The 288358-nt window shown below is 43.0% G+C and overlaps 2 protein-coding genes and 1 long non-coding RNA gene across 16 annotated transcripts; all 3 read left to right on the top strand.

Moving 5' to 3' along the window:
• The first annotated feature begins 96921 nt into the window (after positions 1-96921).
• LOC125630924 (uncharacterized) lies at positions 96922-102125 on the top strand. The gene is made up of 3 exons (XR_007354824.2): positions 96922-97039; positions 98015-98183; positions 101760-102125. It is a non-coding gene; the product is annotated as an uncharacterized LOC125630924 (long non-coding RNA).
• A 48233-nt stretch (positions 102126-150358) lies between these two features.
• LRRC3B (leucine rich repeat containing 3B) lies at positions 150359-241487 on the top strand. 13 transcript variants are annotated; one of them, XM_048838610.2, is made up of 6 exons: positions 151612-152100; positions 210159-211776; positions 227162-227459; positions 233784-233852; positions 240039-240072; positions 240368-241487. In XM_048838610.2, the coding sequence occupies exon 2, from the start codon at positions 210322-210324 to the stop codon at positions 211099-211101; it is 780 nt and encodes a 259-aa protein (XP_048694567.1). In that variant the 5' UTR covers positions 151612-152100; positions 210159-210321; the 3' UTR covers positions 211102-211776; positions 227162-227459; positions 233784-233852; positions 240039-240072; positions 240368-241487. The 13 variants fall into 13 exon arrangements, with proteins under 13 accessions (XP_074981838.1, XP_048694555.1, XP_048694563.1 ...); XM_048838603.2 differs by adding exons at positions 198493-198540; positions 207131-207282 and having other exon boundaries at positions 233784-241487; XM_075125737.1 differs by lacking the exon at positions 151612-152100 and adding exons at positions 150359-150769; positions 198493-198540 and having other exon boundaries at positions 233784-241487.
• LOC125631630 (myb/SANT-like DNA-binding domain-containing protein 7) lies at positions 171441-287420 on the top strand. Of its 2 annotated transcripts, none has more exons than XM_075125736.1 (2): positions 171441-172430; positions 286968-287420. In XM_075125736.1, the coding sequence occupies exons 1-2, from the start codon at positions 171851-171853 to the stop codon at positions 287051-287053; spliced, it is 666 nt and encodes a 221-aa protein (XP_074981837.1). In that variant the 5' UTR covers positions 171441-171850; the 3' UTR covers positions 287054-287420. The 2 variants fall into 2 exon arrangements, with proteins under 2 accessions (XP_074981837.1, XP_048694569.2); XM_048838612.2 differs by lacking the exon at positions 286968-287420 and adding an exon at positions 172818-173376 and having other exon boundaries at positions 171450-172430.
• The last annotated feature ends 938 nt before the right edge of the window (positions 287421-288358 follow it).

Genomic DNA, 288358 nt, shown 5'->3' with positions numbered 1-288358 from the left:
TCAAAGAAAACCATATTTGCATGCTGTTGTATTATTCTGTTTCTGAAGCTCAGGGACACTAACTAAAGTGGTTTTAAATTCTAATGCATGTGCTGATCTGAAGTCTAAATTCCCCAGCTCCTCTTTTTAAAGTACATTGTGCAAACAGGTTAGTCACTGACTAGTTTGGATCCTAGGTAACTGTTTGAAGTGTGTGAACAAGATGTCCCCTGATGCCTACCTAGCTCTGTCCTACTTGCTTTAGGTATAGAGGTCTATTCTGACATCACATCCCTGAACAGAAAAATCAAACCATGTTTTTTTTTTTGTTTTTTTGTTTTTTGGTAGCTTCTTCCCTGATATAATTTACAGATAAAATATTCAAGTTTACATTCTCTTAAAAACTAAATTTAGACTCTGCTTGGGATCATCTTCTGCCTAAATATTTTGTGCAGATTGCAGAATACTGTAAGCAGCATATTCCAACTCTGTTAGCTCTACAGGCTGCCTTTGACATCATTGACCGTGAGGTGTTGTTATGTGCTGCCTAGCAGGAGCAGATGGAGACACTTTGGAGCAGCTCTGCTTCTTTAGATGCATCAGGACCCAGAGTGTCATTATGGGAAATTGTTCATCTGCACTGAAGGAACCTTGGAATTCCATTCTGTCTCTTCATCCTGTTCAGGTCAATATGTATGACAGGCCGCTATCAGAGTTGGTCAAACTTGGACTTTCCATTTCACTGGAAATTTTGACATTTTTTCAAAATTTGCTTTTTTCCAGTTCAGTACAAAATCAAATGCTTTTCAAATTTCCCACAAAAAGGAATTTCCAAAATGTCCGTTTTCCAAAACAAATTCTTTCAGATTTTGAATTTTTGTATTTTATTTTTAACATTATTTTATGACACATAATAGTGCATACTGTGTATAATAGTACTAACTGATGTCATAATATGACAATAGTTGAAATATTCCAATATTTGATATGATTTTTAAAATCATTAAGGGCAGCTGCTGGTTAGTAGTGATTGAAACATCTTTTCTAGATGTTTCTCCTGTTTGTGTTGCAATGAAACATTTTGACACTGACAGAAACAGGAAACTCTTTGATCTAGAAATGTCATGAAATATAGAAATGGAAAAAAATATAAAGTTTGAAACAAATTTGAAATTTTCTGAAATGAAAATTTTCTGAAACAGTTTTTTTTCATTTCAAATTTAATTTTCCAATAACAACTTTCATCAGAATTGACACATTTTTAAATGTTTTTGGATTTTGAGGAAACTGGCATTTTCATTTTTGACCAGCTGTGCTAGTAAGGAAACATGGGATGAAATCCTGGCCCCAGTGAAGTCAATGAGAGTTTTGCCACTGACTTCAGTGGGGCCAGCATTTCACCCATGATCTGCAGTTCGTCAGCACACTGATAGCATATACATCTATGCCTCCATTTCATCTGACTCTGCCAGTGCAGTGGAGCAAATGACCCAGTATCAGCAGGAGACTGTAGCATGGATTAATTTAACATAGCATGTTACAACTTAACAAGAAACAATACAAATTGGTGCATTTCAGATGTGGCAAACTTAATACTAATACTATACTACCCTGATTGCTGTATCAGTATTCAAGCCCACTGCTTTTAGTATAACTAAAATTAATGTTGTGTTGTGTTGTCATTGCCTCACTGCACCTTGCTACAATTATGCCTTTGACACTCAAGAGGTAGACCATTCTAATTGAGTATTATATTCAATTAAATCCTGAGACCATTCTGAAACTGAAGCTAGTACAGAATACAGTTGCCTGCTTATTAAGTGGAGGTTTACATTGAGCTACACTGGCTGCCTGTGAGTTCAAGATGTTGGTTTTAACATTTTAAAATCCTCAGTCATTTGTCACCTGATTGAATCATTCAGGGAGTGCAGGCACTGGCCACTTCCTGTTTCCCTCTGGGGGCAAAGCCATGGGTGCATCTTCCCATGCACTGGCCAGCAGAGCTAACTGAGTGTATGTAAAACTAAAGTGTACACCATAAAAGGATGCCTTAGAGGCATGACTTGAGTCCTGACTAGGAACTTCAGGATAAGTTCTGTAATGTATATAATTACTAAACAGACCTGGGAAATATCTCCAAAACAAGGATCAAAGCACCATCCCCAATTAATGTGACCGTGCACAGAATGTCTTGCACGGAAATTTGTTTGTTAAATCCCAGACTCTCTCTTCATTTTTTTTAGACCAGCATATTTTCATTCCTTAGTCCTGTCAGTTACCATCCAGTACATCTACAATGACGGATCCTTCAAGAGAACACTATTGATTGTCCTAAAGGACTTTTTAAGTGATCAATGAATATTTGAGGGATTCTTGACATACTGTGAAAACTGTTCTCTCAATCTCAAAAATGCCAACCGGGGAGGCCAGTGGGTGCTATGATAATCTATAGCATAGTACATTGCAGTTGTCAACTTCTCAGATGTTTTCTTTCTTATAAAACCTACTGTCAATGAATGGAAGTAGCCCTATAGAAACCAGCATTGATTGACTGCATGACAACTAGTATGCCTTTCCATGTTCATGATTATTTATTAATAAATTATAACATTTTAATAGTAAATTATCCCCTGGATGGCTAGAAGGTCAGTTTATTCTTTTATTACATCAGAAATATATAAATCAATCCTCAGCATTATATCATGTGTGTATTCACAAAGTTATACCTTTCCTTCTAATGTTTAAACAGAAGTTTTCATATCTGCATATTTATTCACTTGCATGTTTATTGTTATAATGCAAACCGTGCTGTAACTAAAAATGAAGAGTAAATTTAGAGTGGGTTTGATGTTTTTAGCTATTTGTCACAATTGGGAAGCTTTTTCAGAGACTGAAAATATACCAGGGAACCTTTCATAGTGTTCTTATTACCTATTCATGCCTCAAATAAAGGAGTTTTGCCATATTGTTATCTAGGATTTATGTGAACCGAGGTGACTTTAGTCTTTTATTAAACATTTGATCTTTTCATTTGGATGCCTCTGGTGAACTAACTCTTCTTAAGATTCACTCTGTAGGATCCCTTAGAAATAAAAAAATGTTACCCAGTAATGGATTCAAAATATACAAAAGCGAAAATAATGTGTATATGAGTACTCGCAACCATTTTAAAGGGCTCAGGAAATATGTGCTTTCTGATTTTTGGAGCCAGGAATAGGATCGTACAGTACAGGTTGAGTATGTGTAAATGGTTTTATGGTGCCTTGTAATTTAGGAATGTATTACAATTGCTCTCAGCAAACCAATTCAGAGCAAGTAAAAAATGTTGCTGAGACACTAATGGTTTAACAGGGCGGAGCTGTCTCATCTTACAGTAATGCCTTTTATTATTATGAGGATTCTATGCATCCTTATGTAGTGTTTGTCCCAGAGTATTAATATTAAGGACAATGATTATATGTTTACAATGAATATAGCTATTTTATAGTACAGTGGAGCCCAGTTAGAGTGCATGCAGATATGGTAAATGTCCTGAATGGTTTCAATACTCTGCAGTATGCAAAGTGCAATTTCATTTATAGTAACTCTCCACTAACAGGTGATATTTTCCCAGAGTAAACTCTACCATACCAACCTAAATCATGAGTATTCAAACTTCTTGTAGCTATAATACAGAGTGGTCAAAGAGATGAAATCCACGTCTGAAAGCAAGGTCACATTGCAGTGCTGCCTACCAACCCCCTTCTGAGTGGTATTCTACCCCATGGGGACACATTTTGGGAAAATATGCACTCATTTCTGCATCCAGATACAAACTTCTTGGTTTGAGCGCATCTCCATGGTGGCTGCATCTGGACAATAGATCCATTCTCTGAAAGACTCTGGGGAGGCTTGGATCCAAACTTCTTGTTTCAGGCTGCAGTGGCACCTGTATGTGCTCCCTAAATAAATCTATCTGTAGCCGATCAAAAGAAAGGCAGGCTGTCTTTAAAATAAAATCTGTCCAGATCTATAGGAACCAGAGGTTAAAGACCAGCTAAGAGAGGCCTTGTCTTCATTATATAGTTTTGTAATGTTAGAACACAACTGTGAAGAGTCAAGTTAGCTGATACAATATAGTTAGTATAGCACAAGAGAAAGTTGTATTAAGCACTGTCTGCTAAATTTTATAGAGAAAATGAGGCCTTAAATTGTTCATAGATTATAGGGCCAGAAGGGACCATTGTGATTATCTAGACTGACCTCCTGTGTAAAGCAGGCCGTCTATAAGACTTCCCTGAATTAATTCCTGTTTCAACTAAAGTATGTCTTTTAGAAAAACATCCAATCTTGATTTTAAAATGTACAGTGATGGAGAATCCACCGCAACCCTGGTCAAGTTGTTCCAATGGTTAAATAATCTCACTGTTCAAAATGTACGGCCTGTTTCTCTTCTGAATTTGCCTAGCTTCAACTTAAACCCACTGGATCTTGTTATACCTGGGCCATTTGGGGTCAGCACAGCACTCTGTTGTTCCTGGCTCATTAACCTGAATCATATCCATTGACCACTGCTCTTTTTTATAAAGGCTATTTTTGTAAACTATTTACCTACAGGATATCCTGTAGCAACCATTTCACTTGCTAACTCTGCATTTCATAAAGAAATACTTGTTTTTAATCCATTTTCTAAATTTGGAGTCATGATGGCATTGTGCTGTAGTAGCCATGGAAGGGACTTTGCAGTTCATGTGGCTGTTTGGAGCAGCGTTCACTTCTGATAGGCATCTATGGGATCTGCCAGGAATGACTGTTGATGCTGAACAATGGCCCCACATTTTGCAGAGTCCAGTTGCCATGGAGGAACTTCTTCAGGATTGGGGGAAGCGGGCCTTGTTTGATGATGTGGAGGTGTCATTCCTGTCTTCCTTACCTTTCACTCAGTTTTCATCCCCCACCCATGGAGTTAGTAAGGAAAATGTGCCCATAATTTCTGTGTCTTTATCTGTACAAGTTAACTGGACAGAAGAAACAGCTACAATATCAATTTATTCATGTCATATATGACGAATGACCTAAGAAGTTATAAATGATTCTGAAAAATCAAATATCACTTATACATATGTTAAAGCATTATTAAAATTCTCTTCTCCTGTACCCCTTTTTTAAAAGGAAAAGTGTTTAATTCTTTTCAGATGTAATAAAACAAAGACAAACAGAATAGCAATTGGAACATATGTTACAGAGCAGACCACACATGAAATGAATTCAACAAACAACTGTTGTGTCAAAGAAGAGAAGTTCAGATATGCACTATATGGTTGATACAGTCTGACTATTCCAGGAGAGTAATGAATAAAAATAAAGTTATTCTCCTAGCTATTTTTGCTTATCTTGTTCATTATGTAAAAATAAGAGCTAAACAGTGCAAAAATCACTGTCTTAGTTTCCATGAGCTTTTTCATGATTCATGTATTCCATGCCCTGCCAACCTGAATGATTTTATCTCCAGCTCATGAACTTTTCAGCTAGCTACACTTCTAGTGTTGTTTAATAGCTTTGTTATTCTGACTCTTCTTTCAAAGCAAGTAAGAAACTGGTCCTTAAGGTCTTTGCCAATTTTAAATAATCTAAACTAGACTGAACATATATATCCTTCAGAAGTTCCCTGCCCCATCCCCTGTTTGTTTCTTTGCGTCAGAAGTGATCTTACTCCATCTTATGGTCAATCAGCACTCTGTGGGAAATGGATCTGGTGTTCTCTGTCCAGTTAATGTCCACAAAGCAAAAAAAGTCGTCAATAAATCTGACATTAATTGTTGTACTGCTGTTGCCAGCCTCTTCAGAGCGACCAAGGATTGACTAGACATGAAAAATAAGCCACTCCTCCTTTGATAGTTGTCCTTCCAAGTCAAACTTAAGACACATTGGTAGAGCAGAAGCTGGCACCACTACTGCCCATACTGGACCCGATCTATGGAAAAATAAAGAATGTAGGTTTACAGCACTGTCAGCCTCTTATGAGCATTAGACATTCGTAAGCCCATATTATCTTTCAAAAGCACAAGCTCACACACACTTTTAAAGGAAAGAAGTCTTCTTGTTTGTTTCCCACCTCCCCATTTGTCCTGCACTGTGACTGCAAAGGCTAAATTTCAGGCAAGGGAGATTATTTAAATTGCAAAGCATCCATTGACTTCAGTGGATTCAGGATTTCACCTGTAGAAATAGACAGACACCCTCCTCCACCCCCAAGAGCTGGCAATCTTCATAGACAAGTTAGAAAAAGGGGAACCATAAATACAGTGAAGTCACTTTCCCAGGTTCACAAAGCAGTTCAATAGTAGAGCGGGGAATTGATCTCATGTCTCCTGGGCTAATGCCTTATCCCCTACTCCATACTGCCTCTCCAGACTATGGTAATAGACTCATTAGAAACACTTGCATTTCTATATTTTGCAGTTGTTTTCTGCACTAAATCCTTAATAATAAATATATTCTTAATTATCTGAACAATAATGCAGTATATAAGAATGTACTGTGTGTCCTACAGTGTCTTCTTACTGGAAAAGATACAATGATAATTCTTATGAATTATACTCATCTAAACTTTTTCTCTGTAACAATTTCATTATCTGGAAATGAGACGAAGAAAATGGTCCACATTCTGCTCCATTAAGATGGTGTAAATCAAGACTAATGCCATCAAAGTCAGGGTAGCTGTTTCACATTTACACCCATATAAAATGAGAGGAGAATGTGGCCCATGGTCTCTGTTTTGTATTGATATTCTAACCTGATAATATAAACTCCCTTTTTATGTATAGTAAGTAGGCATTTGCGTACAAAGAAGCCAGAGTGACTTGACTTTTCTGGATTGCAGGAATGAAGGCCTATTTATTCAGAATTGCCTTGCAGTAAATGGGGAAAGTTTTTACTGTTTGTATACAAGAGGTTATCTTTAGCGCAGTTAATTTGTGTTATATTAATATTTTGAATTGTTGTCCTCTAATTCATTTGGAAAATGCAGGTTCTCAGCTATTGTAATGATGGGGGCCGTATCAATACCTAGACAGAACGTTACCTCACTGCATTAGAAAAGTGGAAGTTCAGAGGAGGCTTAATTAATTCCTTGGAGGTGTTTCTAAGGAAATGGGTTCTTGTTCTTGTTCTGGGCTGACTGTGTTCCCTTCTCTCCCTCCAAATGCTAACAGATTGAGGGCAGGCTTTCACCCTGACAGCAATGAGAAGAGCAGCCTACCCAGGAACATATTGTAGTTGGAATCCCAAGAGAACAGCTTTCTGCAGCTCTTCCTCCCAGGCACCCACTAAGCATGGACCTTCCCTCATCATCCTCTTATTTGAGGTCCACCATCTTCTCTTTGGGATCTCGAATCCCCTCCCGTATGCTGTGCTAATCCTCAGGACATGAGGGCAAGCATGTAACCATAAGAAGCATGCCAATGCTTTTCCTTTAACAGGCCAACAGGAAGTACTGTAGTGTCTGTAATGGTCACTCTCCACCTCCTCTGTCTTGCTCAGACTAAGGGCTTATCTCTAATGAAGATGCTGCCACACGGATGCGAGGGCTTCTCCTGTTGGCATAGTTAATTCACCTCTGTGAGAGGCGGTAGCTATATCGATGGGAGACACTCTCCCATCATCATAGTGCTGTCTGCACTGGGGTTAAGTTGGTATAACTGTGTCACTTGGGTGCAGAATTTTCATACCCCTGAGCAATGTAGTTCTACCAATATAAGTTTGTAGTGTAGACCTGGCCTAAGGGGATGTCAGAGCCAAGTGAGGAGGTTAAGCTTTAACGTGACTAGTTTAGCCTGTGCTGAAGCATTCATGTGAGACTGTCAGAACATGTTAGCTAACACTTTCTAACTCCACACCTTAAAGCTTTGTCTAGACTAAACCCATGCGTATCTCCTCTGTGAGATTTCCAAGGGAGTGACTGGGCTGGTACAATTTCCAAACACACATCTTTGTTCTGCGCTATTATGCTGCCACGGGGCTGGCTGATTAGCCTACTTTCTGTACACCCCATTTTCTTTTCCTGTCCCTAGATTGCATGACACACAAAAAATCAAAATACATCTTGTACAATTTGAAAGGAATAATCATTCCCTTAGAATTGTCTATTTATGTTTGCCTTGATGTTTCCCTAAAGGGTAAAATAAAAAACAAAAGAATTCTTGTTCCACCATTAAATAAATGACATGGTGATCTTTTAAAAAGCTCTTCAAAAGCTCTCACTTAGATAGACTTTAATAATAAATTACAACCATTTACCCAAGTCTGAAGTGAGTTGTTCTCCCTCCATCCCCTGTGTTGGTTGCTACTGGTTATTTTAAATATGCCAGATCAGCAGATAGGTAAATGAAAGCTGGGCATCCCCAATCCATAGTCATTAGTACTGTTCTTGCTTTGGGTGGGTTGGCCTTCACTCCTAAAGAAACATCTTCTTATTCTACCAAGAAAAATGAATAAGAAAAGATTTGTTTTAGCAACATGACACCAGCTCCAGGGGGCAAATAGCCAAGCTCAGATGCATTTAGCAAAATAAATGTGGTTGTGCATTTCTATTCTTTGATGCCTTATCCATGCTCATGAGATAAAAGAAGTTTTCTACTGTGGGACAGCACTTGATGCTGCCTGGGATTGCTGTTCATTTGAAATCACTGCAATGTCCACATTCTGCAGCAGTCTTCATGGTGTCCATGAAAGCTCACAGGGTGTAATTGCTTTGATCAGATGTTAACTTTTGGTTTAAGAGGGAGGCTAAGTACTATGAGGATTTCCACAGCACATGCACTGACTTTAACAGCCTAGTAACATTTTACCTCAAGTTTTATGCAGTAAGAAGTATTAAAAAAAAAGGCATCTCCATCATGAATTGCAAAAGGTAATTGGAGTGAATAATGTACTGGTGATAGAATAGAAAAAAGCATCTGTCAAGGTTCCTCCCCCACTCTGAACTCTAGGGTACAGATGTGGGGACCTGCATGAAAAACCTCCTAAGCTTATCTTTACCAGCTTAGGTCAAAACTTCCCCAAGGTACAAAATATTCCACCCGTTGTCCTTGGACTGGCCGCTACCACCACCAAACTAATACTGGTTACTGGGGAAGAGCTGTTTGGACGCGTCCTTCCCCCCAAAATACTTCCCAAAACCTTGCACCCCACTTCCTGGACAAGGTTTGGTAAAAAGCCTCACCAATTTGCCTAGGTGACTACAGACCCAGACCCTTGGATCTTAAGAACAATGAACAATCCTCCCAACACTTGCACCCCCCCTTTCCTGGGAAATGTTGGATAAAAAGCCTCACCAATTTGCATAGGTGACCACAGACCCAAACCCTTGGATCTGAGAACAATGAAAAAGCATTCAGTTTTCTTACAAGAAGACTTTTAATAAAAATAGAAGTAAATAGAAATAAAGAAATCCCCCCTGTAAAATCAGGATGGTAGATATCTTACAGGGTAATTAGATTCAAAAACATAGAGAACCCCTCTAGGCAAAACCTTAAGTTACAAAAAAGATACACAGACAGAAATAGTTATTCTATTCAGCACAATTCTTTTCTCAGCCATTTAAAGAAATCATAATCTAACATGTACCTAGCTAGATTACTAGATTACATAATCTAACATGTACCTAGCTAGGTAAAAGTTCTAAGACTCCATTCCTGGTCTATCCCCGACAAAGACAGACTATAGACAGACACACAGATCCTTTGTTTCTCTCCCTCCTCCCAGCTTTTGAAAGTATCTTGTCTCCTCATTGGTCATTTTGGTCAGGTGCCAGCGAGGTTACCTTTAGCTTCTTAACCCTTTACAGGTGAGAGGAGCTTTCCCCTGGCCAGGAGGGATTTCAAAGGGGTTTACCCTTCCCTTTATATTTATGACAGCATGTGTTTATTGCTTGGAGGCAGTGTGGGCTAGTGGATAAGGTGCTGGTCTGGCAATCAGAAAGACTGTGTTCTATTTCCATTAACATCAATGGAAACTACTGGTATTGAGCACTTCTGAAAGGCAGGTGAGCAGTGTTTTACATTGGGCACTGAAAATTAGTGGATAGTTTCAAAAATTTTATCTTTGACTTTGAGTGTCAGTTGCCCATCTATAAAATACCAATAATTGAAGTTTCCCCCTTTGTAAAATGTGTGGAGGTCTATGGGTTAAAAGTCCTGTTTAAGTATGGTGGTAACTATTTTTTTAAATTTTGAGACAAATGAAAGAAATGGATATCTTGAGTCAATAGATATTGTGGAACTATCTCCTCTCATCTGACATGAAGCATTTTGGGGATTTGTGTGGGTATTATGGAGGAAGGGGACAGTTGGTGGTGGTGGCTTATTCAGAAGTCATAGTGGTTCACCAGGTCCTCCACTCCTCAGTGTGTTGGCAGACTATTCTTTCTCCAGTTTAGTGCTTGATTTTGACAATGCAGCCCAAAACAGCACCTATAATCTAGTGCTACTTCATCAGCTTGGAAGATAGACCTCAGGGCTTTGGCTGTCCCACTGATTAGCACAATCCAAGAAGTGTTTTTCCCTAATATGAGAAGTGGTCGACGCACGCTGATGGCTCATCCCTCTGATTTGTCTGAGTAATGCTGGCCTCACATTCACATCTGAGGATCGTCTCTCAAGAGCAAAATAGTCAACAGGCCAGCTGCCGCAATACAGCCCAATCTGCTGGCATTTAAGTCAGTGGGGTTTTGATGGGAACATACTTAACAAGAGACACAAGCTGTAATTTCTTTTCTTTTTTTGCTCTCGTGCAGTCCACGAGTTTACTGTGAATACGAGACAGCTTCTGTATTCTGTATTCCTATGGAACCCACAACAGAGCCCTACACAATATCGGGGTGTTTCTGAGGACATGATTACATACCTTTTTCATATCCAGTTTGGGAATCATCAGCAGAGAAATGACAAAACAGCTGTGTCCTGTGTAGAGTCATGGAGTTTAAGGACAAAAGGGACTAATATAGGAGCTCAGACAAGATGATCTATAATAGATCAGACTACAATTAAAAGGGTGTCCTGGGCTTATCCAGATCTGTGCTGTATTAGAAGTTCAAAACCTTAACTCCCTAATAAGAAGCCAAGATCTAGGCTCTATAATCTACTTCACCACTCACCCACCAGGCATCCTCTACTGTCTTCTCATACTCTCTCTCTTTCTCTCTTCACAATCTCCTTCTGCAGCTTTCCCCCCGCCGCCCCAACAGTTTATCAGCATTAACTTTAGCAATTAATCACATGCTATGTTAACATTGTTTCTCTGAAATCAGAAATAAATACCTTACTAGTTTTTGTAAATACACACTCAACCCTGCTGTGTAAATGTAGAGTGGATTCTAGCATTCAGTATTGTTAGCTTGATAGCGGAAGTATTTCACCAAAAAGGAAAAGGATGCTCCTATTTCTTTGAAAGGTGGCTTGGGGGAATCAACAATAAATATTGTAGTCTCTGTCTCGCCCCCCCCCCTTTTGTTTGTTCTAGGAAGTCCCTTTTGGAAAAGACCTGAACAACCTTTTTAGGCAGTGGCTACACTAGGAGCTCACGTGTACGTACTCGCACTTTCTTGGTAGCAGTGTAGCCGCAGTAGCACGGGTAGTGGCAATGGAGGCGCAGTGAGAGCTAGCTTGTGTGTGGGTAAGCAAGCAGGGCAAACATCCCAAGCTAGTAGCAGAGATGTAGCCTAAGCCTAGTTGAGTTTAATGAGAATGGCTCTGAAGGCCAAAGAGTTATCTCCATCCACCCTGTGTACAGTCCTCCTTACTCTGACTCCTGTGGACAGTATTCCCTCCGGAGCCCACCAGTGCCACAGAGAGTCCACTGATCAGGGCGATGAGTTATTTGTTCTCTATGCAGTCTGAGTACACCTCCTCTGCAGAACTCCCCACCTTTGTCAGCCTGCAGGGTAACAGCCTGAGTACCGGATGCTAACTGGGTATTTATATGCACAAATACCTGAAGCTTGTATGTGCGGTATTTGCCAATGCACATTAGGCATGTATGATTTTTGTTCACACATGCATGCTTCACTGTGCTGTAGAAACTGATTTTCTGAGGGATTTCACAGCTTTGTGTAGATTACTGAGCTGCAACATACAGGCTGGTGGTGACCTTTTTCTTTTCCTGCTTTTAACCTTAGTCTCTCAAAATATTTTTCAGCTACCGACTACCTGTGTAGGTTTGAATAACATGGGAACCTCTGATTCTGTGTGTGTGGGGAGGGGGCTAAGTGACAAGAACACCCCAGAAAAGTTTAGAGATCTACGGTTCAGATAAACTTTGAAACATTTTAGGGATTTAACACCCTGTGTGTCTGCCAAGATGGCAGACATCAAGTGGATGCCTACAGGAGGATGCTGACTCATTGTGGAAGGGACAGCTTAATAACTACACCCCAGATATAAGAGATGTGAGCGGCTCTCTGGGCAGAGGACCTGACTTTTAGGGCAGGGAGGTTGGTGCTGTGAACCTGTAGGAACAGCCAACCTTAGGTCTAAAGCTTAGGCTTCTTGCTGCTATTGCAGTTACCAAAATGGCAAAACACAGGAAACATTACGATTGGACACAGTGGACCAGAGTGTAATTTATACTAAGGCCCCTTTGCATGGTTCTGGCAGTGTAAAGTAGGTGTCAGAGTGTGTCTACACTGCAGAGATGTGATTTGCAGCTTGGGTAGGCATATCCACACTAGCTTTAATCTAGCTAGGACAACTAAATGTAAGAGTGAAGCCATAGTGGCATGGACCCTGGTGTGGGCTAGCAAATCGAGTACGTATGCAGGGTTCTGCGTGGGCTTGACAGTTCATGCCAAAGCCCTTGCTGTCATATCTTAACTGATGCTTTCAGCTGTGCTAGCTCGATTACATACCCTTAATATAATGTAAAGCTAGCTTACTCTGCTAGAGTAATGGAGTCTAAGGCCTGGGCTATACCTAAAACTTAGGTTGAAATAGCTACAATGTTCAGGGATGTGAAAAATGCACACCCCTGAGAGACATAGTAAGCCAACTTAGCTGCAGTGTAGACACTACTAGGTCAACGGAAGAATTATTTTGTTGACCTAACTACCGCCATTCAAGGGGATGGATTTATTACTGTAATAAGTGTCCACACTTTAGTGAGATTCTGCTGAGGCTAAGAGTAGGTTTTGTACTCTCCAAAAATGACTCTGGTTAGCTACTATACTCAGACTCGGCTGACCGTTGTTACCAGAGTTAGAGGTGCCCCAGACATTATTGTCCCATGTGGTGCCCCTGGGAAAGTCCCTGACTTTCAGAATGTGAAGACAACTCATGGATCAGCAGTGGCTGTTGTAGTTCGGGATGGATTTCAGCAAAGGTATAGAAAGGCATTTATCTAAATGTTTTCAAAGCTAAAAAGGCTTTGAGATTTTGGCCTGAGCTCAGAATCAATTCTCACTGATCCTGACCAAATTTGTCAGTTCCTATTTGTTTGCAGGGCCACGGGTTTTGTTTATAGGCAATTGGCCTGATCCTGCAAGGTGTCAAGGTCTTGCATGGCCACGTCTCCACTGATTTCATCTGGCAGGATTGGATCCTTTGCTTGTTGCCTCCATTTTTACTTGTCATTTGCCGATATAATACCTAAAAAATGGCTTTTTGTTACAATACAACAAGAGGGCCTGAAATGTATTTGAGGTGTGGGTGTTCTGGCATGCATATAGCTCTGCTTTTATTTTTGGGGTTACAAAAAGAATGGATGGGAGGCATGGATTTTTTTGGCAGGCTATTTATGATTTTCAACAATTTTTCCCCCCAGTGATTAATTCTACAATATTATTTATGAGAGGGTGAAGAAGCTAAACTATTACATAATGCATGGAAATGAAAAATAATTCCAAAATATCTGCTAGTGACATTTTAATCCTAATTAAAATTGAAGTTGGAAGGAGAGGGAATGAAATAGTTCTGACTTATTCTCCATCAAGCAAGATTTTGCATTCCAAAATGCCCCTACCTAATTTTGAACCCGCCTTTCAGGCTTCGCCTTGATTGACAGTGTGGGGAATAGAATGTCAGCCTGCTTCTTTGGAGAATTTATTTAAGGTGCTTCTGAGCTGTGAAAAGGATTTGTCATTGTCAGTCTCGGCAGCATGCTTCATCAGAGCCATGGTCAGTCTTGTCATCAAGAAGGAAATAGTGGGGCGGGGGGGAGGGTAGGAGTGGGTGTGGGAAGGAGAGAGAGACATCAGCTACACCACAAACTCATTTTATTCATCTTAGCTATTTACACATGTAGACATTCTAGCTGTCATTACACTAATTTCTTGGGAAATCAAATAAAGTAACCATTCGGTTTACTCTTTAATTTACTTATCAAAGCACTCAGAAGAGGAGGCTGTGTGGGACCACTGAGGCCTGAGGGAATAGAAAAGCAGAGCTCACTTACAAACTATCATGTTTTATATGTCATGGAGTTTTATTAGCCAATTTCAGGAGACCTAAAAAAAAACTAGTGATGAGTGAATGAGGTTTGGATCAGGAAAGCATCCAAAATTTCAGAGGCTTATCTGAAGCTTATCTGAAGCAGTTAAAACATTTTGGTCTGGAAATTGAGCTAGGAATCATTTGAAAACAGGTGTTCAAGTGAGATTTCCAGTGCTTTACGATTCTGGTCTTTCATTACTGTTGCTTCCAGTCCTGACAAAAGCCATGAGGTATACAGTCACTGGAGAAAGTATGACAATTGAAAAGGTAATTGAATGTTCTCCGTGCCCAAAATGCAGACCAGATCTGCTGAGGTATCTTCAAACAGTATCTAATTTGCACATCCCTGAAACAACCTTTTCCCTCTCTTTTCTATAGTCTGGGCATTTTGCTACTGGATAGTTTTAAAATGTTAAAATAACAATATAATTAACATACCAAGAAAGCATGTACACAGTCACCAGAAGACAAAACTAAAATACGTCTACAGCATATTTAATCAGAAAAAGTAATAATAGAAAGTATCTAGTTCTTTTTGGTACTTTTCATCAGTAGATCTCAAAGCACTTTACAAAGGAGAAGTTTTATAAATATGAATGCTCAACAAATACTGTCTCAAAGAGCCATGTGCAGCTGGGAAAGGCATCAGAGATGTAAAAAAAGTCACTTTCCCTTTAGCAAGGATATGTCTACAATATAAACACCAAGTCTATGGCACCATATGGCACCAAGTCTCAGAGCCCAGTCAAGCCAATTGACTTGGGCTTGCAGGCTGCAGGATATGGGGCTAAAAATATCAGTGCAGACGTTCGGGCTTGGCCTGGAGCTCAGGCTCCAAGTCCCTAGGTTCTAGCCCAAGCCCAAACCTCTACACTGATATTTTAGCCCTGTTGACCCAGGCTCTGAGACTCGGCACTGTGGGTTTCTCTTTGCAGTGCAGACATACCAAGGAAGAGGCAAGAGCTGCTGGTCTTTCTACCTGCGGGAACAATACCTGGTCTCTCCAGGCAAAGGGTCTGAGAGGGATTTTGGAAGAACATTGGGAAAGGTGAGGTGGGACAGCCAATGTGCTGGGTAAATACTCTGAGAGTGTGTCTACTCTTCAGTGTAAGCCCAGGGTTCTAACTCAGACTCATGCCTAACCCCCTTTCTGCCTACACAAAAATCACACTAACTCAGGGCTCAGACCCAGGGACTCAGAACCCCACATGGGTGGAGGATCTGAGCTTCACTCAACCTGGGCCCTATTGCTTTGGTTCAAGCCCTATTGCTTTGCAGTGTAGATACAGTCCCACTGGACTCATGCTCTGGAAGTCCACCAAGAGTATACAACAATCCAATAGGCTGACTTTCTTTGTCTTCTGGAAAGTCAAGTTTGGTGAACAGTCCAGTTTTCCCACACTGCGCCATGAACAAAGGGCTAGAGCAGCCACATTTTGGGAGGGTGCTAGAAAGACTGGGATATGGGTGGTTGGACTCAGGACTGTATAATGCAATGTAGACACTGTAACCTCAGTTTGGGACTCAGAGTTCAACGATTCCTAATCTGCGGCTACAAATGAGTATAGATGCTCAAACCTACGTTAACACACTTAGGGCCTGCTAACTCAAGTTTTACTAACCCTGAGCTTGCATTGCATTGTGGACATACCCTGGGGGGTGGCACTGGGAGCTAGAAACTGGTGTCCAGGAGACAGCAGAAGATGTTCATGGGTCTCCACCGAAAGGCTGTGTTAAAGGTCTGCTTTGAGGCTCCAGAGTTGGAGGGCTGAGGGGACAGAGTGGGCTGTACAATGTGGGGAGATGGTTTGTTTTTTTGTTTGGGTGAAGGATTTGTGAGCCCTTTGGCCAAGGTAGGTGAGGCCCTGCATTGAAGGGTAAGGGTTTTAGACTTTTGTTTCTCCCCTGCTCATATGACAAAGAGGTCTGGTTGGTTGCTTGGCTGACTGGAGGATTAAACTCCCCTATCAGAGAGAAGGAAACCAAGGCACAGAGAAAGGGAAACTGAGGCAGTGGCTGGATCCAAAGATGGAAAGGCAAGATTTCATTGTGAGATTTCTAGCTGTTGGAATGGTCCTTTGGATGCTGTTGAAGTTAAGTGCAAGTTAGAGCAGACCCTGGCTGGCCCCAGAATCAAGGATACATAAATTCCTCCTCCTCTGGTCCCATGAAGAACAGAGCTTGGCTATACCTGTTCTGCATGGGACTAGAGCCCATTGTTACAATTACTACATTACCATGATATTAAGAGCTTCCAGAAGCAGTATTAAATAACAATACATAATCAATAAAAGTCAGAACGTATCACCAGATCAAATAAACTCTTATTTCTTGTATCATTGGCAATTCCTCTAATAAATCAATTGTATTGTCTAACTTTAGTGCATCCAAGAATTTCCTAATGTAGTTGATTTTTGTAAAGAAAAATAGTAACAAAAGATGTTCTAATGTACTTAATTTTTATTTAGCACTGACAAAGACCATCACAAGAGGCTTTGTTAGAACTAAATTTGTGGACTAGAAACTGTCTGAGATCCAAAACTAAGTTTAGGAATAAATGGTCAATTTTCAACATGGCTAAACATTAACAGTAGATAATCAAAAGATCTGTAGTAGGGCCAGTGTTGTTTAACATAATTATTAGAGCCAGAAAAAAAATTCCAATACAATGTTTCATTAGTTGAAATCTAAAGGTTCTGTGGGTATAGTTTGATTTTGATGTAGTTCCAATGGAACCCAGGATGGGTTATTGGAAATCCGCCTACTTACATGCCAAAAGAAGGCTGCTGGGGAACCCAGGCTTCTAGGATCTGCGACTCTGGGGCAGGTCACTAGGCAGGCTATCCCAGAGCTGTGGCTTCTTTCCCTTGCATGGAAAATGTTGGTTTTCATTCTGAATCAGAAAAAAACTGAATTTTGAAATCCTGAAATCCTCTGTGAAATGGAAATTTCTCCAGCCAGTTCTAATAATTATTAATGACTTGGAAAAAGGGATCAAAAGTGAGGTGGCAAAACACAATTATTTGGATTCTGCAAAAGATTGTGAAGAACTCATAGGAACTTAACACAGCTATATAGAGATGGCCAACATTTTCTGAATTTTGAGTTTGGGACAAAAATATTCATCGATAAATCTGATTTTTTTTTTAACCAAAAACCTCCCAAAAGTTTGTTTTTCTATCAGCGGTATATGGGAATAGGTAAAATGATGGCAAATGAAATGCATTGTGACAAATTCATGGTAAAGCTCACTGCAAAGATTAATTGAAACTACTTATATGTATTGTTGAATTCTAAATTAGCAGTAACCATATAGGGAAAACACATACACAATAAAAAAGTGTCACTTCATTTGGTTCAAACGTAAAAAAAAAAAAAAAAAAAAGCCTGTGGGCTGAAACAAATTATGTGATGTTTCAGCCCCAAAGAATTTTATTTTTTCTGGTGAAAGTCAAAAGGTGTGAAAAATAAAGCCGAATGTAGCATCACTCCTGCAGCCTTAACTAAAGTAATGACGATGACCTGTATAGTCTTTCACTGTACATAAAGAAACCTACTGTATATACTTAGCAGTGGAAGAGGGTTTTTCCCTCCCCATTGAAGCACATGCGCCATTTGCCCTTACCCTCAGAGCCCCTGAAATCATTGCACTAAAGTGATATTTAAATGTGTTTTGATTGTCTGCCAGAAAGTCAGTGAGAAACTATTTTATTGAAAGGAAAATGAAAAACAACTGCAGCTCAGCCTTCAGACATCATCTACGGGCTTGCTGTGTTCTGGGATTTTGCTGTGTCAGCATTGTGTATGATCTTTCACATAAGCAGCTGGCTGGGTTTTTGTTAAAAAATGTTATCTTCTGATTCTGATATCCTCAATTATTTAGTTTGTTTGGGTTCACTTTAATTTTTGCCTTATTAATGATGTATTGGACATTACTAATCGTAGATGTTAATGACCTGCAAACTATAAATTGTTTTTAGGAGTTTGTAAGGGTAAGTACAGCAAATGGGAAAGAGGGATTTGCATAAGTGGAAGCTTCTAGACATTGGGAATTAAATGCAATACTGAATGGGGGAAAACGTTTTTTGTCTTCCTTTGTTTTTTAATTTAGAGTGTAGATTAAGAAATGCTTAGGGAAATATATATTTATTGCATTCTGTTTATCAAGCTGTGACAGGCTTTTAAGTCAAAGTGACTTCAGAAGGTGATAAATTGTCTTTTTCAGAAGATTCTCTCATATGCGTGTACCTTTGAATTAATTAAGGAGAGCAGCTCTTCATGCACCTCCCTTAGGAGCAACAGATCTCCCAGAAAAGTGAAAGGTCACCCTCTTCAAACTGGAAATGGCAATAACCAATGAGAAGGTTAGGAATTCATAGCAAAGTCAAGCCTGTTATTTGCCCCCACCATTTCCAATGAACGAGACAAAATCTACCAATCTCTTTTTTTTTTATTTAGGGCTATCAAGTGATTAAAAAAATTACTCACGATTAATAGCACGACTAAAAAAATCCATCGTTATTAGTCTGACAATTAATTGCATTGTTAAACAATAATAGAATACCATTTATTTAAATATATTTGGATGTTTTCAACATTTTCAAATATATTGATTTCAATTACAATACAGAATACAAAGTGTACAATACTTTATATTTATATTTGATTACAAGTATTTGCACTATAAAAAAACCCAAAAGAAATAGTATTTTTCAATTCACCTAGTACAAGTACTGTAGTGCAATCTCTTTGTTGTGAAAGTTGAACTTACATATGTAGAATTATGTAAAAAAATATTTTCAAATATAAAAAATGTAAAATTTAAGAGCCTGCAAGTCCACTCAGTCCTACTTCTTGTTTGGCCAATCACTCAGAGAAACAAGCTTGTTTACATTTGCAGGAGGTAATGCTGCCCACTTCTTTTTTTACAATGTCACCGGAAAGTGAGAACAGGTGTTCTCATGGCACTGTTCTGGCCAGTGTAACAAGATATTTACATGCCAGATGTGCTAAAGATTCCTATGTCCCTTCATGCTTCAAACACCATTCCAGGGGACATGCATCCATGCTGATGACGGGTTCTTCCTGATAACAATCCAAAGCAGTATGGACTGATGCATGTTCATTTTCAGATGCCACCAGCAGAAGGTTGATTTTCTTTTTTTGGTGCTTTAGGTTCTGTAGTTTCTGCATCAGAATGTTGCTCTTTTAACACTTCTGAAACCATGCTCCATACCTTGTCCCTCTCAGATTTTGGAAGGCACTTCAGATTCTTAAACCTTGGGTCGAGTGCTGTAGCTATCTTTAAAATTTTTACGTTGGTACCCTCTTTGCGTTTTGTGACATCTGCAGTGAAAGTGTTCTTAAAATGAACAACATGTGCTGGGTCATCATCAAGACTGCTATAACATGAAATATATGGCAGAATGCAGGTAAAACAGAGCAGGGAACATACAATTCTCCCCCAAGGAATTCAGTCACAAATTAACGTATTATTTTTTTTAACAAGCGTGATCAGCATGGAACCATGTCCTCTGGAATGGTGGCCAAAGCATGAAGGGGCATACGAATGCTTAGCATACCTGACACATAAATACCTTGCAATGCCAGCTACAAAAGTGACATGCAAATGCTTGTTCTCACTTTCTGGTGACATTGTAAATAAGAAGAGGGCAGCATTATCTCCTGTAAATGTAAACAAACTTGTTTGTCTTAGTGCCTGGCTGAACAAGAAGTAGGACTGAGTGGACTTGTAGGCTCTGAAGTTTTAAATTTTTTCTGAATCACCCCTTTCATCTTATAGCACAGGTTTCTTTTGAAACTTTCTGACACACCACTGTTGCTGCTGCAAATAGAAGCAATTACTGAGTACATCTGAGAGCTATCAAAAGAAACAATTCCCAGGCAATGTGCAAGGGTTGCATTTGGGTCCTTTATACTTTATTAAAGCCAATGGGAGAGCAGTATTTTTCAAAAGGTAGTTGAGCAACAGCGTGGCAAAAGGTTGTGGCCACTAGGCACTGTTTTTTTAAGTTGTGGGCTCAGGCTCTGCCTCTTTGTTTGCAGGTGCATTGGCACCCTCAAATATTCTGCCCATGTTTCGGCACCTGTAAAATAAAATCTGGTGGGGAGAGGTTACTCCAGTTGACACCATTATCTAAATTGCAGATGCAAATTTTGTGGGTGCACATTGCCCTCAAAAATGGAAGCATCTAATGTGGAGGATTTTTCAAGATAAGTAAAACATTGAAGCATAGAGTTCAGAAGGTCAAAAATGTTGACTCTCTACCATTTTTTAAAATATTACAAGTTTGAGGTTGTTCCCCTGGAGAAAATGTTACCCAGATACTTTAATACGAGATAACCTAACAGCTCCCTGAAAGCAAGGGCATGTGCATTTTGGCAAAAGGAAATTCACTTTTTTACCCAATAGATCACAGGAAAGTAGTGAACAACAATATATTTATTCCATTTATTTATGCAAGAAGCAGAAACTAGAAGTGACTGCAACTAAGTAATCTAGGTAACACCTTAATTTTAATCATGTTTATTATATACACAACACCAGAACATGCCAAATCCATGAAGAGAGAGTTTAGTAGAGGGTCCAGTTGATGTTTAACTGCCTCTGAAGGTAACCAGGGTGTCCAGATTTCCAGGTATTTATAGCTCTTGGGGCCCTATCTAAAACCCCACTGTTAAAAAATGATGCTTCCCAGGAGAGGGATAATCCCTCACATTTTGACCAGTTAATTATGATTCTAATTATGGAGGACATAGGACTCAATTAAGGTCAGGCGGTGAGGGAATAAAATATCCAACTGGGAAGTGAAATGAAGAGTATTGTCAGCATGTGATTGGCACAGTTTGAAAAATGGAGAGATAGCGAATTATTTTCCGACCCACCTCCTCACATTAGACTATGTTGTCTAATGGAAGCCACCAGGAAGTCCAATGCTCTATTAGACAGTAGCAAAAGCAAAGGACAACCCTGGTGAGTGTTCTAGCCAAGAGCAAAGGGGGTGGGAGAGAAGTGTGAAAGGGAAATTATGCCACTGGCACTGAAGAGAATTGACTTGACAAGGGAATCAGAGGCTTATTGTATCAGTGGACAGTATACTAGGGCAATAAAGCACATCTTCTTCCATTTTCATTGCTGTGACTTTTGTTGTCTGAGTTACATTTGCATAATTCACAGTAACTGAACATTTGTGGCATCATTAACAATATCACTGAGTTATCTTGAAATGGTCATTTTGTTCATCTTTTGTATTGTGCATGAGTGTAAGTGCACACCTTCCTGTAGGGCAGCGTCCTACTCCATCAAAGTGAATGGGAACATTTCCATTTACTTGAATGGGAGCAGGAGTAAGCCAATAGTGGATACAAATACATAGACTCATAGATTTCTAAGGCCAGAAAGGAATATTTCACAATAACGTTATATCATAGTGTAACACCACTACTCTGCTTTCCAAGGGTGCTTGGCCTGGAGACTTGTACCACCATCCCTGTGAATGGAGCTTAGATTGAATGATCTAACTGTCTCTGCTGATTCACCCACTTTGATCTCCTAGTTCATGCCTACCACACTACCTGTGTATTGAAGTAGGTACTGTACTTCTCCCAAGGAAATGATTGAAGGGTGGCAATTGAGTTTGACATTCAGAATATAAAAACATAGGCCATTATTTTAAACCTTCTGCATTTCTAGGAAAGACAAGTACATGTGGCAAATATAATATTGTTACTTATATTGCATTCTCAGTGCTGCTTTTTGGAGTGTCATAAACTTTGAGGCAGATGGATGTGGGGTTGTGTTCATTGGCATGAGAACACTGTGGCGGCCAGCAAAATATCATTTTGATGAATGAAACAGATTTCTGATTTTAGTATTACTGTCATCCACTGTCTGGCTGTCATCATCACTGCAGGATACCTGTGGCATTTGTGTATCTTGTTTTCTGTTGCTTCGTTTGGTGCTTCACACATACAGAAAATCACTTTTCTTTTCATTTCTAAGGAGCAGCAAAAGAGATAACATGGAGAGGGTTTTTATGTTTTGAATGTTAATAGACTCTTTTAGTGACAATAGGGCTAGATTCTCATAGCCTTACACTGAGTACCACCTTATTTCATAAATAGTGCTGTCTAAGTGAAATGGACTACTTGTAGACCAGTGGTCTCCAACCTTTTTACACACAAGATCACCTTTTGAATTTAAGTGCAACCCAGGATCTACCCTGCCCTTTCCCTGGGGCCCCGGCCCTGCTCACTCCACCCCCACCCATTGCTCACTCTCCCCCACCCTCACTCAGTCTCAGTGGGCTGAGGCAGGGGGTTGGAGTGCAGGAGGAGGTATGGGGTGTTGGCTCTGGGAGAATGCTTGTTTCCATGACTCTAGCCTGCATGCTAGAATAATGATTCCACTCTGAATGGCATCATGCTGCAGGGCTATAAAATTGCAGTGTACATGTTTGGGCTCAGGCTGGAGCCTGGGCTCTGAGACTCCATGAGAGTGGTGGGTTTCAGAGCCCAGGCTTCAGCGAAGCCTGAACATCCACCTTTCTATTTTTAGCCGTGGAGCCCAAGTCAGCTGACCTGGGCTCTGCAATGCTGTAACATGGTTTATTTATTTTTTATTGAAGTGTAGACGTATTAGACTCAAGTGCAGAGATCCTGGAGGTACTAAGCACAAACATTGTGAGGGAGGATGATTCTGATGCCCTGTGAGTAGTTGGGATTGTTCATGGAATACGTTACCACCCAAAGTATAGGTATGAGAATCTGACCCAAATTTAAGGCAAAGGTGGGGATTCTATACAACCCCTATTTTCAGTCATAATTGTCAGAAAATTATTTCTGCCTGGATGAAATTTTCTATCCCTGTTCTCAGTCTGAAAATTAATTTTCATTGTGACCACATTTGGTAAGGCTATTTTTGAATTAACAGAATACAAAATAAGGCCTCAATCCTGAATAAGCTTTGAAGGGACCTGCCCACATGGAGCTCATTGAAAGATCAGGGCCTAAAATGAACATTCGTGAATCGAAGATTTTTAGCACCAAGCTGACGGAAGCTGTTAGACCTGATCCTGCAAACCGTTCCATATGTGACTAATCCCTGCCCACATGCATATTCCCACTGAGTTCAGAACTACATGTGTGAGTGACTTAACAATGCTGCCATTAATAAGTTTTGCAGGGCTGGTCCCAAAAATCTCCAAATCTGAACCTGGGAACTTCCCTTGCCCTTCATGAGCACTCATTGGCACTTGACCTGTTTTCAGAACAATGTATTTGAAACTGGCTGATATCCATCATGAAAATTGATCCATTTTGCATGCACAGTTCATTATTTTTATTGGGCCAAATACTGAGACATGCTATTATCTGCAGCTCCCACTGAAGTTTTTAACATGTCAGACCTTACTTCTGGCTGTTGTGGAGTTAAAATCTCCAGCTTAGAGTTTCATGACAGTAGTTATTTGGTTGAATTTCCTTGGGTTTTAAGAGACAATTAGAAAAACAACAAAACAAACCAAAACTTCATAGTTGAAAGATCTGTGCTTGAGCCCATCATGCGGGCCCATGAATTGAGGGTAGTGTAGCTAAAGAGATGATAAGCTCATAGTCAAAGAATGCCACCTCCCACGTGGCTCTGCAACTTGAGAACATGGGCCCTGAGAGGGTTTTGGGTGGGCTTGTCTTCCTTGAAGAAATGACTTTTCATCTGTACAGTATGACTTGCTCCAGAGTAAACGTCTATGGTCTTCCGGCACTAGTACAGTTCAAAAGGTCATGTAGATGTTTTGCTGGACTCAGACCAGCACTGATCTCCAAAACCAAGCCTCTTTATAGTGCATCTTTTCTCCTGCCTATTTTGTATCAGAAATACCAACACTGAAAAAGACAATAAATAAGCAGTACATGGCAAGAATAAATTGGGGTGAGTATTAAAGAAAAAAACAACAAAAAACGGAGAGATGTTGCAGTTCAAAATGTAGAAAGGTTAACCAAGTAAAAGTCAAATGAAAGATTATCCTCAAGGGAATTTTTTTCATTTTTGCATTAAGAAGGAATCGTTCCCAGCTGATACTTGAATCTACAGCAGTTGTATCCCTAAGTCATAGCTCTGCTTACTGAGTTTATAGAGACTCTCTGTCAACCATCAGCAGTAGGAGAGTTGAACTCTTTCTCAGACTTGCATCCTGCCCTGATCCTGAGCTGCAGCATTCCCTGCTCTTGAAAATTATTGTGACTCCCATAATTTATTCATCATAGGATTTACATGCATCTACAATTTGTTTTTCTTAATGGTTAGATTTACAATTCTGTCAACAGCAGCACAGATAGAAAGATTAAAATTTAAGGGGGGAAGATTATTACTGCTGTTAGATGTCATATTTATTTATGGTTTTGATTTTATGAAAACACAGATGCTCATCCCAAGCTCGACATGTCCTGACACATTAATTTCACAAAATAACTATACACTAGACTGGGTGGTACCTAAGTGTATCACTGCCTTCTGTAGACCAGAATGTTAGGGGTAGGTGACCATATCATTTACTAGTCACTGACCTACACAGGATATATGCCCTAGTAATACAGCAGTTAAGTGAGATCTTTACTTTAGTTCAAGTGGCCAGGGCCTGTATTCATGGTGCCATGTTCTGAATGAGTGGAACAATTAGTGAGAGAAAGGCAGGCAGGCTGGGGGGTGTGTGTGTGTTTGTGTGGCAGGAGAGGAGGGGGGAATGTAAAAAAAATCAATCAGCTAATGATCATTATAGGAGGAATCCTTATTACAAATACATTGGAAGTAAGAGGAAGACCAAGGACAGAGTAGGTGTATTACTCAATGAGGGGAAGGGGAGAAGACAATAACAGAAAATGTGGAAATGGCGAAAGTGCAAAATGATTTTTTGTTGCAGTTTTCACCAAGAAGGTTAGTAGCGCTTGCATGTCTAACATAGTGAATGCCATTGAAAATGAGGTAGGATCTGAGGCTAAAACAGGGAAAGAACAAGTTAAAAATTACTTAGACAAGTTAGGTGTCTTCAAGTTGGCAGGGCCTTATGAAATACATCCTGGAATACTCAAGGAGCTGACCGAGGAGATATCTGAGCCATTAGTGATTATCTTCGAAAATTCATAACAGACATGAGAGATTCCAGAGGACTGGAAGAGGGTAAATTCAGTGCCAATCTATAAAAAGGGGCATAAGGACAACCCTGGGAATTACAGATCAGTCAGCTTAACTTCAGTGCCCAGAAAGATAATGGAGCAAATGATCAAGCAATCAATTCGCAAACACTTAGAAGATAATAAGGTGATAAACAACAATCAGCATGGATTGGATTTCTTAAGAGCAAATTATGTCAAACCAATCTAATAGCTTTCTTTGACAGGGTAAAAAGCCTTGTGGATGGGGGGAAGCGGTAGATGTGGTATATCTTGACTTTAGTTAGACTTTTTATACTGTCTTGCATGACCTTCTCATAAACAAACTAGGGAAATACAACTGTGACAGGGCAGAGTGGCCCCACACTGGTACCGCAGGGATTAACCCTTCCTTCCTGGCAGAGGAACCCCTGCCCTGGAAGCCCTGCTGGGGATGCTCCAACTGGAGACTAGGTATAAAAGCCTGCAAAGGTGCTCAGTCTGGGCTGACCACCGGAGGAGAAGGAGGCACACCGCCAGCTCCTGAGGAGGGACAGCCAACATTTCAGGATCCAGGGGCCAGCCAAGCTGGGACGCACCCAGCCTCCCAGACAGAGGCCTCGACAGGAGGGGACGGACCGGAGAGCCTCTGCTCCCCCTCCCCCGAGTGGAGAACACGATGTTCAGGGTAGTACGTGACCCAGGGGAACTTTAGAGACAAGCAGCATTAAAGCTGCACTGACACTTGGCGTGTTGCGGGCGGATCCCCACCGAGCTAAGCGCGAGGGGGAACCCTGCCAATAGGCGAGGCCTGGGTCAGGACCCAGTGGAGAGGGCGGGCCTGGGTTCCCCTACCACTCTGACCATTGGGATACGCTTCCCCGCCTGAGAGGGGGAAGGCTATGGACTCTGGCCATTGGGCCACACTGCCATGATACTCAGGGCAAGTTATATGGACTCTGGCCATTGGGCCACACTGCCCTGATACTCAGGGCAAGCTATATGGACTTTGGCTGTTGGGCCACGCTGCCCTGATACTTGGGGCGCGACACATGGACTCAGACCGATAGGTCCCACTACCCCAACTAAGGGGCGAGAATGGGGAAACCAGCAATTGGGCCACATTGGAATGCCCTTAAAGGGACGGGTTTGGGAACTTAAGAGTGGTGAGGCCCTGACACCCCATCCACCCCTGCCACAAAGGGGTGCTGCAGTGCCAGACCTGTCACAACAATCTAGATGGAGCTACTATAAGGTGGTTGCATAACTGGTTGCAAAACTATTCCAGAGAGTAGTTACTAGTGGTTCAGAGTCAAGGCTGGAAGGGCATATTGAGTGGGGTCCTGCAGAGATTAGTCCTGGGTCTGGCTCTGTTCAATATCTTCATCAATGATTGAGATAATGGCATGGAGAGTACACGCATAAGGTTTGCAGATGATACCAAGCTGGGAGTCCCTTCCAGTCCTACATGTTTGATTCAAATCAGGCTGAGAAGTGAGATACTAATACATAAATCTTTAAGAGATGCTTAAATGGTTTTGGGGAAACAGATGACTGCCAGAAAGACAGTTTCTACATTGGTGAGAAGAACTAAAAAGGGTTTAGCTATTCTTAGTGCCGGCAATTCACTAGTGGTGGTGGTGCTGCTGCTTCCCAGAGCTGGTATTGGAGAATATTCTCTGTATCAGAAAAGCTTTTCTAGCAGCAGAGCAGAGGCCATCAGAGAGTGGAAGCCTTGATAACCTGAGGAATAGTGAGATAGTCCCCATCCAAGGCACTGAGCCTCCAGCATGGCTTCTTGTACGAGTCTGTAGGGTAAATTTGGGACAAACTTAGAAAATATGGAACAGTCCTTAAGTATGGGTTTAACCCCTAACTTCTTTGGGACTCTACTGTATGAAATTGCAGTTAAGAGTTGGATCAGTCATCTGCCTCTGTGATATTTCATGTACTGTCAGCCAATAATGCTGTATTAAGTAATGGAGAATCATAGGAATGTTGGACTGGGAAGCCTCAATAAGTCATCTGGTCCAGTCCCCAGCACTCAAGGCAGGACTATCTAGTGGCTGGTACACATAAGTGATGCCAGCCTACTATTGTTTGGGGGGGAGGGATAGCTCAGTTGTTTGCGCATTGGCCTGCTAAACCCAGGTTTGTGAGTTCAATCCTTGAGGGGGCCATTTAGAGATCTGGGGCAAAAATTGGGGATTGGTCCTGCTTTGAGCAGGGGGTTGGACTAGATGACCTCCTGAGGTCCCTTCCAAACCTCATATTCTATGATATGTAATCACTAGACCATCTCTGACAGGTGTTGATTTAACCTGTTCTTAAAAACCTCCAGTGACAGAGATTCCACAGCCTCCCTAGGGAATTTGTTCCACTGCTTAACCACCCTGACAAGAAGTTTTTCCTAATGTTCAACCTAAACCTCCCTTGCTGCTATTTAAGCCCGTTGCTTCTTGTCCTATCTTCAGAGGTTAACAAGAACAATTTTTCATCTCTTCCTTGTAACAATATTTTATGTACTTGAAAATTGTTATCATGTCCCCTGCCTGTCTTCTCTTCCCCAGACTAAACAAACCCATTTTTTTCAGTGTTTCCTCATAGGTCATGTTTTCTAGACCCTTTATCATTTTTGTTCCTCTTCTCAGGACTTTTTCCAATTTGACCACATCTTTCCTGAAATGTGTGTCTCAGAACTGGACACAATACTTCACCTTATCAGTGTGGAGTAGAGTGGAAGAATTACTTTTCATGTCTTGCTTACAAAACTCCTGCTAATACATCCTAGAATGATGTTTGCATTTTTCCCAGCAGTGTTACACTACTGACTCATATTTAGCTTGTGATCCACCATAACCCCCAGTACTCCTTCCTAGGCAGTCATTCCCCATTTTGTATGTGTGCAACTGATTGTTTTTTTCCTAAGTGGAGTACTTTGAATTTGTTCTTTATTGAATTTCATCCTATTTACTTCAGACCATTTCTCCAGTTTGTCCAGATCATTCTGAATTTTAATCCTAACCTCCAAAGCACATGCAACCCCTTCCAGCTTGGTACTGTCTGCAAACTTTATATAAGTTCTCTCTATGCCATTATCTAACTTAGCAGTTCTCAACCTTCAGCCCAATTAGCACACAGCTGGGGTGCAGCTGTGTGCTTAAAAAGAATTCAAAATTTGCAGCACTGGTCTGGCAGGGGGCAGGGCTACCTGAGGGGGGGAGAGACTAAGGCAGCCCGCAGGAGTGCTCCTGCCAGCAGGGGGCTGGTGAGTGGGTCTGTGGGTAGGTTTATGGGGGGAGACTCTGGGCAGTGAGGGGGTGGCAGGTGCTAGGATCTAGAGTTCTGGCGAGGTGCTGCAGCACCCACAGATTTTAGGTGGGGTTCCGCTCCAGGGGTCATGTCCGGCTGCCCAGCCCCACACGAGGGTGTCCAGGTCCGGCCGTGGGCTGCCCAGCCCTTGTGGTGGGGTTCTGGGGTCTGGCTGCCCAGCCCCACACAGAGGGGTTCAGGTCCATCTGCTGGCTGGCTGGACGTGGTGCGGTCACAGGTTCCAGCTAGCTAGCCCTGTGCAGTGGGGTCTTGGAGTCCAGCTGTTGGGCGCCCAACCCTATGCGGTGGACTCCGGCTGCCTGGCACTCTCTCTCCCCCTCAGAACGATTCCTGTGGGACCGCACTTGATATGCACAGCTTGACTGTGAACCACCGATTACTCTCTGGGAACGGTTTTCCAACCAGTGATGCACCTACCTTATAATAGCTCCATCTAGGCTGTGCTTCCCTAGTTTGTTTGTTTGAGAAGGTCATGCGAGATAGTATCAAACGCTTTGCTAAAGCCAAGTTATTCTGCCTGTGTGAATCTTAATGACCGATAGCAAGTAATTGTAATATTATTTTACTTGTGCTTCTGTGTGTTATGTGTGTGATCTCTGTCTAGCTGTTAAGATACAATTACTTTCTACTCTGGGAAGTACAAGTATGATTTCAGTCTTAATGCATTAAAGTGCTGTCCTGCTTTGAAAACAGACTGAACCAGATACATCTACCTATGCCTACAGAAGTGATAACTGCACACCTCAGCAACCAAAGTTGCAGCTGTCATTCCCACATTTCCTAAGCAGTCTGCTCCCCAAGGTCAGCTGTAAAGTTTGCCTCAGGCTTCATAGAGCCCTGGTTTAACTCATGCAAAGGATGTGAGTACACAGTCCTACTGACTGCACTGGGAGTAGAGCTGGGTAGGAAAAGATTTTCCCATTCTGCAAGAGATTTTAAGAGTTCAAAATTTTTTCCCATTCAATCTCGAATTTGTAAAAAATTTCACATTGGGTCAATTGAAAGTTTGTTTAGGTTTTGACCTTTATACTTTTAAAAAACATTTTAATATATATTAACTAAAAATTTAAATGAAAATTCATTTTGAACCAGGAAAAGAAACTTTTTGTTTAAAAAATGTGGAAATGTCTTTTTTTTTTTTTTTGACAATTGTTTCAAATTGGGAGATTAGTCAAAAGCGACCCTTTCCTATGATCAGGTTTGGTTTGGACCCATCAGTATTTTCTCATGAGTTTTTTTTGTTGGAAAATATTCTAAATGGGACTAATTATATGCTTAAAATTCAGCATATGCTTAAGTATCTGGCTGAATTTGGGTCAGAGGCCCCACTCCAGTAGAAAATGACCAGGAGAAGTGCTGCATCAGTGCATCTTCAGGGTAGCTTAGCTCTGCATCCTCCTGGGTTGGCTCCATTACTTAGTTTGCAATCCTCTTCAGGCAGTCTTTCTGGGATGATTTGGAGGAAGCCTACTGTCTTTCACAATACTAAAAATCCAGTTCTGCAGCCTTTTCCATGCAAGCGGTCCTGCTGACTTCAGTGGAATTTCTTGCATGATTAAGTGCACCTTATCATGAGTAAACGTTGCAGAATTGGATCCCTACAAATGCCTTGTGTTTCTTCTCTCTCCCTTTCATAGAGCTGGCCAGCCTGTTCTCTAATGCCGTGATTTCTGTCCAGGACAAGCTGCTGTCAGGAGCAGTACTTAAGAACATCCAGGATTGAAACTCCTATTTATGGTGTTAATCAAAACCCTTCAGGATCCCAGTGGGCAAAATACCTAACCTACCAACCCTGCAGGCTTCTGAACAATTCTGTTTAGCCACAGCTAAACTCTCCAGGCTCTCTCTATTATAAACACTCTTTACTAAGTTATGTTTTCACTAAGTTTGTTTTGTTAGGCACACGGATGTCATCTTATCTCTAAAAATAAAAAGTTGTTCTAACTCACCGCTCTTTTAACCATACTGATTCCTTAGTTTCCACAGTATCATGCTACACTTTTAAATGTTCCATTATTTATTTACTACTGACTGGCTGATAGGTTTATTTTTTAATTAAACAATCTCTTCTTACTGGTTTCATTATGCCAATTTCCTTGTTGATGGTGACAGTACAAATGTATATGAGAGGGTGGAATAATAAGCCTGCTGAATACCAAAAAGCAATAAGGTCAAATTTCTCCTAAATCATAACATCATCACACAGATAATATATTTGACATTCTTCCTTGCTGCTTTTTAACATTAAAATATCCACCCACCTCTCCCCACAGACCAATATATTTCTTGAAAACACATGGATAACTTTCAATGATCATTTTAAAGGCACAATCCTAGTAACAGCAGCAAAAGCCATGTTGACATCAAAGCCATCTTGACTACAAAAATTTAAATTATTCAGGCTCTGCTGAAATTTTCAAAGTCCTACTGATTAGTGGGCTGTCTGCTTAACATGTGGTTGGCAAGCTACTTCCATTTTTCTTGACAGTCAAATGGTATAATCAGAACCTACATGACATGTTTGTCTTTCTTTAATGTTTTATCACATCTTTCATCTAGAAACTAGTACTTGTCCTGCTATGCAAATGTATCTACCTATTCATTAGTCTGTCAAAATGTCTATAAATATTGGATTTGTTTTGAGGAGAGAAGGCCTAATTTGTGAAATGAAAATATTTTTCTGCTGCTCCCTACTACATGAACTATGATAAATGCAACTGTGTTTCAAGATACATTAAAAGCAACCAGTTAAAGGTACTTATCTGGTTGGTGATTTTAAAAAGTGTAACACAAATTACCCACCTGGACAGAACTGAAGTCTCAGAGGAAATTCCTGTTATTATCTTCAAAAATGGCTGGACATAAAACCCATTTAAATGTACAAACCAGTTGAGGTCCATTTTCTTAATCAGTCATTTCAGTCTCCAGTGCACATCATCACAGACCAGGTATCAAAGTACTTCATGTAATTTCTTGACCCAGGAAGATCCATTTTCTCCTTCCCATCTGTCATCATTTCTCTCATCATCAGGGTGCAAAATCTCTCTAAACATCTCTGATAGCCAAACTAGAGGTAATAAAATGATTTTTGTTTCTGTTCTCTTTCTTTTTAAAGGGCAGCCACTTTAAAATCCATCAAGCTGTATGACAGCAAGAACATACCCTGAAAGTAGAAGAGGGGTAAGCTGATTTTGGCAACAGCATTTATTACTGAAGACGCTTGCTCTTTGAAAATGAAGGATAGCTTTGGAAGAGGCTAGAGGAATCACAAGGCATAATACTCTCACCCACAACCACATGGTTCATTTGTGTTCTCACACATACACTTTTCAAAATACTCTAGCATGTGCTGACAGCCTACAGAGAATCCTCATCAAAACTTTTCTGAGTCATTTCCTTGTGAGCCTGCAGTAGTGCATGGAAGAGGTGTATCTGATCATTTTGAAATTTAAAGCTCAAGTACAATAAACGATAGAAAGTTTTTCATGTGGGAAGTGGGGGATTATGCTCTCCAGTGCTACATTGAATTCTTCTGGCAGAGTATGCAGTCACTCATGGAACCATTATTGATATCTTTTTGGTGGTTTAAAAAAATGACAATGGCTTATTGTAATCTTTACTACCTCAGTGAAGTATTAGTGAAGCATTGGAAGACGGAAGGACACAGCTCATTTCATAGTACCCAATGCCACAGTTCCCCTGCAGAATAAGAGGCTGGTTCTTGCTGTGTTATAACAGTTTTATTCTGGTGAATCTCCACTGACTTCAGTGGGAATAGTGGCCTTGGGTAACAATGGGTGATGGGTTTTTTTCTTCTTCCAATGACTTCACTACACACTTCAGTAAGGAAATGCAGCTTACAAAGAGCTGCTGAACTTTTACAAACTTCAGTGGAGATACATCAGGCCAACTATGTTTGCAAAGAGGTATCGCTCTATGGGTGAAGCCACCATCTGCCAGGGATGTCAACATCTTGTTGCTGTTGTGTGTGACAAATATCTAAGCTTTGAGTAAGAACTGAGACTGCCAGCAAGGAATGGATAATGTGCTACATGTTATCATAATATGCCACCCTCTATCTGAGCCACATTCCCGATGAATCCTCCGTTTTTCCATGTAAGAGAACCCAATCTGCTCTGGTTGCACTGCCAAGACATAATAGCAGGGGTGATGATCCTAGAACAGCGGTTCTCAAACTGTGGGACCCCAAAGTGGGTTGTGACCCCATTTTAATGGGGTTGCCAGGGCCAGCATTTAGATTTGCTGGGACCCAGGATTGAAACTGAAGTCTAAGTTCCATCTCCACCGGGGCAGAGGGCCTCAGTCTGTGGCCCCCTCTCCCTCCCCTCCAACTGGAGTGGTGGGGCTCGGGCTCCGCTGCCCCTCCTGGGGTCTTGTAATGCATTTGTTGTCAGAAGGGGGTCATGGTGCAATGAAGTTTGAGAACCCCTGTCTGAGAATAACTTCCCAGTTCTTTATGTCTGTGGAAAGGTACACAAAGTATCAGAGGGCATTCTTTAGTTTTGAAATTTCATATAGAAGAGTTCCAAAGAAGTTAGTAAACAAGGCACTGCAGTAAATTGCTGGTTACTTCCTAAGCCTCTTGGATTGCCGCTGTCCCAAATTTAACCTGCAGTGTCACGCAACACACTAATCGCTATTCCTCTGATTTACTACGTTTCCAGGCTCTAATATCCTGAGGTCTTGGAAAAGGTCTTCTGGGCTTGATAATAGTCTCTAATTCTGCATCTGTGTTTTCCTGGTAACGTTACGTAGGGCTTGTCTACACTGCAGTCATGGGGTATGATGGCAGCTCATGGTGCAATACCTGAGCCAGCTTTAATGTAGTTGGCTTGGGTACTGGAGCTGGGAAGCTGCTGCAGTGCAGGCTTTAGTGTTGGCCTGCTGCCTGGGTAATTACCCAGGGTTCCAGGTGAACTTGTACATCCTGCATTGAAGCCCACACTGCTGCAGCTTCACTGCTCTGGTATCCAAGATAGTTAGATTAAAGCTTGTGTGAATCTGGCTACATGAGCTGCCGTCCCACCCCCTGATTGCATTATAGACCTTCCCCTGCCGATATTGGTGCTTTTTCAATTACAAATTCTATATTTATTTTTTACACTGTTTGTGTGCCTGGATTTCTTCTTTGGCTGTCGAGATTTCACATAATATCTGCCTTATTGCTTCAGGCTGCTTCTTGGGCATCCATCTCAGCAAAGGGGAATTGAGAGAGCTCTGAGGTGGACTGTGCTCTTGTTCTCCAAGGAAACTGCAGTGAATTGTGGTAAATTTTAATACAGAAAGTTAGGGTCTTAAAAGGCTACTATGAAATAGGGAGTCAACTCAGCTACTGTTGAATTATCAGGCTCTTCCACTGTGAAGACCATGCTAGTGAGGATGGTGATGTATGCTGTCCTCCCAACTGTCAGTTATTCTACATAAGAACAGCCATACTGGGTTAGCCCAATGGTCCATCTAGCCCAGTGACCTGTCTTCCAACAGTGGCCAATGCCAGGTGCTTCAGAGGGAATGAACAGAACAGGTAAGCATCATATGATCCATCCCCTGTTGCTCATTCCCAGCTTCTGGCAAACAGTGGCTAGGCACACTTCAGACCATGGTTTTGCATCCCTGTCCATCCTGGCTAATAGTCATTGATGAACCTATCCTCCATAAACTTATCTAGTTCTTTTCTGAACCCTGTTATAGTCATGGCCTTCACAACATCCTCTGGCAAAGAGTTCCACAGGTTGAATGTGCATTGTGTGAAGAAATACTTCCTTTTGTTTGTTTTAAACCTGCTGCCTATTAATTTCATTTGGTGACCCCTAGTTCTTGTTGTGATTTGCACTCCATATGATTTTATGAAAATATGCTTATGAGTGTGGATATAATGTAACTGGAATATGCTTCATGCAAAAGGTCTCTTGTAAGGTATCATTACAAGCTTATAATTTACTGAGTGTGCATCCTATTTGTATGAATGTATAATTCTTGTATCTGAAACTAGGAATATAAAATATAACTCTGAGATCCTATTGTAGTTATGCAAAGTGTGGGCCATTAATGGTGGTTTAGAATCTTGATGGCTCTCATTAACTAGGACAATTAACTGTAGATACCTCTGTTTACTTGCAAGCCTTCCTGTGAGTCAGGCCAGGAAGAATGAAGGTTGGGGTCTCATAGGACCTATGATCATGTCACCTGTTAGTGGAATCCATCTTAAACCTGGTGCTTTTCCATTTAGAAGGAGGGGTGGGGACCCAAAGAGACAAAAGATTCCTGCCTTGTGCCATAGTTATATAAGGGGGTGGAATAGAACAAAGGGGGCTGCAGTCATGAGAAATCCCCTAGCTACCACCTGAGCTGGAACAAGGATTGTACGGGGGAAAGGATTGGGCCCAGACTAGAAAGGAGTATAGTCTGTGAAAGAAGCTTATTGGAACATCTCTAAGGGTGAGATTTACCTGCATTTAGTTCCCTACTGTATTAGGCTTAGACTTGCATGTTTTGGTTTATTTTGCTTGGTAATTTACTTTGTTCTGTCTGTTATTACTTGGAACAACTTAAATCCTGCTTTTTATATTTAATAATCACTCTTTACTTAGTAATTAACCCAGAGCAAGTAATTAATATCTGGGGGAACAAACAGCTGTGCATATCTCTCTATCAGTGTTATAAAGGGTGGACAATTTATGAGTTTACCCTGTATAAGCTTTATACAGAGTAAAACAGATTTATTTGAGTTTTGGACCCCATTGGGAACTGGGTATCTGCATTCTAGAAACAGGAGCACTTTCTAAGCCATTTTCTGTTAAGTCTGCAGCTTTTGGGGGACATGCTTCAGACCTGGGTCTGTGCAGGCTAGCATGTCTGGCTCAGCAAGGCAGGGTACTGAAATCCCAAGCTGGCAGGGAAAATGGGCTCAGATGTAATCTCAGCGCCATCAGGTGACAGTCCCAAGGGGGTTTCTGTGACCCAACCCATCACACTTGTGTTATGAGAAGGAGTCTAGAACACTTCCTTATTTACTTTCTCCCCACCAGTCATCATTTTATAGACCTCTAGCATATCCCCTCTTAGTTGTCTCTTTTCCAAGCTGAAAAGTCCAAGTCTTATTAATCTCTCCTCATATAGAAGCTGTTCCATACCCCTAATCATATTAATTGTCCTTTTCTGAACCTTTTCCAATTCCAATATATCTTTTTTGAGATGGGGTATCCAAAGCTGCACACGGTATTCAAGATGTGGGTGTACCATGGATTTATATAGAGGCAATATGATATTTTATGTCTTATTATCTATCCCTTTCCTAATGACAGGTTTCAGAGGAACAGCCGTGTTAGTCTGTATTCGCAAAAAGAAAAGGAGTACTTGTGGCACCTTAGAGACTAACCAATTTATTTGAGCATGAGCTTTCGTGAGCTACAGCTCACTTCATCAGATGTTTACTGTGGAAACTGCTGCAGTTTCCACGGTAAACATCTGATGAAGTGAGCTGTAGCTCACGAAAGCTTATGCTCAAATAAATTGGTTAGTCTCTAAGGTGCCACGAGTACTCCTTTCCCTTTCCTAATGATTCACAACATTCTGTTAGCTTTTTTGACTGCCACTGTACATTGAGTGGAACAGACCACTTGAATTTATGGTGTCAATTTTTCAGAAGTGGTTTCTAATTTTGTACTTCCAAAATTGCACTTCCCCCATTTATATATGCCAGGCCAAATGTTGATGAGTAAATGGGACATATCCCTTGTCCCATATATACCCACTACATATCTGGTAATTCATATCTGACTACAAGATTTGTATTGCAAATTCCCTTTTACAGATTTAAATGTTATGTGCTAATATATTGCTAATATATTGCTAATAAAATGTTATATACTAATATTGAGTATGGCTGGACACTAGCTAAGTCTTCAGTCCATAGTAAAGCAGCTGGTGACAAGCTATTAATGAAGGAAAAGTGACAGATTGGATGTTGTTGGGACAGCAGGCTAAACAGTTTTATTGCTGCCATGTTTACCTTTGGAAGGAAAATGTCTAATATCAAATGATATCATGCCAAGAAAGTCGCAATATTAGTTTTGCCCACATCCATTTTCTCTTGAAAATAAGAGAGGGAGCAGCACTTCAGTAGCGACAACCACAAATTGAAAAGTACTGGTACCTTGTCTGAGGAATTTGGAAGGAGAAAAGGGGGAGCCAGTACTTTCACTAATTAGAAGTAGGAGTATAAAGTTCCAGAGAGAGATCAGCAAGGATGTGTAAACTAAAGCAGAAAACTATCTGGCAATTTTGTCCTCATTACTTGCATATATGTTGGGAAGGAAAACATAATATTGTTGTTATACTGAAACACTCTTGCTATCTGTACCAAAGATTAAATGTCTGAGATGAATGGAAGGATTCTTGGCTCTGAACCTTGCAGTCGTTTATGGGCCCATAGTGCCAGACTTTGAGGACTCTATGAATGATCTGTTTGTTCACTCTGGCTTTTTCTTCATTTGGGTCAGTGGTACAAATCTTGCTAAAGAGTGAGGCTGGTAGAGTCTGGGGTGGGTTTTATTTGTGCCAGTTATTGATAATTAAAAAAAAATCTGTGATTTGTGCTCAGATTAGATGTGTGTGAATAACTGCTTTTTCAGTTCATGGACTGTACCAAAAAAAATTGAAACATAATTTTAGTTTTGTGGGGGGGAATTTTAAAAAATTGTTGGTGAACCAAAAAGTAAAAAATTGTTTTGGGTCAAATGAAATGTTTTGTTCAACCTAAAACAAAATGTTTCCTTTGGTTTTTAAGCTTTTTAAAATGCTTTTGATTTTATTTTTTTAAATAAAGTTCAATTTCTAAACAAGTCATTTTGAATTTTAAAAAATCCAAACTTTTTTAGAAATAGTCAAAACCAAATGTTTCCATTTGTTCATAATTTTTAAGTTCCCCCCCCTCCCCAACCAACCAAACCAATTTGGTGAATTTGACATTAACCTGTAAAATGTTTCTGTTGGCATGAACCTGCATATTTTGTTGAAAAAACGTTATGACTGAAAAGTTTTTTGCAGATCTAGTTCAGATATCCTGGTGAGATTTACAAATAAATAAATCTGCCAAACTGTTAATTCCTGCAGTCTGAAGGAAAATCCACCCTCATTTTAAATTCATTTAACAAGATTGGTCAAAGCTGAAAATGAGAGTTCAGTCATCCAATAGAATAAGAGAATGGGAAGTCCATAACAGATGGGTGAAAGAGGAGGTAGGGGACTTTCAGTCCTCAATAGTAGCACATGGGCCATTTTAGTTTATCCCAAAACATAAAGAAAGATTAAAAGAGAAATGAAGATCTAAATAACCAACAGAGGTAGCAGAAATACCAAATTTAACAAAAGCAGCAAAGTAGGAATTAGATACATTTTAACAATCCAAATAAATAAAAGAATTTAAATGAAGAACATTACATGGAGAATGAAGAGAACAACAGTGAAATAGAACTGGAAAGTTAAATCAAAGGGAAAACTAGTTTGTAGAAAAGCAAACAAACATTTTTAAATAAAAGTAGACATTTGGCATGGGAAAGTTTCTATACATTTTAATAGAGACTGAAGCCTAAGACTCAGAGGAGAATCTCCCAAGGAAACAGCCTGAGTTAGCGCACACTAAATTTCCAACTGTCTGCTTTACTGAAGATAAGTACAATATATTTTTATTGGGGCTTTTCATTGTTATCCATTTGCTCATTTTTTGCCATCACATTGAGTTTTACTAAGATCTTCAGGAAGGGAAGACGGCTGGTGTACCAAAAGGAAGGGAAGAGAACTGGACAGTGGTAGAACAGAGAATGAGGGTGTTTGGAATGTGCAGTAGATGAAAAGGCATGACCACATCGTCTTGCAGAATTCTAACTTGGCATTATAAGTTTTCAGTTATGTAAACTGACATCAGTAGATTCCTGATTTACTGAATCCTTGTAGACCAGGGGTGGGCAAACTTTTTGGCCCAATGGTCACATTTGGGTGCGAAACTGTATGGGGGGCTGTGTAGGGAAGGCTGTGCCTCCCCAAACCACCTGGCCATCACCCCCTCCCACTTCCCGTCCCCTGACTTCCCCCTTCAGAAACCCCCACCCATCCAACCCCCCCTGCTCATTGTCCCATGACCACCCCCACCTAGGACCCCCAGCCCCTAACCGCCCCCTGGGACCCTACCCCCTCGCCAACCCCCCTGTTCCCCGTCCCCTAACCCCCGCGAACCTGTGCCCCATCCAACCGCCCCCTGCTCCCTGTCCCCTGACTGCCCCCCGGGACCTCCTGCCCCATATCCAACCCTCCGCCACCTTACCATGCCTCTCAGAGCAACATGTCTGGAGCTGCGCCACCTGGCCGGAGCCAGACGCGCAGCTCTGCATGAACGTGCAGCCCCACTGCCCAGAGCGCTGCCCATGCAGCGGCATGGCTGCGTAGAAGGGGGAACAACGGGGTAGGGGCCGGGGGCTAGCCTCCCTGGCAAGGAGCTCAGGGGCCGGGCAGGATGGTCCTGCAGGCTGGATGTGGCCCACGGGCTATGGTGTGCCTACCTCTGTTGTAGACTATCAGTACAAATAGTTGTAAGCGGTATACTGTGTAATTATAAGTAACTGAGCGGAGACTCGGGAAGTGTCATCCAGCCACAGTGAACCCAAACTCTCAAGCAGATAATCAAAACTGAAATTTACATAAATCCCCAAGGTTTGGCTCCACATGAAGTCTGTATGAGCTGAAATAAGGCATAAGTACATAAGAGTGTCCATACTGGGTCAGACCAAAGGTCTATCTAGCCCAGTATACTGTCTTCTGAGAGTGGCCAATGCCAGGTGCCACAAAGGGAATTAACGGAACAGGTACCATCAGGTGATCCATCCCCGGTCACCCATTCCCAGCTTCTGGCAAACAGAGGCTAGGGAACCATCCCTGCCCATCCTGGCTAATAGCATTGATGGACCTATCTTCCATGAATTTATCTAGCTCCTTTTTGAACCATATTATAGTCTTGGCCTTCACTACATCCTCTGGCAAAGACTTCCACAGGTTGACTGTGAATTGTGTGAAGAAATACTTCCTTTTGTTTGTTTTAAACCTGCTGCCTATTCATTTCATTTGGTGACCCCTAGATCTTATGTTATGACAAGGAGTAAATAACACTTCCTTATTTGCTTTCTCCACACCAGTCATGGTTTTATAGACCTGAATCATATCCTTCCTTATTTGTCCCTTTTCCAAGCTGAAAAGTCCCAGTCTTATTAACCTCTCCTGATATGGAAATTGTTCCATATCCCTAATAATTTTTGTTGCCTTTTTCTGTACATTTTCAGTACCACTATATATTTTTGAGATGGGGTTACCATATCTGCACACAGTGTTCAAGATGTGGCATACCATGGATTTATAGACAGGCAATATGATATTTTCTGTCTGATTTATTTATCCCTTTCTGAATGATTCCCAATATTCTGTTAGCTTTTTTGACTGCTGCTGCACATTGAGTGGATGTTTTCAGAGAACTACACACAATGACGCCAAGATCTCTCTCTTGAATGGTTACACCTAATTTAGACCCTATCATTTTATATGTATACTTGGGATTATGTTTTCCAATGTGCATTGCTCTGCATTTATTAAGATTGACTTTCATCTGCCATTTTGTTGCCCAGTCACCTAGTTTTGTGAGGTCCCTTAATTACTCCTTGCAGTCTACTTTGGACTTAACTATCTTGAGTAGTTTTTTATCGTATGTAAACTTTGCCACCTCACTGTTTACTCCTTTTTCCATATCATTTATGAATGTGTTGAACAGCACTGGTCCCAGTACAGATCCCTGAAGGACACCACTATTTACCTGTCTCCATTCTGAAAACTGACCATTTATTCCTACCCTTTCTTTCCTATCTTTTAACCAGTAAGTGATCCATGACAGCGCCTTCCCTTTTATTCCATGCCATCTTACTTTGCTTAAGAGCTTTTGGTGAGGGACCTTGTCAAAGGCTTTCCAAAAATCTAAGTACACTCTATCCACTGGATCTCCCTTGTCCACATACTTGTTGACCCCCCTCAAAGAATTCTAGTAGATTGGTGAGGCATGATTTCCCTTTACAAAAACCATGTTGACTCTTCCCCAAAAAATCATGTTAATCTATGTGTCTGATAATTCTCTTTCAACAAATTTCCCCAGAACTGAAATCAGGTTTACCAGCCTGTAATTGCCAGGAGTGCCTCTGCGGCCCTTTTTAAAAATTGGTGTCACGTTATCCCCAGTCATATGGTACTGATTTAAATGATATGTTACAAACCACAGTTAGTAGTTCTGCAATTTCACATTTGAGTTCCTTTAGAACTCTTGGGTGAACACCATCTGGTCCTGGTGACTTATTGCTGTTTAATTTATCAATTTGTTCCAAAACCTCCTCTAATGACACCTCAATCTGGGACAGTTCCTCAGATTTGTCACCTAAAAAGAATGGTTCAGGTGTGGGAATCTCCCTCACATCCTCAGCTGTGAAGACTGAAGCAAAGAATTCATTTAGTTTCTCTATAATGGCCTTATCGTACTTGAGTTCTCCTTTAGCATCTCGATCATCCAGTGGCCCACTGGTTGTTTAGGCTTGCTGCTTCTGATGTACTTAACAAAAATGTTGCTATTACTTTTTGAGTCTTTGACTAGCTGTTCTTCAAATTCTTTTTTGGCCTTGCTAATTATATTTTTACACTTCACTTGCCAGAGTTTATGCTCCTTTCTATTTTCCTCATTAGGATTTAACTTCCACTTTTTAAAGGCTGCCTTTTTGCCTTTTTGCTTCTCGCTGCTTCTTTTACTTTGTTGTTTAGCCACAGTGGCACTTTTTTAGTTCTCTTATGTTTTTTAATTTGGGGTATACATTGAAGTTGAGCCTCTATTATGGTGTCTTTAAAAAGTTTCCATGCAGTTCAATGGATCGGGGTTCAGTTGACAGTTCTGACACAGACTTCTTGTATGACCTCAGGAAAGTCCCTCAATCTCACTGTGCATTAGATCCCCCTCTGTAAAATGGGGCAACAGTATTTCCTTTCTCTGTCTTGTCTATTTGTATTCTTTGGGACAGGAACTCTCCCTTATCACATTTATATATAATACCTAGCACAGCAGAGCCCTGATCTTGGGTGGGAAGGAGGCACTATTATCTTGCATACAGTGAATGATAATAAAAACCTGTTCTGTGTGCTGGAAGACCTGCTGTGACACAGCATGTGGAAAGCTGTCTGGCTGGCTGTTTGTAATCTAGGGAGCTGGTTCAGCAGATTTCCTTACCCGGAGCACAGGCTAGAAAGTCTGCTCAGTTAGCTGCCTTGATTATCTCAATGCACCATTATCCAAAAATTTCTGGTGTCCCTCAAGACCTTTGGATTATTGGGTGTTTTACTGGATTTGTTCAGCATTGAACATTATGGACAATTAAGAGGAAAAACCTACTTTCTTTAATCCCCACCACCATCCTTCTCTGTTCACATTGCAATTTCTGCGGTAATGGAATCTCACAAATGTTCTACTTTTCTTTGTGCTCCTACATCTAAAGCTCCTACAGCAAGAGGCATCATCTCTTTAGGGCAAAAGATTTGCTTAGAATGTTGGTGGGTCCTCTAATCAAGAAGAGGACCCACCAACATTCTAAGCAAATCTTTTGCCCTAAAGAGATGATGCCTCTTGCTGTAGGAGCTTTAGGCTGTTGTTCTCTGAGGGATTTATAATAGAAGCAAGTTCCTTGTGAAGCTTTCCCTCCTTTCTAAATATTCTTTTTTAAATGTAATTGTCTGATACTTTGCCCTTTCCGTTCTAGTAAGTACTTGCTTGGGTGAACAGGTAGTTGGAATCTGCAATATAAATAGCCCATTTTACAATGTTGCCAGCTCTCATGATGTTATCTTGAGTCTTGTGATATTGAGATTTCAGATGAAGAGCGGGCATGTTTCTAACCTTCATGGTTTCAGAGGAAAGCTTAAAAACATGAAGTGAGCGTGCCCTAATGGCTCAGAAACTAAAAGGCAAAGAAAGAGAATGCATTTATTGTTTTAAAAAAATCATAAAGGCAAAGAAAGAGAATGCATTTATTGTTTTAAAAAAATCATTTGTGGGCAGTTTCATGATTTTTTAAAGTTTGGGGTTGACAATAAGAATAATACCTAATTCTTATACGGCACTTCTCATTGGTAGGTCTCCATGTGCTTTACAAAGGATATTGGGCTATATCGACCAGAGGGATGCTACTACAGTATATCACCTTTGAAGGCAGTTGGGCCAAATCCTCTGCAAGCTGAGGAAACTGCAGTGAGCAGGAGGCTCTGGAAGTCACTGGGAGTTGCTAGCTGGGCTCTCTTTTCTGTATTCCAGTTGCGTTCCATTACCAGCTACTCTTCACTCTTTTTTGACATTCTTTCTTAGTGTTCAGTTGCACAATATTGTGTGTTTTGTGGTAAAGGAAATGTTGTGCTTGCTTTTCAGAACTTCTTATCCCATGCTGCAACTGGTTTTCTGTAAAAAACTGTAAATAAAATACATAGAGATTTAGGATTTAACAGGAATAATTTGCTCAGTCTACCATCCCGCTACCAATGTGATATTATTGGGGAGCGAGTGTTCTTCTGGGGGGTGGGTGGGGTGGGGGGGAGCAGTGTGTGAAGACACTTGCCCTAACCCACTAACCCATTATGGTAAGCGGAGAGAAAAAGTTAAACACAATGCAGTGTTATAATTGTGTGTGTGTCCGCCCCATATCTGTTCAGATATCTTCTTTTTCTCTATATTGTTCCCCTCTTTCTTTCTTCCTGCAACTACTTTTTATCTCTTGTATCATCTTCTTTGTTCCTGTTTCCTCACCTTATTTCTACAGATGGGCCCAAACTAGGGGAAAATGCCAATGTATATCCAAATTCTACAGCTCAGGGCCATCTCTACTTTTATTATTACTGTAGTGCCTAAGATCCCCCCTCAAGAATCAGGGCCTCATTTTGTGAGGTGCTCTCCAGACAAGTCACAAGTATGACAGTCCCTGATCAAGACAGAATAATCTACATGTCAGAGAGGATGCAGCGGGTGGATAATACAGGGTGGTGGTAGTGTGGGAAGATGAAATAACAATAAAACAAGCTTTAGCAGGAAAGCTGAAGTCACAGCACTCCAGCTGCCTAACCAATGCAAGATAGGAGTAATTTGTAGACATTGATGCACAGGTCTCTGTTGAGGTGATTTGTTGGGGGTTTTTTTGGTCCTGACCCCAACCTTTTTTGGATTTATTTGCCCCTTTTTTCTTAGTTCCTTTAAGTTTTCACCAGGATCAGCAGCAGTAAACTTTACACAAGGAAAGGCTACTAAGTCTAGGACTGAATTCAGGCTTCAGGCACATCTCACACCTCTTCTGTGGCCCCACACCTTACCATGGCTCCCTCCATTGCAGCAGGTTTCAGAGTTATAATGATTGGGGCCATACATACCTTTTGGAGCTATTGTTTCAGGCTGTCTGCACACTCAGACAGGCATCCATCATGCTCAGGCAAGCTTTTCTTTGCATCCATTAGAGACTAGAAATATTTTGTAAATGGAAGCTAGGTTTCTGACTTCATCCTATGCCACTGGGAGCTGGGGCCCTAGGCATGGGCCTATAATGCCTATTCCTCAGTCTTCCCTGACAAAGGGCCAACGGAAATGGACTTGAATTGAGTTTCCCTACCTAGAAAGGTTTCTACCCTTTGTGCGGAAGGGAACAGATGCCTCAGTTTGATTCCAATCCTGACAGATGCAGAACACCCAGACATCCAATCAACTTCAGTAGGAATAACAGGTGTAGAGTTCTTCTCAGGCCTACCCCAGCTTTTTCCCCCCTTCTCTCCTCATCCAGTTATTTGTAAATTGCAGGATCCTCCAGCTCCGCTGCATATGTGAAACAGTGATACAGGAGGCAAATGGTTCTTCCTTTCCCTCTGCAGTCAGCTCAGTGTGCAGAAGTGTTCTGTGGAAACCTTATCTGTCCCAACTCATCTAGATCAGTGGTTCTCAACCTCAGGGTTTTGACCACGAGTGACAGGTTTGCGGGGGAGGGGGGGGTTGCAAGTGCAAGGCCTGCATTAGTGGGTGGCAAGCAGGGCAATTGCTCAGGGCCTCACAAAGCTAAGTTACATGCTTCAGCGCTGGGCAGTGGGTCTCAGGCTTCAGACCTGGCTCACAAGTGAAAAACAGGCTAAAGTGTCACACGGAAATGTAAGCACAATATTTATATTCCGATTGATTGATTTTATAATTATATGGTAAAAATGAGAAAGTTGGCAATTTTTCAGTAATAATGTGCACTGACACTTTTGTATTGTTATGTCTGATTTTGTAAGCAAGTTGTTTTTAAGTGAGGGTACCCCACTTGGGGTACGCAAGACAAATCACACTCCTGATACCGTAGTCTGGAAAGGTTGAGAACCACGGCTGTACATCATTTTTTCTTACAGTCTCAGAATCTTGTTGGAGGGTAGTACAAAAAAAATCCCACTGTGTTTGGATTTTTCTCTTTCCACTTTATTGAGGAAATTCGACTCTTTCTCACACACACAGGAAGTACAGAACTTGAAAGCTGTCATGACCTCTGACCCTTTAAATTATGTTCTCCCTATTTCCGTGAGGGCCATTGGGTTTATAACATCACCATCATGGGAGGTGGAAGAAGAGTGCCCTGATTATAATAGGAATATCTGCATCAGAATAGAATTACTGAGGGGAGGAGCAATAAACCATGTGTCTAATTTTTTGTGTGGACTAGCACTGACAAACACATTGTATGATAATGCCAATACATGTAATGGTGTTTCCAGTTGAGGCTGCAATATCAGTATTTACGATGGTGATGCCTCTGAGATAGTGAGCTTCTTTCGAGTGTCATTTTTTACCCTAATTCAGCAAAAGGAATGCTGATGGGCTAATATCACTCAGGTAAATTGGACTGTATTGCTTGGAGATAAGTGGCTAGTTACAGTATTGGTAATTGTGGAAGCATCAGTTTAGACACTGGTAGATGTAAACAGGTTCTGGATAGCAATGACTTTGAAGGAAAACTGACTTCAATGAATAGAAAGTTTCACACAAACAATAAAAAACAGAAGGGATAACTGAATGAAGTGAAAGAAGATGGAGGTGAAAACTGTGAATTTACAGAAAAAATTTTAGGTTCTCAGTTTATTGATTGAAAACCTGTAAAATTTCAATTTTTAAAACGAAAACAAGAAAAATTGTTTTTGCCAAAAAATTTATGGGAAAGGAGTGTGTGTGATTCATTCCCCAACCAGCTCTAATTATAGATCATGTAAAGCTTTGATATGCGTCATAGGGTCTCAACCCTGGCCACTCTGCCTGGCCCAACGATCCTCAAATAGATTGAGTGTTTGATGACGGTGATGATAGGGAATCAGGCCTGCTGTCTAGCACTTGGGATGAGTTGCCACATATAGTAGATTAAGAAATCACATACTTGTGAGTACAGATAATTTACAAAGGTATGAGGTGATGTATTTCGGAGGCCAGGAACGAGCAACAAAGGGATTTGGTTCAGTTTCTTCTGTGTGTTCTTGTACAGATTCATTTTTTAAATTTAAAATGTTGGCAGTGTTGTAGCAGCTGTGTGAATGTTTTGACTTGTGGCTTATGTTATGAAACCTATTGAAAAGCGTGAAACACAGTGGCTTGTCAACCATGCTGGAAGTGAATTAATTCTTTATAAGTGAAGAGTGATGACTAACTACTCTGTTATAAATTTGCTCAGATAAACCTCTACTCTTGAGTCTTGCACAGAGTATGAGAAATACTGCAGTTGTATCTGCATCCTTAGACCTTAGTTTTGTTGATTGCAGTGTTGTTTTAGCTGTGTTGATCCCAGGATAGTAGAGAGAGACAAGGTGGCTGAGGTCAGATCGAATGCACCCCTATATTCATACCCTGCACACTATTGTAGTAATCTTTGTACAAAATATGTTTTGAGATGGATCATTTGAAAACTAATAACTCACTGGTCAATATTGTGGTGACATGTATCTAGCAATGTAATATGTAAAGTTATAAACATATGCTGATATTAAGTCTGAAATATCTTTACCAGACTAGTCTGGGTAAACCAATTTCTCAAAGACAAAGAACAAGCAGATTCCTCTAGCCAGGTGTCATCAAAAACTGATGGCCGATCACCTGTCAAGTCGCCATTCTTTGCCAAGGAAGAGGGGTAAGGAACAAATTGATCTGCATTTTAACATGGAATCTTTTTCACCAGAAGACTCCTTGTCTCTGTCCTCGCAGTGGGAATTAACTTTATCTAGGGGTAACCCTCAGGAAAATGCATTTCAAAGGGGGACTGGACTATAAAAGTGAGGAGCAAAAACACCCCAACATCTCTCTCCCTATCCATCTCTCTCTTTCACCTATGAAGACAAAAAAGAAACAGCCTATTGACTTTGGGAGCAGCTCCTTGCCTGAGAATTTGGTTACTCAGAGTATGACATGCATGCTGTTTGTGAGGAGCCCAGGTTGGGAGCTACAACAGCAAAGCACTGTGAGGCACCTCAGGTTGTATATGAGTCGGGATTGCACACCAGAATGTCATATGAGGTAATATCTTAACTGGACCAACTTCTGTTGGTGAGAAAGACAAACTTTTGAGCTTACACAGAGCTCTTTCTCAGGTCTGGGAAATGGGCACTCTGGGCACGCTCCCCAGATCTGAAGAAGAGCTCTGTGTAAACATGAAAGCTTGTCTCTCAAGTTGGTCCAATAAAAGATATTACCTCACCCACCTCGTGTCTAGTTTGTTTTATGATTTAGAATTAAGTTAGTATAGCTTTCTTGAGATTCCCGTTTCACCACCTCAGATGCCTGTTTGTTTAATGAAAGTAATTAGAGCTGAATCCTGTTTCCTGCTCACAGCATAAGTAAACGGGCTCTGCACAGGCTAATTCCTCAGCGAATCCTCCCCTCAATCGACAGAACAGCACTCACTTCTGCAGGCAGCAGTAGCCTCTAGTCCCAGTGTGGTGACACAGGGTTCAGCTGCATTTGCATTACCGCTACCACCCTCCCAGTCTGCCCCACATACTGTGCACCACTGCGCACACACACACACCCATTTCTCCTCAGCTCTGAAATGGCTACAGTGCCCATAGAGCACAGCTGCAAAGTACATGGGGCAGGGGGGTGGGGTGGGGGTTCTCTGCATCCAGTCCCCCATCCCATGCAGTGGGACCACAGTGCTTCTGCTGCCTATTGGGCAGCATGCTGCCAAAGCAGGATTGGCATGGGAGGCATCTGTCCTTTAGGAATTAGCTTGAAAAGCATCCATTATATTATGAAGCTTATGCTTAGCAATCAATTCTAACGGTCTAATTGTTTTGTGTTGTCATAACTGATATTCAAATATACTGAAATAACAGGAAAGTGGCCGAGTTGTTTGCCTCCTGTGGAGGCAGGACTCTGGGGTTACATAGACCCATAGCCCCTCTACCCAGACCCCTTCGCAGAATTTCCTAAGGAGAGAGGGCATTTTAGGAAGCCCTCACATCCTCCAGGAAGGAGAAACTCCGCCGCAGCTGCCATCAATTCCTAAGCAGCTCCTTGAAAGCCTCAGGAGTTCTGGTGATGTTGCCAGTCCTGTACTCTGTATGCTGCTTTGTGGGATTGGGAGACTGACCTTCACAGCCCCAATCTAATGACACTGGTTGAGCTCCATAATTCACCTGACATCTGCAGAGATCCACCTGGGCAGGAGCAGAAAATGTGGGAGAAACCTCAGGCCCTCGTGCCTTCCCAGCTCCATGTGGGGTAGGCAGCCCAGGGCCAGGGACCTTTTTTAATTTTTTTTAAAGAACTAATAATGCTAGTTCGATGGGGAGGTTGGGGATGATCTGTATAGAAAGGAGAAAAACCACATACACTAAAGAAACCCAATTGCCAGAGAGCTCAGTCACCTGTCCCAGGGAGCAGAAGGGATTGTAGTATGAGAGGGGACTGTTCAAGTAATTTTAAAAAAAGTTTAAGGCCCAGATTCTGATAGCTGCTCAAAGTGAGTATCACCTTCACACCACGAACACAGACTCTCTGGATTGCAATGGGGCTGCTTGTGAAGGATGGTGCTAATCAGCGTGAGGACAAGGGTATCAGGATGTGGCCCTGAGTGAGTCAGAACCACCAAGTTGTACACATTGTATCGTCTCTGTAACGAGATGCTCTTATCACTCGTATCCTCATTCTCCCTCTCTTCCCTCATTGTTCATTAGACTCGCTCATTATGTCCTGACTTGCATAGATTGCTAGGTGCTGCCAGAGGCTATTCTTGATTTAGTCCTAAGTGGAGCACAGGATCTGGTCCAAGGGGTGAATACAGCTGAACCGCTTGGTAATAGTGACCATAACATAATGAAATTTAACATCCCCGTGGGGGTAAAAACACCACAGCAGCACACCTCCATAGCATTTAATTTCAGAAAGGGGAGCTACATAAAAATGAAGTTAGTTACAGAGAAATTAAATGGTACAGTGCCAAAAGTAAAATCCCTGCAAGCTGAATGGAAACTTTTAAAAACACCATAATAGAGTATACCCCAAATTAAAATGTATACCCCAAATTAAAAAACATAGTAAGAGAACCAAAAAAGTGCCACCATAGCTAAACAACAAAATAAAAGAAACAGAGGCACAAAGGCATCCTTAAAAAGTGGAAGTTAAATCCTAATGGGGAAAATAGACAGGAGCATAAACTCTGGCAAATGAAGTGTAAAAATGTAATTAGGAAGGCCAAAAAATAATTTGAAGAACAGCTAGCCACAGGCTCAAAAAGTAATAGCAAAATTTTTGTTAAGTACATCAGAAGCAGGAAGCCTGGTACACAACCCTTGGGGCTACTGGACAATCAGAATGCTAAAGGAGCACATTGTGGAGAAACTAAACGAATTCTTTGCATCAGTCTTCACAGCTGAGGATGTGAGGGAGATTCCTAAACCCGAGACATTCTTTTTAGGTGACAAACCTGAGGAACTGTCCCAGATTGAGGTGTCATTAGAGGAGGTTTTGGAACAAATTGATAAACTAAACAGTAATAAATCACCAGGACCTGATGGTATTCACCCCAGAGTTCTGAAGAAACTCAAATGTGAAATTTCAGAACTACTAACTAACTAGTCTGTAACCTGTCATTTAAATCAGCTTCTGTACCAAATGACTGGAGGATAGCTAATGTGACACCAATTTTTAAAAAAGGCTCCACAGGTCATCCCGGCAATTACAGGCTGGTAAGCCTAATTTCATACCGGGCAAACTGGTTGAAACTATAGTAAAGAACAGAATTATCAAACACATAGATGAACATGATTTGTTGGGGAAGAATCAACATGGTTTTTGTAAAGGGAAATCATGACTCACCAATCTACTAGAATTCTTTGAGAGGGTCAACAAGCATGTGGACAAGGGAGATCCAGTGGATAGAGTGTACTTAGATTTTTGGAAAGCCTTTGACAAGGTCTCTCACCAAAGGCTCTTAAGCATGGTAAGCTGTCATGGGATAAGAGGGAAGGTGCTCTCATGGATTGGTAACTGGTTAAAAGATAGGAAAGAAAGGGTAGGAATAAACTGTCAGTTTTCAGAATGGAGAGAGGTAAATAGTGGTGTCCTTCAGGGGTCTGTACTGGGACCAGTCCTATTCAACATATTCATAAATGATCTGGAAAAAGGGGTAAACAGTGAGGTGGCAAAATTTGCAGGTGATACAAAACTACTCAAGATAGTTAAGCCCCAGGCAGACTGCAAAGAGCTACAAAAGGATCTCTCAAAACTGGGTGACTGGGCAACAAAATAACAGATGAAATTCAATGTTGATAAGTGCAAAGTAATGCACATTGGAAAACAATCCCAACTACGCATATAAAATGATGGGGTCTAAATTAGCTGTTACCACTCAAGAAAGAGATCTTGGAGTCATTGTGTATAGTTCTCTGAAAACAAACACTCGATGTACAGCAGCAGTCAAAAAAGCGAACAGAATGTTGATAATCATTAGGAAAATGATAGATAATAAGACAGAAAATATCATATTACCTTATGGAAATCCATCTTGAATACTGTGTGCAGATATGGTTGCCCCATCTCAAAAAAGATCTATTGGTACAGAAAAAGGCAACAAAATGATTAGCTTCCATATGAGGAGAGAGTAATAAGACTTGGACTTTTTAGCATGGAAAAGAGATGACTAAGGGGCAATATGGTAGAGGTCTATAAAATCATATCTGGTGGGGAGAAAGTGAATAAGGAAGCGTTATTTACTTCTTCTCATAACACAAGAACTAGGAATCACCAAATGAAATGAATAGGCAGCAGCCTAAAGCAAACAAAAGGAATTATTTCTTCACACAATGCACAGTCAACCAGTGCAACTCTTTGCCAGAGGATGTTGTGAAGGTCAGGACTATAACAGGGTTCAAAAAAGAACTGGATAGGTTCTTGGAGGATAGGTCCATCAATGGCTATTAGCCAGGATGAGCAGGAATGGTGTTCATGGTCTCTGTTTTCCAGAAGCTGGGAATGGGAAACAGGGGATGGATCACTTGATGATTACCTGTTCTGTTTATTCCCTCTGAAGCACCTGGCATTGGCCATTGTCAGAAGACAGGATACTGGGCTAGATGGACCTTTGATCTGACTCAATATGGCCGTTCTTATGTTCCTATGTTCTAACATAACTAGAACCCCAGTCCTGAATGAAGGCCTCTAAAAGTGATGTAATACTTATTTACTCCCAGCTATGAATGTTTAATTTTTTGAGGGGTGACATCTGGATTTCCTCACGGGTGCTCAGTCACTCCTTATGTTGTCAAGTTGTGGTACAGGTATTGGAAGGGAGGACAGAGGCAAGGGACCATTTTGTGGAGTTAAGTATTCACCAGTGCAAATAAGGGTTACATAACTGGGACTTTATTCTGATTGTATTAATGATCTCATTGGAGACTGTGCATCATGTCAGAACTAAGGGTCACACTTACCAGGAGTCCATTTTTATATTCTTACTAATTTTAAAGGGCCCAGATTCTGCTTCTAGAAATGTGGGAGTCACCACGGGGTCCTGGGAGCTGCTCATTTGTATCCCAACTGCAAGATTACACTTTTTTAGGAAGTGGGCCGTATACTGTGTGGTGTGAACTAACAAACTAAACCCAGCCTGTCCAACCCCATCTGGTCAGGTTATTTGATGCATCCATTTAGTGACCCCTCAGCATTCTGTATGGCATGTACTATAACCCTTTGTAATTGTTCATGTTTAAAATGTGGATTCTCTGACTGGCTGTGAAAGGGATATTTTATTAGATGCTAAGAGCTATAGAGAAACCAGGTTTGCTCAAGGGGCGAAATATCAAAGGAAACCAACACAGAAATAAAAATGAAGTCTCAAAGGAAAACCTGGAGTAGTAGGAAGAAAGGAGAAAGGCAATAAAAAGAACACAAAAGAAAACCTGTCCCTTCCTTGCAAAACTCTTTAGTCATACTCTCACCACATAGTAACACATTGAAAAATCTCACTTCTAAACAGCTTAGAAGCAACACACAGTCAGTCTTGGATTAGCCTTTGTCAGAATAATGATCCATTTAAAAAAAAATCAGATTTTCACAGTAGCTGGTGATATAAAGTGCAGCCTTGAATCAGATTGCTTTTTTCCAGAGCACCCCTGCAGTGCTACATTAAAGTGGGGGAAAGGGTATTTCATCTGATTCCCCCCTGGCCCTCCTCTCCTTAGCTAATGGCAGTTGATAGGCAATGACATTGTTTGGTGCCTGGCTTTTTCAGTATCATCTTATTTTATTGAGAAATTCTGACTGTTACTGCATTTCTGCCCATAGGGGTAAAATGTCAAATTTGACCAAAGAGATGTCTCAGTGGGTGAAGAAGGTGAATCAATTCATGTATTGGTCACAGAGGATCAGTCTGTCAGCAACCCTTCATATTTTGGAAGGACAATATTCAAGTGTTAAGACAAAACAGAACAAGATCCAGCATCCACGTCACTATCGGGGTGGAAATTGGGATAAAAACATCACTTTTTAAACTATTGGTGTGCTACAAATAAAGAAGCTGCCAGGCTCCCACGATGCATATCGGATATTCTGGTCTACATTAGAAGTGCTACAGCAGCACAGCCGCACCGATGACGCTCTCCTGCTGACATAACACTGTCCACACCGGCACTTAGGTCAGTGTAACTTATGTTGCTCTGGGGGGAGCCTTGTGCACACCCCTGAGTGACATAAATTATATCGACATAACCTGTCACTGAAAACAAATGCAGATTATCTCCCTAGGGAACTAAGGGGAGAATTTGAGTTTTTAACCCCAAAAATTGGAAGGAAAGAGAGGGAGAAAACACAGCTGACTCCCTGTAATGTCCTGCATCTGAACTGAGGCAAAAAATGGCAGCTTTCCTCTGCATTCCAGAGCATTCTGATACTGCCCTTTGAAGGTTCAGTACATAGAAAACAAACCGACCCTCTCCTTTAACTTATGGTCCATACATGGCTACAGCCACCACACTTTTCTTTGAAGACTATCATGTTTCTTTTATCAAATGCATGCTGGCATTATGCATACACTGTATTATGCTGCTGTGCTCTTGAGTAAGTGCTTGGGGGAAGTCATAAGCCAAGAGAGCCTTGGTTATTTGCAAATACAGTTAATTAGAATAACATTTGCTTTAAATGCTTGGTAGTCTGTGCAGTTATTGGTTCTAAAGATTATGTTGTACTTACAAATAAGCTGGCCGCCCAAGATTTCTACAACCTTCTAAAATGGTAGTGGCCTATAAATAGGAATGAAAAGAAGATGGTGCTATTTGGTATACAATCCCCACACTGGGACCAGAAAGCCCCGTCCTGCTAAGCATACTCCAGCTGGAGGAGAAGGTTAAAAGGAGCTCAGAAGCCCAGGTGAGGGGTGGTGGCTGCAGGTGAGAAGAATCCTTCTCCAGGAAGCCAGTTAGAAGGTGGAGCCTGAAAGGGGACCACAGAGTGGGTAAAGCCCCCAGTAGCACCTTCTTTAACCATCACCTCTTTTGAGAGCTAGCAGGTGTTGCAGGGCTCTGCTACTTTGGACTTCATTTGTTAAACTATGGATTGTTTGGACTTTAGAGGCCATGCCCCAAATTGAAGGAGCACATAGGCTAGGAAAAGTCTAGGGTGGTAGACTTAGGGTATGTCTACATTGCACTTAGACACCTGCAGCTGGCCCATGCCAACTGCCTCAGGCTTGTGGGGCTTGGGCTGTGGGGCTGTTTAATTGTGGTGTAGATGTTCTGGCTCGGGCTGCAGCCTGAGCTCTGGGACCCTCACAGTGTCCTAGAGCCCAGACTCCAACCTGAGACCAAATGTCTACATTGCAATGAAACAGCCACTTAGCCTGAGCCTGAGTCAGCTGGCATTGGCCAGCAGTGGGTTTTTAATTGCTGTGTAGACATGTCTTTAGACTCTCCCTATTGGGAGGAACCTGAGAGTGTTACTTCCCACAGGGTTCTGGGCTGGGACCTGTTGGCTGGGGTCCCCCCCTACTTTGGTCCCCCTACCATGCCCCCTACCTTGGTCCCCCTACCATGCCCCATGTAAGGACAAAGGCCCAGACAATGCAAAGGGGACGCCCAAACACTCCCAGTCTGAGGTCAGTTACCAGGCATTGCTACTGTCTGCCCCTGCCCGGATACAGAGACAAGGGAGTGGAGGTCAGGTGTATTAACTAGTAGGCGACCTGGCCCTCTGAGCCCCCTATCACAGTTGGGGAGTAACAGTCAATCAAATATTCAACCCATTCATAATAATGATCAAGCACTTTGGGGCCTTTCATGGGATAATTTTGAGAATATTTCTTGGTCCCAAAAAGCAGAATCAATTCTTCAAAGACACATTGGAAGCTACGTAGAAACACTCCATCACCTTGAATACCTAATTAAAACCTTTTAGGTTATAAAATCATCTCTGGTTTGCTCTCTTTGCCACCTGGTTATTCAGAAACATTCACTGGCTGACGCATACCTCCTGTACGCTGAGATGTAGTTTCTCCTAAGTGGATCGCAAGTGAGTTTTGGAATAAAACAGAGCAGTCCTTTTTATTCTTTTAATAAAGAATGATACAGCAGCAAGGTTTCTAAAGTTGCATTAGCACTAAATATGTGGGGGGGATAAAAATTTTCTCTGCCTAGAGAAGCAGTTAGTTTTTGAATTGAAAGGGAATGTGGGCATGGTGGGAATTTCCTTTGATGAAGTTCATTGCCTTCTGTGACAACTGCTAAACCATCTCTGACAGGGATTATGTTTATCCTTGGTGAATAAAGATACCTCTGAAGAGTGCGCTTTCTTGGATCGGGGAGCTTTTGGAATGTACCATACTGAACTAAATAGCATTTCTAAACATGGTCCTGGGCGAGGATGCCTTTCCAGCAGAGATGGCCTCTACAGAGCATTTATTCCCTATACTTCAAACACCATTAAAAGTCATTCCCATGTATAGATGATATTTAAACAAATAAACCCCATAGTCACTGTATTGTAAGGCCCAGATTCACAAAGATACTTAGCTGCCTAAATACCTTTGTGAATCTAGGCTGTAGTGCAGGGGTGGGCAAACGACGGCGTGCCGGCCGGATCCAGCCCCTCAGGGCTTTGGATCAGGCCTGTGGGATTGCTCCCCGTGGTACCTGCCCTGACCCCGGTGCATGCTGCTGTCACCCCGGAGCCACTTTCTGTTAAGTGGTGCTGGGCCAGAGCCCGAACCCCTCCTGCACCCTGCCCCCCAACTCCCTGCCCTAAGCCCCCTGCCTGAACCTCACACCCCTCCTGCACCCCAACCCCCTGCCCTGAGCCCCTGCTGTACCCTGTACCCCAATGTACCCCAACCCCCTTCCCTGAGCCCCTTGCTGCACCCCACACCCCTCCTGCCCTGAGCCTCCTGTCGCACCCCGCACCCCTCCTGCACCCCAACCCCGTGCCCTGAGTTCCCTCTTGCAGTCCGCACCTCACCTGCACCCCTGCCCTGAGCCCCTCCTGCACACCGCACCCCCTCCCACACTCCAACCCTCTGCCCCTGCCCTGCATACAATTTCCCCACCCAGATGGGGCCCTCGGCCCAAAAAGTTTGCCCACCCCAGCTCTAGTGCATCAGTCTATAAAAAACATCTCTGCACTCCGTAACCATGGTGCACTCTGCACTTACTGTGTTCCATAACCATGTTTAGCAGCGCATTTAGAATAGCATGTGTGTCAAGTTCCAGACCACAGTCTGAATTTCAATACACACCAGATCTATGGTGTATGTAAAGTCTCTGACTTCATACTAAGGAGAAGATGGTAGATACAAGACATATTGTTATGCTGGAAGGTGTTAATGGCTGACCAGAGGCAACTCTTTGATCTATGGGCAATCACAGGCATCATTAAAGCTGGTGGGCATATCAGACACCCTTCATTCAGGCAAAATGGAAGAAGCAATTTAGCTTTCTTATGCAGTAAGGTAGCTGAAACAATAGAATTCACTGCCCAGGGTCCTGGGCTACAGGGGAAGGAACTAATATAGGGACAATGAGAGGGATTTCCCTGAAGGTTGATTGCAAACACAGGGGCTGGGACATGAATTGGTTGCCACTATGTTTGTCCTTGTGGGTGTCAGAAGCGAAAAATTAGAGAAGCAGTAGGGAGCATAGCCCTGAGAGGGAGCAGAGAAAGATTTAGCGCCTTTTTCTGTTTGCAATGTGTCTGTTTAAATGTTTTTGTATTAGTTGGTTATTTGAAATTAATGATGAATAGCTAATTCTCATATTCTGGGTCTATCTGCCTTTCATCTTTGACTTTATACGATGTTAAAAGTCATAAATAGAAAGCTCTAGTAAAAAGAGAACAATGATTCTACAGTACTATAACGCCCTTTCTTATTTCATTTTGCGCTTGCTGCTAGTACATTTTAGTCTGGATATGTGAATCGTTCCTTACAGCTTTCACCCAATAAATTCATTTCAGTGCATGCTGTGTGCCCCTTTACCTAGCTATACGTTCAATAAAACACACAGTTCAAATGCAGTGTGGTTAGAGGTCTTTCAGGAGTGTTCATTATTGACAATATTTTTCAGCTTTCTCACTTTGTACTGTAGCAGTAAACTCTCCCTTTGTGCATCCAACCTTTAAAATATTCATAAAATGTAATGAGTTTAAAGAGTTTTTAAAAATAAATCTTGCCAAGCCATATTCATTGGGACTTTTATTTAACAAAACCCGCTGCAATGAGAAGAAAGAATGGAGCCCCAGATATCAGTAGGGCACACAAAATTGCCTTGCACTGTTTCCAACAGCTACAATATTCTGCTCTTGCAATGTGTTCAATTTACTATACATGAGGGACAATAAGGGCAATGCATTGTATAAACTCTAACATAGCTGGTGTAAGAACTAGTAATTTCTTTGAATAACCTAACAGGCCACTATCTCCCCAGGCTTCAGAGCCTGAGCTCCAGCCTGAGCCGCACTTTCAAAGCACTGTTTAAACAGCTATTTATAGAGCACTAGCGTGAGCCCCACTAACCCAAGTTTGTTGACCCAGGCTGGGACACTCACTCCCGTGGACTCCAAAATGCCATGTAGACATGCCCTATATGTCTGCACTGGTGTCCTGTAGAGTTTCAGTACAAGAGCAAATGACAGCAGAAAAATTGTTGTCTCACAAAAAGAAAAGGAGTACTTGCGGCACCTTAGAGACTAACCAATTTATTTGAGCATGAGCTTTCGTGAGCTACAGCTCACTTCATCGGATGCATACTGTGGAAACTGCAGAAGACATTATATACACAGAGACCATGAAACAATACCTCCTCCCACCCCGCTCTCCTGCTGGTAATAGCTCATCCAAAGCGACCACTCTCCCTACAATGTGCATGATAATCAAGGTGGGCCATTTCCAGCACAAATACAGGTTTTCTCACCCCCCCCCACCCCCATACCCACACAAACTCACTCTCCTGTTGGTAATAGCTCATCCAAAGTGGTCACTTTGGATGAGCTATTACCAGCAGGAGAGTGAGTTTGTGTGGGTATGGGGGTGGGGGGGGGTGAGAAAACCTGTATTTGTGCTGGAAATGGCCCACCTTGATTATCATACACATTTTAAAGAGAGTGGTCACTTTGGATGGGCTATTACCAGCAGGAGAGTGAGTTTGTGTGTGGGGGGGGGGGGTGAGAAAACCTGGATTTGTGCTGGAAATGGCCCAACTTGATGATCACTTTAGATAAGCTATTACCAGCAGGAGAGCGGGGTGGGAGGAGGTATTGTTTCATGGTCTCTGTGTATATAATGTCTTCTGCAGTTTCCACAGTATGCATCTGATGAAGTGAGCTGTAGCTCACGAAAGCTCATGCTCAAATAAATTGGTTAGTCTCTAAGGTGCCACAAGTACTCCTTTTCTTTTTGCGAATACAGACTAACACGGCTGTTACTCTGAAATCTGTTGTCTCACGGGTAGCCATCCTGACTTTTTTTGAAGTTTACTAAATCTTGTGTCCTATTTCTCCTTGCAAACATCTCTCCAGAGGTATGCAGCGTTGTTGTAGCTATGTCAGTCCCAGGATATTAGAGACCAGGTGGGTGAGGTAATATCTGTTCACTTCTGTTGGTGAGAGAAAGGAGCTTTCAAGCTTACATGGAGCTCTTCTTCTGGACCTGGTCCCTACCAGCTCTATGTACTATTCTTCATAATGCCAAATCATAGCCTCTGTCATGTAGGTTTTAGAGACCGATCCGTAGAACCCCACCACTGCCCCCAGCACACATCCTCCTACAGAGTGTTGCCACCGTTTGTCTGCTTGTGTTCCGGGACTGCCATGCAGGAAGGAAGGTGAAGCCAACAAAACTGTCAGCAATGCACAACAATAAGAGCGGATGTGTCTAAGTTGGGCTGGGTCATGGTCAAGGTCCGAGCTAATGTGCACCGATTATAAAGGGAGCACAGGGATACGTCAGGCTGATGGGCATCCCAGTGCCTGCTAGAGAGTATGCTTCCCTGCAGTGCCCTTAAGGGCATTTTGTTCCTGGTTTATACGAATGCGAATGTCTCCAAAGGCCCCTGCTCAGGGGCTACCCCTTACCAACAAAAAGAAAAGGAGTACTTGTGGCACCTTAGAGACTAACCAATTTATTTGAGCATAAGCTTTCGTGAGCTACAGCTCAGTAATTCCCCACCTCTTGTAGGATCCTTAATTTGACCCTGGTTTTATTTAATGTGAATGTTCTCTATTTTGTAATGTACCCGTCTTGTATTAAGAATATCTTGTGGTAACATAATTATTTATCTTAGTTTTAAATCATTACAAATCTGAAAATACAAAACAAAATCATGTGCATTTTCAGTGGTGCTCCTTCCCCACTCTGTTCCCAACAATACTTACCTGTTCCACCCCCCCCCCCCTTTTGAATAGGTAATATTCTCAAATGCGGGCTTCATTGTGCTTGCTTCTGTTTTATCTTCTCCATACCTATAACATAATTTTTCTTTTTGTAATTTAGGGAACCAGATACAGGTGCAGCATTCCAATCTGATTTTAACTGCACAGTGCTGGAATAGTTTCCTTTCAGTTATATTTAATGGGTCAGATTCTGCTCACAGTTTACACAGGTGGAAAATCTGACTAGCCCATTGTCATTACTTCAGATTTACACAGGTGAAACTGTGAGAAGCACTTGCCTTAATGCCTCTGTTTAAGCATATCCTAGACCTCAGGTATTTTCTAATTTCATATTCTGTTCCTATTAATTATTTTTGCACTTTTAATTTGCCTGAACCACTTATCTACAATAACCATTCTATTAGTCTGACCAGAATTTTCTGAATTTTATTGCTCTCCTCATTATATTTATTGTTCCCTTCCTTTCAACTTTTATCACTCCCTTCCTTCCCTGCATTGTTTCATAATGTCATTAGTCTCTTTCATTTCCTTTGTTCACGTTAGTAAGAACTAGTGAGCAATACTAATCCTGCCATGCTCTAGTAGTCAACACAACCCTCCACTCCCACCCCGACCTCATTCTACTCACATTTATCCAGTCCATGAAATTTCTAAACCAGTTTTTGATCAGACAAGGATCATGTTGACTTGGGGCCGACCGATCTTGCTCCCGCTGAAGTCAATGACAAAGTTGCCATTGACGTCAAAGGAAGTGGGCTCTGGCCCTTACTGTTTTCATGGCAATTTGGTAGGAAATCCCACCCTCTTCAAATGACTAGAAATTCAAGTAGCTAATCTTTCTCTGTCTCTGAATATTGAATGTGAAGCTGCAAATTACATAGAATTGAGCTTTCCGTTAGTAGTTCCATTATTTCCAATACAGCGCATCTGGGCAGATGGCATTCATGCATACAGCCTTCATTAGAAGATTCTCAGTCACATCTGTCACTTGCCATTATGCCTGAGGAGCAGGCCTTTTCCATGACTTACTGTTACATATCAAGGAAACTACATCTATGATACAAGAAGTGGTTAGGAAATCCTTACTGTATTTGATTTATACAATACCCTGCCTGGCAGGTACTTGCATTCCATTTTTCTGTAAAGTAGCTAACTGATTAGAATGGCACACTTTCGTTTTTGTTTGATCCTTTCTATTATTTCTTTTAATAGAATGACATATGCTTCATATAAATAGTCTGAACAATGCCATATTATGTTCTTTCTAGCAGTGATAATTATTAGGGGCAGATTTGGAGATATAGATATAGCTGGTGTAAATTGCCACAACTGTGCTGAAGTCAATAGCAGAGATGACGCGTGGGGGCGGCATGCAGAGTCTTGAGTGTGCGTCCCCCATCCCCCCCGCAGATTTGCTGCTTGGCTTGGACTGAGTATACTCAGTAACACTGCTGAAGCCAGCTGCCTTCACTCTGCGTGTGCGCACACACACACACACACACACAATTGGCAGGCAGAGTGAGGGCAGTTTGCATCAGCTCTGGTCAGTGGAGCTATGCTGACTTGCATCATCTAAAGAGCTGACTCACAGTTTCATTCAGATAATGTGCAGGAGTAGAAATGTGTGATGTTCTGTCTACTAAGGGCCATATCCTATGAAGTGTTGTGCACCTGCAACTCCCTCTGAAGCCCAGGGGAGTTGCAGATACTCAGTACCTCTCATGGCTTGCTCTTGAGAGCTGATCTTCCAAGGATCTTCTGAATGTCACCGAGTGGCCTGAACTCTCATTGGGGTTAATCTATTTTTAGATTTTCTACAGAGCCCATTGCTGTACTAAGTGCTTCCAAGATTATTCAAATCTGCACAATGTGATTAGAATTCAAGTAGTTCTCTGTGCTTCTGCCTCCTCACATAAGTAGGCTTTGCTTTGGGAATAATGTTTTTAATTAATCACCACACGTGCTATGATGGAAATGCTTTGTCAAAGAGGAAGTACTTGTAGCTTACTCTGGAAGTGATCAGAATCTGGATTAGTTCGTTCTCCTCTGAAAGCTTGTTACACAGCCAAATCCCCTCAACCAAGAATACTTTGCTTCTGTCTGTCACCTGTTGCATCCAAGGCTCTGGAAATGCAGTGTCTCAGAGAAGTATAGCTATCTAGCAGCAAGTTGTGAATGGAGATGTGGTCAGTGGTGTAGTTGCCTCCTGACCCATTGATGCTTTTGACAAACAGGAACAAAGCTTTGATCAGGCAATGAAAGCAGAATGTAGCCAGTGGGAAGAGTTGAGTGTGCTTAGCACCTTCTGGGAGACAGTCATTACTTTGCTAAATTGAGTCAATAGTTTACTTGGATAAGTGCAAATCTCTTTTCACTTTCATTTTAAGTAGATTTATATCCTGGGAGCTTTGTTTCAGAAAAAACCCAAAATCTTAAAATGAAACTTGTACAAAACTAGTGTTTTGTATTGTTTTTAATTCCAAACCAGGCAAAAGCAGTATGTTTTGGGGGTTGAAACACTTAAAAAAAAAAAGTAGTTTTGCATAGTTTCCACATCAAACCAAATTCACCCAAAAGTTGACAAACTAGATTCAAGTTTCACATATGAAACAAACCCAGAGAGCAGGTAAATGTTTTCATTTATATTCAGAGATGTATGTTTTGGGTCTGCAATTCTTCATATAAGATCATTTTTATTTAAGACCCTGCAGTTCAGGTTTATCAAAGGCCAGAAATATTATGAGAACAGTGTTTCTCTTGGTATTTCTGTTCTTCTAGTCAAGACTGGAATCAAGAAATGTTCAGAACAACCATAGCAGCAAAAATGTGGTTTGATTGGTTCAGGTTGTATCTGAACAGATTGCCAAACCCTAATAATTGTGAATACAGAAACATATTACATGTAGCAAAGTTCCAGCAGTTTCCTAAATATTATTCAAGGATTATCTAGTTATTATGATGAGTTCAATGCTGACAAGGTATTCAGCACTGTACAAGACACAAAAATTAGGGGATCCCTGCACTGAAGAGTTTACAGTTTGATAGAGAAAAGTGAGGATCTACTGGAAAGAAGAGAGACAGCAGTAACTGGGAGGGTGTGTGTGTGGGCGCGCGCGTGCATTTGCAATGGACATCACTGGAGAAGTAAGACTTCAGGAGAGATTTGAAAATGGGGGAGGGTGATGGCTTTGCTAACCAGATGGGGAAAGCATTCTTTGCAGCAGGAAGGGTGGAGGAGGAATAGAGATGGGAGAGGGGAGAATGTGATGAGCAGGGTGTCAAAGCTGATTTGTTTTTTATTCTTCAGATAGTCTTATTTCTATGCTTTTCTTTAAAAAAAAAATACAAATAATCTGCTGTGAAACTTAAAATAAATGATCCCAGCCTAACAATGGCCTAAAGCTTTATACACATTGTCATTAAAATTGCATGAAGAATGCAAATCACTGAGCTCAAACTGTACAGGATCAGGAGCTGAGGTAACATAACAGATTTTTGTTAGACTAGCACTCTGCAGCATAAACCTTCAATTAATCCTCGAGTGCAACCCATGTTGATGTATTGCTTGGCATTATCAGATTCTGTTTAAGCAGGCACCATGTATACAGTATGTTAAAATAGTTTCAGGCAGTGGAAATGCCACCTTTGTATTTTTGCCTTGTGTTTTTTTCTTTCTGGTTCAATTATGCTAAAGAGAAAAAGAAGTTGGGGGTGGAGGGGAAAGAAGATCAGAGGAAACCCACACAAACTTTTAAAATAGATTCTGAAGGGTTGTTGTACTTTTCTTACAGTGGATTTTTCCCTCCACCATGTGCACAATGGATCTATGCAATTCTTGCCTGTCTGTGTAGGAGTGTACATAGAGCCTACCCTTAGGCAGGTGAAATGCTGGTCATTGTGAAATGGATGTAAATCACTGTGCTGTGGTCCTTGAGCTTTCTCCCCCACAAGATTAATAAAAACTACACACACAATTTTTGTAACTCTTTAAACCCTTGAAAATAAGTGTTTATATAGGAAATAATTCAGAACCATAACCTTATTAATCCTGTAGCATGGAACATGATCTCCAGATAAGATTAGGATTTTTTTTCCCCATTGTGTAATTTTGTAGTGTTGGGTAAGTGCCTTATGAGGCAGTTGGTGGTCAAAGGTGGTTTTGCTGACTTCCTCCAAAGAAAGGATTTTGAGACATTATCATAGTGTAGAACATCATTAACTCAGACAATGTCTCATGAGCCAATTCCTCTCCCATTTGTAATCACATGGACCACCTATCTCAGAACATCCCTGTGGTGATAACAGCAATTGCTTACACGGAAAAATAATATTAGGGAAGAATGAATTCTGATCTGGCATCTGGAAAAAAGAGGGGTTAGAACCACATAACCAATTAACTCTGGGGATCCAGGGACCTCAGCTTGCGAACCTCTATCCTAAATCTTTCAGGCACTTTCTGAAGCATTGTTTTGGTTTCAGTGGGGCAATTGCTATTAACCTTTCCACTGCTACTGCTACTAGATCCTCTTTTTCTCTCTTACTGCAAAAGGTGAAATCTTATGACTGGGGTAGTCTCCAGCTCTAAGACCAGGACAGGGGGCATGGAGCATCTCTGTTGCTGCTCTGCCTTGGGGCGGTGAGATGCAAAATCAAGGAGGCTCATGCCTTAGGCTTTGCCTACAGAAATAGAAACATGAACCTGTTTCCTTCTCAAAAATCTGTATTTGCCAGCAAGGAAAGGTGACTTTGTGCATAAAAACCTGCTTTGCACACAAATACCTATTTATGTGCACGTGTGAGTGTTTTGGCCTCTGAAAAAGCCAATTTTTAACAAAGAATCTTTTGTTCAAAAAGTTTCAACCAGCTCTTGTACTCTTGTGTCACGTGGGGAGAAGGAGATGGTCTACAACACAGGTCATACATGATTTGATCACCTTTGATTCTGCTTCCATTGATCCATATTGGTTCATCTGGACCTAGCTTTGTTTCAGATATCAAACAGGAAGTAAGTTGGGTTTTTCCCCCCCTGTTAATCTCATAAGCTCTCATCCTTTATTTCCTTCCTGCCAGTCCTTAACAACTTTTATCACTTGCTAGTTGTGACAGTTTGGGGGAATCTGTCTGTGTACTGTTCATGAACTCTGGTTGATATTGGGTACTTTCTGTGTCAGATGGCAAACTGAATTTTGAATGTGGAGCCTGTTTGCCTTTTCTGTTGCCTTTTGTCTCTATGTTGAGCTAAAATCCACATGAGGTCAAAGGAGAAATTCTTGTATCTGGAACAAGACTAACAGTACGTGGTCGTTAAATTCTGATGATCATCCATTCAAGTGGGGCACCCTTAAACAAAGAGATGGTAGCTGCTCAGGGCATAACAGTTTTTCAACCTGAACTCCAGTGGGGAGGTAACTAAGCAATGGGTCACCTGGTGAGAGGCTTTGATCTATGAGACTGATCAGGGCATCATCTGACAAAGGGGAGTGGATATTATAAAAGAGAGGGTCTCTCACTGGCTGTTTGGGAGCACGTGGAAGGGCACTGACTGCAGCTGGGTGAAGGGGCGTGGGTGTGAGAGAGTGTTTCCATGATCCAGAGGAGAAGCCATGAGCTGCAGGAGAGGGATCCAGGACACACCAGAGGATTCTGATCTAAGTCCAAAGACTGCTCTAGAGTGGAGAGGAAACTGAGGCAGAAAAATGCATATGGTGTTTGTATGACTTCTGTCAGGGTCTTGATATCTTCCATGCTATCTAAAGTAAAGAGTAATTGTATTTAGAAACCATTGCAAAGCCTGTGCGTGTGTTATGTGCCACATCTAACAGGTAACTGTAAACCCCACTAACTCTGATAAACTTTCCTACAGCTCGTGGGGCCATGGCTGTTCACAACCATATCCCTTCTTTCTCTGCACCACCTTTAAAGACAGAAACATCTCCATCACTTTGTTACTTTTCTTCCCAGCCCCTTGGCCTTCTGGCTGATGTCGGACTCCTTTAAACATAATTCTGGCCCCAATTCTACAAAGACTTATACATGTATGTAACTTTAGGTAACTTTATTCTCACCACAGGACCTTCCTCCTGATGTCTGGTAATGCTTGTACTTCTCAGTCTTTCAGTAGTACACCTTCTCACTCTCAGCTTCTTGCTCCCAGCTCCTCGCAAGCACACCGCAAACTGAAGTGAGCTCCTTTTTAAACCCAGGTGTCCTGATTAGCCTGCCTTAATTGATTCTGGCAGCTTCTTGATTGGCTGCAGGTGTTCTAATCAGCCTGTCTGCCTTAATTGTTTCCAGAAAGTTCCTGATTGTTCTGGAACCTTCCCTGTTATCTTACCCAAGGAAAAGGGACCTACTTAACCTGGGGCTAATATATCTGCCCTCTATCACTCTCCTGTAGCCATCTGACCCAACCCTGTCACATATCCCGCCCCCCCTCTGCTCAACACCATGGGGTTGGGCAACTTGGGACATCAGGCAGTGTACCCGTGACAAGCCATCTGCATTGCCATGGTGGCTTCCAGCCTGGTGTTGTATGGTGAATTGGAAAGGTTGTAGGGACAAGAACCATCTGGTCACCCTTGTGTTCTTCTCTTTATTTTGCTGCATCCACTGGAGGAGTGCATGGTCAGTCACAAGGGTAAACCATCATCCCAGAAGGTAATAACGTAATGTTTCCATGGCCCATTTCACAGCTAGGCACTCTCTTTCAATGACGGCATACTTCTGCTTTCTCGGAAGGAGTTTCCTGCTAAGGTAGAGGATTGGGTGTTCTTCATCTCAGACCATCTGCGATAGGACAGCTCCCAATCCTACTTCAGATGCATCTGTCTGTAAAATGAATTCTTTGTTGAAGTCTGGGGCTATAAGCACGGGGTTGCTGCAGAGGGCTGTCCGTACGTAGATCCATGAATGCTTTCTCTGCGGCACCTGTCCACTTCACCATGTCCAGGCCCCGGGCTTTTATCAGGTCTGTCAGGCGACTCACTCTGATAGCAAAATGGGGAATAAATCATCGGTAGTACCCCACCACACCCAGGAAAGCCCAGACTTGCTTTTTCCAATTTGGCCGGGGCCAGTTTTGGATAGCCTCTAGTTTGTTTAGTTGGGGCTTGACCATGCCCGTTCCTACAATGTAGCCAAGGTATTTAGCCTCGGCTAGCCCTATAGCACACTTGGCTGGGTTGGCTGTGAGGCCAGCCTGTCTTAGCATGTCCAAAACTGCTTCCACCTTTTCCAAGTGGGTTTCCCAGTCGGGGGTGTGAATAATCATATCATCCAGGTATGCTGCTGCATAACTAGTATGGGGCTGGAGGAGCTTGTCCATAAGATGCTGGAAGGTGGCAGGTGCCTCATGCAGTCCAAAGGGAAGAACAGTATATTGAAACAGACCCTCTGGGGTAGAGAATGCTGTCTTTTCTTTCGCATCTTTGGCAAGGGGAATCTGCCAGTATCCCTTTGTTAAATCAAAGGTGGTCAAAAATCGGGCATTGCCCAGGCAGTCAACTAACTCATCAATATGGGGTATGGGGTATGCATCGAATTTGGATATCTCCTTCAGCCGGCGAAAGTCATTACAAAACCTAGTGGTGCCATCGGGTTTGGGTACCAACACAGTCGGGCTTGACCACTGACTGTGGGACTCTTCGATGACTCCCAGCTCCAACATCCTTTTTACCTCTGCCTTGATCTCCTCCCTTTTTGCTGCTGGGACCCGATAGGGCCTTAAAGTTACCTTTGCCCCAGCGTCTGTGATAATGTGGTGATATGCTGTGGTGGTACGACCTGGTTTGGTTGAAAACACGTCCTGGTATTGGTTGATCATCTCAGTTACCTCCTTCTTCTGGTTTGGTGCCAGATCAGTGGATATCCTGCATGTTATTTCCCTGGATCGGGGTCTCTTGGGCCACTACACATGCCTCTCATTGGTGCCAAGGCTTTAAGAGGTTAATGTGATAAATTTGTTCTTGTTTCCGGCATCCTGGCTGCCACACCTTGTAGGTTACTTCCCCCATGGGTTCAACCACCTCATAGGGCCCCTGCCATTGGGCCAAAAGCTTGCTTTCTGCCGTGGGTACCAACACCATCATCCAATCCCCTGGTTGGAATTGTCGGACTTTTGCCTGGTGACTGTAATGGGTTTGCTGGGCCTCCTGCACCTTTTCCAAATGTTCCTGTAGAATAGAGGTGACCCGGGCTATCCGTTCTTGCATCTGCAACACATTGTCAATTATATCTCTCCCCTCATTGGGTTCCTCTTCCCAGATTTCTTTTGCGATATCTAGTATGCCACGGGGGTGGCATCCGTATAATAACTCAAAGGGGGAAAACCCAGTTGAGGCCTGAGGTACTTCCCAGATTGCGAACATAAGGTAGGGTAGTAGGGTGTCCCAATCCTTCCCGTCCCGATTTACCACTTTCCTTATCATTGCCTTGAGGGTTCAGTTAAACCTTTCTACGAGCCCATCAGTCTGGAGATGACAGACTGAAGTTCTCAGGGTATGGATATGGAGCAGTGTACAGAGGTCCTTCATTAGCTTTGACATAAATGGGGTACCTTGGTCTCTTAATATCTCCTTTGGTAGCCCCACTCGGGCAAAGATCCCCACCAACTCTTTAGCTATCGTTTTAGAGGCCGTGTTCCGCAGGGGGATGGCTTCTGGGTAGCGAGTAGCATAATCCAGAATGACAAGTATATATTGGCTGCCCCGGGCTGTCTTCTCCAGGGGTCCCACTAGGTCCACAGCTATTCGCTCGAAGGAGACCTCTATGATGGGAAGGGGTACTAAAGGTGCCCTCAAGTGGGGATGGGGACTGTGCAGCTGGCACTCCGGGCAGGACACACAGTACCTCCACATTTCTTCATGTACTCCGGGCCAGAAGAATCGTCGTAGGACCTGTGCCAGGGTCTTCTCTACCCCCAAATGCCCCCCAAAAAGATGACTATGGGCAAGACTTAATACAGCATTCTGGTGTTTCTGAGGTACTAGGATCTGCTCTACCTTCTGCCCCTGTACTGGTGCAATCCGGTATAAGAGATTCTTCTTTATTATGAAGTAGGGTCCTGGTCCTTGGGTTTCCCTTCCATGGGGACCCCATCTATTTCGGTCACCTCCTTCTTAATGTTGTTGTACCTTGGGTCTTCAGCCTGGTCCCGTCCAAAATTTCCTCTCCCAGGGCTAATCTGCCCGAGATCTAGGGGGCCAGTCTCTGTTGCCTCTACTGGTTCAGAGGTGTTAGGGTGTGGGTCAGTCTCGGGTGCTTCTCTCTCTGGCTGGCCTCCTTTTCAGCTGCTCGGGTCCGCCTACCTACCAGAGTGATCCTCTGGCATTGGATCAGTATTCGGGTTCCCAAGGTCTTAGCTGCCCTCTTTTCCCTTTTTGACTTTCTACCCTGTCTGGGAGTGGAGAACAAATCTGGGGATATTTCAGAGAAGATTGGGGGTTGACAGTCTACTGTGGATGCCTCATTGACTTCAGGGTTTCCCCTTTTCTCCAATTCCCCTACTGGGAGTAAGTCTCCAAACCCTGGGAAGTCCCTCCCTATGAGCACCGGGTATGGGAGTTTAGGGACAACACCTGCTGCTACCTCAGTAGTGTTTCCCTGAATCTCGATTTTTACTGGGATGGTGGGGTAGTAACCAACTGTCCCATGGATGCATATTTATTCCCGTACACTTAGCCCACAGCAGCTGACTACACTTCACGAGCTTCCCTGAGACAAGCGTGATAGCACTCCCCGAATCAACCAGTGCTGTGGTCTCTACCCCATTTAGCTTCACTGGTCTGGTGTACGTATGTGGGGTTAGTGAGACCCCCCACAAGGTGGATTAGGGAGCATGGGTCTGCCCAGTTCCCCAGGTTACATTGCATAGACTCCTCATCATTGGGACACTGTGCAGCTATGTGTCCCCACTCCCCGCAGGTGTAAAATCTGTATGGAGCCCTAGGCATTCCCCAGTCTCTTGGTTTGGGCAGTCTAACATCACGATCCTCTTCCCCCTCAGTGCTCCGACTCTTTGTGGCTACTGGTGGGCCTTCAGCCCTTCTCTTTTTCCACCTGGGTTCTCCTGGTGGCCCAGTCACCCGAGCTCTAGGGCTTGGTGCTGCTAGTTTAATCCAGGGTGCTTCTTCCTTAACTGGTCGGGTCAGCTCCCTAGCTGTCCTTCGCCTCTCTACCAGCGCGACAACCTCATCGTAGGTGGAGGGTTTGTTCTGGCTTAGCCAGGCGCAAAGGTCTGGCGGTAGCCCCCTCATGTATTGGTCGATGACCAGAACCTCTAGTATCTCCTCCAGACTCCGGGACTCAGTTTGCAATCACTTTCATGTGAGATGGATGAGGTCAAACAATTGGGACCACGGGGTTTTGTTTTCCTGGTACCTCCACTCGTGATACTGCTGGGCCCACACTGCGGTCGTTACCCCAGATGTGGCCAGGATCTCTGCTTTCAGCTGGGGGTGGTCTGCTGCAGCTTCTTCAGGCAGATCATAGCAGGCATTCTGGGCCTCCCCACACAGGAATGGGGCGAGGATGCCAGACCACTGATCTCGAAGCCAAGCCTCCCGTAGGGCTGTCCTCTCACAGCCCAGGAGATATGCCTCTATGTTATCCTCCCCTGTCATTTTCTGCAGGCAATTGCTGGGCCGTATGATCCACGTCCCATCATGACCGTGGTTCATCTCCGTAAGGGCCTTCACTTGATTTACCAGTTCCCGCAACGTAGCACACTCTTGAGCAGTCTGGTCCATCAGCAGGTGATTAGTCTCTTGCTGCAGCCACACTGCCTCCTGTTGGGCAGCTGCCTAGACACGAGTAGCCTCCTGCTGGGCAGCTGTGGCTTGTATCAGTGCCCGCACTACCTCCTCCATTGTGGTGAAAAAAAAATAAACCCGCTCCCCGTTTTTTTTTCCTTTTTCAAACACCCTCCTTCTTCCGTCGCGCTGTGCACACCAGATCCCACTCCTGACCCCAGTTGTGACAAAGTTCCTCCTCTGCCTTGGTGGATCCTGTGCTTATTGGCGGATTTGCTCGCCTCAGAGGTTCACGGCAGCCCTCAGTTTGGCCACTTTCGTGGCTCAAATCTGCTGTTCACTCAGTTAGCCTCATCACTAGCCAACATGGGGAAAGGAAGAAGAATAATCCCCGCAGTCTCTGCTGATCCACCTAGTAGATCGGGAATAGGCCAGAGACCTTCCCCTCTGGTGGAATCCACAGTCCAGTTCAACTCCTCCGGTATCAAGTAGGGAGTTGGGGGGAAAGGGGGGGAACCCGGGCCCACCCTCTACTCCGGGTTCCAGTCCAGGGCCCTGTGGAATGCAGCTGTCTACAGTGGCTCCTGTAACAGCTGTGTGACAGCTACAACTCCCTGGGCTACTTCCCCATGGCCTCCTCCCAACAGGTCTGGCGGTAGCCCCCTCATGTATTGGTCGATGACCAGAACCTCTAGTATCTCCTCCAGACTCCGGGACTCAGTTTGCAACCACTTTCATGTGAGATGGATGAGGTCAAACAATTCTTTATTCTCACCACAGGACCTTCCTCCTGATGTCTGGTAATGCTTGTACTTCTCAGTCTTCCAGTAGTACACCTTCTCACTCTCAGCTTCTTGTGCCTCTTGCTCCCAGCTCCTTGCACGCATGCCACAAACTGAAGTGAGCTCCTTTTTAAAACCCAGGTGCCCTGATTAGCCTGCCTTAATTGATTCTAGCAGCTTCTTGATTGGCTGCAGGTGTTCTAATCAGCCTGTCTTAATTGTCTCCAGAAGGTTCCTGATTGTTCTGGAACCTTCCCTGTTACCTTACCCAGGGAAAAGGGACCTACTTAGCCTGGGGCTAATATATCTGCCCTCTATCACTCTCCTGTAGCCATCTGGCCCGACCCTGTCACACTATATTTAGTAGTTTTCAGAAATACTTACAAACATGCATTTTTAAACTTCTTCAGCTTTTTCCCTTTTTTATTTTATCACAGACATGACAGACCATTTGCAAATGTTTGTGAATCACATGATATTTAAAAGCTTGTATGTGGAACATTAAAGTCACTGGAAAAATCAGTGCTCATGAACATTCTTTTTTCTTAATTAGAAAGGAATTGTGCTTGCAAATTGCTATATTCATATATTATGCAGTGGTATAAAAACATTAAAAGCCATTTAGGCAGAGGTAATTGCAGCAGTTGCTAATATGGTAGAACAGCCCTGTATTAGTGGCTTAGCTGTGCATTAACACTGACAAGTTAATATCTGCTGTCTCTCCCAGAGGTTCCCTGAATTCTCTGTCCAGACTCTGTTTTTTCAAATTATTCCACACTTTTATGCATAAACAATAACATGGCCTTTCCCAACCCCACATAATCAACTTGCTGAAGAAAGGTCCTAGCCTTTTGTTCACATTACTTGTGTTAGTGAGATGCATATCCAGGGAAGCCTGGCTTGTCTTGCACAGCCATAAAGGACTGAACAACTCTACAATTGAGCCCAACCCCAGGTCATAGTTCATATGAACGGTTCATCCAAATCCTCCTCTCTTACGCTGTATAGAATTCAGTAATCCAGAGATCCTCAAGCTGCTGGAGAGCCACCTTGTCCTCAGCTGCTGTTTATGATTTACTGTCAGTATGTTCAATGCTGTACTAAACAGAGTAAGTTATCGGACCTGAGTTTCATTTGTACTATGGCCACTTTTAGGGTTGCCAACTCTCTAATCACACAAAACTGAACACCCCTGTCCCACCCCTTCTCTGACGCCCCGCCCCCTGTTCACTCCATCCCCCCTCCCTCCGTCGCTCGGTCTTCCCCACCCTCACTCCCTCACTCATTTTCACCAGGCTGGGACAGGGGGTTGGGGTGCGGGAGTGGGCTCTGGCTGGGACCGTGGGGTTCGGCGTGTGAGGGGGTGTGGGCTCTGGCTGGGGGTGCAGGCTCTGGGGTGGAGCCGGGGATGAGGGGGTTTGAGGTGCAGAAGAAGGTTGGGGGTTAGGGTGTGGGGGGGTGAGGGTTCCAGCTGGGGTGTTGGCTCAGGGGTGGGGCCAGAAATGAGGGATTGGGGGGTGAGAGGGGACTCCAGGCTGGGGCAGGGGATTGGGGTGCGGGAGAGGGTGTAAGGTCTCACTGGTGCTTATCGCAGCTCCGAGGAGGCGGCCACCAGGTCCCTTCGGCCTCTAGGTGTATGGGCGGCCAGGTGGCTCTGCGCGGTGTGCGCTGCCTTCTCGCCCGCAGGTGCTGCCCTCCGCAGCTCCCATTGGTCATGGTTCCCAGCCAATGGGAGCTGTGGAGCCTGCAATCAAGGCGGGGGCCGCGTGCAGAACCTCCCAATTCCTGGGCGTCACAGTGCCTAGGGGCTGCAGGGACCTGGTGGCCGGTTCCGGGAGACATGTGGAGCTAGGGCAGGCAGGGAGCCTGCCTTAGCCCCAGGCCCTTGCTGCACCACTGCCCGACTTTTAATGGCTCGGTCAGCAGTGCCAACCAGAGCTGCCAGGGTCCCTTTTTGACCAGGCATTCCGGTCAAAAACCAGACTCCTGGCAACCCTAGCCCCTTTACACCACTCTGGATGTGTAAATGTAATTTGGTGTGCATAAGAATAGGTCCCATAGTTTATGAAGGCTCAAACCTTCAGGTTGCTGAGTACTGCTGAAAAATGCAGAGAGCCAAAGCACTCAAGCCCAGATCCTCAAAGATATTTAGGTGGCTAACCCCCACTAATTTCAATGGGCCTCAGTGTTTGCTCAGTACCCATGAAAAAGGCTTTAATGTAGTATGGGGAAATGTGCAGAGTATGCAAGAACGTGACCAAAGCTCAGCATTGAACTCAGCATTGGTGAACAGGGGAGTGGAGCATGGTCCTGCCCTAGACACGTAAGTGCAATCCAATGGATGCAGATGATGTGTTGCTTTTGAGATGTTTCCATTACTTTTAATGGAAGGAGAAGTGTCTACATGAGTGTGCTTAAGAGAGAAGAAATTAAAAACAGGGGCAACTGGGAGAGACAGCCATGATTAGAAATCAATATATTTGAAAATGTAGAAAAATATCCAAAAATATTTAATAAATTTCAATTGATATTCTATTTTTTAACAGTGCAATTAAAACTGTGATTAATCAGGATTAATTTTTAAAACCACGATTAATTTTTTTGAGTTAATTTGTTACACTAATAAAATAATACCAATAGGATCTTATAAGAGGGATAAGGCAAAATGCCATGTTTATTGTAAATACAACAGAAAATCAATAAACACAATTACTGTCAGTATTCACTCACATAAACATTTACGCAAACATTCACATGGGTTCTGCAAAAGTTGTTATAGTTACCAGCCTAAAGGTTGCTCGTGACAGAGTACTGGCCAGGTAGCCTATACACGAGAGTGGAGTCGAGTCTGTGTCAGATGCGCATCCCATGCTCCTGGAGGGTGGCCGCAGAACCAGACTCAAAGAACCCAGTCCCCTAGTTCTGTCTTTATAGGTCTTTGGCTAAATACAAGTCTATGCAGGTTGCTTCATCAAGCTGATGTTGCAAACGAGATGACCATTAATCAGTTCAATCAGCAGATGGCACATCCATGACAGCTCCATGATGGCTGGGTGTTATCTTCAGTTCTTCTGTCCTTCCTTGAGGCGCTTGGGTGGATTCTGGTTTGCCCATTGGCGGTCAACCGGTTATCTCCACTCTGCATTCTCTTCGGCCCATCAATACTGGAGTTGTAATTCTTAGGTTTAGGCTGGCACCATCCACTAACCAATCAATTACCTGTTCCAAACACTCCCTCCCATACGCTCATCATTCTTCCATTTCAAATGCAGTTTCATGACTTTCAGAGTATAGCAGATTTAACTCAATTCTCTCTCACTCTCTTGTTACACAAAAATCTACATAGGCCTGGTCTACACTAGGAGTTTAGGTAGTGTTTAGCTGCGTTATTTCAATTTAACCCTGCACAACGAAGCCCTTTCTTTCAACTTAAAGGGCTCTTAAAATCGATTTACTCCACCCCCGATGAGGGGATTAGTGCTGAAATCAGCCTTGCCAGGTTGAATTTGGGGTACTGTGGACACAATTTGACGGTATTGGCCTCTGGAAGCTATCCCAAAGTGCTCAGTTGTGACCGCTCTGGACAGCGCTCTCAACTCAGATGCACTGGCCAGGTATACAGGAAAAGGCCCGCGAACTTTTGAATCTCATTTCCTGTTTGGCCAGCTTGGCGAGCTCACCTGCACAGGTCACCATGCAGAGCTCATCATCACAGGAGACCATGTAGTCCCAGAATTGCCGAAGAACTCCAGCATGGACCGAACGGGAGGTAAGGGATCTGATCGCTGTATGGGGAGATGAATTTGTGCTGGCAGAACTCCGTTCAAAAAGACGAAATGCCAAAATATTTGAAAAAATCTCCAATGGCATAAAGGACAGAGACTATAACAGGGACCTGCAGCAGTGCCGCATGAAAATTAAGGAGCTCAGGCAAGCCTACCAAAAAACCAGAGAGGCAAATGGCCGCTCTGGTTCAGAGCCCCGGACATGCCGCTTCTATGATGAGCTGCATGCCATTCTAGGGAGTGCAGCCACCACTACCCCAACCCTGTTCTTTGACTCTGTCCCAGGAGTGGGAGGCAACATGGAAGCAGGTTTTGGGGGTGCAGAAGATTGCTGTGAGCTATCTACAACCTCCTCCTCATCATAGCAAAGAATCAGAGAAACTGGTTTCCCCAACAGCCAGGATCTGTTTATCACCCTGGACCTGGACCCAGTACCCCTCGAACCCACCCAAGGCGGTGTCCCAGACCTTGAAAGTGGAGAAGGGACCTCTGGTGAGTGTACCTTTGTAAATATTATACATGATTTAAAAGCAAGCGTGTTTAATGATTAATTTGCCCTGGTATTCGCAGCCAGTACAGCTATAGGAAAACTCTGTTAACATGTCTGGGGATGGAGCGGAAATCCTCCAGGGACATCTCCATAAAGCTCTCCTGGATGTACTCCCAAAGCCTTTGCAAAAGGTTTCTGGGGAGGGCAGCCTTATTCTGTCCTCCATGGTAGGACACTTTACCATGCCAGGCCAGTAGCACGTAGTTGGGAATCATTGCAGAACAAAGCATGGCAGCGTATGGTCCCGGCATTTGCTGGCATTCAAATTACAGAACAGCAAGCTCAATCCTCTGACATCCCCATGGAAGAACCCCCTCAGAGGAACTTCATAATGATTTCCATCCTTATATCCCTTCCTATGGGTTTCCATGCAGGCAGGGTTGGTTGCGCTCACAGCTTCTTATAAAAATCTGATCACACAAAGGACTGCTTTTTTACTTAATAGTAAGTGCTCATAGTCACAGTTAAAGACAACTTTATGATCTCTCAACTGCAAAGAATTATGGCAGAGGAGGAACTTTTATGAGACTCGTCTGACTGCAGAGAGTTACAAGAGCATAAAATCTCACAACATGCATACGATCAATCTGCATTAGCATTTTAATTGGGATTTTTGTTTTGCATTTGGTAAATACTGTACAGTGCCATTTCTAAAGTGCCTTGTCTCTCATTATTGATGTGCTAGACAGCTTTTTTTTTTAATGGCATGTTTTCAAAATAAATGACTCGCAGGTCCTAGGGAGGCTTATCTGCTGATGAATGTCTGGGCATATTTTAGAGATATTGTAGTGAACCTGCTGGCTTATTATTGGCCACTGTGTAATGCATTAAGAGAAGAGGGTTTTTTGTGTGGATGGGACTTGAGTTGGGGCAATATTCAACTTATAACTCAAATTAACTTTGCAGTGATGACAAACCCTGAGTTTCTGGCAGTTCAAGAGAAGGAATCCTCAATTATAGAATGTGGCTTAGGGACCCACCAAGGGCCAGAGCCTAAAAAGTCTAGTCTTTAGAGCCCCTACAGTACGTGTCTCTAAGCATGAGGTACATCTGGCATACAATCAAACATCTTGGGGTCTGGTGGACCACAACACTCACAGTAACTCCCTGCAGTGGGGTCAGTTACAAGGTACAGTAGATATGATGTCAACAAGGTTATTTCCTTTTTTAACTATTCAGTTTCAATGTTTTGCTTTAACAGTGGCAAAGTATTCAGTTTTAGTGTGGTGGAGTAAGGCATAAAAGAACCGCCAAAACTTTTGGGAGTTCTACAAACCCTCATGCTTCAAGGTGTAAACCGATTTCTCACTAATGGGGGCTTGGAAGAAACCTTCCTTGTGGACAGGTTATTCCACAACTGGCTTCTGCAGGGTTTCTTTCACTTTCCTCTGAAGCAGCTGTTATTAGTCACTGTTGGTGACAAGATACCGGGGAAGAGGGAGCACTGCCCTGACCCAGTGTGGGGATTCCCATGTTCCCAAATATAGAGACAGCAATATTGACTTTTCTTGTTGTGCGTGACTTGCAGTTGCTGGTATACATATAATCAGACTGGAATAAAGGAGTCATACACAATGAACTAAGAATTTAGTTAATATTTTTGTTCCATCTAATTAAAAGAACCATTTATATTTTTAAGAAGGAAATGTGTTGACCCTCCATAGGAGACATACCAACCCAAAACTCCCAGTAGGGGCTGATTGAACTTGGCATCAGAGGCCCGTGATTAAATAGTGTAACTATCTTCATAACCTTTGTCTGCTTTTGCATTTCAGATACATAATGATTCACAGCTTTTTACATAGTTGTATAAAATGAATGTTGTACTCTGGCAATGAATGTATCTGGTAATCTATTTCTCTGCTATGTTATTTCTTCTGTGAAAAATTACAATAAACTATTGGTATAAAAATACTTCCATGGCTCTTCCTGGCATTGTTTTGCATTCAATTTATTATAATATTTTCATGAGATCAACTTCTTAGGCCCTTACTAAGTCAAAACTCTCATTGATTTCAGCAAGAATGTTGCCTGAGTAAGGTCTGAATAACAATGAAGTAAAGATGCTGGGATTTTGCCCACACCAAGACTTAAGAAATCCTCCACATGTATATGATGACTCAGAATCATTAAAACTTTCGGATGGGATTTTCAGAAGCATTCAGCATTGGCCTAACTCAGCTCCAATTGAAGTTAACAGAAGTTTTTACCATTGACTGCAATGGGAACAGTCAGGCCAAAGCTAAGTGCTTATGAAAACCCTCCCCTGCATGTTTTTATGGTTTGTGTTTGACTAATTAGTCAGGGTTGGTTTGTCTTTTAAATAAAAATAGGTGCATTATAGGGGTTTAAAAATTACAAGACCAAAATAAATAATTGTTCTTCCTAACACACAACAGCCTCCCACAAACAATTGAAATCCTTGCTGACCTCTCTAATTCTTGTTTTCGTCATAACAGTTTCTTTCTAAACAGAAAAGTCTAGGCCAAGTGTGAGCAAGAAGGGCCATCAAGCAGCATGGGAAGGAGAGTGTGGGCTGGCATGTTTGGTCCATGGTCAGAGGATTTGGTAATTTGTGGGAAATAAACCATTTTAGCTTAATTTTTTTTGGCATGGATGCCATTTTGAGCCCATTAGGCAGGGAGGGGTGATAAAAACTGAGTAGACAGAGCTAAGTGCATATGTCAATCCTTTCACATAGTGATTTCCATCCAAAATGGGGCATTCAGGCAATACCCAGAACAAAGTTGTTAAAATCTCCCTATACAGTCAGTACCCAGACAGTTTATTTTAATACAGTAAATCACACATACTGCTGTTTGAAGTCTCCTCTGCAGCACTGTCAGACTGGTTCTTCATCTATGCCTTGGGGGCCAGCTCCAGTTCCTTCCCTGCCTGGGGCTGGGTGGGCTGAAGAGATGTTGGCTGTCTGGGGGAATCTCCTCCTCATTGGGATCTGTGGTCGGTTAGATGCTTTCCAGTGGTGTGGGCGAACTGTCCTGCATATACGGGAATTCTGTGATAGCTTCCCTGCCAAAATGTAGGCCATTGCCTCATAGTAAGTGTATGTGTTGGGAGCATTACCAGAAGTTCTGTTTTTTGTCTCGTGTTCTTGCAATTCTTCCAGAACTCCTTGTCTTTGGCAAGGCACTGGGCCATCTTCTGGGAGTACCCCTTCTCCCATGTTTGCTGTGCTAGCTCCTTGTAAATCTTCACATTTCAATGACGCCTGTTGAAATGGGACTGAACATGCTCTTCTCCCCAGAGAATAAGGAAGTCCAGGACCTCCTGATGGGACTTTGCGGAAGCCTGAGGCATTGCTGCTATAATGGACTTGGGATGCGAACTTGCCAGGACCTGGAATCCCAAAGGCGAACAGTTGGGTGTGTTGGGATTTAAACAGGGAGGAGACATCTGGTCAAGCAGCAGAGGGTGCAGAGGAACCAGATAGGCTCATCCAGAAGGGAAGCAATGCAGTGTGGGATATCAGTGGGAGGACTGCCTGCTAATTATAGTTACAGTAATTTGAAATAGGCTGGCATCCACACGAACCTTATAACTCTGTTCTGGAATGAATTATACTGGTATGTCGCTTCCAAAAGGGGTTAATTAAAGTGTGATAAAATGCCAGATTTAAAACAAAACAAAACCCACCACTTTTGTGTGTGGACATAAAGCATTTTATGCTGAAAAAACTAAAGTTATACTAAAAAGCTTTCTTGTGTAGACAAGACCTAAGGACATATATAATTAGAACCAGGTCCTACTACATGCAAAAATCCCATTAAAGTAAACAGGAGTTCTCTTTGGGCTTGGGGCTTTTTAAAAAAGGGTTTGTGCTGGTGGTGTATTGGGGATGTGTGCATATATAAAGTTTGTATTAATTGTAAATGTATCAGACAGGTAGTGGGATCATGAATGAAGCATGAGGGTAGGTTATGTATTAAATAGTACAATTTTAAAATAAAACTAAGAGCTTGCTCCCATTCCTTTAGAAGTCAGTGGCAAAATTCTCGTCAATTTTAATTGGAGCAAGATTGGATCTTAAGGAACAAGTGAAATTTTAAATATCTTCTCTCTCTCTCTCTCTCTCTCTCTCTCTCTCGCTCTTAACTTTCTCTGGGCTAAAATTTCCATGCTTGTTCTCAAAGGAGAATTTTATTTTGGAAAGTTTGAGTAAATTTGGTTCAGCCATTTTTAAGTTATGTGAGGGTGGAGAGAGAAACACGCTCCCCATATGTTCCAATATGCAAATTTGTACTTGTATAACTCAAAAATTGCTCAAGTGAGAAGTTTTAATTTTGGTTTGTTTGATGGTGTTCACTGAATCTGAAACAAGCCAAGTTTGAAGACAACTGGATCAATATTTTTAAAGGTATGAAACACTGAAGACACAACTTTTCTGCAGGCACAATAGTAGAACTCAAAAGGGGTTTGGAAGGTACGGAGGGTTGTTTTGGTGGTTTGGGGGGGTTTGGTTTTTTTTCAGTTTAAGGAAATATTATAGATAACTCTGTTAAGGAGGCCTCAATTTAGGAGCCTTGAATTAAAGACTGCTGAGTTAAGGCAGCCTTCATTAAGGACAACTAGTGCATCTATTGGCTCTAAAAGCTAATAGATCCATTTAGGTATTATGACAAAATGGGATTGTTTTTGAGGAATATTATAGGTAGAACTAATTACTTTAATGGGAGCTGCAGAGTTATAGGCACTTACTCAGGTGCTTAAAATATGAATTTAGGAGTTTAAAATTAACAGCCAGAATTTTAAAAAATGGATTCTAAAGTTAAACTATCCCAAAGGTGCATTTTCAATACCCGTTTGTGGCACTCCAACCACTTTTAACCCACTCTTTATTGTATTGCTATATATTAAAAGAAAAAACACCTACCTCATCTGGCAAAGCTCGGAGATGCTTGTAAACTCCAGATATCTTTCCTTTACTTTGAAATATTAAACAGTTCATTATTTTAATGTTATAATAAAAGTGGTTTAAAGTAGCTGAAGGTCTCCAAACTACTGTTGAAAGGGCAGCTTGGCACTGTGGGGGAGAGATGGTTTCAAATTAGGGGCCAAGATTAAAAAAAAAAGCTAAAGTAAGTTTCACAAATCCATATCTAGGTATCTAAATAAGTGGTGTGATTTTCCAAGTGCCAAGAATGCAGCAATTCCCAATGAAATTAATAACTTGAGCTACAGTGGTCCTCAAATATAATCCCATTCTGTTACAGTGGTCAAATTAATCAGTTTACCACATCTTTGCTGGTTCATTTTTTTGTCATTTGTATCCTTTTTCATGATGCCACCCAAGAAAACCAGAGCATTTAACAACTGTCCTCTGCATATGATGGGAATAGTGGGAAAACTCTCTACACTGTTTTATTCATTTCCTGGGCAGGAGTTGGGATTTAAAATACATCTAGTGGAGAGAATGTAGAATAAAGCTTCTCCAGATTCAAAACTACTGCACTTTCCCTGTGTACAGATTGCTTATCATACACTGTTGTGAAATGTACCTTCTTAGAAACATTTTAAATTGCAGTAAATTACGGGGCATACCTAGAAGCATGCAAGTGCTGAATGAATGCAATAATACTTTATCAACAACACAATTTTGAAACCATATAATATTTTATACCTATCTATTTATCATATTCTAAATTAACCATGTCACTGAAGATGAACGGTTAACATTACCTTGGAGCATTCTTCTGCCTACAAGACTTATGTAGATCCTACTGAAATATTGTTGGTACTGTCCTATGTTGTATGACATTTTCTTTCTATACACATAATGCCATCCTATTCACAAATGCGGTCTTGAATTTATCATGCAGGTTTGTACCAACATATTCTTTTTGGGTTGCACAAGTGACAATATGACTGAGGTTTCTCTGGAATGAGAATGTGGTGTCTTACACAGGCTAGTTTATTGTCTTATGCAGCTGATACTTTCTTTAAAAATACATTTTAAAGGACTGTCCAGATGTTAAAAAGAAAAAAGCAGGAGCATCTGCCTTTTGCTACCACATCTGTCATCACTCAGTCTTTGATGATTTATACTCAGCCCCTTGGCTCTGGACTAGCCCCTTAGTGAAAAATAGGCAACTAATGTTTGTTACATTAGGCTAAAAGTCATTGGTGAATTAAACTGAAAGCTGACCCATAGTGATGGCCAGACTAACTGCTGGTGGCTGTGATTTCCTTCCTATTGTCAAAACTTTCTTGTTAGGTTTCTTGCTCCTTTTAAAATAGGGTCTGAAAGGACAGTGCTGATTAGACACCGATGTCCCCATTTTAACTGGTCCTTTGTAACCAGCTCCCATGTTAGGTATGAGAATCTTATAGTTTTATGGTTCCAGATGCAAAATATCTACTTTGGTAATTTAATTACAAACTGTGCACAAGTGAATATGTTGTTTGATGTCCTGTTGCATTAAGCTTTCCATAAGCCTGGAAAATGGAAGTTCTTACGCTTTTTCCCTGCTGTTATGTCTTGCAGCCCTGTATTAAGCTGGCCCAGGTTCAAACTGCTGTTTATTAAATCATAACCACAATAATGATTCTCTTTAATAAGCGCAATGCAAATTAAAATAAGAATAGAGTTTCTTTGATGTAGCATTAAGCTGCAGCTATAGCAGGATTGATACAATACAATGAATAGCACAGCAGTAAATACTCCTCTGATGTTCAGCTGTCCAGATAGTCTGCATCTTGTATAAACAAAGCTGAAATAGAGCTTTAGTACTGTTAAAGTCCGTTGCTACAGAGTCCCCCCTAAACCAGAGCTCGCTCTGCTGGTCACTGTACAAACAGATAAGAGACAGTCCCTGCCTTGAAGCGCTTACAGTCTAATTAGGCAAGACAGAGAAAGGAAATACACTTATTCCCATTTTTGATGGGGAACTGAGGCACAGAGACACAGATGTGCACAAAGTCACACTGAATCTGTGGCAGAGCGAAGAATTGAAGTCAGATCTCCAAAATCCTAGCCCACTGTCTGATCCACAAGGCCATCCCCTATTTTAAAAGTAATTCTTCCGATCAGCAAACTATGCTATAACAACATTGGCCTGAGCACCAGCATGTTGGTAAGAGAATGTGTTTTAGAAAACTGTCTTATGAAAACCAGATGCACAAACAGAAGTTCCCAGTGAGCTGACCATGACGGGCAGAGTAACCAACTCTTCTTTTAATTACAATAAAATGTAATGGGCCCAATTCAGTGAGATTAATATAATAAAATACAATCCTCCCCTGCTAAATTGGACAATCTAGGATGTCACATTTGTCTGGGATAATACAGTGTCTGACCTAGTACAATAGGCCCTCAAATACTATTTTGTTTTCAACACAGGTTGTTTAGCACATTTCTCTGTTTCTTTTCATTCAAATTTTCATAAACAAAAATTATAGCAATGCAACTGTTGTTCTCCCTCGATTGCAATGCGGTTGTTTCCTTTGTCATAAAGGCAAAGCACCACGATGAAACATTTGCACGGCTATGCTGTTTGTCAGAAACATACAGCACAGGAAGTTTCAAATTTAACCCTTTAAAATGGTATAGTTTGTTTCATTCAGGATGAGGAAGTTAAAATTGACCATGTGAGGATTCCTTCCTTCCTCTTCTTTGCAGTTGTTTGGTGGGAGGTAGGGAGGGGGAAGAGGTGTCTGTAAGTGGATGGTCCCAGAAGACTGGCTGTTCTGATTTGGGGGAGTTGCTGTTCAGAATTTGGCTGCAGCTACTTGTGCTCTCCTCTTTGCAGGATGCTGATTCCCTCAGGGGAAAAGCATAGGGAACCTGCCCATTAGCAGTGTTGTCGTACAGCTGTAGAGCTGGATTAGATTACAGTGAAAACTAAATGGAGATAGCCGTAACTAACAAAATGGAGGATTGGCCCTTTTCCCTAGTTGTTTCCTTATGAGGATCAGCAAGGCTTGACATGGAAGAGAAGATTTGCAGGTCTTTGCCAGTTTGTCTGGGGTCCCTATTTTTTTGGTTAAACTAAACTTTGAGCTATTGGTGAGGCATAATATTAGCACGAATTAGTACTGGGAAGCAAAAAACCATGATGTCACTAGTAACATCTTATTAGGAAATTGAAGCTAATATTTGGATTCGTCAATGTAAAACATAACAGTGAATTTGTCACTTCCCTGGTTAGTATCCCTTACTTCCTCCTGGCCAGAGGTGGCTAAGAGAGAATACTGCATTTGGAGGTTTTTCTATATAAAAATAAAAAAGGGTAAACACTGGAAAAGCAGAGGCTGGACTGTTGAATCCCAACAGAGGAGGAGCCAGAGACCCATAAAACTAGTCTTCACCTTCAAGGTAAATGAGTTCAGTTTAGCACTTTGTTGGGATCGGCACAGCTACACATTATCTTAATTTAGTTAATGAGCAAAATTTTCAAAATGCCTAAATGATTTAGGAGCCCACACCCCCTTTTCAAAGTGACTTATGTCTCAGATTTAGTCTGCAATGGGTCAGATTTTTAAAGGCATTTAGGTGCCTAACGATGCAGATAGGCATCTGCAATGGGATTTTTACAAATGCTTAGGCACCTATGTGCTTTTGAAAATCCCAGGTAGGTTCCTATCTGCATCTTTAGGTACCTAAATACCTTTAAAAACCTAAGTGCCTAAATCACTTTTGAAAATGGAGTAGAACTGGGCAAAATTTTTCAGTTGAAACTTTTTTTGGCAAAAAAATGCAGATTTGCTGACATCCAATCATATCACAGATTCATATTGGTTTTTCCAAATTGTTCATTTAAAGGGGGAAAAAACACCCCAAATCTCCTCACCAAGTGCTATAGCATTTCACTGTAGACATTCACTACTCCAATGGGAAGGTCTGTCCCGTTGCTGTAGTTAACCCACCTCTTTGAGAGCTGGTAGCCAGGTCAGTTAAAATTCTTCCGTCAGCCTAGCACTGTCTAGGGGTAGGTCGGCATAGTTACGTCTTTCAGAGGTGTGGATTTTTCATACCCTGAGAAATGTAGCTATGCCAAGGTAAGTTTTCAGTGTAGACCAGTCCTTAGGCTTTGACATGGTCACCTCATAATAATGTGATTAATTAGACTAGATTACCTGGATAACGACTTGATTTGCATTTTGAGCTCATGCTTGGATATTTGGGATTTTTCTTCCTCTGGGTGGCAGCTGCAATGGGATGGCAGGTTTGAACTGCAAATCATAATTTTGTCACCAGAGATGGAACTTTAGCCTTGGAATTATTTTCTTTTTAGATATCTCCTCCTTGGAATTGTAGATTGCATATTGTGTTAACAAGGAGTTGAATCAGTTTACAGTATGCTCCACTCCTCACCCACATACATACACACACAAGCTGAGGACTGCAAAATACATTCCGTGTTTATATCAATGACTATAGAAAAATATGGAGTATTGTCTCCATTTTTATTCTATGCTTTTTATCAGTTAACTTTTTCACTATGGTAGCACCTATAGACCCCCACCCCCTGCAACCATGGACGCTTTTTTTTATTATTTTTGGTTAGTGAAAGCGGAGATTCTAGTGTAATCGTGGGATTCTAGAAGCTGGGACTTTATGACAAACACCAAATACTCACCAAATCATGAGAGCTGGCAACACTGCAACCCTGCTAGGGCCCCATTGTGCTAGACACTGTACAAAGATAGAGTAAGTGATAATCCTTGTCCCCAAAGCGTCTAGTCCAAAGCGTGCTTCTGTATCTGGTTAAGGTGGTTGATGTGTATACGTGTGCATGTGTGAGTATAAGAGTTTTGGACAAAGTTGGTACTCTGGTAGCATATAGCGCATCCCCTCTACTCTTTGAATACCCCACCAGAGTGGTGGGCACATTGAGTTGTTTGTTGTGTTGTTTTTTGCTAGTGTTTTTACATGAAGCATTATTAGAAAACATTACAAAACATGGACACGACCTACTTTCCATGTTTATATAGAGTGCAGTGAACTGCATATTGGGGCATGTGTGTGTGTGGTGGTGGGTTGGTAGTTTGGTGGTGGGGGGGTTAGAAAAAGCTCTGATATATCCCCCTCATAGATCAAGCTTTCGTGAAGCCTAGAAAGCTCACTGAGGTGTGGCAGGTAGTGCATATCATGCTAGCTGTATGATTCACGTTCCCCAAACCTGCAACTTGTTAAGTGTGCTGGAGTCTTGAGCCTAGCTGGTGTACCCAACATGAATTAATGTAATCTTAGTGAACCAGCCTTTGGTGTAATTAGATGCCATAGCTTGTATGAACCACTTCCATTGTACTTTCTATCTGTATAACCCAGTGCCTTCAAATTACATGGAGATTGTTTTATATAAATAAATAAATCTACAATAGGATGAAATATTTTTCATAACCACATATAAGCCTCCCAGTTCATTCAGTGGTTTTTTTTTATTAGAATGAACTACCTTTCAAAGGTGTTTGGGGGCCTTTTTGTAGCTAACTAATGTTAGTTTGTTTCCCTTCCATAAGATCTGTACATTGGCCCATATACCTTAATCTACAAATGTTAGATGACATTGAGATTTCTTCATGATTGCCATGGCAATCACTTTAAACTAAGTTTACTTGTTTAATTATTTTTGTATGCTGGCCAAGAAAGTACCTAAAGAAACATATGATGCATATACCAAGCCAACAGAAAAATCCTAGCACTAGAAGGCAGTGGTGCTGGAACAATTTTTATAGTGGGGGGTGCTGACGGTGGAAACCATGTATTTGGGTTGTTATTACTACTTCAAGCCAGGGGGTGCAGCAGCATTGCCAGCACCCCTAGTTTCAGCACCTATGCTAGAAGGTTATTTTATCTATCATTAAGTAAAAAAAAAAATCCAACTCCCCAAATAAAGTAAATCAAAGAAGTCAAGGTACCTGCTATTCTATCCCTCCAGCTTACCTTAAATTCATGATACTTTTTCTAGTATTTAACAATATCAGATGCACCCTTTTATTGAATGATCCTATTTTAAGATTATCATGATAATGAGCCTACATGAATCATTCGATTATTTCACTCCTTGTCATAATTGCATAGTTGTATGATTTCCTCAATGGAAGTAGGTTTTGTATAAAGTATTCAGGGCCAGATATAAATCATTAATATTTATTAATTATTTGTATTACTGCAGCACCTTAGAGCCCTGTTCATGACCTGAGCACTTCCTGTGTCCATATGTTTGGGTCTTCATTCTCTGATATGTCTGCATAATGTCAAAATGACAAGCCTTCTAAGGAGAGTTATTGTCTAATAAAAATATAGGGAAAACTATTATACTGGGCTAAACACCACATCAGTTCCACTGACATGCATTCCCTTTCCACCTCCTCAAGTGATTCCATGGCTCCAGACCATGGGTTCCTTCCAGCCGACCTCTGACAGTACTCAGCATTGGCTGAGCTAATGAACAGCCAATTTTTCATTGGGCAATGGCAGGAGGAAAGCAACCCCTGAAGCTGCCCATACATGTCACCTATGCCTAAAAGTAAAGCATATCAGCCTTCACTTTTGGAAAGATCGCCCCAACACATAGTGCTAAGTCTCTTGTCTCAGGGATCAGCAGATCCATTCTCAAAACCAGATCAGCCACACCAGGGCAATTTTCTCCCACATTGTATATTGTCATGGATTCCACTGATTCTACGGGTGGTGGTATCTTTTCTCTGGAGCTCCCTTCCTCCCCTACCAGGACTCCTTGATGCACCCACAGCCATGGACTGGCAGTGGGAGGGTGCTGGACTGTGGGGATCTTCAGCAGTTCTGGGTGGGTCCTGTTGCCTATTCCATGGTGGGACTTGTGGCCAATTCATCTTCTCTCTTCTTTCCCCCTGGGCAAAATACAGCCTGCCTGTCTGGCCTGCCAGGCTTTTTGGCTGCCCCCTCACGATCTCCGGGCTGCTAAAAGTCCCGCAGTGCAGTGGGGTGCTCAGGCAGGCTGCGTGCCTGCCGTGGCCCCATGCCAGTCCCAGAAGCAGCCAGCTGCTGCTGGCATGTCTCTGCATGCCCCTGGTGAGCGGAAAGGCAGCTCCACGCACTGCCCCCATCCCCCACACTGTCCTCACAGCTCCCATTGGCTGGAAACAGGCCAATGGGAGATGTGGGGACAGTGCTTGCAGGCATGGGCAGCGCACGGAGACCCGCTGGTCCTCTCCCCCAAGAGGTGCACAGAGACATGCCAGCAGCAGCTGGCCGCAGCTGCTTCCGGGAGTGGCATGGAGCCATGGCATGCACGCAGCCTGCCTGAGCCCTGCTGTGCCACCAGCTGCAAGCCACCTGTGGTAAACGCCTCCTGGCCAGAGCTTGCACCTCACACCCCCTCCTGCACCCCAACCCCATGCCCCAGGTCAGAACCCCCTCCTGTACCCAAACTCCCTCCCAGACCCTGCACCCCCTTCTGCACCCAAATCCCCTGCCCCAGCCCAGAGCTCCCTCCTGCACCCAAACTCCCTCCCAGACCCTGCACCGCAATCCCCTACCCCAGCCCGGAGCCCCCTCCTGCACCCAAACTCCCTCCCAAACCCCACACTCCCTCCATTAATATAGTAGAAATGTGCAGCTTACAACTTACCAAAATTCATGGAGTAGCGCCCCGGTGAAAAATATTGCCCACTCCTGCCCTAGAGAGATCCTCACAAAGATTTCTTCCCTTGAAATCCCTCCTTTTCCCATGAAGTGGATGATTTAGGCCTATTGTTTTGGTGAAAAAGAAGTACCAACATGTAATAGCTGGGAGTTTACTCATATTGTTCTGAAACCTCTCAGACTTTCAGTCTCCCTCCCTGTCCTGATCAAACATGGAAAACAATCGTGCTCCCAAGCTTTTGTCTGAAATTTTTCATCTCCTTATATATTTATGGCAACAAAATGAAGGAGAGGAATGGTACCGAGGGGCAAGAGAGTCTGTGTGGATTGTGAATTATCATTTTCTACAGCCACTGTGTTTCTCAAAAGCGAAGATTAAAATCTGCCAGTCAGAGAGCATATTACAGCTTTCAAGTTGCTTGGTTTGTATGTTAACATTTTGCATATGCATATTTTTGGCCTAGAATCCAAAGTATTCACTTTATCCAAGAAGGTGGGAAAGAAATGATAAAGTGGCACAATCTGAGCACTATCCCCATGGCAACCAGAGCATGGAAACTTACTTACATTTGGTGAAACAATACCGCCTCTGGAGTCAATGGGCCAATTCCATCTCCGGTGTAACTCCAAGGGCATCAATGGGCTTGTGCCAGATAGAAATCTGATCAGTGGAAATGTCAGATATGTCTCGCTTCCCTTTACGAATGTTGGTCTGATTCATCCCTGTGCTGATGCTGCTGTGGGGGGAGTTGTGCTTTGCCTATTCAGAGTCTGTTAGGGGCCAGTTTGGTCTCCAGCCCTGAGGCAGCCCTAATTTGCGCCCTGCTGAACTGGCCCTTCTAGGGCACTGCAGCAGCAGTGCTCCCTCTCATGCCTCTGACATGTCCCCTGCCCTGGAATGCCTCCGACAAGGGTCAATATACCGCCTGCGGCCAGCGAGGCTGTATCACTGTGATACACTTCATTTGGGAGTACTTCTGAAAAACCGCTCAAAGCTACTGCAGAACATAGCAGGGCTACGTGGGGCTGTTGGTGCCACCAATCATTTGCATTGAATGCCCTTTAAGATTTTAATGTCATTATTTAAAGCCCTTAATAACCTAAGACCCCTCTCCCCCAGGGACTGCTTGTTCTGTGTTCCCAGCATCAGCTGTCATTCGCTGGATTAGAACTGGTAACCCAGCTTCTGACTGTGTGCTGAATGCTGAGCTGCCTAATCTAGTGTGGCACAGCAACTGCAGAGTGGATGTATCTTGTTTATTGCCCCCTCCTTCAAGGGGAAAGGATGAAGGTGCAGTGCCAGAGGAAATGATACAGCCCAATTTCATCTTAAACGCTGCCTGTCTCTCCCCTATGTCACAGCCACGGTTGTGGCCGGTGGAGGCACCTGTCCTAAAGTCCCATCAGAATAGGAAAGTAGGGGTGACTGGCAGGGCATTCTCTGTTAGGGGTCTGAGGACTTATGGGACTCACTTCATCTCCAGATTAGTAACTGCCCTGGTTTGGTAGCCTTCAGTGTGCTGCAAAGCGTGCCTGTTGTCCCTTTGTCCATGAGGAGACGGGGTTACATGAAGTTGGGTTGCAGCACTGTGGGCTTTTGGGTATTATGTGGGAGGTTAATTCAATTCCTATTATACTGATGTTGTCTCTGGTTATTTGATTTGATCCAGGGGAAATGATGTGTCTGTTTATTGTAATCTTAAAAGATTGTCAAGGGTACCCGGAGCATTGCAAGGGCACCATTGTACTGCACTTAATCAAAATCCAAATAAATAAATAAAATGCAATGGGGTCAATGGAAGCCTAATTACACCAACTGCAGATCTGGCCATTCCGTACCTTTTGTATAAAATTCACACAGAATTAATATAGTAACATAATTATAAGACAACCTTCCTGATTCTGAGGACAGTAACGACTGTGGCGGGATCAAATGTAGTGCATGCAAGATGACAATTTCCAGGGACTCTGGGTCTGATGAACCCAATACTTGTCCTTATAACAAAGTTGGCACTTTGAAACTTGAACACTTTGTTCTTAGTGCCTTGCATTAGGATGTTATACGGGAAGGTGTTAATGGATGCCATCAATTGTGTTTCAAGCTATAGCTAGTCACAGGCCTGTCTAAAGCTGATGGGTGTACTAAGCACCCTTCTTTCAGGCTAAATGGAAGGAGAAATCAGTGACAGCTGAAAACAGTAGGAAGCTATTGCCCAAGGCACTAGGCCACATGGTGAAGTCTGAGCAGGGCTAAACCATGTGGTCTGAGGAGGTTACCTGGTAAAACAGGGGCTAAGGGATTGTTTGGCAAGTAGTTTGTGTGTTAGAAAAGAGAGAGCCAGCTGATGGTAAGAGGAGCAGCCATGGGCATAGCCCTGACAGAGAGAGCAGAGACTGAGCTTCTTGGGTACAGAACTCACTGGGGAGGCTGATGTGGGGATTTCCAAGCAAGGAAACTGCCTGCTGTTGTTTGTTTCTACCGTGGTCGGGGAAACAGGACTTTGTGTACATTCTTTGTAAATAAACAGTATTGCACCAAAGAATATACCCAAGTTGTATCATCAATTTCTCCTCCTAATGAAAACAACCCTAAATGGCCCTGAATCTTGTCTAACTGCTTGGGCCAAAGGGGCAACAATAACAAAAGCAAAAATTGGACTTTTAATAAAATTAATTCCTTTTTAAATAAACAGGGGCCTTTTCAGGGACGAAGTGAAAAGCAAGCTCATCAGAGAGCTGGCGATTGTTATTCCAGGGGAAGAGTTCAGCAATATGGTTCAACAAGAGTGATCTAGCTAAGGAGTGTAAATCATCCCCAAAGGTTAACCATTATGATTTTCATAAGAGGTAATTTTCAGATTTTTAACATTTTCTTTAGTCCTTAGCACTTACATGGCACTTCATGCTAGGAAAGCACTGTACAAACATTGCCTAAGTAATGGTTATAAGCTATTAATATTTTAGTGACAGTATAGAGACCAAGAGTAAATCGATCCCAAGTGTATGATACTATAACTCCATGGAATTCATTGTGGTTGTGCTCACATACATTATGGCTGCATTCAGTAAGGAGAGGTTAAGGCAGGGGTCTCAAACACACGGCCCGCAGGCCGCATGGGGGGCTATTTCCTGCGGCCTGCCAGCTCCCCGTGGTCCTCCCGCGTTTACCTAGAGCAGCTCCAGCCCGGTGTGCACCGGGGCAGGGCAGGCTGCCTGCCTGCCTGCCCTGCCCCCGTGCCGCTCCGGGAAGTGGCCAGGACCGGGGGGGGGGAGGGTGGGAGCAGGGGTCTGTGTATTGCCCTGGCCGCTCCTCCAGGTACCTCCCCTGAAGCTCCCATTGGCCGCGGTTCCCTGTTCCCGGCCAATGGGAGCTACGGGGGGCGGTGCCTGGAGGCATGGCCAGGGCAACACACAGACCCTCGTGCCCTGCCCCTCTCCCCCAAGTTCTGGCCGCTTCCCGAAGCAGCATGGGGACATGGCAGGCAGGCAGGAAGCCTGCCCTGCCCCCGGTACGTGCCGGGCCAGAGCCCAGCCCCCGAACCCCTCCTGCAGCTGACCCCGCTGACACACCCCAACCCCCTGCCCTGAGCCCCTGCCGTACCCCAAACCCCACCTGGGAATGGGGGCAGGGAAGGGGTGGGAAGAGGTGGGGCAGGGGCAGGGCATCATGGAAGAGGTGGAGTGGGGGCAGGGCAGCGGGGGGCGGGGTGAAAGTGATGCAGCCCTCAAGCCAATGTACTAATCCTCATGTGGCCCTCGTGGTCATTTGAGTTTGAGACATTTGGGGTTAAGGGCTAGGTTGCGATATCTGCTACATGCTCATGCCATGAAGTAAGAATCCCCCTTACCCACCCTACTTTGGGTCCAATCACTTAGGAAAAAGCAGTGCTACTTGCCTGTTTTTCTCCCCAGAGTGAGTGGGTGGGGGATGAAGTCTTAGTTCCACACTCCACCACTTGCTGCCTAGAATAGCTGAGCCAGAGGACACTGGGGGATAATAAATTACTGCTGGTATAGGCGAGGAGGAAGCAGGGGAGGAATTGGCCTGTCTCTGACTCACAGTGCCTTCTGGAGTTACATCTGGATTAGTGCAGTTTAGGCACCACCGCTTAGTCAAGGCTACAACATAAAAATCAGCCCTAAATGATTTACCTTAGGTCACAAAGTAAATTAGCATAAGAGCATACTAGGGTCAGACCAATGGTCCATCCAGCCCTGTATCCTGTCTTCCAACAGTGGCCAGTGCCAGATGCTTCAGAGGCAGGAAGAGAATAGGGCAATATATCGAGTGATCCATCCCCTGTCGTCCAGCCCCAGCTTTTAGCAGTCAGAGCTTTAGGGACACCCAGATCATGGGGTCACATCCCTGACCATCTTGGCTAATAGCCATTGATGGACCTATCCTTCATGAATTTATCCAGTTCTTTTTTTAACCCAGTTGTACTTTTGGCCTTCACAGCATCCCTTGGCAACAAGTTCCACAGGTTGACTGTACTTTGATTGAAGAAGTATTTCCTTATGTTTGTTTTAAACCTGGTGCCTATTTAATTTCATTGGCTGACTGCTGATTGATTTGTTATGAGAAGGGGTAAATAACACTTTCCCATCACTTTCTCCACACCATCCATGATTTTACAAACCTGTATTATATGCCCCATCCATGGGCAGCGGGTCGCATAGGCTGGGGAGGCTTTGCCTCTGCAAATACCCAGTCATGACCCCGTTCCCTGCTGTAACGCTCCCTGCATGTGGCTCCAGTCCCCAAGTATTCCGCTGTGGGCCGCCCGCCTACCCACGCTGGTGGAGCTGGGGAGGTTGGGGCCACGCGCCGCCTGCCTTCTCACCCTCCCGCGCTCCAGGGCTGGGGCTACATGCCGCTCGCCCTCCTGGCATTTCTTTGGGGTTGGGGGGCTCACCATGGGTCTGGGGGTGGGGGGGCAGAAGGTGCAGGGCCTTGGGCAGAAGGGGCACGGCTGGGGGCTAGCCTCCCCAAGCCAGCAGTTCACGTGCTGCCCATGGCCCCATCAGTCTCTTTTTCCAAGCAGAACAGTCTCAGTGTATTTAATCTCTCCTCATACAGAAGCTGTTCCATATTCCTAATCATTATTGTTGCCCTTCTTTGTACCTTTCCCAATTCTAATATATCTTTTTTGAGATGGGGCGACCAGAGCAGTATTCAAGGTGTGTGCAGACCATTAATTTACATAAAAAGAAAAGGAGTACTTGTGGCACCTTAGAGACTAACCAATTTATTTGAGCATGAGCTTTGAGCTGTAGCTCACGAAAGCTTATGCTCAAATAAATTGGTTAGTCTCTAAGGTGCCACAAGTACTCCTTTTCTTTTTGCAAATACAGACTAACATGGCTGTTACTCTGAAACCTGTCATTAATTTACATAGTGGCATTATGATCTTTTCTGTCTTCTTATCTGTTGCTTTCCCAATGGCTCCTAACATTCTGTTTGCTTTGCTGACTACTGCTGCACATTGACCAGATATTTTCAGAGAACTATCCACAATGACTCCAAGATCTCTTTCTTGAGTGGTAACAGCTAATTTAGACCCCATCATTTGATATGTGTAGTTGGGATTATGTTTTCCAATGTGCATTTCATCGCATTTATCAACATTGAAGTTCATCTGCTATTTTCTTGCCCAGTCACCCAGTTTTGTGAGATCCCTTTGTAGCTCTTCGCAGTCAGCTTTGGACTTAACTATCTTGATTCATTTTGTTTCATCTGCAAACTTTTCTATCTGACTGTTTATCCCTTTTTCCAGATCATTTATGAATATGTTGAACAGCACTGGTCCCAGTACAGATCCTTGAGGGACTCTGCTATTTACCTCTCTCCAGTATATAAACTGTCCATTTATTCCCACCCTTTGTTTCCTATCTTTTAACCAGTGACTGACCCATGAGAGGACCTTCCCCTTTTTATCCCATGACTGCTTACTTTGCCTAAGAGCCTTTGTTGAGGGATGTTGTCAAAGACTTTCTGAAAGTCTAAATATACAGAATCACCCTTGCCCACATGTTTGTTGACCTCCTGAAATAGATTGGTGAGGCATTATTTACCTTTACAAAAGCCATATAGACTATTCCCCAACATATTATGCCATCTGTGTGTCTGATAATTCTGTTCTTTACTATGGGTTAAACCAGTTTACCTGGGACTAAAGTTATGCTTTCTGGCCTGTGATTGCCAGGCTCGCATCTAGAGCCCTTTTTTAAAAATTTGCATAAAATTAGCTATCTGCCAGTCATCTGGTAAAGAGACTGATTTAAGTGATAAGTTACATACCACCATTAATAGTTCTGCAATTTCATATTTGAGTTCCTTCAGAACTTTTGGGTGAATACCATCTGGTCCTGGTGACGTATTACTGTTTAACTTATCAATTTGTTCCAAAACCATCTCTCTTGACATCTCAATCTAGGACAGTTCCTCAGATTTAAAAAGAATTTACATCATCCTCTGCAGTGAAGATCAATGCAAAGAATTAATTTAGCTTCTCTGCAACGGCCTGACTTCTTTGAGTGCCCCTTTAGCACCTCGATTGTCCAGTGGCCCCACTGATTGTTTGGATGGCTTCCTGCTTCAGATGTACTTTAACAAAATATTTTTTGTTGTTAGTTGTTTTTTTGTTTGTGTCTTTTGCTAATTGCTCTTCAAATTCTTTTTTGGCCGGCCTAATTATACTTTTACACTTGACTTGCCAGAGTTTATTCTCCTTTCTGTTTTCCTCAGTAGGATTTTTAAAGGATGCCTTTTTGACTCTAACCACCTCTTTTATTCTCTTTAGCCATGGTGGCAGTGCTTTGGTCCTCTTGCTGTTTTGGTTTTTTATTTAGGGTTTACATATAGTTTGAATTTCTGTTATGGGCTTTTTTAAAAGTTTCCATGCAGCTTGCAGGCATTTCATTCTTGTGACTGTTCTTTTTAATATCTGTTTAACTAGCCTCCTCATTTTTGTGTAATTCTCCTTTTTAAAGTTAAATGCTACTGTGGTGGGTTTCTTTGGAAATCCCCCCTCCCCTCCCCCCCCAGAAGGATGTTAAATTTAATTACATTATGGTTGCTATTACCGAGTGGTTCAACTATATTAACCTCTTGGATTAGATCTTGTGCGCCACTTAGGACTAAATGAAGAATTGCCTCTCCCCTTGGGGGTTCCAGGTCTAGCTGCTCCAAGAAGCAGTCATTGATGTTGCCTAGAAATTTTATCTCTGCATCCCATCATGGGGCAACATGTTCCCAGTCAATATGGGGATAGTTGAAATTCCCCATTATTATTGGGTTTTCTGTATTTGTAGCCTCTCTAATTTCCCTGAGAATTTCACAATCACTGTCACCAACCTGGTTAGGTGGTCGGTAGTATATTTCTATGATATACTCTTATCATTCAAGAATGGAATTTCTATCCCTTGAGATTCTATGGTACTGTGTGATTCATTTAAGAATTGAGCAGTGGAGTTGAGAACTCAGAACTCCTCGTTTACACTCCTAAATTTAATCCATTAGAACACGTATTCCCAAAGAAAGAAACCAAGTGCAGAATATTTGGGGACCCAGCATATATATTAGTAAGCACAGGACAAATAGCTTTCATTTCAGTATTTCTCCACAAAGTATTTAATTTCCTTCCAAAATGATCAAAGAGCATGTATATTAACTTATCTTTTCTATTCAGTAACCAGAGGTGTTAACCTCTAAGAATAAAAACAGAGCTTTGCGTAACCTATACCAATATTATCTCCTTCATTCAATATGGCTCTTGCAACATATCACAATCTCTTCAGCATGACAGTGTTTTTCTTACATACCTGATTGTGCTGAATTTTATCAGACGTTCATTCTAGAACTAGCCACTTGGGGAGGGAAAAAAGGCATAGTATAAATACCTCAAGTGATATGAGAATCAGTCTTTAATAATGGAAGGGTGAATACCATTGTAGTGGTAACTTTCTTGATCTAATTTACTCAACCATCATATTTAATAAATGGGGTACATGGTAACAGCACAAGTTTGTGACAGAGACCCTGTATTCACAGGGGTTTTTCTGCTTCAGCTTGCCTTGAGCTTTGTGATATACAGGTCATTTAACAAAGCTGTCCTTAGCTAATGATGCTAAAGCTGGAGGTTTTATCTGTGCATGCTGGCTCATTCACAAATTTATACAGAAATACATAGGTAGGAGGACAATCTGATTGCAATAGAGTGTTACACCAATCATATTTTGGATGGAAATCAAATAAGACAATATACACACAGCAAAAGTACTGTGGAAAAATACACTGTAGAAAAATATACCATAGGCTGTTCATTCTATTTCTAAGCTCACAATAAGCTATATTGCACTTCTATAAGGACCATGAATCAGAGTCAAATGTGAATGTTTCTTTTAGGGGTTATATAGGGAATACAGAGTGTAGGAGGAGGCTCATACTTGCCCCAGCAGAGTGTTAGTAGGCACTTTACGTGCTGTTCTAAGATGAATACAGGGTTGCACATGCCAGTAACTAATAAGGGTATAGAGGGAAATAATAATAGCCTCATATACATTTTGTATATTTGCCAGGCCATTTTGTTACTGGTACTTTTCCCCAAGAAATGCCCAGGCAAAACGAACATACTGATTTCTAAGCTGCAGCGGGATTTCTTGTGTTCAGATGTTTTTTTTTTCTAGGAATGGTATAGACCAGGGTGATTGATAAAATGATAAACAGCCTGTATCTCTAGGTCCTTGAGTGCCATCCAGCCCAGGTTATTCGTGACCAAAAGTGGCTTCCACGTGCTGGCTCTTTGGCCTGTGTGAAATGAGATAGTGATCTTAGTTCAGCCTCTAGTGGACATATGTCCTCCACACAAAAGGCACCATCACAGCTGGCACCAATTTGAAACTGTGATGAATCGGTTAAGCAGGAAACTGCTATTCCCATCAACCTCTACCCCACTGATCTATGACTCATCAGGGAAGGGGAAGAAACTCTAGGGAAAGACTCTGACCTAGGAAGTAACCTAGCACTTGGGGAAGTCCCAACAGTGTGGAAAGGCCGGAGCAGCTGGGCAGCTGAATACAGCATGGGAACCGCCAGAGAGCTGTGTGCAGAGCAGGCTGCAGCATGAGACAGGGAACTGCACGTGGAACAGGAGGTGACTGTCAGTGTTGTGACTGGGTGCAGGTCCCTTTGGGACTGGTGGGGAAGCAGCAGAGACTGGGAGCCAATGCATAGGGGTCCCAATGAGACACACCACTAACTGATCCTGGCCTAGAAACCTGGAAGTTGTTATTAGTCTGTAGCAGAGGCTGGACTGGATAGGCACAAGCCTTGAGGAGCCTTTACTCAGTATTGGTCTGCCCACCCCAAAAGCCCCGATAGGAACTGTTATTGTTTAACATTCAATTGCAATGCTTAACTTACTGTACCTAGGTTATTTGTAACCTTCCCCTTTCTGCCAGCCCTAGTAAAATGCCCTTCATTTACCATATGCCTGTATCATAATTGGGACCCACCAGGGCTAGTGCCTACAGGAGCTAGTATCTGAAGTGCCTCTAGAACTTGCCTCTGAGCTGTGATACATCTGGTGCGATACCTTAGAAGTGTGGGGTACCTTGGCACTAGTGCCTGTAATAATTACATAAGTCTGCTGATGGCCTCTACAAGAAGACGCAATTGAATGGACATAGGGACCTAAGCCTAGATATTTAAACATATTGAGGCGCTGAAAGATGCGGAGAGGCACCTACTGGGATTATCAAAAGTGCCCAGATGCCTAAACCCCATTAATTTCAAATGGGAGTTCAAATGGGGGGGGGGGCGATCTACATCTTTAAGTGCCTAAACATCTTTAAAAATCTGGTCCCTACACTCTTAACCCAAGGTATGGAGCCTCCACGTCAGTGCCTAGATGTGTTGGGTGGATGGTGTGGAGAAGTATGCTGCGCCGTTGCTGGTACTATACCTGTCACGGAGAGAGGTCTCCATGGTGTCCTGTGCTATCAGTGTGACACTTTTCATGAGCACTAAATTCACTGAAATATGTGTCCTTTGGCCAAAAAAAAAAAAAGTAAACAAAATTGAGATTCTCCTTTGATTCTAAATTGTGTTTCTCTGTGTATCACTGCAGGTTCTAGCAGTGAAGTGAGACATTTCAATGGAAACAAGTGAATCTACTGGAGGGTAAAATCTTTCCTCCCAAGTACAGAAATATGGAGACCTTTTTCAAAACAGCCCTAAAAGGGGAGACCTGGACACGACTCACCTTTTCAGGAACCACTGTTGCTGCTTATAACATAGTATGTGTATTCTCTGTTTGTCAATTGAGAGTTTGTTATTTGTTGATACATACTGTAGGGGGCAGAAGCTGGAGACTCAACATGCTGCACCTGGCTGTAAGCCACCCCTGTATTGTCTCAGGGCTGAGTCTACTGGATGCTGGGCTTGTCCCCAGTGCAAGACACTGTAATGATCTTGTTGGCTTATTATTGGGCGCTGTGTTGCCTCCCAGTTCAAGATCCAGCCAGTCAAGAGCTCCATTATCGCCAGAGTACAGGAAAGGGAAGTACAATTTAGCTCACGGGCAACAAGGCAGAGCAGAGAGTCAGAGGCTGCATGTGTCTGGGTTCAGCAGGCTGGACAGCAGCTTGGGAGCCAGCTGCAGAGGGGAAGCTGGGCCAGGGGCAATCTAGGCCCTTGGAAGCAGGAGAGCTGGGCCAATCACACCTGCGTAGGGGGCTAGCAGTAGCTGCAGTAGGAGGATACAGAAAAGTGGCCTGCAGGGCAGAGGATGGTATGGAGGGGTTACAAGACTCTGTTAGCTTTATACCTCTGTAGTGGACCTCCCTGGGGGGCTGGGTTAGGAACTGTTGGGTTTGATCTTTTGTTGTAACTGGTAAAGTCACTGGGTGAAATCCTGGCTCCATTGAAGTCAGTGAGCTTTGCTCCTCATTCACTGGGGTAGATATTTCACTAAGGTGTTTGCATTGTTTCACTTCTGGCATCGGAATGCTCTGTTACTGAAAATGCGTGAGTGTTTACGATCACCCACCACAGGCAAGAGCGCCCGCAGCCCTCAGCTGTGAGCACGTGGTACTCCCTGCACGCTGCCAGATATCAAAAAGAGTCAGTGTACCACAACCCTCACAGCGACACCCTGCAGTCGACTTGCTTAGAATACATTAGCGTCAGGGCTGCTCTATCTTACAGCGAGCAACTGGTAGCTCCCGTTGGCTGCTCCCACAGGCAGGGGTTAGCTGGAGATTGCCATGCCCTGGCCATACACCCCTTTCCCAGGCCCTTCCCCAAAGTAGAGTGAGCTATGCCACCTGGGGATTTCCCACACCAGATGAATCCAGGGTGGTGCAGTACAGCCTTAAGGGGGTCAGAAGCAGGCCCTTTGAATGCAATCCTTTCCAAAGTAAGATATAGCTTGAAGAGGAACATACAACTAGTCTCCTTCTGTATGTCCACATACCCCCACACTGATGCCAATGGGGAGGAGGGTTCCATATATGTGCACGGAGGGCAAGGTGGGTCTTACAGTTTGGATCTCATGCTACTGAAGGGGATGAGGCCATACACTACCTCTGTTTCCCTTTCTAAGAAGATTAGAGTGGCCCATGAATTAGAAATCTATGTGGGGCAATCAACCACTTGCTTTGCTGATGCTTGGCCAGAGGGAGAACAAGCCCCTTTCAACAAAACAGCTTCTTTGAATCCATGCATTATTTTCAAAAGGATAGTCCTTTTAACTGCAGTATTCAGAACACTGATACAACATGTCCTAGTGGATGCATTTGAGCAGTGCAGTTACTTTGTTGTAGTGCTATTCTTGCAGTGTGAGCCTTAGAGGATCTATTCTTTCCTCAATGTGCGTGCATAAGTAGTGGGAGTTATGTATGCACAGATGGACGCACATCCTAGCTGCCTCCCGTTAAAGTACTGGTAAAATTCTGGTTGATCTGAGTGGGTAAAGGATGCAGCCTTGATGGCAAATGCACCCAGTCCAACAGCCTAGAAGTCTGCAAGGCAAGATGTGCTTGTCACTATTCATACACTGAAATACTGCACATTGTTTTCAAAGTGTTTAATTGCAGTTGGCAGTACTCACCCTATTGCTGGAGGCACCTACCTTGCTAGAAAAGGATGATGCTGGTGCTACTTGCAGTGTGTAAACCTAAGGGGAGAGATTGTAAACCAGTTTCCATCATGCTATAACAAATGGGTTGATAATTGGAAGAGAAACCTTGATTGCTATTAGAGATGGGGCCAAATGAAAACTAGATTCCATCCCAGCTAAATGTGAGGACCAGTCTTCATAATGAGTGAGCACCTTCCAAGATGTGCTGAGTGCCCTCACCTGCCCAACAGGAGCTGAGGGCGCTCAACATCTCTTGGAACGCAAACAGCCTCTCACAAGTTCAGTCCTTGGAGAGTTTTGGGGGATGTAAGGTCAGAAGCCACGCTATGAGGCCAGTCCTGCAAGGTGCTGCGGGCCCTCAACTCCAATTGACAGCACCTCAACTTATCAGGCCTCATGTAAGGAAGTTTGCATAGTTCTTGCCTACATGTGCTTGGCTCTAACCCGTGCTATTAGCCCCCCACCCCACCTTGTTGGTTTTTTGAGGTACATAGTCTAGTAAAAGTTTTGAAATGTCAATTTTCTCAGTGTAGAAATCCCATGTCAAATTTAAAATAAATTTAGACATTACAAAATATTTCCTTGTTAGTCCTTTGATTCATAACCAGATGCAAAGCCGTGCATGAACTGCACTACATTAATTGATGGTAATTATGCATTTAGAGGGCTATTAGCTTTTTTTTCTGGCTAAGGATAATAAGAGACAAATATAGTTTCATGATTCCATACAAAAGACACTGTTGGGGAGAGGTGCAATGATTGATGAACCTTTGGAGAAGCCTACATAGTTTAGATAAAATAAACAATATGAGCTGCTTCTTGTTATGGGTTGAGTTAACACCCCATTGAGGTTGATAGGTGTGAACTCACCCATTAGTTAACATAACTGTAAGGAGGCCTCCCTTTCCTGCACTTAAGACAACAGGTGTGCATGAACCTGCCCAGGAACTTCTGACTTAGAATTGTTTTGAATGGAGGGATGTATGTGGAGTGGCGAAACAGAGATCACACAGAAACTTGGGCCATGTCTATACATACAGCGCTGCTGCAGCACAGATACACCAATACAGCTGTGCCGCTGAAATGCATCTGGTAAAGATGCTCTATGCTGATGGGAGAGAGCTCTTCCACTGGCATGAAAAAACCACATCTGCGAGCAGCAGACGCTTTGTCGGCGGGAAAAGCTCTCCTGCCAACATAGCACTGTATACATGAGTGTTTATGTCAGTGTAATTTATATCGCTTGCTGGGCCGGGTGGGGGGAAGGTGGATATTCACCCTTCTGAGCAACATAAGTTTTTCTGACGTAGGCTGTGCCACTTGGGAAGGTAGTCTAAGAGACAAGAACAGAGAGAGGAAGAGGCAAGAAAGCCAAGCAGAAGCCTATAAGTACAGTGTGACCTGTTGCCATAACTAGGCCTACAAACTTACTCCATTTGTGAGCTCAACCGTAAGAAGTGAGTGTATGTTCATGAAGTGTCACAGTACCTTATAACAATGAATGTTGAGGGTACAATGGAAACAGACTGAATTAGTCCAAACAAAAAGGGCTATTGATATAACTCAAGGACTGTGTTAAGATCATGCCTGGTAAACAAGAAAAGTGTGGAACCAGAAATCAGTGAACTAAAATTGGTGTATCAGAAACTAGGCCTAATTTGTGGACAAATAATGAGGGGATGGGCTGGGGATGGGCTATTCCACTCATCATTCCTCTTTTGTGTCCTTAAAGAAAGACTTGGAGAGACAAATAGACGGCTTCACCATCTTGGCACTCCACCAGCTCCCAGACTTCTTCATGCTAATCCTGAAAGATGTACTGACCAGATCAGGACCCACAGGTACCAGATGACGTTGCCATGTCCACTGGCTTTGGCTAAATCCTGAACACTACCTGCCATGTGAGACTTTGTCTCTTTCAGTCCCCAGTGTGTCCTTTTCCTTCCCTACCGTATTTCTTCTTTCTTCTCTCTCTCCCCTTTTTGTTATGTCTAATAAGAGTTTGCCAAGATGCATATTTTTGAACATTGCTGTAAGCCTGTGACCACAGAGACAAATAAAATAATGCCCTAAACAGTTTGATGCTGTTAAAAGCATAGGCGGTGAGTGACTTTTTCATTTTGGGAGGCTTACGTGAGCACCGGAAATTCCCTAGAAGTGGGGGGGGCCACCAGTGCCCAGACCGTGGTTCCGCCCCCCTGCTCCACCCCACCCTCGCTCTGCTTCTTCCCGCACCTGCTCTTCCTCTTCCCCCATGGCCCCGCCCTTGCTCTGTCTCTTCCCTCCCCCATTCCATCTCTTCCTCAGAGGCCCCTCCACCCGCCGCTTGCTCCTCTCTGCCTCTTGTATGCGCCACCCATAGGTAAGAGTTTGCCAGGTGTCAGCGTGCCTGATAAGACCATGTGCCATGACTGTGTTTTTCCAGCAATGAGGGTGCACGTGTGAGTCAATCCCAGAGACAGAAGGTCCATTTTCTATCTTTTGCCCTTTTGCGTGTGTTTGTCTTGTTTTGTCTTCTTTGGAAATGAGATCAGACTTTAATAACAACAGCTCTAGCTCATCTCACCTAATCTCTCCCCCCCCCCCGCCCCAAAAGGAGAGTTATTAGCATCTTTGATACCATCTAAAAGACTGTTTCAAACTAGAGGGTTTCTTTCTAATAACTGTCTCAAGCTAAAGGAAAAGGTGTGAAAATGAAAACCCTACTTAATACTTTACATTTCAAATGCTTTAACTGTTTTTTCCCTTCTTTTCTGTTTTTTAATAAAAGGTTTAAAGGTTTTTTAATGATGTGTTTAACATGGTACTAACAGCCTCTGTATATCAAACCTTGTTTAACACTCTTTAATGCTGGACAGTGCCAGGATCTGAACACTTTTCGTCCATATGTTCCATCTAAATTAACAACAGACCCTGGAATAAGCTAGAGAGAGAGAGTTTTTGGGTCTGGTGTTGGCTAAAGAGGCTTGGGGGCTGTAAGCTAAGAAACTGCTGCTTCTGTTCTTGGCTCCTTCTGCATCCAGAGACACAGGACTTCTTACATTCCTTGTAAATAAACAAGATTGCGTCAAAGAAAATACAAGACTCCATCATCAATTTCTACTTCCAGCTGAAACATCTTCAGGGCCCTGAACTTTGACTAGCTGGTTGGGTCAAAAAGGGGGCAACAGAGGTAAACAGCAGAGTTAGAAAAGTGCTATGAGTCACAGCCATGCTCGATTAGTGGTTGTAAAAGTGGCACCTGCTCTGTGCTTTCTTCTCCAGAACACCACAGAGAATACAACTGATATTAACAAGTGTGTCAGGCAAAAATGTTTAACCCAGTTTCTCTGCCTGGCTCAAGAGAATAGGTCTGTCTGTTTACCAAGAACCTACAGAGAACTCAAAGTGACAAATGAAGGAATATTTTGTGGCAGCAGGTTTTTCAGTTGTTCCTGAGGAAATTGCTGTATTTCAGACGGTGAGCAATCAGTAGTTTTCCAGCTGAGGCCACTTGTGATGAATGTGTTGGGCACTGGGTGAAATATTACAAATGCAAAGCCATTTTCTGACTGGCCAGCTGGTGATTGGAATTAGTGATGTAACACCCATGCACTGATTCCCAAGGGTACAGGGCTGGGACTTTAACCACTGAAAACATGCAAACAAAATCACTTGTTCTGACCTTTGGATGGGTATCCCCCTGCAAAATGAACTAGGGTCCTTTTCCGTGCTCTACAAAGAAGCACTAACCATGCACTAACCAGTTAAATATCAATTCAGTACCTTCCCAAGTGGCATTGCAAATGACCCCTCCTTCTAATATATGTTTTATTTTTCTCTGAATTTTTGGGTTTGACATGATGAAATGAAAGTGTTAATTTGAGCTTCTTTGAAAAATGGAGAATCTTTTTCCCAAGCATTGTCAAAAAAAATTGCCCACCTCACCTGTTAATGTTATTTACCGGCACTCCCTCCTTCTCCACTGTAATGGAATATTAAACTATTATAATGTTTACCCTCTAGGTGGTGTCATGTGTAACATACCTTTCCCGAACTGCTAATAGCTACAGCCAGCAATGCATTTAAGGGTATGTCTACACTGCAATTAAACACTCACGACTGGCCTGTGTCAGCTGCCTTAGGCTCGCAGGCTCAGGCTTCAGGGCTGTTTAACTGAGCTGTAGACATTCAGGCTTGAGCTGAAGGCCACACTCTGGGACCCTTCCCACTCACAGGGTCTCAGAGCCTGGGCTCCAGCCTGAGCCAAATGTCTACACTGCAATTTTACAGCCCCATAGCCCGGGCCAGCGGTGGGTGTTTAACTGTGGTGTAGACACACCCAAAGTACCTTAGAGAGAACATATCCTCATATATGTCTTTGTGGTGGAAGCTCTGTAACCAATACATATCTGGCCAACACAATACATGGTGTCAGAAGTGAAGGCAGCCTAACTAATGCGAGAGGAGAAAAGAAGTAGATGGAAAGTAGCAACACAGCCTTGCAAGCAGAAGAAGAAAAAATTAAGGTTGCAGGTTTGTTCTCATCAACATGCCACTCTACAATGCCCCAGAGAATGTCAGCTTTGACAGACCTTCAGAATGGACCAACTAGAAAGCAGCATTTTACAAGATTTCACATTGCAGCCAAACTCCGCAAGGAAACTGGAGATATTCAGGTATGCTTTTTAATGTATGCTATTGGGAAGTAGGCAGAACATATCTATGTCTTTTAGCTTTCCTGAAGACAGCCACAAAGGGGACCATAAAAAGGGTTCTGGCTATGTTTGATGCATACTTTATACTTCAGAGAAATGTGGTTTATGAAAGGGCATGTTTTCACCAGATAATTCAATAACCAGGGTGCTCTGCTGAATTTTTTTTTTATCAGAGCTTTACTTGTATTGGCTGAAAAAACCAGTATTTTGGGGGGGCCTGTAAAACATGGAAATATGGCAGATATATCGGTTATTAGTCTGACAGACAACTGTCTTTCACAGCAGCTATAACTAAAAACAAATGTAACCCTACCCACAGCTATTCAGATAGAAAAGCATTCTGTGAACTTGTGAAACAGCAGCAGGAATTTGCCAAACCAGAAACTATCTTAGAGGCTGTAAACAGACCCAGCATGTGTCCTAAATGTCATTATCATAAACCCCCTCAGGCAAGGAGTGATAACTGCCAGAATAACAAAAAAGATGAAAGGCACAAGAGTGGAAAAATTCACAGCCCCAAAAGTGTATGTCCAGCCAAAGGAATAAGATTTAATGAATATACTAAAGATGGACATTTTGCATCTGTTTGCAGTACTAGGGGAGCCAGGGAGCAGACTCATGTTACAGACAGTCAAGAGCCATTGTTTCTGGGATCTGTCACATGTGATGAGACAAAGCCCGCCTGGAGAGTGAAACTGACTATTCATGGAAAGGCTATTGAATTTAAAGTTGACTCAGGTGCAGACATGAGAGTCATATCAGCAGAGCCGTCCCATCCATAGGACAGACCGGGGCAACTGCTTCAGGATGTGGGGTCCAGGGTGTCCTGGGAGGTTATCGGGAGGCCTGGCACCGACAGCAACGAGCAACATGGCCCCAGCCTGCCCCGCTTCGCTCCGCTCTGCTCCACCCCGCCGGCTCCCAGAGTTGCTCAGGGGAGGGGGTGGAAGCCGGAAAGAGGTGGGGCCGTGGCGGGGGATTCAGGAAAGGAGTGGAATGGGGGCGGGGAGGGGGCGGAGCAGGGGCAGAAAGAGACGAGGGGGAGGCTTGGGGGAAGAGGTGAAGTGCAGGTGGGGCCTCGGCCAAAGAGGGGATTTGTCCTGGGCCCTGCACTGCCCTAGGGATGGCCCAGCATATCAGAAGGGTCTTACAATCACCTTCATCCCCTCCCAGAGCTGAAATTACCTGACACAGCCTTGACCAGCCCTGGAGGTATTCTGAACTGCCTGGGCCAGTTCACCATAGAAACAACTTACAAAGACAAAAGCTTTGCATTCAGAGTTTGTGATCAAAGGATCAAAGATCAACAACCTTCTCCACTGCAATGTAGTAGCCTAGTGAGAGGTGGTGATGTTGGACTTTTGAAAGGAGATCCAGTACAAATAACTTTGAGACAATGCTGAACTATAAAGTGCAGCGGTTCCCAAAGTGGGGTCTGAGGATGCCATCATGTTCCTAAAATGGCATCCTGTGAACTATGTGACCTCTCATGCACTTCTTGTGCACCATGCTTGCAAGGTTGTGCTGTGCAGAGGTCGTGACCTTGCATACACTGTGCTTGTGAAGTCACGCTGGCTGGGGCAGTCCCACGCTAGTGGGGAAATTCCAGTAGTACCAGAAATGAAAGGAGTCTGGGACACTCAGTAAATTGCCAAAGGGGTCCCTTGTGGGGAAAAGCTTTGGAAACCGCTCATATAGTATACCTACACCTCAGAGGATTCCTCTCGCAAAGTGGAAACTGAGTTAAAGAGAATGGAACAGATTGGCATAATCAAAAAAAAAATCTCTGAGCTAACAGCAGGGTGTGCCCCAATGGTTGCAACGTTATAAAGAAATATGGAAAATATGAATCTGTGTGGATCTTAAAACTTAATGAAGCAGTTGAAAGAAAAATATATCCTCCCAACACAGGATGACTTCCTCCCCAAAGTGGAAGGAGCTACAATATTCTTCAAGCTGGATGCCTCAGGCAGAATCTGGCAAATTTATTTAGCTAAAGAGAGTGCTAAACTGACTACATTTATCAGACCCTTCAGAAGATTTTGCTTTTGAAGTTACCTCTTGGGATTACTAGTGCACCTGATTTTTTTTCCAAAGAATGATGGCAGAACTATTAATGAACACAAATGAAGTTGTAGTTTTCATGGAGAATATTTTGATATATGGGTCTTTGATGGAAGAACACAACAAAACCCTCATTGAAGCTTTAAGCCTAGTCAGTTAGTGCGGACTGAAGCTAAACAAGGAAAAATGTGTCTTCTGCCTACCCCAAATCAAGTTTTTTGGGACAGACAATAAACTAAGGTTGAATCCATACTTGCCCTGAGAAAGTAAAAGCTATTTGAGAATTGAATGCACCAACAAATGTACCAGAACTGAGATAGATACCAGATACTGGAGATAGTAAATTACCTTGGTTGACACCTAAAAGACCTTTCCATGGTGACAAAACCACTGAATGAACTATTAAAGTCCAACACATTGTGGTTATGGGGGCTAAATCAAGAAATTTCCTTCAAAAAGGTAAAAGAAATTATCTCAGCTGCTCCAGTTCTCTAGTACTATGATGCGAACAAACCCACAATATTCAGTACTGAGGCAAGCAGCTATGGCTAGGCTGTGAATTGTTGCAACAACATGGCTCTGAGTGGAAGTATGACTGGTAGCCATCGTCGCCATACTCCAGGGTGCTCTTTTAGCCGACCTCGGTGAGGTCGTCAGGGGCGCCTGGGAAAACATGGGAGTGACTTAGCCAGGTCATTTCCCTTTTAAGTTTCATCTCATGGTGATTCAGTCCTGCCGGCAGTCGTATTGCACTGTCTTCTAATGAGCACCCACAAGATGACGATGGCTAGCATTCGTACTCCACCATCTGCTGCCAGCAAGATGTATAAAGATAGATGAAGTGGATCAAAACAAGAAATAGACCAGATTTGTTTGTATTCATTTTCTCCTCCCTCCTTCCCTCCATGAAATCAACGGCCTGCTAACCCCAGGGTTTTGAGTTCTATCCTTGAGGGGCCATTCTGTTTCTCCTTGATGAAAAGCCACCGTCGTTCTTGATTTTAATTCCCTGTAAGCCAACCCTGTAAGCCATGTTGTCAGTCGCCCCTTCCTCCATCAGAGCAACGGCAGACAATCGTTCCGCGCCTTTTGTCAGCGCAGACACCATAGCACTGAGAACATGGAGCCCGCTCAGATCACCGCGGCAGTTATGAGCACTATAAACACCGCGTGTGTTATCCAGCAGGATATGCAGAACCAGAACCTGCAAGAAAAGCAAAACCAGGCGAGGAGGAGGCGACAGCAGCACGGTGATGAGAGTGATGAGGACATGGGCACAGACTTCTCACAAAGTACGGGCCCCTGCAATGTGCACATCATGGTGCTAATGGGGCAGGTTCATGCTGTGGAACGCCGATTCTGGGCCCAGGAAACAAGCACAGACTGGTGGGACCGCATAGTGTTGCAGGTCTGGGACGATTCCCAGTGGCTGCGAAACTTTCGCATGTGTAAGGGCACTTTCATGGAACTTTGTGACTTGCTTTCCTCTGCCCTGAAGCGCAAGAATGCCAAGATGAGAGCAGCCCTCACAGTTGAGAAGCGAGTGGCGATAGCCCTGTGGAAGCTTGCAAGGCCAGACAGCTACCGGTCACTTGGGAATCAATTTGGAGTGGGCAAATCTACTGTTGGGGCTGCTGTGATGCAAGTAGCCCACGCAATCAAAGATCTGCTGATATCAAGGGTAGTGACCCTGGGAAATGTGCAGGTCATAGTGAATGGCTTTGCTGCAATGGGATTCCCTAACTGTGGTGGGACAATAGATGGAACCCATATCCCTGTCTTGGCACCAGAGCACCAAGGCAGCGAGTACATAAACTGCAAGGGCTACTTTTCAATAGTGCTGCAAGCTCTGGTGGATCACAAGGGACGTTTCAGCAACATCAACGTGGGATGGCCGGGAAAGGTACATGACGCTCGCATCTTCAGGAACTCTGGTCTGTTGAACAGCTGCAGCAAGGGACTTACTTTCCAAACCAGAAAATAACCATTGGGGATGTTGAAATGCCTATAGTTATCCTTGGGGACCCAGCCTACCCCTTAATGCCATGGCTCACGAAGCCGTACACAGGCAGCCTGGACAGTAGTCAGGAGCTGTTCAACTATAGGCTGAGCAAGTGCAGAATGGTGGTAGAATGTGCATTTAGGTGTTTAAAAGCACGCTGGCACAGTTTACTGAGTCATTTAGACCTCAGTGAAACCAATATTCCCACTGTTATTACTGCTTGCTGTGCACTCCACAATATCGGTGAGAGTAAGGGGGAGATGTTTATGGTGGGGTGGGAGGTTGAGGCAAATCGCCTGGCCGCTGATTATACGCAGCTAGACACCAGGGCGGTTAGAAGAGCACAGGAGGGCGCGGTACGCATCAGAGAAGCTTTGAAAACCAGTTTCATGACTGGCCAGGCTACAAGTGTGAAACTTCTGTTTGTTTCTTCTTGATGGAAACCCCCGCCCCCCCCCCCGGGTTCACTCTACTTTCCTGTAAGCTAAGCACCCTTCTCTCCCTCCTTTGCTCACCACTTGCAGAGGTAATAAAGTCATTGTTGCTTCACATTCATGCATTCTTTATTTATTCATAACACAAATAGGGGGATAACTGTCAAGGTAGCCCGGGAGGGGTGGTGGAGGAGGGAAGGACAAGGCCACACAGCACTTTAAAACTTTAAAACGTATTGAATGCCAGCCTTCTGTTGCTTGGATAATCTTCAGGGGTGGAGTGGCTGGGTGGCTAGAGGCCCCCCCACCGTGTTCTTGGGTGTCTGGGTGAGGAGGCTATGGAACTTGGGAAGGAGGGCGGTTGGTTACACAGGGGCTGTAGCGGCACTCTGTGCTCCTGCTGCCTTTCCTGAATCTCAACCATATGCTGGAGCATATGAGTTTGATCCTCCAGCAGCCTGAGCATTGACTCCTGCCTTCTTTCAGCAAGCTGACACCACCTATCATCTTCAGCCTGCCACCTCTCCTCGTGGTCATATTGTGTTTTCCTGCACTCTGAGATTGTCTGCCTCCACATATTTTGCTGTGCTCTGTCAGTGTGGGAGGACAGCATGAGGTCAGAGAACATTTCATCACGAGTTTTTTTTTTTTCGCCTTCTAATCTTCGCTAGCCTCTGGGAAGGAGAAACATATGCAGCTGGTGGAGGGGAAAAAAGGAGAGAATGGAAGTTAAAAAGACACATTTTATAGAACAATGGGTACGCTCTTTCACGGTAAACCTTGCTGTTAACATTACATAGCACATGTGCTTTCATTACAAGGTCGCATTTTGCCTCTTATTGAGGGTATGCCAGTTTGGTGTGAGAGATCACTCATGCAGGGCCGGGTGGCAGAATTTGACTTGCAAGCAGCCATGGTAAGCCACAGTCTTTTGGCTTCTTTAACCTTCATAACATGTGGGAATAGTTTCAAACAGCAGCGCCCTCATTTCCCATAGGAAGTAGCCGTTGGGTTGGCCATTAAAAATGAGTTGGCAATTTAAAAGAAGGGGCTGCGGTTTTGGGGTTCACGTGCAGCAGAAACCCAACTAACACCCCCCCCCCTGCAACCACACACCCAATTCTCTGGGATGATGGCTTCACCCCTCCCCCCCACCATGTGGCTAACAGCAGGGAACATTTCTGTTCAGCCACAGGCAAACAGCCTAGCAGGAAAGGGCACCTCTGAATGTCTGCTTACTAAAAGCACCCTATTTCAGCCAGGTGACCATGAATGTTATCACTCTCCGGAGGGTAACAGAGAGATAAAGAACGGATGTTGTTTGAATGCCAGCAAACACCAGGACCATACGCTGCAATGCTTTGTTCTGCAATGATTCCCAACTACGTGTTACTGGCCTGGTGTGGTAAAGTGTCCTACCATGGTGGATGGAATAAGGCTGCCCTCCCCAGAAATCTTTTGCAAAGGCTTTGGGAGCACATCCAAGAGAGCTTTATGGAGATGTCCCTGGAGGATTTCTACTCCATCCCCAGACATATTAACAGACTTTTCCAGTAGCTGTACTGGCCGCGAATGCCAGGGCAAATTAATCATTGAGCATGCTTGCTTTTAAACCATATATAATATTTACAAAGGTACACTCACCAGAGGTCTCTTCTCTGCCTTCAGGGTCCAGGAGCCCTTCTTGGGTGGGTTCAGGGGGTACTGGATCCAGGTCCAGGCTGATAAACAGATCCTGGCTGTTGGGGAAACTGGTTTCTCCGCTTCCTTGCTGGGAGCTATCTACAACCTCCTCCTCATCATCATCTTCCTCACCCCCCAAAACCTGCTTCTGTGTTGCCTCCCACTCCTTGGACGGAGTCAAAGCACAGGGTTGGGGTAGTGCCTAGAATGGCATGCAGCTCATCATAGAAGCAGCATGTCCGGGGCTCTGAACCGGAGCGGCCATTTGCCTCTCTGGTTTTTTGGTAGGCTTGCCTGAGCTCCTTAATTTTCACCTGGCACTGCTGCAGGTCCCTGTTATAGCCTCTGTCCTTCCTGCCATTGGAGATCTTTTCAAATATTTTGGCAATTTCGTCTTTTTGAATGGAGTTCTGCCAGCATGAATTCATCTCCCCATACAGCGATCAGATCCCGTACCTCCCATTCGGTCCATGCTGGAGCTCTTTGCCGATTCTGGGACTGCATGGTCTCCTGTGATGATGAGCTCTGCATGGTGACCTGTGCAGGTGAGCTTGCCACATTGGCCAAACAGGAAATGAGATTCAAAAGTTCGCAGGCCTTTTCCTGTCTACCTGGCCAGTGCATCTGAGTTGAGAGTGCTGTCCAGAGCAGTCACAACTGAGCACTCTGGGATAGCTCCCGGAGGCCAATACCGTCAAATTGCATCCACAGTACCCAAAATTCAACCTGGCAAGGCCGATTTCAGCGCTAATCCCCTCATCGGGGGTAGAGTAAAGAAATCAATTTTAAGAGCCCTTTAAGTCGAAAAAAGGGCTTCGTGGTGTGGTTGGGTGCTTGGTTAAATCGAGATAACGCTGCTGATTTCAACCTAAACTCGTAGTGCAGACTAGGTCTAACAATGGAGAGTTCAAAAAAAGAGGAGACTTCTACAGTTTGTTCCTCAGAAAGAACAATCAACAGAGCAAGCTCTACAGATGGGAGATGCAGAACATGACACAAAGATTCCACACCAGTCATTGCAACTAATAAACAGCCAGATGTAAAGTTGTTACATGTTTGCGTAATTAAAAAAACAGTAACATTCAGAGACATTTAACAGACTGAACTGTACTGAACTTTAAAGTAGCATCATAGTGTAAACTTTGTAAGTGATAGGAATGTAAAATTAAAGAGGGACATGTAATGGAATGTTAAACTCTATCCTAATGTTTACCCAGTAGGCGGTGTCCTGTGTAACATACCTTACCTGAGATGGTAATAGCTAGAGCCAGCAGTGCATTAAAGTGTCTTAAAGAGAACACATCTTCATGTATCTCTATGGGATGGAAGCTCTGTGACCAGTCCACATCTGGGACATGATATCCACTGTCATCAACACCAACTTTTCTTCCTGGGTCTCCTTTTCTATGCCCTTCACCTGCTTTAATGATTCCAACTTCTCTTGACCTCCCTTGTCCCCAGTTTCACTTTCTTCCTCGCTCTCACTATCCAGGCATGCTCTAGTCTTTCCCATTTTTAAAAAGCCACCATCCCTAAACCACACCCTCACTCATCCAACTCCCACTCTCACCCTATTTCCCCTTTTCCCTCTATCTCCAAACTCAGTGAGCAACCAGCTTGCAGGCATTGCCTCAGATTCCTCCTCTCCAGTTTTTGTCTTCAATCCCCTGCAACTTGGCTTCTGCCTTCTCCTCTCCACTTGCACTACTGCTCACCAAGGTCTTTCCTTGCTCAGTTCTCAAAGTGGAATTACAGTTTGGATTGATGTGGAGGGAGCAGAAAGAGCTGAATGGTTGTGGGCTGGGAAGGTGGAGAAGGGGGACTTAGTGTGTTTAGCTTTTCAAAGACAACTAAAGTAACTTAATATGATCCCCATGGATCACAACCCCAATCCCTTTGCTTATACCTTGTATTCCCTTCCTGCACTCCTCCTATGTCTTTATCTTTTTAAATTATATGCTCTGCTAGGCAGGGACTGTGTCTTCATCTTGTTCAGAAGGTGCCTTACCCATTTGGGCTCCTGCTACTGTACAAATAATGAATAGTAACGCATGAGTTTCAGGAGCCTGCAAGATTTATAAGATATATAAGTCAACAAGACTGGACTGGCTTCCATTGGTGTGCTTCTGAATCCAGAATGCTTCTGTAGGTAGCATATTGGTTTTGCGTGTTAATGTGAAGATCTGTGAATATGCATTGCACAAATACTAGAACAAACTGTTGTGAAGCAAGTAAACCTTACAGGCAGTATGGATACTAGAGGTTCACATGCTTGCGTCTGTAGGCCAAGCACATTGTACACCACAGGGCCTATTACATCTCTCTATTCTCCCCCACAAGTTTCCTGTGTGCCACCCTCCCATATCCAACTATTTTATGGATTCACTGCAACCCCTTTACTACCTCCTTCATACCAGATGCTCTGTGCCCTCTATTGCAGGGCCCACCATTCTCTACACCCATGCCAGGTCCCCCTTCCCCCTTTCCCACTATATCAGGGGTTCTGTGTGCCCCATCCCTGCGTACCAGTGTCTCCCATTCTCTGCACTCATGCCAGGTACTTTCTAAGCACCCCTTTCCCCCATGGCCTCTACTTCCTACCATGACAGGAGATCTATATACCCCCCATTGCCTCCCCACACATGCATATCAGGTGCTCTGTGTGCGCTCCAATTTCCTCCTTCCCCCTATGCCAGTGGTTCTCAAACTTTTGTACTGGTGACCCCTTTCACATAGCAAGCCTCTGAGTACAACCCCCCTTATAAATTAAAAACACATTTTTATATATTTAACACCATTATAAATGCTGGAGGAAATGCAGGGTTTAGGGTGGAGGCTGACAACTCGCGACCCCCCATGTAATAACCTCATGACCCCCTGAGGGGTCCCGACCCCCAGTTTGAGAACCCCTGCCCTATGCCCTCCACTTCCCACCATGACAGGGGTTCTGTGCTCCCATACCCCCAGTTCAGGGTCCCCCATTCTCCCTCCCCTCCAATGTCAGGGCTCTGTATAGCTCCCCTTCCCTGCATTCCCCTCTTCCTCCACCTTATCTCTTCTTTCTGTGTGGGAGATAGATCATTCAGGCCATCAACCTGTTCAACTCTATTGAGAGGACAGGCACAGATGAGATGGGAATATTGTTATGCTAGAAGGTACTAATGGATGTCATCAATCAGTTCTTTGATCTACAGGCAATTGCAGAGGTGCTTGAAGCTGTGACTTTGCTGAACTGATGGCAGAGGGGCCCTGTGTCTCCAAAATTCCCCCTTCAGGTTTTTCAATTTCCCCCCAAATCTGCCCATTGATACCTAGAATCTTCCCTGAAATTTTGGAATTGATTGACTGCAGTATACAAAAATTATTGTGTTACCGACAGACAGAGAAATGCCATAAAATCGAGTATGGGGTCTCGCAAGCTCAGCCAAAAATCCCCACCACTTGACTGCTTTTGTTTTAATGACATCAATGTTTCCATTACAATTTGCTATGCCTCCAACCTTCTGCTTTTACCAGGCCATCATTTCTTTACCTCCAACTACGTGAGGACACTAAAACTGGACAAATAAACTAGGTCATTTTGTCTCTCAGCTTTTAAAGTTGCACCTGGCACTGGGATAAAGTGCTTTCAGCTTTAACTCATGGATTCTCTCTGGTACAGTCAATGTGTCACATTCTTGCCCTGTCATACCTTAAAATCGGATTTTCATTTAAATAATCTAGTTTGAAGATGAATGCTTAACAGTTTTATTACAAAGTTTCTTCCAATTTGATTTAAAAAAATCAAATAAACTCAAACAACCCTGTGCTGCATTAGCCAGGAGTACGTATCAGGAAAGTTTCCTGTCACTGAGGTTTGTTAGTGGAAAGACTCCTGAGGGAAGTACTAAAACTCCTCTGCTTGACCTGTAAAAAGATTGCATGACCTATTAGAAAGCACACTCTAAGGAACAATCTGGTAGTAGTAGGGAAGCTGACCTGTTGGTTCTTTTCCACCTCTTATTTCTAGAATTCCATGAGAATTCATATAAATAACACACGAGAGAAGAAAACAGGAACAACATGACACGTGAACTACATGGGATATTTCTGTTTCAGCAGAATTTAATACAATAGGCTAAATCCTGAAGACTCAGCGCTTACCAGCGAAAACTCCCACTGACTTCAGGTGGTTACATATTTTCTTATTTCTCCTGATGTGAAGATTATATGTGCCTCTTTGTATCGTGATTCTCCAGCAGGCTCAGGTGCTTCAATGTTTGGCCTGCCACAAGTGCTACCTTGCTGCCTTTTGCTTGAATTTAGTGCGCTTTCTCAGATCATGTGCTACCTTGCTGCCTTTTAGTGCACTTTCTCAGATCATGTCTAGCACGATACCATACTTAAATCAAACACAAGAGGCAGCAGAGGGAAGTTAGGCCAATTCTGTTCCACCTCCTTCCACACCATAGAATCATGGATATGTAGAATGGGAAGGGACCTTGCTAGCTCATCTAATCCAGTCCCCAGCACTGAGGCAGAATTACCGGTAAGTATTTAACCTCCAATGATGGAGATTCCACAACCTTCCTAGCTAATTTGTTCCAGTGCTGAAATACCCTGACAGGAAGATTTTCCTAATGTCTAACCTTAATCTCCCATGCAGCAATTTAAGCCCACTGCTTCTTGTCCAGTCCTCCATGTTCTCCTTATCCAATTTATCACATTCTCACCGCCTGTTCTTACTCTTCTGTGGAGTTGCCCCCTTCACCTAATCTAGCTGTGGATCAAAGTTTTGTTAGGACTTCTTAGGGCTTTCAGCCACAGATCAGTGGGTCTGTAGTTAATCTGTCAATGGTTGCAGGAGTCTCAAAGGGTCTTCAAGTCCAGGCACCCCGTTGGAAATTTCCCTGTTGCCTCTGAACTTGGTGACATTCCATGTGAACACATATACTCAAGGTATAATTTGGCCGGCTATCATATGTCTAAATAAAAACTGGCTTGTGATCTATTGCTATGTCTGATCTTGCAGTCCTTTCACATGCAAACTCCCATTTATTTGCTGGAAGAACTGCATGATCAGACCAAAAATGAATTACTATACATGATACAGACACTTTACACAGAGGTTTTACAAAAGCAAGACAGCAGCAGCAGACTAAGTTGCTGAGCTCATCTTGAGTTATACAGTCACAGAGCTCAATTCAACAGGAACATACAACCATAAATGTTTGAAAACATAAATCACAGCAAAGGAAATAGGAGAGGCACAGAACTGATACACATGCAATTTCAGACCAGGAGAAATCTCTGTTATCATACCTTTGATTAAAAATAATGTAAGGATTATATTTGTTTTTCTCATTGCACAGGGACACTGCATGTCCTGGTTGTTAAAACTATACCCAGGGGACTACTTTATATATACAGAAATGGTGCACTAATATTTTAACAAAAATATTTATAGTACACAATGAATGTTTACATGGGATGTTCCACGCACTCAGGCAATGCCTGCTACACAGTGTACTCCAAAGTGATTTTATTTGAAAGGTAAAATATTTTAGGGCTGGGTTCCTTTTGACTTCTGTCCAAGCTGATTTCTCTACCATGGAAACAACCCAAAATAAAAAGAAATCTATTCCAACCAGGAAATCAAATCAGCAGCTGGAAAGAGGAAGGGGGAACTGGGGTTTCTTGAAAAGTCTTGCAGCGTAGGATTTTAAAGCATTATTATGTTCAAGTGACAATGGTTGCTGGTGAAAAACATGGCTCAAGGCACCAGTTTCATTTCTCTAGATACCAATAGGAGAAAAATGTAATCATGCACATATTTGTATTCAGCCAGTCATGAAAAAGTATATGCTATAAATATATTTCAAATGCCAAGACAAATCAGATGTATCCTGACAAACAGTCCTGTAAAGGTTTCAGAGTAGCAGCCGTGTTAGTCTGTATTCGCAAAAAGAAAAGGAGAACTTGTGGCACCTTAGAGACTAACCAATTTATTTGAGCATAAGCTTTCGTGAGCTACAGCTCACTTCATCTGATGCATTCAGTGGACAATACAGTGGGGAGATTTATATACATAGAGAACATGAAACAATGGGTGTTACCATACACACTGTAAGGAGAGTGATCACTTAAGATGAGCTATTACCACGAGGAGAGCGGGGGGTGGGGGGGGTGTGGGGGGAGAAAACCTTTTGTAGTGATAATCAAGGTGGGCCATTTCCAGCAGTTGACAAGAATGTCTGAGGAACAGTGGGGGGTGGGGAGGAAATAAACATGGGGAAATAGTTTTACTTTGTGTAATGACCCATCCACTCCCAGTCTCTATTCAAGCCTAACTTAATTGTATCCAGTTTGCAAATTAATTCCAATTCAGCAGTCTCTCATTGGAGTCTGTTTTTGAAGTTTTTTTGTTGAAGAATTGCCACTTTTAGGTCTGTAATCGAGTGACCAGAGAGAGTGAAGTGTTCTCCAACTGGTTTTTTAATGTTATAATTCTTGACATCTGATTTGTGTCCTGTAAAGATAGGTAATATATCCCCAGTTTATTATATGTTACGCAATACTGGACTAGTAACTCATAGAATGTGCTTAGCTATTACTTTTAAATGTGAATACCTAGAACCTGTATGGTAGGTATTGTATTTGCAGGCTGGTACAAGTTTTTTTTGCGGGGGAGGGGTTGGGGGGTTTAAGTATATAAATATAAATCCCCCGTCTCTGTCTTAGGACCAAATCATGTAGTCCTCACTCACATGAAACTATCAAACTCTATCATAACTTTATTCTGAAGGCCCAGGGCCAGATTTACTGTTTAGGTGTCTAAAAATACAGATAGGTGTCTAGTGGGACGAGTTAGGTGCCTAACTCCCATTGAAAATCTTGAAGTCCCACTGAGACTCAACTGGAACTAGGCATCTAACCTGCTTAGGCACACTTGAAAATCCAACTTGGTGCTATCTGGACCTGTCGGGGCCTAAATACCTCTGTAAATCTGGCCCTAAATTTCAGGATTTACCATAAAAGTTAATGGGAATTTTGCCTGAATGAGGAATTTAGGATTTCACACTTGAATCGGCCAGGGAGTAAATCAGTGCAGCTCCATTCATTTAAAGTGTAGTTTTTAGATAACCCCCTCTAAAAATAATAGCTTAACATATTCTCTGAGCTATGGGTCCAGTACAGTGTAAAATACAAAGGAGTGTGGATATATTACCTACCTTTACAGGGCTATGGGTAAGAATATATCTGTTTTGTCTTAACTTCAAGTTAATGAACCTAGGATTAGGGCCCTACCAAATTCATGGTCCATTTTGATCAATTTCACCGTCATAGGATTTTTAAAATTGTAAATTTCATGATTTCAGTTATTTAAATCTGAAATTTCATAGTGTTGTAATTGTAGGGGTCTTGACCTAAAAAGAAGTTGTGGGGGGGTTGCAAGGTTATTCTAGGGGGGGTTGTGGTTCTACTACCCTTATTTCTGCACTGCTGGTGGTGATGGCGCTACTTTCAGAGCTGGATGGCCAGAGAGTGGCAGCTGCTGGCCGGGAGCCCAGCTCTGAAGGCAGAGCCGCTGCCAGCAGCAGCGCAGAAGTGAGGATGGCATGGAATAGTATGGCATTGCCACCCTTACGTCTGTGCTGCTGCCTACAGAGCTGGGCCCTCCGTCAGAAGCCGCCCTTCTCCAGCCGCCCAGCTCTGAAGGCAGCAGTGTGGAAGTAAGGGTGGCATGGTATGGTGTTGCCACCCTTTCTTCTGCTCTGCTGCTGGTGGGGCACTGCTTTTAGAGCTGGGTGCCTGGCCAACAGCCACTGCCCTTCAGCTGCCCAGATCTGAAATCAGCGCAGAAGTAAGGCTGGCAATACTGCAACCCCCTAAAATAACCTTCTGACCCCCCTGCAATCTCCTTTTCGGTCAGGACCCCCAGTTTAAGGAATGCTGGTCTCCCCTTGTGAAATCTGTATAGTAGAGGGTAAAAGCACACAAAAGACCAGATTTCACTGGAAGACCAGATTTCATGGTCTGTGATGCATTTTTCTTGGCCGTGAATTTGGTAGGGCCCTACCAATGATGTTTTAAACCTTTAAGCTGAAGATCTAGCCCCAAAAATTCTTAAATCGGGGCTAACTGCTTAGGTCTTAAAAGAAAATACTCTCATTTCAATATTTGTTTTCTGGGGCTCACATGATTCTAAGTTTAATGTAGAAATCCTTGTAGTAACATCTAGTTCCCAGGAAAGTGCCTTGGAAGGATTTTTTTCCCTTAGTCAGAACTTAGATGTAAACCCAGCCAAACTCTGATACAGATGTGGTCTAACTTGTCTAAAAGGGAAAAAGAACAGAGTCACCACCTCTGCCTGCCTGTTTGCAGAAGCATAAAGCACAAACCAAAACTTGATTACCGAGCTAAGTGAAGGAAGGGAGAGGAATGCAGTCACGATTAAAAATAAAAAAGAAACCCCTTGTCTGAAATGCCCTTACACTATATTTTGGGGGGAGGGGTAAAAAAAGTTTCCCTCTCATTTAATTTAATGAGTTTTTATTATTGATTTCCATGAAAGCAAGATCAGGCCCAAAATGTCTACTGTATCATAAATAGCATAAACGGGTACCAGGCAAGTAGCCTGTCTCTGTTTCAAAAAATGTGTGATAATGAAGACATCTTAATGTAACAGTCCTACACGCCATGCCTCCTTTCTATCCAGGACACGTACCCACTTGTTTACTGGATGCCTTTACAAACTGCCAATAAAAATCAGCAGGCCATCAGCAATCAGAAGGGATGGAAAATGTGAGCACTTCTAGTCATGCAAATGATGGTAACAATTATATAGAATGACTTTTAAAAATATTAAAGAAAAGCCAAGGAGAAAGTGCAGAAAGATGGTGTAAAGGTAAACCACACACTTTCTGGGTGTGGTGTTCTGTCCTGTTTAGTGGCACTGAGACCACTTAGAGAGAGAGAGAGAAAGAGATTAATGAGTCTGCTTTATAGCCTTAGCTAACAGCCAGTTAGCTTTTAGCTCGTGCAGTAGAGGCTCATGCACTAAGCTCCAGAGGTCCCAGGTTTGATCCCACATGCCGATGGCCAAGGTCTGTCAGTGTTACATAAGCAGGGTCTGAATGAGCTCTCCACTGGCATCTAGTGATGAGCTGTGGAAGAGGACTTCAGGAGCTGATCTTGTTTCCTTGGCACACCCACTACTCCTGAGGGAATTCTGCGCCAAAAAATTATGCACACAATATTTTAAAATTCTGCAAAATTCTGCAAATTTTATTTGTCAATAAATAAATGTGGCTCCAGCATGGCAGTAGAGAGCACAGGCCACAGGCTGCACTGAGGTGGGAGATCACCCTGAAGTCCCCACTTCCCCCAGTACAGAGACTCAGTAGTGAGGCTGCACCTGACCCTGACACAGTGCAAGGGCTGGGCCTGCTCCAGAAACAACCTGGGGTCCTGCCCCTCTGCACCAGGTGGTCAGGCTCAGCCCAGCAGGATCCAAGTGTGGAGGGGCTTAGTGTGGGGGGATCCAGGGTATCTGAGAGGTATCTGTGTGGGGCAATCTGGGTGTGGGTGGCTCAGTGATCTGGATGCATAGAGGTTCATTGGGGGGTTCTGGGTGCAGAGGCAATGTGACTCTGCAGGGAGTCGAGGTGAAGGTGGTCGGGGCTCAGTAGCGGGGGTCTGGATGTGGAGAGATGGGGCTCAGTGGAGGGGTGTCTGGGTGTGGGGAGCTCAGTGGGGGGGTCTCTGTGCTGGGAGAGTGGGGCTTGATGGGTTGGGGGTCCAGGTGCAGCTGGTTGGAGATCAGTGGGGTGGGGGGCTCATCGGAGGTGTCCAGGTGTAGTGGGGTAGGGCTTGTCAGGGTGAGGGTTTGATGGGCCTGCTTAACAAGGGAGCCCCAGCTGCTGCCAAGGGGATGCCACATGCCAGACTCCCGCTTCCCCCCATGATTCCGCTAACCCCTTTTATCCAATCATAGAATATCAGAGTTGGAAGGGACCTCGGGAGATCATCTAGTCCAACCCCCTGCTCAAAGCAGGACCAATTCCCAATTATTTTTTTTTTGCTCCAGATCCCTAAATGGCCCCCTCAAGGACTGAACTCACAACCCTGGGTTTAGCAGACCAATGCTCAAACCACTAAGCTATCCCTCCCCCTTTTCTCCATCCCTCTCCCCACGTTCCCACATTCCCCTCCACTTGCCCTATTCCACCTCGTAACTTCCCCACTGCCTCTTCCTCCCACCACATCGCCCCCCCCTACTCATTTCCCCTCCTTATCCAGCCCCACTGTGGGCACTCACTGTTTCACAGAAAACAGGAAGGCTCCCAGCACACAGAAGGGGAACATGACTGGTACTAGGACCCAGGAGGTGGCGTTTAGCTGCAGAGTTAGCAGAGCGGAGACCAGCCTCCTTCAGCTGGGCAGCTCTGTGCTTGCAGAAATGAGGGAGGGGCCATGGCACATAACCCCACACGCCCCCAAACTGCACTCATGGTCACTCCCCATGCGGCTTCCCTTTGCTTCCCTGCCATTTTCTGCAGGGAAGCACAGGAATTCTGCAGGGGGGAGGGTGCATTTTCTATAGTCAGGCAGTCACACAGAATCCCCTGCCTGGTGCTCAGCATGATGGGATTACTTGCCCAAATGATCACTTTTGGCTGGTGTTGGATCCCCAGTCCCATTGTTATTGAGACAGGAGTAGTAAAGTGTTGTTATCTTTGTTGTGTAAATCAAGGGTTGCAGAACTGCATACCCTGATTGAGGGACTCACCCTCAACTAAATGGCACTTGCTAAGCAGGAGACATGGGTTCCAAAGCCCAGTGAGTTGAAAAGGGTGGGGATGGTGTTTGTACCTGGTGGTGTGGGCCCTATACACCATTTGACCCTTCCTCTCTCCCCTGTGTAATAAAAGAGCTAATTTAGACTCAATTAAGAGTCTTGTTACACACCACAGAGCTGAAATCACTGATACCTAGATCTAAGCATTAGACTTGCTTTGGGACAGTGTCTCTGATACAAGAGATTGCCCAGTGTGCACCAGCAATGAGGCTCCCCTGGCTCTAACAGCTGAAATCACTGAGAGCTGTGATAAGTGGTGAGACTTGAAGACCACCTGGTGGATCAGTGAGTGGTTGGCAGGGTGACTAGCAATGTGACCAGTGGAGAGGACCGGAGTGGAGCCTGGCAGAGAGGCACAGTGATCGGCCAGCAGGACGGCTGTCAGAGAGGCATGGTGATTGCCCCGGCAGGGCAACTGGAGAAGAGGAGTGGAGCACCAATTAGCTGGAAGAAGAGAGGAACACTGAGTGAGTGCCTGGGCAGTGGAGAGAGTAAGATTCCTTCTTACCCCCTCCACCCAGGGTGGAAGGTGAACTCTGCACCTCTGAACTCTGGGTCTGCCCTAACCAAGGACAACAACTGTGAGTGGGGTGCAGACAAGGGACAGGCACGTTAAAGGGACTTTTGGCTGCTGGACTTAAGAACCTGAGGGAAAAGGACACTGCCCAACTTACTTGGGGGTGGGTCTTTTGCTCACGGTTTACGTTTATAAACCCTGTTTGCAGTGTCTTCCCAATTTAATGCTGGGTTACTTCCCTCCTTTTATTAAACGTTTCTTTGCTAGACTCAGACTCTGTGCTTGTGAGAGGGGAAATATTGCCCCTTAGAGGCACCCAGGGGGTGGAGTGTAATTGTCCCAGGTCACTGGGTGGGGGCTTGAGCTGGTTTTGTGTTGTATTGTTGAAAAGGAACCCCTAGATACTAAATCTGGCCCTAGTTGCAGCCAACTCTGACTGGGAGAAGGGTTACAACGGCATCAGACAAGAATAGGTGATCCTACTTGTGACACAAAGGAATTGGTAGTTCCAACACCACACAAATAATATGTACACCTTAATTTGTTTCTAATCAAACCATGATGAAAAGCCCATCTGACAATTCATTAACCCAATTATCAATATTATTCCAGCAAAAAGGATATTGCTCTTTATGTTTTCAGTGTATGTATTCTAAACACCACATAATCATCTGATGGCATTTAATAGGTCCACTTATAGCTGACATTTCTTCTTACAGATGTAAATCTGTATATTTAATTTCACAAACAAACATCACTGACAATTAGCCAAGAACATCCCAACATCCGTGTCCACAGTCTGGTTCCTTTGATGAATAATTCTTTCAGACATGGCAGTGAGATACAATTACTCTGGAAAAACAGCATGCTAATCAAAGAAGCCAAGACATTGCTAACCTAATTGCACTGGAAATTCTGAACTTGCAAAGAGACATAGAAATGCCGGTTTCTGTTGAAAGAATTCCTTTTAATATCTAATCTGCCATGACAGGAGAATTTTCTAGTGCTTTTCAGCTCCTGTTCATAGGGCATTCCTCTTACAGCATTTGTACTCCAGCAGGGACCATTGAAATAGAGCCAGATCATGCCCTCCTATGTAAAAACATTCATCAGGTTAGGTCAAAAACTCAGCAACTTTCCATTCACAGGGCCAAATTCAGAAGTGATATATAAGCCAGACACACTTGCACTCAGTTAGGTCTAAACTAAACTGGTGTAATTTATGAGATGACGTGCTGGAAGAAAGTGTAAGAATCTGTAAGCTGGAGACTCTTCACACCATGTTGGGCAGTGGATTCTTGCCATTGTGCTGTCAATATATTTAATCTCAACTAGAAAAAAAAACTTTCAAAACATAGCTATGATTAAATAAATATAGCTACTACTCAACTATGTGACTAATGGTGAAATAAGGCAGTAATTTTAAGTCTTACTGTTGAAAGAAACCTTCTTTTTTTTGGCATTTTCCATTCGGGCACCCATGAGAAGTCAGATGCAATATCTAAATAAAAGTCTTGCTTTTTTCAGCCAATATTAATTAATATCTCACTTTTTCTCATTTGCTAAAAGATCAGGACTTACCACAGGTACCACAATAGAGACAATCATCCTTTTCCATGGTGACATTAAAAACATTTACTCTGATCATTCTCTGAATTAGGAGAGCTTTTCACAGGAGCATTAATTTAAAGTGCTGTTACCAGAATTCCTCAGGAGAGTTTAGAGGCTTAAATTAATGATGTTTAGATTAATTGAAGAGAATGGTCTGTGAATTTTCCCAGCTGAGTTAAGATCCAGGATTTTTTTTAAAAAAAATGTTTCCGGCAACAGCAAACTTGAAAAATATTCAGACTTAAACCTAGACTATTGCAGAGCAGATTATATTAAGACTGCAATTAAAAATAACATAGAGGCAGCTGTTGGTTTATTTGCCAACTGTGTAGCTCCCCAGCTCATGTAAATCACCACAACTGAAGTCGTTTGAGCTCTGGTGATTTACAGTAGTTTATAATTCTGACCCAGCATGTTTAGTAGTTAGAGGAGAAAATGTGGACATTAGGACACCTTGGTTCTGTTCCCAGCACTGCCATCAACTGACTGTGTGGCTGTATAGGTCATAGCACTAAAGAATATGCTTCATGGAGTAAACATAGCAGCCCTGATCTACTGTACATTTTGTAAGCGATTTGAGGACGGACTGTCTTTTTGTTCTGTGGTTGTAAAGCAACAAAGACAGTGAGTCCCTGGTCCAGAATGGGGGCTCCTAGGTGCTACAGTAATACAAATAATAACAGTTTTGCTGCCCAAAGAATGTGTGAAGCCATTTGGAGACACGGGGGCCAAGCCAGCTCCCATTGATGTCAGCTGGATGGGTTACTGCAGGATGTTTCTATAATCAATATTTCATCTACTTTGAAGTATTTACATGAAGCTGTCTGGAAATGTTTGTCTCAGAACTGTTCAGGAGAACAGTGCTAACCTAAATTCTGGCTCTGATTGGACAGGATGTCCTACGGGGGGAATGGACAAAGACTCTTAAAGCCAGATAATCCACTGAGATGTAGTCATTGTGTCGTACTGCCAGCTTGATCTGGCCCTAAAGCTGGTGTAACTCATTCTGGGAGGATCACCCTAGTCAGTGTAAGGGCAATCCTCTGTTAACATATATGCTAATGCCGCTGGTGTGGAGGGGTTGGTGTCCTGTGGCTAGTTAATTGTCCCAGAGGATCATTGTGCTTTATTCTGAAAATGCCATTCCTTGGGGATAGCAATGTTGGACAGATTGACTGTTAGGCACAAGGTGCTTTTTCTACGTGTAATTAGTGGATAGCGAATGTGACACTGATTTTTTAAAAAGAGGCTTCAGAGCTGATCCTGGCAATTACAGGCCAGTAAGCTTAACTTCAGTCCCAGGCAACCTGGTTAAAACTATACTAAAGAACAGAAGTATCCGACATGATACATTGGAGAGGAGTCAATATGGTTTTTGTAAAGGGAAATCATGCCTCACCGATCTACTAGAATTCTTTGAGGGGGTCAACAAACATGTAGACGAGGGTGATAGAGTATATATAATGTATTTGGAGTTTCAGAAAGGCTTTGACAAAGTTCCTCACCAAAGGCTTTTAAGCAAAGTAAGGAGCCAAGGGATAAAAACAAAGATCCTTTCATGGATTATCAACTGGTTAAAAGATAGGAAACAAAGGGTAGGAATAAATGGTCAGTTTTCACAGTGGACAGAGGTAAATAGCAGAGTCCCCAAGGACCAGTGCTGTTCAACATATTCATAAATTATCTAGAAAAAGGGGTAAACAGTGAGGTGGCAAAGTTTGCAGATGACATAAAATCACTCAAAATAGTTAAGACCAAAGCAGACTGCAAAGAATTACAAAGGGATCTCACAAAATTGGTGACTGGGCAACAAAATGGCAGATGAAATTCAGTGTTGATAAATGTAAAGAAATGCACAGTGAAAACCATAATTTCAACGATACATACAAAATGATGGGTTTTAATTTAGCTGTTACCACTTAAGAAAGAGATCTTGGAGTCATTATGGGTAGTTCTCTGAAAACATCTGTTCAATGTGTAGCAGCACTCAAAAAAGCTAACAGAATGTTAGGAGCCATTAGGAAAGAGAGAGATAATAAGACACTATTTAAATCCATGGTACAGCCACACCTTGAATACTGCATGCAATTCTGGTCACGCAATCTCAAAAAAGATATAGTAGTTCTGGAAAAAGTACAGAGCAAGGCAACAAAAATGATTAGGGATGTGGAACAGCTTTCATGTGAGGAGCGATTAAAAAGACTGGAACTGTTCAGCTTGGAAAAAGAGACAGTTAAGGGGGTATATGAGAGAGATCTATAAAATCACGAATGTTGTGAAGAAAGTGAATAAGTGTTGTTTACCCCTTCACATAACACACAAACTAGTGGTCACCTGATGAAATTAATAGGCAGCAGGTTTAAAGCAAACATAATGAAGTACTCTTCACAAGATGCACAGTCAACCTGTGGAACTCAATGCCAGGGGATGTTGTGAAGGCCAAAAATACAAGTGGGTTAAAAAAAAGACTTAGATAAGTTCCTGGAGGATAGGTCTATCAATGGCTGTTAGCCAAGATGGTCAGGGATGTGACCCCATGCTCTGGGTGTCCCTAATGCTCTGACTGCTAACACCTCGGACTGGACAACAGGAGGTGGATCACTAAATTGCCTGGTTCTGTTGACTCCCTCTGAAGCATGTGGCACCAGCCACTGTTGAAAGACAGGATGTTAGGCGAGATGGATCATTGGTCTAACCCAGTGTGGGCATTTTTATATTCTTATTTAAAGTGTCCTTGCCCATGGTGGATCTCGACCCAGAAGTATTTGATAAATTAGCAGCTGGTCATTCTACAGATTATCTCAAAGAAGGAATCTACAAGGGCCAAATCAACCTTCCTCATCTGGTGTTATACCATGGTGATACACAGTCATGGAAAGCACCACACACAGCTTATTGCTCTCTGAAGGGCTACGGGTATGTGTGCCAGTGTAATGTTTTTTTATGTTGTTACTCCAGTGTGTGGTCACTCAAGTTTCAACCAGCTAAATGAGCCTGGTGAGTTAGCTGCGACCGTCTCATGTCCTGTAAAGTTAACCAAATGGAGAATACCTGCTAAGAGGGTAACCTATAATATGAACAGTCAATCCTGTGTGGTTACTAATAAAAAAATCCATATATATGGGGACTGTGTATGTAATGTCATTGTTTCAAACTTTTGTTTTACATGACAAAAAAACATAGTGGATAGTGAATGTGACACTGATTTTTTTAAAAAGAGGCTTCAGAGCTGATCCTGGCAATTACTGGCCAGTAAGCTTAACTTCAGTCCCAGGCAAACTGGTTAAACAACAAGCCAGGCTCTCAAGATACCACTGAAGCTTTTGGTCCAGAGTTTGACATGCACATTCCCCTTCTAACATTATTGTTATTAATAAAGGCAATCAAGCTTTATTACTATTTCATTGCTACCAGCTAAGACCAGACCACTAATCCATTTTATGCTGGAAGGTAACATCGTACACAGGGACCACAGGTCACACCATGCAATGTTGTATCAATCATAGCACACCTCATAACACACATAATGAGTCTGCATAAGGAATACAGTAGGTATCACTATGATAAGTGCCTTAGAAATACCAATAGATAGAATATTGTATTTAATTCCGTAGCACCTAGGAGTCTTAGTCATGGACCAGGACCCCCAAGTGCTAGGTGCGATAGAAACACAGAACAAAAAGAATTACCTAGTCAATCTCTTCCACCTGTTGCTGCTCCCCTTAGTATTCAGAGGCAGTAGGCTGTCTCCTATCCCCAATCCCAAAATTTTTAGGCCAAAATTTTCAAAGCTGGCTGCTTAAAATTAGCTTCCTAAAATCATCTGATTTTCAGAAGAACTGAGTACCCCCAAATTTCATTAAAGTAAATGCAAGTTGCAGGTGCTCTGAACCTTTGAAAACCAGGCCACTCATGTTTAGATACCTAGATATATTGATTTAGGAGCCTATGCTTAGGCATCCAGGCCTGAAACTTTTGGCCTATAAGACTTAGTCCCTAGTATTTAACCTCTTCATAAGTGAACTTATATTTGCAACTTACAGCATGGCAAACAGAGGAATGGGTTATGCAGTTACAGCAGTAAAACTTCCTGTTTTTCCCAAGTAAAATATCAGTATCGAGACACCACCTCTTCCCTGCTTTCGCCAACAAAAGGAATCTGAAATGCAGGTATATAAATGGAAGTCAGCATTTCTACTCATTTCCAATGGCCTCTGCTTCTGATAAAGTGGAACGCTAATGTCTTTCATTCTAAAGAATTAAACGGAACATATGAATGGCTTTGTGGCTATTAAAATTCGTGGAGATGTTCTTGTTCATTTATTTCAATGGCAGTAACTGCCGTCCCTTTTCTCTTTGATTTCATATAATCAAATCAACTTGACAGAAAAAGAGAGAGTGAAACATTGGACTTGTAGGCGCACTGTTGGATTGACAGAGTCTACCCCATTAAAACTCATTTAATCAAGATCCTAAATGCTTTGAAACAATGAAACAAATTTCCCAAATGAAACAAATTACAAACACACACACACCCCACCCCAAGAAAAGTTGAGGAGCCACAGAAATAAATATAAAAAGGATTCTTCCCTGATTATTTTTGTTTTGTTTTCTACCTGTCTGTTACTATATAATACTTGTCTTTTTATTATATATGCTATAACCAGAAAGAGAACAATGCAGAAACAAACTTGGAGTTTGAATGGGCTGCTGGGTTTGGCTGCTGACAATCCCTCAATGTTGAGCTATAGTATTCTCAGGGATAATGAAGTATAAATGGAAATACCTTGTAATATACATTTCAATGGCCAGCCAATTTTCTGGAAACCAGCTAAGATCTTGATTGAAATAGTTTTAATAGGCAGATTCTGTCAATCCTACAAGCCCAGTTTTTCCCCAGCTCGCTCTCAAGTCGATTTGGTAATAAGAAAATCAACATGAAAGGGGTTTTATTTATATAAAATGCAGCTGCTGCAAGATAGCCCTATGCACAAATATTCCATCTAATTTTATTTCTGTGATTTTGCATCTCTAATTTAATAAGTGACATTTTAACATAGATGCCCACCTTTTTTTTTTTTTTCACTAGTCATTATAATTCACTGGAACTATGACATATTTTTGTTGGTACTTCTGAGAGCCTTAATGACACTGTCAGAAGTCTGAGAAAGGAACGTGCAAGACAGAGCCAGTGCATTTCTTCCTTGACATTTTAGCTCCAGCTGCAGCCAAATAGTATTTAAGAAAAAAACGGAAGAACCTACAGCTCTTCCCCACTGATCTATAGTATACAAATAGATATTGTTTTATATGTAAAAACTCAGTGCAGCAGGGCTCCCTGGCAAGTTGTTATAATGAGAGTGAAAGCTTATGCTCAAATAAATTGGTTAGTCTCTAAGGTGCCACAAGTACTCCTTTTCTTTTTGCAAATACAGACTAACACGGCTGTTACTCTGAAACCTGCTCCTGATGTTTGCAATCATTTCTAACCTTCATTCTGTGCAGTTGTTCTCTGAGAGGGAGGAGAAAGTCTGAGGGAGAGTTGGCCCTGGGATCCTCTCCTGGGTAGAGGAGTTGGACAAGAGGCCAGGAGAGACAAAGCAGCCACTGGGACTAAGTGGTGCAGGCAGCAGGCTCCAATGCTAAGCCTTGATAAAAGGCAAGAACTAGACTTCCAGGAAGGGAGCCCTGGGATGTGTTCAGTTAAGGAAAAAAGCAGGGGAAACAGAGCTGAATGGTGTGAAAGGCCAAATTGGCAGGGGTGGGGTAAGTTGGTTTGAATTTATACCTTTGATTTGGGTTTGTTAAGGGGAATCTAGGAGAGGGACCTGAGAGAAGGGTGAACCTAGAGAGGTTGTGGGGGAGAAAGCCTGAGACAGAGCACAGTAGGAAGAAGCCGAGGGAGCCTGTAGCAAGGAGTTAGATGGAACAGACTTTGGCTCCTGGTGATTGGGTCCCTTGTCTGGAACATGATGTAGTGGGAGGGGCTTGTTCCCCAATAGCTAATGGAGAAGGTGCCATGAAGCCCCCCTGCTACAAGGGGATAAAGACATTGGAAAGCCCTGGGAGAAGTGTGAGAATGATGGGGCCTGGAATTAGTGCTAAAGACTTTTTGTGGGGACCTTTGGACTTTGTTACCCCAGAAGGGGTGGACTAAATCATGATCTGGTTGGGTCATGGGAAGAAGCAGACAACTGGAGGAACAAAGCAGCTGTCAGCAGGGACTGCCAGATGGGGAGAGAACAGCTATGCCCCTCCCAGCCACAAGGAGGCACTCCATCCAATGAGTCCATCACACAAATTTGCAAGATTTTAAAGTCTCAAAACAAATCAAGTTTGAAGACTGTCAGTTCAGTAGTCTGAAGTTATGAGCAGGTGAAGGAAGCAAATGTATCCTGAATTATGAGTAAGCCTTAACTCTGAATGAAAAAGTTTCAAGTAGCAAAATTCAAAAATTTTTGTATTAAGTTTTAAAACTATTGAATGTACTTTTTTTCAACTTGACTTTTTTGTAGATCTTACTGAGTCTTAAAAAATCAAGCCAAGTATGAAGACAATCCAGGATCCTGATATTGACTATCCATCTGAGAAAGCATTTGCCAAATCTAAATGTCTCCTATCTTTAAAATTGCTGAACCAATTTCTTTCAAACCTAGCCTGAAGTTTAAGCAATAAGATCTTTAAAAAGAAGAAGAAAAAGAAAAGATAACTGGTTATCATTTTAAAATTATAAATGCTTGTGAACAATTTTTCAGCAGATTAAAGGCCTGCTGCATCTACAGAAATATACATACTACTGTGTACCTACATTTTTGCATGCAGTTACTGAAGATTGCATTTGCTGATGGATATCCTATATCTATTTATACATTCACTGCAATATGCCACTGATTATCAGCCTTTGGAAAACAGATATTAATGAACATCACCAACAGCTGTGCTGGCCTTCTCTTCTCTTCTGATGGAACTGTAAAATGACTGAAGGCTGTTCATTTATTTGATGGATATGTCTGTAAGTGTTTGTTGTTATTTTGAAATAAGTATGACATCTCGTACAATCTTTACCATAAAAACTTGATATAAAAAGGCAGGAAGCTGCAAAGTCAAGACCTAAAGAAAGCAGTGGCTCTCCATTGTGAAGCGGCATCAAGCTTTCTGGTGCCACCTGTTCCTGCCCAAATCCAGCCAAAACAATCTCCTAGCCTGTCTGTGGACAGACATATGGAACATGATGGTGCCTCAGAGTCAGAGGAAAGAGAACGTTGTTTCTCTGTTGCAAGCACTTGGGTCTACTGTTGAGGGAGGTTAGTTGCAACTAGACTACTTTCTTTCCCTGCAAAAATTCTGAGTAAGCCTCCCCAGCCTTTCACCAAAAAAATCTGGCTGATGCTGGCCAACAGGTATAGTTGCTAACAAACAACTAATCAAATGCTTGTGCACCAGCTATGTGGCTATACAGCTGTGAGTGCCATTGAAGATCTATCTGCAGTATAGGCTGCATATCCGTTGTTTTAGGATTGGTGAGAGGGAGATAAGGAATCCATCTTGCTACTAACAACTTTTTCCTTCCATTGTTCTTCTATTATGTCTTCTGTATGAAAAGCAGAAGAGAGAAACAAACAGGCTATTTCTGCAAATCTCTAGCTGCCCCTCCCTGGTGCTAGGCTCCTACTGGATACATTAAAAATGGCAACACAAAAGCAGAAAAAAGGGCTGCCCAGAAATATATCCCACCCTTTCCTTAACAGAAGAGGTGGGGGAAAGGAAGGCTTTACAGCATTTCCAGAAGCTCAACAAATGTGTGCTCTGGCAAACCAAGCTAGGGACTAAGTGCCAAAACCAAGGACCCCTCCCTGCCAGCAGCCCCCTCTTGTTGAGACTGAGAGGGTGCTCCAAGTGTAGCCCCACTGTTGATTTCAGCCGTGGCAGTGTCTCACAGGGAGAGATGCCGTCTCACAGGTAATCAGATCCCCAAGCCTTTTCGGGCTCTACAGATTAAACCCAACACCTTGAATTCCACCTGAAAGTTTCTTAAAAGCCAGCACAGATGTGCAACTCCATTCAGTAAGTGGGCTGCGGTATTGCAACAAATATAGATAGAGCTTCTGACACTGGTGAGTAGTGTTAACTACTAATAGTTCTTGACTATTCTAAGAGTTATGATGTCAAGAAAATGGATCTCCTGAATTGTATAACCCCTGGTTGCTCTTAACAGCCCACTCTTATGATTGGAAGATGATGAATTAGTATTCCAGGCATGATATTTGATTTTCATTTATTCCCAAACTGGTAATATAATAATTAATTAATAACAAATAGACATTGATTTGTTTCTCCTTCCAGACCAGTTAGATAAAGTTAGAATGCCACGGGATACTATCACACTGAAACTGATGTTGAATAACAAAGGCTAAACTTTGTCCATTAAAGTTTCCAGGTGTTACTGCAAAATGGCAAAATCCTGTTACAGTCCAGCATACTATTAATAGTAATGATCACCTTCCAAGTATCTGTACCAGCAGGACAGTGGGGTGGGAGGAGGTATTGTTTCATATTCTCTGTGTGTATATAAAGTCTGCTGCAGTTTCCACGGTACACATCTGATGAAGTGAGCTGTGGCTCACGAAAGCTCATGCTCAAATAAATTGGTTAGTCTCTAAGGTGCCACAAGTACTCCTTTTCTTTTTGCGAATACAGACTAACACGGCTGTTCCTCTGAAACCTGTTTTGGAGTGGAGATCCACATTAGTGGATCTGACTGGGTTGCAGGCCTGCTTTGATATGAGTAATTAGAGACGGGTAAGGCCTCATTTCTTGGGAGACAGGATTAGGGAGATAAGTGGATCAGTGGGTTGGAGATAGAATATCTGTGCTAACTAAGATAGGCAAAAGGATCAGTAAGTAAGACAGAATGTCTGTAGCTATGATAAGGGGGTACACCAAAAGAACCATTTACACTGGACATGTAAGATGAGGTAAAGAGTAAGTTGTGCATGGCCAGTATACGGCCAAAGGATTGGTACAGGGAGAGGTACAGGGATTGGTTCCTACCTGGTAACCAAGCCAGACCAAAACATGTCATGCAATGTATAGTAATGCTATGTGTAAATGTATATAAAGGAAGAGGTTTTCTGTGTAACTTTGGATTTGTGATGTATCCTGTATCCACGCCCTGTGCTGGAGTCTGATCAACTCAGTGTAGCTTTGCTGTATGCCAAATAAAGATACCTGAGAGACAAAACCTTAAGTCAAACTGAGTTCTTGAGAAGCGGAGTAGAAAGAGTTTTCCGAGGGAATCCCAACAAGGGTTCCCACTTCTTTCTCCTGCTCCATATGATCGGTACTCCATCATACTTTCCCCAGATATGGGATAACAAGTTAAAGTACGTGGTTTCGTTTCGGCTGCTCTATACATTGCTTCCGGAGTCTTCCATTATTCCCTTGCCTAAACTTGCACACATCCGAATTAGAACTAGTAGTATATAAAGCCCTTTATTTGTTAGTGCAAAAGAACCGGTGTCACAATTGATCATTGTAAAAGTCACTCAACCAGGGGTTATAGTGGACATGGTTTTTCAAAAATTGCAAATAGAAAAACAGAACTAAAGATCACACAACTCAACTAGCTAGGCTCTCCATGGAGTCATGTTGATAACAGCCAAGGTGGGATCCACAAAGCTCCCTCTTAGCTACTAACCCTGTAAGCTCCTAAAGTTGCTCACCAACTAAGTTTTTACAGTGAAACTTCCCTGGGCACCAAAGTTTCTACCTCAGAGCTTGAGACACTGAATTTTAAATTGTCCAATTAAACCATTACCCCTGTACCTGTGATGGAGTGTGCCAAATAGTAGCCTGAAGCAACTCTGCTTGGCTGTTAAAGCCTTGAATTAATTGGTTTATAATAAAAGCAACAATTCAAACTTAACTGTAATAAGCATGATTGTGTCTATACAACTCTGATAAAAGAGGATGTGTTATTGCATTACAGTTCTCCTGTGGTAATCTGGGCCAAAATGTCAGCTGGCTTCTTTAAAAGCACCTGCAATATTTGTTCATGCATCCACTTGCGTGTGCAAAACCCTGCATTTGTGCACACAAAAGTCTAGTGGAAGTTGCCCTACATCCACTTGCATGTGAAAATGCAGAGTTGTATATACAAAGGACCACTACAAGGTCTCTGCATTAAGTCCTATCTTGAGGGCTTAAGTGGGACATAAGTGTGGCAAAGGCCTGTGCTGGCCCTCTGCACAGGAGTGAATGTCACCCTTACAGAAGACATTCACATCTTTGCAGGCACAACAGTGACATTTGGCTTTCAAAATTTGTCTCTCTACATGTCCAACATACATAATCTTACCCCTTGCCTCAGTGATGATTGATATCAACGCCTCACTGGCTTTTCCTGCACTGGTCTCAGTATATAGTTCTATTTGTATTAATGTATTTCTTCCTACCCTAATTTTTCCTCGCAGATTTTTTTTTCATTACATTCTTTCTAGGATCATGACCTTCTGGAGATTTTTGTGTGTGTGTGAGCTCATCACCCTAAAATCCTCAAACTCTCAAATCTCTGCTAGACATGAATATGACCTGTGTCTTTTCATAGTGCCTTGCTTTTAGTTAGCATGAATTAATTATAACACTTTTACCAAAATGGAAAATTTCAATGCAGTTGACTCTGTAATTTCATTTACCTGCTTTTCTTGACCTCTGAAATAGAGATGCCCCAGCTTTCAGACAAATAACACTATTTCAGAAAAGTCTCATTAGTATGACAATACCGTAGTTTGTTTTTCTTCTAACACTATATTGTCCATATATATGATCTATTGTTACTGTGCTCATGTTGAGTTACTGTAGGCACATATAGTGCATCATCGCTGGACCATTATTTTGCCAGATCAAGGCTGCTACCTTGCCCTCTGAGAGCAGTCTATAAGCAGATAACACTTTTGAAGTAGACAGAGGGATTTACAATGAACCTCATTTTAATTATCATGCATAACTCTAGGGATCTTTTCAAAATGTTCCTTCATTAAGTAATTTTAATACATTGTCTTATCAGATGAAAGATTTAAAGTCGAATAGGTCCAGAGGCAGAAAAATTTTTATTACTGTGTTTTAAATATTTGTATAAAACCCCAGTTGTACTACTTTATTTGTATTTATTTTATTAATCAGACCTGGTTTTAATGCATTCCTTTCTTGTTCTTACTTCTTCCCTCTATCCTCCAAATCTCTCCTTGACTGCTTCTCTGGTACCATTTTAAAATTTACCTTAGCTATCTTAGGCCCAGAGCCTCAAAGGTGTTTAGGTGCCTAACTTCCATTGATTTCAATGGATCTTTGAGGCTCTGGGCCTCAAATATAGTTAATGTGAGAATCATGGTAGTACTGTAGTCCCTTTGGCCCAAGCAGTTAGCCAGTATTACAAGTGGGAGTGGCCTCAGGGCTGGAGCAGGGGGTTGAGGTGCCGGAGGGGGTGCAGGCTCTGGCTGGGAGTGCGGGCTTTGGGGTAGGGTCAGGGATGAGGGGTTTGGGGTGCAAGAGGGGGCTCAAGGCTGGAGTAGGGAGGTGTCATAAATATAAAGGGAAGGGTAAACACCTTTAAAATCCCTCCTGGCCAGAGGAAAAACCCTTTCACCTGTAAAGGGTTAAGAAGCTAGGATAACCTCGCTGGCACCTGACCAAAATGACCAATGAGGAGATAAGATACTTTCAAAAGCTGGGGGGAGGGACAACCAAAGCCTCTCTCTCAGTGTGTGTGATGCTTTTGCCGGGGACAGAACAGGAATGGAGTCTTAGAACTTAGTAAGTAATCTAGCTAGATATGCGTTAGATTCTGATTTCTTTAAATGGCTGAGAAGATAAGCTGTGCTGAATGGAATGGATATTCCTGTTTTTGTGTCTTTTTGTAACTTAAGGTTTTGCCTAGAGGGATTCTCTGTGTTTTGAATCTAATTATTCTGTAAGGTATTTTCCATCCTGATTTTACAGAGGTGATTCTTTTTACTTTTCCTTCTATTAAAATTCTTCTTTTAAGAAACTGAAGGCTTTTACATTGTTCTTAAGATCCAAGGGTTTGGGTCTGTGGTCACCTATGCAAATTGGTGAGGATTTTTATCAAACCTTCCCCAGGAAAGGGGGTGTAACATATGGGAGGATTTTGGGGGGAAAGACGTTTCCAAACGGACTCTTTCCAAATTATATCCCTGTTAGACGTTTGGTGGTGGCAGCGATAAGTCCAAGGGCAAAAGGTAAAATAGTTTGTACCTTGGGGAAGTTTTGACCTAAGCTGGTAAAAGTAAGCTGAGGAGGTTTTCATGCAGGTCCCCACATCTGTACCCTCGAGTTCAGAGTGGGGAAGGAAACTTGACAGGAGGGTTGGTGTGGAAGGTGATGTGGAGTGCAGGCTCTGGGAGGGAGTTTGGGTGCAGGAGGCGGTTCTGCCCTAGAACAGGGGGTTAGGGTGCAGGGGAGGGGCATTCAGGGTGTGGGCTCCAGCCTGGCAGTGCTTACCTCAGGCGGCTCCTGATCAGCGGTGTAGCAGGGCTAAGGCAGGCTCCCTGCCTGCCCTGGCTCCGCACTGCTCCCAGAAGCAGCTGGCATGTCCAGTCCCTAGGCGGATGCGCAGCTAGGCGGCTCTGAGCGATGCGCGTTGCCTGTGCCCACAGGCACCGTCCCTGTAGCTTCCATTGGCTGCAGTTCCCTGCCAATGGGAGCTGTGGAGTGGGGACTGGGGACAGCACACGGAGCTTCCCTGATCGCCCCTGCGCCTAGGGGCCACATGGACATGCTGGCTGCTTCTGGGGAGCTGCGTAGAGCCAGGGCAGGCAGGGAGCCTGCCTTAGCCCTGCTGCGCCACCTACTGGACTTTTAATGGGCATTCCAGTCGAAAACTGTATGCCTGGGAATTCTCTCTGAAACAAGTCAAGTAAATGTTTGCTGTGATATTATTTATAAAACATGTAACTGTCACAGGGTGACTGACCTCTTTATGGGGAGATGGGCCCAACCCTACCTGTGACTGATCAGCTGCTTCCTTCCTGTAACTGTGCACCTAGGGGTCGGGGATAGTCTGAAGAGCACTTGGTCCTCCAAGAAGAGCTCAGCTGAGTGGCAGGCAGGATTCTGTAGTAGGCCCTTGGAACAGGGGGAAAGAAGCCAGCTATTAGGTGACTCCCAGGCAGATGGCCTAAAGACTGAGGACTGAAAGCCATAAAAAGGCTACTGCAGGAGTCCCTGGGTCAGGGTAAGGACCTGGAGGGGCTGAGAGAGGTGACGGAAAGCCTCTAGGAGCTATACCCCACCCAAGCTGGGTAGAGGAACTACTTTATTTTGGTATTTTGACTAAGTTTTCTGTTTAACTCATAAATCGTGACCTGAGGCAGACTTTGGTGTAGCATCAGTCCTTCCTGGGCTAGTGAGTTAGCTTGCGGGATTAGAGTACACAAAGTTCTGTTTCCCTGAACACAGGAGCAACAAACAGAAAGCAGTTTCCTGAAACTCTTTCCTGCAAGCTCTGTGTCCTCACAGCCCTTTGTCTTAGGGTTCCCCTCACAACTGCTTCTCTAGGCCTTTTTGTGGCTTTCTGCCTTCAACATACAGACTTCAAAATCAACATCCTAGCCACTGTGTTAGTCCTCAGCGAAACACCTCAACCCACGTGACTTAGATCTCTCTAACCTGCCACCTGCCTTGGCCCTCCACTGATTTTAGCCATCTCTAGTTCACAAAAAGGCTTAATTGCTCTTTCCATTGTGTCTGAAAAACTGCTTGCTGAATGCATTGATTTTAACTAGGTCTGTGATTGTCTTTGATCGAAGACACACCTGATGACAGCCGCTGGTACCTTTCAAGCAGTTGAACAATTTTTCTAATTAAATTCACATGAATGAATGGGAATCAACAAGAAACCTCAGTGGAATTGTAAAATCTCAATGAATCTTACTGGGAGGAAGAAGATAGACGTAAAAGAAGATGGTAAATTCCTATACAGCAGGTTTCACTTACTAGCAACGCAGATATTAACAACTTCTGGTGAATAGGAACATTTTGTTGGTAACCAATCCCTCCCATTGACCTTCATATTAATGGGGTTTGGGTACCAGCAATGGCATGCCACTTATGAACATTGTTTTGGAAGAAAGGCCTCTGCTGGCAAGTTTGAGAGGCTGCAGCCAGAAAAGGAAGCACAGGGGCTGCCACACAGTTGCTGAAGCTGCATGGCATCTCTCTCTGCGCTTTCCAGGCGGCATCCTGTTGGGGGGCTGCACTCGGGGAAGGAAGCTCTGGGACGTGCCGAGCCCTGAGCATAGGAAGAGGCACCATGCAGCCCTGCCTGCTGGCAGGTCTGTGGGAGTGCAGGCAGGGAAGGTGTACATTACCGCACTTCCTTCCCTGGCTGTAGCCCCACAAACCTGCCCTGCCGCTTATTGGCAATTGCAACATTTTGCTGGCAACCAAGGGATTGCTAATAAGCCATATCTACTGTATTTCTCTGGTCCTCAACTTTCTTCTTTTCTTTTAGTTCATGGTCAGTTCTCATGGATCACAGTGAATGCAGCAAAAGCATCAGTATTCCAGCCTCAGAAATCTGGCCTCAATCAGCCTCTCCTATGGAAATACACAGGAGAGGGACTCCCTCACCAAGAATCCTCTCATTGGGTTTTCTTAGGTTATTCCATTCAGGCAGCCACACTTGTCCCCATCCACAAAAGGGGCCGCAGTTCTGCTCCCAAATGTCATGGATAACGAGGGTTTACAGGAGATGAGGGCCCACCTCATGGAGACTCTGTCTCTGCACCAATTTTCAGGGGCCCCGTGGCTCTACCTGGCTCCCTGATAGTGTGGCTTCATTGGAATTGCACTGCTAGAGTTTAATACAACAGGTTTTGCCCCTGGGACACCCCTTTGAGGACGTTTCCCCAGCCTGGAGGGTGCTGCAGAAAAATGAATGCAATTCCAAATTGATACTTTTCTGCAGGGCTTGGGAGGAGTGAGGAAAAAATGTATGTTTCCTCCCAGCAACAACCCTGGTTGCCCAAGGTGGAGAACAAGACTGCCATGGTGATGATTGACAGCCTCTTGTATGTGGAAAGGAGGCAATTTGCATAGATGGGACTCCCAGTAAGGGTCATACTGGTCAGTTGATATGTCCCTGTAGCGGGGCGAGCACCTAGCTCTGGTTAGGAAGGGGTTAAAAGCAGCCAGGGGAGGCTGGTTGGGTAAACAGTCCTAGGTGTGGCCACACCCAATTAGAGTCCAGCTGACCCTGATAAAAGGGCAGGCTCAGGGAGCGAGAGAAGACTTTTGCTCCAGTTGAAAAGCAGAAAGGACTAGGTTGTCTGGGAAAGCAAGTAGGGTACCTGAGGCAGAGCAGGGCTGGGGAAAGACAGGCAGAGCTGAGGAGCTCTGGCCTCGTGAGTCCCCAGGCTGAGGCCTTGCTCAAGGCCGGGGAGGTACTAGGGCTGCAGGGAGGCAGCTGGGGCTGGAAAGGCAGCAGGTCTAAACCCCCTTGCCAATGATGAGTGGCCACTTCAGACTGCAGTTTTCCCCTGAGGGAAGGGGCTCGATGAGGACTGGCAGTGGGCCACTGAGGTGAGGTGGGCTTAGGGGATTGGGGTTCCCTGGGGAGGGGAGACCCAGAGTGTGGGGGCACTGCTGTGGGAAAGCACCCTAAGGTAAGAGGCACCGGAGTCTAGGAGGGACGCGGTACCTGAAGTGCTATAAGTGGTGAAGATCAGGAGGAAGCAGGCACCAGTAGAAAGACACCAGCCAGCAGGAGGCGCTCCGAGGCTGGATCTGCACTAATTCCCGGATGACCAGCAGGAGGCGCTGCGGCAGTGAGTGCCCGCTGTGCTACAGTCCTATAGTAATTACCACACCAGAACAGATATTCATCTAGTCCAGTATCCTGCCTTCTCAGGTGGGAACTAATCCCTGGTGATTCAGAGGGAGGTGGAAGTGCCCCATAATTCACCACACTCTGGTGAGGGAAGTTCCTTTCTAAGCCCAGCTAACAGTGATCATCTTATAATAGTAATAATATAATAGTACTCTTTGTCCATAGGTCTCAAGGTACTTCATCCAGAGGGGCAAGTAGTATCCTTTCCCACATTTTATATGTGTGGAAGCTGAGAGGCTGAACATGAGGATTGAGTCTTTGTAATTTTTGCCCTTCTAGCATCTGTTGATACCCTCTCATTACTAAAACATCAATCCTGCGAAGATTTATGCATGCAGTTAACTCTATGAATTCTAAGTTGTTCTATTGAAGTCAATGGCAATATTCCCAGGCCCATGTGCTCAAAGCATATTTAGGTACCTAACATGGGCAGTAGGTGCCTAAATACCTTTGAGGATCTGGGCCTCAGTGTATGGTTTAGAAAACTTGACCTATGAAGTAAGTTTTAAAAACAAAAACAAAAACCTGGGTATGTTTAGTCTTGAGAAAAGAAAACTTGGGGGGTGGGGACCTGAAAACAGTCTTCAAATATGTTAAGGGCTGTTAGAAAGAGGATGGTGATCAAGTGTTCTTCATGCTCAGTGAAGGTAGGAGAAAAAGCAGTGCATGTAACCTGCAACAAGGGAGCTCTAGGTTAGACATTAGGGAAAATCTCTAACTGTAAGGATAGTTAAGCACTGGAATAGGCTTCCAATAGATGTTGCGGAATCCCTGTTTTAAGAACAGGTTAGACAAGCTAGCATCTCCTAAGGATAGTTTAGGTATACTTGGTCCTGCCTCACCCCGGGATAGTGGATTAGATGACTTTCCCAAGTCCCTTCCAGCCTTTCTATGATTCTATAAAATTAAGCACACAAGTCTTTTCAGGATCAGGCCCTTGAGTTGTAAGCTCTTGCAGGTCAGGGACATCTCTCCCTGTGTGTAATGTGCTATGTAAAGGTTTAGTAAATAACAATTATGTAATGTGGTTGTCTAATAGTTCTCTGAGTAATATTAAACTTTGGGGGGAAAAAATGTTATAGCACCAACTTGATTGATGTGGAAGACAGACAAAAACAGACCAGGGGTACCATATGAGTTCTGCCTGCTCCATCGTAGGTTTTGCTAGTCCTCTTGATATTATACACAAAGTAAGAAATCTTCAGTTTCCCCTAAACAATGTCTCAGATGTACAGGTCTAGAATCAATAGCTCTTTGTTATTAACTGGTTTGGGCCATCACTTTTTTAAAGCCTTTTTTTTTTCTCTTTCAGAAACATACTAAATCTATCAATTTCTCATTTATCACCCAGATGCCCTGCACGATAATTCTGGGACACAGTTGGTTGCTTCCTACAGCTGACATCATAAGCAATGGCTCTTTAAACAAATATTTTGTGAGCTGGGTGACAACAGGTAGCATTACGCAAAATAGAATTCGCATAGAAAAGGACTGCAGACGCAAGATGAACTGTATTTGCAAAAAGAAAAGGAGTACTTGTGGCACCTTAGAAGTACTCCTTTTCTTTTTGCGAATACAGACTAACACGGCTGTTCCTCTGAAACCTGTATTTGCAAAGTTATTCATATAGTCACTCAAGCTGCAGAAGGCAGTTCAGGTCTACTCGATGTACAATACAGAAAGCATCCTGATTATGGCACTGATTCAGGAGCACATTTGAGCATATGCTAACTTTAAGTATGACTTTAGTGGGACTTAAACATATGCTTAAGTGCTTTTCTTAATAAGGATTCTTTCCTGAATTGGGGTCTATATTCTGGCACTTCCTAGAGATCCACTGAAGTGAGGTATAGTATTGTTGATATATAAATAGCAATAACTCTGTGTGGTTATTGCCTGAAGAAGCAGGTGGAATATTGCATTCCAGGTACCTCCATTTCAGGGTCTGAAATTCTGACTGCCCTAAAAATAATCCTCTTATAAGACCATGGTGACCCTACACTGGTTTACCAGGAAAAGTGACTGGATTTGTCTTTTCTGCCAGCCTAGTTCCATGAACTATATCTGGTACACAATTTAACTTCATGAATAGTGCAGCTCCTTTCAGATGGGATTTATTAATGTTATAGCAGGACAGTGCATTCTCTATATCATCCAAGGAACTTTACAATGGATTCTTTATTAAAAATACATGGCATTTCCTGGGTCACTCAAAGTGATCACGTGGTTGTTGGCTAAGGTAGATTTTTAGAGTTTGCATTAGAGAGGCCTAAATCCTGCCCCTGTGGTGGTTATTGAAAACCCAGCTGCCATTGTCATTGGGAAAATCCTCCTGCCATAAATATAAAGGGAAGGGTAACACTTTTAAATTCCTCCTGGCCAGAGGAAAAACCCTTTCACCTGTAAAGGGTTAAGAAGATGAGATAACCTTGCTGACACCTGACCAAAATGACCAATGAGGAGACAAGATACTTTCAAAGCTGCGGGGGGGACGACAAAGGGTCCTCTGTCTGTGTGATGCTTTTGCCAGGACCAGAGCAGGAATGCAGGTCAGAACTCCTGTAAAGGGTTAATAAGCAATCTAGTTAGATATGCGTTAGATTCTGTTTTGTTTAAATGGCTGATAAAATAAGTTGTGCTGAATGGGATGTATATTCCTGTGTTTGTGTCTTTTTGTAACTTAAGGTTTTGCCTAGAGGGATTCTCTATGTTTTGAATCTGATTACCCTGTAAGGTATTTATCATCCTGATTTTACAGAGGTGATTATTTTACTTTTTCTTTAATTAAAATTCTTCTTTTAGGAACCTGATTGCTTTTTCATTGCCCTTAAGATCCAAGGGTTTGGGTCTGTGTTCACCTATGCAAATTGGTGGCGATTTTTATCAAGCCTTCTCCAGGAAAGGGGGTGTAGTGCTTGGGGGGGGGGGGATATTTTTGGAGGGAGACGTTTCCAAGTGAGCACTTCCCCTGTTCTTTGTGTAACACTTTGGTGGCAGCTTTTTGCCTAAGCTGGTAAGAATAAGCTTAGGGGGTCTTTCATGCAGGTCCCCACATCTGTACCCTAGAGTTCAGAGTGGGGAAGGAACCTTGACACCTCCGTATACCTCTGTTTTGTCTTTGGGTTTAAAACAACCTAGATCTACTGAATACCATCATGTGAAAGAATATATAAATTGAAGGGAACAGACAGTTGAGGTAATAAGTACCTAACAATGGCATGGATCATGCTGATGGCTGACAAGGCAGCAAAATGAAGTGGGTTCACTTTTAAAATAAACCTGTATTGAAAATAAACTAACATAATGTCCTCACCTCAGATTGAGTGAAGGCTGATTTATGCCTGACTTCTACCCTCTGAAAGCAAGATACTGAATGAGTTTTGTGGTGTTGAGCTTTATCAAATTGTACATACCCTGCACTTTGATTTCCAAGAAGAAAACCTTTTTTCAGGCTTACATACTATTTGTGTTTGTTTCATATATTTGCTTATTTATGGTGTCTTAACGTGTTAAATGACCAATACAATTCTGCAATGTTTACACATATCTATTATTCAGAAGTAACGAGTCATGTAGATCAGTGGTTATCAAACTTTTTTTTCTGGCGACCCAGTTGAAGAAAATTGTTGGTGCCCGTGACCCAATGGAGCTGGGAAAGAGGGGTTTGGGGTGTGGGAGAGGCTCAAGGCTGAGGCAGACTGCTGGGGTGTGGGGTGAGAGCTGCAGGGTGGGGCCAGGAATGAGGGATTGAGGATGTGGGAGGGCTGGGAGTGCGGGCTCTGGGTGGGGTCAGGATGAAGGGTTTGGGGTGGGGACTCAGGGCTGGGGCAGGAGCTTACCTTGGGCAGCTCCCAGCCAGCAGTGCAGCGGAGGTGCTAAGGCAGGCTTCCTGCCTGTCCTGGCACCACAGACCATGCTGTGCTCCGGAAGCAGCCAGCAGCAGGTCCGGTTCCTAGGCAGAAGTACGCAAGCAGCTCCATGTGGCTATCACCCGCAGGCACTGGCCCCCTGCAGCTCCCATTGTCCGGGAACCAGCCAATGGGAGTGTGAAGCCGGTGCTTGGGGTGGGGGCAGTGTGTGGAGCCCCGTGGCCTCCCTGCCTAAGAGCCACAGCTGCTGCTGGCCACTTCTGGGGTGCAGTGTGGTGTCACAACAGGTAGGGACCAACCTCCCTTAGCCGGGTAGCACTGCCAACGGGAATTTTAACCACCTGGTCAGCAGTGCTGACCAGAGCCCTCGCGATTCAGTGCCTTATGTTCTTCAACCTATTACTGGGTCATGACCCGCAGTTTGAAAACCACAGATGTAGATGACCCACTGTATTTGTAGCTGTTTGCATCAGTTCACAAATCAGAACTGTTTTTTCCCTTCTCTAATCCTGTAGATAAGCTTTCAGAAATAGCATTCACTAACTGTATGAATACAGGGACAGAGTTTACTTATTACGTTGTAATGTGCTCTATTTGGGGCTGCCATTTACTTGTAGATTGCAGCCACAGCAAAACACAACAGCCTCTATTCAAATGCCTTCCCCAAAAGGATGTAAGTAATGTCACCAAGAGATGTTGAACTGCTGAGCATGCTCAGCTGTCATTGACTGTAATGAAGACACCCAGCATCTTACAGCAAGCACTTAACATCTCATAGTATTGGGCCCTGAATTCTTCATGGTTTTAACTTTGCTATTTAAAGTTTTAAATAATACAGGACCAATCCGCTGGAGGGACCTCCTTTCACCTTGTGTCCCATCACTACAGCTGAGTTCAGTGGGAGAGGGTCTGTGAACTGAACTGAAATAGACTTTAGAAATGGGAGGTAAGGCAAACCATTCTAGAATATTCTTCCCCTTCAAATAAGCCCAAAGTCATGTGGCCAAACCTTGATGCTTTTTTGTTTCCTTTCTACATTTTGTGTAAGAAGTTTCATTATTTGAGTGTCCCTGTGGTTTTGTTTCTCCCTTTTTGGTAGATCTGTAGGTTATTTGGGCTTGTGACTCATTTTGTCTATGATTGCCTGATGGTACTCCCAGTGGCATTTGAAAATTAGGCACCGTTATTATTATCCTTTGCACAAGCTTCACAGTTTTATGCCTCGTGAAGATATAGAGCCCTCATCACATAAGTGGAAGAATCCCTGAAAAGCAGCCCAAAACACTGATTTCAAGTAATTTTAAAGCACGTAGCTGAAAAAGATACTTCACTGATGAAGTCGGCTGTAGCCCACGAAATCTTATGCTCAGATAAATTTGTTAGTCTCTAAGGTGCCACAAGTACTCCTGTTCTTTTCACTGATCTAAGTTTTTCTTAAATCTGAGATAGGTGGCGTCTAAGAAATAGCACTTATTTACAGTATCTTTGTTTTTCCATGAGAGTTAACTAATTATAGAAAATCTCAGGATTTTCTCATACTTAAAACAGAAATACTATTCCATAATGTCATGGACCCTGCAAACAAATGTGCTGATTTTTCTGGTTTTTAGGTGAAATCCTCATTGTACAGATAAGGGGTATTTGGGAAAACAGCAAAATCTTTCAAAATGGTAGAGCTTATCAAATGTGCTCATTAGAGAGCAAAAATTGAAGCAAATGATACATTGGAAAGAAACATTATTTAGGGTCCCATCCTATAACCCCTTATATGAGTAGCCCAGTCCTTAGTAAGTCAGAGTTGAATCAACCCATGTTCAAAAGCCCAGCACAAGGTGTAAGTGAGACTTAAGTGGTGTTGATGATTTGTGCTGACTTCTGCAAGGGTGGATTTTGTTCAAAATTAATCTTACTGGGGCAGAAACTCAGTTGGTGTTAATTATCGTAGCTCCATTAGGACTTACACCATCTGAGGACTGGCCCCTGCTAACATCAATAGGATTAATCTCACTCACTTGAGTACAGCTGGTTAGGAAATGGACAATATTACAAGGGAATTTTTATTGCTCCTTTATGGGAAAAACTTCAATTGGATGAACATTTTCTGACTATCTCCACATGAGAGGAATGGTTTTGAAAGTTGGTGCCCAACGGTTTGGTCCTGAGAAGTGTGGAGCACTTGTAGCTCCCAGGGAAACGAATGCTCAGATACCATGATTATAGTTGTGAGTTAAGAGCCTAGTTAGAGAACAGCTCTCGGGAGCAGACACCCAAGTCATTTTATTTGGGGAAATGGCTACAATGCAGGCACCATAACTACTTGTCATTAAAAGTGTTAGAAGGAGTTTTAGCATTCCAGTATTACAATGTTCTGTGGTTCTTGCTTTAATGGCTCTGCATGGAGCAGATGGAGTCTGTTGTTCTTTTAGGCCAGGGCCCTAGGAAATGAAGCAGCACCTGGGGATATTGGGTGGGAGCCATTAAAGAACTTAGCAGTTACAATGCTGAGCGTCATAGCACTTAACTTTTAGGTACCTAGACAATCACAGGTACAACACTGTGATCCACAAAGCCTGGTTAGTGAATGGGGAAAGATGGGTGCCTTAGAATAGGATCCACAAAAACCAGCATGCTAGCCATGGAGCCACTAAGCTAGCCAATGAGAGATGCTGATGACAGAGGTGTGTTCTAAGCCCCCTCTCATGGAGATAGGTGCATAAGTCCAGGCTGCAGGGAGGCATCTATGTCTGTGTGTGATCCACGAATGGGAACCTGCTACCTGGAGAATTGGCAAAGCTGCTTCTTCCAGGAATGACTTAGGTGCCTGCCTTGCTCTACACAAAATGACTGGAGGAGTAAGAGGAGGTGGTGCCACCGTCCACATTATTAGACCTATGGTTAGACCTCTTGCCTGGGATGTGAGACACCAAAGTTCAATTCCACCCTCTCTGCCAGAATGGTAGAAGGGACTTATTAAAAGGCTAGAAGTTATCTGGGCAGCGTCAGCTCCTCCTTTGGACAGATTTTGACTGGGGCCTGATCAGGTAGGCCTAGCAGCCTACAAATGACTTAGGCAGCTGAATGCCTATCTTCTCCCAGTTGGTGGATCAATCTGGGGCTTAGGTAGGAAACAGGAGTCTGGACATTTAGAGTGAGGCAGCACTGCCTGTGCCCCCGGGCCTAAAAACTTAGGCCCCTAGGGAACTGTTACAATGGAATGTTAGGTGCTGAGTGAGTTTAGGCACCTACAGGGTTAGGCGGAAGCCAAGTGGCAATTTAATAGATTGCAGTGGCACCACACCTGGTGATTTAGGCACCCGACGCTGGAGTGTAGGATCGAACCCTTTTGTGCCCATCTTAGGCAAAATCACTGTGGTGCTCCCTCCTAGAACACTGTGACTTTGCATTGCCACCTGTACAGGATTGGGGCATAAGAGCCCCAATCTTGGCCTTAAGCAGAAGAGGTATTACTACTAAGTACTTGAGAACGTGTTCCTAGAGCCAGTTGGAAGATTCAGTTCATTAGTGCATCAGCGAGAATATGAATTTTATGCCATTGTTTGAAGTGAAAGGATTAATCCTCTATTAAAAATGAATATAAATTAATGAATAAAGAGAAGGTCATTTGGCTTCTCTTAGCACAGGAAGAAGCTGTATTATTTGCTGACTTCTGCACACATAGCTATGAATTTTTGGGAGGCTAACAGAAATAGATTGTACTAGATGGCTCCTTAATTGACCCTGTGAAATTTTGGTTAATATTTATAAATTTTGAAGGACCAATCCAGCAGTCCCATATTCACATGAAAAATCCTTAATACCATGTAGTCCTGTTGATGTGAAGTATTTACATGAGCAAAGTTTACTCATCGGAGTAAGGGTTTGCAGGATTGGGTCCTTGAATATTTATAAACAGCAATCAAAATTATTTTATGAGGTAAGTTAAAGAACCATCTGGTATCATCTATTATTTTATCCTCTCTAATTTTTATAGTTGTTTGCAAAAGTCAGCATGTATTACAGCTTCTTCCTGTGCTGAGAGAAGCCAAATGACCTTCTCCTTATCCATTAAACTTGTATTCTTTTTAATAGAGGATTAATCCTTTCACCTCTAACAATGGCATAAAATTAACATACTAGCTGATGAGCTAATGAACTAAATCTCCCAAGAGGCTCAACTTGAGGATCATGTTCTTAAAATTAAGTATTTTCTTCTGCCTAAAGGAACAGCACATTCCATCTACTCCATACAGAGCCAAAGGAGGGATCATGACCTGGGCCATATTTAACTACTAAAAATCCATATGATATTTTTAGCAGCAGCTAGCTCTGGTGCTTACTCTGTAGTAATTTCCCCAAATTACTTTTTTTTTTTTCCTCTAGAGGTGCTGAATGCTCATCAACTTCAACTCAAGTTACAATGCTCAGCTCCTCTCAGGAGCAAGTCCTGGAGTGCAACCCGGAGAAACCTTATACTCATGTAGAGCTAGTCAGAACATTTTCACTGAATTGAAATTTCAAAAGAAGCAGAACTAATTAATTTATTATCGACCATTTTGACTCATGTGAAAAGTCCTTACTCATGCAAATAAAACCCATTCAAATGACTGGATTAATTGTATGAGTGAGTGCTAATCTTGTGTGTCAAATTTTGCAGGATCAGGTGTCATCACTTCATTTTTTTTTTCAAAACCATAAAAGTCAATTAGATTGCAGTGGACTGGCAGGATTTCAGTTTTAAAGGGACACTGCCACATTGGTAAGTTATGTTTTTACTATTCAAAGAAACATTATTTCTTTTCAGCCAGCAAAGAGCAGGTATTTGTTTCTTTACAATGAAGGACTTCTGCTTAAGATGTTCAACAGTAAGTAGGCTTAGAAGGATTAGATTTTTATTGGGGGCCTTGTGAAGCTAAATTCCTCAGGCTTTGGTTTCAGCCTTGGGTGGCAGGGCTTGGAACTCCAGGCTTCAGCCCCATGAGGTAGGGTTTTAGCTTTCTGCCCTGGGCCACAGCAATTCTAATACTGGCCCTGCTTGGTGGACTGCCTGAAACCTACTCAGGCCCTCCCAGGGGACCCCAGACCCTTGGTTGAGAATCACTGGTCTATGATATGAATACCAGGGATGTGAGTATGAACAGGCATTCCAACTGAATACATACATAATAGGTGTTTTGCACATTTGTCCTGGTGCCCATATCCTGGAGACTGAAAGCGTAACCATAAGTTGGATTTTGGTGCAATTGTCCCAGTATGCAAGCTCTTGGTTGGTTTGTTCTCAATTTTGATTGATATTTCTATACTTTCAAGATTTGTCTTAAAACGAATCCAAAATCAGTGAGCCTCCGTCTAAATGACTGAAAGTTGGCACATCTGACAATCATTTAACATTTAGTCACCTAAACTTTTTTTTGTGTGCAATCAAATGATCACTTTTGGGCACTACCTGCCTAGAACAAAGCTTGAAGAGGTGACTAGAAGGTTGAAAGGATCTATAGCCCTCTGTGAATAGGCCAGGAAATCCATTCCCCAAAGCATTTTAGTTTTAATGATAGCAAAGCACATCAGGTAGACAAAATCTAACAGTTCTAAATGAGAATGCATATTCCAGTATTTTTATACTGGGCAAGTTTTTAAGGATAAATGAAGGCACAGAGTGTGAAGAAGATGTAAGAATGTATTGCTTATTGCTCATGCAAGCTGAAAAGTTACCATCAATGCCCCTCTTATTTATCATTTACTTTTAGTGTACATAAAAGCTGACCCATGGGGAATTCATTAGGCTTACTTTACTCTTATGAAGAGTCCTATGTCCCATAGTTTTTTTGACAGAAGGAATTTACAATCTAAAGCCTTGATCCTGCAAAGCCTTTCTCAGATAACTCAGAGGGACTACTCACATGAGAAAAGCTAACTCATATAAAGATTTTGGCAGTAGTGAGCTCTAAATTGTACAATAACCAGATGAAGGAAGAGAGAAGATCCAGTTTGTATGGTCTAACACCTGGGATATCTTGTCCTCTAGTCAGCAGGAACATGGGAATTGGCATAGCAATGGTGTATCTACTCCAGCATCCTGCCTCCTAACAGTGGCTTACATACATTTAATGCAATTATATAATTAAACTAGAGGCAAGCAAATGTAGGTATCCAAACCAATAAACTTTTCCATTTACTTTATTTAACATTCTGTGTTTTGTTTGTGTTTTTATTTACTTAAAAACACAAACAAAACAAGCATTTTCCTCAGTCTTTTCTAGGCAGATGCAATAAACCAGCCCCAGACAACAAAATTCCCAACCGGGCTGTGACAAACATGGCAAATATGAGGTTTATATTGCACAGTCCAGAGTAATAATTTGCAGAAATCAGGGAGAAATAAAGTGCTTACGGGGGACAGCGAACAAGAGGAAAAAATGCCTAGTGTTTTGGTAAGGTATGCCGTGTGATGGGCCATGGTGCACTTCAAAGCATCTTCAGGAGCCAGGACTGAAAATCATCCCGGGCGGGAATGGGGGATGAATAACACGGCTCGGAGTCACTTGCACCGTTTTTACACGAGTGCCGTTCGTGGAGTTACTCCGCATTTGCACGGCTGGGAGAGGTTAGCGGGGAAACCCTTCCCCTCCCCACGGGGAGGGGAGGACACGGAGGAGGTGATTCCCGGCGCTCCTGAGCCGGGGCCGGCTGCGGCGGAGGCTGGCACGGCCCTAGGGACCCGCAGGGGAGGGGGAGCCGCAGGGGGCGCTCCTGGCACCCCGATCCCCTCCGGAGCCTGGCACAGCAAACCCTCGCCCCCCCCCCAAGCCAGCCGGGCGCTGGCATGTGGCAGGCGGGGACAGGCAGCGCGTGCCGCCCGCAGCCCGTGAGGAAGGCTCCTCTCCATCGCCGCTGCCGCCTCCCTGCCGGCCGGCTCCGGGCTCTGCAGCAGCGCTCGCTCCCTCGCAGGCGGCGGCGGCTCCCCGCCCTCCAAGATGCCCGAGCGGCGGCTGCCCGCACCGCCACGCTCCTCGGCCGGCTGAGGGAGCCGCGGGGGCAGCCCGCGCTGCGGCCCTTGCAGCCCGGTTCCCCGCCGCTCCTATGGAGCCGCGGCTGGGCAGGCACCGGACGCCTCAGGCGAGGTAAGGCGCCGCCGCCGCCTCCTGTTGCACTGGCCGGCTGCCCGCCGGGGCCCGAGAGTCCTTTGCCCTGCCCCGGGCACGCAGCGCGCGCGGGGGGCCGCTCCCGGCCGGCGCATTGCAACTCCGGGAACTTTTGCAGGCAGGCTCGGCTCGCTGCGCCTGCTGGCCCCGGGGTGTCGCTTCCCCCCTCGCTGCTGCTTTTGGTTTATTTCTTAATTGGATGTGGCCGGGCCCTGCCCCAACTCCGGGGGAGGCGGAGGCGAACCCGGGGCTGGCTCGATCGGTCCTCACCAGAAGCAGCCAGGCGAGCCCGGGGGGGCTGCACCCTCGGTGCCGGGGCTGCTCCCGAGTGAGCTGGGGAGGATGCTGAGGGCTGCGTCGGGGGCCACAGCAGGGCTCTGTGACTGTCTAAGTGGGGGGGGGGGGGGAGGCTGTGGGGGCGCGGAGAGCAACTCCGGGAGTTGGGCTGGAGGGGAAAGGAGCGAAGCCCGCGGCTGTGGGAGTGGGTGGGCGGCAGCCCCCTCCCCCCATTTCTAGCAGCGGCTGGGGGAGGGGCAGGAGAGCGTGTCCTGGGGGTGTTCAGGGCACATCTTCCCCCCACCACCACCTGGACTGAAAGGCTCTGGGGCGCGGAGCAGGTGGAGTCAGACACCCGCTGGCCGACTAGTGCAGCCTGCCGCTCTGCCTGGCACCGAACTAGCCAGCCGCGCTTCTCCAGCGGGAACCCCGGCCATCCCTGCCGCAGCCGGGCCGGAGCCCTCCTCAGCGGAGCCTGCTGCTTCCCGGAGCTAGCTGGGGCTGCGGCTGGAAACTCCCCGGAAGGGCCCGACGGCGGTAGGTGGGCTGAAAGGGTGGGGTGTTGCTGAATAAAGGAGCGGAGGCTGCAGGAACTAGGGGTACCCCCCACCGCCGGCGTTGGAGCTAGAGCAAAGGGAGCATTTTCAAGGCGTGTCTTCTTTCATTTTTTGCAAGCTGGTGGCACGCACGGGTTGCAGAGTGTCAAGCTGATCAGCATTCAAGTGGCGATGAGTGAGCAAAGTGAAGTGAGAGAGGCGCGTGCAACTGGCAGTGGAAGCTGAGGATGGTGCATGGGGAGAGAGAGAGAGAGAAAGAGAGAGAGAGATGGGAAGAAGCTGTTTGTGTTGCCTTGGGATTTTTCCACTTTGAAACCTACCAGGACCAGTTGCTACGAAGCATGAAGCAGGTGGTGATGGCTATGATGATGAGGAAAGGCTGTTTCTAAATGACTGGGCTGCAGCTCCCTCAGAACACAAGCAACAAATGGCAGCGGGTTGTGGCCGGGCTGCAGCAGCAGCAACTGCAACTCCCAGGTGAGCTGCAAAGGCTCCAGGCTGCAAGCTGCAGCTTTCCATGCATGCGTCTCGCATTCTGCTCCTGATCCACCCCCAGCCCCTAAGCACTTGAGCTGGGAGCCCTTTTCCTAACCTATGGGGTTAGTCTGGGTCTACTAGCGAGTGACCAAGGGATTTGTGGGTGCTTCTTCTTTTGCTTTTTGCATTTTGCACTGTACCCCCTTGTACAGGAAAGCCAAGGAAAGAGACGGGAGTTTTTGCTGATGTGTACCCTGGTCTCTATGATGCAGTAAAATAATAGGGCAGTGCACTACCCTGAGCAGGACACTGTCCTGACCTTAAAGCTTAATGTTTAGATAGATAGAAATTTCATGGCTACTCGTAGTAAGCAGGTAAAGAGAGCATCAGTATGTGGAAAATTTTGTGTGTATGTTTAAAATTTGATAACACCATTCTGTATGTTATTGCTTTGATGACAGTGTACATATCCAAAAACTGCTTCTTTAAAATTTGGAACTCAATACTATGCCAAATGCAATAGTATTTTTTCTTTCCTTTTTTTGGCATCTTTCCATACAAAATAAAACACTTGTAGAATTATTATCTCTTAACTTGGAGTGCGAACTGCATGGATATTTTTATCAGTCAGTATTGCCAAATGGCCCCTTTTACTAGACAGAAGATATGGCGTGATTACAAAATAAAGAATAGCGCGCACAAAATACATCAATTTACCAAATATTTACAGGTTTCAGAGTAACAGCCGTGTTAGTCTGTATTCGCAAAAAGAAAAGGAGTACTTGTGGCACCTTAGAGACTATTGGTTAGTCTCTAAGGTGCCACAAGTACTCCTTTTCTTTTTCCAGATATTTACACAACTGAATTGAAAATGGTCAAATAGTATATGAGGCCGGTATGAAGGAATTAAGCATACAGCAATTTGTACATCTGTAAAAATGACAAATAGGTTATTGCTTTTAAAAAGATGTTGTTTTTTAAAGTAATAGCCTTGGAAAAGTGCTCCAGAAGAGAAAACAATACCTTTGAGTATAAAACTTTGGATGGAACAAATCTCATCCTAATACCGAAAAATGATTGGCTGCAATAATTTCTTGGAGTTAAATCATTTAATGATTTATAAATTCAGATTGCAAAATGCCTGTTATGCCTTGTTGGGAGTGGTTCCTGAAGCCTTTGATATAGAGTACAAGAGTGTTCACATAGTTTACATTTTGATATTTTAAATAATGTCACCAAAGAAACTCATTTTGCATGTTTCTTTATAGTTTGATTTGGAGACAGAGGCTAGAATAATGAACTATGGTATAAACTAAGTCACGGAAACCTTCACCATGCTCAAAGTAACTCAGTTTCTTAATTTTCTTTTGTAGGATCTAATTTAGTCGTAATCGTATTCAAAGTATCAGTAATATTGAAGGAATATTGGACCAACTCTGTAACCCGTATTCACACAGGTAGTCCTGCGTTTCAGTGGGATTACTCACATGAGTAAGGGTTACTCACTTGACTAAGGATTGGGCCTGTTGTCAACTAGTTGTGATGTGGTGTTAAATAGGGACCTGATTTTGTTGAAACTATTGAGAAATCTCTCATTTGACTTAAGTAGAAACAAGTAGACTGATGCTGAGTCCTTACCTTCTCTTATTTGTCCATATATTGCTGTCGGAGAATTGAGACCCAGTCTTGCTCCCAGTGAAGTCAGTTGCAAAAATTTCATTGACTTTGATGTGAGCAGGATGTGACCCTTAGGGTGCTCATTTCCATTGATTTTTTTAGTGGCATTGAGGCTGTTTAGCACCTTGCAGGAGGTGTTCAGAGCCTTATAAGATTGAGCCTTTGGTGAGCTTTTGTTTACTAGCAGAAATATCCTGTCTGTAGCTTTCTTGACAGTGAGAAATATTTACTCTTAAGCCACATGATTTGCCTCAAATGGGAGACTAATGGAAAAACAAGACATTTCATTAGCAAGAAATAAGAATGTATTCATAGGGAGGGCCCTGTCCGAAACCACAGAAGTCAATGTGAGGTTTGCCATTGATATTAAAGGGAGAAAGATCAAGGCTTGTATATACTTACTTTGGTTTAGTTATACATATATTATCTTGGTCATTTAATTTAGAAACCAAAAAGGAAACACAGCACTAGACTTTGAGCTATTCCAACTGTACTGTTCTGTGCTCCCATTGAAGTTATAGTAGATCGCCAGTGACTTCAGGGGCAATCAGGAGCAAGCTCAAATAGCTTGTCAATTCAAGAAACAACCTCAAAACTGTAGAATTGAAATTTAGAAATTAAAGATGACTGTGGTCAGCGTCTACATTGATGTTTGAACCAAGAGAAATGTAATATAAAATGGTCTTGCTGGATTTAAGTAATCAAGGCACCAAATTATGTAGTTGGTCCCATTGACTTACGTGGGATCACTTCTGTAAACAAAGCATGCAGGATTTATCTCACTATCAGTAAATTCGGAAAGATTCTAAACCTTCTAATTGAGAATGAAAAGAAGATGCAAAATGTTTGAAAACATTAGTTATCACTAACTGCCTCATGTAGTGAGAGGAACAACAGTTAGTGGTATTATTTTTAGAATCGGTTAAAGGTATATACATGATTTTAAATACGATAATGTATCTGTTTATTATGGGCTGATCTGTAGCCCACTGAAGTCAGCTTCATTGACTTCAATGGACTTTGGATCAGTTCCCATTTTAGAAAGAAACTTCATTTGTGTTCCACTGTTGATACACATGTATACTTTATACGTTTTGTTTTTCCCAGTATAATCAGTTAGTAAATGTAAAGCAAATGTCTTGCAGTGCAATTCATATTTGTCTGTAGCTATAAAACTCATAAAACAAAATGTCAAAAGGAAGAAAGGACTCTGATTTTTAAAATGATAGTATGATTCTCAAACACCATGATTAAATATTTTGCTTTGAACCAAGAATGAATTAATAGAGTTCAGGGAGTTTGTAGTCACTTACTCTGGCCTCCTTGAACAGTTTTACCAAACAAGCTCTGATATTTTAAAAAAATTACTTGTGGAACATACAGCTTTGGTAGGACATTTGTGCTCTTGTGTGAACCAAAAGTCAGCATGTCCACAGATACTACGTGCAAGAAATTAAAGAAATCCACTAACTAATTTAATAAACATTTTTTAAAAATAATGGCTAACTTGTAAACACATACATGAATGTTTGTGTGGTAGTATTTAAACATAATACTGTACATCATAGGTAGAACACTAATGAATTTGGAGGTCTTTTTTTCTGGTGATTCTGAGTCTCTATTTTGTTGGCTTTAGTCCAGTGTATTAGATAAAGTAAATTATTTCTTCTTCTTTCTTCATTTTTGTGGCCACTTTGTGAAGGTTGTTCTTGGATGTGCAGCACATACATGAACTCATCCAAAACAAAACATACATTCAATCAGATGCAATATCAGTTTTCCCACAATACTTTTTCGGCTCTTCATTACACAAGTAGTAATTGTCAAACCCAGCATAAGGAAGGCTCTCCTTTATTTAACAATGATTAAGGTGCATACTGTTGATTCATGAGGATTTGTGAATGTAATAGTTGTCTGTAAGTATAGTTGGTGATTTGCATTGTAGACTTCTGTACTGTATCCATTGACTTGGACTACAAGCATATTTTATGTGGGGACTTAGGTTGAACTTGAAATGCACAGCATTTGCTGCTAGTTCACATACAAAATTCCAGGCTCTATCAGCTTTTTTCTTTTCTGTTCTTGTCTCCCTGATATTTAAATGGTCTTTTGCATATTTACATCAAGTAGAGATTATAGCTTGGTTTATTTTCACACTGATTTCAAAAGTGGACATGGGAAAACTCTTTCACTGTAAGGGTGGGCACAACTCCAGAGTTCTGTATTCTGTTGCCAAGGAAAAGGCCATAGCCAAAGTAAAATGGCTGTTCTGTCTCTGGATGGGGAAGGGACGCGGCAATAGAAGATAAAGGAAAGGGGAAGTGAGAGACATCACAGGGGTTGTCTAGTTTGGGAAAAGAGGTTATGACCCTATTACACTATATCTAATCCTTAGAGAGGAACAATGGTCTAGTGGTTAGGGTACAAGCCCGGAGTTCTGGCTGCAGTTTCCTGCCCCACCACTGACTTCTTTTGTGACTTTGGGCAAGTTAGTTCATCTTTAAAAAGAACAGGAGTACTTGTAAAAAGAAAATGAGGATTTGTGGCACTTTAGAGACTAACAAATTTATTAGAGCATAAGCTTTCGTGGGCTACATCCCACTTCATCGGATGCATAGAATGGAACATATCGTAAGATATATACATACAGATAAGTTGGAAGTTAGTATACAAACTGTGAGACGCTATTTAGTTAAGATGAGCTATTAGCAGCAGGAGGAAAAAAAAACTTTTGTAGTGATAATCAAGATGGCCCATTTAGACGGTTGACAAGAAGGTATGAGGTTACTTAACTTAAGGAAATAGATTCAATATGTGTAATGATCCAGCCACTCCCAGTCCCTATTCAAACCCAAGTTAATGGTATCTAGTTTGCATATTAGTTCAAGCTCAGCAGTTTCTCGTTGGGGTCTGTTTTTGAAGCTTTTCTGATGCAAAATTGCCACCCTTAAATCTTTTACTGAGTGGCCAGAGAGGTTGAAGTGTTCTACTACCGGGTTTTGAATGTTATGATTCCTGATGTCAGATTTGTGTCCATTTATTCTTTTATATAGCGACTGTCCGGTTTGGCCAATTTACATTGGTAGATGTACAGGTGAACGAGCTCCTGATGGCGTGGCTAATGTGATTAGGTCCTATGATGGTGTCACTTGAATAAATATGTGGACAGAGTTGGCATCGGGCTTTGTTGCAAGGATAGGTTCCTGAGTTAGTGTTTTTGTTGTGTGGTGTGTGGTTGCTGGTGAGTATTTGCTTCAGGTTCGGGGCTGTCTGTAAGCGAGGACTGGCCTGTCTCCCAAGCTCTGTGAGAATGAGGGATCATTTTTCAAGATAGGTGGTAAATCTTTGATGATGTGCTGGAGCGGTTTTAATTGGGGGCTGACAGTGACAGCTAGTGGCTTTCTGTTATTTTCTTTGTTGGGCCTGTCCTGTAGTAGGTGACTTCTGGGTACTCTGTCAGTCTGTTTTTTCACTTCAGCAGGTGGGTACTGTAGTTTTAAGAATGCTTGATAGAGATCTTGTAGGTGTTTGTCTCTGTCTGAGGGGTTGGAGCAAATGCGGTTGTATCTTAGAGCTTGGCTGTAGACAGTGGATCGTGTGGTGTGGCCTGGATGGAAGCTGGAGGCATGCAGGTAAGTATAGTGGTCAGTAGGTTTTCGGTATAGGGTGGTGTTTATGTGACCATCACTTATTAGCACAGTAGTGTCCAGGAAATGGACCGCTTGTGTGGATTGGTCTAGGCTGAGGTTGATGGTGGGATGGAAATTGTTGAAATCATGGTGGAATTCCTCAAGGGCTTCTTTTCCATGGGTCCAGATGATGAAGATGTCATCAGTGTAGCGCAAGTAGAGTAGGGACATTAGGGGATGAGAGCTGAGGAAGTGTTGTTCTAAGTCAGCCATAAAAATGGCATACTGTGGGGCCATGCGGGTACCCATAGCAGTGCCGCTGACTTAATCTGGAGAATGTTACCTTATTTACTCATATTGCAGTACTTCCATAGTTCATCTTTGTATGCCTCAGATCGCTGTCTGTAAAATGGGGATAATAGTACTTCCTACCACACAGAGGTTGTGAGGCTAAAATACATTCAAGATTGCAATGTGCTGAGGTGCTACTGTAATGGGGGGCCATATAAGTTCCAGAGATATAGATATAGCATGTCCTTTCCTTAGTATAGGTTTGTGTTAACTGAGGTAAAAAATGTTATCTGGCCGAGGTCCACTCTAGGCTCCTACTTAAGGTTCACTTCAAGTACATAACACATGTGGCCAGAGCAAGTTGTATGTTAAACATGAGTTTTTAAAAAATGTGTTAACGTTAAACAAACAAACAAAATACACCATTTATTTTAGTCTAGACAAGGCCCTAGGAGAAATGTAGAGTACACCTCAGCCAGCTAAATTGAAGTGAAAGATGTAGATACAAGGGATAAGGTCGTGGCTGGGTCAGGGAGAAGTGGAGCAAGAAGGAGACAGCAGGAAATAGGAAGAAAGGTGATAGAGACAACAGAGAAAAGTGAGAGACAACATGAAAATGGGATGCTATTGTGGCCTGAAAATAGCTAAGAAAACAAAGTATTAATTAAGGAAGGATAAACAAAGAAACAGAATGAAAGAGCCCCAACAGCAAGAGACCAGAGATAAAAAAGTTGAAAAAGAAAAAAGTAGTAGAAAGAAACTGCATGGAAAAAGATGGGTGGAAAAAGAAAAGTAAGAAAAGATGCATAGAGGTTTTAATCTGGAGAATGTTATCTTATTTACTCATATTGAAGTACTTCCACAGTAACAGATGGCCCACATTTCAGTCATGTTGTGGAAGGCTGACAGAATGTTCTGCTGTCGGGGGTCGAGTCACATTTCTGCTTATAGTTACTGTTGGTCACATAACTCAGTTAGTGGGATATGTATTTTTAAAAGTGACATGCCCTAGTAGCAGGACATCTTAAAGATAGTTTTAACAATATCCACAAAAATATATCTTCATCAGCACTTACTGTGAATATACGCAAAAAGAAAAGGAGTACTTGTGGCACCTTAGAGACTAACAAATTTATTTGAGCATAATTTGTAGGTCACGAAAGCTTATGCTCAAATAAATTTGTTAGTCTCTAAGGTGCCACAAGTACTCCTTTTCTTTTTGCGGATACAGACTAACACGGCTGCTACTCTGAAACCAATGAATATACGGTAAAACAGTTTACAATACTGTTACGTCAAGGTTGCAGTGAAGTTGCATTCAAGTATTTCCATTGTCTTCAGTGGAAATACTTTAATCAAAAAGGATTTGGTCCAATTTGGGTATATTTGTGAAAGTGACTGAAAGTGGTTTTGTGTGTAAAGATAGTGGGAGTTGAGAGCACTCAGTGCTTCACAGCTGTGCTTGTGGGATTGAGCCATTAATGTGTTTTTATTGGGGCTAATGGGACACATGAAAGAGTCTTAATTTTTTAAACTGGAGCGTACATATATGCAGATTGCTTGGGCATATTGCAGCCTTTCCCCCTCAAAATCATTTTAATTAAGTTTTATGCATAAACTAAAAGAATTACTTAAAGGCCAAGTATGGCATTTAGCAAAGAGTATAGATATTTGACATTCAAATTAATGTATATGGTTGAGCTTGATAGGGGACATTATGTTAAAAAGAAACAGAATCCTCATTGCTTTTATGAATTATCCTATACTTGGATTCTTTAGGAAGGGTACAGACTAGTTATTGTATATTGGAAAGAGAACTCTAACATAAGATTTTTTTTAATCATTTAGGTTACTTTGAAATTAAAAATCATATATTATGTAAGTATATATTACACTAGATTAATAAAAGATAAAATTGAAATGCAGTTTACAGGTCACTTTTTTTGTTTTCCTTTTTATTTCTCTGTTGGGACAATGAAAATTAGCACAGTCAGTTTCACTTCTGTTTATAATCAGTTTCAAATTCTTAATGCTGTAATATTTGGGTATCAAATACTCCAGAGAAGTACATTTAAAACATAATTTTAATGGGATTTTTAAAAACAAATTGTGGAAACTTTTCTGTTGGCCTGTTGATTTTAATGGGATTACTCACAGTAGTAAAATTAGACATGTGCATAAATGTCTGCAGAATTGGATCCCTAGAGTCTGCTCTACACCTTACTTCCTGTGTGAAGTCACTTAACTCTTCTGCACCTCCATTTCCCCATTTAAAATGGGAATATTGGTAACACCTTTCTTTTAAAAGCATTTCAAGATGTATAGCTGAAGATTGCTGTTGATATTATTATTACTATTCATTAATAAACACCTCTTTTGTGAAAGGTGCTATATATTCTTTCTGAAGTGGAATGCATGCTAGATATTTATTTAAAATGCAAAAATGATAGTCATGTGAAAGAGCTAAGACAGCTTTCAGCAGCATACTGATTTCAGTTTGTCTGTTTTTGTTCTTTCCTGTTTGGAGCCTTTGGTTGCTGGTTTGTTACGATAATACTAATTTGTGGGATGACAGGGAGACTTCTCAGTCAGACAGTGGTTCAGCATTTCATTTCCATGTACCCATTTTCTGGGATACTCCACAGTTTCCCTGTCTTTGCCATCACACTATCAAGAGGTAACACACATTTGATGTAATCAGTGATGCTGGGTTTACTTGATTTAAAAAACAAAAACAAAGCCTCAGTCAATATTAGTAAACTTGGGTTGACTACTGTGATAGAAAGCTCTTTTTACCATGCACGATATGTGGTTTCTGGGAGAAGAAATTTGATGGCTATGATCAGGTGGGCTTTAGTAGCAGTATTGTTGCTATATCAAGTTTACTATTCTCAGATATAAACCTTATTATTACACTGTACTGTAGTTCTCTTTACGAGTCCAAACATACAAATATCCTTTGACAAAGAGCTTGCTACTGCAAGTAGTTCCATTAAAGTCTGAGAGATTGGCCCCTGTATTTCCATTTTATTATTCTTTAGATTGGTATTTTTTTACTATGACAAACACTTCAGTAAATGTATCTAAACTGGCTTTGAAAATAATTGGCTTGATTTGAATAGTCAGGAGAAAATGTAATAATTTAGTAAAGAACTATAAAAAGGTGTTTTGGAAGAAAGAATTTGCCTGGAATAAGGAAATTAATGGTGAGCGTATCCAGTATAGCATTCAGATTTTTAAAAAATTAAGTGTAAAATAAATGTACTTGGCTTTTTCCCCCTTGGTGCCAGGTTGGCAATGCACTTTAAAAGAAAACCTGAAACCTTTCTTTATTTTCCAGTCTTTATTTTGTGAATATTGGAGAACACTGTATAATATGCTCCTGATCGTACTATAAGGATATAGGAAATAGTGCGGTGATTAAAAAACATTGTCACATTAGATTGAAAGATAGATACCCCGACTGTACACAAGTAGCATAGGTGTTGCATTGGTATGCTGGAAATTCCAGTGTTTTAGTGGATGTGGATCCTAGCTCTGGAATGTGTGCCCAAGGTTGCAGTGTGTTCATGGTGGTGACAGTATGCCTTGATGTTGGTACTGTGACAGAGTGGGATATGTCTGTATCAGATTACGAACCCCTGTTTGTTTTTAGAGCGCTGTTTTGTTTCAGGAGCTCCGCTTTGTATTGTAACCTTCATTTTGGAGTGTGACCCTTACGTTGTATTGCAACCTCCCTTGTGGATTAGTGCATTCATTTTGTAGTGGGGTATTGATGGCCTTTTCCTTGGGTATGTGTTAGAAGCTGTGACAGAGCAATCTAGGATCATCAGCTGTGATTGTCTGTCTGTTAACTACCAGCCCATACACAAGAACAATGAATTGTATACAGACACGTGGCTGTGGGAAAGGGTCAGATGTTCTTCAGCCTGGGTATGCAGCTTAAGGATCAAAGACTATGTTTAAGGGAAAAACAACGAGGAGTCCTTGTGGCACCTTAGAGACTAATGAATTTATTTGGGCGTAAGCTTTTGTGGGCTAAAATCCACTTCATCAGATGTATGGAGTAAAAAATATAGTAGGCAGGTATAAATATACAGCACATTAAAAGATGGGAGTTGCCTTACCAAGTGGGAGGTCAGTGCTAATGAGGTCAATTCAGTCAGGGTGGATGTGGCCCATTTCCAACAGTTGACAAGAAGGTGTGAGGATCAACAGAGGGAAAATTACTTTTTTGTAGTGACCCAGCCACTCCCAGTCTTTATTCAGGCCTAATTTGATCGTGTCAAGTTCGCAAATTAATTCCAGTTCTGCAGTTTCTCGTTAAAGTCTGTTTTTGAAGTTTTTTGTGTGGAAGAATGGCCACTTTTAAGTATGTTGTTGAGTGTCCAGGGAGATTGAAGTGCTCTCCTACTGGTTTCTTTACTCACCCCCACCACACCCTGAACTGTTGTGCTGTGTTGCTGCATGCTGTCAGCTTTTGACCCCTAAACTCCACTGCATTTCAGTCGTTAATGAAGTGAATCAAAGGGTATCTACACTGCAGTGAAAGCTTGGGCTCAGGCTTGAGCCTGAACCCTCCTTCCGTCTACACACACACATCTCAGGATGAGACCTGGGGTCCTAGGACCCTTCAGGGTGGAGGATCTGCGGCCAACTCAAGCTGGAACCCAGGGTTCCAGCCCTATTGCTTTGCAGTTTAGTCACAGCACAGCTTGACTTGGGTCCTGGGAGTCCTCCAAAAGTATCCCCAAATCCAAAAGGCCAACTTCCTTTGTCCTCTCTATCCCAAGAATCTCAATTCAATCAATTCAAGTGAAAATGGAGGCAACCCCCCTTCGTGTGCAGCAGCAGCTCAGGGAGTCAGCGTTAACCCTTCCATTCTCTTCTAACTACCTATCTGCAAGTGCACCGTCGGAGAGTCTTCTGCATTTGCAATGGAGACTGACCAGAACAAGCCTTTTGCAAAACATGCTGCTTTTTTGTCACAGGAGCACAGCCAGATTTGGGTGAATCTCTGGTGCAAGTTCAGCAAACTGTGGACTTTAGTAAGAGTACCAAGAATGACTACGCATACCAGCAAGTAGCAAAGCAATTGGCATCTTTGTAAATTTACCAGACTGGTGACCAATGCCGAGAGCAGTTTAAGTGGCTTAACAGTGAGTACCAGAAAACCAGGGACCAGAACCATACCTCGAGCAACTCATCATCTTGTGCCCTGCTGTCCCTAGAATCCAGCATAGGGACTGATGGGAAACAGCCTCACGCACTGAGGAGGATGAAGTCACTCTGTTGCTAAAACTGGTCCCAGAGCAAACTTCGGACAGGGTATGGTAGCTGCACTTTGTTGCTGAGTGCACTGATTCAGCGGCCCCCTCATTGTCATTGGTCCATTTGGGCATGTCAAAGACTGTGAAGAGCACAGCAAGCCACAATAATGAGGACAGCATTGATGACACTGGCATCCAAACAGGTCTGTAAACATCTCCAACAGGATTTCAGTCTTCAAAACCACATTCAATAGCCATTCTACACCTGCTGAGAGTGTAATTAACCTGTCTTTTACCAGGGCTTCTGAAATCAGGGTATGGTTTCATAAGCCAAGACAAAGGGTATATACAGGTTCCCCAGAATAATGGTGTGGGACAGTAACAGATTATGACAATGTTATTTGATGGGAATAGTGTCCCAGTCTGTCCACGAATGTAGACTTCCGATTGGCAGAAAACTCGAGCATCATGAACTTTCACAGTGTAGCCCTCTTTGACATTCATAAATTGGCCTCTGTGGTCCACAAGGGCCTGCATAACAATGGAGTAGCACCCTTTGCGGACTATGTACTCATGCTCCTTGAGGAGAGCAAACTATGGGCATGTGAGTCCCAGCAATGGCCCCAGCACTGTTTGGAAACCCCGTTCTCTCAAAGCCAGCAGTTACCTCAGGAATATCTTTTATGCCTACCACCTTAAGGTAAACCACATGCCTGGTTGCCTTAGAAACCTCTGCCACCACTGTACCCACAGTCAACTTTCCAACACCACGCTGGTTGCAATGGATCTGTAGCAATCTGGGCTAGCCAGCTTCCACACAGCTATAGCAATCCACTCCTGGACCAGCAAGAGTGCCCTTTATGAGTCTTTATGCTGAAGGATCAGGGCAAGTTACTTGCAAAGCTCCAGAAATGTTGTTGTTTTTCATGCAAGAGTCATGAACGCACTGCTGGTTATCCAAGGTCTGTGTGACAACGTGATCCCACCAGTCTGTGCTTGTGGTCCTGTGCCAGAAGTGTCGGTCTATGTAGGGGGCATCAGCAGCTATACATAGTGTAGTGAGCTCCATCAGACAGAGAGAGTCCGCCTTGCCTGGGTGATGGTACTCCTCTGCCTCCTGCTCCATCTGAAGCTCTGTTAGGTGCCTTTGGCAGGTCAGACAGCATTGCTGAAATGTCCACCAGGGCCTCACGGAAACTCTGCCCGTTTCCTGACACAGGAATGAAAGTGCAAGCAAGAGAACTTCTTGAAAAGGGGCTTTCTCCATGTGGCCCGGCAGGATGTGTTGGCAGGCTGTTCAAAATTGTTGTAATGTGCAGGGTGGACTGTAAAGTTTTCCCACAGTGCTCACAGGTCAAAGGGCTAGAACAGCCACATTTTGGGAGGGAGCTAGGAAGTCTTGAGTATGGTTGATTTGACTTGGGTTTTAGTGCTGCAGTGTGGCATCAGGAGTCCCAGGTTCTAGCCTTGGTTAAAAAATTCTTAATGTAGAGTTGAGAATCAGCATAGAGGCTTGAGGCCCGGGTTCTTTAGCACCGATCGGCTGACTTGAGAGGTAGTGTGAGAATCAATAGTAATATAGCCATGGTTGCAGTGGCAAGACTTAGGCATGCTGAATACGTACCTACTGGTTTCAGGTGGGTTTGTACTTGGTATCAAGGGTAATTAATTGGAGCTATATTTGTGCAACTTATGAATTCTGATTGATATTGTGAAGTTATAATATGAAAATCTGCTGTGTCGTGTGTGATGGTCTTTGCTTGTGGGAAGTCTTGCCTAATAGTCAGAGCTTAGGCCCTTCGACATGTAGGGGAGCCTGGGCCCTCTCACTCCATCGGGCTCCAGCCCACTGCCCTGTGAGGGTGACACAAGGGTCTGACACCCAGGAGCACTTAATGCTGCCCTTCCTGGGCCACTTCCTACCACCCCACTATTGTCCAAAGTACTCAGTCTATCACAGGAGGCTGTGAAGGAGGTCAGTCACTACTGGGTGCCTCTTCACAGCTGGGAGTGGTGTGGCAGCTCTCTCTCTGTCTCTCTCTCTCTCTCTCTCTCTGTCTCTCTCTGTCTCTCTCTCTCTCTCTCTCGCAGCTGCCTCCTCTCGTGCCTTGGCCCTTCAGCCAGGTCAGTTCCAAGTCTCTCCCCTTCAGGGGTTATCCATAAACAACACACAAGGAATTAACGCAAACTGCACTAGTAGGTGAAAGAGGGAAATACCTCCCTCTCCAGGTATAACAGAAGCAGGTCTTCCCTTCTCTCAGGAAGGGACCGTCAGGTGGTTGTTGAGGGAGAGATCCCACCTTCCCTCAGCCCTTTTCTCAGGAGCTAAAAAGTAGAAATCCTTTCTCTTCCCTGGTCTTCCCACAAGTGAGCTGTTCTGCTCCCTTTTAACTCCTCCTACACCCTATGCATTTCTTGCACAGTGTGGTGGGGCAGGGCTGGCTGAGTCCAGAACAGCTTCTTAACCCCTAGTGGCCTAGTGGGGAGTTTGTATACTCCATATCAGAGTGGTTATATGTTTGTGGACCCAACCATTGCTGACTAAGCCACGTATACACCAGAAAGATACACTGGATTGATGCTTAGGATTCATGACCCTATTTAGGTGCAAACATCTAACAACGGATAAGCTGCATCCTCAGTTTTAGCTGAACTCTTCTGAAGGGCGTGGGAAGGAAGGAGCAGTGGAAAGTTACCCAAAAGAGCAGAAGAAGCCAGGTGGATTTGAATAGCGAGTCACACCGGGGGAGGAGGAAAAGGACTAGAAGAGGAAGCATTATGAAGGGCAGGAAAGAGCAAGGTCAGAGAAGTTGGGACGAGGCTCACTGAGGGAGAGATACCAGCTACCATGCAACAGCCTGCTGAGGCAAGGACACCTTGCCTGCCCCCCTCCCTGGTAGGGGCAAAAGAGGCAATTTTCTCTGGGCCTTTCCCATTTGAGAGGGCCCCCAAACCCATGGAATTTGAGTGAGTGGTACTGTGACCTAGCTCACAGGGTCACAACACCCCTCGAATTTGGCCCACCTGGGCCAAAACCGAGTGGCCTCACAACCCCTTGTGCTAGGTTGCAATGGCTAGAGTGGAGAGCCGGATCCAACCCTGTAGGACAGAAGCCGCCGCTGTGGATGACTGGGTGGCAGGCTCAATTTCCAAGCCACCCTTCCCCCACCCCGTTGAGACCCGTTTGATCTCCATCAGTGTTCCCTCTAATTTTTTATGTCCATGTGCGGAATTAATTTTATTATATTCACCAATAGGAAGGTGATGTGTAACACATCACCTTCGTATTGGTGCACATAACAAAATGTGGTGGGGATAGGGTCAAGGGGTTCAGGGTGCGGGCTCTGGGGTGGGGCTGGGAATGAGGGTGTGGGAGGGGGTTCAGGGTTGGGACAGAGGGTTGGAGTGCAGGGGGGTCAGGGCTTTGGCTGGGGGTGGGGGCTCTGGGGTGGGGCCAGGGATGAGGGGTTTGGGGTGCAGGCTGCCCTGGGGCTGCGGTGGGGAGAGAGGACTCTCCCCAGCCCTCTTGCCGCAGCAGTTTGGGGAGGCGCTTCTCCACAGCTGCGGCAGCTTAGGTAGGGCTGGGCTGGGCTGAGGGAGGTCCATGCTGGGGGAGAGGCATCTCTCCCCACTGCAGCCCTGAGGCCCTGCACAGGGCTTAATAGGCAGCTGCGCATCTTAGAGGGAACTTAGGTCTCCATGATGATTTTTTTTTAAAGGGTGGAGGGATTCCATTTCATATTTTGTCCCAGGCCCCCCAGAACCTCTGTGGTTCCCCAAAGACTCTCAAGCAAAGAGTGTGATAGAAAGTGAGGGGTATTGTGATTTCAGATGTTTGTTTTGTATGACCTGTGCTTTACATGATTAAGTATAAGAAAATATAAAGGTATTAGTTTGTGCAAAGAGGGTATGTTTGTGCTGACTGCTTCACAACTGCTAGATGCCCCTGACAGAGTTAAACTGTAATGAGATGCTTTGCATTATTGAGGTGGAGTTCTGGGAGAGGGGTGTTTTATGTAACTGAGGTATTTCGGGGGGTCAGTGCTGGTCCTGGAGACCTGTGGCAAGTGGGTTGAGGAGCCCCATTTTGGAGAGGGGTAGCTGACTGAGAGCCAGTGCCTAGGAAATGTGCCAGAAAGGTCAAGAGAGGAACCAGTACTGCAGTCTGCTGGCAGTCTAGAGGCTTAACATACTCTAGAGGATGCAAACCATAGACACATGGATTCCCTTCACAGCAGTCCCAGAGGGTGGCTGTGAAGGCGCATGTACTAGGTTACATGATAATAGATGGTTTGAAAGTGGTACTTAGTATAGAATGTATGTCTGTGTGACCCTTTTCATGTCATATATGGCACAGTGTGATATAAAACAATGTTCAACCTTCTATAGATAGTATATGCTTGTGTACATGGAAAGTTACTGGACAGCAAGCCAGGGTATGAATCTGTTATGCATCAGCTTGCCATACAGTAATGTCTGATGTGGCCAGGGTGGATTTAATTGAAACCAAATTGATTTAAATCACTAGTCAGGAAGACTCGATTTAATCATGGATTTCTACAAAAAAGTGCACTCATGTTGGTTGTTATAACCTTAATACATATTCTTTACAACTCCGAGATAGATGTAGGTTTCATTTTTAGAAGGTACACACTAAACATTTTTAAAGTGATTTATTTTGAAAACTTTTCAGATTAGTTTTACAGCTATATCAGAAAATGAAATGATTGTTTGGTTATTTCATTTACCAAAGGTAATTGACGCAGATATTTATGATGTCATCGGGAGGTGAACTATCTCCAATTCAATAGGTTAACCGTTAATATTTGGAGGATTGTCTTGCCATGCTGTATTAGGAGGAGAACATCACCAGACAGACATTTAAATTGTTTTATTTAACTAAAACAACGTTGCATATTCTGGATTTTTTTCTTCAACAGCAAACATATAATATTTTAACAAAACAAGTATATGAATTTTTGAATGTATTTAAACATTCAAGTTTTTAAAATCAGGTTTGTTTTTGTTAAAATTGTTTTTAACTAAAATAGTTAAATGAATATTTAAAAAAAAAAACAAGAAAAATTAAATTGACTGTCAGCCAGGTCAACATGAGAAACTTAAAATATTGGCTTCTGCAGCTAACTCCAGTTCGACATAAACCTTCTGGAGCTGTGCATAGTATGCAAAACTTGTAATGGTTCCTACCACTTATTTGGACTTTGATTTTTGCAGTCATGTTGGACAACATGAAAACAATTAATAGTATCAACAAAGGAGGCGGAGCAAGATCCACCCCTCTTTGTATCAAAGTTGTCAATCTCCGGAACTGGTGCATTTGTCAGCAGATCACCTTCTTACAGTGCACCTTCCAAGGGTTAGTAGACAGCCTCAATAGACACTTCTCCAGGCCTTGGTGGCATGAAGCATCTTTCAGTAGTGCGGAATCCCATCTTGGGACCTCTTTGTGCCTCAAGAGTTCAAGAAATTTGCAGCGTACTGCTCCCGAGCAGCTCAAGGCCACGACTCCAGAGGGGACGCATTTCCAGTTCAGAGGTCAGGACAGGTGACGTAAACATTTGTGCCCATTCCTTTGTTCTGAGGAAGACTGAACAAAACGGAGGGTTGGTGATCCTGATTGTTCCTAGGTGGCCCAGGCAGTTCTGGTTCTTGAGCATTCTCCACGTGTCCTCGTGTTTGTGCATCAATATTCAGCTCTTACAGACCTAATGACTCAGATCAGACATTTCAGTCCGGCATTCTTCCATTTAACAGTTTGGTATTTGAATGGGTGATTTGAATTTGACATGGAAGAGTCCTGCTCAGAGCTACTATAATCCATCATTAGCAATAGTAGGAAAGATTCTTCGAGGAAATGCAAAATGGAAAGTATTTTCTACCTTGTGCCAGCATTGTTGGATAAACCCAGAGGGGTGCTGTTGATCCCTACTGTCAGGACTACCTCCTCTTTCTAAAAACATTAGGACAATCAGTTCCTTGTGTGTGCACTTGACAGCTATTAGAGTCTTTTCCTCCTATGCTGAACAGGCACATAATCTTTGCCCATCCTATTGCAGTATGGATTCTGAAGGGACTTGTCAGAACCTTTTGTGTGATACTAAAAGCTACCCCAATTTGGGACCTAAAGTTAGTGCTTTTGGTATTAATGAAGGCCCCGTTTGAACACTTAATCTCATGTTCCTTTGCCCAAGATTGCATTTCTTGGTGCTATCCTCTCAGCCAGAAGAGTAGGAGAGCTGGAGGCCCTTATTGCTGATCCACCTGATACTGGCTTCCATAAGGACAAAGTTTCCCTGAGCTTATACCCCAAATTCATCTCCAAAGTAATTTTAGAGTTTAATCTGAACCAGGTCATCCACTTCCCTGTCTTCCATTCAGAGCTGCACCCCATCAAAAAAGCACAAGAAACTACTCTCTGGATGTCCATCAAGCCTTGGCATTCTACCTACAGAGGACAAAACCTTTCAGGGAATCTCCTAAATTGTCTCCTTTGCAGAACATACAAGAGGGGAAGTGATCTCCTCACAGAGACTTTCCAAATGGATTATGGGCTGCATCCTGCATTTCTTATGAGTTAATGGTGACACCCCCCACGCCCTCAAGATGTTAGGGCCCACTTGACCAGAAACTAGGCTGCATCAGTAGCATTGCTTCAAGATGTCCCTCTTCTGGAGATATGTAGAGCAGCAGTATCGGGCTCTGTTCCCACTTTTGCAAAATATTATGCCCTGGTACAAGTTTCTACAGCAGATACAGTCTTTGGCAGTCCTGCAGTAGGTGATAAATCAGGGTTCCTTGCACCATCCCCCTCAATTAATACAACTTTGTCACCTCAAGTGGAGTATGCGTAGGGACCATTACTCAAAGAAGAAAGAAAGGTTATTTACCTTGTATAGTAACTGGAATTATACTAAACTGGGAGGAGTGGTAGATACGCTGGAGGGGAGGGATAGGATACAGAAAGACCTAGACAAATTGGAGGATTGGGCCAAAAGAAATCTGATGAGGTTCAATAAGGATAAGTGCAGGGTCCTGCACTTAGGACGGAAGAACCCAATGCACAGCTACAGACTAGGGACCGAATGGCTAGGCAGCAGTTCTGCGGAAAAGGACCTAGGGGTGACAGTGGACGAGAAGCTGGATATGAGTCAGCAGTGTGCCCTTGTTGCCAAGAAGGCCAATGGCATTTTGGGATGTAGAAGTAGGGGCATAGCGAGCAGATCGAGGGACGTGATCGTTCCCCTCTATTCGACATTGGTGAGGCCTCATCTGGAGTACTGTGTCCAGTTTTGGGCCCCACACTTCAAGAAGGATGTGGATAAATTGGAGAGAGTCCAGCGAAGGGCAACAAAAATGATTAGGGGACTGGAACACATGAGTTATGAGGAGAGGCTGAGGGAGCTGGGATTGTTTAGCCTGCAGAAGAGAAGAATGAGGGGGGATTTGATAGCTGCTTTCAACTACCTAAAAGGGGGTTCCAAAGAGGATGGCTCTAGACTGTTCTCAATTGTAGCAGATGACAGAACGAGGAGTAATGGTCTCAAGTTGCAGTGGGGGAGGTTTAGATTGGACATTAGGAAAAACTTTTTCACTAAGAGGATGGTGAAACACTGGAATGCGTTACCTAGGGAGGTGGTAGAATCTCCTTCCTTAGAGGTTTTTAAGGTCAGGCTTGACAAAGCCCTGGCTGGGATGATTTAACTGGGAATTGGTCCTGCTTTGAGCAGGGGGTTGGACTAGATGACCTTCTGGGGTCCCTTCCAACCCTGATATTCTATGATTCTATGAATTCTTCAAGCTGTGTGGTCCCTATCTGTATTCTACTACCCACCCTCCTTCCCCTCTGCTGCAGAGCCTTATCCTCGGGCTGTTTGTGGTAGAAAGGCAACTGGAGAAGGAGGCGGTTCGCACCTTCTCTTATGCACTCGGTTTGGAGCCCAAGGAGGAGAGGTGCACAGGTGTGGACCAAAAGAAACTGCTAGAAAAAAAATATGGTCTCAGGCTCATGGAGTGCATGCACACCCCTCGAGTGAAATACAGATAGGGATCACACATCTTGACAAACTCCCGTCACTGTATAGGTAAATAACCTTTCATTTGTGAAGATTAAATAGTTAACACTTGTAAAGTGCTACATAAATCCTAAAATTCCCCTGAAATGTACTGAACCATTCAGTTGTTGAAGCACATATAGCCCTATGACTTCCATTTATTTGGACAGCTGTTCCATAGAAAATTTTGTAGAGCACTTGCAACAACACTGGGATCCCAACCCAGGAAATCGGACTCCACTTCTGTAGCAGGAGACCAGGTGAGATGTAAAGATCATCTATATATACACATTTTAGATAAAGTGTGCCATTTAAGTTTTCTCCATCTACCTAAGCAGTTTGGGTGTGCTCAGCAGTATTTGCGCATCTCAATTTGAGGTGTATCATAAAGAACCATCTCAGTGCTCTGCCTCAAAATTCTTAGGCCAGCCATGCTCATAGGGGAATGAGCATTAGCCCTGGTCTACACTAGGACTTTAGGTCGAATTTAGCAGCGTTAAATCGATTTAAACCTGCACCCGTCCACACAATGAAGCCCTTTATTTCGACTTAAAGGGCTCTTAAAATCGATTTCCTTACTCCACCCCTGACAAGTGGATTAGCGCTTAAATCGACGTTGCCGGCTCGAATTTGGGGTACTGTGGACACAATTCGATGGTATTGGCCTCCGGGAGCTATCCCAGAGTGCTCCATTATGACCGCTCTGGACAGCACTCTCAACTCAGATGCACTGGCCAGGTAGACAGGAAAAGAACCGCGAACTTTTGAATCTCATTTCCTGTTTGGCCAGCGTGGCAAGCTGCAGGTGACCATGCAGAGCTCATCAGCACAGGTGACCATGATGGAGTCCCAGAATCGCAAAAGAGCTCCAGCATGGACCGAACGGGAGGTACGGGATCTGATCGCTGTTTGGGGAGAGGAATCCGTGCTATCAGAACTCCGTTCCAGTTTTCGAAATGCCAAAACCTTTCTGAAAATCTCCCAGGGCATGAAGGACAGAGGCCATAACAGGGACCCGAAGCAGTGCCGCGTGAAACTGAAGGAGCTGAGGCAAGCCTACCAGAAAACCAGAGAGGCGAACAGCCGCTCTGGGTCAGAGCCCCAAACATGCCGCTTCTGTGATGAGCTGCATGCCATTTTAGGGGGTTCAGCCACCACTACCCCAGCCGTGTTGTTTGACTCCTTCAATGGAGATGGAGGCAATACGGAAGTAGGTTTTGGGGACGAAGAAGATGATGATGAGGAGGTTGTAGATAGCTCACAGCAAGCAAGCGGAGAAACCGGTTTTCCCGACAGCCAGGAACTGTTTCTCACCCTAGACCTGGAGCCAGTACCCCCCGAACCCACCCAAGGCTGCCTCCTGGACTCAGCAGGCGGAGAAGGGACCTCTGGTGAGTGTACCTTTTAAAATGCTATACATGGTTTAAAAGCAAGCATGTGAAAGGATTACTTTGCCCTGGCATTTGCGGTTCTGCCTTTGCAAAAGGTTTCTGGGGAGGGCAGCCTTATTTCGTCCTTCATGGTAGGACACTTTACCACTCCAGGCCAGTAACACGTACTCGGGAATCACTGTAGAACAAAGCATTGCAGTGTATGTTTGCTGGCATTCAACCAAAATCCGTTCACGCGGTGGGAGGAGGCAAAATGCGACCTTGTAACAAAAGCACATGTGCTATGTATGTAATGTTAACAGCAAGGTTTACCCTGAAAGAGTGTAGCCACTGTTTTATAAAATGTGTCTTTTTAAATACCACTGTCCCTTTTTTTTTCTCCACCAGCTGCATGTGTTTCAATGATCACAGGATCTTCTCCTTCCCAGAGGCTAGTGAAGCTTAGAAAGAAAAAAAAACGCACTCGTGATGAAATGTTCTCCGAGCTCATGCTGTCCTCCCACACTGACAGAGCACAGACGAATGCGTGGAGGCAAATAATGTCAGAGTGCAGGAAAGCACAAAATGACCGGGAGGAGAGGTGGAGGGCTGAAGAGAGTAAGTGGCAGGCTGAAGAGAGTAAGTGGCGGGCTGATGACAGGGCTGAAGCTCAAAGGTGGCGGCAGCGTGATGAGAGGAGGCAGGATTCAATGCTGAGGCTGCTGCAGGACCAAACCAGTATGCTCCAGTGTATGGTTGAGCTGCAGCAAAGGCAGCTGGAGCACAGACTGCCACTGCAGCCCCTCTGTAACCAACCGCCCTCCTCCCCAAGTTCCATAGCCTCCACACCCAGACGCCCAAGAATGCGGTGGGGGGGCCTCCGGCCAACCAGCCACTCCACCACAGAGGATTGCCCAAAAAAAAGAAGGCTGTCATTCAATAAATTTTAAAGTTGTAAACTTTTAAAGTGCTGTGCTTAAAGTGCTGTGTGGCATTTTCCTTCGCTCCTCCACCACCCCTCCTGGGATACCTTGGTAGTCATCCCCCTATTTGTGTGATGAATGAATAACGAATGCATGACTGTGAAGCAGCAATGACTTTATTGGCTCTGCAAGCAATGATTAAAGGGAGGAGGGGAGGGTGGTTAGCTTACAGGGAAGTAGAGTGAACCAAGGGGCGGGGGCGTTCATCAAGGAGAAACAAACAGAACTTTCACACCGTAGCCTGGCCAGTCATGAAACTGGTTTTCAAAGCTTCTCTGATGCGTACCGCGCCCTCCTGTGCTCTTCTAACCGCCTTGGTGTCTGGCTGCGCGTAACCAGCAGCTAGGCGATTTGCCTCAACCTCCCACCCCGCCATAAACGTCTCCCCCTTACTCTCACCGATATTGTGGAGCACACAGCAAGCAGTAATAACAGTGGGAATATTGGTTTCGCTGAGGTCTAAGCGAGTCAGTAAACTGCGCCAGCGCGCCTTTAAACGTCCAAATGCACATTCTACCACCATTCTGCACTTGCTCAGCCTGTAGTTGAACAGCTCCTGACCACTGTCCAGGCTGCCTGTGTATGGCTTCATGAGCCATGGCATTAAGGGGTAGGCTGGGTCCCCAAGGATACATATAGGCATTTCAACATCCCCAACAGTTATTTTCTGGTCTGGGAATAAAGTCCCTTCCTGCAGCTTTTGAAACAGACCAGAGTTCCTGAAGATGCGAGCATCATGCACCTTTCCCGGCCATCCCACGTTGATGTTGGTGAAACGTCCCTTGTGATCCACCAGAGCTTGCAGCACTATCGAAAAGTACCCCTTGCGGTTTATGTACTCGGCGGCTTGGTGCTCCGGTGCCAATATAGGGATATTGGTTCCGTCTATAGCCCCACCACAGTTAGGGAATCCCATTGCAGCAAAGCCATCCACTATGACCTGCACATTTCCCAGGGTCACTACCCTTGATATCAGCAGATCTTTGATTGCGTGGGCTACTTGCATCACAGCAGCCCCCACAGTAGATTTGCCCACTCCAAATTGATTCCCAACTGACCGGTAGCTGTCTGGCGTTGCAAGCTTCCAGAGGGCTATCGCCACTCGCTTCTCAACTGTGAGGGCTGCTCTCATCTTGGTATTCATGCGCTTCAGGGCAGGGGAAAGCAAGTCACAAAGTTCCATGAAAGTGCCCCTACGCATGCGAAAGTTTCGCAGCCACTGGGAATCGTCCCAGACCTGCAACACTATGCGGTCCCACCAGTCTGTGCTTGTTTCCCGAGCCCAGAATCGGCGTTCCACAGCATGAACCTGCCCCATTAGCACCATGATGCATGCATTGTCAGGGCCCATGCTTTCAGAGAAATCTGTGTCCATGTCCTGATCACTCACGGGACCGCGCTGACGTCGCCTCCTCGCCCGGTATCGCGTTGCCAGGTTCTGGTGCTGCATATACTGCTGAATAATGCGTGTGGTGGTTAATGTGCTCCTAATTGCCAAAGTGAGCTGAGCGGGCTCCATGCTTGCCGTGGTATGGCGTCTGCACAGGTAACTCAGGAAAAAAGGCGCGAAATGATTGTCTGCCCTTGCTTTCACGGGGGGGGGGGGAGGGAGGGAACGGGGGGCTGACGATATGTACCCAGAACCACCCGCGACAATGTTTTAGCCCCATCAGGCATTGGGATCTCAACCCAGAATTCCAATGGGCAGCGGAGACTGCGGGAACTGTGGGATAGCTACCCACAGTGCAACGCTCCGGAAGTCGACGCTTGCCTCGGTACTGTGGAAGCGCTCCGCCGAGTTAATGCACTTAATGCACTTAGAGCATTTTCTGTGGGGACACACACACTCGAATATATAAAACCGATTTCTAAAAAACCGACTTCTATAAATTCGACTTAATTTCGTAGTGTAGACATACCCTTAGTGTACATGGGATCGATGTCAGAAATGAGAGGACGGAGGAGATCCACTAGACATACTCAGAAAAGATAGGGAAGAAACTGAGACGAGTGGGAAAGAATGAAAGGAAGGATGATTGAAATGCCAAGTAAAAGGAGGAAATAACTGGTCATAAGAAGGATATGATGGATGAAGAGAGATCCTTAAAATCCAAAGGAATCGAGGAGAGAAGGATAAGAAGAATATTAAGTTTTAAGGAGGGGATTATATTTTTTAATTGCATCCAACAAGAAACTCGAACAAATCCTTTCTCCTACAATTTAGAAATCCCTCCTTTGAAAGAGCTTATAGGTAAGTGGGTGGGATATCTTTCTCTAAAATGACATAAACTATACCCTGGCAGCTGAAAAACTTTTTACCATGTGATCCTGAAAATTTTAAATCCATATATAGAAAAGGAAATATTAGAATAGAGGTAAATCAAACTTAAGGTCTTAATGACAGGAATATCATCAAATTAATACATTGTGTCTATTTGAATTTCAGTTGGTCATTAATAAACTTTGTTCCAGAGGAAATGTGACCTCTTGTTCCAAATGAAGTGGCTGAAGAAGCAGGCAAAATACAAAGCAAAAAAGAGATGATGTCAAACAGGAGAGTATGCAGAGGAAATAATTGACAGTACCCTCTAGACTGTAAAAATTACCTGCAGCCTGCCCTAGGTTTCGAGCTCTTTTGATAACACTGTGCATTTGTAGGTGGCTCAATCTGTTTTCCATTTTCTGTGTATGTCAAGGGAATAGGTTTACTGAGAGTTGTAAAACTAGTCATATCGCTTTACATAGCACGGATTTCCAAGAGAACAGGAACATAAATCTACATTGTTGTATTATTGTGTGGTTGGTGGTACATCAGTCATTAACTCACAAGAAGGTATTCCAGAGGGTATTATTGATCTACTGATAGTAATTCTGATATGCTCTACTTTTGCACTTTGAGATTTTCTTTCTTTTTTTTTTTTTTTTTTTGGTTACATAATACAGATACTGTGAAAAGAAAATGTACAGCTAATATCAGGGTGCACTGATTTAAGTCACCAATTTGAATCACAATATGAATCAGGAAGTAGGTAACTTAAATCAAGGTGATCTATTTTAATCCCATTTTCTATTTGTACTTTTTAGTTTATTTTTCTAAAGAAAGGTTGCGTCTCATTGGTTACTAACCCTTAAAACATGTTAATTTGCAACTAAATACAGCCTTTTTACTAAATTTGAAACTTCTTTTTGCTTACCAAGAAGATACTGTATGTATGCACATTTATTTAAGCTTAACATACTTATTCCGATTCTTAATTTTTACGTGTTTATTATGTTAGAAAATGGTGAATTTCAAATTTATTTACTAAATGACTAATTTTTTACTCATAATTTCTGTCAGGCTGCATTTGGATGTAAATTGGAATTCAATTAAAATGCACAGAAATAGCACTTTCAAATTGTTTTATTTAACTTATAAACAATCTTAAATGTGCTGGTTACATAAGGAAAAAACCCTAAGTCTATCAAAACATGTTATGCATTTAAAACTAAATGATTTTTTTTAAACAAAGGAAGTATTGTCTGTAGTTAATGAATTGAACTGATTGTTTCTGGTCACCTTATCCTTCAAGATTTATGAACTAGTAGAGCTCCTCCTCTTAGCCTTTTTTTTATTAATAGATTGGAAGAGGGAAAACAAGCTTTCCTGCTTCTTAACTTTGAATGAACTAGTCATTAAACTGATCTAATTGAATAAACTGAAATGAAGAAATATTCTCTTGGCACATGCAGAAGAAGCTACTGCTGTCAAAAGCAGTTTAGCACTTTTCGCAAATTCTGGCTGTGTGTGCTTAGTCAGTGACTTCCACCAATCGAGTGGTATGACTTTCTTTAAAACTTCAGCAGCAAAAATGTACTGCTAGAATATTTTTAAAAAATTAATTTAAATGAGCTTAATAGATTATACCTAGGTGTGGGTTGTCATAATTTCAAATTTGATTTTAAATAAATTTGTTATAAAAGAAAAATGTATTTAAAGAAAAAAATTGAAATTTTAAATCATTGATTTTTATCCACCCTGGCTAATATACTTTGTGATCCTAGATATCTATCCTATTCTATTCTATTGTAGAATTTGAAATGTCCTTACAAGGCAATTTATACAAGTATGTAAGTGGTCACAAGGGCTGGACAAATTAGTAATTGTTGCTAACTGTTGTGAAAACTTATCAAATCAGCGTACTAACAATATGACTCTATGATCTGGAAGCAGCTGTATTAAATGAAGCAGACATCAGAAATCTGGAGGCAGTAGAGATGAGAGTTCTTTGAAAGAAGGCAGGTGTAAAGTGAAATTAATTTAAGACCAGTGAAGTTAGAAGGAGAGTAGGAAATGAAATCAGGGAACGGAGTTGGCTACAATCAAAAAGATGACTGTGGGGAGGATGCTACTGAAAACTGACAGATGATGGCATGCCAGAGAAGATAATGCAAAGATAACCAACGTCAGTCCGACCAAGAGGCCAGGCATTGTTCACAAGAACATGACCAGGCTGGGCTTAATGGAGGAGCAAGCCATGGATAGGAATGAATGGTAATCCTGTACTGCTCCCCATGTCTTTAAAGATGCTTTAGTATAAAAAAGAAGAAAGAAGCTTACTATTGCAGGTGCTTCACTTCTGATATAGTGAACTGTAGGTATTCTGAAATGCCAAGTTAAAGCCTGCCATGTGCTCTGCACTGAAGATGGTTAGTAATAGTTTGGTAGAATTTAACTGTGTGTGGGGGCGGGGGGGGAGAGGAGAGGGATGCTATAGGTCTGTGTATGATAAATGTGCCGTGATCATAATTCAGCAGAAAACCAGGGCATGGATCTAGTGTTCCACAATTCTCTGGTGATGCTCTCAGAGTATCATAAAAGGGTGTGAACAAGGAGAAATGTGCTATACTGGTGTGAAGAATGTGGGAGATATCTGTATTAATATTCTGAAGGGTCTCTGTCTCTGGGGTTTGGTTGTTGTGGTGTTGGCTGACAAGTAACAAAGATCTAAACCAATCTAAACCAGTCTTCATTAGGTTTGGTCTGCAGGACATCCAGTCTAAAAGGGGTTTCTACCCTGAGAAAATGACAGGTGTGGACCTGTCACTTGGAAAGGGTGCCCACGGAGAGAGAGTGAGCGGGTTGAAGGTACAGCTAACCTTGGAATTGTAACAAACTGGTAAAGTCAAATGAGTTATTTCTTCATGGAAAAAGTAAGAGGTCAGAGGAGAGGTGTGGCATTTGTGGGTAGAGCAAAGGATTTTGGTATGGGTGGTGTGGTTTGTTAGATGTTGAAAGGACAGACAAATTTGTTGTGGCAGTGAGGAGTCTGAATGCATTTGGGTAGTGTGAGGTTTGCATATTTAGGGAATGTATTGATGGTGGTCTGTTGATTTATTTAGTAATTGTGCTTGTGGGATTTGCATTTTAAGCAGCTTTACTCCTAAGCAAATTAATAAAGATTCATGCTTTTGGGGAGGAGAGGTAAATTCTAAATAGGTGGGAAACCAGCATGTACTGTCTTTTCTGAAATTGTCCATTCTACTCCTGCATGTGCCATTGAAATGTTGAGCTGAATTATCTAAATCTACCAACAGTGATCAAAATAAAAATCTGTTGGTCTAAGTTTTGCACAGTTACATTGATAAATCTGGAATAATAAAGTGAAATAATGGAATTACTCAATATTTAGACCACTGAAATTGAAAGCAGAATTTGAGTCTTTTTCTGTCAGTGTGGTTAGTCAGAAATATTCTGGTGTCATTAGTTACCATAATAGATTCTCAAAAAGAAAAGGAGTACTTGTGGCACCTTAGAGACTAACCAATTTATTTGAGCATAAGCTTTCGTGAGCTACAGCTCACTGCGAATACAGACTAATACGGCTGTTACTCTGAAACCCATAATAGATTCTGTTACTACTTTCAGTCAAAGAACAAAACAGTAATTTTTTCTTGACTCCAGAATTAGAGAAGATATTTGTGTTGTTGTTTTTCCTTTTTTTTGTTTTTCTCTTTTGTGGAAAAATTGTACAGATGTTAATAGGGATGAAATGTATAGAATTCCATAGAAATTACTTACTAAATTGAATACAGAATGATGCATTCTTTCTATAGAATTTGTAAACCAGCCTATAGCAGGTAATAGAGAATTGTATTCCTGTGATAGAATTCTATTGGCTTGTTTAAGAAAGGTTATCCTTTTATTCCATAGGGTTTTTCAGTAAGTGCCTCCCCTCTTCCCTCCCCCCCCCCCCGGATTCCCTTTAAACTGCTTAATTCTAGGCTAGATAGGTATGTTTATCAGTTACCTTCCTAGACTCTTTCTCAGAGGTATAATTTCATTAACTGGGTTTTCATTCATTACTATGCTTACCTTCATCTGAATTTACAATGTGGCCTATTATTCAACTTACAGACTGATGACTCATTCTTTTGCTTCACTGGTTTGTTGCAGGTAATTCTGTCCCTACCTTACTGAAGCTTTAATATGTACCTAATAAAAAATGTTTACAGCAGTCAATGTAGTTCTTGTAATCCCACAAAGAGGTTTGTCTTGCTTTTAAAAATTGTATTATTGAAACAAAATAATATATAGACTTTTGGTCTACTTTAATCTCTTCTACTTTACATACTCTTGGACTTCAGTGTATGGGAAGGAGCTTCAGGGGCAGATGTTCCCCTTCGCTTGCTGTATGCATGGGGAAGGGTGACAGTGTCTGTGGAACTGGAGTGGGGAGCTCAGAAGAAGATAGACCTAGTTGCAGTGCAATCCAAAGCATGCTACCCCATAACTTGTGCAAATCCCTCTGAGGGGAAGACCTCTTGGTTCAGTATCTATCCACAGTTTGGGGGGGGTGGAAATGAAGGAGCTGCTTCTCTTTGTGACATTTCCAACAGGAGTTAATGCCCATTTTCAATACATCATCTTCCCTCATTAGAAGTAAGGGGTAAACTGACAAGGTGTGGGTGGAGAGCTTACACTGCACGGCGGTTCATGGAGGTGTGCTACTGGCAGGAACAATAAGGTTAAGAAGCACCGGAGATGGCTTTGCTCCCTGCATCATTTTCTTGGGACTTAGCTTGCTTTCCCTGTGGCTTCTGGGATTCTGCAGAATTTTCAGGCTGCATCTCCTCCTAGCCCTGCACCAGGGCAAAATCCCTCCATTCTCAAGTGAGAAGCCATTTGCTGCAACCACTCAGCACATCTGCAGGTGCTTTGGTCACACTCCCTCACAAACCACTTACATCCATTTCTGGAGCTGTGGTAGCCCTGTTTATCCTCTCCCTTCAGCATACAGAAGATTACAGGTGGCTTGTATTGCCACAGCCTTCCACTGGGGAAACCTTTTGTCATCTTGAGTCCTGTCTCATGTGTATAGAAGCTGGAGAAATCCTGGTCTGAATCTCTCCATATCTACTGTAGATTTAAAAAGGAATATATTATAATCCTGTAAACCAAAATAAAAATGATACTTCTTCAAATCACATATTTGTATGTTATGTTTTCGCTACCAATATGTCTCTCTCTATGCTACTTATTAGTCAGGCTTTTAGTTAGGTTTTGTAACCATGAAGTTATTGGATTATTGTGTAGGTATGAAAAAGTTTTTTGTTGACCTATGGTGCCTGACAGACGCCGAATGTGGACTAATTCTGTTTTACAGTTTGTGCATACTGTATGTGGGAGTGTAAAGAAAGAATTTGTCACTATTGAATTTCAGAAGGAATCCATATAGGAAAAATGTTTAGAATATTTGGAAAGAAAAAAAATGGAAAGTGCACAAATTGAACATGAGGCATAAAGTTCAAGTTTCTGTACGAGTGAATGAGAAGCATCCCAGTGTTCTTTGGAAAACTGAAATACTATAATTTTATATACAGAATAGTAGTGTTTGTACCATGCTGCAAGTTGGCAGAGCTAACTATTAAAAAACCTCCAGCATGTTTTAATTGTACCACTGAAATTTGATTGTACTAGTTGCATACAATGAACGAATATTCTGATAAAACAGACACATGTCTTGTCTGATGCTATTCATTCTCTTGCAGTTGAGATATATTTTAAAATATTAGTTATAAACAACATGAATAAGAAAGCAAAATGCAGTCCTGTTGTCTGAATGAAAGTTTCTCATGGAGTGACCCTTCTGCTTTAGTGCTTTAATATTAAATAAAAATCTTTACTGTCTTTGAAGACATTTTCCCCCACTTTGTCTTTCTAAACTGCTTAACAAATAGAATAGACCTTCTGCTTGTCATTCTAAAGGGAAATGATTTTGCACTTCATTACTTTTCTTTACCAAAAATTGAATCTCATTTACTTTATAAAGTCATGGATGAATAAACCAGGTTAAGTAATGTTTTTGCTAATGCCCAGGTAAACTCTTGAATTTTTTATGCATGGACTTATGGGCTAAAAAATGCCTCCTGTGCCCTGGTCTACACTATTTCGACTTAAAGGGCTCTTAAAATCGATTTCCTTACTCCACCCCTGACAAGTGGATTAGCGCTTAAATCGACGTTGCCGGCTCGAATTTGGGGTACTGTGGACACAATTCGACGGTATTGGCCTCAGGGAGCTATCCCAGAGTGCTCCATTGTGACCGCTCTGGACAGCACTCTCAACTCAGATGCACTGGCCAGGTAGACAGGAAAAGAACCGCGAACTTTTGAATCTCATTTCCTGTTTGGCCAGCGTGGCAAGCTGCAGGTGACCATGCAGAGCTCATCAGCACAGGTGACCATGATGGAGTCCCAGAATCGCAAAAGAGCTCCAACATGGACCGAACGGGAGGTACGGGATCTGATCGCTGTATGGGGAGAGGAATCCGTGCTATCAGAACTCCGTTCCAGTTTTCGAAATGCCAAAACCTTTGTGAAAATCTCCCAGGGCATGAAGGACAGAGGCCATAACAGGGACCCGAAGCAGTGCCGCGTGAAACTGAAGGAGCTGAGGCAAGCCTACCAGAAAACCAGAGAGGCGAACGGCCGCTCCGGGTCAGAGCCCCAAACATGCCGCATTTATGATGAGCTGCATGCCATTTTAGGGGGTTCAGCCACCACTACCCCAGCCGTGTTGTTTGACTCCTTCAATGGAGATGGAGGCAATACGGAAGCAGGTTTTGGGGACGAAGAAGATGCTGCTGCTGCTGCTGATGATGAGGTTGTAGATAGCTCACAGCAAGCAAGAGGAGAAAACGGTTTTCCTGACAGCCAGGAACTGTTTCTCACCCTGGACCTGGAGCCAGTACCCCCCGAACCCACCCAAGGCTGCCTTCTGGACCCAGCAGGCGGAGAAGGGACCTCCGGTGAGTGTACTTTTTAAAATACTATACATGGTTTAAAAGCAAGCATGTGAAAGGATTATTTTGCCCTGGCATTCGCGGCTCTCCTGGATGTACTCCCAAAGCCTTTGCAAAAGGTTTCTGGGGAGGGCAGCCTTATTACGTCCTTCATGGTAGGACACTTTACCACTCCAGGCCAGTAACACGTACTCGGGAATCATTGTACAACAAAGCATTGCAGTGTATGTTTGCTGGCATTCAAACAACATCCGTTCTTTATCTCTCTGTGTTATCCTCAGGAGAATGAGATATCATTCATGGTCACCTGGTTGAAATAGAGTGCTTTTCTTCAGGGGACTCTCAGAGGAGCCCATTCCTGCTGGGCTGTTTGCCTGTGGCTAAACAGAAATGTTCCCCGCTGTTAGCCACAGGGAGGGGGGAGGGTTGAGGGGGTAGCCACACGGTGGGGGGAGGCAAAATGCGACCTTGTAACGAAAGCACATGTGCTATGTATGTAATGTTAACAGCAAGGTTTACCCTGAAAGAGTGTAGCCACTGTTTTATAAAATGTGTCTTTTTAAATACCGCTGTCCCATTTTTTTCTCCACCAGCTGCATGTGTTTCAATGATCACAGGATCTTCTCCTTCCCAGAGGCTAGTGAAGCTTAGAAAGAAAAAAAAACGCACTCGAGATGAAATGTTCTCTGAGCTCATGCTGTCCTCCCACACTGACAGAGCACAGACGAATGCATGGAGGCAAATAATGTCAGAGTGCAGGAAAGCACAAAATGACCAGGAGGAGAGGTGGCGGGCTGAAGAGAGTAAGTGGCGGGCTGAAGACAGGGCTGAAGCTCAAATGTGGCAGCAGCGTGATGAGAGGAGGCAGGATTCAATGCTGAGGCTGCTGGAGGACCAAACCAGTATGCTCCAGTGTATGGTTGAGCCGCAGCAAAGGCAGCTGGAGCACAGACTGCCACTACAGTCCCTGTGTAACCAACCGCCCTCCTCCCCAAGTTCCATAGCCTCCACACCCAGACGCCCAAGAACGCGGTGGGCGGGCCACCGGCCAACCAGCCACTCCGCCACAGAGGATTGCCCAAAAAAAAGAAGGCTGGCATTCAATAAATTTTAAAGTTGTAAACTTTTAAAGTGCTGTGTGGCATTTTCCTTCCCTCCTCCACCACCCCTCCTGGGCTACCTTGGTAGTCATCCCCCTATTTGTGTGATGAATGAATAAAGAATGCATGAATGTGAAGCAACAATGACTTTATTGCCTCTGACAGCGGTGATTGAAGGGAGGAGGGAAGGGTGGTTAGCTTACAGGGAAGTAGAGTGAACCAAGGGGCGGGGGGTTTCATCAAGGAGAAACAAACAAAACTTTCACACCATAGCCTGGCCAGTCATGACACTGGTTTTCAAAGCTTCTCTGATGCGTACCGCGCCCTCCTGTGCTCTTCTAACCGCCCTGGTGTCTGGCTGCGCATAACCAGCAGCCAGGCGATTTGCCTCAACCTCCCACCCCACCATAAACGTCTCCCCCTTACTCTCACCGATATTGTGGAGCACACAGCAAGCAGTAATAACAGTGGGAATATTGGTTTCGCTGAGGTCTAAGCGAGTCAGTAAACTGCGCCAGCGCGCCTTTAAACGTCCAAATGCACATTCTACCACCATTCTGCACTTGCTCAGCCTGTAGTTGAACAGCTCCTGACTACTGTCCAGGCTGCCTGTGTACGGCTTCATGAGCCATGGCATTAAGGGGTAGGCTGGGTTCCCAAGGATACATATAGGCATTTCAACATCCCCAACAGTTATTTTCTGGTCTGGGAATAAAGTCCCTTCCTGCAGCTTTTGAAACAGACCAGAGTTCCTGAAGATGCGAGCGTCATGTACCTTTCGCGGCCATCCCACGTTGATGTTGGTGAAACGTCCCTTGTGATCCACCAGAGCTTGTAGCACTATTGAAAAGTACCCCTTGCAGTTTATGTACTCGGCGGCTTGGTGCTCCGGTGCCAAGATAGGGATATGGGTTCCGTCTATGGCCCCACCACAGTTAGGGAATCCCATTGCAGCAAAGCCATCCACTATGACCTGCACATTTCCCAGGGTCACTACCCTTGATATCAGCAGATCTTTGATTGCGTGGGCTACTTGCATCACAGCAGCCCCCACAGTAGATTAGCCCACTCCAAATTGATTCCCAACTGACCGGTAGCTGTCTGGCGTTGCAAGCTTCCACAGGGCTATCGCCACTTGCTTCTCAACTGTGAGGGCTGCTCTCATCTTGGTATTCATGCGCCTCAGGGCAGGGGAAAGCAAGTCACAAAGTTCCATGAAAGTGCCCTTACGCATGCGAAAGTTTCGCAGCCACTGGGAATCGTCCCAGACCCGCAACACTATGCGGTCCCACCAGTCTGTGCTTGTTTCCCGAGCCCAGAATCGGCGTTCCACAGCATGAACCTGCCCCATTAGCACCACGATGCATGCATGGGCAGGGCCCATGCTTTCAGAGAAATCTGTGTCCATGTCCTGATCACTCACATGACCATGCTGACGTCGCCTCCTCGCCCGGTATCGCTTTGCCAGGTTCTGGTGCTGCATATACTGCTGGATAATGCGTGTGGTGTTTAATGTGCTCCTAATTGCCAAAGTGAGCTGAGCGGCCTCCATGCTTGCCTTGGTATGGCGTGCGCACAGAAAAAAGGCGCGGAACAATTGTCTGCCGTTGCTCTGACGGACGGAGCGGCGACTGACGACACGGCTTACAGGGTTGGCTTCAGGGAGCTAAAATCAACAAAGGGGGTGGCTTTACATCAAGGAGTATTTCAGGCAGGACTTCATGGAGGGTTCCAATAAGAAATGTTATTGTTCTTATTGGAACAAGGAGGTTAGCCTGGCCTCTGATTGATACATGGCTAGATTTACCTCGCTGCACCTTCTCTGTGAGTGACTGCAGTGTAACCTAGAGGAATGAGTACAAAACAAATCTGGTCTATTTCTTGTTTTGATCCACTCCATCTATCTTTTACATCTTTGGCTGGCAGCAGACGGTGCAGAAGGACTGCATGCCATCCACATCTCATGGCTGCCCGGCAGAAGATGGTACAGTACGACTGCTAGCCATCCTCATCTCTTGCCTGCCCGGCAGAAGATGGTACAATATGACTGCTAGCCATCCTCATCTCTTGCCTGCCCGGCAGAAGATGGTACAGTACGACTGCTAGCAATCCGTGTCGCCTGCCTGCTCACCATAAGACGGTTCAATAGGACTGACTGCAGGACTAAAGAGAATGACCTGGTCAAGTCACTCCAAATTTAGTCCCTGCGCCCTTGTCTGCCCAGGCGCTCCCAGCCGACGTGGCCAGGAGCACCTCGGACACGACGAGGACGGCTACCAGTCGTACTGCACCGTCTGCTGCCAGAAGGCAATGGGTTGCTGCTACTGTGTAGCAATGCCGTACCGCGTCTGCCAGCACCCAGGAGACATACGGTGACGGTTACCTGAGCGGGCTCCATGCTTGCCGTGGTATGGCGTCTGCACAGGTAACTCAGGAAAAAAGGCGCGAAACGATTGTCAGCCCTTGCTTTCACGGAGGGAGGGAAGGAAGGGGGGCCTGACGATATGTACCCAGAACCACCCGCGACAATGTTTTAGCCCCATTAGGCATTGGGATCTCAACCCAGAATTCCAATGGGCAGCGGAGACTGCGGGAACTGTGGGATAGCTGTCCACAGTGCAACGCTCCAGAAGTCGATTCTAGCCTCGGTACTGTGGAAGCACTCCGCCGAGTTAATGCACTTAATGCACTTAGAGCATTTTCTGTGGGGACACACACACTCGAATATATAAAACCGATTTCTAAAAAACCGACTTCTATAAATTCGACCTTATTCCATAGTGTAGACATACCCTGTGGAAATGTTTTGGCTGGAACTTAATTGAAGGGTCAAAATAATTCATATTACTTGTTCCATTTTTGTTAATTATATTTCCTTTGCTCGACATACATTCCCTCTCATTTTTTGTTATTTACTAGTATAAACATTTTTTCTGTAATATTGTTAGTAACCAGTTTTTTTAATTGTTTAAGTGAAATAAAGAAATGTTTATATGACACGAAAGGTAAGCATATGGGTAAAGTGAAAGAAACTAAGAGAAATAGAATAGAGTCAATTAAAGAAACAAATACATTACATCCAGAAAAACAGTCTGTGAACAGACTCAATTTGGTTAGCTTGGTTAAGAAGACTGACCAGAAATGAATCATTGTAATGTCAATTTCTAAACAATAGTGACAAGTAATATTTCACAGTGCTGGAAGGGAACATGCATGACTTCCCGCAGCTCCCATTGGCCGGGAACAGCAAACTGCAGCCACTGGGAGCTGCAAGCGGCCATACCTGAAGACGCTCAGGTAAACAAAGCATCTTGTGGCCCGCCAGGGGCTTACCCTGAACAAGCCGCGAATCAAGTTTGGGAACCCCTGGTCTAAACCAATACAGTTTAATACAGGGGTGTGGCAGGGCACTGCTAGGAAAGCCCCTAATCTGTTCCTGCCACCCAGCCCTCAATCAGGGGGAATGGATTGTAGCTGGGTAAATAGCCAGTGCTTGCCTGAGAACTGCTCACCCCTGCCAGCCTCATTAGTAGGAGCTAAAAGGCTGGGAGAAAGTGGAAGAAGGGGGACAGAGACCAGGAGGGAAAGGACAGACTCAGAGGGAGGAAGGATCCTACTATTCTATTGCTGATCAGGCCTGCGTGAGGCCAAGCCGTGTAAATAGCCTGTAAATAGCGGTAAACTGGTGGTGGGAAAGGGACACAAAATAAAGAGCACAGATATTGTACCAGCTGGGAGTGTCCCTTAGTCTTTAAGGGGTGGGGCCAAATCCAGCAGGGCGCGGCATGCACCCCCTTACAAGGGGGAACTGGGTAAAATTAAGTGGTCTGTATTATACAGGTGATCAGACTAGATAATCTAATGGTCCCCCCGGCCTTAAAATCTAGTAGTCTGTGAAGCACTGCCAGCACAAAGTGACCTTAAAGCCATCTTGTCTGGCCACTGGTAGATTCTGGCTTCATTGGGAGAGCCTCGGGTGATATAGAGCAACAGCACTACTGCAGCTTTGTCCTTCATCTTGGCCACCTGTGCAGAAAGCAGGGCTAGGGAAAGGGGAACATGGGCTGTGCTCCAGTGATCTTCATCTTGGAGCCATTGGCAACTGCAGTTTTAGAGCAGCCTTCAGAGCTAGAAGTGAGTATGGGGTCAGACTGCATCCTCCCATTTCTAACCCTGTAAGGCTATCAACTTTAAAGCCATGACACATTTAGATATAGAAAAAACTGCTACTGGCCCAGGATTATCAGGGCTCTGATGATCAGAAACCAAGCCTTTTAAAGTTAATTTTAGGGGTATCATCTGGAAATGTTTTAATTCTCCAATTTAATTTCTTGCTATTGTTTACTGGCTGATTCTAGTCTGATCTTCCTTTTGATTCTTTGAGATCCTCATTATATAGCTAACAGCCCTTGATGTAGGGCTGTGTTGCTGCCTCCTAAGTGCTGCCCCCTTTTATACTTGTAGAATTGGTAACCACTTCTCTTTGTTTCATATTTCTTCAGATTAGCAGAAAATCATTCACAGGGACTGCCAAGGGAATTTATTTTTAATAATCAGTTTATGGCCTGATCTTCTTCCTCGGTGTTTGTTTAGTTACAGCCTCTGCTCTGCTGGTTTCTTTCCTTCTAGATTCCTTATTTCACAAATTGTCATTATATACCTTGAGTTTGTTGTTTGTTTTCCTGTGCTTTAGCCTTCTTTTAATTAACATCATGATTTAACTATGATCTAGGACCAGATCAGAAGGGGGAAAGTGCAAAGATGGCTTTAAGCCACCTTTTTGGCCCTTCCTCTCCACCCAAATCTGGGGGGGGCGAGGAGGGGCCTGGTCTGGTCCTGGTCCTGAGGCGCAATTGGCCTAGAGGGTATGTCAACTCTGTACATAGGAGTGAGCCACCCAGCCCGAGGAGACAGACTCGCGTTAGTGTGCTCAAAATAGCAGTGTGGATGTGCTGTGGCGGAGACTAGCCACCACAGTTCAGACTCGTGGGATTAGGTGGGCTTGAGCGTCTGAGCTGCAGTGTCTCTACTGCTATTTTTAGCGCACTAACTGGAGCTTATCTACTGGTGCTGGGAGACTCCCTCCCAGCAGCAGTGTAGACATACTCTGTTGTACTAATGTAGATGAAATAGATGGGCTAAAGATGTGAACGTAACCCAGTCACTGTCCAACATTAAATAATATTAAACAAGGTCTGTGGTTGGTATGCAGAGACCTCAGCCTGATTAGCACCATGGCAAACACACCATTAAAAATCCTTTTAACTTTTTATTAAAGACACAGAAAAGAAGAAAAAAAGAGTTAAAGCATTTGAAACGTAAAGTATTAAGTAAGTCTTTCATTTTATCAACATTTCTTGTTCCCTTTCCCTTTAGCTGTACACAGTGTTTAAAAGGAAAAAGCCTCTTGTTTGACAGTGTCTTTGATGGTATCAGAAATTATCATAGCTGTCATCCCGGGTGGTGGTTAGAATTCAACTGGAGCGGGTAGGGATGGTGGTGTCACTTAGGTCCTCCCCGTCTCTGGCCCATTCTGGTCAGGACACTTCACAGGATCAGGCTGGTGAAGGCCCAGGTTCTCATGAAACGGGTGGCAGCCGTCTTGGTGAAGCTCCATTTGTTTGTAGCCTCCATTTGTTCTTCCTTTTCTTCTTATATACTTTCTCCATAAAATCTGTTTTCTTTTAAGGACCCAAACAGGGAGTGATGGGCGGAGTAGCCCATCCCCTCATTATTTTGATTACCAGTTAGGCCTAATATCTGACATACTAATTTTGGCTTATTAGCTTCTGGCATCACATTTTAACAAGCAGAATTTAACAAGCAGTTATTTAATAGGATCAACTTGGCCTTTTTTGTTTGGACTAATTCAGTTATTCTGCCTCCCTTTTGTTCTTTTTCCCATCAGTATTGGTAGTTATGGGTTATTGTAGCATCATATGAATTTTAACATTGTTACAGCTGATTTCACAATTTGGGTAAATTTGTAGGCCCAATTGTCACAACAACTCTTATTTGCTTTCAGTTGCACTGACTGGTATCAGTCCCCATCATGGGGGCCACGGATTGGGTAGATGTTGCAGATCCTGACCATGCTTCCTTTTCCCCCAGTCACGAGTGCGGTCTATTACGCTGGGCCTATGCCAATTCCCCCACACTTAGAAATCTTGAGGTAGCAAATTGAACAATCTTTCTGGAAGCTTTGTTATGCAGTAGTCAGTTTTATATAGTCACTACTGTGTTCCTTGCTGAATATTCCCTTCAGGTTGGTGGGCTGATGGCTACCTCATTGACTTTATCAGCACAGTTTCCCCAGCCTAATTATAATGTTGCTTTTTCTGATTTTCTTCTCCTGTGTCAGTGAAATAACTGATATGCGCTGTTCATTGTTTTTTTCAAATAGTCCCACTTCATAAATATTCTGTTAACTAGGCTAGCAAGTGCTTAAACATAGACCGTACCTCATTACTCTTCCTGGCTCATTTTACTTATATATGTTTTACCTTGTTTGCTGCCTTTTCCACTGTGAATGATGTCTGAGGAAGCCTGGGTGTAGTGGCTGCATGATGATCTGGGAAATGACCATTCAAGAGAAAAGGCCAGGCATGCTTGGGTGAAATTTATCAATAGCATATTTAAATGCATTCCTAAAAGATGGTTATGACTAAGTCCCCTAGTTTAACCATACATGGAACTGTACACATCTTTAATGTAGCCTCTTCACTGTCTAATAAGATTCTGCAGCATTTGGAGGGGGCTTGGGTAGGCCTGAACATGACAGGATGAAGAAGAGAATGAGTGCCTTGAAAAATGAGAATGCTCTCTAGACAGTCTCGTTCTCATCCCTCTTCAGAGGGAAATATACTTACAGATGTTACAAATATACTTACATCAGTTTGGGACAATGCCTTTCTCACCACATATTTTAGAAGAAGAGTTAGATATTTATATGAAAAGGAATAGCATCTGCGGTCACTAGCTAGGACTATCAATGCTTATGTATACACGGATCACCATCGGAAGTCAAGAAGACATTTTTCATGGTATGGTTTTGCAGAATTAAGTGCATTATTGGAGGACTTATGTATTTCCTGAAGCATCCACCTTTGACCAGTATAAGAACCACGTATTGATGAAGTGAACCATTTGTTTCTTTCAGTTTGGCATTTATATTCCTGTATCATGTAGGAGAAGTAGCTAAGCAAATATGTGAAGTTGGCCTTTTGTGTCTAAAATGTTTTATCAATCTTTCTGAAACCTGCTTCAGTGGCTAGCTATCACAGATACTTCCAGCTCAGAACCAGTTTTGAGAGTTTTCAGAGTAACAGCCGTGTTAGTCTGTATTCGCAAAAAGAAAAGGAGCACTTGTGGCACCTTAGAGACTAACCAATTTATTTGAGCATGAGCTTTCGTGAGCTACAGCTCACTTCATCGGATGCATACCGTGGAAACTGCAGAAGACATTATATACACACAGAGACCATGAAACAATACCTCCTCCCACCCCACTGTCCTGCTGGTAATAGCTTATCTAAAGTGATCATCAAGTGGGCCATTTCCAGCACAAATCCAGGTTTTCTCACAGTCCGCCCCCCCCCCCCCACAAACTCACTCTCCTGCTGGTAATAGCCCATCCAAAGTGACCACTCTCTTCACAATGTGTATGATAATCAAGGTGGGCCATTTCCTGCATAAATCCAGGTTCTCTCACTCCCTCACCCCCCTCCAAAAACCACACACACAAACTCACTCTCCTGCTGGTAATAGCTTATCCAAAGTGACCACTCTCCCTACAATGTGCATGATAATCAAGGTGTGCCATTTCCAGCACAAATCCAGGCTTTCTCACCCCCCCACCCCCCTGGGAACACACACACACACACACACAAACTCACTGTCCTGCTGGCAATAGCTCATCCAAACTGACCACTCTCCAAGTTTAAATCCAAGTTTAACCAGAACGTCGGGGGCGGGGTAGGAAAAAACAAGGGGAAATAGGCTACCTTGCATAATGACTTAGCCACTCCCACTCTCTATTTAAGCCTAAATTAAAAGTATCCAATTTGCAAATGAATTCCAATTCAGCAGTTTCTCGCTGGAGTCTGGATATGAAGTTTTTTTGTTGTAAGATAGCGACCTTCATGTCTGTGATTGCGTGACCAGAGAGATTGAAGTGTTCTCCGACTGGTTTATGAATGTTATAATTCTTGACATCTGATTTGTGTCCATTTATTCTTTTACGTAGAGACTGTCCAGTTTGACCAATGTAAATGGCAGAGGGGCGTTGCTGGCACATGATGGCATATATCACATTGGTGGATGTGCAGGTGAACGAGCCTCTGATAGTGTGGCTGATGTTATTTCCCCTTGTTTTTTCCTACCCCCCCCCCAGACGTTCTGGTTAAACTTGGATTTAAACTTGGAGAGTGGTCAGTTTGGATGAGCTATTGCCAGCAGGAGAGTGAGTTTGTGTGTGTGTGTGTTCCCGGGGGGTGTGGGGGTGAGAAAGCCTGGATTTGTGCTGGAAATGGCCCACCTTGATTACCATGCACATTGTAAGGAGAGTGGTCACTTTGGATAAGCTATTACCAGCAGGAGAGTGAGTTTGTGTGTGTGGTTTTTGGAGGGGGGTGAGGGAGTGAGAGAACCTGGATTTATGCAGGAAATGGCCCACCTTGATTATCATACACATTGTGAAGAGAGTGGTCACTTTGGATGGGCTATTACCAGCAGGAGAGTGAGTTTGTGGGGGGGGGGGCGGAGGGTGAGAAAACCTGGATTTGTGCTGGAAATGGCCCAACTTGATGATCACTTTAGATAAGCTATTACCAGCAGGAGAGCGGGGTGGGAGGAGGTATTGTTTCATGGTCTCTGTGTGTATATAGAAAAGGAGTACTTGTGGCACCTTAGAGTCTAACCAATTTATTTGAGCATGAGTTTTCGTGAGCTCAGCTCACTTCATCAGATGCATACCGTGGAAACTGCAGCAGACTTTATATACATACAGAGATCATGAAACAATACCTCCTCCCACCCCACTGTCCTGCTGGTAATAACTTATCTAAAGTGATCATCAAGTTGGGCCATTTCCAGCACAAATCCAGGTTTTCTCACCCTCCGCCCCCCCCCCCCCCAAACAAACTCACTCTCCTGCTGGTAATAGCCCATCCAAAGTGACCACTCTCTTCACAATGTGTATGATAATCAAGGTGGGCCATTTCCTGCACAAATCCAGGTTCTCTCACCCCCTCACCCCCCTCCAAAAACCACACACACAAACTCACTCTCCTGTCTTCTGCAGTTTCCACGGTATGCATCTGATGAAGTGAGCTGTAGCTCACGAAAGCTCATGCTCAAATAAATTGGTGAGTCTCTAAGGTGCCACAAGTACTCCTTTTCTTTTTGCGAATACAGACTAACACGGCTGTTACTCTGAAACCTGTCATTATGCAAGGCACTGCATTTAGCCGTATGGAGTGGAAATCTATCAACTGCATGAAAAAACTTGTACAGATACAGACAGACATCATCTTCCTTTCCAAATGCAAACAGATGGACATCGTACCAAAAGGACTTAAGGTAAAAAATCCATTACAATCTACATACCACACAGACTATGCTGACAGCTTGTGCCACACGCTCTCAAAGAAACTGCGGAATCACCTGATCAACATCCTCTACAGCAAACAGGGAAAGATTAAGAATGAGCTCTCAAAAATGGATACTCTCATAAAAAAACAACCTTCCACACAAACTTCCTCGTGGCTGGATTTTACTAAAACTAGACAAGCCATTTACAATGCACACTTTGCTTCTCTACAAAAGAAAAAGGACACTAAACTTTCTAAACTACTACATGCTACAAGGGGCCACAGCAATGGTTCCCTCAACCCACCCAGCAATATTGTTAACCTATCCAACTATACTCTCAGCCCAGCAGAAGCAGCTGTCCTATCTCGGGGCCTCTCCTTCTGCCCCTCCACCCCCAAGAACATGATACAGTTCTGTGGTGACCTAGAATCCTATTTTCGACGTCTCCGACTCAAGGAATATTTCCAAAATACCTCTGAACAACATACTAATCCACAGAGGCCTCCCTACCAACACTACAAAAAGAAGGATTCTAGGTGGACTCCTCCTGAAGGTCGAGACAGCAGACTGGACTTCTACATAGAGTGCTTCCGCCGACGTGTACGGGTTGAAATTGTAGAAAAGCAGCATCACTTGCCCCATAACCTCAGCCGTGCGGAACACAATGCCATCCACAGCCTCAGAAACAACTCTGACATCATAATCAAAAAGGCTGACAAAGGAGGTGCTGTTGTCATCATGAATAGGTCGGAATATGAAAAAGAGGCTGCTCGGCAGCTCTCCAAAACCCTTTCTACAAGCCATTACCCTATGATCCCACTGAGAGTTACCAAAAGCAACTACAGCATTTGCTCAAGAAACTTCCTGAAAAAGCACAAGATCAAATCCGCACAGACACACCCCTGGAACCTCGACCTGGGATATTCTATCTACTACCCAAGATCCATAAACCTGGAAATCCTGGACGCCCCATCATCTCAGGCATTGGCACCCTGACAGCAGGATTGTCTGGCTATGTAGACTCCCTCCTCAGGCCCTACGCTACCAGCACTCCCAGCTACCTTCGAGACACCACTGACTTCCTGAGGAAACTTCAATCCATCGGTGATCTTCCTGATAACACCGTCCTGGCCATTATGGATGTAGAAGCCCTCTACACCAACATTCCACACAAAGATGGACTACAAGCCGTCAAGAACACTATCCCCGATAATGTCACGGCTAACCTGGTGGCTGAACTTTGTGACTTTGTCCTTACCCATAACTATTTTACATTTGGGGACAATGTATACCTTCAGATCAGCGGCACTGCTATGGGTACCCGCATGGCCCCACAGTATGCCAACATTTTTATGACTGACTTAGAACAACGCTTCCTCAGCTCTCGTCCTCTAATGCCCCTACTCTACTTGCGCTATATTGATGACATCTTCATCATCTGGACCCATGGAAAAGAAGCCTGTGAGGAATTCCACCATGATTTCAACAATTTCCATCCCACCATCAACCTCAGCCTGGTCCAGTCCACACAAGAGATCCACTTCCTGGACACTACAGTGCTAATAAACAATGGTCACATAAACACCACCCTATACCGGAAACCGACTGACCGCTATTCCTACCTACATGCCTCCAGCTTTCACCCTGACCACACCACACGATCCATCGTCTACAGCCAAGCTCTGCGATACAACCGCATTTGCTCCAACCCCTCAGACAGAGACAAACACCTACAAGATCTCTGTCAAGCTTTCTTACAACTACAATACCCACCTGCGGAAGTGAAGAAACAGATTGATAGAGCCAGAAGAGTTCCCAGAAGTCACCTACTACAGGACAGGCCTAACAAAGAAAATAACAGAACGCCACTAGCCGTCACCTTCAGCCCCCAACTAAAACCCCTCCAACGCATTATTAAGGATCTACAACCTATCCTGAAGGATGACCCAACACTCTCACAAATCTTGGGAGACAGGCCAGTCCTTGCCTACAGACAGCCCCGCAACCTGAAGCAAATACTCACCAACAAACACATACCACACAACAGAACCACTAACCCAGGAACCTATCCTTGCAACAAAGCCCGTTGCCAACTGTGCCCACATATCTATTCAGGGGACACCATCACAGGGCCTAATAACATCAGCCACACTATCAGAGGCTCATCCACCTGCACATCCACCAATGTGATATATGCCATCATGTGCCAGCAATGCCCCTCTGCCATTTACATTGGTCAAACTGGACAGTCTCTACGTAAAAGAATAAATGGACACAAATCAGATGTCAAGAATTATAACATTCATAAACCAGTCGGAGAACACTTCAGTCTCTCTGGTCACGCAATCACAGACATGAAGGTCGCTATCTTACAACAAAAAAACTTCAAATCCAGACTCCAGCGAGAAACTGCTGAATTGGAATTCATTTGCAAATTGGATACTATTAATTTAGGCTTAAATAGAGAGTGGGAGTGGCTAAGTCATTATGCAATGTAGCCTATTTCCCCTTGTTTTTTCCTACCCCCCCCCCCCGCCCGACGTTCTGGTTAAACTTGGATTTAAACTTGGAGAGTGGATGAGCTATTGCCAGCAGGAGAGTGAGTTTGTGTGTGTGTGTTCCCGGGGGGGTGGGGGGGTGAGAAAGCCTGGATTTGTGCTGGAAATGGCCCACCTTGATTACCATGCACATTGTAGGGAGAGTGGTCACTTTGGATGAGCTATTACCAGCAGGAGAGTGAGTTTGTGTGTGTGGTTTTTGGAGGGGGGTGAGGGGGTGAGAGAACCTGGATTTGTGCAGGAAATGGCCCACCTTGATTATCATACACATTGTGAAGAGAGTGGTCACTTTGGATGGGCTATTACCAGCAGGAGAGTGAGTTTGTTTGGGGGGGGGGCGGAGGGTGAGAAAACCTGGATTTGTGCTGGAAATGGCCCAACTTCATGATCACTTTAGATAAGCTATTACCTGCAGGACAGTGGGGTGGGAGGAGGTATTGTTTCATGGTCTCTGTGTGTATATAATGTCTTCTGCAGTTTCCACGGTATGCATCCGATGAAGTGAGCTGTAGCTCACGAAAGCTCATGCTCAAATAAATTGGTTAGTCTCTAAGGTGCCACAAGTTTTGAGAGTGGAACTGGTATTTGGGTCCACCTACCCTAGAAAAAAAATGTTTCAGGAGTTTGTCAATTTTCTAGGTTAGATGGACCTAAAGAATGCTGCTGAAAAGGGTTTAATTGTTGGCACAAAATCTTTTTCCACATTGTTACAGAAAATGTGATTGAGACTGCGACGTTGCACTCCATATGTTTTATGGAAATAGGTTTCATAAGGGTGAATATGATGTAACTGGAATATGCTTCATGCAAAAGGTCTCTTGTAAGGTATCATTACAAAGCTTATAATCTACTGAGTGTGTTCATCCTATTTGTATGACTGTATCTAAAACTACAAATATGAAGTATTACTCTGAGGTACTATTGTAATTATGCAAAGTGTGGGCCACTAATGGTGGCTTAGGATCTTGATGGCTACCATTAACTAGAACAATTGGTTGTAAATGGCTCTGTTTACGTGTAAGCCTTCCTGTGAGTCAGGCCAGCAAGAATGGAGGCTTGGGGTCTCACAGGACATGTGACCATGTCACCTGGTACTGGAATCCATCTTAAACCTGGTGCTTTTCCTTTTAGAAGGAGGGGTGGGGTCCCAGAGAGACAAAAGATTCCCGCCTTGTGCCAAAGCTACAAAAGGGGGTGGAACAAAACAAAGGGGGCTGCAGTCATGAGAAAACCCCTAGTTGTCACCTGAGCTGGAACTAACAAGAACTGTACCAGGGGAAAGGATTGTGCTTAGACTAAGAAGGAGTCTAGTCTGTGAAAGAAGCTTATTGGAACATCTCTGAGGGTGAGATTTACCTGTATTCATTTCATACATGTATTAGGCTTAGACTTGTATATTTGTTTTATTTTGCTTGTTAACTTACTTTGTTCTGTCTGTCTGTTACTTGAAACCACTTAAATCCTACTTTTTATACTTAATAAAATCACTTCTGTTTATTAGTAAACCCAGAGTAAGTGATTAATATCTGGGGGAACAAACAGCTGTACATCTCTATTGGTGTTACAGAGGGTGGACAATTTATGAGTTTACCCTGTATAATGATTATACAGAGTAAAATGGATTTATTTGGGGTTTAGATCCCATTGGGAGCTGGGTGTCTGGGTGCTGGAGATAGGTGACTTGCTGAGTGATTTTTCAGTTAAAGCTGGCACCTTTGAGGGCGGACCAGACCTGGGTCTGTGTTGGAGCAGACTAGCGTGTCTGGCTCAACAAGACAGGGTTCTGGAGTCCCAAGCTGGCAGTGGAAAATGGGCTCAGAGGTAATTCCACCACGTCAGGTGACAGCCTCAAGGTCTCTGTGACCGAACCTGTCACAGAGACCTCATGGAACATAGTCTTGAGCTCTGTAGCGGTACTGAAAATGTTTGTCTCATCTACACTATAGCAATGAAACTGTCCTCCGAAGCAGTTGGGTTGGGAACAGAAAACTTGCTTATAATCATTGTTGTTAATTGGTCATTTCTGTTCGTCACCTGAAAGAACCCTACTGATGTGACTGAACACTAGTGAAAACCTGTTTTTAGAGTCTGTTTCATGAGTAATTGCTGAGGTGTCCAAAAATTTATCCTGGTAATTAACTAGGTTTTACAAGTATAATTATTTAGTGATAGAGTTCAATTTGTATTAAAGTTCACCTTGCGTAATATTTCTATTCTTATGTCAGATTGCATATGAAATCTTGCTTATGTTTATCTGTTGACTGTGTTGCTTGTGGGAGATATAAGAGGGATGATTAGCCTATTATGGTCCACCTAAACCATAAGAAAGGGATATAGGAGAGACTCAGGAAAAGGTAGATAGTGCTGAATAGTTTACAAAGTAAAGGATGGTGACAGCAAAACAATCAAATAAAGCCCTGTTTGATCTTTGCCAGGACTCAAAGATCCCTAACAGCAACGCTGGGCAGCTGTTTTGGTTGGCCAGTTGGGTTTTGGGGTTTGTTTGTTTTTTTTTAATGGCGCTTCTCCTATGAAAACCAATTCTCATTCTGATCTGTGTTTTCTAGAAAACACTTCCAAGATTAAAAGCAACATACAAAGCCTGGAAGAAAGAGGTAATTGCTTTTTCCCCCATACTGAGCTTTTCTTGTATTTGCTTCACACAATTATTTGTCAGTTCAGAGTTATAAAATTAATTTCTGACTTCAAGAGGAAAAAGAAGAAAAGTCAAATACATTTTTAACATGAACCCAACCCATCAGTCTAAAAGTGCTGATTCACTTGCCCACACAGTGTGATTAAGCTGTTAATCTGTTCAGGAGCAAATACATTCAGTGATCTCGCTATCAGAAAGTAATTATAGCTTAAAATGTTCATGTAGGCTCTCCTTAACTATTTTATTACTCCGTAATTGTTAAGAAATACTATTCATACCCTGTGATCTATTAACGGTTTCCTATAACACATACCTCTATAACTAAAAATGTTTAGTGAACAGGTATGTGGTGTTAAAAAGATGTTTATAATGGAAGTCTTGAAGAGCTGAGAATGTCCATTGACATTTCAAGTCCTGTATTAAGAGAATATTATGGCGTGGGTACATTATCTAATGATATACCTAATGAATCTGTTATGTAATTTAAGTTCAGGCTCACACTGATTAATCATGACATTTCTATTATTCATTGAATCAGTGATCTCTCCTGAATGTTTTCTCTCCTGCCTCATTTGCTGTTAGCTTTTATTCATGTTTTTATAACTGCATAAGGACTCAATCCTGCAAGCTGCTGAAAATACTCCACTGTCATAGACTTTCATTTGGGAGCTTAGAGCACTTAGCACCTTCTAAGCAACTCTTGGCATCTCTCTCAAGATTGCCCTATGTAGTACTACTGATTACCTGCCTCCAAGGCAGCCATGCACTTGTGCCATCAGCTAGGTAGGGTGGGGATTGACCATGACTGTCTTCTCTCTCCTTCGCTGTTGATGCTCCTCTAGAAGCAGCCCGTGATGCCAGACTCCATTGCCCACTTGCTAAATTTTCAAACAAGTACTTTTGTGCTTTCTCCCATGCTGCCCCTCATCTTTGGGAGATGCTCCCTGCAAACATCTGCAAAATGACCTAATTATTCACCTTCAGATCCTTCCTTAAATCTCTCCTTTGCCTTAATACCTACAAAGACTTGACAACGGTGAGGCTGCTGGTGTGCTGAGATCACTGGCTATTATGTTGATTCCTTGTACTCCCCTGTCCATCTGTATCCATCTATTGTCTCTTGTCTTACATTTAGATTGTAAGCTCCTGAGGACAGGGACCGTCACTTTGTTCTGTTAGTACAGTGCATGGCACAAGGGGAATCTGGTACATGAGTAGGGCTTGTAGACACTATGTAGCATAAATAAATAATATGCTGTCTAGTGAACCCACCACCAGGGAAAGCTGCACGGAAAGCTAATGTTGCCAGTACTCTCCATGCAGACTGAAGACCACATTCTAATTTCTTACGCTGTGTTTTTACTTCAGAAATCTACCCTGAATGTGTTACCCAGGCACTTTAAGAATTGTATAGTACAGCTCAGATAGTAAACTCTTTTTTTTTCTTCTAAGTGAATGTATTGCTTGTGAAAGAAGCCAGATTGATACCTATGAAGACTGCTGTCTGCTAGGCACAGAACTGGTAAAGCACGAATATGCAGTGATGCAAACTTTTCTCTAATATCCTGCCAGTAATCCTCAACTCCATTTTGCAAGCATCATCCCTAACCATAGAGGAAGTGCAGTCTCCGTAGCATCTCGGTCTTTTGCCTCTTCTAAGACTGTCAAAACATACTGACAGGTTTTGTGATAAGCACCTCTGTCTGCAAGGAACTGCACTGAAATCATTAACTTATTTCATGTACACTAACCTCTGAGCAGTCATTATTTGGTAATGATTTTTGGACACTACTAGCCTGGACTAGATTCAGACCTGTACTTGGTCTCACCAATATTTTTAAACATCAGTGGATGGCTTCTGGCTGTTCCTAAGCAGAGTGGGGAGAAAGTTCATGGAAATGTTCCCTCTCCATGTGCACAGGCTCAGGGGGCAGCTAGAATCCAGATGTTTGTGCCCTCAAACCTAGAGTATAGGAGAGTTACAGGGCAACACAAAGCACCACACACACTGGAGGAATTGTGGCTGGACATGGCTAGAGCCTTGGTCCTGTGTACCAGCTTGTGATCTGAGTCTGGTGAAGGATGGAGTGTAAGCTACACCCTTTGTTAGTAGAGTCCCTCCACAGACATTCTGCCTCTCTTGGCTCTTCATAAGCACGTCTGTGGTCACTACCACTTTTGCAATAAAATCTGTACTGCTCCCACCAATACACCTGAGGGCCTAAAAGCCACAATCTAGTGTTTAAGAAGGATAAATTCCGCTTCGTCCTATTTTCCTTACTCTTTTTAGTAAAGTAAATTTCTCACTTTGTGGGGGAAGGTGAACTGTTTGCTCTTCCCTGTTGAATTCAGGTTCTGAGTTTTAGCTACATGTGGTGGTTCTCTCACTAGTACTACTCACAAGATAGTATTTCTAGAGATATGATAGTATGTATAGTTTGTAAGAATAGTAATGACATAAAAGTGAAGCCACAAAATCTGTCTTTGGATATGGATAATATGGGTACGCGCAGTGATGAGATGCCAAAATCTTAACAACCAGTTCCCTCCTCACCTCATGAGGGGGTCGTGGACTGCCCCCCAGGACTCCTGCCCCAGTCAGAACAAATAAAAGCTGTGGGCCACTTTGAAGTCAGTGGAGCTACACCAGTTTACACCAGCTTAGGATCCAGCTCTTCAGTAGAAATGGGGTAGAGGGGAGTATTTTAGTCATTTACATTACTGAAAAGAAGAAAAAGAACAGAACGAATATAAGGATCATGGGACTTCTCTCCATAAGTATGATCCATAAAAATTATATGTCTATCACAAGTATAATATCAAGTATCCTTTGCATGTGGCATGACTTAAGTACAATACATCTTAGACTTAGTGCTTTGTGTTTAGCATTTTCATCTCTAATAACCTTGTGGGTATCTTTCTAGTTTTGGGTGAAAGGGCCCTGAATAAGTTCATAATCTGAACTGACTCACCTTGGATATCACTGTGTTTATGCTTTTCACCTGCGTGCAACATCTGCTGAAAAGTTTCTAAGATTGAAATGGATGCTGCCATCTTCCATTTCCTTGGAGAGAGCATTGGGGGCAGGATAAGAAGATACACTAGCTTTTCCTGTGACCTCATTCAACTTGTTCCTTTTGGTGGAAAGTGTTTTGGTTTATTTGGGAAAAAAAAAGGAGCCCAAATTTTCATAATTACGACTGCTCCAAAGGCCAAACTCTGCACTCACTGAGGTCAGTGGCAGGTAATTTGCGTTTCGTGGGTAAAACAAAGGCAAAATCTGACCCAGGGGGCTAGGTTTGTCCCAGAGCACCAGCATAGCACCTGGCACAGTTCCCTGCTGGTAGAAGACCCATCAGGAGATGTGAAAGCAGTCAAAACATCCCTTGTATCATGGCAGACAGTGAAATGGGTTAGCCATGAAGGAAGTGTGGTTAGGGAATGTATTTGGTTTGGCACCTCCTGTTAGGATATAGATATGCAGGCCTGCCTGTAAAGGCCTATACTCTAAGAATTTAGGTGTATTCTTATCACTTAGCTAGTTATAGAGGTATAAAAGAAAGAAAGAGAATCAAAATCACTGTCTGCCGGTGTAAGGTCCTTTTCTTACTGTGACAGTCTGAGGCCCTGTGCTTAAGATCTTTGGCTAAGCAGCAGAGGCAGCCTTAAGCTGCGAATGATCAGATCCTCACATTCCAAACTAGTCACATTGAAATAAGGTGCTATTGGGCTGTTAGGAATACAATCCTGTTCTGATAATGCCTATCACCTCCAGAGAAAGGGAAGCGCCTAGAAGATGTAAAAGGAAACTTAGTTTGATAGCATCCTGTCTGGCAAGAACTCACTTATCAATAGCTGGGATGTGAAATCCTCATTTCTGTGTTTGTTCTATCACTGTAGTCCCCATTTCCCTATTGTTTGTCTGCATAATCTCTGTCTGGTTCTGTGATTGTTCCTGTCTGCTGTATAATTAATTTTGCTGGGTGTAAACTAATTAAGGTGGTGGGATATAATTGGTTAAATAATCATGTTACAATATGTTCGGAGTGGTTAGTTAAATTTCAGTAAAATGATAGGTTAAGGTATAGCTAAGCAGAACTCAAGTTTTACTATATAGTCTGCAGTCAATCAGGAAGTAAGGGGGGGAAGGGAACAGGTAATGGGGGTGGGGAATTGGAATGATGTTTTGCTAAGGGGGGGAATGGGAACAGGGACACAGGTAAGGCTCTGTGGTGTCAGAGCTGGGAAGGGGGACACTAAGGAAGGAAACTGGAATCATGCTTGCTGGAGGTTCACCCCAATAAACATTGAATTGTTTGCACCTTTGGACTTCGGGTATTGTTGCTCTCTGTTCATGCGAGAAGGACTAGGGAAGTAAGTGGGTGAAGGAATAAGCCCCCTAACACCTCCCAACTGTGCCTTTCACCTTCAGAGCTTCTCTGGAGCTCCAGTAGAAGATAAAGCTGCTTCTCCAGGCCAGCCCACCAGAAGGGTGTATTTTACTCCTCTCTTCTAATTAATTTTAATTAACCTGGCCCCAGCAATTTAGGTGCTCATCACCTAGGGAACTAGCAAGTGTGAGACAAGACCAAAATGAGTGTTTTAGTGCACTCCTGATTCTAGGTTGCCTCTAACGTATGCTGTGAGTTTTCATTTGAGATTGTTTTAGTTTCAGTTGTTAGATTTAACTGTTACTTTGTAGAGGGATCTCAACAGACATGAGATGATGGTTGGTAATTTTTGAAATCACAGCCCTGTTACCAGCTCACATTGTAGTTTTGGCCTTCACAACATCCCCTGGCAACAAGTTCCACAGGTTGACTGTGCATTGTGTGAAGTACTTCCTTTTGTTTGTTTTAAGCCTGCTGTCTATTAATTTCATAGTGACCTCTAGTTCTTGTGTTATACGCAGAGGTCACTTTCTTATTCACTTTCAGTTTTGCCATACATTCATGACTATAGATCTTTTTCATATTCCCTCCTGGTTATCTGTTTTCTAAATTGAACAGTCCCAGTCTTTTTAATCTCTCCTCACATGAAAGCTGTTTCATTGCCTTTCTCTGTCTTTTTTCCAATTCTAATGTTTTTTTCTGAGATGGGGAGACCAGAACTGCGTGCAGTGTTCAAGGTGTGGGAGTACCATGGATGTATATGGAGGCATTATGATGTTTTCTGTTTTAATTATCTATCCCTTTCCTAATGGTTCTTAACATTGTTACCTTTTTTGACTGCCACTGCACATTTAGCAAATGTTTTCAGAGAACTATCCACAATGACTCCAAGATCTTTCTTGAGAAGTAACAGCTAATTTAGACCCCATCAATTTGTATGTATGGCTGGGATTATTCTTTTCAATGTGCATTGCTTTGCATTTATCAAGATTGACTTTAATCTACCATTTTGTTTCCCAGTCACCCAGTTTTGTGAAACCTCTTTGTAACATTTTGCAGTCAGCTTTGGACTGAACTATCTTGAATAATTTTGTATTGTCTGGAAATTTTGCCACTTCACTGTTCACCCCCTTTTCCAGGTCATTTATGAATATGTTGGACAGCACAGGCCCTAGTACAGATCCTTGGGGGACCTTGGTATTGACCTCTTTCCATTGTGAAAACTGACCATTTATTCCTATCCTTTGTTTCCTGTCTTTTAACCAGTTACTGGTCCTTGAGAGGACCTTCTCTCTCATCCCAGGAGTGCTTACTTTACTTAAAAGCCTTTGATAAGGGACCTAGTCAAAGGCTTTCTGAAAGTCTAAGTACACTTTATTGACTGGATCACACTTTTCCACATACTTGTTGACTACTTCAAAGAACTCTATTAGATTAGTGAGCCATTATTTCCTTTTAAAAAAGCTATGTTGACTGTTCCCCAATATATCGTGTTCATCTATGCGTCTGATAATTTTCTTCTTTACTATAGTTTCAACCAATTTGCCTGGTACTGAAGTTAGGCTTACTGGCATATAATTGCCAGGATCATTTCTGGAGCCTTTTTTTTTAAAAATCTGTGTTATATTAGTTACCCTCCAGTTGTATGCTACAGATGCTGATTTAAGCGATAGGTTACATACCACAGTTATTAGTTCTGAAATTTCATATTAGTTTCTTCAAAACTCTTGGGTAATACCATCATCTGGTCCTGGTGACTTATTACTGTTTAATGTATCATTTTGTTCCAAAGTGTCCTCTATTGACACCTCAATCTAGGACAGTTCCTCAGATTCATCACCTAAAAAGAATGGTTCAGGTGTGGGAATCTCCCTCACATCCTCTGCTGTGAAGACTGATGAACATAATCCATTTAGCTTTTCTGCAATGGCCTGGTCTTCCCTGAGTGCTCTTTTAGCACCTCAAATGTCTAATGGCCCCACTGATCATTTGGCAGGCTTCTTGCTTCTGATGTACTTCAACAATTTTTTGCTGCTAGTTTTTGTGTCCGTAGCTAGTTGCTCTTTAAATTATTTCTTGGCCTGCCTTATACTTTTCTTATTATACTTGAGTTTATATTCCTGTCTATTTTTCTCACTAGGATTTGAATTCCAGCTGTTAAAGGATTCTTTTTGCCTCTAATTGCCCCTTTTACTCTTTTATGTTTAGCCATGGTGGCATTTTTGGATCCTTGTACTGTTTTTTTCTTTTTTATTTCGGGTATTCATTTTGTTTGAGCCTTTATTATGGTGTTTTTAAATGGTCTCCATGCAGTTTGCAGGCATTTCACCCTTATGACTGTTCCTTTTAATTTCTATTTAACTACCTTCCTCATTTTTGTTTAGTTCCCCTTTTTGAAATTAAATGCTGCTAAGGTGGGTTTCTTTGGCATTTTTCCCCCAACAAGGATGTTAAAATTAATTACTTTATGGTTGCTATTCCTGAGTGGTTCAGCTATGTTCTCCTCTTGGACTACATTTGGTGTGCTCCACTTAGGACTAAGTCAAGAATTGCGTCTCCCCTTGTGGGTTCCACGACTAGTTGCTCCAAGAAGCAGTCATTAATGGTGGATAGAAATTTTATCTATGCATCCCTTCCTGAGGTGACATGTTCCCAGCTAATATGGGGCTAGCTGAAATCCTCCATTTATTGTGTTTTCTGCCTTTGTAGCCTCTATAATGTCCCTGAACATTTAACAGTCACTGTCACCATCCTGGTCAGGTGGTCAGAAGTATATTCTTACAGCTATACTTTTATTGTTTAAGCATGGAATTTCTATCCATAGAAATTCTGTGGTACAGTTTTGATTAATTTAAGATTTTTACTTTATTTGACTTTGCCTTCTTTCACATATAGTGCCACTCCCTCAGCAATGTGACCTATTCTGTCATTCCTATATATTTTGTACCCTGGTATTACTGGTCCCATTGATTATCCTCATACCACCAAGTTTCTGTGATGGACCTATTATGTCAATGTCCTCATTTGGTGCCAGGCAGTCTAGTTAACCCATCTTAGTATTTAGATTTGTAGCATTTCTATAGAAGAGAATGGGGAGGAAAAAGTTACAGCTAAGGACTGTCATTAATTCTCAAGAAATACCATTCTTGTTGATTGTTGCTTTTATTAGCTGACACTGAATAACACATAAATGTGTGGATAATTCTTTGTATGAATAACGTAATATGAATTAGTAAGTTTAGGACATTTCTAAAGCATTCATGTCCTTTACATCAGTCGGCTACTTGGCTTAGATGCGTTCTCTTTTTATTATTCTTTGTTTGTTTGTATTTCAGTAGCACCAATAGGCTCCAATCAGAGATCATCACTCCATAATGCTAGACACTGTGCAGAATACTTAAAAAGTCAGTACTTGTTCCAAAGAGCTTACAAAGTAGGTTACAAAAGAACGTAACTGGTGGGTGAAATGGACTAGTGAGGGAAGAGATGAGGATGTAAAGTTAAAACAAGCATATCTTAGCACCGTGAATAGTAGTCATAACTGGCCACCTGCATAACCTTTGTCAGCAATCTGAAGAGTCCATTGAGCTCAGAATAACAATTACATTATTTCTCAAGTCGCAGTTTGTAGGGTTGGGGACTTCTCTGCCAGAGTCACTGTAGAGTAATGTTCAGGAGGCAGGAAGGTAGAAACATTTGCTGCTATTCTGCACCATGATGCTTATCTGCATTCTTAGAGTTCAGCATGGTATTTGTGAACCTGTTTGCTTGGGTGGACTTGAGCTCTCTTTGAAATGTGTCACCCACTTCTTACTTTCCTGTACACGACTCTCAGGATCTTAGACATGGAGACATAGCAGGAATGCTTTTGGAGAGCTATGTAAGTGGCGTTGCTCGCAGACTGTTACAATTATAATTCTACATTCATTAAACAGCAGTCAGGTAACATCATGTTAGAAATACAGTGCCATGCATCTGTTGTCTGACAAATTATTTTTCATTGGATTGATAACTATCAAATGCTTCAGAGTTCATAAAGCTAATTCTTGCACTTTCATAACCATATTATTGATATTGACTCATGTTATGGAAAACACTGATGTAACTGTACATCCAGGTATATGCTAACAATCAATTTATGCTTTGTTTTCCCACCAGGATATATTGAATGCTCATTTCAATACAGGCTAATAAATGCATTGCCTGAGCCTCAGGCCCTGGTGAGGAGAACAGTGATAATACTTATGTTCCTGTGAGATCAGCAACCGAGATGCCTGCAGGCCACTTGAAACAGCTTGAGCATTCCTATAGTAAGGATTCCAGTATTACTTATTAGTAAAAAGTTGCAGTGTGTGAGCAGTAGGTAGCAACACCATGCTTATCACCTTTGTGATGCTGAGCCAGGTCAGTGACCTAATATCAGTACCAGTGACCTTGTTTATGGTACGCCGCACAGGAAAGAGTGGCGAAACAGTCATTTTAATTATTAAGAAATACTTTGCAGCAAGGAACAAGTTCACGGTGAAAAGGATATATATTGCATGGTGGGGCCTGAGTCTTTCCACTTCTAGGCCATGGTTACAGATGCTTTGTGGTCAGGATTTTCCCTGACTGTGTGTGTTAGTGTCCCGCTGCTTATGGGGCTCTCTTTCTTTGGCATCCTCCTGTTTCTGTGAGGGTGAGGTTCTTCGTGAAGAGTGGGGTATAATCTAAGAATCAGGTTCTGTTTCCTATTTTTGGAGAATGTTCTTGCACTGTTTAATTTAATCTGAGCCCAGACACTGCTGTGATGGGAATTTTCTGTATAGATTTTAATTCAACAAATGGTTAGACTGAAAAATGAAGGAACATAAATCTGTCCTACCTGTTATATGGTGGGGAAATGGATCTGCCCTGACTTATGGGTGGGCAGGGAAGGTCAGGGCAGCCAGTTTTCCCTTAGTAGTGTGCAGGGCCTGTGTCAACTCTTCATGCTCCAAGCTGGGGCTGGGCAAGCAGGCTCTGGTGGGGAGAGAAGGGCTGCAGTTACTCAGTGCAGTAGCAGCTTGTCCACCTTCTCATATGCTGCTGGAGTAGCTGGCAGGGACCATGCGGTTGTTAACTAACCTAGTGGAGTTCCTCTTGCAGCAGCTCCCACCACCACAGGCATGGTGGCAGACCCACACTGTGGAGCTGCCAAAGTTAGCCACCTGCCTGTTCCATCTTAGCCTCAGAAAGGGCTCAACATTGTAACCAGCACTAAGCTCTTCTGGGCAGGTTAATAAAACACTTTTTTTGCAGCCCATAAGTGTTTTCTGCCCTCCATGATCACAGCACTGTGCACAGGATTGATCTAAGGCTTTTAGGGAGGTTTAGCAAGATGATTCTTAAGGATACATCCCAAACACAATAGATTTATTTTACACAGGAAGGGTGTGTGTGTGTGTACATGCGTGTGTGTGCGTGCATGGAAATTTAGGTTCTGCCTAGCCTCACTTTGAATACTGAGAACCCAGCTGCTGCTTTCTTCAACCTTAGTGTTGTTCTTTGTTTGGGGTTTTTACATTTTGTTTTCCTTCATTTTACATTTTCAAGGCTAGCATAGCAAGAAAAAGGGATAGAAACTTTTTTTTTTCTTTTAATGAAAACTGAGATCCCTGTTTATGGAGCCCAAATGCCAGCTCTGTTAACAAGCGACTTGTGCAAGCCCCCTCCTGGCTCACCAGTGCAAAAGTGAATGTGTTTAGTTGTCTTGCAGATATACTTTGCAGGAGGCCGCTGTGGGATTCTTTAGAAATTCCGACATTCTACTGAAGCAGCAATGGAATACTCACATGTAGCATACCTGACACACAAACCAATACTGGGAGGCGTGTTTTGTCCTGATGTAACTGCACTGTAACAGCAGCAAAGTGGTTAACTAAAACTCCTGTAGTTGGGTTAAAAATATTCAGTAATATAGAGAGTCAATGCTGTGGTGAGATCCTGGAAAGTGTGGTTAGTTTGTGGATTCTACAGGATGCACCACTGCAGGCAGAAGTGATTGCAATATAGATATCCTTTGTTCCACATGGAATCTCACAAATCCCTCCCTATAGGGATTTCAGTTTTCATTGGACTCCACTGTATGTTAAAAATCATGTATATGTACATATAACTCAGAAGGCTTGAAAATGTCTGAGCTGCTAAAAGACTAGAAAGTGTGTGAATAAAAACAAATGGGCCTGGAATGGTTAGCAATTCATGGTTTAGCATAATGGGAGGGAAAAAATGAGGTTATCTGTGAATCCTTATAGGTCAACATATCATAGTCTGCATTTGTGTTTCTGTTGAAGAAATATGCTTCTGCATATTTGCATCTTTTTCCCTCTGAAGATGGCTTAAGAGATATTAATCATTTTCTTATCTTCCATTGGGATATAGTATACCTCGAGTGAGTTTTTGGTCATTGCACAGACATGGTACTGTTTCCTTTGTTTGTATTTTGTTTTATTTCTGTTTTCTGTATGTTACTTATAGACAATAAATCTTTTTAGACAGAAAATGGAAGATGAAATTTATTTCTTTAGAACTCTCCAGAAATATCTAGCAACATTTCATGAACTAGAAGACTCAAAACATTCAGAAGCAAAAAAAGGAATTGAGGGGGGAAATACACACATGGTATATGGATTTGTGCTGTGCCTTCCAGCAGTATTTGTCTTGGTTGTTTTTATAATGAGTGCATTCAGTCAGAAAAATGTTTCGTCAATGTAATTCTCTAATTTGGACTTAAAATAGGAAGTATTTCGTTTTGAGGTCATTAACCACAAAAATATTGGCCTTATTTGTCACTGTTGCTGGTGTTCAACTGTAAATCCTATTAATGTGCCTTCTATTGTAACTTAGAAAATGTAAATACATTTTATGGCTGTTATTTTAGTAAGTCTGTGATAAAAACAAACTACTGTTGTAATAATTGTCTGATATTAAACCCAAACCTCTGCATTTCAGAACTATTGTGGCCTATCTTTTTAAAGATGTGCTGCAATTTTAGTACTAAGCTCAGATTAATGCTAATAGGAGTTAGATGAGTAAATCCCCTGTGCGCTGATGGGATAATAGACCATTGTGCAATACTTTTCAGTTAAATTACATTTATTTCCTTTTAAATGAACTAATCTGGATTGTATTGTACGATCTAAGGAACCTTTTTTTCTCTCCTTAGGTTTATTTTTAAGAAGAACACTGACCATGAGGAAGTCCACTTGTTAGTCCATTTTTGCTAATTCTGCTGAAGAAAATGAAGCTACGCTTTGGCTGTACAGAATCCTTTACCACCACTGTTGGGTAAATGAGAAATGGTCGTGTGATTATGCTGACATCCCAGCATGCATTTGGTAGACCTGTGGTTAACTCGTTCCCTCTCCATGTGTCTACTCTTACAAAGTTTTGTCCTCATGATACTGTGCTTTCATTCTGCCAGTATGTGCCCAAAAGGCTGCCTTTGTTCTCATTCTGGAGGTTTAAATGTCAGTTGTAGCAATGCAAATCTCAAGGAAATACCCAGAGATCTTCCTCCTGAAACAGTCTTACTTTATTTGGACTCCAATCAGATAACGTCAATCCCAAATGAAATTTTTAAGGACTTGCATCAACTGAGAGTTCTCAATTTATCCAAAAATGGTATTGAATTTATAGATGAACATGCCTTTAAAGGAGTGGCAGAAACCTTGCAGACTTTGGACTTGTCTGACAACCGGATTCAAAGTGTGCACAAAAATGCTTTCAATAACTTAAAGGCCAGAGCCAGAATTGCAAACAATCCTTGGCACTGTGACTGTACTCTGCAGCAGGTCCTGAGGAGCATGGCATCCAACCATGAAACAGCCAACAATGTCATCTGTAAGACTTCTGTGTTAGATGAACATGCTGGGAGACCGTTCCTCAATGCTGCCAATGATGCAGATCTTTGTAACCTTCCTAAAAAGACTACTGATTATGCCATGCTAGTCACCATGTTTGGCTGGTTCACCATGGTGATATCCTATGTTGTTTATTATGTTCGGCAAAATCAAGAGGATGCAAGAAGACACCTTGAGTACTTGAAATCCCTGCCAAGCAGGCAAAAGAAACCAGAAGAAGCTGATGACATTAGCACTGTGGTATAGTATCCTGAATACAACTGACTTTGAGATGGCAATTAGATTTGGATGGCACTAAAACCAGAGGTTTACTTCTAACATTCATTGTAAACATTTAAGACTTTTTTTTTCAGTTTAACTGAATTATGCCACTGTTGATCTTTCTAACAAAGGTTTTTGTTTGGGTAGTATAGCTTAATTGCTTCTCTGGTGGTATTCTAAAGTAAGTAAACTAATATGTAAACATTAGTTAGACCCATTTAATAACAAAATTTATTTTTTTAATTTAAAACCGAATAAAAGCTTAACTTTGAACCATGTTAAACAGAGTAATTTATTGATCAGAAATCTGTCTAGTGACTAAACCTGTTTGGTTTGTCAATATTAATAAGATTAAAAATAGCAGTAATACTGTGAGTCATAACACTCATAAAATCTCGGGAACTCCAGTTCACAGCCAGGGGCTGCTCTTGATTTACTCGGAGGAAATCAAATGAAGAGCTGATGAATAGTAGCCCTTTTGTTGTTCCCCTTTCAAAAGGAAAGGGGAATGGAGGTGGGGAGAGCAGGTAGACAGTAAGTTCCTGTGGGTTTAAGAAACGGAAGATATGATGTGCTCTGAATAGCACTTCAACTGAGCTAAGGAGCAGCAGCCGTGAGGAAGCCTGCACTTCAGGATGCCACAGCCAATTGGACAGATATGTAAGTACCAATGAGAAATGGAAATAATAGTGTCAAACCAAACCTTAAGGATTGATCAAATGAATTTAAATGTAAGCAGGAATACAGTCTGAAAAAACATGTGCTTATATACCTGTGACCACTGCAGTCTGTATTTTCATACTCCTTATTGAGCATGTGCACTGTTTCCTCAGGTATTCTAGTTGCTTTGCCAAGTGAAAAAGACAAGATGTGGTCCTTGTCTTGAAAAGCCTGCAGATAAAGGACTCAGTTATGGTTTTGTCATAAGCCCTGAGCAAGGGGTGGCAGCAGCAACAGATCAGGAGCCAGATTGTTACTTTGAGAAGCTCCCTGTTCCCTTTGATAAGCTACCTGCATTTTATGAAGGTGCAAAGGGGTGAGCAGCCTCTGAGGGCTGCTACTATCTTTTCTGTGCATTCGGGCAGATCAGGATAGGGTATAGACAAAGACTTTGCTCTGCTCCACTCAACCGTCCAGCCAGAAAATCTAAGGCAGTGTGCCTGGAGAAGTAATCCAAACCTTACATCCACTTACTAACTTGTAGAGGTCTGCAGACTTTCTCACTAATAGTTGGAAAAAAATAGTGCATTTACCAGCTACAACCACCCCAAAACACAGTATGCAGTTTGTACACAATTGTAATAATATGCAGGACATACCATATTTTAATTAGGGCTGTCAATTAATCGCAGTTAACTCACGCGATTAACTCAAAAAAAATTAATTGCGATTAATCGCACTGTTAAACAATAGAATACCAATTGAAATTTATTAAATATTTTTGAATTTTCTCTACATTTTCAAATATATCTATTTCAATTACAACACAGAATACGAAGTGTACGGTGCTCACTTATATTTTTGATTACAAATATTTGCCTGTAAAAAATAAAAGAAATAGTATTTTTCAGTTCACCTCATACAAGTACGAAAGAGCAATCTCTTTATCATGAAAGTTGAACTTACAGATGTAGTTTTTTTGTTGCATAACTGCACTCAAAAATAAAACAATGTAAAACTTTAGAGCCTACAAGTCCACTCAGTCCTACTTCTTGTCCAGCCAATCACTAAGAGAAACAAGTTTGTTTACGTTTACGGAGATAATGCTGCCCACTTCTTAATTATGATGTCACCTGAAAGTGAGAACAGGTATTTGCATGACACTCTTGTAGCCGGCGTCACAAGATATTTACATGTCAGATCCGCTAAAGATTCATATGCCTCTTCATGCTTCGGCCAGCATTATAGAGGACATGCTTCAATGCTGATGACGCTTTTTTTCTAAAAAAAAAATGCATTAATTAAATTAGTGATTGAACTCCTTGGGGGGTAATTGTATGTCTCCAGCTCTGTTTTACCCACATTCTGCCATATATTTTATGTTATAGCAGTCTTGGATGATGACCCAGCACATGTTGTTCGTTTTAAGAACACTTTCACTGCAAATTTGACAAAATGCAAATAAGATACCAATGTGAAATTTCTAAAGAAGGCTATAGCACTCAACCGAAGATTTAAGAATCTGAGGTGCCTTCCAAAATCTGAGAGGGATGAGGTGTGGAGCATGCTTTCAGAAATATTAAAAGAACAACACTCTCTGATATGGAAAATACAGAACGCAAACCACCAAAAAAAAGGAAAATCAAGCTTTTGCTGGTGGTATCTGACTCATGATAATGAAAATGAACATATATCGGTCTGCACTGCTTTGGATAGTTATTGAGCAGAACTCCTCATCAGCATGGACGCATGTCCTCTGGAATGGTGGTTGAAGCATCAAGGGACGTGAATCTTTAGCACATCTGGCGTGTAAATATCTTGCAACGCGGGCTGTAATAGTGCCATGCAAATGCCTGTTCTCACTTTCAGGTGACCCTATAAACAAGAAGCAGGCCACATTATCTCCTGTAAATGTAAACAAACTTGTTTTTCTGAGCGATTGGCAGAACAAGACGTAGGACTGAGTGGACTTGTAGGCTCTAAAGTTTTACATTGTTTTATTTTTGAATGCAGGTTTTTTGTACGTAATCCTACATTTGTAAAATCAACTTTCATGATAAAGAAATTTCACTAGAGTACTTATATTAGGTGAATTGAAAACTACTATTTTTTACAATGCAAATATTTGTAATAAAAATAAACATAAAGTGAGAACTGTACACTTTGTATTCTGTGTTGTAATTGAAATAATATATTTGAAAATGTAGAAAACATCCAAAAATATTGTTTAACAGTGCAATTAATCATGATTTTTTTTAATCGCTTGACAACCCTAATTTTAATATAATACGGAAGCAGAGATCCTGTGATAATTCCAAATACAATACTGATTTTTCTCTCTAATTTACAGCATGGTACCAATAAAATCCAGTGCCATGGATAAAAATTAATGATTTAAAAAAATTCGGATTTTTAATGTAATTGGATGTTTAATTTAATTAAAATGTTTTTCTTTTAAAAAGTAACCCATTAAAAATTATATTTGAAATTATGACCACCTATATTAAGTTCTAAACTTACTATTATATATTAATATTTACATTTAATAAAAACATTCAAGCAATACATGTCTGCTGCCAGTTTTAAGGATAGTCAAACCACTGAGCTGATAGAAGTCACTGGATAAGCACCTGAAGCCAGAGTTTGCTCAAGTGCTGGACCAGATTTGACAGCAGTAGACTCTTTTGCAGGTACAGAGAATATTATCTTCATTTTAGTTTATTGAACTAGATCACTTCAGTGACTAGTTCATTGAAAGTTGAGAAACACATTGGGATTTGAAAAGGCCGGAAACCTTGTTTTACTCTTCCAATCTATGAATAAAACAAAGTCTGAGAGGATGAGATATACTAGTTCTAAAATCATGAAGGACATGATGACCAGAAACAATCCGTTCTCTTCACTAACTACAGATAATACTTTTGTTTAATAAATCAGTTAGTTTTAGACACAAATCATTATTTGGATAGACTGATTTTTTCTTATGTAGTTTTTATTTAACAAATGAAAACCATTTTAAAATACTATTTTTATTGAATTCCAATTTTCATCCAAATGCAGCTTGATACAAATCATGAGTAAAAAAATTACTCATAGTAAATGAGAAATGCATAATTCTTCATTCAATGATATGATAAAAATGTAAAAATTTCAAATCTGAATAAATGTATGTTAAGGCATATAACTGTTAATATATATATATTAATAATATATATATTATATTATATAATAATATATAATATATTAACTGTTTATATATATATAAACAGTATACTTCTGGTTAGCTACAAAGAAGTACCATAGTTAATATAAAGACTATCTTTAGTTGAAGATCAACATGTTTTAACGGTTGATCATTCAACCAGCCAAAGAGAATCAATATTTCTTTAGGAAAATAACTAAAAACTATAACTGCAAAAGAAGATTAAAATTGGTTATTTATATCAAGGATTCCTGCTTGCTCATTTAAATTACTTTGATCTAAATCAATCCATCCTGATAGAAATGGCAAACATTTTCAGACACGAGTATGTAAAGTTTGGCTCCTAAAGCTATATTTAGGAGCTTAAATAAAAATGGCCTGTTTTTTTGCAATGTAAATGTCACTGAATTCACCCAAAGTTTGAAAATTTTGGCCATGGTGTTTAAAGGACATGCAATATGAGTGAATGTGTGGATAGCGCATGTCCTACTACATATCGGACTGATGGGGGTGTTTTAGGTGGTTTTACTGATAAATGTTAATGAAAAATAAGACCGTCATATAGATAGTCTCAGCCTTTAATACTGTATAAATTAAACATTTGAAGGGCCGTAATCTTTCAAAACATGATGTTTTTATCTTTTCAAATTGAACAAATGAACCGGAATGCATTTCTGCTGTCATAATAAAACAATATTTGTCTAAGAATCCATATAGGTTCACTTTTACTGAGCATGGAATGTTTTGTGGCCTTAGGGATTAAGTATTTACAAACAGGTGCTTTAGAAAAGCAAGAGTTAAGGGACAAAAAATGAATTAAAAAAACCAAAACAGTAACCTCCCTTAGAATTATGAGGACATCAGTTATTTCTGTTAAAGCACATGTATCGTGTTTTAAAATCTATGGAATGCTCAAGCTTGTTTTACACCTTTTGTGTGGGTTTATTAACTCTCTCTTTGTCTGGGTTGCTATACAAAAGAAAGTAATCTATAAAATAAACTGAAGTTGGAAATAGGTAATTGCATTCCAAATGAAGAAAAGAACTTCTAGTTCTTTTTAATGTGTTCAGAAAGTGGGTAAGAATGGCTTTTTGTGTGTTCTTCATGGGCCAAATGCTGTGTACCTGCTACTCCGGTGGACTCAGCAAGTCCCAGTATTTGGTCTATTAAATTTTAGGTACTCTTTAATGGAACAGTTTTGGAAAGTTAAAGATTTTTTTATATGCAGTGTAGTTGTAGCCATGGTGGTCCCAGGATATTAGCGAGACAAGGTGAGTGAGGTAAAATCTTTTACTGGACCAATTGCTATTGATGAGAGATTTCAGAGTAGCAGCCGTGTTAATCTGTATTCTCAAAAAGAAAAGGAGTACTAGTGGCACCTTAGAGAGAGAGGCTTTCAAGCTACACAGGACTCTTCTTCCCAGACCTGAAGGAACTCAAGTGTTACAGCTAAATGGACTGAACAGACACACTAGATTTATAGCTTATTACAACAATATATAACCCACTAACCCCTTCTTTTTGTCCTGTGACTGCAGAGGTGTTGACAGGCCACTCTACCTTGAATGGCCTCTTACAATATGTGCTAAGTAATTATGCTAAACAGTCTTTGCATTTTGCTTTGATGCTGAGAGTTCCTTTCCCAGACCTGAATAAGAGCCCTGTATGGCTTGGAAGCTTGTGTCTCTCACCAACAGAAGTTGGTCCAATAAAATATCAGCTCATCCACCTTGTCCACTAGAGAATTGTTAGGTATTCTAAGTTTTGCTCTTTGGCCAAAAGATTAATCTGCTATCTGTTGAGCTAATGAAATTGACTCTTCAATGGATTTTCAAGAAAAAAGGCTTTTAGGGAGTGGAATGGTGTTAATTTGCACAAATCCTGTTGGGTTTAGATGTTACTGGTTTCTTTGGGCTGGTCTACACTACGGGAGGTGGGATCAATCTAAGTTACGCAACTTCAGCTCCATGATTAATGTAGCTGAAGTCAACGTACTTAGATCTACTTACCGCAGTGTCTTCACTGCAGTGAGTCGACGGGAGACGCTCTCCCATCAATTCCCCTTGTGCTTTTCGTTGAGGTGGAGTACTGGAGTCTACGCTAGAGCGATCGGCAGTCGATTTATTGCGTCTATACTAGACCCCCACTGGATCGATCACAGCTCATTGATCCAGCCAGTAGTGTAGACAGGCCCTTTCTTCAGAAAATGTTTTGCAAAAACTCCAGACTATTCAAAGGTTCCATTCTCGCCCCCTCACTGCTACCAACTCTCTGCGTAGACTGCAGAAACAGCCTCCAATGAGAGGGGGAAATTCAAATAATGAATCTGAAGAGAACAGATAAAATTATATGCTGTAGCAGCAAAATACAAAAACACATTGAAATAGGACATGTCTTTCATAAGACTCACCATCTGTATTCCTTTTATATATGCTGGACCAAATTCAACCCTGGTGTAATTCTGTTGACTTCAGTGGAGTTATCTAGGAACCAATTTTCTGCCATATTTATATTACTGTGTTGCCAAGCAGAATATTGGATCCTAAAACATATATTATCCCTTTTTGGAGAGAAAAAGGGAACGGTCTGCCGACACAGAATTGATATATTATTCAGCTCCACTGTTATTTATAAATATGTACTACACAATGTAGACAGACTATAACTAGATATGATTTTAATAGCAGAAAGCCTCCTTGGCAATTGTCAAGTGCCTTAATTCTTGCACACTGGAATCATACACTTTTTTTATCTCTGCCCCCCCCCCCAAATAAATGAATAAACAAATCTTCAGGTTTTTTCCAGTATGTACAGCTCAAGCTCCGTGCGATAGGTCCTGGAGCTACAATGATTTTTATATCAGCTGAGGCTCTCGCTCATTGTTTGTAAAACCCCACCCAAACCTATGAAAATTAAGTTAAACTGTGCTTTGAAAAGCGATTTTTGTACATATAATCTCATATTGATATGCCTTTAGTTGATTCTGTATTTAATTTAGTCTTGTTACAAATAAAAGGGTGATTTCTTTTAACTTCCAGCACAGCAATCTCTGCTTAAAATCTAAAAATAAAGCAGGACTTTCTCTGCCTAACACACAAAAATATTGCAATTACAATTTAGCTGGCAAGGAAAAGTATCCAGGTCACTCTTCAGTAGCTGTATAGGCCAGATGCTGCCAGTCTTGCTAAAAATTTGAGTCACAACTGTTATTTTACTGAAAAGAAACACAAAAGGAAGGAGCAGATCTGTGCAGTAAAGAAAATGCTGTTTTTACATAATCGCTTTTTTGACTAAAAGTGTCTTGTAAAGGAAAACTCATGGGGTGAAATCCTGGCCCCATTGAAGTCACAGCAAAACTCCCACGGACTTTCATTAGGCAGGATTTTACCCCCATTTTTTTTAATTCATAAATTCCATCTTGTTCACAAAATTACTAAATTGGTATTTCTAACAGTATTTAACCCAACATAAAAAACTGACTAAAGAAAGGAGAAGTTGCCATTTGTACAGGAAGAGACCCATCAAGACTCTACTTCAGTGAGTGAGGAAAGTGGGGGGCTTTGAAGCTTAATTTAACATGAGAATTAAGGGAACAGTGTTGCTCAGTTGTTTAAAAATGTGGCTTACTTGTAGCTTCAGGACGGTTGTTACTGGAGAAGGGAGGGGTTCTTCAGAGGCCTAATTTTTCTTTCCTCTAAATTTTGTAACCACCTTCCACCTCTGAGGGGCATGACAGTGTAAGGACTTTTTTTTAATGCTGGTGATTATTTTCTATGTGGATTATTTTTTCTGTGTAATAATGACAGCTACATCAGTTCATTTGGGATACTATAGTGTAGGCTCATACTGTGTACGTTTATTATAACAACATAATTTGTTGCCACTGACAAGTTGTTTTTGTACAGAAATGGCTAAATACCAACTACACTCTCACTTCTATAGTATAAAATCTGTGGGGAGTGGAGTTCAATGTTTTTAAATCTGCTACTTTGCAGGAAATAGCACAGGGCATTTTTAAAAAATTATCTGGCAGAGGGATCTTTGGACTCAATAATTTTTTAAATTAAAAATATTTTTGCCTCCTGATCAAATCTAAATGTTGACATGTATGGGAAATCTCTGCTTCAGACATAACCCCCTACAAGCTGTGTGCTGTTGTCTCTCCAGTAGAGCCAAGAGGCATTTTGATTTAGCTCAGTGTGTTTTCTGGATAAAAGTGGATTCCATTTGGCTCAGTCCTTCTTTTTTTTTTTTTTTGAAAGATTCCAGCCCCCACCTTAGATGCTCTAAAATAATAACAAAAAGAAAAATTCTGGAAAACTGTACTGTAAAAATGGCTTTATGCAAATACTCCCTTATCGGTTTGCTCCAGCTGAGTTCCATGGTGGCCGTGAGGTCACAAGCAGAGATGGGGCTGTCACTCCACAGTTGGCTAACACAACCTGCAAGTGGTGTGTGGAGAGAGTTACTAGGTGGCATGTGCTGACCGAGTCCCTCCCTGGCTGAGGGGACCATACAGCATATATTACTGAAGTGGATGGAATTCTGATAACTTGATTTGCAGCTCAACTTTACTGTGCAACTTGCAGTTGGATGTGATGATGATAATCATAATAATTAGAGAGACACTAATTCTGAATGCTAGGATAACTGGTTATTGATTTCCTGCCCCTCACCTGAGAGCCTGTGAAGGGGCAGGTTAATTGACCGGTGCTGCCGAGGCACTGATACTGCTGAAAGGAGGCATGGTGGTACAGGCTTAGATTCTTGCCAGAGTGAGAGGCTTTGTGGTGGTTTTAAATTTAATTCCACCCCAGCCCACCCCTTCTCCCTAATGTTTTTGACAGGTGGAAAAGGAATTCACTTCCCAAACCAGACTGTTAGTGAGGAGAGGTGTCTCCTGGTAGAAACAGAAGTGAAACAGTTGTGCCTCATTCTCTCCCCCGAAGCAGCAGCAGATCTTTTGGTGGACAAGGAGACTCCAAAAGGGTGGAGTGGGCATGAGGCCCAGGGCGAGCAGCACCACAACTTGTGGTTAGAGTGGCTTCTCGATGATTCACAGTGCTAGCTACAGGGAAACACTCTAGCAGTTAGCACTGTGAATCATCCAGATAAGATGGCTGCATTCTTTTCATCACTTCACTGTGACCCCTCCCCCTGGATACACAGGATGTTGCAGCTTTAGTTTTATCACTCATGTGGACCATGTTTATGGTCCATTCAAAGAGTGAGGGAGTCTCTCTATAAGCATTTACAAAGTTCTGAAGCTTTGGTTTTTCACAAGGAAATGTCTTTTGCTTAAATGCATGTTTTTAGTGAAAATGGGAATTGTTAAGCTTTAAACAATGAAGATTTAGAGAGAGAGGGAGAGAGTATGAGTACTTCTGTTGGTTTTCATGGGAAAATGTGCAGGTGTCCTTAGTTTTGTTTGTACTTCACTCAGCCAGTGAGCTTGACAATAACTCAAATCAATCAGTATAGGATATGTGCTGCATATGCAGCATATATCCTATACTGAATGGTTTCAGAGCAGCAGCCGTGTTAGTTTGTATCCGCAAAAAGAAAAGGAGGACTTGTGGCACCTTAAAGACTCATGAAAGCTTATGCTCAATAAATTTGTTAGTCTCTAAGGTGCCACAGTACTCCTTTTCTTTTTGCCTGTACTGAATGTATATACTGTATCATAGGTGTTTCTGTGTGCATGTCTGAATAGGTACATACCTACTTATTTCATTCATTCATCTACACTTAATACTTACCTCTGGTTGCTGTATGTATCTACAGGACATGAACCACTCTGGATATTCCATGGAACTTCTCTCTTCCCCATCACTTTGCTTTGTTGCTTTGTGAACATTATGTATGCAGCTGCTGTACCTAGTACATTTCCATCCATATCCTTTCAGACTGCCCTCCTATGGTCTGGACATATTGGGTGAGCCATGAAAGATAACAGGTTCACCAGCATGGCTTATGCTGTCCCTGAGTTCAGCCCTCTAGCCATCTTGCTGAATTATTAGAGAGCTTCCCAAACACTACTGCTGTTCTAAAAAGAGGAACGCAACTTACTAGAAGGAAAAATTGCTAGGTGAACTGTGCAGACCCTTTTAAAACTTAATTTTAAAAAAAATTAGAATATTGGCCTACTTATGAAAACTCAAGGATGCAAAAATGTATTTATGAATAGTATCTGTGGACCAATTTTCTTTTCTTTGCATTCGTTAGTGGGTAGATTTTTTGACATGAATTCTTTACTTAATGATATAGTCTACTGTAAGATGTTATGCTTTTTCTTTCCTTTCTCCTCTTGGGGGAGTAAAAATAGTTTGGATGTTGTTTTTTCTTGCGATGGCTCTGAATTACTGAGGTATACAGCACAGTTTAAAAGAACAAAACCCAACAAGCTCTAGAATGCTAGAGGTGAGTCTAAGTCCTTGTCATAAATATAAAGGGAAGGGTAAACCCCTTTGAAATCCCTCCTGGCCAGGGGAAAGCTCCTCTCACCTGTAAAGGGTTAAGAAGCTAAAGGTAACCTCGCTGGCACCTGACCAAAATGACCAATGAGGAGACAAGATACTTTCAAAAGCTGGGAGGAGGGAGAGAAACAAAGGGTCTGTGGGTCTGTCTATATTCTGTCTTGGCCAGGGAAAGACCAGGAATGGAGTCTTAGAACTTTTAGTAAGTAATCTAGCTAGGTACGTGTTAGATTATGATTTCTTTAAATGGCTGAGAAAAGAACTGTGCTGAATAGAATAACTATTTCTGTCTGTGTATCTTTTTTGTAACTTAAGGTTTTGCCTAGAGGAGTTCTCTATGTTTTTGAATCTAATTACCCTGTAAGGTCTCTACCATCCTGATTTTACAGGGGGGATTTCTTTATTTCTATTTACTTCTATTTTTATTAAAAGTCTTCTTGTAAGAAAACTGAATGCTTTTTCATTGTCCTCAGATCCAAGGGTTTGGGTCTGTGGTCACCTATGCAAATTGGTGAGGCTTTTTATCCAACATCTCCCAGGAAAGGGGGGGTGCAAGTGTTGGGAGGATTGTTCATTGTTCTTAAGATCCAAGGGTCTGGGTCTGTAGTCACCTAGGCAAATTGGTGAGGCTTTTTACCAAACCTTGTCCAGGAAGTGGAGTGCAAGGTTTTGGGAAGTATTTTGGGGGGGAATGACGTGTCCAAACCACTCTTCCCCAGTAACCAGTATTAGTTTGGTGGTGGTAGCGGCCAATCCAAGGACAAAGGGTGGAATATTTTGTACCTTGGGGAAGTTTTGACCTAAGCTGGTAAAGATAAGCTTAGGAGGTTTTTCATGCAGGTCCGCACATCTGTACCCTAGAGTTCAAAGTGGGGGAGGAACCTTGACAGTCCTTCCCACTGCAAATAAATTTAAGAAATGATCAAGTATTTGAGGATTTGAGTCTTAGTATGGACAATGTATTTGAGGTCTTGTCTTCACTGGGAGAAATGGTAGGGGGTTGTTTTTTTAACATGTTAACACAAACATGCTAAAATCCTACTGTACACAAGGCAATTGTAGTTTTAACATGTGGGAGCTGGTCAAAGTGAACCTGAGAGTCTCCCACAGGTTTTACCTCAACCAGCTAATGTGTTAAACCACAGCTGCTTTGTCTATGCAAGGATTTCAACACATGTTAAAAGTTTACCTTTTGTCCTTAGAGGCCATAGAGTCCTCCAAAGTGGAAAACAGGATGTAAACTTGTAATAGGAAAAAAAACAACCAGCAGGGAAAAATTTTAGAAGGAAAAAAACTCCAGACGTTTCAGGCATTCTAGCTATGTACCCTTCTGTCAGGTGGAGCCAGCAGCAACCAGGGCCGGGTTCAATATCTAGGGTTTCCTTTCCATCAATACAACACAAAACCGACCTGAACCCCTACCCAGTAACCTGGGAAAATGACACACCACCTCTGGGTGCCTCTGAGAGACAATACTTCCCCACTCACAAGCACAGAGTCTGAGTGTAGAAAAGAAACTTTTAATAAAAGGAGGGAAGTAACTGGGTGTTAATTTGGAAAAACACTGCAACCAGGGTTCATAAAAACATAAACGATGAGCAAGTAATTTGGGCAGTGTCCTTTTTCCCCTCAAGTTCACTAACCCAAAAGTCCCTTTCATGTGCCTGACCCTTCTCTGCGTCCCACTCACAGTTGCTGTCCTTGGCAGTGCAGACCCAGAGTTCACCTCCCACCCTGGGTGGAGAGTGGGGAGGTAAAGCACCTTACTCCCTCGACTGCTCAAGCTCTCACTTGCCAACCCTCTCTGCGGGGACACTCTCTGCCAGCCACTCCACTAGCCTCTCCCCCAGCCGCCCTGCTGGCTGTATGCTGTGCCTTACCAGACACTCGTTTGCCAGTTGACTGTCAGTCACCTTCTGCTTCCCCCTGCCTCTCTGCTGTAACCTCTGCACATCAGTCTCTTAGTAATTTTCAGCTCTTTATAGGCCCCATCTCAAATGATTTCAGATCTTACTGATTTTTAAGCTCTTAGCAGGCAGGATAGAAACATGTTTCAGCTCTGATTGAGCATTTAAAATAATAAACAGGATCCTAATGAAGCCTATTTAAACAGTGGGGAAGAACAGGTTTAACTAGTCCAGGAAGAACCCTTGGAGAGGATTTGCAGTCTCCTGGCTAGGACACCTGGCCTCACCCCTCTTATTTTCTTAGGCATCTGGCATTTGAGCCCCTGGCTTAACGAGGCTCTTTCAAATGAGGGTGACCCCCTTACTTGGGACAGGTTAAGCACAACCATGCTTTCCTGTATTTCTACAATAAATAAACATTGGTAACAACATTTCACCACCCCTGCATTCAGTACTACGGTGATTTGTAACCCAACGTTGATTACTTTGACACCGCTCTATCTGCTGAATATCTAAGCAGGGCAGGAGCAAACTGTATTTACATAAACACACCCAAAGTCTCCCCACCCCACCCTTTAACTAGTTGTCAGGGAAGCATTCATTCAGCTCCTGCTTACACATACATCATAAGCAAACAAACAGAATGGCCATTTTTGCTGGTCACCTTTTGAGGCTGAGCTTTTATACATTTCTTGACTTACAGGTGCTTTAGTTCTCATCTTAAAGTTACTTTCTTTTTTTCTAAGGGCTCTTATGAATGTAATTCTATGCAGCATTTACTTGTACCAGTAGAAGTGAATTAATTTATTCTGGATTTAGCCAAAGTGACTGAAATGGATACGTGAAATGTAACTATGAAGCCAACAAATGAGCTGTCTTTTGCTGGTATTATTTCTATACTATATATTGTTAAGTAATTAGATATATTGAAGAGGGAAAGTATTTGTTTTTTGAATTATAAGCATGCTAAAGTTTTAGACTGTAACAGCAAGATTGTGGGGATTGGCCATGCTGTACCTGGTGCTGCTCTGGGATTGGGGGGCAGGCAAAGGAGAGGAGGTATCTTTGCACTGCCCTGATCTTAGAGGTGCTGGTCTGGTCGGTCCATGAAAGAAACAGTCTGCCTTGTTATAGCTTATGTTCAGCTGCCTCTTGGCTCCATGGGCCATTTTGACCTCAGGTATTGGGTGGAGATTGCAGGTCCCTGGCTATGTTCGCTAGATCTGGGAGTGCACAGGGGATGGCATGGAGCCAACTATGACACCTAGGGCTTTCCCCGTGACTAAGAGTCTAGTTAAGCCAATGTTAAGGCTGTTTTGCATTGTCAAAATGGTACAGAGCAATCTTGGGGAACCAGAAGCTGGCTCTCTGCTAGTCTAAATGAACACATCAGTTGAGGTTGTTTGTCAGCTATACCTTGAAGTATTTTAGGGGGGGTTTCACCGCCGCTAATTTCCAGCTGCATTATAACCTTAATCTGTTTTTGGTGTTTAGTATTGTCTGGATGACTTAAGTTGCATAACCTTTTAATTTAACTTTCTTAGCCATCCACATATTTAACCTTCAACCAGCTGTCTCTCATTTGTTAAAACCACTTTTCTCTTGTTGCTGTTGATGGACTTCATTGGGAAATGTGTAAATGGATGAAGATATAGTTGATGCCTACTTCTTTTCTGAGGTTTTTATATGTCCCTTATATCAGATGATACATTAAATTCTGTAAATAAATTGAAGTATATACACTGAAACTTTCTCAAGCAGAATGCTTGCTGAATTAAAACAGCAGGGTGCAATTTACTGTATTTTAATTTAAGGTTCTGCATATGAAAATAAACTTTACCTACTTAACCCAGAAGTTCACTGAAACATGCATTTATTTTTATTACAGTTGGCAATCCTGAAACTCCCACAGACAGCACCTCATTTTAAGGCCTCATTTGTGAAACTGCACAATCAGATTCTTAAAGAAAAAAAGGCTCAGTTCTGTTTTAATCACAGTGCTGTTGCCAGATGTACCAGGTACACTGCTCATAATGTACCTTGTTACAAAAAGTACCTGGGGGGTGAAATTCTCACGCCTCTGCAGTCAATGGGACTTTTGCCATTGCCTCAGTGGGGTCAGGATTTCACCACAGCATGTGCTCTTTCAAAGAAGTTGTTGCATCAAGAAGTATTCAGAGAGCTTGTGGTGACATGCTGGAATTAAGAGGTTAATAGCGGGTTAACTCTTAGAAAACTGTGTGCCTGCTGGAAAAAGGCTGCTTGAGACATGCCCTCTTGGAAAACTAGACTAGGAGTTCGCAAAAAGAAAAGGAGTACTTGTGGCACCTTAGAGACTAACCAATTTATTTGAGCATGAGCTTTCGTGAGCTACAGCTCACTTCATCAGATGTATACCGTGGAAACTGCAGCAGACTTTATATACACACAGAGAATATGAAACAATACCTCCTCCCACCCCACTGTCCTGCTGGTAATAGCTTATCTAAAGTGATCAACAGGTGGGCCATTTCCAGCACAAATCCAGGTTTTCTCACCCTCCACCCCCCCACACAAATTTGTCACCTGTTGATCACTTTAGATAAGCTATTACCAGCAGGACAGTGGGGTGGGAGGAGGTATTGTTTCATATTCTCTGTGTGTATATAAAGTCTGCTGCAGTTTCCACGGTATACATCTGATGAAGTGAGCTGTAGCTCACGAAAGCTCATGCTCAAATAAATTGGTTAGTCTCTAAGGTGCCACAAGTACTCCTTTTCTTTTTGCGAATACAGACTAACACGGCTGTTACTCTGAAACCTGTCATTAGACTAGGAGTTGGCGATTACTTCTCAATGTTCCAAGAGATAACCATGATAGCACTTTATTTGTGTACGGTTTAAATAGTGCATTAATAATGAGGGGCAGATTCTGCTCTTTTGGTATGTAGGTGCTTGCTGACTTTACAGTTACATGTAGGGAGTTCTTATAAAGAGCTTTCTTCCTATTGTAAAACCTGTAGGATGAAGGCTAGAGCCTATTTAGTCAACAGCTCTCACCCAGTCACTTTTCAGTAGAATTGTGGCAGCCAGCAGGAGACTAGCCCATTAACAACAGCCCATTATTGTTTAAATACTTGAAGTCTCCAGTATTTTTCACACAAATCCAGGTTTTCTCACCCTCCGCAGCAGCAGGGGATTGTTTTTGGTTTTGTTTGTTTGTTTTTTGTGAACATACTGCTGGTGTGAGCTAAATCAGCATCGTTTGCCTTTGAAGGAATGTGCTCTGCTATTTTCAAGCTTTCCTCTGAAAGAGAGGAAGTTGTATGGAGACAACCCTTCATCATAACCTCTGCATTTTAGTTAAAATTAATTAGCAAAGATGAGGTAAAATTAAATATACAGAAGGACTGAACTGCAAACCTGAAGATAGCTGGTACCCATCTACTACTTCCTCAGCTAAACTACATTCATTGCATTAATAAATCATATGTGCACATGAACACTGAACACATCATTTTGGCTTTGAAGAGTGAGTCCTTCCATACCTGATGGATGGTTTGGGAGAGAGCCTGCAATGATTTAAAAAAATGCTTTATATTTGTAAAATCCTCAGGGTAAATCCTGAATCCATACTGAACTGCTTCTCTTTCTTATACCATTAGATTTGTTTTGACACAACAACATTGGAATGATTGCAGGCATGAACAGCGGTCAGTTTTTAGCTGGTAAAAGTATAAGGGTTATGACTATTCAGATGCTTTTTATATAAAATTTGAGTACAATAGTAGGTGACTGACACACATGCTCTTTCTGCTGTAGGTGTTGGATTGAAACCCAAAGAAGAGGACCCAGCATGCAGCACAAACAGAAGTCTGTGAAAGGACATATACAACCTCGCCTGAGGATTTGGAGAAGCGTTTCCTACTAGCAGACCTGATGGAGCTGCTCCTAGCGAACATTTGACAGTGGTTCCTAACTCTTTTTTTTTTTTTTTAACTGCACTGGTTTACCAGACTGAGCCCTCAGCTCTTCTATCCTCTCGTTCAATTGTGTGTGCTCTAACAATGCAACTTGTCTTACGATCATGAGACTGGGAACCAGGCAGCCTCAAACGTGGGTTAGTATGTGTACAAATGAAGAGGAGGTGGGTGGCAGTAACGTAGTGGGATCCAGGATAGAGGTTTGTCGGGGAGGGAAAGCTGGGTATACTAATTACAAAAGCCTGAAACTCCTGTGGTGGTTTAAGCTGTTCTAGATATTCCAATCTAAATCTGTTTTTCATGCTCTTTAATTAATGTTGCAATGCTGAAATGTGTTCTGTAGGTGGAAGTGATGGCACAGAAATTAAGCCGTTACTAACATTCCTGGAACACACAGGTACTTGGTTGCTAAGTTAAGTTTTGCATGTCTTTCCTCTGCTTCAGCCTGCCAAGCTATTCCACCCGCACTATGTAATAGCTTCATCTACCAAAAGGCAAGCAGATTTGCCATGATTGCCTGTTCTACATAGGGATAATCTGTCTCTAAAACCAAACCCATTTTCATATCGTGGGGACTAAATCATCCTGCTTTGGGTCACTGGCAGATTTGTTTCCTTCATGGCACAGAGTCCTTCGCCACCACTCAAATTTAAATCTGTTAAATTTTATGTAGCTCTTTGTACAACATTTCCCATCGGTGGGAAATAGTCACCTCTTTTTCCCTCACCATGCCGCCCAAGCAGTTGGACTGGGTGGGAGCTAGCAGAAGTCTGTAACTCATAGCTCACTACAGGGCACTGGAGGGCTGGGCAGAAGGAGGGGCAGCTTATGGGAGTCATGGTTGACTGGAGAAGTCAGTCAGGATCAAGATATTGGAGGGAATCTAGGCAGCCCATAGGGGAGGTAACCTAGGAGCTTTATGGGTAGAGAGACAGGAGAAGGGCAGGCAAGCCTGAGGACATAACCAGTGTCATTGGCTCGTTTGAGCAAGGCCAGGAGTAATCTCTGCCTCCCCATCCATCCCCTTTCAACACCCCCCTTCTCCTTCTCACCCCTGATAAAGAGCATTGAGACTAGAGGAGACCCTGCACTAGTATATCCTTGAAAGGCTTTGCTGGTGCAGTTATACCAGCAATATCCCATACTGGAGACAGTGTATGTGGGGAAAAAGGAGTTCTTTTGCTGGTATAGTTAAAATTGTATGACATCAGGCATACTGCCAAAAGAAAACTCTTGCTAGGATAAGCTGTGCCTATATGGGGTGTGTGGGGGGAGAGGGGGTGGTGGTGAGAGAGAGAGAGAGAGAGAGAGAACAGGGTTTCCAACATAACTATGTCATTTAGGGGCATGGTTTTCACACTCCTAACTTGACATAGCTATGCTGGCAAAACTTTGTCATGTACGCATGGTCACAGTCTTCCCGCGAGAGTTCAGATGTCCAGCAACCCAGTGCAGTGGCTGGGAGGAGCGATTACAAAGAAGTCCCTGCAGTATGTGTGAGGTTACAGCACTGGTGCGGGAATGCAGGAGGAGAACATCATACCCAGTGCATAACACATGAATGAAAAACAATTTGACCTACCACAAGCCTTAGGCCACCTGACAGTTTACTTAACTCAATTCCTAGACTGCCCCAATGTCTTGCACTTGAAGTTAGAGAGCCTTGTTTTCTCCATTAGCTAAGGCACCTCAGCAGAGCTGCTCAGCTGGCAGGGAGACTTTTAACATGGCTAACAAGACAGACCCACAAGCTCATTGGCCTGTATATACCTCAGGGAGTGTTCAGCCTATGAGTCCCCCTCCCTCCGTTCCCCCCCCCCCCCATCCATGTACATAGGGGATTTGTGCCTTTCTTTCAGCAGATCAGTTCCAACCCCTAGCACTGAGGCTGTGCTGGTGTCTCTGAACAGCTTCATCCAGGTGGTGATTAGGCCAGGACTCCATTGACCAGCATGGCAACTCTGAGGCCTCTTCAAGCCTGAAGGCTGACGCTCCAGCAAATGACACATCAGCTGCTGCTCTCTTTCCCACCCAACTGTGAGGCTAGTTCTCTGAGGAGCAAGCTGATGAATCCAAGGCCTCTGCACTTCAAGGCCAGTAATACGGTAAATGCCTCAGCAGCTCTCTTGCCTCAGACTTGGCAGGGAAGGTAAAGTCCTCACTGAGTGCTCAGACAAAGCAGCAGTTACTCCAAAGGCCACAGCTAATCAGCTGCCTCAGATCACTACTTCTGCAGCAGTCTCTTCCCTCACTGATCCTAGGAGAAGTGATATTTTTCTGCATTGTTTTAAAAGCTCTGGATGAGAAAAAGAATGTTCACGCTCCAGTGTTCCAGCAGCAGAGTGTTAAACTGGCTGCCTGTGTTTTTAGAAACAGGGGGTAGATGTATAGGGAAGGGGGTATGAGCTGTGCGAATGAAGACATCATTTCCTGCTTCTCTCTTTGCTTTCCCTCCTCTTAAATGTCCATCTGCAATGAAACAAAGCTGCTCATTCTGTACTGCCCTCCTGGATGTGTTCCAGAAGCATAAAGGGCCAGATTGTCAAGTAGTGTAGATCACTGCAGCTCCAACAGAACTATACCAATTTATAGCAGCTGAGGATCTGACCCAGGTTTGATTTTTAGCTTGATTGCATGTCCTAAAGATGGTGGGGTTGCTATACTGCATCCAGATAGAAGTCTCTAGCACCCTATGACCAAGTTCTCCAAGCAAAAAATGACCAGAGCTATTGGGAGAAACATTTAGCCCAGGTGATTATTATTTATTATTGTATTTTAGCAGTGCCTAGAAGCCTCTACCAGGGAAAAAGTAATTGCCACAGGAATTAAGCTTAGCAACAGCCTCTCGTTACATAAATTTAAGAAAGTAAACAAATCATAGAAAATTAAAATGGGAGAGGTTGGTACTTGTCCTTCCGCAGAAGACAAGCAAGACTTCATGTGTGTGGGTGTAGAGAGAAAACAAGAAATCTCATAGTTCATTAAGTTTTACCAAATAGGAAAATCCAGGAAAAACTCAATAAAAATCCATCAAAACATAGAAACATGCACTCCTTGGCCTCTAGCATCTCGTCTTTCCCTTTCAAGGAAGTAGAACTCTCTGAATCTTAACCTAAAGGTTCAGAAGACAAGGCACATGACAAGTGGTTTTTCTCCTGAACAGATTCTGAGACAATGTATGAATATCCCCACACTGAACTTTCCATTTCAGGAAGAGCAGAAAAGCAAGTCTATAAAACCACAAGTGTCCACAAAATAACTAGAAAAAGATAGGTAGATATGTGACCTGTTTCACCGACACCTGTTTTACTTTCATGTAACTACATTGACTTCAGTGGAGTTACTCTTGATTTACGTTGGTGTGAGTGATATGATAGGAGAAACCCATGACTACTAGAACAAAAAAGGCACCATTCATTTCATGCTTGATTCAACTAGTCTTCTCTAACTCTTATCCCTGGAAGCTTGGAGCCCATCTCAGGAATCAGCCTGCCTCGCTATGTGCTTGCTGCACCACCTAAGAAACGGAAGGAAGACAGAAGAAGAAGAATGTGGAAGCTTGAGATCTGTCCCGCTGGCCTTGGGGATCCTGGATAAGGAGGAGGCTTGGTCACTCTGTTTTAGCCATCCCTGCCACCTTGGCTTTTTGAGGCATGGATCAAGGTCTCAGTTCAGTTCACTTCCTCTAAGTCTCAACCTGGGATTACTGTCACCCATGTTTGCCAGTCCTATAACATTTTAGTGCTTCTCCTCATTCCTTTAATATTTCTGCCTTGGCCAAGGAGGACTTTAAAAAAGGGAAGAAGGAGGATCCTGGGAACTACAGGCCAGTCAGCCTCACCTCAGTCCCTAGAAAAATCATGGAGCAGGTCCTCAAAGAATCAATCCTGAAGCACTTGCATGAGAGGAAGGTGATCAGGAACAGCCAGCATGGATTCACCAAGGGAAGGTCATGCCTGACTAATCTAATCGCCTTTTATGATGAGATTACTGGTTCTGTGGATGAAGGGAAAGCAGTGGATGTATTGTTTCTTGACTTTAGCAAAGCTTTTGACACGGTCTCCCACAGTATTCTTGTCAGCAAGTTAAGGAAGTATGGGCTGGATGAATGCACTATAAGGTGGGTAGAAAGCTGGCTAGATTGTCGGGCTCAACGGGTAGTGATCAATGGCTCCATGTCTAGTTGGCAGCCGGTATCAAGTGGAGTGCCCCAAGGGTCGGTCCTGGGGCCGGTTTTGTTCAATATCTTCATAAATGATCTGGAGGATGGTGTGGATTGCACTCTCAGCAAATTTGCGGATGATACTAAACTGGGAGGAGTGGTAGATACGCTGGAGGGGAGGGATAGGATACAGAAGGACCTAGACAAATTGGAGGATTGGGCCAAAAGAAATCTGATGAGGTTCAATAAGGATAAGTGCAGGGTCCTGCACTTAGGACGGAAGAACCTAATGCACCGCTACAGACTAGGGACCGAATGGCTAGGCAGCAGTTCTGCAGAAAAGGACCTAGGGGTGACAGTGGGCGAGAAGCTGGATATGAGTCAGCAGTGTGCCCTTGTTGCCAAGAAGGCCAATGGCATTTTGGGATGTAGAAGTAGGGGCATAGCGAGCAGATCGAGGGACGTGATCGTTCCCCTCTATTCGACATTGGTGAGGCCTCATCTGGAGTACTGTGTCCAGTTTTGGGCCCCACACTACAAGAAGGATGTGGATAAATTGGAGAGAGTCCAGCGAAGGGCAACAAAAATGATTAGGGGTCTAGAACAAATGACTTATGAGGAGAGGCTGAGGGAGCTGGGATTGTTTAGCCTGCAGAAGAGAAGAATGAGGGGGGATTTGATAGCTGCTTTCAACTACCTGAAAGGGGGTTCCAAAGAGGATGGCTCTAGACTGTTCTCAATGGTAGCAGATGACAGAACGAGGAGTAATGGTCTCAAGTTGCAGTGGGGGAGGTTTAGGTTGGATATTAGGAAAAACTTTTTCACTAAGAGGGTGGTGAAACACTGGAATGCGTTACCTAGGGAGGTGGTAGAATCTCCTTCCTTAGAGGTTTTTAAGGTCAGGCTTGACAAAGCCCTGGCTGGGATGATTTAACTGGGAATTGGTCCTGCTTCGAGCAGGGGGTTGGACTAGATGACCTTCAGGGGTCCCTTCCAACCCTGATATTCTATGATTCTATGATTGATTCTATGACTAGTGAGCTACAACTTGGCATTGCTCAGAAGAGGCATCAGGTAAACTATAATATTCCTGGGGAATTTGGAAAATTCACACCTAGGGCCTTAAGATCTGACTCTTGGGTAAGGGTAAGTACACAACTCTGATTAGTCAGTGAGAGTTGTGGGAACTCAGCACATACCAGCGTTAGGCCCTCTGTACTTTTTAGTGAATCCATGTTTTCTTGTCCTCTCACCGAGATCAAGTGCTTCTCTCGTCTCATGCATTGTCTCTGGGTGCTTGCCTTCACTAGACTTTTGTACCCAGAGTTAACTGACTGCCAACTGACTTGAGGTAGCTAACGTGCGTCTTTATCCTAGGGAAAAGATCAGCCTTGGTAACCTGGATCATGCTTTTGGGGAGTGTCCATACTAGCTTTTACAAACGTGTTAGCTACCTCAAGTTTGCTGGCAATCAGTTAATGCTAGATGCAACAGTCTACTGAAGACATACCCTCATTGTCAGTCGTTGCAGTTCTGAGGGTGTCAGGCTTAGCAAGACTTCATCAGAGACTCTTTCATGGGTTCTCTCAGGCTTTGTCTTCTCTGTCCAAAAAAAGGTGCACATTTAGCTGGTTTTAACCCTAGGCTATCTAACACACCATTAGCTCTCCCGCTGCAAACTCCTAGTGGAGACAAGGCACATGTAGTTTTTACTGTGAGGTAGCTAGGCAAGGTCAATACTACCCATGGTTGACCTTGTCTAGTTCTCTGACAGTAAAAGTACAGGCCCAGATCCTAAGAGTTAATTAGACAGCTAATTCCCATTGATTTCACCCCTTTTTTTGCGATGATGACATAGCCTGTGTCAGATATATGGGCTACATACTTGAGATGCGTATTGTCAAGGAAATAAATGTCTCTCTCAAGTGGTTGTTACAGGAGTCCCGGAAAATATAATGGCAAACAGACCAGAAATAATTATAAAACAGTCTCTTCCAGGAACCTGTCTCTCTTGAACTTAAATATCATGGATGTGAAGTCTTGTTGCTACCATATATAACATCAACAGTGAATGTGAAATTCCTGGTAAAATGTGGGACAAAGCACATTCAAAAAGAGTTGCTTACCTTTTAAATAAATATACTTTGATAAAGGTCATCTGCAAAGAAAAATAAACTAGGTTAATGCCTGCCTTCTCCCCACCCCTTTTTTTCCCTTTCTTTTTGATCTATAAAGGGTGCCTGGAAAAGTGTTTGAAAAAAGTTTTGTTTTGTGTTTTCCTTTTGTTTTTTCACACTAGAAATTCAGATCCCATCTAGGCCGCAGGATTCTATGATGGCAGGAGAAGTGGTGAAATAATGTAAGCCACGTAAGTGAATGTTCAGCAATTATGGGGGAAAAGGGATTTTTAGTCAGACTGTTTTATACTTCGGGGTTTGTTTTTAGCATCTATTTTCCTTCAATGACTAATTGACATATTTGATAAAGGAGCCCTATGTTAAAGATTCAACACCCTTTCTCCTTCAGTTAAAAACTCAAAATAAACATCCCAGAGCCCTCCCAGTGGTTCTTCAGCAAAACCAGGGAAGACCAAAGTCTCTCTGATAGTTCTAAATGTAAATAACAATCAGGAATTTTTTTAAAAAATATCACTCACTTTATACGTCATAAAAGAGGGGAAAGGACACAATTCCCACTTTTAAAGAAATTCTTTGCAGGTCAGCTTTAAGGAAGGCATGTTTTGTGTAGAAGGTTTTTCTATTGAACATATGTTTGCCTGAAGTCCCAACCATTTCAAGCTGATCTGAATTGCAGCTCTAAGTCTCTGTATTAGGACCAGATTTACAGTACCTCAATCAAACTTTGATTGAGGTATTGTAAATCTGGTCCTAATACAGAGCCTTATAGAGGGATTACTCAAATCAGCTTGAAACTGATGGGAATTAAAAACCTGGGTTAGAGAACTTCAGATTGTCTAAATTAAGTCTTTGAAAATGAATACATAAATGCAGACGTGCAGTAATCAAAAGATTTAAATGAAAAAGAAACATTTCAGTTTTCACACTGCATCATGTTTTAGGTATTTCCAAATTATTTTAGAAACAATGAAGAAAACCTGAAGACTTCTAACCCTAGTTTTGAGATTCATTATCATATATTATAAGGAAAAAAGTAGTCCCTTGTCAATGTAACATTTGCAGTGGGAAGTGAAGCCACTTAAAATGTGGTATACTTTTTTATGGCTACCCTACATTTTAAAAATATTAAGTCTGATAGGGAAAGTGGGGCTTGCCCAAGAAGCCTTCTCCACCATTTGCAATGTGCTGGCAAAGCATGATCACAATCACAGTCTCTGCTTTTAGGGGCACTTGAGGGCTGCTCCTTACCTGCACTGACGGGAGCTCATATCACACTAAAGCAGGCAGGGAGATAGCAAAGCCCCAGCTCTGTTTCCCCTCTTCATCAGTTCAGTGCAACCAGAGGAGTAGAGTCTACCAGTGTAAGGGGATGGGTGGGGTGGGAGGTCCAGCCCTTGCAATCTCTCTGCACACCAGGGAGCAAGGCTTTGTGCAGTTTGTTCAGTCTAGCCAATTGTTAGCTTCCATACAGTGAACCCCTGTCGGGTTCTATAATAACCAGTCATATTGTACTTTATTATGGAGATCATATTTTTTCCCTCTGTCAGTCCCTGTCTTCAGGGATTGAAAGTAGAATCTGAAGCCCTTGGACTAAGTGTAGTGCAGATCATTGCTGGAGAGCTGTCAAGAATTCCCATCAGAGGCTAAGCTTGTAGCATGTTTTGCATGCAATCAAAAACAGCTATTGCACATCACCGGATATTTTGTATGCTCTTCAGAGCACTGTCTCCATCTGTGTTTGGAAAGCGTTTTGTGCGCTTTGGATGCTACCGCATTCTAAACAATGTACACATGTTAATGGTGCCAGTTGGTTGCTACATTTGGGAGCAGCTGAACAAGTGCCTTCTGCAATGCTTTCTTCTCACAGAAAGCCGCAGGTGTGGGCGGGCTGTAGGACCCAGAAGCTATGACAGTTTGGCCACTTATTTAACTGCCTAAATATGGGTTTTGATGTCTTATATGGGGTAGTACGGTTTGAAAATGAGGGTCTCATACATATTCTAAAGGAAGGTACATTAGATGTTTTGAGAGAAACAAGGTGGGTGAGGCAATATCTTGTATTGGACCAACTTCTGCTGGTGAGAGAGAGAAACTTTTGAGCTTCCACAGAGCTCTCCAGGTCTCTGCCAACAACACTGCATACCTTAGATGCCTGACAGACAAATCAAGTAGTATCACACTAGAGATGTCTAACATTTTTTAAAAGATTTCAGTTGTGCCCTTTGAATCCAGCAGGAAGTTTCACTGACGTATTTGTAAACTTTGCACATCTCACAAGCCCGCAAACATATGCGGAATGACTTGGTGCCATCTCACAGAGAAACAAACTTGTAAGGGGCGTTTGCTGCCTCTGAAGTGGAGCAGGTGAGGTGCCATCTCCTCTTCTCCATTCCATGCAGTCAACTGTGGGGGAAATAGGGGTGGGGGGAAATCAAGGAGCGAGGTCAGAAAGCACATTCAACAGCAGGTCACAGGTAGAAATGTATTGGTCTGACTGTACTCCACTGTAGCAGTAAAGTACTCATTTCAGTGGAATGGCCAGCCCCCTGGACTGTATGCAATCACCTGAGCACGGCCAGTGCTGGGAATGTATGTTGTGGGTGCACTAGGCCATTCCAATACTGTAATTAGAGCATCATTACCTAGTGTGGATTCAGTATTCTACATAGAAAAGGATACAGTCAGTGTACATGGAATGAGTGCTGTTCTGAATAGGTTCTAAAGATATTTTACCATAGAAAGCTGGAAGCTCATTCTAGTTTTTTATTAATGTGTTTGGGATTTTATTTTTATCTTGGTTTTTTTTAAGTACATTAACACCTCCTCTCCTCTTTTATTTATTTATTTATTTTAGTTAAAAATTGATTTCCTAACATCATGCTATGCATAACTGCATCTTAAACAAATGAAAGGAATTAGCCTCATCAAGACCAGAAGGGCCCATTATGATCACCTAGTTCAGTGGTTCTCAAACCTTTGTACTAGTGACCCCTGTCACACAGCAAGCCTCTGAGTGTGGCTCCCCTTATACATTAAAAATACTTTTATATATATATATTTTACACTGTTATAAATGCTGGAGGTGAAGCAAGGTTTGGGGTGGAGCTTGACAGTTCGCGACCCCCCACATAATAACCTTGTGACGCCCTGAGGGGTCATGACCCCCAGTTTGAGAATCCCATACCTAGTCTGACCTCCTGCACATTGCAAGACACAGAACCTCACCCACCCACTCCTGTGATAAACCCCTAACCTCTGGCTAATAAATCATGAGTTGAAGACTTCAATAAAGAACTTAAAGTTACAGAAAAGCCACCGTTTAAACCTGAAAGTGACCTGTGCCCCATGCTGCAAAAAATGACTTAAAATCCCAGGGTTTTTGCCAATCTGACCGAGGGGAAATGCCTTCAACCCCAAATACGGCAACCAGTTAGATTCTGAGCATGTGGGCAAGACCTACCAGACAGAATTCAATATTTCCAACTCATGGGTGTTGTTTGTAATGCTTCCAGTACATTGATACCTGTACAAGAGAACACCCTAGCCATCAATCAAATCTCCTGTTTTCAGAAACCACCCCGAAACATACTGAGTGCAATTCTACTCCATGTTTATTAATCCACCTTTGTTCGGCAACCTATTTGTGTCAGTCCCTTGTCAACACTTAAGACAGATTTACTGTCAATATGAAGGAAGCACAACCTGGTGATTATTAAATGATAGTATTGTGATTCAAGAGATGCAGATTCTAGTAGAACTGGGAGGAAAATACAAAGTGTTTTGCAACCATTTTAGTAACTTTTTTTTTGGTTGTGTTAGTTATTGAAATATTATTTTGACAAACTTTTGGCCCAGCTCTAAATTTTATTCTTGGCTTCACCACAAGCTGCCTCTAATCTCATATCACTTCTCTAAGCCTCAGACTCCCCATCTGTTAAATGAGAATAATAATTACACAGGCCACCGAGATGCTGTGAGATGTAATTCATTAACACTTCCAAAGCACTTTGAGATCCTCAGATTATTTATTATTATGTGTATTAGTCTAACATCAGAGGCCCCAGTCAGGACCCAGGCTCTGTTCTGCTTGGTATTGTACAAGACAGCCTGTTCATCAAAGATTTTACAGTCTAGTTTCAGACAAGATGTGGATATAACAGATAATAGGGTGCAATGGGAGAGGGAGGACAAAAGGAATAGTGATAGGAACATGTGGTGATATGGACCAGCTATGTGCATAGCTAGATGGTTTATAAGATGTAACTACTCAAATAAAATAGGTACAAGTCAGTCCTACTGGCCATATCACCTGGTAATTTCCTACTGCAACCCACAACAGAAGTGGATCTTAAGGAGCTGGAAGAGGACAAGATAGTGGCTTCACAGAGTAGCGCAGGAAGGGCATTTCATGCAAAAGGGACAGCATGGAAGAAAGCACTAAACCATTGGATGAAGAGGTGGACAAACAGGTCTTATGGAAATTGCTACACAAATGCAAAAGATCATCATTAGTAGTATATTATCCCCGTTCCAGTGGGTTTTCATTATATATCAGTTCAGATTTAATCTTGGTAAATTCTTCATTTGTTTCTCATGAAGCATTTTGAGTACAGCTGTGCAAAACTTAAAAAAAATAATGAAAATCTTTGCTGTTATTTAAATAGCTCGTGCAATAGTTGACATTTTTCAAAAAATTATGAAAGCTATTTGAACATTTTTCAACTAGCTCAAACCTTGTTAATCACAACTAGTTTTATTGGTGAAGATGCAAATTTAAGGAGTTGTCATTTATGACAAAGTATATTGCCTTACCATTTTTGAAAAATATGATAGGGATTTGTATGTTGCATTACTGCTCTTTTGGAAAACTGATCCATACGTTACTAACCAGTAAGACGTTTACCTTAGTTTTATTGGATTTTAATCTATACAGTTCCAAAACAGGCAGGATGTACCAAAGGGGTGGTTTTAGCTGGTTAAAAAATTAATTGAATGCCATTTAAAGTGATGTAACTCTTTCTGACTCTGCTAGTCCTTCAGAAATAATGCACTCACATGGCTTGCAGTTATCTTCAGGAAGGTTACTGGCATTCAATTTTGTGAATATACATGTTTCCAAAGCCATCAATAAGTTTAAATTAAACAATGTGTATTGGCTATGCGCAGAAATCATTTCTTAGCCAGGTAGGACTGTTCCACAATACAAGTAAAGATCTTGTACTATTATGCTCTACTAAAATATAAAGCTTTGCAAAGACTAGGCTTATAGGAGACTGCTCACCTGCAAATGTGAACAATGGACGCTGAGACACATGAATAGATCTGAAGCAAGCTCCTTTATAGGATTTTAGATTTAGCGACAGTGGGAGGAAAACACTTTCAACTGCAGTTATTTTAGTACCACTTGACAAGTGGAAAGATCCTGCTTTAAGAGAGAGTTTTAAGGCCAGAGCCTCAGCAGACTTTAATTGGTATTGTTCTTTTAAAGTCAATGGAGCTATGCTGATTTATAGTTGCTGAGGATCAGATGCTTAGTCTTTGACAATAAGGTAAATGAGAATGCTGAGACTGGCTCTGTGATATGTATATAACAGCTATTGCATGAAAGTGGGTTGTGCTGAAAAGCTCCAGGACTGTGATTACTTCCTTCAGTAGATACTAATATTTAAGCTGAATTGTACACAGCATCCAAAGCTTTTATATGATAAGTTTCAAATGAAAACACAGTTTTTACTTTCAACTGCTTAGTGAAATGTCAGCTCTTAAAGCATAAGATTCAACAATGATGTTGGCCTAGGAAAACCAGAAAGCGCTCTTCTCCTCATACGAGTTTTCTTCCTAATCTTGGAACAGAAATGGAGTCAGTCTTCATTTATGAAACTGCTCACTGGAGTAAATGCTCTACCAAAAGAAAAAATTAAAGTCGCCTCATTTTCTATGTTTAAAAAGATACTGTTGAATGAATCACTTCAGTGAAAATTACCCAGCCTCAGCTCAGTAATAAGTAATGAAGAGGGGTTTTGAAACAGGAAAAATTGAGACTAGTATTTCACTTTACACACATTGAAGCTAAAATTTCAGCTTCAGTGGTTTTAGAGTTGAAGTATGATTTTTCACTTAGATTTTAACTCTCACATTTTGGTTCATTTTTCTATACAATATGTAGAATGGCCACTGTTAAAAATTTGCCAGTTGCCATCAAAAACTAAAGAACATCCCCTCAGTAGTACTGCAAAGACTGAGGTAACTATATTTACAGAAAAACTAGCCAAGTTTGAAGGGTGACCACTGTAACCTGATCAGATATCTCTCAGGCTGAGCTCAGTTGACTTCAGTATTTGTTCTAATTTAGCTACTGGCATTCCAAAAATACACCCATGAAGCAAAATATAAACATGTCCCTTTCTTTTTTTTAGGATTGTCTGTAACTGGGACACAGACTCTGAATACGTGAGTTAATTCAGAAACTGTTAAAGAATATAGTTGTCCAGGTGTAGTCTGCATTTCTTATTTCTTTTTTTATTTTCAGTTTATCACAACTCTGTCCACAGAGTGTAGTCCATAACGTTAGGCGCTTTGGTGAATGTTTTCGGACAAATGCTATTTTTGTCCCTGCTTACCATAAATATATGCAGCCAGAGTAAATCACTTAATAACACTGACGTCCATGGATTTACACCAACTGAAGATCTAGCCCTCAGTGTACTTATCTGAATGTTTTGCTTTTGTTCTCTTCTATTTATAGATCAATTACTGAGTTTCCATCACATTACACAACTGAAGAGAACACCTGTCCTTTTATTTATATCCTAGTCTCTTCTGAGTTCCTGTCTCTGCTGTTTTCTGGATGCCTCTCACTGTAACTGTTTTCTGTTTCATGCCATTAATTTTGACTGCATCTCATTACAACATTTCCTGATTTAACCTAAAATCTCTGTTTATGACCCTTAATCCCTTTGAGATGTTGATCGCTGCTCCATCAGTCAAAGGAGATACACCGTTAGATGGGTTGATCAGTGCCCAGAGCAATTTCTTAGAGAATTATTTGTATTTTTATCCTTTAAAAATAAACAAATGATGAAGCACCTGTATCAGTGTAAAACTAGACTTGTTATCATGGGGGTGACTAGTTTTACATATATTTCTGGAGGAATTCACATCTGATTTATCAGGGAGCTATGCGGTGAGCAGACTCTTCTTGAAACAGGATATCATCCTGATTACTATCCTTGAACTAGCTGCACTACATTTAATGCTATTAAGTTAGTTTAGTATCAGCTGACATAAGCCAAATATTTTCTGTAGGTTGGATTTTGCCTGGCCCCTACACGCATGCCCAGTGCTAGGGAAGTACATAAAGAGCCTCTCCTTCTCCCACAACCCCAGCTTGTGTGTTCCATATAAAGACAGGCAGAATTTACTCCATTCAGGGGCCACACCACTCTACTCCCCTACTCTCTGTTTCCCCAGGGAAACGTACCAAAGGAGGTGAGGAGTCAGGATATGGCTCTGTTCCCCTTTCCCAATCACCTGCCAGCAGAACTGGCCAGCCATGTGAGAGGCATGCAGTGGGGAGTAGAACAGTGGGCATCTGACCTTCAAAGAGACTCCGCTTTGAGAATCTGGCCCACAGTATCAGATTTGAACATCTAGAACTAACACTCTCCAGTGTGCAGTGTTTGATTAATACCGAAACAGGATTGTGGGGAGGTGTCTCTTTATTATTTATCATCTGACCTCTCCTCTGTTTGTTGTTTGTCTCCCATGTTGTAGGAGGTGACTATTCTTGTGCATTGTAATGTTTTTTTTTAGAGAATTGTTTGTATTTTTATCCTTTAAAAATAAACAAATGATGAAGCACCTGAGTCAGTGTAAAACTGGACTTGTTATCATGGGGGTGACTAGCTTTACATACATTTCCGGAGGAATTCACATCTGATTTATCAGGGAGCTACATGGTGAGCAGACTCTTCTTGAAACAGGATATCGTCCTGATTACAAACCTTGACCTGGCTGCACTACATTTAATGCTATTAAGAAGACAAGTAGGACTCTGCAAAGCGGTGGTTCTTCATTGTTTCGTCTTAGCCAGAAAAAAGGTCCCAGTGTATGCTAAAAGCCTGGCTCTGCTTGACAGTGTCCCACTCATTTTCACATGTTACAACCCATGATGGAACTTGAACTATTGCAAACCTAAATCTTACAAGGAGAGGCTGAGGGAACTGGTTTTATTTAGTGTGCAGAAGAGTGAGGGGGGATTTGATAGCAGCCTTCAACTACCTGAAGTGGGGTTCCAAAGAGGATGGAGCTAGGCTGTTCTCAGTGGTGGCAGACGACAGAACAAGGAGCAATGGTCTCAAGTTGCAGTGGGGGCGGTCTAGGTTGGATATTTGGAAAAACTATTTCACCAGGAGGGCAGTGAAGCACTGAAATGGGTTACCTAGGGAGGTGGTGGAATCTCCATCCTTACAGTTTTTTAAGGCCTGGCTTGACAAAGCCCTGGCTGGGATGATTTAGTTTTAGTTGGTCCTACTTTGAGCAGGGGGTTGGACTAGATGACCTCCTGAGGTCTCTTCCAACCCTAATCTTTTGATTCAGTGATAATCATAATACAGGAATAAAGGATCATTTTGAGCTTTGAGAGAAAGCTTGTCATTGTCATTTTCCAGCCTACTTGGAGCAGTTCATGTCCCTACCCTCTGTTTGCTAGAAGCTGGGAATGGGCGACGGGATGGATCACTTGATGGTTACCTGTTCCGTTAATTCCCTCTGGGAACCTCGCATTGGCCAGTGTCAGAAGACAGGGTACTGGGCTAGATGGACCTTTGGTCTGATTCAGTCTGGCCGTTCTTATGTCTTCGGTCTCCCAGGAACTGCACAAGCAATACCACCATGTTAGCTACTCACTGCATTTCTTTTTCCCTCATGCTCACCACTGCTTCTTATCCCTGGCTGACTAATTTACTGTAAGATGAATGGGAAAAGAAATCTCTTTTTCTAGTCAGCAAATCTGAATAATTGCTTTCTATCACTGCGCTTTATAGCTGAGAGGGGCAAGTTTAATTAAACAAGAAAGCGCTGGAGTTCAACAGTACTTCAGTCACACAAATAGTTTTATAACATGCTGTCCTTTCATGGCAACACAGTAGCCTTTTCAGCAATATTTACTTTTCTGCTAATATTTCTAGTCTGTTTTCACAAAATCACAGTAGCGGCAATCTGCCAAAAGCTAAAAAACAATTTGCAATTAGTAGAGGAAGGCTTGGAGTTTGCACACGGGGAAAAAAAAAAGTCATTGCACAAATAATTCACCAAGGGCTCAGTGTTGCCTGATGCTTAACTAGGGTTGGTGCGGTTGAGCACCCTCAACTTCCATTGAACTGAACCATGCACTCACGTTAACTCAGTGAGCCTTGCTTCAGAGGGATTGCCGTGTTAGTCTGGATCTGTAAAAGCGCCAAAGAGTCCTTTGGCACCTTATAGACTAACAGACTTATTGGAGCATGAGCTTTCGTGGGTGAATACCCACTTCGTCAGATGCATGTAGTGGAAATTTCCAGAGGCAGGTATAAATATGCAAGCAAGAATCAGGCTAGGGATAACGAGGTTAGTTCAATCAGGGAGGATGAGGCCCTCTTCTAGCAGTTGAGGTGACCCTCAGTGAGCCTTGAGGATGCTAAGCAGTACCTTGCAGAACTGTGCCCCCAAAATGAACATGTTCATTAAGAAACCTAGTCCAATACAAAGGGAATTTAAACAGCATATTTCATCATCTTTATTTCAATTATTTTAATATATTTTTATTCTGGACATGTGCTACCAGGATTTATTATATTAATGTCTATTAGTCCTCTAGTATAGGAGCTGTACCAGAGCTCAGTGTTTCATAGATTTTAAGGCCTGATGGGACCAGTATGATGATCTAGTCTGTTTTCCTGCGTAGCACAAGCCATAGAAACTCACTCAGTAATTTCTCGAGCAAGCTGATAACTTGTGCTTGAGCTATGGCATGTCTTTGAATCAAGAGTGGATGTCTTTCTTAAAAACTTCAAGTGATGGTGAATCTAGGTCCTTAGGTAAGTTGTTCCAATGGTTAATTACCCTCACTATTAAAAATGTGCACCTTATTTCCAATTTGAATTTCTGTAGCTTCAGCTTTCAACGACTGGATTTCATTACGTCTTTTCTGCTAGATTAAAGAGCTCTCTACTGTCAGAAATCTTTACTCTGTGTAGGCACTTGTAGATCGAGTCACTTCTTAATCTTGAGCTAGCCCAACGAACCTAAACAACTCTTATCTGTTACAAGAAAATCATAACAGTTTTAGACCTATAGCAGATCACCTCCAAAATACCTGGCTAAAGTGAATGAGTCGATGGCTTCATTAATATCTAATGAGACCCAGCTACCCTACACACAAAGGGGCACTTCCTCAGTTGTAAATTGTCATAGTTCCCTTGAAGCCCTCTGCCGCTCGATACTTTCCTGGGAATGATGCCTTACACAATACATGAACTGCAGTCATTCTAATAATATCACATTGGGTCTGAGTGAGCTAAAATGGTGCCAGTGAAAGTCACTGTTTTCCAATAGAAACACCTTTGGTTCAGAGGGATTATAGAGTTACTATCTTGAGCATTCCTATTTTAGCCAGAGAATCTTAAACTGGGTTTCCCTATAGACTTCTCAATTGTCCCAAACACCTTTTAACAAAGCCACACAATATAATAAAATGACCTTAAATCTTGAAGATGGAACCTGAAACCATTACAAGACTCAGCTATCAATGGCTGACCCACAGTATTTTGGAGAATCACCCAAAATTTCAGATGCTTCTCCATAGAATTTTGGGTTGGAAGTCAAACTGGGTATCTGAGAAGTATTGGCTTTTTTACAAGTTTCCTGACTTCAAATGAATCAAAATTATCCAAAGTTTGGGTGTTTTTTCTTTTTCTTTCCTTCATTCCTGCTTTGTTTGTTGCCAAATCTAACGGACACCAAACCCCATTAAGAAAATGAAAACTTACCCAACATTTTCTAACTTCAGGAAAGCTTAAACTTTGTGCCCTTTCCAATTTCACCTGGACTCTTTCATCTATTCATAACCTACCAAACGCTGCACACGCAAGAAAAACACAAGCTTGTTAAGTTCATGACTAAAGAACGCATCAGTATGTGCTTTACTAAGTTCACAGCACATTTGTGCATCACTGCACTTAAAAAAATGTGCTAGAGAAACAACAGTGCCTGCACTTAAATACCCTGTGTGTGTGAGCTAATGTACCTGAACTATATTTAGATAAATCTTTGTGCTAATGAAGAGCAATGGCGCCCTGAAAAACTGCTAGATATGCATGTTCAAGGTGTGTGTTTTACGCATGAATAACGCTAGTGAAAAAGCATCTTCATCAAATGACAAAATAGGAGGCTGATGGCTTCAGGCAGTTCTTCCTGCTTATGCCAAATGGTTTACAGATCTGGCAAACCGTTTCTGTGGCACCTTGCCAAGCAACAGCAGCATCTTAATGTGCTTTGCGAGGTAACACCTAATTCAGAGGAAAAATGCTGTGAGTGAAATTCACTCTGGCATTGGGGGCACATGCAAGGCTGTCTGTACTAAAGCGTCCCAATAGGGCTGCCCAACGAATGTGCAGTTAGAGGAAACCTGGGTGCCACTCTATGCTGGCTCTGGGACTTGGCTGGCATGGCGGGGTGATTTAGTGATGGGCTTGATACAGAAGCACAGCATGGGGAATTATATGGTTACAGAGGCCAAACCAACACATGTAGTATGTATGGAGAGGGAATAACCACTATTCTGTCCCAGAGGCTGGTAAAGTGGCTACATTGCGGGCCCATGCTCTGTCTGTGGGTAGGGGGTGAATTCACCCAAAGCCCCTGCAGCAATCTAGACACAAAGCCCAGTTTCTTGGGATGAGTGAATTTGACCCTGTGTGACCAAATCAATAGCACTGAAGGTACAGATATTCTTCACAGAGCTCCATCTGAACTATAGAAACAGATCTTAAAATGGTTAGGTGAAATGTCTTCTATTGTATTTTTGTTGATAAAAACTTGAACCATATTCTGCATTGTTTGCCTATTGTGCCTCATAGATTTTCTTGGTATGTCGTGTTTATTTTCTAATATTTTATATTGTATGGCTACCTGGTGACATGCTTAGAAAATGCAAGAGACAATGCAATTTCTAAGGAAAAATGCAGAGCAGTGAAAATCTGGTCCATGCAACAGCAGTTAAATGTAGGTTCTGGGAGAATCATTTTCTAAAGAACTAAAGACTTTAGATAGCTGTACCGGTACACTCTACCAGCAAATAACTCTTAGTTGTGGACTCTGCTTATACCAGCAAACAAAACAAGCTATACTGCTAAAAGTGCAGCTGTATCTACACCATGTGCTTCTGCCAGCACAATTTGTCATTCAGGAATCACACCTCTTCACACCCCTGCCCAACACAGCTATAGTGGCAGAAGTCTTTAATGTAGGTAGCCCTAGTATTTAATGAAAGTATTTTTAAAACAGTCGGAGGGAAAGCGAGATATTTAAGAAAGAGCCTGTCAGGTTGGTGGAAAGGACTGAGAAAACAATAGGTGAATGAATCCATAGTTGAATTAAATACTTACATATCACCAAGGACAGCTCCCGTTCACCCAAAGGTTCTTAATGAACAGGCAGAGAGGACTAGAGCCATTTTCAATCATTTTTGACAACTCATTAAGAACAGATGAGTTGTCAGGGGACTGAAGGACAGCAAAGCTATTACTATCAGTTAAGTAGGTAATAAATTAGAAGGGGGTGGGGGGGGGGCGTACAAGTCACTGAGGCTCACTTCAATACCTGGTGAAATATCAGGGCAAACAATAAAAGGGATTGATCTGTAAACATTTAGACCATGGCTTCCTAACATGGGGGAGGGGTTGCAAAGAGGTAAAAAGGAGGAGGTATGACCACCTTTCCTTGCTTACTGGCTAGATATGGGGCGAGAGTGAGGGGAAGCATAATGAAAACAATAGGAGAGGGTCCTAAAACTTTGTTTGTGATAACATCCCGGTATGGAAGGCATGAGAACTGATGCTTTAGATAATAACTTGGTGGCCAATAGACCACATTTAGATAATAACTTGGTGGCCAATAGACCACCATAAAGGCTACATCATGCCAGACAAGCCTGCTACCCAAGGAAGCAGAGAGTGGCAATTAGAAGCCAGGAAACTAGGTTGTAGGTGTGTGCTGAGTTAGAGGGAGTTGACAGAGAAGAATGACACAGAATCATGTAGCTGTACACTTGCAATGTTCCTGGGGAGAATGCTGGAAAGAGAGCAGTAATCCTTAGAAAGCTCTGAGCAGAGCAGACCAAAGCTTAGACTTGAGTTTGCCCAGTGATGGATAATCTATCTATCTAGTTTCTTACCTGGGACTATCGATGTTGTGTCTGAACTCCAAATGCAGTGCTAGGTTGTATGCAGGACATAGATATACACACATAAAACACCAGGGCAGCACTAAATGGTGGATAGAAAGTTGGCTAGATTGTCGGGCTCAACGGCTCCATGTCTAGTTGGCAGCCGGTATCAAGTGGAGTGACCCAAGAGTCGGTCCTCGGGCCGGTTTTGTTCAAGATCTTCATAAATGATCTGGAGGATGGTGTGGATTGCACTCTCAGCAAGTTTGCAGATGCACTAAACTGGGAGGAGAGGTAGCTACGCTGGAGGGTAGGGATAGGATACAGAGGGACCTAAACAAATTAGAGGATTGAGCCAAAAGAAATCTGATGAGGTTCAACAAGGACAAGTGCAGAGTCCTGCACTTAGGATGGAAGAATCCCATGCACCGCTACAGATTAGGGATCGAATGGCTAGGCAGCAGTTCTGCAGAAAAGGACCTAGGGGTTACAGTGGATGAGACGCTGGATATGAGTCAACAATGTGCCCTTGTTGCCAAGAAGGCCAATGGCATTTTGGGATGTACAAGTAGGGGCATTGCCAGAAGATGGAGGGACATGATCGGTCCCCTCTATTCGACATTGGTGAGGCCTCACCTGGAGTACTGTGACCAGTTTTGGGCCCCACGCTACCAGAAGGATGTGGAAAAAAAGCGGAGGGCAACAAAAATGATTAGGGGACTGGAACACATGACTTATGAGGAGAGGCTGAGGGAACTGGGATTGTTTAGTCTGCGGAAGAGAAGAATGAGGGGGGATTTGATAGCTGCTTTCAACTACCTGAAAGGAGGTTCCAAAGAGGATGGATCTAGACTGTTCTCAGTGGTAGCAGATGACAGAACAAAGAGTAGTGGTCTCAAGTTGCAGTGGGGGAGGTTTAAGTTGGATATTAGGAAAAACTTTTTCACTAGGAGGGTGGTGAAACACTGGAATGTGTTGCCTAGGGAGGTGGTGGAATCTCCTTAGAAGTCTTTAAGATCAGGCTTGACAAAGGCCTGGCTGGGATGATTTAGCTGGGGTTGGTCCTGCTTTGAGCAGGGGGTTGGACTCCTGAGGTCACTTCCAACCCTGATATTTTATGATTCTATTATTCTAAATGAGTCCTGGCCCAGGCACAATAAGATTCGGTTTGACCCTTTGTCCTTCTCTTGAAGGAAACCCAAACCTAGACAACCTAAGAGTTTCCTGGGCCCTCTACCTCCAGCCTGAGAGATTTTCTTCAGGCTGGTATGCTTTAGCCCATTGGTTTACAGGGTCTTTTTTGCGCTAATATGTAAGAGTATCCATTATAAAAGCAAAACAAAAATTTCATTATATTGGGCTAGCTGTTCAGCTGGTGTATAGTCAATGAAGCTATGCCAGCTAAGCATCTGGCCCATTGACTATTCAGGAAACATACATGAAGATCATTTTCTATATGCTTGGCTGTTCTGTTTTCTGTGTCCCAAGTAAGTCAAATAAAATTAGTTCTTCCACCTTATAACATGCCTAGTACACTGAATAAGATCTGTAACAATCTGTCACCAAACTCCTTGAAAAATGATCTTGACAAAGGAGCCTTCTTTAGCCTTTGTTGGCCTACCCCATGAGACTAATTTCAGGTTGCTTTTTAAAGAACAGCTTTTCCAAATCATGGGTATTTCTTTGCCATTTATGCCTACAGCAGGTGGAAGTGGGTTGTTTTGTTTTGTTCTTGTACTGAGTCTGTACTGTCATGCTCTTATGTTGAATTATTTGGGCAGTATTTGATTTTAGCAGGTAACACTGACCAGGCTCTCGAATGGGGGAATCCCAGATTCAGGAAAACACTCAAGTCCCATTAAAGATAAGCACATGTTTATATGCTGTCCTGATCAGTGATGATGTACTAGAGCCTTGATGCAGGAAATCAGACCAGATCAAGAGCATTTAAAGCTACACTTTACGAGCTGAGCTAGCTAGCTTTGGGGCCTTGTTCTCCATTGCCTTGCACCTACACCTGTTCAAAGTGGGTGTAGAATGCTATGATTAGTGTGAGCAGAGACTGATCAGCTGGTACCAATTTACACCCAAGTTGTACAGGAGTAAACGCCCACACAAGGTCAAGGCAGTGAAGAATCAGGCCTTAGGACTATTAGAACTTGGACACCTTTCTGTAACATAATGGAAACCAACTTTCCCATGCTGGTAGACTAAGAGAGTGGGTGTTTCATCTGTCTGCATTTATTTTTCATTGTCATGAGTCTACAACTTCCTGGTCTGCTATCTTTAAGCCTCAACCCAGCACAGAGCCATTTGTTTCATTTTAAATCATGTTTTAGCTATTGCTGTATTAAATCTTATAGTAGTAGATGTACATAGCTCTGTTGGGTCAGAGCCTGAGCAGGTGTGAATACCAGCTAAGAACCTGGCCCAGGAGATCTTATTATTAACTAACTGTTAGTTCTATTTTCCTTCCTTTGGGGCTTTTTAAATTGTTGATTTTCATTCATTGTGTGTGTATAATATATATTATTTGCATTTTATAAAGGCACTTTATTTATGGCAGTCATTCTATTGAGAATGAACGAATACTGCTGCTTTTGATGTAATGCTGTATATCTCACTACTTTCAATTATTGTGGTGCTGGATTGTTTACGTGTTTTCCCCCTCTGCTGATTTCCACACCCAAAGCATCCAGCATGGAAATTACGTAGAGGGATGTCTCTAACAGTGGTCATCCTTGTGACCACTGCTCTGCTGTGGTGTTAAAACCAATGCATTGTAATGAGAAAATAATAGCCTTGCGAGCCTGCTAAAAACTTCTGTCCATGGGGAAATGGATCATTGAGTTGCCCAAAGGATTAGACTGGTGTTAGAGAAATAGTAAGGATGTCCATATGCCTTTTACATATTTAACCTTCACTGCTTGTACTGAGGTTGCTAGGGAAGAAGGCTGCAAAAACAATTTCAGCTTCCGTCTAATGTCTATAAATGAGATAGGGCCTTCCACCTTCTGGGCAAGGCAGCACAAGCCCTGAAAAATCTTCTCTCCTCCAGCTCCATCTTGGGTTTTCCGGTGTCTTCCATCGCCTCCCACAGTGTGAAAGATATACAACTTTTTTATTGCATCTAGCCCTTCACAGTATATTTTGTTCACCAGGCTAAGGTGGCTTTGCTTCTTCTGTGTCCTACTAAAATGAATGGGGAAGATTTTCCAAGGCACAAATGGGGAACTATTAAACTTTCACTGGTAGTTAGGCATAAAACTGCCTGTAAAGGTTCGGACTCACCCCTGCAGCGCCTCCTGCTGGTAGTCGTCAGGAATTAGCTCATCCAGCCACCGGAGTGCCCTCTGCAGGCTGGTGATCCACCTTACCGCTGGCCCCCGTGTCCCTCCTAGGATCCGGTGCCCCTTTCTCTGGGGTGCTGCCCCCCTGGCAGTACCCCCACACTCTCAGGTTCTGGGTCTCTCCACCCAGGGGAACCCCCAACCTCTAATCCCACCTCGCCTCAGTCTGGGCTACTGCCAGTCCCCAGTTCGCCCCTTGTATTAGGGGGCAGACTGCAGTGTATACGCCACTCATCACAGGCAAGGGGGTTTTGGACCTGCTGCCTCTGCCTACCTTTGGCCTGCCTCTCTGCAACCTATTCGGCTTGCAGTCAGGCCTGCAGCCTGAGGCTTTCCAGGCCGGAGCTCCCAGTTCCTCTGGCCCTTCCCCAGCCCTGCCCCAATCTAGGTGTCCTGCTCGGCACCTTGCACTGCCCTTTGTGCCTTTTTAAATCTCCCCCGATATCCTTCACATTCATTCATTAATACCTAAGGTACCCATAGAGATGATAGTAATATGAACAAACACACCCATTTCTGGCACAAAAGGGAAGAAACCACTCTGCACAGAGCTGCTTCTTTAAAAGTAAAAGGGTAATACTGTGGAGGGAGCGGGGTCACATGGGGCAGCAGGATGGTCTCCTTTCCCTGCTATGCACTGAGTGCTGCCAGAGATTCAATGCAAGCCTTGGGACACAGGGGAACAGCCGCTTGCAAGATGAATTCAGTGAACTGCTGGGAAAGAACAGCAAACTGCAGCAGCAGTCATTGAGAAACTGGAATGGGTCACAGGCATCACACAGAGAAGGTGCTGTTCTCATGAACGTCCTCGGGGCGCGTAAGGATTTCTCCTCTGAGCAACAGCCAGGTGGATAAAAAGAGAAAGGAGATGACTATGTGCAAATGCATACCTAGACTTCTGCAGTCACTCAGCACCTGGCAGGATCATGCCCTCAGTGATCTAATCACTGTTGTGACAGCGGGGATGTCAACACACCTCCACACCCCCTGCCCTAGCCAAGCCATTGTACAAGGTGAGGGAAATGCTGTAATATGGGAATATCACTGAGGGAGAATAGCCTGACAAAACCCTGGCTGGTTTAGTTGGGGTTGGTCCTGCTTTGAGCAGGGGGTTGGACTAGATGACCGCCTGAGGTCTCTTCCAACCCTAATCTTCTATGCTTCTGGGGATTGGAGAGCAGAACCAACCCTGGGAAGGCAAGGACCAGAGCGGAACCTAGAGAGGTGGGAAGGGAAAAGGAAGTGGGACTGGAGAGGGGAAGGGAAAAGGAGCGGGACAGAGAAACATGGACCTGCTGGGCATCCAAACAACTCTGTAAGGATCACCAGAGTGGGGCAGAGGAACAAAGGAGTCCTAAGGTATGAGGGGCCTTCCCCATCTCTGGGATACTAATCTGGTCCTGTGCAGAGGCATCCAGGAAGCAAAGGTCTCCTGACCTGCTCTCTGCTGCACAGGGGCCCAGGGAGCATGAACATTTCAAACATTGTAAGAAAGTAAGGAAAATCCCAGGCAAAAACACGGGCAAAGATTTTTTGCCCTTAAGCTGTGGATGTGCGAACAGCCTCAACTCCAGCAAACGTTTTTGTCTGGGAATATACCAAACTGTGGAGGCCACATATGTGATCTGCATTCATTATGCCCATGGGCACAAAGGATAGTTTCGCTGCTCTGCCAGAGCCATAAATGAGGATAACTTTGTACAACTTTGATATATCAATTGTGAAATATCCATGCACTTTACGACCACAAGCTTCACTGTGTAACTTCTGCGTAACAGCCGTGTTAGTTTGTATTCGCAAAAAGAAAAGGAGTACTTGTGGCACCTTAGAGACTAACCAATTTATTTGAGCATAAGCTTTCGTGAGCTACAGCTCACTTCATCGGATGCATACTCTGGAAAGTGTAGAAGATCTTTTTATATACACACAAAGCACGAAAAAATACCTCCTTCCACCCCACTCTCCTGCTGGTAATAGCTTATCTAAAGTGATCACTCTCCTTACAATGTGTATGATAATCAAGTTGGGCCATTTCCAGCACAAATCCAGGTTTTCTCACACACCCCCACACACACACAAACCCACTCTCCTGCTGGTAATAGCTTATCTAAAGTGACCACTCTCCTTACAATATGTATGATAATCAAGGTGGGCCATTTTAGGCTTGAATAGAGACTGAAAGTGGCTAAGTCATTATGCAAGGTAACCTATTTCCCCTTGTTTTTTCCTCCCCCCCTCCCCCAGACGTTATTGTTAAACCCTGGATTTGTGCTGGAAATGGCCCAACTTGATTATCATACACATTGTAAGGAGAGTGATCACTTTAGATAAGCTATTACCAGCAGGAGAGTGGGGTGGGAGGAGGTATTTTTTCATGCTTTGTGTGTATATAAAAAGATCTTCTACACTTTCCACAGTATGCATCCGATGAAGTGAGCTGTAGCTCATGAAAGCTTATGCTCAAATAAATTGGTTAGTCTCTAAGGTGCCACAAGTACTCCTTTTCTTTTTACTGTGTAACTTCTGTGTTCCCTAAGATAGAAACTGCACAGTCCCACTACCACTAGTTGGTCTACAGTTTGTCTCTTCTTGTGGAATGAGTGGATGTGCGGCGGGGTAGGGGGGAAGCCATATTATAGGATGAGATAAAGTCCCACACTCCAACTTTCCTTGATGCCATCAGAAATTGCTTGTTTCTCTTGGTATCGCTGCTAGCACCCTCCCTATGTCTCTTTCCTGGTTCACAACACTGTCAAGAATAACACATGTTCCTGGACTCTCACCACCCCCCATCTAGCTTGTCTAGGCTCACAGAAGTTGGACATAGAACATCCTGACACGGTATCAGAGATCACCCAACCCAACCCTTTCCCTGCCAAAGAGAGATGTGGCAGCTGAGAGAAGATTTATATGAACTGACATGGTATTTGGTCTTAGCGAGGAGATGAAAATAAACTGTTGGGAATGGAAGCGGGAGGGAAAAACAAAAACAAACCATGTTCCCAAATTTTACTGAAACTTCCTGTGGATTTTCTACAGGAGAAACGTACTGTGGTCTCTTTATGACACACAGTACTGAAATGCCAAGATAGCTCCTGCTTTCTATTTCACCCATAGTGTCACTATTTATATGACAGGTTTCAGAGTAGTAGCCGAGTTAGTCTGTAACCGCAAAAAGAACAGGAGGACTTGTGGCACCTTAGAGACTAACACATTTATTTGAGCATAAGCTTTCGTGAGCTACAGCTCACTGCATGGGATGTCATTTGTTAGCCAATTTCAAGCTCTGTAGAGAGCAACTGACCATTAGTGTTTGCAGATCAACACAGTCAAATATACATTTGTGATGCATTAATATCGACGAACGAGTCACAGGGTCATTTAAAAATGCTCTCCTTAGAGTTTCTCCTTTATTGTAAACTGCACACCTACAGGTTCCAGACCTCGCCTCAATTTTACCTTCTGTAAATTGAGCACTCCCTCCTCTCGCCTGCCAGACAATAATTATAGCCTTCAATTTGAAGGGAAATAGTGTCATAGAAAGAAGATGTTATCCAGCTACTGCAAGAGTCAGGAGTCTTGAACTAGGCTGGGCTTCTTTAACATTGCTGAAAGGTTCATCTCTTGTAGCCAAGTAGATGAGATTTTCCGGGGGGTGGCTAGGCTTGTTTTAAACCAGCGCGGTCTCAGCAGGGCATTGCTGCATGGCCATGGCATCTGGAAATAGTATTGATCCAGTGTATATCCCAACAGCAGCCTTCTTTTGTGAGGTTACAATGGAGCCTCTGGTTTAAGTTGAAATCTGCCTTCCCATGGCAGAATTTACCCTTACGCACAATGACCACTGCAGCCGCAGGGGATGTAATTTGTACCTCCCTGCAGGAATGGAGAGGACTCCAGCCCCGTGAGCATACCTCTACAGGTTCAGTTCATGTACATGTAAGTATTGATTATAATTATGGTTTATGTAGCCCTCCTGCATGATACCAATGGCAGCAACAAGGGCCAAGTGTAATAATAAGTGTAGGGATCCTTTCTAATATGAATAAAACAATGACAAGTCCCCACCCAGTCGTACTCCTCCTTCCAGCTCTTGGAAACAAAGGAGCTTGGAAACTCCCTGAGCTCCTTGGCAGGTGGTTCATCTCCACTCAGCACCACTACGGAGTCCTAGGGAACACCAAACGACAGATACCTTTTAATTTAGGGGGGAAAGGAGAAACCCAGGTAAAAGGACCATGGTAACATGCTTACATGCAACAAGAGACAAAGGTAACCAGTATGTCGGGAGTATGGCCAACCCCACCCTTCCAGGTACTAATTGTCCAGTTTATTGAGGCTCAGGACTTCATCACAAAACAATCCCCATTCATCTAAAACCCCCGCTAAACTCAGCGATAGTCACAGCAGTGGCCGGGGGGAGGGAGGAGCATGATGGGAGGCATCATGGGGGCTCTCCTCCCCCTGTCTGTTCAGTCCAGAGAAGTCTGCACCACGAAGGTCTGCTCCAAGATGTAGCTACTTAGTCCAGCTCCACGATATCAGCTCTGCCAGTCTGGTCAGGCATTGCTGTGAAGTCAGCTCTATGCTGCTGCTAGTCCAGGCTTGTCCACTCCCACAAAACTGAGTACACAGTATTTATTCAAAATCTCCAGCTTGGGAGCAAAACTGACCCCAGCACAAAGTTCTTGCTGTTGGAGAGAAAGCTCCCAGCCTCTAGAATACAGCCCTTGGATGCTGAACTTGAATCCCATTCCTGAACCAGAGTCCATCAACTCAGAGTGACCCAGGGCCTATTTTGCACAATTCCTGTGCCCTTCTACGAGTACAGACACAGCAACCGTCTACTATCATTTCTACAATCAGGCCATAGACAAATTCCAACTAAAGCAACAAATCAGTGTGTCAAACTACGGGTGAGCAGCACTGCGACTCATGTACATGAGGCTGGCGCAAGCAAGTTGTCCCCCTTTTCCCCTACAGAGGCAGCAGAGTTCCAGCCCTCTAAGCCCTCTAGTTCTGGGTTTACATTTGCCTTGCAGTAGGGATTACAAAGGATCCACTACATCTCAAATCCAGTCCTTGTTCTCAGTGCCCAGCAGGGTCAGATTGAAACAAACCAGAGCCCTAGGCACATACCCCCATGTAGTGGTCGCGTCTCTATGCTATGGCCAGGCCCCTGTAACTGTGGGCCTATCTTTTCTTGGGGCAGCAGTGACTGGAATCCCCAACATCTACTAGGATTGAGGGGGGTCTCACTTTTATCCATTGGGCAGGCTCCCTGCTGGATCAACATTCCTTGTTAAATAGGCTGGATCCTTCCCAGAGGATGGAGGACTCCGATCCTATCCAACCAAGCAGAGGAGTCTCTGTGGCTTCTAACATCACCCGCAGAGCTATGGTGGGGTGGCAGCAGCAAGGACCCCCTCACTGGTGTTGCCAGGGGCTCCAAAAACAGCAGGCAACAGAATTAATACACCATTGAGAAGAAAAACACTTCACCCCTCTCAGAGAAGCCATGGTTTCAGGATGTCTGCAGACTGAGGTAGACATCACTGCACCAGTTACATTCAGGTCAGGTTTCCAGGTTTCCTTTCAAACCATGAGAACTAGAAATGTATTTTGTTTTATTTAAAAAGGAAAGCTGAGATTCTGCAGTTAGAGCACGACTCCAGAACCTAGGGCCCAAGACATTTGTCTGTAGTGCCTCTGAGTTAGTCTGTTGAGACCTCTACCTCCAGCTCCTGCTGCGTCACGTGAGGTGAGCAGCAAGACTGTAAACCAATTTCTGTTAAATGAGTTCTTCCTATACCTTCTGCTGTTCCCTGGCATTCTCTGGGGTGTTTGAAGCACAAGCCACCTGCCTGTCCCACTTGATGGCATTTCCACTTCAGTGTGCTACTCCTAGTCCATTGCCACAGCATTTGAAACTCACACGGTGCTGCCTTACTGTCTGCTTAAGTAATCAGCATTCAGAAAGAATAGCAATATTTTGAACAGATGAGAACTGGGCTGTTCTTTGCGAATGCTGGCAGACCGTGCAGCAGAACCAGATGAATATCAAAAGATCTTCTGTTCCTTCACGGAACAGAGCAGTCACAACAATGGCACAGTTCTTTGCTGCACCAGCTGTGGGGGATTTTTCTCAGCTAGACAAACTGGAAAATGCCCACTCTTTCCAACCCACAGTACTTCGTAGCAAGGGAAAAAAATCAGACAACACTGTGTGCTGCTCTACTGTAGCTCTTTGTTCTACCCGTCTGATACGGCCTTCCCTGAGTTTCTGTACAGGAGGTGCTACGTGCCACCACAGGGACAAGCTCAAACAGCCTTGAATGCACTAGACGATGCCAGAAATAGTTAAAAAGCAGAAAGGACCCAGTTTACAGCAGCCTGATAAATGAATTAGAAAGAGAACTGTCACTTCCCTTCACAACAAACAGCAACTGTTGGAGGTGGGAGTCTTTAAAATGAGGAGTTCATGTGGCCTGTGAAACAGCCCTGCACGTTGTAGCAAGCAGCACAGAAGACATATAAATGGGTGAGATTCCAGCCTAAGGGTATGTTTACACTACGAAATTAGGTCAGATTTATAGAAGTCAGTTTTGTAGAAAGCGTTTTTATACAGTCGATTGTGTGTGTGTCCCCACACAAATGCTCTAAGTGCATTCAGTCGGCAGAGTGCATCCACAGTACTGAGTTGATTTCCGGAGCGTTGCACTGTGGGTAGCTATCCCACAGTTCCCGCAGTCTCCGCCGCCCATTTGAATTCTGGGTTGAGATCCCAATGCCTGATGGGGGCAAAAACATTGTCGCGGGTGGTTCTGGGTACATATCGTCAGGCCCCCCCTTCCCTCCCTCCCTCCATGAAAGCAATGGCAGACAATCGCTTCGTGCCTTTTTTCCTGGGTTACCCATGCAGATGCCATACCACGGCAAGCATGGAGCCCACTCCGTATGTCTCCTGGGTGCCGGCAGACGTGGTACCGCATTGCTACACAGCAGCAGCTCATTGCCTTTTGGCAGCAGACAGTGCAGTATGACTGGTAGCCATCGTCGCCGTACTCCAGGGTGTTCTTTTAGCCGACATCAGTGAGGTTGGTCGGGGCGCCTGGGCAAATATGGGAGTGACTCAGCCAGGTCATTTCTCTTTTAAGTTTCGTCTCATGGTGATTCAGTCCTGCCGGCAGTCATACTGCACCGTCTTCTGCCAAGCACCCAGGAGATGACGATGGCTAGCAGTCATACTGTACTGTCTGCTGCCAGCAAGATGTATAAAGATAGATGAAGTGGATCAAAACAAGAAATAGACCAGATTTGTTTTGTATTCATTTTCTCCCCCCTCCCTCCCTCCACGAAATCAACGGCCTGCTAAACCCAGGTTTTTGAGTTCTATCCTTGAGGCGGCCATTCTGTTTCTCCTTGATGAAAAGCCACCCCTTTTGTTGATTTTAATTCCCTGTAAGCCAACCCTGTAAGCTATGTTGTCAGTCGCCCCTTCCTCCATCAGAACAACAGCAGACAATCATTTCGCGCCTTTTTTCAGTGCAGACGTGATAGCACTGGGAACATGGAGCCTGCTCAGATCACCGCAGCAATTATGAGCACTATAAACACCATGTGTGTTATCCAGCAGGATATGCAGAACCATAACCTGCAAGAAAAGCAAAACCAGGCAAGGAGGAGGCGATAGCAGCGCGGTGATGAGAGTGATGAGGACACGGACACAGACTTCTCACAAAGTACGGGCCCCTGCAATGTGCACATCATGGTGTCAGTTGGGCAGGTTCATGGCATGGAACACTGATTCTGGGCCTGGGAAACAAGCACAGACTGGTGGGACTGCATAGTGTTGCAGGTCTAGGTCGATTCCCAGTGGGCTGCGAAACTTTCGCATGTGTAAGGGCACCTTGTGACTTGCTTTCCCCTGCCCTGAAGTGCAAGAATACCAAGATGAGAGCAGCCCTCACAGTTGAGAAGCGAGTGGTGATAGCCCTGTGAAAGCTTGCAATGCCAGACAGCTACCAGTCAATTGGGAATCAATTTGGAGTGGGCAAATCTACTGTGGGGGCTGCTGTGATGCAAGTAGCCAACACAATCAATGAGCTGCTGATACCACGGGTAGTGACTCTCAGAAATGTGCAGGTCATAGTGAATGGCTTTGCTGCAATGGGATTCCCTAACTGTGGTGGGGCGATAGACAGAACCCATATCCCTATCTTGGCACCAGAGCACCAAGGCAGCGAGTACATAAACCGCAAGGGGTACTTTTCAATAGTGCTGCAAGCTCTGGTGGATCACAAGGGACATTTCACCAACATCAACGTGGGATGGCTGGGAAAGGTACATGACGCTCACGTCTTCAGGAACTCTGGTCTGTTTCAACAGCTGCAGCAAGGGACTTATTTTCCAGACCAGAAAATAACCACTGGGGATGTTGAAATGCCTATAGTTATCCTTGGGGACCCAACCTACCCCTTAATGCCATGGCTCATGAAGCCATACACAGGCACCCTGGACAGTAGTCAGGAGCTGTTCAACTATAGGCTGAGCAAGTACAGAATGGTGGTAGAATGTGCATTTAGGCATTTAAAAGTGCGCTGGTGCAGTTTACTGAGTCGTTTAGACTTCAGCAAAACCAATATTCCCACTGTTATTACTGCTTGCTGTGCGCTCCACAATATATGTGAGAGTAAGGGGGAGACATTTATGGCAGGGTGGGAGGTTGAGGCAAATCGCCTGGCCGCTGATTACGCACAGCCAGACACCAGGGCGGTTAGGAGAATACAGGAGGGCATGGTGCGCATCAGAGAAGCTTTGAAAACCAGTTTCAGGAATGGCCAGGCTACAGTGTGAAACTTCTGTTTGTTTCTCCTTGATGTAAACCCATCCTGAGTTCACTCTACTTTCCTGTAAACTAAGCACCCACCCCTCCCTGCTTCGATCACCACTTGCAGAGGCAATGAAGTCATTGTTGCTTCACATTCATGCATTCTTTATTTATTCATCACACAAATAGGGGGATAATTGCCAAGGTAGCCTGGGAAGGGTGGTGGAGGCGGGAAGCACCAGGTGGGGTGGTGGAGGAGGGAAGGACAAGGCCACATAGCACTTTAAAACTTATTGAATGCCAGCCTTCTGTTGCTTGGGCAATCCTCTGGGGTGGAGTGGCTGGAGGCCCCCCCCCCACCATCTTCTTGGGCATCTGGGTGAGGAGGCTATGGAACTTGGGAAGGAGGGCAGTTGGTTACACAGTGGCTTCAGTGGCGGTCTGTGCTCCTGCTGCCTTTCCTGCAGCTCAACCATACGCTGGAGCATATGAGTTTGATCCTCCAGCAGCCTGAGCATTGACTCCTGCCTTCTTTCAACAGGCTGACTCCACCTACCATCTTCAGCTCGCCACCTCTCCTTGCGGTCATATTGTTTTCCTGCACTCTGAGATTGTCTGCCTCCAAGCAGTCAGTGTGGGAGAACAGGATGAGGTCAGAAAACATTTCATTGCCAGTGTGGTTTTTTTCACCTTCTAATCTTTGCTAGCCTCTTGGAAGGAGAAACATATGCAGCTGTTGGAGGGGAAAAAAAGGGAGAGTGGTAGTTAAAAAGACACATTTTATAGAACAGTGGGTACACTCTTTCATGGTAAACCTTGCTGTTAACATTACATAGCACATGTGCTTTCATTACAAGGACGCATTTTGCCTCTTATTGAGGGTATGCCAGTTTGGTGTGAGAGATCATTCATGCAGGGCCGGGCAGCAGAATTCGGCTTGCAGGCAGCCATGGTAAGCCACAGTCTTTTGGCTTCTTTAACCTTCATAACATGTGGGAATGGTTTCAAACAGCAGTGCCCTCATTTCCCATAGGAAGTAGCTGTTGGGTTGGCCATTAAAAATGGGTTGGCAATTTAAAAGGAGGGGCTTCAGTTTTGGGGTTCATGTGCAGCAGAAACCCAACTAACTCCCCCCCTCCGCAACCACACACCCAATTCTCTGGGATGATGGCTTCACCATTCCCCCACCGCATGGCTAACAGCAGGGAAGATTTCTGTTCAGCCACAGGCAAACAGCCCAGCAGGAATGGCCACCTCTGAATGTCCACTTACTAAAAGCACCCTATTTCAGCCAGGTGACCATGAATGATATCACTCTCCTGAGGGTAACACAGAGAGATAAAGAACGGATGTTGTTTGAATGCCAGCAAACACCGGGACCATACGCTGCCATGCTTTGTTCTGCAATGATTCCTGACTACATGCTACTGGCCTAGCGTGGTAAAGTGTCCTACCATGGAGGATAGAATAAGGCTGCCCTCCCCAGAAACCTTTTGCAAAGGCTTTGGGAGTACATCCAGGAGAGCTTTATGGAGATGTCCCTGGAGGATTTCCACTCCATCCCCAGACACATTAACAGACTTTTCCAGTAGCTGTACTGGCCACGAATGCCAGGGCAAATTAATCATTAAACATGCTTGCTTTTAAACCATGTATAATATTGTCATAAATATAAAGGGAAGGGTAAACCGCTTTAAAATCCCTCCTGGCCAGAGGAAAAATCCTCTCACCTGTAAAGGGTTAAGAAGCTAAAGGTAACCTCGCTGGCACCTGACCAAAATGACCAATGAGAAGACAAGATACTTTCAAAAGCTGGGAGGAGGGAGAAAAACAAAGGGTCTGTGTCTGTCTGTGTGATGCTTTTGCCAGGGACAGAACAGGAATGGAGTCTTGGAACTTAGTAAGTAATCTAGCTAGGTATGTATTAGATTCTGATTTCTTTAAATGGCTGAGAAAATGGCTGTGCTGAATAGAATGAATATTCCTGTCTGTGTGTCTTTTTTGTAACTTAAGGTTTTGCCTAGAGAGATTCTCTATGTTTTGAATCTAATTACCCTGTAAGGTATTTACCATCCTGATTTTACAGAGGTGATTCTTTTTTACTTCTATTAAAAGTCTTCTTGTAAGGAAACTGAATGATTTTTCATTGTTCTAAGATCCAAGGGTTTGGGTCTGTGGTCACCTATGCAAATTGGTGAGGATTTTTACCAAACCTTCCCCAGGAAGTGGGGTGCAAGGGTTGGGAGGATTTTGGGGGGAAAGATGTTTCCAAACTACATTTTCTCAGGAACCCAGATAAAGTTTGGTGGTGGCAGTAGAAGTTCAAGGGCAAAGGGTAAAATAGTTTGCACCTTGGGGAAGTTTTAACCTAAGCTGGTAAATGTAAGCTTAGGAGGTTTTCATGCAGGTCCCCACATCTGTACCCTAGAGTTCAGAGTGGGGAAGGAACCTTGACAAATATTTACAAAGGTATACTCACCAGAGGTTCCTTCTCCGCCTTCAGGGTCCGGGACACCATCGTGGGTGGGTTTGGGGGTACTGGGTCCAGGTCCAGGGTGATAAACAGATCCTGGCTGTTGGGGAAACCAGTTTCTCCACTTCCTTGCTGTGAGCTATCTACAACCTCATCATCATCATCATCTTCCTCGCCCCCAAAACCTGCTTCTTTGTTGCCTCCCGCTCCTTGGATGGAGTCAAAGCACAGGGTTGGGGTAGTGGTGGCTGCACCCCCTAGAATGGCATGCAGTCATCATAGAAGCAGCATGTCTGGGGCTCTGAACTGGAGTGGCCGTTTGCCTCTCTGGCTTTTTGGTAGGCTTGCCTGAGCTCCTTAATTTTCACACGGCACTGCTGTGGGACCCTGTTATAGCTTCTGTCCTTCATGCCATTGGAGATGTTTTCAAATATTTTGGCATTTTGTCTTTTCGAACAGAGTTCTGCCAGCACAGAATTGTCTCCCCGTACAGCGATCAGATCCCGTACCTCCCGTTCGGTCCATGCTGGAGCTCTTCAGCAATTCTGGGACTGTATGGTCTCCTGTGATGATAGCTCTGCATGGTGACCTGTGCAGGTGAGCTTGCCACGCTGGCCAAACAGGAAATGAGATTCAAAAGTTTGCAGGCCATTTTCCTGTATACCTGAGTTGAGAGTGCTGTCCAGAGCGGTCACAACTGAGCACTCTGGGATAGCTCCCGGAGGCCAATACCGTCGAATTGCGTCCACAGTACCCCAAATTCGTCCCAGCAAGGCCAATTTCAGTGCTAATCCCCTTGTTGGGGGTGGAGTAAAGAAATCAATTTTAAGAGCCCTTTAAGTCGAAAAAAAGGGCTTCGTTGTGTGGACGGGTGCAGGGTTAAATCGAGATAATGCTGCTAAATTCGACCTAAACTCCTAGTGTAGACCAGGCCTAAGAGCCTAATTAACACTTCAGAAAATTTAAGTTTAGGACATCTCATTGCATCCCCTGATGGGAGAGTTCAGGGAAAACAACAACAGATAAAAGCAAGGAGTTTTCTAACAAGTTGATTTGAAGAGGCCAAATAGCCAGACCCAAGTATGACTTTCATCAATTAGTGATGGCTGAACTTCCAAAGACTATCCAAACTTTTGGGGGCTTATCTTCTCCAAATATCACTGACTTACCCCTCCATGTCTATTACGCTCCTTTCACAACCTCTCTTTTTCCCAACTTATGATCCTACATTAGTCCCTGTTTCTCCAATGCCTTTGAAGTCCTTGTTGCTGGAACCATTAGCCTCCCTGGTCAATTCAAAATGTGTGCGCTGGGAGTTGCAACAGAGAAGACAAGATTTCAATTCAGCAAGCACCTCAGAAAGGCCCTGCAATAGGATTTTCTGAGTCTGTGGTGGTGCATAAATCAAGGGCAGGAAGAAGGGATCTAAGATGTGCTAAAAGGTTTAAGGAGATAGAAAGAGAATTTGGTGCCTCTTTTAAGGCTTCAAGGAAGGAAGCCAGTCACAGTCATGGTGGGAACTTGGTAGAGGATGTGTGTGTGTTGGGGGGCAGTCCTTGTCCAAACTGATCTAAACTTGAAAAAGTTTGATTGGCAACTTATGAGATAAGCAAAGGCTCAGGACAGTCATTTTTCATGAATTGGTTTGCCCATCCTTAAATGGAACTCTCTGTAGTCAGTTAGTTTGTAGCTTGTCTCCAAGCCAAATTATAAAAACAATAAGAAATTACTGCTAGGCCAATAGACAAACAAAAAAATCAAGACACTAATTTAGGAATCCCCTCAAATTACTTTGCAAAACCAAGGCTGTATAGCATATGATTGATGACAATTCACTGAAGCAAAACAAAAACTGAAAAACTGGAGAGACAGTGATCTGTTCCATTTAATTTAGATACGAGACGATTGTTTTGCAATTTTAAGGCCATGATGAGTAGAAAAAAAAAATCTATTCAGAGAAGGCATTGGATTTTTGAAAAAATTATACTACTGTAGGAGGAAAAATTAGGGAACAAGCCAATTATTGAAAAGCATGCTCACATTGAAGGGTGTAGGGACAATCTGGTCAGCATGCTTCCAGTTTAGGAATATGTTATTTTCCATATTACTGAAGCAGAAAATAATCAGTTGGGTGAAATATCTTTTCCAGGGAAAGAGTGTAAGAAATACACTGAAATCTCATCAAGTCCACTTCTAGACTGTGAGAGTGAAGAGGAGCGTAGGCATGATTTTGATCTTACACTGATGTAACGTCATATAAAACAAATATATAATGGTGGTAATGCGATATGAGACTTTTGCATTCAATTGGAATGTCCCGTTTCACAAGGTACTCAGAGCTATGCTGCACACAACCCTCATGTACAGAGGATCGGGATTTTTCCGACAAAAACGTCACAGCACTGGAAAATATTGATTCACCAAAACAAAAACAAAACAAAAAACTTCACAGGAAAGGGTCGGTTTTGCCAAAAAAGTCTCGAGTCCAGGATGGAATTGCTTGATAGAGAGAGAACGTCCCTTGAATAGCCCTGGTTAGAATCATTCATCCGGAATGTGAGAAATTCCGGTTCAAGGCCCTGATCTGCCTAAGCTGGGTCTCCCACACCCTAGGTGACTCTCCTAACCACCTGGGTTTCTCTTCCTGTTTTTTTGCAAGCAATTCTGAAAGGTGCCACTTTCAATTCAAGATCACAGCTTTTTTTTTTTTTTTTTTTTTTTTTTGCAGGGTGGAAAAACCGTTCTCCACTCAGATATACTCACAATGAGTCATGGAAGGTCACGCTTACTCACAAAAATGTTGCTCTTATCACAGTGTTCCTTATCAGGTGTTTCTTAATTATTATTTGTATTACGGTAACAAATAGAGGTCCCAGCTGGGACTAGGGTCCCATTCTACAAACTACCACATAGACACATAGTAAGAGAAAGTCCCTGTTCCAAACAGCATAAAATCAAAACAGAAAGATAGACAAAGGAAGTGCTATTATGGCCACGTCAAAAGAGATGGGGAACTGAGGCACAGAGAGGTTAATCTCAAACAGGAAATCTGTGGTAGCATTGGGAATTCAACCCAAATCTCCTGAGTCCCAGTGACTTGTCCATGGAAAAGCCATACGTTGAAACCAGGTCTGTTGAAACCAGATCTGTTTCGTCCCCAAGACCATCCTTTTTGCTTGCTTTGATTTTGGAAAACATTTTTTAAAAGTTGATCACACAATGAAAACCCAGTCACTGTTGGTGATTATGGAGCTAGGCTCTCCCAACACAGACTCTCTTATTATGTACAATTACAACTCCAACAGTCTATGTTTCAGAGGAACAGCCGTGTTAGTCTGTATTCGCAAAAAGAAAAGGAGTACTTGTGGCACCTTAGAGACTAACCAATTTCATGCTCAAATAAATTGGTTAGTCTCTAAGGTGCCACAAGTACTCCTTTTCTTTTTGCGAACAGTCTATGTTGCGTCAGTCTGCAGTTGTATTACTCATCAATCATTTGTAAAATGAGCCATCTGTTCTATTGCACAACACTTACAGGGATCAGACAGTAGGATCTCAGCACTGAGAGCATTTTAGAGGATCTTTCTGCAGATCTATTAAAAGTACACATCCAAGGTAAATTTTTTAAAAAAAGTTCAAACCAAATTCTGATTTGAAAAGATCAATAGCATCACAATGATTTAATTAAAGCATAAATAATACGTCGAATTTGGCTTAACATTCACTTGGGAAGAAATACTGCAAAGTGTCAGCTTTCATGATGCTAATGATGTATACTCAATAGGTTTATATAAATTGCTGTGGTAAGGAATATAACCTTTTTGGTCAGAATGAATTATGCTACAACTTAATTAAAGAATATCTACTTTCCGTTGTAACATTAGCACATACTACAGTGTGTCACCACATTTAGTATAATAGCGATGGAAATGGTCTTGAAGCATTGGCCCACCTGTATGGATTCACTGTGGAGATGTGAGGAAAGAGCGGAAAGTAGCTTACATTTCAGTTGTTGTGCCTTATAGTCCCATTTACCATAGTTAAGTCATCTCTGTGGATAAATAGCCTTTTATTCTCATTATACATCAAATGTAATTTGTCATCTTCAGCAATAACACAACACTAACTGATGAATGCTCACAACACCAATTTTACAATAGATGGGGAAGTGAAGCAGAGAGATTAAGTGACTTGCCAAAGGCCACACAATAAGTTGACAGGAGAGGAGAAACTAGAACTCAAGACTACCTTTTTCTTAGGCCTATGCTTTGACCACAAAACCACATCTCTCTCTGGCTCTTTTTTTTACTCTATATTAAGATATGTGACATAAAAACCAACAGCTGCCCACTCATGTACCACCCACCTACTCCCCCCCTCATTCATCCCGTCCCACAAAAACAACAAACCAATCAGTGAATGAGTATTCCTTGTCAAGGAAGAAAACACTGTACCCATGAAGGAGAATTATATGGTTCACTTGTCCCCAGAAGGCTCATGAGACATTATTTTCTTCTCCATTCAGGCAATATATTCCTTTCACTAATTTGGTATATGAAATATCCTGTAATTAAGAACTGGTTATTTTCATTGCAAAGCCAGAACACTATAGTTTAGTATCCAGGCTGCTTCTTAATATATAGGGTGAAATATAAGGCCAGCTCCAAGTTCTACTGAAGTCAATGGAAAGGCTCCCACTGACTTTAATGGGAGTTGAATCTGGCCCTCCATTGACTATCTCTTTACTGCTGATTAAGATGGCATCTTACATAGTAGGGCTTGACCATCACTTTCTTTACCTGGCTTTGATGGTTACAAGTAACAAAATCTAAGGGTGGAAAGTTCATCTCTTGCCTTCTAATGGGCATGTTCTGCCATTTCAGTACATATATTCAATGGTATTATCTTCTAATACATTCATGTCCTAAACTTATTCGTACCCTCAGTCTCCATCATCTTTTTGACAGACTGTGATACATGTTGGTATTGATATGAGGTCTGAAACCCCTCCCAATGTCTCAACCAAACCTTTCCTCCTTCTACTTCCAGTGACTACCATAGGTTTAAATCCCTTCCTTGCTGTAAAACTGGTCCTTTCCTTAATCCTTGTATAACCTCTCCTCTGTTAGGCACTGAATACAGTGATAAAAATGCCTTCTTTCCAGAGTCTTCCCCTCCCCCCATCCCTCCAGGGCTGAACACATTTAATTCAAGAAACCAATTCATTCTAGTGCAACTCCTATGAAATTTATGGAGTTACATCAAGGACAGATTTAGCCCATGGAGTTTTTCCTTGTGAAACAATCTTTCCATGCCCCCAAACTAGTATTATGCTTTATCTACATTTTCTTTAACACTTGATACACTTTCAGTCTAGCTTACCAATAGGGAGCATAGTTCTCTAAGGGTGCCATCCTCTAGGCTTTACCGCCATAATTTCCTTTGATTTATAATTTGTTCTCTTATTTATACAGCCTAATACCATGTTAACTTTTCTTCCTACAGCTGTGCTCTGGGCCTCTTATCTTTATAGAATTGCACACTGCAGTCCCTAAATCTCTTTCATACTTTGTTTCTTCTGGCTAATATTTAATGTGCATATTTATTTGGGTTTGAATCTCCACAGCTCCATCACTCTACATTTTCCTGGTATTTAAACACCAACTTCCAGGCTTCTGACCATTGATCCAGTTTGCCCAGATCCTCCTGCAATCTCCTATCTTAACCTGTATCTATTGCTCCTCATCTACAAATCTGGATATTATGTAAATTGATCCCGCTTTTTTAAAGTCTCTTGTATCTAAATAGAATTGGTCCCAATTACTATAACGCCTCACTTTTTCTGACAGTTATTTTTTAGCCCAGGCTCTACCAGCAATTACCAACACTTTTCACTGTGCTCACTAGCTTCTTGTGTGCTATTTTTTTCAAAAGCCTTGCTGAAACCCAGGGGCGGAAAGTCTTCTTGGGGTGTGTACATTGCAGTGCATTCTGTTGGGGATCTGGTGAAACATTAAAACAATCTACCATCCTCCTTCGTATATACAGTGATTCATTAAAGATGTATTTCTCTGCACCAGCCTCAGAGATTGCCCAGATACGCAGATGACCTGTGACCCAGGAAACTTGAAGAAAGGCGGATAGAAGTACAGTCCCATTCTGAACTCTACTGACTGCAGCATAAAGATCTTTTGAAATTCTTCAGCCACTGCCGTACTAGAGGTAAAGAAGCTTTTCTATGTGCTTAGGAATATATAAGTGCAGATTGCACGGGCTGCCATTCTTGGTGCAATTCAAGTGCTGGTTTTAATGAATCTGTCCAGGTATAAGAACCACTGGTAGCTGACCCTTCACACAAAATTTGAACTCAACCAAACCTCTTTTGAGTTAAAAAAAAAAAAAAAAAAAAGTTGGGCGAGATTTTCAAAGGCATAAAGAGGAGGTACCCAATGTCCATTGACTTTTTAATCATTTTTTGCTTGTTTCTCCATTTTGGATAATACTGAGAAGCTTTGAATTTCCAAGATAAAGATGGGGCTGAAACAAACCCTTGGATCTGAACACCTCAAACCTCATGGAGGGGTCCAGATTTTTCAAATAGCCCATCTCTTTATAATAATCTGGTTAACGCACCTCAGTCAGAACTTCCCTGAAATTTAATTAGCTCCAAATTTGGCTCCATAGCTGAATATTGCTGCTTGAGCCCATCTCTAGTCCAAATGATAATGTTCTTCTCCTAACTGAACCCAGACTCCAAGCCTTATGAGGTTTGCACATCGCTTGCCATGTTAACGGATAGCAGCTCACACAATGGGCAATTATTTTTCTGACTGCAGTTTCCAAGTGCAAAGATACCTTGTCTTCTATGCTGTTTCCTTTCACTGCAAGTAAAAGGTCTTAATAAAATATAACATCACATACTTGTTATATTTGTCGCCTGTGCCTTTGAGTTTAATAATGGGTTTTCAGATCATTGTGACAAGGGAAATAAAAGAACCCCTCTCCACATAGCCAGAGATTTGTACAAATGTTAAATCTTTGGACTGAGATGAAATCAACATTTTCTCCAGAGCTCCCTTCCCATAACAGTCACAAATAGCTTAAATCATGTTGTAGCTTATGGGTATTTCTGTACTGCTATCAGAATAAAGGGAAGTCTGGTGTCATAAAAGAGCAGCAATAATATGCCCAACAAAATGTAGATAAGTTAAAAGCAATCTAACCTTTAAAAAAGGAAGATATCGATATAGCTACTACATACATTATGTACCCATGCACCCCATGCCAGAAGAATGGCAAATGCAAAAGCTGGCAAGGGCGGGGGAGCTGGGTGCAGACCAAATTTATTTGTACAGGAAGTCTAACTTATGGGCCTCCCATCTAGAGACTCTTCTTCCAGGGTGAGTGACACTGGTTGATAAGATTCTTTTCAAATTATAGGAACAGACTGGGGTTTTGCAAAACAATAAATGAAGATAGACAAGCAAATTATAAGGGCATGACAACCACCCAGTGGGTTCCGCCAGATGGCACTTTATTTCAACTTGAAGGGGAGAAGGGAAAGAGCTACTATGGAGTACAAGGTTGAAGCAATATATGTTATATAAATGCAGGCCTAACTAACCAGACATGGATGGCCAAATATTTTTAAATGGCCTCAAATTTGGGAAATTTATAAAATTGTAGGTTAAATAAGTGACAAGTGCAAACGACAGCATTTAGATGTCCAGTACCTGAGAGTGCCTGCAATTTATTGGGAGTTCAAATCTGTATGCCTGACTAGAAATGTTGCTCAAGGAGACTCAGATTTTACAGGCACAAATGACCACTACAGGCATCAGTTCTTTTGAAAATATCGTCAACTATATTATTTTTTGAGATACGCTAGGGTTAGGCATCACTGTTTGTCTACTGTTTCTTTGGCTGACTTATTATACAGAAATGTATTCTTCTTTCTATATAAAATCCTCACCTGTAATGGCCCTGATTTTATGTAGTGTAATTATTTATATGTCAAAATCTGTAACAAATTTAAACAAAGGCAACAAGTTTGCTGCAAAGTACTTGTATCGTATACACGTTCATTCAATGTTCGTTCCTTCTGAATCTGACCAGAAAGCCAACAGCCTAATGGTTGGTATGGAGGGCACTATTTACCATCTATGAGAAGTACATTTTCTCGGTAATCATGGGAACTTGGACTCTGTATATTAGAAATCAAATATTTTCAGAAAAAGGTGCAAAATTATAAGTTTAAAAAGTTTAGCAACATAAAAACCACATCTGAGCAATATGTGAAATTCCTTTTATAATGAGAGCAGCATAAACAGGAAAGCTACACAAGAGAAGTCATGACAATAAGCCCTCTTTAGGCTTAGATGTGTCATTTGTACGGGAGTGAAAAGCTGAAAATAGAAAGTCTCTGTGGCACAGTGGTATACAGGTAACGACTATTGTGCAACTGACTTTGTGACTTTAGCTAGCTCCAACATTCTCTCACTGGCACAGAAGTGAGTCTGAAGAACCTACAAATGGGTTATTTTTCCCACAGCTACAATGGAAGAGTGGAGTGATGTATTATACATAACAATATATTATGTCAAAATTTCCTGATGGATGGTATGCCTCACCATATATATTTGCTCCATTTCTAGCAGACTCTCCTTATCACAAAACCAGTTGGAAATGTTCAATTTTGAAATCTTATTTGGATACTGATCCGTTTTCTTATCAAAGTTTTTTTCTTTCAGTATAATAACCAGTGTTCAGATCAGACAGTGCCATCTAAAAAGGAGTTAAGAAGCAGCTTATAAGATAACTCTCTAATATTAATATTAGAATGATTCAGAGAAAAATAAATTCTGCACAAGCCCAGACCATTTTCCTTATTCCCAATACCTCCCCAAAAGAATGTATGTTATGGAAATGTATATTTTATATATCATTTGGCGAACTGTCATCTGGAAATTTTCTCTCTCACTCATACACCCAGTGTGTCAATTACCTAGTGGTAATTTACCAACTTCTTTTCACAGGCTTTGCACTGGCCTGCAACATTTAGCCTACAAGTCATGCTAGTGAAACCGTGACAGAGAAACTGGGATCCTGCTGTCTTTGTTACAAATTTCCATTTTAGAGAAAACATGCATTTGATCTACAAGGCTTGCCTTCCTGATCGATACCCTAGAAATCAATTAGAAGAGCAAAGGTTTTCTAACACCTTCCATCTGCAGCCTAAACATCTGAGCCTCCCTGACAGGAACAGAATGTGTGGCTCTGTTAAACAGTGACTAGCTTTAATATATGCACCTTTTGTCTTTTATTCCTCCCCCACCCCCTTTTGTAACCTATTATCTCTGCGTTGTGCCTAGTGTTGAGGGCAGGACTCCTCCTCAGAGAATTTTCTGTTTTTCTGGATCCTTACCATGAGGTTGGAAAGTGCGTTAACTCTTTCTGTCCTCTCCTACCATCAGGAATCAGACTTCACTGGGCCTGGGACACAAATGTAAATGAATGGCAGCTTCCCCATTTTGGTTTTCCAACAACTCCTCCTCACTCTATCTTCTTCCCCGCTATTTTAATAAGTTTTGAATTAAACAAAAAATAGTAACCACACATGCACACAGCAATGGCCTAGGTTTCAGAAAATGACTAGTGATTTTGGATGCCAAATTCCAGACACTTTAAAGAGGCGTGATTTTCAGAGGATGCACGCTCAGCAGTTTAGAAAAAAACCCCAGCCTATACACTATACATACGTATACACACAGAGGGAGATGTGCACACATACTGCAGATCTACGCAGACATATGGGGTGGAAATTTCAACAGCGCTTAACGTTTTGAAAAACCTATCCCATATTTGCTAATTTTTCTTCCGCATTCATGTTTGTTTTATCAGATGACCATAGCTGAACTGACTGAATTTAAGGACAGCACTGTAGGCAGAGGGCATATTTGGATGCGACAGCAAACTGAAGCTCTTTCCCCTTGTGCTCATTCATGCTCCCATGACCAACCTGGGAAGTTATATTCTGCCTGTCTAAATTCTCCATGTAGTTTCAATTGTAGGTGATATTTTTCACTTCCTATCCTAAACACTGGGTAGATTGCTATGCACTGTTAAAGAGGCGCTCCATTTTACCTTAGCGGCAGGTAAATTGATCCTTCTATTCCATACAGTACCTAGGGGTGTTAAGAGACTTGACTAAAGCACTTGGTGGCACTAGAGGAGTTTGCTCGAGAAAAAGAGAGTGCAGAAACTAAGGACTTCAGGGTATGGCCCAGAGCTATAACATATGCTGCTATTATTACTGAAGACCTTCCCCCTCCCCCCACATGATTCATTAGGTGTAAAACACCTAATGAAATCAGTAGGAACACTGTGCTATAAGGGAGGTTAGAACATTCCCCTAAACATGCCGTAGAACACACTAACTCAAGAAAGTTAAGGCAAAGGATGAACTGTTATGCCTCTGCAAAAGTGGGAAAGCACACAGAAAAAATATATTAGCAAGCAGAGCATGCCTCTGCTTCTTTTTGCAAGCAGAACTACAAAACAAAACAGCCTCTTGTTCTACAGCCTTGGTATTAGTCATGTTATTGTCCATTAAGTGATCCAAGCTGATTACCTATGACACAAATGTGCTGACCTGCTCAGACCCAGTTAGAATAAATGGCAAACTGTGGTGTATGACAGTGGCACTGAGAGCCCGGTGTTTGCACTAGGAAATTTTACGATGGCCATAATGTTGAGTAAGCAATTTTTAGCCCGTCTGTACAATCTGCTTTTTTCCAACCCATTAGCTAACGGATGGCATGGAGGGCAGTGGTTTCTGAAAATGTTCAGGAACCATACATCAAGTTTTACTAACATGCAGGTTAACTGAAGGTTACTTTCAATCGTTTCAGAATTAGAATAGACACAGAAGCATGGGTGACAGGGTTGCCCAGCCCATCTGGAGAAGCAATTCCTCTATACTAATGCTGCTAGGATTTATCATCCTTGCTCCACTGTCCTCTGATGGTAAGTCAGTGACCTTGCCAGGCAATTTATTCCATGACTTAATCTAGTGAAGATTTCCCCTTACCGAAATTCAACCTCTATTTCCTTACTTTAAAATATCAAGCCTGGTTTTAGCCCTCGCCTGTATGGGGTGGGGTGGGGTGAGGTTGGGGCAAGGGGGGGAAAGAGCTATTTCCCCACACACACACACTGCTCCTAACACATCAAATATTTTTACACTATTATCATATTCCATCACATTCTGCCTTTTGATCCAATATATATACACATTTATTTTCAGTCATTTCATGTTATATCCTTATTGTCTATTACAATAATAAGGTTTTAAAAAAACCTTAAGCAAAACTACCAAAGGTTTGGGAAGGATATAAACCCGTGTACTTCTTCAAGGCATAACACAACTAATTAATGGGTACTAAAAAGAAACTTTCCATGGAGGCAGGTTATCCTGTAACTGCCATCTAAAGGGCTTCTTGCACTTTCTTCTGGAGCACTTGGTACTGGTGACTGTTGGGAACAGGATACTGGACTAGATGCAGTCTGATCCAGCATGGGTGTTCCTAGGTCAATACTTTCAATCAAATTTGTACCAGCCTCCAAGAGATTTGATACATTTTATAAATGAGGGGTCTTCAGTATTCCAATCATTGTCTAACAAGAATGAAGTACCATTGTCTTATAATTGATCTCTCTAAATAATGTTAATGATTATCTCTCTAAATAATCTCGATCTCTCTGTCTCACACACACACGTCTGTACGTTACACTGAGAATCTATACAGTTCTCAAATTGGACTCAAAAAAATCTCCCATAGCTATTTGCTAGTGGTGGAATCTCTACACTCTCTTTCGGTCATTTGTGTGTCGGTAATGGCTGTTAACATATTACCTAAAATGACTGTAAATATTAGAAACAAACAGCCCAAGACCTTTGTCTTCCAGGACTGTCTGTGGACAGATGAAACTATTATTTCAGCAGGAATTTAGAAGTAGTGAATGGAGATGGTTATATAAGGTGCTTAATTTTTCCAAGTGAATCACCAGGTCATCTTTTATAGGACTTGGGCAGTAATGCTGATGGTTAGAAAATATCTACAAGTGTTCTATAGTAGATACTTTCTTCTAAATGCTATGTAATCCCAGGGATATTTTAAGTAGAGCTGTCAGGAACACTAAAATGAAGTTTTCATTGGAACACACTGTTTCGCCAGAGTCCAAGCATATTAGTATGGACAACATTTTCATGGGGAAGGTGGGTGAGAAACTTTCACACACTCTAACCTGGGAGGTGAGACACCAGAGGGCACTGCCCTGTCCATCAGGCCACCCATATAAACATCCCTTCCTTCCAGATTGAAAAGCTCAGGTGTCAATCTGAAAATGGACATTTTGACAGGATTCTGTTTTCACAAAAACATTGGAAAGGTTTTGCCACAACAAATTCTGAGACCTTGAATGTAGCTGCAACCTAGAATTGTTGGCCTGCAGTCAGTTCTAATTTTAAGAGGCACGGATTTCGTTTCCGATAGGTAGCAGTGATGTTGATGGGCTCAATGGGGCTGTCTCTGAGGAAAGTCCACCTACCACTAGCCCTTTCAGCCTGGAGTGGTTGCTGGGACTGGGATAAAGTGGTTGCTGGTTAGACTGGGATAAAGCTGCAAACAGTACACTTACAGGGTAGGTCTATACTGCAGTTAAAACCCACAGCTGGCCCATGCTGGCTGACTGAGGCAAAGGGGCTGTTTAATTGTGGTGTAGATGTTCGGGCTCAGGCTGGAGCCAAGGCTCTAAGACCCTGGGAAGTGGGAGGGACCCAGAGCTCAGGCTGCAGCCTGAGCTCAAATGTCTACGTAACAGTTAAACATTCCCTTAGTCCAAGCCTGAGCCAGCTAATTGCAGGTGTAGAAATACCCCAAAAGTTCCACTGTTGGAAAGAGTCTGCCTTTTCAAGAGATATACCATAGAGGGCCGAATCCACCACTGCTTTCCACCACTTCTATGTTGATGTAACTCCACAGATTCCAATGCAATTACATTGATTTAAAACTAGAGTAATACAGTGGTGAATCAGGCCAAGAAATTTTATATTAGAATTCTATTATCAATTTTCATTCTGACAGAGGAAAAGATTTGGTATCTTCCCAGTTCAGACTTAATGGAATTCTCCGGTACAGGGCTAGGGCTGTTAGAACATGTTTTAACTCTGTTGGGTTGTCTTTAACCCTAAAAGGCAAAATGGTCAAAGACAAAGGTAAAAAACCTCATGATTTCTGAAAGACGCTTGCACAGTTGCTCCCTCAGTGGACATCTTTTGGTGTGAATGTAGGATATATCATAATGAAGCTGGTGAAAGATGGCATTTCCAGCCATCAGCATCTATAAAACTAGGCAAATGTATCTTGGCTGGGGTGCAATAAAGTCTGCTTCGGACTTGGACTTGAAATATATATATGGAATAATAGAGGATTACACAGTTTTCACATCATGACATATAGTCTACCTGTGTGTCCCCTCCCAGCATCCTCCCTCTGTGCCCCCTCCCAGCATCCTCCTCTAGTGTAACAGGCCTTGTCTGCGAGAACAGAATGTCTTGCCCTTTGGACGTATTGGGTCACATTCAGCCCCATGGAGTGACATTGGTTTCAGTGGAGTTACGCAAGATGAACTTGGCCAAACTAACTTCATCACTCAGAGACACTTTTCCAAAATAAGCTGTTAAAGTTATCACAAGCTGCTCTTTTTTATTTATTTTTATTTTTTTTTGTCAGCAGACAGGGCTTCTTATAACATACATTTTGTCAGTCCATTCACTATACAGGCATGTGTTAGAGAAGCCAGGATGGGTGTCAGGCAGGTAGAAACTGTATCAGCACTTCAGGTAGTTCGGTGACCGGCCCCAGTGTTTTAACTTTGGAGAGAAAAGATTGATGGTGAAGGCAGGTGCAGCCAATGCTGTTTGCCAGTTGGGAGTGCCATGCCAGGTGCCTGGTAGCGACAGCCATGCCAGCACCTGGTATCAGAGGAAATGTCAAGAGCGGGGAGACATACAATGACTGATGTGTCTATTCCCATTTGCAATCAGGCCGTCATTCATAATCATCTCTTCCCCACCACTGACATGTCTGAGTGTGGGGTTTTTTGCTTGTTTCTTTCAACTCTCCTCTCCCCAAATGCCACTGGGCTGCCTAGATCTTAGCTAAGTTCACTCTAAGTTCACACAGCATCTAATTGATTATCTACAGTTTCCCACAGCTATTTAGCTGCATTGCTACTTTCTAAATAGCAATCTCCCATTTTGTGTCTCCAGTAATTATTTCTCCCCAGACCTTACCTCTATCTATATTAAAATCACATTTTTATATTATCTGCCCATTTCATGGAGCTTGCTAGCTCCTTCTGCAATTTTAATGTAGGTTCTTTCCTTCTGGTATAATTTAAAAGTGTAACAACCCCACAGCCGCTACATCTTTAATAAATATGGTCAGGATTTGAGGAAGGTAACCCCCGGAAGCAATATTTCCAGCTTTGATGAGAGAAACACACATGTTTATATTTGACATGATTCTACACTAACAGAGGTTGGCCAACTCAGAGCAACTTTGAAAGGAAAGTTTGTTCAGTCCCAGGCTTGGAAGCTAAGTACAAAATTGGTCCCTATGTAAGTAGTAATAAGTGTTTACAAGGTTGTTAGGATGTACTCATTGATTATAAGGTTATCAGACTTAACCAGACTCTTGTAATACTATTTCTCTACTTGCTTTTTTTTCTGTAATATTAGTATAGACTTTATAGGGTAGCTGTATGCTGTGCCTCCTAGCACATTACGAACTGCTGGTGAGCAACCCATAGCTCAGAGAGGTTTCTAAAAAGAAGTTGTTAACTATCTGAATAATGAACAAAATTCAGCTTGATCTCTTTGTGGACAATTTGCAAATCAAATGCAAGGGTGCATTCCTGGAATAAGCTGAAATGAACAGTTTGACTGGATTTAGCAGCAAAGCACTTGGCTTGACTGACACTTTTGGTATGCTGCTAATACCAGCGAAACAGAGATTCTGAAATATACTTTGTTTTCCTTTGTTTGAGTTGGCCCACCCAGCTGGTTGAGCTCTTTACCTCTTGTGACTAATGCAGCCATTCCAAACTCACATCCTTATAAACAAACCACACCTCATGGCGTCTTGTAGTCTCTGGTTGCTCAATGATCTCCATGAGAGACCTCTCACCCCTCTCTTCGAATCTCTCCACTGCCTCCCCCTTCTCCATCACAAACATAAGCTGCTCATCTTCGCTTTCAAGGCCTTTTATGGCTTAGTCCCACCGTACCTATTATCTCTCACTATCAAGATGTTGAGTCTGGTGGCACCTTAAAGACTAACAGATTTATTTGGGCATAAGCTTTCGTGGGTAAAAAACCCCACTTCTTCAGATGCATGGAGACGAAGAAGTGGGTTTTTTTACCCACAAAAGCTTATGCCCGAATAAATCGATTAGTCTTTAAGGTGCCACCGGACTCCTCATTGTTTTTGTGGGTACAGACTAACACGGCTACCCCTCTGATACTTGGTATCAAGATGTTGACTCCCTGCCTCCCATGATGCCAGCATCCAATCACCCACATGTTCAATTTTCAAAACAAACACCTTTGTGCTTTTTCTCATTCTGACCATCATGCCTCAGAGGCGCTCCCCATAAACATCTGCAAAACTAGCATTTTATCCAACTTCAAGCTCTCCTTTGCCAGGATGAAATTAATGGGCTACTGGTGGGCTGAGACCACGGACTGTCATGCTGACCTGTGTGGTCCAGTTGTTCCCTTGCACTCCCCAATCTTTCTATCTGGTTCCCATTGCAAACTCTTTGGGGCAGGGACCATATTTTAGTTCTGGTCATACAGTGGGGTTCTGGTCCATGACCAGGCCTCCTAAGCACTACAGCAATGTTAGTAACACCTTGTTCACTTTTCTTGTAATGTTACTGTTATTAACAAATAGCCAAAGCTGCAAGATGCCAAGGGTCTCCCGAGAGAACCTAAAACTAGAATGTTTATTTATGAAAGCCACACAGTGCACCCAATTTTAAGTCATTTCAGAGAGAGGCTGCTTGTGGTAGTGTATCTGAGCTAGTGTCTTGGACATCTCTTAAGCATATGTTTAAATTGAATTGATTTCACTGAGACTGATGCACATTCTTAAAGGTTAATCTCATGCTTAAGTGCTGTCCTGAATTGAGGCCTCAGAGGGGAGATGTCTCCCAAAGTAAATGCCGTCAATGTACCAGTTTAGAGGGGGGAAATCCTAAAACAAAAGAGTTCACTGCAGCTGTACGTGGTGGGTCCTTGTCCAGCTGGCTTGTCCAGTCCAGTCGTCGTTGCCCCTTTCAAGGCTGTCTCTGCAACTGGTAGCAGAGGGGGATATTTGCACAGACAGAGCAGGAAGCGGCACTGCCCTTCCAGCTGACCAGAAGAGGTGGGGTATTTATACCCCAGACAGTCCCAGAGAAGCCCTCTTTCACCTAGATCAGGCAGTCAGCACCCACCCTCCCACATATGAAATCTGAAAGATGACTGGGCTTCCTCCAACCCACCAGGGGCATCACACTAGTCACCCCTTTTTCCCTGGAGACTGGGAAGGAATTTTCCCCCTCAAAATTGGCTGAGCCCGGGTGAAGGTTTTTCCACCTTCCCCACCCACAGCAGGTTTGGTACCCAGTGGGGCAGGGGGGTTAAGTTATAATGTCTCAGTTTAGTGTGTAAAAGTCATGGCAGCTCTCCAGTACAGGTAATGGGTATGGAAGGGATACGGTTACTGGATGAAAAGGATTTGAAGAAAAACATCCCCTAAGGGAACTGAGGAAGGAGGATTCAGGACACCTACATCTGGTACAGCAGCAAGCCAACTCTCCTATCTCCCCAAACCTTACAGAAGGGGAGGGCAGCAGGGTCCCAGCGATGGGAGGGCTGGGATCACATGGAAATCATGACCTGTGCCGTACAAGTTATTCCCAGGTACTTTCCAATTTTAAGTGCATAAAGTTGTGGCCTAATGAAACCTCTTCCACTGCCATCGGTCTTTCTTCCAGCATGGCCAGACGACGCCTGGGGCTTCCTCACCAATAGTCCCTAGTGCTGAGACTGAACATTTGTCTGGACTGAATTGTCTGCTTCAGATGAGAAAGCAAATCCATCCCAAATTTACTAAAAAGCACAGGTTTCCAGAGTGATCCCTACAATCCCCACCTCTAGCCTCACCCAACACTCTCAGTCTTGCCCCCCTCCTCCACCTCAGAAAAAGCAAAACCTCCCCCGAGAAAGCCCGATCACATAGGATTTCCAAAAAGAAAAGGAGTACTTGTGGCACCTTAAAGACTAACCAATTTATTTGAGCATGAGCTTTCGTGAGCGACAGCTCAGTTCATCGGATGCATACAGTATGCATCCGATGAAGTGAGCTGTAGCTCACGAAAGCTTATGCTCAAATAAATTGGTTAGTCTTTAAGGTGCCACAAGTACTCCTTTTCTTTTTGCTAATACAGAGTAACACGGCTGAAACCTGAAACCTGTCATAGTATTTCCAGACAGACACGTTCAGCTGAGCTTTGCAAACAGGCCTCCGAATTTTTTTTTTTAAAAGACGTTATCCCCATTTCTAATTTTGATCTAATCCTTTGCGATGAGCTTAAGTGGCGCGCATTGTAAATAATGATGAAATGTCAGAATGCTGCTCAGAGCAGGCAACCAGAGAACTCTGTAAGAGACAACTAGTCATCAAGACAGAAGTGCAAAAAGCCAAAAGAATCAAACAAGGATCTTATTTAAATTACTTTCGGAATGGAGGTCAGGGATAAAATCACTCTGAAGAGTGAATCATCAAGACCACTGGAGTTGATCACCTTAGACACTTCTGTAGAATACTGGTACAAATGAATATCAGCATGTCTGTATTCCACCATTCTTTAACATGATAGCAATATTGCTAATATATCATGCTCTGTTCTATGCCACAGCACTTTGAATAGAACCTTGCCTTTGTCACTGCTAGACTGGATTTTTGCAATGCACTCCGCTTAGCATACCTTTAAAGCTGTGCAGAAGGAAAAACTGGAGGGAGACTAGAGTTACTGGCTTATTTAGAAATACTGGTCACAGGTAGCAAATTACACCTGGTCTCCAAGTCTGCAGTAAGGCTCCAATTTGCCTGTAGCTGTGATTCAGTAAGTACCATTTATCTGTAATGCCATAGAATGCATTTATCCAGCCCTTCATTATCTGGCTCTCCATATTAATCAAACAAACAATCAGCGCACACAGGTCCAGAAGCTACAGCCTTGCGCTTTCCCATTCTCCAGATTTTTTGATTATCCAATCTGGCCCCAGTCCCAATTAGATTGGATCAAGGGATAATCCTGCTGCATATGGTTTGGGATGTGGCTACCCAGCAGGCTACTTCTCTTCCTGCATAGTCATGGCAGTGGAAATCAGCTGGGGAACTTCTCTCAGTTTGATTGTCAGGAGACTGATGATCAGACGTAGGGCCCTCAACTCTAGAACTGAGTCCCTTTGTTGACAGACCCTCAGCCCATTCATCTCCAATACACATGTACTCAAGTTTTTCCCTGAGAGGTTTTATTATTTATATTATTATAGTGCTTAGAGGCCTCAATTGAGATTGGAGCCCCACTGTGCTAAATGATGGACCCATAGAGAGTAAGAGAGAATGCTTGGACCAAAGAGCATGCAAGCTAAATACACAGAACAGGGGGCAGGTGGGAGAATGTGGGGTTTGTTTATTCCCATTGACAGAGAGGTTAAGTGACTTGCCCAAGGGTCACACAGGATAGCTGTGGTAGAGTCAAGAACTGACCACAGATCCCTTGAGCCTCAGCCTAGTGCCTTGAGAGGCATCTTCTCTCCCCGCCCCTCCAAGGAAGTCACACAAACTCACTCCTAGCACTTCCATAACATTTTGCATTTCCAAAGTAATTTACAAAAACTAGCTACAACAATCTGCATAACACTCTGTGAGCTGGCTAACTATTAGTGTTATTTCCATTTTAGAGTTGGGGGAAGGGTGACAAAGACAGCCTTTTTTGTCAAGAGGCGTGAAGTCCACATTCGATGGTGTACACACATTTGGGTGTGCGCACACCTGCTAGGCATGTACTGTGATACCAATAAAATAAAAACCAGCAGGATCTTATTAAAGGGGATAAGGCAAAATGTCACATTTCTTGTGAATACAGAAAGAATCATAGTAAGCAGTTATAGCTATAACATTCCATTCAATTTCATATTTATTCACACATTCAGTCATACACACACACACCCCAACCTTGCAGAACCTGTGTGTATCATAGTTACCAGCCTTAGAGTTGCTCATGCCAAGCTACTGGCCAGGTGGCCTGGACACGAGGAGGGAGCAGGGCCTTGTCAGATGCACATCTGATGCTCCTGGAAGTTGGTTTGCAGAATCAGACCCCAAAGGTCTCACTTTCTAGAGTCCATTTTTATAGGAATTTATTCCTAAGCCAGTCTATGGGAATTGCTTCATCATGCTGTTGCTGAATCAATCAGCAGATGGTACATTCCCGACGGCTCCGTGCTGCCAGATGTTGTTATCTTGTTCTTTGGTTCTCCCATCCTTGAGGCTGTTGGGTGGATTCCAGTCTGCCCTCTGGGGGTCCTCTGGTTGTTTCCATTTGATGCCCTCTTCGGATGATCAACACTGGATTCTTAGGCTGGCACCTCCCTGATCATTCATTCATTATCCACATCAAGCATCCATCCACATACATCCTCTATCTCTATGTTAGATCACAATTGTTAACAAAGCGAGATAAATACAACAAAAGGGCAGGGAGTCTGTGTGCTGTTTTGTTGTTACAAAGTATCGCTTTGAATCTCTCTGTGTGAGTAGTAGTTGTTACAAAGTATTGCTTTGAGAACAGACTCTGTCTTAGGATGTACTAACACAATTAGCAGCTTGCAAGTTTCACACAGAGAGTGAGAAAAACAGTAAAAACCAGAGACCAAAAACCAAGAGGCCTGTTAATTAGTAATACTCTGGAATTTAAAACTATGGGGAAATCAAACTCATTTGTGATTTTAATACAGAACTTCTTTAATATGATCCAACAGTACATTCACACTAATTGTATGCACAAATGGAGATAGGCAGTGGATTTGGGGTAACCCACTTAACCACTCTTGGCCAAAGTGGGGTTAGTGAGTGATTTATCCATGGCCCAGAGCAGATCAGAGGTAAAACTGGAATTAGCTGATGGATCCTACTGTCCTGCTCAATCCACTAGATGAGGTAAGATCCTGTCTGTGAAATCCACTGAAGTCATCGAGTCCATCAATTTATCCCAGAGGTTTCCTAGTATCACAGCCTATAGACAGCAGATACACAACAATGATGTATACCAAAAATGCAATACAGAAACACCGTCACATTTCATAAAATGTTGCGTCAGTCTTTCCTATTCGCTATTATTTTGAGTAAGTTTAGTCTGTAAAAACTGAGTTTCTGATCAGATAAAGACATCCAGAATTGAAGGCAGGCAACATATGCTATTTTAGTGAGTGTACTATTTAAAGTAGGCCCTCCCCATCTGTTTCAGACCTAATTATTACATTAGGCAGCAAGATTTACAATAAGTGAATTAAAGGGGTATGCAAGTGCTTTGAACAATGCAGTGGTGACATTTTTGGAAAAGAAATAAGGAAAAATGTTCTCTTCTAGACACATTAAATGTCATGCCCCCCCCACCCCTATGTGTTTGCAGAGAACAGTCCTTGGTAAGCAAACAAATAGTCCCCCCACATTCCTTAGTCACACATAGTTGTTTACTGAAGAAAGACAAAGCACCCACTTAGATTTGAAGAAAATGCTACACTCTTATCAATGACAACATTGCAAGTTTAGTCTCTATTAAAAACATCCAGCTTGCTCTCCCTAACCTAGTTGTCTTCAGACCAAAACAGATTAAGATTAATTACAGTAATTAAACAAGGGGACAGGATACAGCATTAGTAGTAGCAGTGTATCACATTTACTGTTCCCCAGGTACTTTATCCAACAAGAAATCAGCAAGTCTTATGGGCTCTACATTAGTCCATGTGCATTTCATTCTAGAATAATTAACCCTTTGTCTGCTCAGTTACAACGCATAGGTATGATTATACAACCGCACACAGTCTTCTTCACAACCGTCAGAGGGAACAGAATAGCCAGATTTTTATCATTTGTGCCCAATGTGTGGTATAGATTGGAAGCAGTTCCCTAGATACAACTTTTTTAACATTAATGTGAAGAGGTAGAATGAAAAAGGTTTGGCCAAGATTCAGGTTATGAAATCATCATGGGGAACCCTACTTCTAATTCTCTCCTCTCCTTTTATGTATTTAGGATATTGTTTTTTTGTAAGTGGAGCTACCGTTTCCCCTCAATTTAAGCCCAGCTGTCTGTAGCTACCTGAAGCTAGTTTTAGCCACAATATAAGGTCATATTACAAGGCCACTGAAATTCCATTATGTTGCATTTAAAGGATTACTGGACAACCCTCATTTCTGAGCCATGATCTGCACCTCAGGGCCGGTGGTAAAGGATCACTTTCCCTCCCCCAAACCCTGAGCCAAAGCACTGAAGGAAAATAAAAAAAGAAAAGGAAAGAGTCCCTTTGGGTTTTGGATCAGCCTTATCTTTTGTACAGGTTGAACCTCTCTCGTCCAGCACCCTTGGGACCTGACTGGTGCCAAATCAGAGAATTTGCTGAACCACGGGAGGTCAATAGAGAGTGCCAGCGGGTCTCCAGAGGCATGCAGGGGAGTACCCCCAGGCTTTACACCCAGCGTGGCCTCCCACCCGGGGTCTCCACTGCCACCCAGGGTCCCCGCCACCAGCCCCAGGTCCTCCTACTCCCTCCCAGAGCTTGAACACCACAAATCAGCTGTTCACAGCGCTCCAGAAGCGCTGGGAGGGAGGAGGAGTAGTTGGTAAGCACAGGGCCTCCAGCATGTGAGAGATGCAGGGGGAGGGGGAAGCTTGGCACTGGTGGATGCTCCTCACCCACTAATTTTTCCCCATGGGTGCTCCATCCCCAGAGCACCCATGGAGATAACACCTGTGCCTGACCATGGATGTTGCTGGACTAGGGAGTGCCGGATTAGAGAGGTTCAGCCTGTAGGTATAAAGTAAACTTGTCTTCAGGTCACACAAGTTCTCTTGCCAGGGGACTTGGCTCTTCTTCTTCCAGTCAGTAGCACAGTCACTCTACTTCTTCTTTTAAAGCTGCTTCTTTTAAGTCTTCTTCTTACTTACCCTGCCCAGGATCCTGTTTTGCTAGGACACCCCTCCCCCTGTGCCTGACTACACAAGCAACCTCTACATGACCAGATAGAGCTTCTTCCATTACACCAGCGAAAGACTCTAATCCCTTTAATGTCTGGCACCGTGCAGGATGGGGACACCCTGTCTCAAGTACTTTAGCACTACTTAAGGCAGGCAGACAGGCATCAGATGAAAAACAAACAGATTCAGAAGAGACCAGTGACTGTGTAGGAAGAAAGGCAGCAGAAAATAAAGACAGCTGGACAGTAGGAGACAAATATTTATTCTCCCTATTTAAGCTTTGAACTGGAGATCAAACCCAAGCCTGCAGAAAACAAAACCAAACCACCACATGATTGAAGGGAGAGATTTGCCCCTTTGAAATAAGGTCTATGACCATGTTTCCCCTCCATTAGTGGATGGCTGCTTGACATTTTATCTCTAGCATTATAATTGTTGAGCTATTTCCACTGCTAACTCTGTGCTTGTAAATATTGATACTAATCTTGTTTGAGAAATTTAAATATTTCAGCTTGGCATGACACTAATACTGTACCAGTAAGTATCTGGAAGGAGGCCATGCAAGAGATAGCAACAACAGAGCTGGGTGAAGAGTGTGAAGAGTGTGAAAAAGAACTCGTAAAACCTTTGTGAATGCCAGCTCAGACTTTAATCTACTCAAACTTGTACACCCCATTGTGCTGGTCTCTCACAAAGCATTCACATGAGCAAAGTTTCATTCAGAAGAAGCAAATATCAACCCCATGACTGAGATTTGCATTAAAAAAACCTTTTAGTGCCAGAAGGAAATTTAGTATGGGTGGAAGCAGAAGAGTTAGGTCATCCAATCAGAGCACACAATTTATACCATGTGATGTTTTCACACCATTCCAATGAGGAATTCTAAATAATCAAATGAATACTCACTACAAACGGTCTGCAAACAACCATGGGGTAAAAGTTATTCACCTAGCCCAAAAGTGAGGAGCGATTTTGGATGCCCAATGTAGTCTTCCTAAAGGGGCCTGATTTCCACAAAGAAGAGCACCTGTCCTCTAAAAAGTCTCACCCCTGACTATCTCAACTGAGATACCTTAAAAGAAAGCCCCAAAATCCAGGTACCCAAAATCTGTAGTCCTTTGGCCATAACCTGTATTTTAGATCATGAACAAATTAATGGAAACTACTACCTGTTCAGGGGACAATTATTATTTGTATTGCGGTAGCACCTAGGCATAGGTGCTGGAACTAGGGGTTCAGTTGCACCCCTGGCTTGAAGTGGTTTTCATCACATACAGAGTTTACAGTTTGGTTCAATGGCTCTCAGCACCCCCACCTACAAACCCAAGCATGGACCAAGGCCCCCCATTATGCTACATAGCCCTGGTCTACACTAGGACTTTAGGTCAAATTTAGCAGCGTTAAATCGATGTAAACCTGCACCCGTCCACACAATGAAGCCCTTTATTTCGACTTAAAGGGCTCTTAAAATCGATTTCCTTACTCCACCCCTGACAAGTGGATTAGCGCTTAAATCGACGTTGCCGGGTCGAATTTGGGGTACTGTGGACACAATTCGATGGTATTGGCCTCCGGGAGCTATCCCAGAGTGCTCCATTTTGACCGCTCTGGACAGCACTCTCAACTCAGATGCACTGGCCAGGTAGACAGGAAAAGAACCGCGAACTTTTGAATCTCATTTCCTGTTTGGCCAGCGTGGCAAGCTGCAGGTGACCATGCAGAGCTCATCAGCACAGGTGACCATGATGGAGTCCCAGAATCGCAAAAGAGCTCCAGCATGGCCCGAACGGGAGGTACGGGATCTGATCGCTGTTTGGGGAGAGGAATCCGTGCTATCAGAACTCCGTTCCAGTTTTCGAAATGCCAAAACCTTTGTGAAAATCTCCCAGGGCATGAAGGACAGAGGCCATAACATTGACCCGAAGCAGTGACGCGTGAAACTGAAGGAGCTGAGGCAAGCCTACCAGAAAACCAGAGAGGCGAACAGCCGCTCTGGGTCAGAGCCCCAAACATGCCGCTTCTATGATGAGCTGCATGCCATTTTAGGGGGTTCAGCCACCACTACACCCGCCGTGTTGTTTGACTCCTTCAATGGAGATGGAGGCAATATGGAAGCAGGTTTTGGGGATGAAGAAGATGATGAGGAGGAGGAGGTTGTAGATAGCTCACAGCAAGCAAGCGGAGAAACCGGTTTTCCTGACAGCCAGGAACTGTTTCTCACCCTAGACCTGGAGCCAGTACCCCCCGAACCCACCCAAGGCTGCCTCCTGGACCCAGCAGGTGGAGAAGGGACCTCTGGTGAGTGTACCTTTTAAAATACTATACATGGTTTAAAAGCAAGCATGTGAAAGGATTACTTTGCCCTGGCATTTGCGGTTCTCCTAGATGTAGTCCTAAAGCCTTTGCAAAAGGTTTCTGGGGAGGGCAGCCTTATTGCATCCTTCATGGTAGGACACTTTACCACTCCAGGCCAGTAACACGTACTCGGGAATCATTGTACAACAAAGCATTGCAGTGTATGTTTGCTGGCATTCAAACAACATCCGTTCTTTATCTCTCTGTGTTATCCTCAGGAGAGTGAGATATAATTCATGGTCACCTGGTTGAAATAGAGTGCTTTTTTTCAGGGGACACTCAGAGGAGCCCATTCCTGCTTGGCTGTTTGCCTGTGGCTAAACAGAAATGTTCCCTGCTGTTAGCCACGGGGAGGGGGGAAGGTTGAGGGGGTAGCCACACCGTGTGGGGAGGCAAAATGCGACCTTGTAACGAAAGCACATGTGCTATGTATGTAATGTTAACAGCAAGGTTTACCCTGAAAGAGTGTAGCCACTGTTTTATAAAATGTGTCTTTTTAAATACCGCTGTCCCTTTTTTTTTTTTTTTCCTCCACCAGCTGCATGTGTTTCAATGATCACAGGATCTTCTCCTTCCCAGAGGCTAGTGAAGCTTAGAAAGAAAAAAAAAACGCACTCGCGCTGAAATGTTCTCCGAGCTCATGCTGTCCTCCCACACTGACAGAGCACAGACGAATGTGTGAAGGCAAATAATGTCAGAGTGCAGGAAAGCACAAAATGACCGGGAGGAGAGGTGGAGGGCTGAAGAGAGGGCTGAAGCTCAAATGTGGCGGCAGCGTGATGAGAGGAGGCAGGATTCAATGCTGAGGCTGCAGCAGGACCAAACCAGTATGCTCCAGTGTATGGTTGAGCTGCAGCAAAGGCAGCTCGAGCACAGATTGCCACTGCTGCCCCTCTGTAACCAACCGCCCTCCTCCCCAAGTTCCATAGCCTCCGCACCCAGACGACCAAGAACGCGGTGGGGGGGCCTCCGGACAACCAGCCATTCCACCACAGAGGATTGCCCAAAAAAAAAAGAAGGCTGTCATTCAATAAATTTTAAAGTTGTAAACTTTTAAAGTGCTGTGCTTAAAGTGCTGTGTGGCATTTTCCTTCCCTCCTCCACCACCCCTCCTGGCCTACCTTGGTAGTCATCCCCCTATTTGTGTGATGAATGAATAAAGAATCATAGAATATCAGGGTTGGAAGGGACCCCAGAAGATCATCTAGTCCAACCCCCTGCTCAAAGCAGGACCAATTCCCAGTTAAATCATCCCAGCCAGGGCTTTGTCAAGCCTGACCTTAAAAACCTCTAAGGAAGGAGATTCTACCACCTCCCTAGGTAACTTATTCCAGTGTTTCACCACCCTCTTAGTGAAAAAGTTTTTCCTAATATCCAATCTAAACCTCCCCCACTGCAGCTTGAGACCATTACTCCTCGTTCTGTCATCTGCTACCATTGAGAACAGTCTAGAGCCATCCTCTTTGGAACCCCCTTTCAGGTAGTTGAAAGCAGCTATCAAATCCCCCCTCATTCTTCTCTTCTGCAGGCTAAACAATCCCAGCTCCCTCAGCCTCTCTTCATAACTCATGTGTTCCAGACCCCTAATCATTTTTGTTGCCCTTCTCTGGACTCTCTCCAATTTATCCACATCCTTCTTGAAGTGTGGGGCCCAAAACTGGACACAGTACTCCAGATGAGGCCTCACCAATGTCGAATAGAGGGGAACGATCACGTCCCTCAATCTGGTCGCTATGCCCCTACTTATACATCCCAAAATGCCATTGGCCTTCTTGGCAACAAGGGCACACTGCTGACTCATGTCCAGCTTCTCGTCCACTGTCACCCCTAGGTCCTTTTCCGCAGAACTGCTGCCTAGCCATTCGGTCCCTAGTCTGTAGCTGTGCATTGGGTTCTTCCGTCCTAAGTGCAGGACCCTGCACTTATCCT

Source organism: Caretta caretta, chromosome 2 (assembly GCF_965140235.1).
Source record: "Caretta caretta isolate rCarCar2 chromosome 2, rCarCar1.hap1, whole genome shotgun sequence".
Lineage (NCBI taxonomy): Eukaryota > Metazoa > Chordata > Testudines > Cheloniidae > Caretta > Caretta caretta.
The sequence above is the reverse complement of the archived record's forward strand: the minus strand, read 5'-3'. Positions and strand labels throughout refer to the sequence as shown.

Excerpts from the sequence above, each read along its gene's own strand:
- LRRC3B (XM_048838606.2), top strand. The coding sequence starts at position 210,322 with ATGCATTTGGTAGACCTGTGGTTAACTCGTTCCCTCTCCATGTGTCTA.
- LOC125631630 (XM_048838612.2), top strand. The coding sequence starts at position 171,851 with ATGCAGAGCTCATCAGCACAGGTGACCATGATGGAGTCCCAGAATCGC. Across the intron at positions 172,431-172,817 it reads AGGCGGAGAAGGGACCTCTG|CTGCATGTGTTTCAATGATC; the intron begins GTGAGTGTACCT and ends TTTCTCCACCAG.